At 45.3% G+C, this 271732-nt stretch overlaps 7 protein-coding genes across 12 annotated transcripts; 3 read left to right on the forward strand and 4 right to left on the reverse strand.

Moving 5' to 3' along the window:
* The first annotated feature begins 58437 nt into the window (after positions 1 to 58437).
* ttc22 (tetratricopeptide repeat domain 22) lies at positions 58438 to 62548 on the forward strand. Its single transcript, XM_039001739.1, has 8 exons — positions 58438 to 58619; positions 59256 to 59640; positions 59736 to 59791; positions 59903 to 60018; positions 60173 to 60291; positions 60714 to 60875; positions 61086 to 61238; positions 62015 to 62548. Exons 1-8 carry the CDS (start codon positions 58438 to 58440, stop codon positions 62546 to 62548), a joined length of 1707 nt encoding a protein of 568 aa, XP_038857667.1.
* Positions 62549 to 63381: 833 nt separating this feature from the next.
* On the reverse strand, positions 63382 to 67540 carry ttc4 (tetratricopeptide repeat domain 4). The gene is made up of 10 exons (XM_039002821.1): positions 66404 to 67540; positions 65901 to 66018; positions 65639 to 65800; positions 65471 to 65548; positions 65216 to 65340; positions 65028 to 65114; positions 64668 to 64909; positions 64098 to 64182; positions 63895 to 63977; positions 63382 to 63795 (listed from the first exon to the last, which is right to left on the reverse strand). Exons 1-10 carry the CDS (start codon positions 66515 to 66517, stop codon positions 63696 to 63698), a joined length of 1194 nt encoding a protein of 397 aa, XP_038858749.1. The 5' UTR covers positions 66518 to 67540; the 3' UTR covers positions 63382 to 63695.
* Positions 67541 to 69040: 1500 nt separating this feature from the next.
* Positions 69041 to 72166, reverse strand: pars2 (prolyl-tRNA synthetase 2, mitochondrial). Of its 2 annotated transcripts, XM_039002820.1 has the most exons (4): positions 72060 to 72166; positions 70360 to 70961; positions 69852 to 70223; positions 69041 to 69782 (listed from the first exon to the last, which is right to left on the reverse strand). In XM_039002820.1, exons 2-4 carry the CDS (start codon positions 70936 to 70938, stop codon positions 69342 to 69344), a joined length of 1392 nt encoding a protein of 463 aa, XP_038858748.1. In that variant the 5' UTR covers positions 70939 to 70961; positions 72060 to 72166; the 3' UTR covers positions 69041 to 69341. The 2 variants fall into 2 exon arrangements, with proteins under 2 accessions (XP_038858748.1, XP_038858746.1); XM_039002818.1 differs by having other exon boundaries at positions 69041 to 70223.
* A 396-nt stretch (positions 72167 to 72562) lies between these two features.
* dnai4 (dynein axonemal intermediate chain 4) lies at positions 72563 to 87679 on the forward strand. The gene is made up of 17 exons (XM_039001740.1): positions 72563 to 72612; positions 72921 to 73089; positions 77717 to 77898; positions 78085 to 78197; positions 78443 to 78599; positions 78770 to 78909; positions 79180 to 79374; positions 79527 to 79712; positions 80178 to 80347; positions 80448 to 80534; positions 80783 to 80934; positions 82247 to 82404; positions 84768 to 84892; positions 84975 to 85073; positions 85949 to 86175; positions 86402 to 86555; positions 87542 to 87679. Exons 1-17 carry the CDS (start codon positions 72563 to 72565, stop codon positions 87590 to 87592), a joined length of 2415 nt encoding a protein of 804 aa, XP_038857668.1. The 3' UTR covers positions 87593 to 87679.
* Positions 87680 to 89819: 2140 nt separating this feature from the next.
* insl5a (insulin-like 5a) lies at positions 89820 to 91546 on the forward strand. Its single transcript, XM_039002035.1, is given in 3 exon segments — positions 89820 to 89914; positions 89916 to 89999; positions 91396 to 91546. Coding segments are annotated over 3 exon segments (330 nt in total).
* Positions 91547 to 93422: 1876 nt separating this feature from the next.
* On the reverse strand, positions 93423 to 205073 carry sgip1a (SH3GL interacting endocytic adaptor 1a). Its single transcript, XM_039001741.1, has 23 exons — positions 204253 to 205073; positions 204015 to 204133; positions 136255 to 136327; positions 135591 to 135615; positions 134954 to 135013; positions 134483 to 134549; positions 133596 to 133772; positions 118640 to 118724; positions 117864 to 118006; positions 116739 to 116843; positions 115822 to 116045; positions 115200 to 115746; positions 112158 to 112294; positions 111720 to 111876; positions 110107 to 110166; positions 106069 to 106128; positions 103972 to 104083; positions 103565 to 103720; positions 103037 to 103172; positions 102591 to 102793; positions 102279 to 102343; positions 96172 to 96336; positions 93423 to 95860 (listed from the first exon to the last, which is right to left on the reverse strand). The coding sequence occupies exons 1-23, from the start codon at positions 205071 to 205073 to the stop codon at positions 95838 to 95840; spliced, it is 3720 nt and encodes a 1239-aa protein (XP_038857669.1). The 3' UTR covers positions 93423 to 95837.
* Positions 205074 to 229731: 24658 nt separating this feature from the next.
* LOC120055003 (cAMP-specific 3',5'-cyclic phosphodiesterase 4B-like) lies at positions 229732 to 254166 on the reverse strand. Of its 5 annotated transcripts, XM_039002823.1 has the most exons (9): positions 254047 to 254160; positions 251971 to 252083; positions 240339 to 240432; positions 236652 to 236938; positions 236186 to 236350; positions 234031 to 234130; positions 233607 to 233884; positions 233212 to 233394; positions 229732 to 233107 (listed from the first exon to the last, which is right to left on the reverse strand). In XM_039002823.1, the coding sequence occupies exons 2-9, from the start codon at positions 252058 to 252060 to the stop codon at positions 232694 to 232696; spliced, it is 1611 nt and encodes a 536-aa protein (XP_038858751.1). In that variant the 5' UTR covers positions 252061 to 252083; positions 254047 to 254160; the 3' UTR covers positions 229732 to 232693. The 5 variants fall into 5 exon arrangements, with proteins under 5 accessions (XP_038858751.1, XP_038858750.1, XP_038858752.1 ...); XM_039002822.1 differs by lacking the exon at positions 240339 to 240432 and having other exon boundaries at positions 254047 to 254166; XM_039002824.1 differs by lacking the exon at positions 254047 to 254160 and having other exon boundaries at positions 251971 to 252342.
* Positions 254167 to 271732: the final 17566 nt, after the last annotated feature.

Here is a 271732-nt window from a genome sequence, read left to right on the forward strand (position 1 = left end):
CCAACACCACATAAACACGCTGAGAGCCCAACACCACATAAACATGCTGAGAGCCCAACACCACATAAACATGCTGAGAGCCCAACACCACATAAATATACTGAGAGCCCAACACCACATAAACACGCTGAGAGCCCAACACCACATAAACACGCTGAGAGCCCAACACCACATAAACACGCTGAGAGCCCAACACCACATAAATATACTGAGAGCCCAACACCACATAAATATACTGAGAGCCCAACACCACATAAACACGCTGAGAGCCCAACACCACATAAATATGCTGAGAGCCCAACACCACATAAACATGCTGAGAGCCCAACACCACATAAACACGCTGAGAGCCCAACACCACATAAACACGCTGAGAGCCCAACACCACATAAATACACTGAGAGCCCAACACCACATAAACACGCTGAGAGCCCAACACCAGATACATACACTGAGAGCCCAACACCACATAAATACACAGAGCCCAACACCACATAAATACACTGAGAGCCCAACACCACATAAATACACTGAGAGCCCAACACCACATAAACATGCTGAGAGCCCAACACCACATAAACACGCTGAGAGCCCAACACCACATAAACACACTGAGAGCACAACACCACATAAATACACTGAGAGCACAACACCACATAAATACACAGAGCCCAACACCACATACATACACAGAGCCCAACACCACATAAATACACTGAGAGCCCAACACCACATACATACACTGAGAGCCTAACACCACATAAATACACTGAGAGCCCAACACCACATAAACACGCTGAGAGCCCAACACCACATAAACACGCTGAGAGCCCAACACCACATAAATACACCGAGAGCCCAACACCACATAAACATGCTGAGAGCCCAACACCACATAAATACACTGAGAGCCCAACACCACATACATACACTGAGAGCCCAACACCACATAAATACACCGAGAGCCCAACACCACATAAATACACTGAGAGCCCAACACCACATAAATACACTGAGAGCCCAACACCACATAAACACACTGAGAGCCCAACACCACATAAATACACTGAGAGCCCAACACCACATACATACACTGAGAGCCCAACACCACATAAATACACTGAGAGCCCAACACCACATACATACACTGAGAGCCCAACACCACATACATACACTGAGAGCCCAACACCACATAAATACACTGAGAGCCCAACACCACATAAACACGCTGAGAGCCCAACACCACATAAACACGCTGAAAGCCCAACACCAGATACATACACTGAGAGCCCAACACCACATAAATACACAGAGCCCAACACCACATAAACAACATTAGTCCATTAGTCCATAGTCCCTGTTTGTAGGTTGCGAACGTGAGATGCACATGCTAAGAACAGAGAGCCTTTAAAAATGACCAGATGATAAAGAGAGCACATATTTGTGGGGGGGCAGTGTCAGACTTGTTAGTGTGTGTCACAAAGCGTGCTTGTCTGTGGCTAATTGAATGAAAGAGGTGCGGAAGAGGGTCCATTCAGTCCAGCCACTCAATTAGGCCATTAGGGGACTAGATCACAGATTCACTTTGACATGTTCTTACATTTCTCATTTCCCAGCTTAAACACTCTATGAAAGCATTTCTCTGAATCCCAATGACTGTGTGTGTGTTGTTAGCGTGTGTGTGTGTGTTGTTAGCGTGTGTGTGTGTGTGTGTGTGTGTCTCCTCTGTCAATGGCTCACAGGACTGTCTCTTTATGAGGTGTCTCACCTGTTTAATAAATTACTGGCAGGACTTAGCCTAAAATTACTCAAGAGCACTGGAGGCCCACGAACACAGCAGAACAATCCTCACATATATACTGTATGTATAATATAACCTACAGCCTTATTCTGAAACAGATTGTGTCGAGACACAGATCTGGGGAAGGGTACCAAAACATTTCTGCAGCATTGAAGGTCCCCAAGAACACAATGGCCTCCCTCATTCTTAAATGGAAGAAGTTTGAAACGACTAAGACTCTTCCTAGAGCTGGCCGCCTGGCCAAACTGAGCAAACTGAGGAGAAGGGCCTTGGTCAGGGGTGTGACCAAGAACCTGATGGTCACTCTGAGATCTAGAGCTCATCTGTGGAGATGGGATTTCCTTCAAGAAGTACAACTATCTCTGCAGCACTCCACCAATCAGGCTTTTATGATAGAGTGGCCAGACGGAAGCCACTCCTCAGTAAAAGGCACATGACAGCCCGCTTGGAGTTTGCCAAAGGGCACCTAAAGACTCTCAGACCATGAGAAACAATATTCTCTGGTCTGATGAAACCAAGATTGAACTCTTTGACCTGAATGCCAAGCGTCACGTCTGGAGGAAACCTGGCACCATCCCTACGGTGAAGCATTGTGGTGGCAGCATCATGCTGTGGGGATGTTTTTCAGCAGCAGGGACTGGGAGACTAGTCAGGATCGAAAACCTGCTCCAGAGTGCTCAGGACCTCAGACTAGTCAGGATCGAGGAAAAGATGAACGAAGCAAAGTACAGAGAGATCCTTGATGAAAACCTGCTCAACAGGACAACGACCCTAAGCACACAGCTAAGACAATGCAAGAGTGGCGTCGGGCCAAGTCTCTGAATGTCCTTGAGTGGCCCAGCCAGAGCCCGGACTTGAACACGATCGAAACATCTCTGGAGAGCCCTTTTTATTTATTTTATTTTTTATTTTTATTTCACCTTTATTTAACCAGGTAGGCTAGTTGAGAACAAGTTCTCATTTGCAACTGCGACCTGGCCAAGATAAAGCATAGCAGTGTGAACAGACAACAACACAGAGTTACACATGGAGTAAACAATAAACAAGTCAATAACATGGTAGAAAAAAGAGAATCTATATACAATGTGTGCAAAAGGCATGAGGTAGGCAATAAATCGAGTAATTACAATTTAGCAGATTAGCACTGGAGTGATAAATCATCAGATGATCATGTGCAAGAAGAGATACTGGTGTGCAAAAGAGCAGAAAAGTAAATAAATAAAAGCAGTATGGGGGGTGAGGTAGGTAAATTGGGTGGGTAGTTTACAGATGGACTATGTACAGCTGCAGCGATCGGTTAGCTGCTCGGATAGCAGATTTTTAAAGTTGTTGAGGGAGATAAAAGTCTCCAACTTCAGAGATTTTTGCAATTCGTTCCAGTCGCAGGCAGCAGAGAACTGGAAGGAAAGGCGTCCAAATGAGGTTTTGGCTTTAGGGATGATCAGTGAGATACACCTGCTGGAGCGCGTGCTACGGGTGGGTGTAGCCATCGTGACCAGTGAACTGAGATAAGGCGGCACTTTACCTAGCATAGCCTTGTAGATGACCTGGAGCCAGTGGGTCTGACGACGAACATGTAGTGAGGGCCAGCCGACTAGGGCATACAGGTCGCAGTGGTGGGTCGTATAAGGTGCTTTAGTAACAAAACGGATGGCACTGTGATAGACTGCATCCAGTTTGCTGAGTAGAGTATTGGAAGCTATTTTGTAGATGACATCGCCGAAGTCGAGGATCGGTAGGATAGTCAGTTTTACTAGGGTAAGTTTGGCGGCGTGAGTGAAGGAGGCTTTGTTGCGGAATAGAAAGCCGACTCTAGATTTGATTTTGGATTGGAGATGTTTGATATGAGTCTGGAAGGAGAGTTTGCAGTCTAGCCAGACACCTAGGTACTTATAGATGTCCACATATTCTAGGTCGGAACCGTCCAGGGTGGTGATGCTAGTCGGGCGTGCGGGTGCAGGCAGCGAACGGTTGAAAAGCATGCATTTGGTTTTACTAGCGTTTAAGAGCAGTTGGAGGCCACGGAAGGAGTGTTGTATGGCATTGAAGCTCGTTTGGAGGTTAGATAGCACAGTGTCCAAGGAAGGGCCGGAAGTGTACAGAATGGTGTCGTCTGCATAGAGGTGGATCAGGGAATCGCCCGCAGCAAGAGCAACATCATTGATGTATACAGAGAAAAGAGTCGGCCCGAGAATTGAACCCTGTGGTACCCCCATAGAGACTGCCAGAGGACCGGACAACATGCCCTCCGATTTGACACACTGAACTCTGTCTGCAAAGTAGTTGGTGAACCAGGCAAGGCAGTCATTAGAAAAACCGAGGCTACTGAGTCTGCCGATAAGAATATGGTGATTGACAGAGTCGAAAGCCTTGGCCAGGTCGATGAAGACGGCTGCACAGTAATGTCTTTTATCGATGGCGGTTATGACATCGTTTAGTACCTTGAGCGTGGCTGAGGTGCACCCGTGACCGGCTCGGAAACCGGATTGCACAGCGGAGAAGGTACGGTGGGATTCGAGATGGTCAGTGATCTGTTTGTTGACTTGGCTTTCGAAGACCTTAGATAGGCAGGGCAGGATGGATATAGGTCTGTAACAGTTTGGGTCCAGGGTGTCTCCCCCTTTGAAGAGGGGGATGACCGCGGCAGCTTTCCAATCCTTGGGGATCTCAGATGATACGAAGGAGAGGTTGAACAGGCTGGTAATAGGGGGTGCGACAATGGCGGCGGACAGTTTCAGAAATAGGGGGTCCAGATTGTCAAGCCCAGCTGATTTGTATGGGTCCAGGTTTTCCAGCTCTTTCAGAACATCTGCTATCTGGATATGGGTAAAGGAGAAGCTGGGGAGGCTTGGGCGAGTAGCAGCGGGGGGGTAGGGGCTGTTGGCCAAGGTTGGAGTCGCCAGGAGGAAGGCATGGCCAGCCATTGAGAAATGTTTGTTGAAGTTTTCGATTATCATGGACTTATCAGTGGTGACCGTGTTACCTAGCCTCAGTGAAGTGGGCAGCTGGGAGGAGGTGCTCTTGTTTTCCATGGACTTTACAGTATCCCAGAACTTTTTGGAGTTAGAGCTACAGGATGCAAATTTCTGCTTGAAAAAGCTGGCCTTTGCTTTCCTGACTGACTGCGTGTATTGGTTCCTGACTTCCCTGAACAGTTGCATATCGCGGGGGCTCTTCGATGCTATTGCAGTTCGCCACAGGATGTTTTTGTGCTGGTCGAGGGCAGTCAGGTCTGGAGTGAACCAAGGGCTATATCTGTTCTTGGTTCTGCATTTTTTGAACGGAGCATGCTTGTCTAATATGGTGAGGAAGTAACTTTTAAAGAATGACCAGGCATCCTCAACTGACGGGATGAGGTCAATATCCTTCCAGGGTACCCGGGCCAGGTCGATTAGAAAGGCCTGCTCGCAGAAGTGTTTTAGGGAGCGTTTGACAGTGATGAGGGGTGGTCGTTTGGCCGCGGACCCGTGGCGGATACAGGCAATGAGGCAGTGATCGCTGAGATCTTGATTGAAGACAGCAGAGGTGTATTTGGAGGGCAAGTTGGTCAGGATAATGTCTATTAGGGTGCCCATGTTTACGGATTTAGGGTTGTACCTGGTGGGTTCCTTGATGATTTGTGTGAGATTGAGGGCATCAAGCTTAGATTGTAGGACTGCCGGGGTGTTAAGCATATCCCAGTTTAGGTCACCTAACAGAACAAACTCTGAAGCTAGATGGGGAGCGATCAATTCACAGATGGTGTCCAGGGCACAGCTGGGAGCTGAGGGGGGTCGGTAGCAGGCGGCAACAGTGAGAGACTTATTTCTGGAGAGATTAATTTTTAAAATTAGAAGTTCGAACTGTTTGGGCATAGACCTGGAAAGTATGACAGAACTTTGCAGGCTATCTCTGCAGTAGATTGCAACTCCTCCCCCTTTGGCAGTTCTATCTTGACGGAAAGTGTTATAGTTGGGTATGGAAATCTCAGAATTTTTGGTGGCCTTCCTAAGCCAGGATTCGGACACGGCGAGGACATCAGGGTTGGCAGAGTGTGCTAAAGCGGTGAGTAAGGCAAACTTAGGGAGGAGGCTTCTGATGTTGACATGCATGAGGCCAAGGCTTTTTCGATCACAGAAGTCAACAAATGAGGGTGACTGGGGACATGCAGGGCCTGGGTTTACCTCCACATCACCCGAGGAACAGAGGAGTAACAGGATGAGGGTGCGGCTAAAGGCTATCAAAACTGGTCGCCTAGAGCGTTGGGGACAAGGAATAAAAGGAGCAGATTTATGGGCGTGGTAGAATAGATTCTGGGCATAATGTGCAGACCAGGGTATGGTGGGGCACGGGTACAGCGGAGGCAAGCCCAGGCACTGGGTGATGATAAGAGAGGTTGTATCTCTGGACATGCTGGTCTCAATGGGTGAGGTCACCGCATGTGTGGGGGGTGGGACAAAGGAGGTATCAGAGGTACGGAGAGTGGAACTACGGGGTCCATTGCAAACCAAAACAATGATAACTAGCCTGAACAACAGTATGCAAGGCATATTGATATTTGAGGGAGACATGCAGTAAGGCGTAAAGTGATTGCAGGTCTTGATTGGGAGAGCTAGCTAAAACAACAGGTGATATAACAGCAGCTAGTCAGAGCTAGCTAAAACAACAGGTGATATAACAGCAGCTAGTCAGCTAACAGCAACAGCAGGTAAAAATGGCGACGGCTAGGCAGAGAGGGTCGGATTAACTACACACAGATCCTGAGTTAAAGCACAGAGCCGACAGATAAAACACAAATAAACGGAATGGAGTACCGTGAATTAATGGACAGTCAAGCAGGCATCAGCTATGTAGCCAAGTGATCATAGTGTCCAGGGGGCAGCCGTAGATGGAGCAGTGAGGCCTCCACTAAGCTAGCCCGCGGCGTTTAAAGTTAGTAGCCCGGGGGGAGGTCTGCTCAGACGGAGGGGGTCTGCTCAGACGGAGGCCGGTTGAGGGCACAGCGGATGGGCTATTCGTCTGCAGACCAGACGTGGTCGTGTCGACAGAGAATCCAAGCCGGATGGCGATGGCGAAAGAGAGGTTGTCTGTTCAGATAGCAGCCGATATGCTCAAGACAGCTAACGATTAGCGTGCCGCAGTTAGCATATGGGCGTTCAGGTTACGTCGCGATGGAGGGGCCAGTTGAATAACTCCCTCGGGCAGATAACGTCGGTATCCCAGTCGTGAAGGCCCGGTGGGGCTCCGCATCGGCAGTAAACGGGTCCGGATAGGTGATTGTAGCCCAGGAGTGGCTGATGGAACTCTTCAGCTGGCTAGCTCCGGGATAATTGGTGTTTGCTCCGGAATTGATGTTAGCCAATAGTCACTCGGATAGCAGCTGGTTAGCTGCAAGATCCAGGTGTAAATGTCCAGAGCTTGCGGTAAAAATCCGGGGATATGGAGAGAAAAAAGGTCTGGTATGCTCTGGTCTGAGTCGCGTTGTACAAAACTGGCAATAGTTTTCCGAGCTAAAGGATAGCTGATGAGCGCTAGCTGTGGTTAGCTGAACTACTAACGTTAGCTTGTGAGCTGGCTAACTTCTGGCTAGCTTCTGTTGTAGATTTCGGATACGAGGTGAATAATACCTTTGAGGAAAAAAAACAGATCCGCACCACATTTGGTGAGGTGGGTTGCAGGAGAGTGTTTTGAAGTTGAGTTTTTAAGAAGAAAAAAATATATATAAAAAGAAATGCGAAGAAAAATATATAAAATATATATACACGGGACAGGACGAGGACAAAGGACATCTGACTGCTACGCCATCTTGGATTCGGCCCTGAAAATAGCTGCGCAGTGGCACTCCCCATCCACCTGACAGAGCTTGAGAGGATCTGCAGAGAGGAATGGGAGAAACTCCCCAAATAGAGGTGTACCAAGCTTGTAGTGTCATACAGAAGAGACTCCAGGTTGTAATTGCTGCCAAAGGTGCTTCAACAAAGTACTGACTAAAGGGTCTGAATACTTATGTAAATGTGATGTTTCAGTTTTACATTTTTTTTACACATTTGCTAAAAATTCTAAAAACCTGTTTCTGCGTTGTCATTATGGGGTATTTTGTGTAGATTGATGAGGGGGAAAAAACAATTTAATCAAATTTAGAATAAGGCTGTAACATAACAAATTGTGGAAAAAGTCAAGGGGTCTGAATACTGTCCGAATGCACTTTTTTCAATGTGTTGTACCTGTATGACACTATAAAGTCAAGATGCTGAAGGTACATTTAAATATTCAATGTTAGTGATCAATGATGTATGAAATCAAAACTGATTCACATTATGAACCAAGAACTTCAATGCAACTGATATGAGACCTTTGAGCCAAATGGAATGCAGAATTGCAGGTCTTACCCTAGCTGAGAGAACTCCACTCCACGATATATACATCTCAATGGAGTTGAGTGTCGGTGGAGTGTACCTCCAACTACATCGAGTCACTATCAGTCTGTACATGAAAAATGTCCATTCTTTAATGTGTACCTTGTACCTATATTTGTCCTGTGTAACTGCAAGCCTTTCTTTGGGAGCTGAAATCTGTAGTTTTTAATAAAAGTAGCATTTTACGCCACCTCTGCCAAGGGAGCCGTTGTTTGTTAACAGAGCAGCCTGTCATCGCACGGCAGATTTGTTTTGTTTTGTGAGTGGAATTATACTTTAAAGTTTGGATTCCAAATCCAACTGACAACTCTATAACAAACAGGACAAGGACAGGTAAACACTAAGCATTAAATAATGGATATTTATGAAAGTATCGAGTGGTAGTGGATGCTTGAAGGCATAACTTCCTACTCAGTGGATGACAGTGGACAGTGGATGACAGTGGACAGTGGATGACAGTGGACAGTGGATGACAGTGGACAGTGGATTTTGGGGGTCACTTTGACAGACTTCACATTAAATGAAATTCCACGAATACAGAATGATGCTGAGACTCAGATTGTTCACTTTAAAATGTACACTACTGGTCAAAAGTTTTAGAACACCTACTGAGTCAAAGGTTTTTCTTTAATATTTACTATTTTCTACATTGTAGAATAATAGTGAAGACATCAAATCTATGAAATAACACAAATGGAATCATGTAGTAACCAAAAAAGTGTTAAACAAATCAAAATATATTTTATATTTGAGATTCTTCAAATAGCCACCCGTGCCTTGATGACAGCTTTGCACACATTACTCACCCACATGGGATGAGTCATGTGTATAACCTTGGAGGCCCGTTGTCACTCTCATATGTGATACTATGGGAGAGACGGAATTAATCCCCACAGACACATGCGTGCACGGTACACTATAACATAAAACAGATGAGCTTGTTTGGAAACCATATTATGGTTGTTGGGTAGCCATTGGAGATTGAACAACAACTCCCCCTTGGGTTCCGCCTCTAACCTCTACCCACGTCTGATTGCATCACTTTGTGGGAACACTGTGGCCTATTTCGGACCCTTTGTTTACTTCCCCCCCAAATCCCATAGAGAGGCTTGTCCCAGAGTAACACACACACACCACACTGCAAACCCAATAATATGATAACTATAGCTGCATTCCAGGATGTGGAGAGAGAGTACTCACTGCGGACAAACCAGGAGAAATATAAATATGAAAATACTACAAGAATGTGGCTCTTAGTGTGACACTGCAACACGTATGCCAGACTCCAGATAGAGCTGAGTTTTTTTTTCTGTCACTGTGGTTTGAGAGCAGAATATGTATGTGAGAGACTGGGAGGCAGGCCACACGGGTTTAGGGTTTGGTCTCAGAGAGGGGACACAGTGGGGTTTCCACACACAGTACGTCCAAAACAAAGCTCTGTCTGTAACCATCAAGCTATTCTCCACTACCCTGGTTTATGGTCCTGTCTCCCCAAGGCAGTGCTGTAAGAGGTGGCTTGTGGTGTTACTATCCTCAGATTCAAGGTAATATGAAACAGTTTGGGGCTGGTATTGTCCTGACATGGACAGAGATTCCAGGAGATTTGTGGTCCAGTGTGGATTGTGGTCTGCCCTGTGTGGACCACTATAACCACAAACCAAACGAGCCACACACATCCTAGAGAACCATCTCCTCAGGATCTGATGAAACAGAAACATTGGGGTGTGTCAGTGAATACAGAGCATGTTGTGTCTTACAAAATGCTATTATTAAGCTGTGTTTTTGTCCATTGTACAAACTATGGCAGTAGAGCACCATGGACAAACTGAGGGTTTCGGCTGGTCCATTGTCTTGCTCTCCATATAGTATGACGATAAGCTTTTTTTACAGAGACCAGAAGGCTCATCTGTTGTTGATCTGTGTTAAACAACATTTTGATATGATTGTTGGATCTCCACCTACCCCCTGCTGTGCAGCCTCTGTGGTGGAACTCCCACCCTGTCCTGATGTTGTCGAGCCCTGTGCTGTAGTAAGCTCTCCTCCCCACTGTTCCTTTGTTCTTTTACAGCCTCACAAGAGTCTGTGTCCACTACCCACCACTGTGGTTAGAGTCTGCTAACACGCAGACTTCAACACAATCCATACGTGTTTAGTCTGTGCATTTGTTATACCACACATTATCAGATTCAGACATAACCGATCTGTCTCCAAATAGTAAAAATCAATGGCCCTGAAACTGACACCAGAACCAGCTAGCATCAGGCAGCCAAATGGCCAGTCAGTGACATATGCTTATGTCTTTCTACAATGTGGTTTTAAATGTCTCTCTTTAACCTCTAAAAGTCTAACGGGGGAGGGATTGTTTTAAGATGGTCATACTATGGTTCACAAAAGTATCTAATTGTATGATTATAACTAGAGTAGAGCCAATGGACCTGAAGGCTACGGCACAGAGCAGTTTCAGCAGTCTGGGAAGAGGGTTGATAAATGGTTGTCATATAATGTGAAGTGCTAATGGGTTTGCTGCGAAGTAGCAAGGAGGGAGGACAGGGCTGGTTGGAGGGTATTGATTAGAAAATGTACACCAGGCTCTCTGAAAGAGAAGCCAACTGGAATAGTGGTTATAGAGAAACACAGATAGGCCTATACAATAACAGTACATCAAGGATAACGGGCAGTTAGCACTAAACCCAACGCCACAATAAATGAAATAAGGACACATCTCAAGGTGGAACAATGGCTCCTTGTGGGTTACAAGAGAATAACACAACTGCTAATGAAGACAGGCTGGGGAGGATCCCTATCTCTCCTGAGTACATTGTTTGCTTTCTTTGTAGAGAAATATTTGAAATATGGCCAAAGACAGCCCTTTAGGGAACAGGGAGGTGAAACCCCTGATAGTTCTGGGTTTCATTTGCTTTCATACATAACATTCTGTGACTTTTATTTCAGCTAAATGTTGTGTTAGAGATAACAAAGACGTTAGTGTAACATTGAAAATATATGTAATTAATCACTTCCGTAAGCTACACATTTGCATACTGCATATAATTCTCAACATCAATGCACATGTCAAACATTAGATGTACATCTCAATAATATACACACAAAATAAATAGTTTCTTCCTGTAAAACATTGCATCACAATTAAAAACCTGTACCACACAAAGCAAAATGTGTCAATTTGCAAGATCCAGTGCATTTAGTCAATCTCAATGACTTGACTCCCTCCCCGCATAGTAAATGTCCGTTTTCAGTTTTGGAGTAAATGTAATACACTATAATTTGATCACAGTGGCCTTATTTCACTTCCAATTCTCTGTGTTCAAGATATGAACACAACACACATAGCGGACTGGCAACAAAAGCAAGAGAGAAAGAGAATAGAAAAACCTGTTCTTAACGGATGCTTTCTTTGAGGACCATGTCATGTGCTTAGAAACCCATGTCAATGCTGAGGGTAATGCATTCTGGGAACAGAACAGCAGGAAATATTGGAAGCGGAAGCTTCTTTCAACTCCCTGCCTCCACACCGCTCCGTACCCCCCCCCCCCCCCCCCCATTCCGGCCCTCAAATCCATGGAAACATAATAACATAATAAGCCAACTTTCCTCAAGCTACTCCAATAGGGGCCCCAGCATTAGCCACCATTCGGCTAGCAATGAGCTGCCAAAAGCCTCTTTAGTGTGTCTCAGCTTGCTATACAGCGTGTGACTGGCTTTCTAATCCAGAATGGGGAAAATATGCAGCCTGATGCTGCAAGGCTACTGTTTGAAAGATTCCCTTAGGACAACATTAGGTCTGGTAATTCCATAACTAAGTGTACATTACTGTTCTACACTTTCCCTAAGTGGGATAGGGAATACTTATGTAATATATTGTGCATTTGGGAATGACAGCATTGCCTTGTTTAGTAGTACAACGTCAATATGCAAAGTCTTTACAGCCACTGACATTCTAATGTCAATATGTAAAACCTGGTTTGGATCATTGCCATGGTTACTGAGTGGATATCCATTACTCCGTAAAATCATGCTCTGTTTGTCTGCGGTTCAAATCAGATGATGAGTGTTTGGCACCTGTATTCAAAACAAACATCACACTGGACGTCTGATAAGCAAACATCATATACTGATAATGAAATACAAACACGCTTCAGTTATAGTTTACCATCAGTGACCAAGTTTATATTATTACTGTGACCAAGTTCATATTATGACAGTGACCAAGTTCATATTATGACAGTGACCAAGTTCATATTATGACAGTGACCAAGTTCATATTATGACAGTGACCAAGTTCATATTATGACAGTGACCAAGTTCATATTATGACAGTGACCAAGTTCATATTATGACAGTGACCAAGTTCATATTATGACAGTGACCAAGTTCATATTATGACAGTGACCAAGTTCATATTATGACAGTGACCAAGTTCATATTATGACAGTGACCAAGTTCATATTATGACAGTGACCAAGTTCATATTATGACAGTGACCAAGTTCATATTATGACAGTGACCAAGTTCATATTATGAAAGTGACCAAGTTCATATTATGACAGTGACCACGTTCATATTATGACAGTGACCAAGTTCATATTATGACAGTGACCAAGTTCATATTATGACAGTGACCAAGTTCATATTATGACAGTGACCAAGTTCATATTATGACAGTGACCAAGTTCATATTATGACAATGACCAAGTTTATATTATGAAAGTGACCAAGTTCATATTATGAAAGTGACCAAGTTCATATTATTACTGTGACCAAGTTCATATTATGACAGTGACCAAGTTCATATTATGAGAGTGACCAAGTTCATATTATGACAGTGACCAAGTTCATATTATGACAAACCAATATTTGTGTGTTCTACTGATACTTCTTGAGAACTCTTTTCTCATTCCAGATTCTTACAGGCCTACATATAGACTATTACAGTGGATCTTGTCTTCTCTAAAATGCATCACGAAATGTTTAGCTCAGTCTGTGATGCGAGTTAAACCATTAGGAAAATATAAAGTATGTATATATGATCTGACATGTTTGATGATCATGGTCTCCTGCATTTAGAATGCGTCTCCTCTGTTTGGGCTGGCTAATTCGCTGAAAACCACAAAGTAGGAGGGAAACACTGGCATGCCATGACTTACTACCAGCCAACCCATCTGTTAAATTAAAGCATTAGGAGTCTTAACAGAAGAGCTTTAGAATACTAAAGGCTACATCACGGAACACCCAACATCTAACTACGGACGGTCTTCTACTTTATCTACTGGCATGCACATTCTATTTTTTACCATAGAGAGAGAGAGACAAGTTGGTCCTGGGGCTCTGTTCTCAAACACAAACAGACCCCACAGAGCCCCACGACAGCAACATAATTAGACCCAACCAAATCATGAGAAAACAAAAAGATAATTTACTTGACACATTGGAAAGAATTTACAAAAAAACAGAACAATCTAGAATGCTATTTGGCTCTAAACAGAGATGACACAGTGGCAGAATCCCTGACCACTATGACTGACCCAAACTTAAGGAAAGCTTTGACTATGTACAGACTCAGTGAGCATAGCCTTGCTATTGAGAAAGGCCGCAGAAGGCAGACCTGGCTCTCAAGAGAAGACAGGCTATGTGCACACTGCCCACAAAATGAGGTGGAAACTGAGCTGCACTTCCTAACCTCCTGCCAAATGTATGACCATATTAGAGACACATATTTCCCTCAGATTACACAGATGGGTGAAATACCACAGCGTGCCATCACAGCAGCAAGATTTGTGACCTGTTGCCACAAGGGCAACTAGTGAAGAACAAACACCATTGTAAATACAACCCATATTTATGTTTATTTATTTTCCCTTTGGTACTTGAACTATTTGCTTATAAACATTTGTAATGTCATTATTCTTTTATTATTTTTTAAAAACTTTTACCCCTTTTTCTCCCCAATTTCATGGTATCCAATTGGTAGTTACAGTCTTGTCTCATCGCTGCAACTCCCGTACGGACTCGAGAGAGAGACAAAGGTCGAGAGCCGCGCGTCCTCCGAAACACAGCCCAACCAAGCCACACTGCTTCTTGACACAATGCCCGCTTAACCGGGAAGCCAGCCACACCAATGTGTCGGAGGAAACACCATACACCCGGCGACCGTGTCAGCGTGCATGCGCCCAGCCCGCCACAGGAGTCGCTAGAGCGCGATGGGACAAGGACATCCCTGCCGGCCAAACCCTCCCCTAACCCGGACGACGCTGGGCCAATTTTGTGCCGCCCCATGGGTCTCCCAGTCGCGGCCGGCTGCAACAGAGACTGGACTCGAACCAGGATCTCTAGTGTCACAGCTAGCACTGTGAGGAAGTGTCTTAGACCACTGCGCTACTCGGGAGGCCATGTCTTTATTATTTTGGAACTTTTATAAGTGTAATGTTTACTGTACATGTTTATTGTTTATTTAACTTTTGTTGATTATCTACTTCACTTGCTTTGGCAATGTTAACATATGTTTCCCATGCCAATAAAGCCCTTAAATTGAATTGACATGAGAGTGAGAGTGAAAGAGAGAGAGAGAGGACAGTGAGAGTGAAAGAGAGAGAGAGAGAGAGAGAGAGAGAGAGAGAGAGAGAGAGAGAGAGAGAGAGAGAGAGAGAAAGAGCTAGAGAGAGAGAGAAAGAGAGAGAAAAGGGGATAGGGACATATTTAAGTGATGCAGTGTGGACAAAGTGGGCAAAGCATACAGCTGGACACCAGTTCTGGCACAGATCCCCCTCTCCAGGAACTGGGTTACGGTCATTGTTTTCCCATTGCCATCCTTATTGTACCATGGCCCGTGAGTAGACGTGCACTAAACGTACACGTTGGCACTGAATGTATGTTTCCAGCAAGTCATTGTGCTGGTGGAAAACAGGATGACAAAAGGAGGTGGAGAAGAAAGAAAAAAAGCCACAGTGCAGTTTGAAAGTGGAGGAGGAGTGGGTGTGCGGAGACAGGGAAGGGTGGGTGGAAGGTTGTAATGTAGCTGAGGTCTGGAAGTGAGAACTCATCTGAAACATATTAAAAATGCTGCTCTGATAGGAGTGCTGAGTGGTACAGAACTGAAGACATGCAGGCAAAGACATCACACAGAGACAGACACCCTAAAACAATAGAACTAAGACTGTCAGCTTGTAACAAGGTCGTAAGGCGTGAGTATACATAATCCAAAACATCACTAAGGGAAATCCTAACGTAATTCAATTGAAAACAGTCCATCATCATCTGATTTGTTACACTAACGTGGTTGAATGCGGCGGCAGGTACCCTAGTGGTTAAGGGCCAACTACGTGAAAAATCTGTTGATGTGCCCTTAAGCAAGGCACTCAACCCTAATTGCTCCTGTAAGTTGCTCTGGGTAATGTAATGAATGCTATTCATATCACATCTGATAACATTCCCAATACATATGCCTTTTATAATGGCATGCAGTGCATTGTTCTCCCAGAGTTAATATGACTAATGGTGGAGGTTATAGTGAAGAATAGCCCCTTGGAACTCGTTAATATCAGACAAAGTACCTGTGCACAGCAAGCCACTCACACACACATGCACTTACACACGTGCTCTCTCTCCCTCATCCTCTCTGTCATCCTGGCAACCCCTGCCTTGGAGTGTCCAAGCATTATTAGTTTTCAGTGGTGACAATTCTGTGTGAGAGTGGGTTGTTTATAACTGAATACAAAGGCTCAGAGGGAATATTGCTTTTCTTCTCCCATGATCGTATCAAGTTTTTCACACATTTTTCATGATCATTTTCACCAATAAAGCAGTCAGCACATGACATGCAATTTTCACCCACCCAAATAACTAACAAGTTCACACCACTCAACACTGAATGAAAGATCATAGACGGTTGGACTCATTAAGACACGGACAGCAGAGGACTGAATCAGTCATTTAAACGATCAGGATTATCAGAACAACAGTGCAGTCATCTTGGGACTGGAGATACAGGCATAATAGTTTAGGATGACACCAATCACATCAACTGCTGTCCAAATGAAACAAAAATAGTGTACAGTTAAAAAAGAGACAATAATAACACTCAGCCATAGAGACATTTTTCTACGACAACCACCCACAGAAGTACCCGATGCACAGATGAATTGTATTGCGATTCACTGATTATACAAATTGCATTGACTGGTTAAGTACTGTAGGTAGTAGGACACTGACAATAGCACAGGTGTGCAAACAGTAGGAACATTCTATATGCTCTTAGCATACTATGATGGTACACACACCTACAGTATGTATGAGAACGATTCCGCTATCTATAGAGTGTGTTCGAATCATTTTGACATGGGGTTGTGAGGGTAAACTAGGTTCTATAGATGCGAGTGATTGTAACAAATATATATTTTTCTATTGGAAAATTGTTAATTTTCTCTGGTACTGTATGTTACAATGCATAGAGGAAAGGAGGATAAACATGTCAAAAACAAACTTGATTCAGAAAAATATCAACACTGTGCTTCATCCCCAATATAATATTGACATCAATGTCCTAGAAAGTTAGTGCAGTCACATTTAGAGTGAATAGAACATAATGTAATGATGTTGTGTTCTCCTACACACCTGATATCTTGCACCATGGAAATGGTAGACATTTGTATAATATGTGCAATCAACCTCTCTCTTAATATTTGACCGGTAGGGTCGTTACATGGGAGGGGGAAAAGTGTCTTTACACAAAAAAATGCTGAGTTGTTTGGATGACCCAACTGCTAGGTTGCAGGCATTGGGTCACTTAGTTGGGTTGTTTTCTTTAAAAAGAGCAAGGTTGAGTTGTTGTTGTTGCTGGGTTATTGATGCTGGGTTATTGAGACCCAGCGGTCAGGTCAGAAGACTGGAAGCGTGACTACAGTAGGTAGGGCCGTGGTTTCATATAGTTATTTTTGGCCACCCGTGAGAGTAAACATCATTCCGGTTTATCTGTTCTGATATCAGAAGGTTAAGGTTGTACACTGACACTTTAGTAGATTTAATGAAGCTTACAAAAGTCTAAGAGTTCCTTAAAAGCCTATGCAAAACCCAATGTTGGTATACTTACCACTATGTAAAAATACGTACACACTTATGTTATTAATAATACATTAGAATATGTAATGTTTATTTTCTTGAAATGAAAATTGAAATTAGCTGTGTATTTAAGATTATGAACAATAATTACATTTATTTTCACTGGTGGCGAAAAATAACTATCTGAAACCCACACACCTAATAAGCCACGCCTCCTGAAAATAACCTATTGATTACATATTAAAAGAGCTGTTCAACCCAGCATGAAAATGAATATAACTTAATTGATGGTTAAATTAACCCATGTTTGGGTAATCACAACAATCCAACATGCTAGGTTATTCACACAATCTAACTGGCTGGGTCAAAATAACCCAGCATGTGTCCTGTCCAACATTTACCCAGCACTTGGTTACCAAATAACCCAAAATTGGGTTGATTTTAACCCAGCATTTTTTAGAGGGAAGTGGTGTAATACCTCATAGAAATGTCACATCGTCCTGCGACTGCACCCATCGCCAGTGGGCATCATACCCCAGGTGCATCTTGCCGTTCATCTTGCAGGCATCTACGTCTATCTTGCCATTCTTATAGGGTTTGAGTTTGGGGCTCTGGCTTTTCCCCAGCTTTTCAGCCAGGCAGACCCGGGCTGAATCAGTAGGTCCTCGTGCTTGCCTGACTGCTTTATCCAGGGCGCCGTTGCTCTTACTGGGCTGATGGGTTTGGCTGGGGTCCTTGGTATCCTTGGTGATGGTGGTTCCTTTCACTGCCTCTGTGGCCTTAGTCCAAATTGAAGACTCCTTATTGGGGATGTCTGGCTTGACTTGGGGAGAGCCAGGATCAACAACTACCTTGACCCCTGTGCCTTGTCCTACCCCAGCTCCAGCCCCAAACCCTGCCATAGCCACTGACCCTTCTCCAGCTCCAGCGCCTCTCCCAGCTCCTGCCCCAGCCCCTGCCCCAGCCCCTGTCCCTGCCCCGGTCCGAGTGGGCGTCACAGTCCCCAGTGGAGTAGAACACAGCACAGACTCAGAACTAGAAGGGCCGTACTCATCCATGTCATCAGCAAGGGTGTCCAGATAACTGCCTATAGAGATGTTATCCAGCTTGTCGTTGAGGGGGTCCTGCAGGCTGCTCCAGCTGCCCCTCCAGGTGTCTCCTCCAGGGCCCTCTCCCAGGCTGTACTGGCTGCTGGTCAGACTGCTGCAGCGGCTGGTCAGGGTGCCGCGCTCCTCCAGGAGCCACTTACATGCCTCGATCCCCTCGTGCATCGCCAGCAGCTGCTGCAGGATCTTCACGTCCATCGAGCGCAGGTGGGCCTATGGAGAAGAAGAATACTTTATTGATACAGCAGAGGGGAGAGAAGAGATGGTGGGAGGAAAGCAACTGACTCAGGAGAGAAGAGATGGTAGGAGGCAAGCAACTGACTCAGGAGAGAGGAGAGAAGAGATGGTGGGAGGAAAGCAACTGACTCAGGAGAGAGGAGAGAAGAGATGGTGGGAGGAAAGCAACTGACTCAGGAGAGAGGAGAGAAGAGATGGTGGGAGGATAGTAACTGACTCAGGAGAGAGGAGAGAAGAGATGGTGGGAGGAAAGTAACTGACTCAGGAGAGAGGAGGGAGCTGTGGGAAAGAGAAAGAAGATAGGGAGATGGAGGATGGAGGGGTAAGAGGAAAATAGGAGAGGAGCAAGGTGAGAGAAGGAGGTGAGAGAATAGAGGAGGAATAAGAGGAAGGAGAAGTAAGGTAATGGTAAGGGAAGAGATGTGGGAACAGATTATTTTTTCAAAGGTGAGAGAAGATGGGAGGTGGAACAGATGAAGCCAGGAGAGTAGATATACGTTTTAAAATAATAATGAATGTGCAACACGATACTTGGGAAACAAGAAGAAAATATAGCCTGGGAGATTCATTTAGTAGCAGGGTGGTGGGAGACGAATGTTGTAGCAGGGTGGTGGGAGACGAATGAAGTAGCAGGGTGGTGGGAGATGAATGTTGTAGCAGGGTGGTGGGAGACGAATGTTGTAGCAGGGTGGCGGGAGACGAATGTTGTAGCAGGGTGGCGGGAGACGAATGTTGTAGCAGGGTGGCGGGAGACGAATGTTGTAGCAGGGTGGCGGGAGACGAATGTTGTAGCAGGGTGGCGGGAGACGAATGTTGTAGCAGGGTGGCGGGAGACGAATGTTGTAGCAGGGTGGCGGGAGATGAATGTTGTAGCAGGGTGGTGGGAGATGAATGTTGTAGCAGGGTGGTGGGAGACGAATGTTGTAGCAGGGTGGTGGGAGACGAATGTTGTAGCAGGGTGGTGGGAGACGAATGTTGTAGCAGGGTGGTGGGAGACGAATGAAGTAGCAGGGTGGTGGGAGACGAATGAAGTAGCAGGGTGGTGGGAGATGAATGAAGTAGCAGGGTGGTGGGAGACGAATGAAGTAGCAGGGTGGTGGGAGACGAATGTTGTAGCAGGGTGGTGGGAGACGAATGTTGTAGCAGGGTGGTGGGAGACGAATGTTGTAGCAGGGTGGTGGGAGACGAATGAAGTAGCAGGGTGTTGGGAGACGAATGAAGTAGCAGGGTGGTGGGAGACGAATGTTGTAGCAGGGTGGTGGGAGACGAATGAAGTAGCAGGGTGGTGGGAGACGAATGTTGTAGCAGGGTGGTGGGAGACGAATGTTGTAGCAGGGTGGTGGGAGATGAATGAAGTAGCAGGGTGGTGGGAGACGAATGTTGTAGCAGGGTGGTGGGAGATGAATGTTGTAGCAGGGTGGCGGGAGATGAATGTTGTAGCAGGGTGGTGGGAGATGAATGTTGTAGCAGGGTGGTGGGAGACGAATGTTGTAGCAGGGTGGTGGGAGACGAATGTTGTAGCAGGGTGGTGGGAGACGAATGTTGTAGCAGGGTGGTGGGAGACGAATGAAGTAGCAGGGTGGTGGGAGACGAATGAAGTAGCAGGGTGGTGGGAGATGAATGAAGTAGCAGGGTGGTGGGAGACGAATGAAGTAGCAGGGTGGTGGGAGACGAATGTTGTAGCAGGGTGGTGGGAGACGAATGTTGTAGCAGGGTGGTGGGAGACGAATGTTGTAGCAGGGTGGTGGGAGACGAATGAAGTAGCAGGGTGTTGGGAGACGAATGAAGTAGCAGGGTGGTGGGAGACGAATGTTGTAGCAGGGTGGTGGGAGACGAATGAAGTAGCAGGGTGGTGGGAGACGAATGTTGTAGCAGGGTGGTGGGAGACGAATGTTGTAGCAGGGTGGTGGGAGATGAATGAAGTAGCAGGGTGGTGGGAGACGAATGTTGTAGCAGGGTGGTGGGAGATGAATGTTGTAGCAGGGTGGTGGGAGACGAATGAAGTAGCAGGGTGGTGGGAGACGAATGTTGTAGCAGGGTGGTGGGAGATGAATGTTGTAGCAGGGTGGTGGGAGATAAATGTTGTAGCAGGGTGGTGGGAGATAAATGTTGTAGCAGGGTGGTGGGAGATAAATGTTGTAGCAGGGTGGCGGGAGATGAATGAAGTAGCAGGGTGGCGGGAGATGAATGAAGTAGCAGGGTGGTGGGAGATAAATGTTGTAGCAGGGTGGTGGGAGATGAATGAAGTAGCAGGGTGGTGGGAGATGAATGAAGTAGCAGGGTGGTGGGAGATGAATGAAGTAGCAGGGTGGTGGGAGATGAATGAAGTAGCAGGGTGGTGGGAGATGAATGAAGTAGCAGGGTGGTGGGAGATGAATGAAGTAGCAGGGTGGTGGGAGATGAATGAAGTAGCAGGGTGGTGGGAGATGAATGAAGTAGCAGGGTGTTGGGAGATGAATGAAGTAGCAGGGTGGTGGGAGATGAATGAAGTAGCAGGGTGGTGGGAGATGAATGAAGTAGCAGGGTGGTGGGAGATGAATGAAGTAGCAGGGTGGTGGGAGATGAATGAAGTAGCAGGGTGTTGGGAGATGAATGAAGTAGCAGGGTGTTGGGAGATGAATGAAGTAGCAGGGTGTTGGGAGATGAATGAAGTAGCAGGGTGGTGGGAGATGAATGAAGTAGCAGGGTGGTGGGAGATGAATGAAGTAGCAGGGTGGTGGGAGATGAATGAAGTAGCAGGGTGGTGGGAGATGAATGAAGTAGCAGGGTGTTGGGAGATGAATGAAGTAGCAAGGTGTTGGGAGATGAATGAAGTAGCAGGGTGGTGGGAGATGAATGAAGTAGCAGGGTGGTGGGAGATGAATGAAGTAGCAGGGTGGTGGGAGATGAATGAAGTAGCAGGGTGTTGGGAGATGAATGAAGTAGCAGGGTGGTGGGAGATGAATGAAGTAGCAGGGTGTTGGGAGATGAATGAAGTAGCAGGGTGTTGGGAGATGAATGAAGTAGCAGGGTGTTGGGAGATGAATGAAGTAGCAGGGTGTTGGGAGATGAATGAAGTAGCAGGGTGGTGGGAGATGAATGAAGTAGCAGGGTGGTGGGAGATGAATGAAGTAGCAGGGTGGTGGGAGATGAATGAAGTAGCAGGGTGGTGGGAGATGAATGAAGTAGCAGGGTGTTGGGAGATGAATGAAGTAGCAGGGTGGTGGGAGATGAATGAAGTAGCAGGGTGTTGGGAGATGAATGAAGTAGCAGGGTGTTGGGAGATGAATGAAGTAGCAGGGTGGTGGGAGATGAATGAAGTAGCAGGGTGTTGGGAGATGAATGAAGTAGCAGGGTGGTGGGAGTAAGAAGAGGTGGATTTGAGAGAAAAAAGGAAAAAATAATTAGCGTTAAATTGCATTCCCCACAGTTAAAACGAGTTGCCAACGGCAGTAAATTGTAAAAATAAGTAGACTTACAGAAAATTAATGAAAGTTGTAATTAATCAAAATAATTTGGCACCACTGCTTTTAATGCGTGTAGGAGGGATGCTGACTCTCTCTCTCTCGCTCTCTCTCAGCCCCAGGGTTAGCAGAGAGAACTGCCAACTGGATACACCACACTCCTAGAATGCAACTCAGTCACTGTGATATGCCTATCGCACTTCCAATTGCCTAGAGTTCCAGGACAGTGGATAAAGCACAGACACCTAAATCCTACAGATCTTTGACCTCTGACCTTTTTCACTCTTTGTGTACCTCTCTCGTTGCCCCCACTGCACCACCCCTCATGACCCTGCAGGTCAAGTCATTAAAAAAAGCATCCGAGTGGAACCTATTGATTGATTTCTCTGGCCTACAACCACTTTCCTTAAAATGTGGTTACTGCACAATGTACATGCCTGGACCTTTATGTCTCTGTATCTCTCAGCTGGAGCAATACATAAATCATATGGATATAGATTAGTCATATATCTCTATCAGGCTGCATCATTATAGCTCATAACTATAATCACAAAAAGCTCATTTGGTAATAAACTGCAGAAGGGGCCCACATGAGACATGTGATGGATAGGTATAATATAGGAAACATAGACATACTAGAGATGATCTTCCAATAATACAAATCACACTGGATATTGTTTCATCAATCTGAATGCCCTTTCAGTGAACTACTTTCCATCCAGCAAAACAAAGGAAATGGTGATGGGATAACACTGCGTTAGAGTACCCTTCTTTGGCCCTATACTATCCAATCCAAAGTGTTTGTGTCCTTGCCAACTCAGCTCCACTCCTCCCAGCCTGGGGCAGAGACCAGGAGACACAGGCCATCCGGAACAGAACAAGAGATGAGGCAGAAAGTAACAGCTTTCTCAGTCAGCAGAGCTTGTGTATAGGAGGGGGAGGAGGAAAAAGAGAAAGCGGAGGAGGGAGACGGCACCCATCTCTCTCGTTCTTCCTATCTCTCCCTCTCTCAGTAAATGAGCTGAAGGAGCTATAGTTGTTCTTCTGATGCCAAAGCCACACTGACCGACTGGCTGTATGCTCTGCTGTAGTAATGAGTTAGTCTGACGCTGAGCACAAATCACCAGACCAAAACACAGGAAGCGAGAGAGGGAATGCAAAGCTAAAGCCAGGCTGCAAGGCTGGAAATAACAACATATACTACATGCCTCTCTCTCTTTTAAGATCTGCATCTGTGAATGTATAAGATTCATTCAATTGCAAATATTGCACACACCAAAATAACAAAGGAGAGAGGGATAGACAGCAACAGATATTGGGAAGAGGCAGAAAAATCTACGAGAAAGATCTCCTATATAACCACTGTTTGTGTGTATTATGCTGTGGTAAAGTAAATGTCTAGCATCCTGGGAATTAGACATCAGGACTGGGGTTTGGGTTGGGTTGGGGTTGTTGAGATTAGGGGGTATAGCTGGCAGAGTCTGAGTGAGAGACTAATGAGCGTAACTGTAAATATTATTCCCATAGGTCACCACCCTGCTGATGAGGTTCAGGGCTGGCTGTGTACTAAACCTACCAGGCTGTCTGTGTACTGCTCTGCAAACTGCATGTCTCTGTACAGTACATATGTACATGCCTATTGGTGTACCGGGCATCTCATAAAATGCCATGTCTACAGGTATGTGTAACAAACAGTGTACTTATAGTATGCATTGGTTGAAGCTCAATGTTAAATCAAATATCGATGAAAATTCATAAATCAACTTGACTGGAGGTACACCACACACTCCCCGCCTCTTGTCATGAGCCGTCCGACCGTTACCAAGAACCGCATACTGGATTTTTCAACAAGGTCTTTAACAATTGAGTTTTCAGAGTATTTTCTACGTCTACCTAGCTCAAATTCTAGACGTCACATTAAAATGAGACTATAGCGTCTATAAAGTGAGTGAGTAAGAAAAATGGTTGCAAATGCCAGAGTTCATGTGTGTCTGCGAGCAGGAGTGACATAGTGATAGTCTTTAATTTTGCGCAGATGTAGGATATACATTTAAAATTAAAATATCTAGGTATTTTTTTGTCCTATCATAATGGAACGGTGCTAACCCTATATCCAAGACAACGATCTGAGATCGATCTATGTGTGGAAGGGTAGAGAGGGGCAGAGGTGTTTGTTTGGGAGGGGTAGGGTGAGTGAGTGTACGCATCTGTTGACAAAAATGTAGAATTCCTACTGCCGCCCGTTGTTGTGGGTCACAATCCTTCGTAGAAGTCTTTATATTATTCTGCGTATTATTAGTCAATTGTGGTAACACACACACACACACACACACACACACACACACACACACACACACACACACACACACACACACACACACACACACACACACACACACACACACACACACACACACACACACACACACACACACACACACACACACACACACACACACACACACACACACACCAAACCTTTGACAGGTACTATTTTTTACATTGTAGAATAGTAGTGAAGACATCAAAACTATGAAATAACACATATGGAATCATGTAGTAACTAAAAATGTTAAACAAATCAAAACATATTTTCATTTTTCAGATTCTATAAAGTAGCCACCCTTTGCCTTGATGACATCTTTGCACACTCTTGGCATTCTATCAACCAGCTTCATGAGGTAGTCACCTGGAATGCATTTCATTTAACAGGTTAGCCTTGTTAAAAGCACATTTGAGGAATTTATTTCCTTCATAATGCATTTGAGCCAATCAGTTGTGTTGTGACAAGGTATGATTGGAATACAAGATGGCGTAGCAGTCAGACATCTTTGTCCTTTGTCTTGTCCTATGTATATATATTTTTATATATTTTTCTTCGCATATCTTTTTAATATTTTTCTAAACCTCAACTTCAAAAATACTCTCATGCAACCCGCCTCACCCAATGTGGTGTGGATCTGTTATTTGTAAAGTATTTTTATTTACCTCGGAACCGGAATCCCCCAACAGAAGCTAGCCAGCTCACTAGCTACTAGCTAGTAGTCAGCTAACCACTGCTAGCGGTCATCAGCTAACCTTCAGCTCGGAAAACTCTCGCCAGTTTGTACAACGTGACTCAAACCAGAGCATACCGGACCTATTTTCTCTACATATCCCCAGATTCCTACCGCAAGCTCTGGACCTTTCCACCTGGATCATCGCAGCTAGCTAGCTGCTATCAGAGTGACTACTCCTGGCTAACGTCTGTTCCGAAGCAAGCACCAATTAGCCTGTAGCTAGCCAATGCTAGGCCCATTCTCCCGGCTAGCTGAAGAGGCCCATCAGCCACTCCTGGGCTTCAATACCCGGAACCCTTCTACTGCCGGTACGGGGCACGGAACCCCGCCGTTCCTTCACGACTGGACTACGACGTAATCTGCTCGAGGGGTTACTCAACTGGCCCCTACATCGCGACGTCCCCTGAATGCCCATCTGCTTGCCGCGGCCCGCTAGCTGTTAGCCGCGGCCCGCTGGCTGTCTAGAGCATATTGGACTGTTAGCTGAATAGATCCATCGGCCAATTTCTTGGGCCACTATACCTATTTTGCCAATTGGACTTGGACTCCTCTGCTACTCGGAACCTTACTAATCCATCACAACTGGTCTGTCAACTTCACCGGACGCAGAGGCTAAAACAGACTTTCCTCCGTCGAGACGTCCTTCTTAGGCCCTTCTGCTAGCTTGCTAGCCCCATCCTGCTAGCTGTCTGAATCGCCGTGTCTCCAGCCAGCCCAACCCCTCACTGGACCCCTATGATCACCCGGCTACGCATGCCTCTCCCTAATATCAATATGCCTTGTCCATTACTGTCCTGGCTTGTGATTATTGTCTTATTTCACTGTAAAACCTCTAGCCCTGCTCAATATGCTTTAACCAACCATTTAGTTCCACCTCCCACATATGCGGTGACATCACCTGGTTTAAACGTCTCTAGGGACAATATCTCTCTCATCATTACTCAATGCCTAGGTTTACCTCCAATGTACTCACATCCTACCATACCTTTGTCTGTACATTATGCATTGAATCTATTCTACCGCACCCAGAAACCTGCTCCTTTCACTCTCTGTTCTGAACGTACTAGACGACCAGTTCTGATAGGCTTTAGCCGTACCCTTATCCTACTCCTCCTCTGTACCTCTGGTGATGTAGAGGTTAATCCTGGCCCTGCATTGCCTAGCTCCACTACTACTCCCCAGGTGCTCTCATTTGTTGACTTCTGTAACCGTAAAAGCCTTGGTTTCATGCATGTTAACATTAGAAGCCTCCTCCCTAAGTTTGTTTTATTCACTGCTTTAGCACACTCTGCCAACCCGGATGTCCTAGCCGTGTCTGAATCATGGCTTATGAAGACCACCAAAACCCCTGAAATTTCCATCCCTAACTATAACATTTTCCGACAAGATAGAACTGCCAAAGGGGGCGGTGTTGCAATCTACTGCAGAGATAGCCTGCAAAGCTCTGTCTTACTATCCAGGTCTGTACCCAAACAATTCGAGCTTCTACTTTTAAAAATCCACCTTTCCAGAAACAAGTCTCTCACCGTTGCCGCTTGCCACCCTCAGCCCCCAGCTGTGCCCTGGACACCATTTGGGAATTGATTGCCCCCCATCTATCTTCATCGCTCGTGCTGCTAGGTGACCTAAACTGGGATATGCTTAACACCCCAGCCATCCTACAATCTAAGCTTGATGCCCTCAATCTCACTCAAATTATCAATGAATTCACCAGGTACAACCCCAAATCTGTAAACACGGGCACCCTCATAGATATCATCCTAACCAACTTGCCCTCCAAATACACCTCTGCTGTTTTCAACCAAGATCTCAGCGATCACTGCCTCATTGCCTGGATCCGTAATAGGTCTGCAGTCAAACAACCACCCCTCATCACTGTCAAACGCTCCCTAAAACACTTCAGCAAGCAGGCCTTTCTAATCGACCTGGCCCGGGTATCCTGGAAGGATATTGACCTCATCCCGTCAGTAGAGGATGCCTGGTTATTCTTTAAAAGTAAGTTCCACACCATCTTCAATAAGCATGCCCCATTCAAAAAATGTAGAACCAGGAACAGATATAGCCCTTGATTCTCTCCAGACCTGATTGCCCTTGACCAGCACAAAAACATCCTGTGGCGTTCTGCATTAGCATCGAATAGCCCCCGTGATATGCAACTTTTCAGCTGCCCACTGCACTGAGGCTAGGAAACACTGTCACCACTGATAGATCCACTATAATTGAGAAATTCAATAAGTATTTTTCTATGGCTGGCCATGCTTTCCACCTGGCTACCCCTACCCCGATCAACAGCCCTCCAACCCCCACAGCAACTTGCCCAAGCCTCCCCCATTCCTCCTTCACCCAAATCCAGATAGCTGATGTTCTGAAAGAGTTGCAAAATCTGGACCCCTACAAATGAGCCGGGCTAGACAATCTGGACCCTCTCTTTCTAAAATTATCTGCCGAAATTGTTGCAACCCCTATTACTAGCCTGTTCAACCTCTCTTCCGTATCGTCTGAGATTCCCAAAGATTGGAAAGCTGCCGCGGTCATCCCCCTCTTCAAAGGGGGAGACACTCTAGACCCAAACTGTTACAGACCTATATCTATCCTACCCTGCCTTTCTAAGGTCTTCGAAAGCCAAGTTAACAAACAGATCACCGACCATTTCGAATCCCACCTTACCTTCTCCAGTATGCAATCCGGTTTCAGAGCTGGTCATGGGTGCATCTCAGCCACGCTCAAGGTCCTAAACGATATCATAACCGCCATCGATAAGAGACATTACTGTGCAGCCGTATTCATCGACCTGGCCAAGGCTTTCGACTCTGTCAATCACCACATTCTTATCGGCAGACTCAACAGCCTTGGTTTTTCAAATGATTGCCTCGCCTGGTTCACCAACTACTTCTCTGATAGAGTTCAGTATGTCTAATCGGAGGGCCTGTTGTCCGGACCTCTGGCAGTCTCTATGGGGGTGCCACAGGGTTCAATTCTCTGGCCAACTCTCTTCTCTGTATACATCAATGATGTCGCTCTTGCTGCTGGTGATTCTCTGATCCACCTCTACGCAGACAGCACCATTCTGTATACCTCTGGCCCTTCTTTGGACACTGTGTTAACTAACCTCCAGACGAGCTTCAATGCTACAACTCTCCTTACGTGGCCTCCAACTGCTCTTAAATACAAGAAAAACTAAATGCATGCTCTTCAAACAATCGCTGCCCGCACATGCCCGCCCATCCAGCATCACTACTCTGGACGGTTCTGACTTAGAATATGTGGACAATTACAAATACCTAAGTGTCTGGTTAGACTGTAAACTCTCCTTCCAAACTCACATTAAGCATCTCCAATCCAAAATTAAATCTAGAATTGGCTTCCTATTTCAGAACAAAGCATTCTTCACTCATGCTGCCAAACATACCCTCGTAAAACTGACCATCCTACCGATCCTCGACTTCGGCGATGTCAGGCTCTGATCAGGCTCTGATCAGGCCCTACACCCAAACAAGGGCACTGCGTTCATCCACCTCTGGCCTGCTCGCCTCCCTACCTCTGAGGAAGTACAGTTCCCGCTCAGCCCAGTCAAAACTGTTCGCTGCTCTGGCACCCCAATGGTGGAACAAACTCCCTCACGACGCCAGGTCAGCGGAGTCAATCACCACCTTCCGGAGACACCTGAAACCCCACCTCTTTAAGGAATACCTAGGATAGGATAAAGTAATCCTTCTAACCCCCCCCCCCCCCCCCCCCCCCCCTTAAAAGATTTAGATGCACTATTGTAAAGTGGTTGTTCCACTGGATATCATAAGGTGAATGCACCAATTTGTAAGTCGCTCTGGATAAGAGCGTCTGCTAAATGACTTAAATGTAATGTAATGTCATCTATAAAATAGCCTCCAACACTCTCCTCAACAAATTGGATGCAGTCTATCACAGTGTCATCCGTTTTGTCACGAAAGCCCCATATACTACCCAACACTGCGACCTGTACGCTCTCGTTGACTGGCCCTCGCTTCATACTCGTTGCCAAACCCACTGGCTCCAGGTCATCTACAAGTCTCTGCTAGGTAAAGCCCCGCCTTTTCTCTGCTCACTGGTCACCATAGCAGCACCCACCCATAGCATGCGCTCCAGCAGATATATCTCACTGGTCACCCCCAAAGCCAATTCCTACTTTGGCCGCCTTTCCTTCCAGTTCTCTGCTGCCATTGACTGGAACGAACGGCAAAAATCACTGAAGCTGGAGACTCTTATCTCCCTCACTAGCTTTAAGCACCAGCTGTCAGAGCACCTCACAGATCACTGCACCTGTACATAGCCCATCTGTAATTAGCCCATCCAACTGCCACATCCCCATACTGTATTTATTTATTTATCTTGCTCCTTTTCACCCCAGTATCTCTACTTGCACATTCATCTTCTGCACATCTACCATTCCAGTGTTTAATTGCTATATTGTAATTACTTCGTCACCATCACTATTTATTGCCTTACCTCCCTTATCTTACCTCATTTGCACATACTGTATAAAGACTTTTTCTACTGTATTATTGACTGTATGTTTGTTTATTCCATGTGTAACTCTGTGTTGTTGTACGTGTCAAACTGCTTTGCTTTATCTTGACCAGGTCGCAGTTGCAAATGAGAACTTGTTCTCAACTAGCCTACCTGGTTAAATAAAGGTGAAATAAAAAAATAAATAAAAATACAGAAGATAGCACTAATTGGTAAAAGACCAATATAATGACCAATATAATGGTAAGCACAGCTCAAATAAGCAAAGAGAAACGACAGTCCATCATTACTTTAAGACATGAAGGTCAGTCAATACGGAATATTTCTAGAACTTTGAAAGTTACTTCAAGTGCAGTCGCAAAAAACAATCAAGCGCTATGATGAAACTGGCTCTCATGAGGCCCTCCACAGGTAAGGAAGACCCAGAGTTACCTCTGCTGCAGAAGATAAATTCAGTTACCAGCCTCAGAAATGTCAGCCCAAATAAATGCTTCCCAGAGTTCAAGTAAAAGACACATCTCAACATCAACTGTTCAGAGGAGACTGTGTGAATCAGGCATTCATGGTCGAATTTCTGCAAAGAAACCACTACTAAAGGACACCAATAAGAAGAGACTTGCTTGGCTCAAGAAACACAAGCAATGGACATTAGACCGGTGGAAATCTGTCCTTTGGTCTGATAAGCCTAAATTTGAGATTCTTGGTTCAAACCGCCGTGTCTTTGTGAGACGCAGAGTAGCTGAACGGATGATCTCCGCATGTATGGCTCCCACCATGAAGCATGGAGGAGGAGGTTTTATGGTGTGGGGGTGCTTTGCTGGTGACACTGTCTGTGATTTAGTTAGAATTTAAGGCGCACTTAATCAGCATGGCTACCACAGCATTCTGCAGCGATATGCCATCCCATCTGGTTTGCACTTAGTGGGACTATCATTTGTTTTCCAACAAGACAATGAACCAACACACTTCCAGGCTGTGTAAGGGCTATTTGACCAAGAAGGAGAGTGATGGAGTGCTGCATAAGATGACCTGGCTTTCACAATCAACACAATTGAGATGGTTTGGGATGAGTTGGACAGCAGAGTGAAGGAAAAGCAGCCAACAAGCTCAGCATATGTGGGAACTCCTTCAAGACTGTTGGAAAAACATTACAGGTGAAGCTGGTTGAGAGAATGCAAAAAATTGTGCAAACCTGTCATCAAGGCAAAGGGTGGTGTCACGCCCTGACCTTAGAGAGCCTTTTTTATTCTCTATTTGGTTAGGTCAGGGTGTGACTTGGGTGGGCAAATCTGTGTTTCTATTTCTTTGTTGGCCTAGTATAGTTCCCAATCAGAGGCAGCTGTTTATCGTTGTCTCTGATTGGGGATCATACTTAGGCAGCCCTTTTTCCCACCTTAGATTGTGGGATCTTGTTTTTTGGTTAGTTGCCTGAGTGCACGCCATGAGCTTCACGTTTCGTTTGTGCTTGATTGTTTTTGTTTGGTGAGTTTCGATTAATTAAAATATGTGGACCTCTACGCACGCTGCGCCTTGGTCAATTCATTTCGACGAGCGTGACAGAAGATCCCACCACCAAGTGACCAAGCAGCGTGCCCAGGAGTGGAGGACATCATGGACCTGGGAGGAGGTAATGGCAGGGGACAAGACCCTGCCATGGAGGCAGGCGGAGGCAGCGAGAGAGGAACGGCGCCGAAACCAGGAATCAAGGAAACGACGGAAGCCCGAAGGGCAGCCTAAAAAAAATAATTGTGGGGGCACACGGGGTGGTGAGCGGAGCAAAAGTGGGAACAAGAACCAACTCCCTGTAATTACGATGAGGAGTTGGTCACGGTTCAGATCCCATGTTTTCCGGTTCTGCGCACCGTGCCTCCAGTGCGCACCCTTAGCCCGGTGCGTTCTGTGCCTGCTTTCCGTACTTGCCGTGCTAAGGTGAGCATCTGTCCAGGACGGATTGCCGGCTCAGCGGTCCTGGTCGCCAGTGCGTCTCCTCGGCCCAGGATATCCTGCGCCAGCTCTACGCACGATATCCCCAGTTCGCCAGCACAACCCAATGCGGCCTGTGCCAGCTCCCCGCACTTGCCGTGCTACAGGGGGTATTCAGCCAGGACGCGTTGTGCCAGCTCTACGCTCCAGACCTCCAGTGCGCCTCCACGGCCCAGTATAACCTGCGCCGGCTCTACGACTCTGCCTCCAGTGCGCCTTCACAGCCCAGTGCGTCCTGGGCCAGCTCTCCACACTTACCGAGCTAAAGTGGGTATCCAGCCAGTACGCGTTGTGCCAGCTCCACGCACCCGGCCTCCAGTGCGTCTCTCCAGCCCGGTGCGTCCTGTGCCAGTTCCACGCACTCGGCCTCCAGCGACGGTCCCCAGTCCGGAGCTTGCAGCGATGGTCCGGAGCCTCCAGCGACGGTCCCCAGTCCGGAGCCTGCAGCGACGGTCCCCAGTCCGGAGCCTCCAGCGACGGTCCCCAGTCCGGAGCCTCCAGCGTTGGTTCCCAGTCCGGAGCTTCCAGAGACGGTTCCCAGTCCGGAGTCCGCGACGACAATCTACGGTCCGGAAGTTTCTCCTATCTCTGCAGCACTCCACCAATCAGGCCTTTATGGTAGAGTGGCCAGAAGGAAGCCACTCCTCAGTAGAAGGCACATGACAGCCCACTTGGAGTATGCCAAAAGGCACGTAAAGGACTCTTAGATCATGAGAAACAAGATTCTCTGTTCTGATGAAACCAAGATTGGACTCTTTGGCCTGAATGCCAAGCGTCACGTCTGTTGGAAACCTGGCACCATCCCTACGGTGAAGCAGGGTGGTGGCAGCATCATGCTGTGGGGATGTTTTCAGCGGTAGGGACTGGGAGACTAGTCGGGATCAAGGAAAAGATGAACAGAGCAAAGTACAGAGAGATCCTTGATGAAAACCTGCTCCAGAGCCCTCAGGACCTCAGACTAAGCACTTAGCCAAGACAACGCAGGAGTGGCTTCAGGACAAGTCTCTGAATGTCCTCAAGTGGCCCAGCCTTTTTATGGAGACCCCAAAGCAGTCATTCCTAACAGCCCCAGAGGCTTTCCATAGTCCCCTACACACACCGTGGAGTACCTTGCCCATTGTGCTAACACAGCGCAGCGGAGATATAATTTGTTTTGCCGCCAACCTGTCACTCAATCATTTAAACTTTTTAGCTATTTTAAATAGGGATATAAAACTAAAACTGAGGGGGCTAAACATTTTTTACTTGAGCCCCCTCATGGAGCTGGGGCCGTCCGGACCGCACAAAAAAAAGACAGCCGGTCTGGACTTAGTGGGAAGTAGCCATCAAGAAGTAAAAAACTGTTTTCTTTTCTTTTTTCAAATGCTCACTCAGCCAACTTATTCAGTACTTTGAGAGTCACAGGAACTGGTATGTGCTTAATGTAAAGCAGCTGTTGATATTCCCCCGCCACTCTTTAAAGGGAGAATCCATATGGTTTGCATAAATACAAATAGCCATGTCTATGAAGTAATAGCTTGGGCCTGGTTTCTTGATAGCGATGGAACATAAGCTTACGAGTGTTTTATTTTATTTTACCCGGTAAGTTGACTGAGAACACACTCTCATTTACAGAAACAACATGGGGAATTTACAGGGGAGAGGAGATGAAAGAGCCAATTGGAAGCTGGGGATGATTAGATGGCCATGATGGTATGAGAGCCAGATTGGGAATTTAACTAGAATAGCAGGGTTAACACTCCTACTCTTACTATAAGTGCCATAGGATCTTTAGTGACCACAGTGAGTCAGGACTCCCGTTTAATGTCCCATCCGAAAGTCGGCAACCTACACAGGGTAATGTCCCCAATCACTGCCCTGGGGCATTGGGAGATTTTTTTAGACCACAGGAAAGATTGCCTCCTACTGGCCCTCCAACACCACTTCCAGCAGCATCTGGTTTCCCATTCAGGGACTGACCAGGACAAAACCGGCTTAGCTTCAGAGGCAAGCCAGCAGTGGGATGAAGGGTGGTATATTGCTGGCACAAAATTATGCATTGTTTCTATAATGGCCAAAGAACTCACATGCATTTACAAAAAGCACCACGTAGGGAGAACGTTCAATAGGTGAGATGGAAAGAAAGACAGCGCTGCTCTCAGATCAGCGTTCTCCATTCAAATCTTACCTTAACATTAGATACTGACAACAGATCAGCTCCTAAAAATAAATGATCACCTATGGCTGCAAATAATGAGGCAGCACATCATTGCGCACATGTTAGGCCTACACATCAGACAGTAGTCTACAATTAGCTAAATAGAACTCCGTGGAGATTGATTGAACATTAAATTGCTTTAAATGTATAGGCCTTTGTAGCCTACAATATTTATATTTTAATGCTGCCATCTCGGTTTTCATTTGAAGCATCTTTTTACATTTGGATTGTTTATAACAATTGCAAAGACATTGGCAACTTTGTATTAGAGTAAACCTTGTTCTGAAGTTATCGGTGGTCACAGAGAGACCGATAAATATCTTGATTCTGTTTAGCAGAGATCTTTTGTGTATAAAGTGGAAGGGCAAAAAAGCATCTAACGACCCAGTTAGCGGGTCTATGAGGCAGTCGGTAAATAACAAGTGTTTTCTAGTGCAACTTTAGTAATAATGGTTTCTAAAGACATCTTTTGCATGTGGAAATGTATAATTTAGTAAAATCACTTTCTGGTGTAAAAACCATAGAAATTAAAAACAAAACAAACCATTTTTGAAGTGAAAAGAAGGCATTGGTCTGAACCAAAAAAAGAAAGAAAATTCACGAGAACCACATTGCCTACTCCACCCATGCTGTACCAAGGTTTTGTGGCACACAGCTTTGACCTACTACAGTAGCTACATTATGTTGGTCTATTGTACTTCAAACAATGTGTATGCAGGTTACGAAGGATTCAAACCTTCTCAAACAACCTAATTCATACTTTTGAGGAAAAATGGACTTTACAGTGTCCTGCTATTCAAATGATGTATACTGAACAAAAATATAAACGCAACATGTGCAGTTTTGTCACACAACACAATACCACAGATATCTCAAGTTGAGGGAGCGTGCAATTGGCATGCTGACTGCAGGAATGTTGCCATTTTAGAAAATTTGTCAGTACGTCCAACCGGCACTACAACCACAGACCACGTGTAACCATGCCAGCCCAGGACCTCCACATCCGGCTTCTTCACATGAGGAATGATCTGAGACCAGCCACCCGGACAGCTGAAACATCTTTGCACAACCAAAGAATTTCTGCACAACTGTCAAAAATTGTCTCAGGGAAGCTCATCTGCATGATCGTCGTCCTCACCAGGTTCTTGACCTGACTGCTGTTCGGCGTTGTAACCGACTTCAGTTGGCAAATGCTCACCTTTGATGGCCACTGGCATGCTGGAGAAGTGTGCTCTTCACAGATGAATCCCGGTTTCAAAAGTACCGGGTAGATGGCAGACAGCATGTATAGCATTGTGTGGGCGAGCAGTTTGCTGATGTCAACATTGTGATGGGCGAGCGGTTTGCTGATGTCAACATTGTGAGAAGAGTGCTCCATGGTGGCGGTGGGGTTGTGGTAAGGGCAGGCATAAGCTGCGGACAACGAACACAAGTGCATTTTATTGATTACAATATGAATGCACAGAGATACTGTGACAAGATCCTGAAGCCCATTGTCGTGCCATTCATCCACCACCATCATCTCATGTTTCAGCATAATAATGCATGGCCTCTTGTCGCAAGGATCTGTACACGATTCCTGGAAGCTGAAAATGTCCCAGTTCTTCCATAGCCTGCATACTCACCAGACATGTCAGCCATTGAGCACGTTTGGGATGCTCTGGATCGACTTGTACGACAGCGTGTTCCAGTTCCAGCCAATATCCAGCAACTTTGCACAGCCATTGAAGAGGTGTGGGACAACATTCCACAGGCCACAATCAACAGCCTGATCAACTCTATGTGAAGTAGATATGTCGCGCTACATGAGGTAAATGTTGGTCACACCAGATACTGACTGGTTTTCTGATCCACGCCCCTACTTTTTTTTAAAGGTATCTGTGACCAACAGATGCATATCTGTATTCCCAGTCATGTGAAATCCATAGATTAGGCACTCATTTATTTCAATTGACTGATTTCCTTATATGAAATGTAACTCAGTAAAATCTTTGAAATTGTTGCATGTTATGTTTTTGTTCAGTATAGAGAGAGAGAGAAAACATTTTTTGAGAATGTATGTATTTTTAGATATAGGCCTATTGTACGTTTGTATTATTGTAGCATCACAATCTTTATTGCAAAAAGAAATACACACAACTTCAAGCTACATATTCATTTGAGAGAGGTAATGAACTGGCCATTGATCAGCAGAGCAATTGATAAAACAGGACCATGTTTGCAGACCAAGTGTTTCTGAGCTGATGTCAACATTACAGAGGTAAGCTAAGGGTTACAGAAATCAGGAATGGAGACAGGATTTATAGATTTTATTCTACAGATTTATTCTACAGTTGAAGTCGGAAGTTTACATACACCTTACCCAAATACATTTAAACTCAGTTTTTCACAATTCATGACATTTAAGCTTAGTAAAAAATCCCTGTCTTGGGTCAGTAAGGATCACCACTTTATTTTAAGAATGTGAAATGTCAGAATAATAGTAGAGAGAATGATTTATTTCAGCTTTTATTTCTTTCATCACATTCCCAGTGGGTCAGAAGTGTATATACTAATTGAGTGTATTTGGTAGCATTGCCTTTAAATTGCTTAACTTGGGTCAAGCGTTTCGGGTAGCCTTCCACAAGCTTCCCACAATAAGTTGGGTGAATTTTGGCCCATTCCTCCTGACAGAGCTGGTGTAACTGAGTCAGGTTTGGTTTGTAGGATCCTTGCTCACAAACAGTTTTTCAGTTCTGCCCACAAATTTTCTATAGGATTGAGGTCAGAGCTTTGTGATGGCCACTCCAATACCTTGACTTTGTTGTCCTTAAGCCATCCATTTGGAAGATTCATTTGCGACCAAGCTTTAACTTCCTGACTGATTTCTTGAGATGTTGCTTCAATATATCCACATAATTTTCCCTCCTCGTGATGCCATCTATTTTGTGAAGTGCACCAGTCCCTCCTGCAGCATAGCACCCCCACAACATGATGCTGCCACCCCCGTGCTTCACGGTTGGGATGGTGTTCTTCGGTCTGCAATGCTCCCCCTTTTCCTCCAAATATAATGATGGTCATTATGGCCAAACAGTTCTATTTTTGTTTCATCAGACCAGAGGACATTTCTCCAAAAAGTATGATCTTTGTCCCCATGTGCAGTTGCAAACCGTAGTCTGGCTTTTTTATGGCGGTTTTGGAGCAGTGGCATCTTCCTTGCTGAGCGGCCTTTCAGGATATGTCGATATAGGACTCGTTTTACTGTGGATATAGATACTTTTGTACCTGTTTCCTTTTCCTGACCAAAAAGATATTCTGAAATATATGTTCTTCTCAATGACATGTATTGCTAAAATAAAGGTTTAAGGAAATACAGGCAGCCCCATATTACTACAAGAAAAAAACAGCTCACTCAATCAAGCATTATGGTCTTGTAAGTATAAAAGCAAAGCATGCTTCCATACAATTAAAAAAAGCTTGAAAAGGTAATGGAATGGGATTAGTGTGTGAAGAATACAATACTTTAACTTGTATGCGGTACAAATCACAATATTGTGGGAGCACCTGCTCTAAGAGTATGAATAAGGCTGTTTGAGAAAGTTTGAATCCTAAGCAACCTGCATGAACATTGTTTGAAGGACAACAGACCAACATAGCTACTGTAGTAGGTCAAAGCTGTGTGCTGGAAAACCTGGGTAGAGTATGGGTGGAGTAGGCATTGTAGTGCTCATGTGAATTTCCTTTCTTTTTTGCCTTCAGACCAATGCCTACTTCTCACTTAAAACAGATATTTTTTTGTTTTTAATTACATATTGGTACAGACCGTACAGTCGAGTGAAAAAAAGATACACACCCATCTTTCTGCAAATCTCTGGCTAGGCTACATGTCTGCTTGTGTGCCTATCTACATGTTGTCTGCATGCCATTTATTTTATGTGCCAGTCCCAATGCCAGTCTGCCTGTAGACATGTCCTAAAGTGTGTGTGTGGGGGGGTGGGGGCATAGCCTTGGGAGCCTTGAAGGTGGTAGAACCATTTTCACAGTCAAAAGGATTCCGGTTTCCCGGTGGAGGCGCCTGGCCAGACAGCTCCCGGCTAATCCACAGGATTCTGGAGAGCTAAATTTCCTTTCTCCGGCTTGCATCGCATACACCATGCCACGCTCAGCTGAGCTCACACAGTATATACAGCACTCTGTGTGTGTGTGTGTGTGTGTGTGTGTGTGTGTGTGTGTGTGTGTGTGTGTGTGTGTGTGTGTGTGTAGCATCTTAAGCACTAGTCTCCTCAGCCTTCCTTACAAAATGAACAGGCTAGCACTTGATGCTACTCAAGGGGAAAATATGATTTTCAGGCTTGATGTGCCATTTCACCATGCAGAAACCTATACGCATGCACAGATCCATGCATACACGTGCACACACACACAGTGTTATGATTAGTGTGAATGTACACATAGCTGATCCTACACACCAGTGAACAAAAGACAGATTCCCACGCTAAGACCAGTCTGACAATATCACACTGGAAACAGGGGCGAAACAGACCCCCCCCCCCCCCCCCCCCCCACCCTACACACATACACACATGGTTGTCTCTCTTGTCTGTTATCTTTCACCTTCCCCATCTATTGTCTGCCTTCTGCAAACAGAGTGAACACATCCCTGAGCATCCTCCATCTCCCCATCTCTCTCCCCCTCTCTTTCTCCTCATCTAATAAGATCACTTTCAGAGACAGCAGAAGGGTGACCTCTCTCCACAGCCCTCCCACTGTTCCATCTGTTTGCATACTCCCTTCCACTCTTTCTATCTCTTTCTCTCCCTCTCTCTTTGTCCCAAAGATTCATGGAAAAGTACTAGTCAGTCTCCACAGACTTGCACCCACTCAATATACAGTATACTGACTCTATTACTTCTGACATCTAAACACTCCATACTCTGGCTTCTTCTGTTTGTCTGTCTTCCCGCCATCACTCCATCTCATTATTTTCTTTCACACAACCCTCCTGTCCTGTTCTATCTGCCTGCACATGTCTCTCCCCTGTGACTTCCATCTGTGCAGCACAGCAGCAGTCAGGGAGAGGTAGGGGGTGAGTCATGCACTGGGCTCCAACAACACTGTGCGGCATTCATATTCTTAGGACTTTTCCTTTTTATAGGACACACACATAGATACAGGTGGCAGACTGTAGCTTATATGTGACATAACAGTGTAAAGAAGTGTTTTTATTTTATTACCGTTGAGCTCCAGACTGATAATAGAAGCCAAACAGGCAGCTATGTAGATGTCTGATAAAACAACGAGGCTTGTCTGTGTGTCTTAGTCCATGACAGGAAAGTGACAGCCTGTCTTTGCGTCCTTTTTTAAAATTGTTTACACCTTTATTTAACTAGGCAAGTCAGTTAAGAACAAATTCTTATTTTCAATGACGGCCTAGGAACAGTGTGTTAACTGCCTTGATCAGGGGCAGAACGACAGATTTTTACCTTGTTAGCTTGGGGATTCGATCTTGCAATCTTTACGTTATTGACAGTATTCAGCCAGCATGACACTGAGCCGACTAAGACCAGACTGAGTATGATCTGTGTCTCTGCCTGTCTACACCTTGCAGTGTGTCAAAGTCTGTCCCAACAAAACCATTTGTGTCTGGATCAATGATACACAGGCCAGATGCATTAAGCTTGAAACAGGCCAGATGCATTAAGCTTGAAACAGGCCAGATGCATTAAGCTTGAAACAGGCCAGATGAGAAAAAGCAACAAAGGAGCCCTATGAATGAGTGAGTGAGTGAGTGAGTGAGTGAGTGAGTGAGTGAGTGAGTGAGTGAGTGAGTGAGTGAGTGAGTGAGTGAGTGAGTGAGTGAGTGAGTGAGTGAGTGAGTGAGAGAAAAGACAATCAGCGGGCAGGAGCAAAGATGAGAAGTGGCGACAAAGGACACCTCTGCTAGTTAGAAGGTGCCTCAATGCGGGGGGCCCTAGATCTCTGGGGGCCCATGCGCCTGTCATTGATTTTTACATTGACACCCCTCCCCCTTTTGTTTTTACACAGCTGCTACTTGCTGTTTATTATCTATGCATAGTCACTTTACCCCTACCTACATGTACAAATTACCTTGACTAACCTGTACCCCCGCACATTGACTCGGTACCGGTACCCCCTGTATATAGCCTCATTATTTTTAATTTATTGTATTACTTTATATTTTATTTTGTTTATTTAGTAAATATTTTATTAACTCTATTTCTTGAACTGCATTGTTGGTTAAGGGCTTGTCATTAAGCATTTCACGGTAAGGTCTACACTTGTTGTATTTGGCGCATGTGACAGGAATGTGACTGAAAATGCGCCTCTGGCCTTAAAAAACTAAAAGTAAATTGATTTAAAGAAAGGGGGTATCGGTGAACAAATTCCATGGTCAAGGCTATGATGGAGCCAGTGCAATGAGTGGAATTTACTCAGGTGTTGAAAAGCACATAGCAGACCGAGAGCCTAATGCTTCTATTCTTCTTTATGAGATTTACTTTAGAAACCATCTCTCCCCATAAGCGACAGCTACAGGGATGGTCAAAACGGCCAGACAGCTAGGTCCGGCCAGGGAAAGTGAGGAGAAGGGAGTGTAGCTTCAAATACAGAAGTTCTGTAACTTTAATTGAGCCTCTCATTCTCCTTAGTTGCCGGCCTCAACACATTACGGAATGAGATGAACTGTATAGGAAGCTCAGGGGACAGCCAATATATTGGCAGATGCAAAGAAATGCATGTTTGTACCACCACAGTCAGAGACTGGCACTAAGACAGCATTGAATGAGCTGTATTCCACCATAAACAAACAAGAAAACACTCACCCAGAGGTGGCGCTCCTAGTAGCCGGGGACTTTAATGCAGGGAAACTTAAATCTGTTTTACCAAATTTCTATCAGCACGTTAAAAGTGCAACCAGAGGGGGAAAAGAAACTCTGAACCACCTTTACTCCACACACAGAGACTCATACAAAGCTCTCCCTCGCCCTCCATTTGGAAAATCTAACCATAATTCTATACTCCTGATTCCTGCTAAAGCTGGAAGCACCAGTGACTAGATCTATAAAAAAAAAGTGGTCAGATGAAGCAGATGCTAAGCTACAGGACTGTTTTGCTAGCACAGACTGGAATATGTTCCGGGATTCCTCCCATGGCATTGAGGAGTACACCACATCAGTCATTGGCTTCATCAATGAGTGCATCGATGACGTCATCCCCACAGTAACCATACGTACATACCCCAACCAGAAGCCATGGATGTGGTCCCGTGTGGCTCAGTTGGTAGAGCATGGCGCTTGCAACGCCAGGGTTGTGGGTTCAATTCCCACGGGGGGACCAGGATGAATATGTATGAACTTTCCAATTTGTAAGTCGCTCTGGATAAGAACGTCTGCTAAATGACGTAAATGATTACATGCAACATCCGCATTGAGCTAAAGGCTAGAGCTGCACCTTTCAAGGAACGGGACTCTAACCCAGAAGCTTATAAGAAATCTCGCTATGCCCTCCGAACAATCAAACAGGCAAAGCATCAATACAGAACTAAGATAGAATCGTACTACACCAGCACTGACACTCATCGGATGTGGCAGGGCTTGCAAACCATTACAGACTACAAACGAAGCACACCCGAGAGCTGCCCATTTATACGAGCCTACCAGACGAGCTAAACTACTGCTATGCTCGCTTCGATGCAAATAACACTGAAACATGCATGAGAGCACCAGCTGTTCTGGAAGACCTTGTGATCACACTCTCCGCAACCAATGTACGTAAGACCTTCAAACAGGTCAACATTCACACGGCCGCAGGGCGAGACGCATTACCAGGACGTATACTGCGAGCATGCGCTGACCAACTGGCAAGTGTCTTCACTGACATTTTCAACCTCTCCCTGTCCGTGTCTGCAATACCAACATGTTTCAAGCAGACCACCATAGTGCCTGTGCCCAAGAACACTAAGGTAACCTGCGTAAACAACTACCGTCTGTAGCCATGAAGTGCTTCGAAAGGCTGGTCATGGCTTACATCAACATCATTATCCCAGAAACCCTACACCCACTCCAATTTGCATACCGCCCCAACAGATCCACAGATGATGCAATCTCTATTGCACTCCACACTGCCCTTTCCCACCTGGACAAAAGGAACACCTATGTGAGAATGCTATTAATTGACTACAGCTCAGCGTTCAACACCATAGTGTCCTCAAAGCTCATCGATAAGCTAAGGACCCTGGGACGAAACACCTCCCTCTGCAACTGGATCCTGGACTTCCTGACGGGCCGCCCCCAGGTGGTAAGGGTAGGTAACAACACATCCGCCACTCTGATCCTCAACACAGGGGCCCCTCAGGGGTGCGTGCTCAGTCCCCTTCTGTACTCCCTGTTCACTCATGACTGCACGGCCAGGCACAACTCCAACACCATCATTAAGTTTGCAGACGACACAACAGTGGTAGGCCTGATCACCAACAACTACGAGACAGCCTATAGGGAGGAGGTCAGAGACCTGGCCATGTGGTGCCAGGACAAAAACCTCTCCCTCAACGGGATCAAGACAAAAGGAGATGATTGTGGACTACAGGAAAAAGAGGACAGAGCACGCCCCCATTCTCATCGACGGGGCTGCAGTGGAGCAGGTTGAAAGCTTCAAGTTCCTTGGTGTCCACATCACCAACAAACTAACATGGTCCAAGCACACCAAGACAGTCGTGAAGAGGGCATGACAAAACCTATTCCCCCTCAGGAGACTGAAAAGATTTGGCATGTGTCCTCAGATCCTCAAAAGGTTCTACAGCTGTACCACCGAGAGCATCCTGACTGGTTTCCTCACTGCCTGGTATGGCAACTGCTCGGCCTCCGACCACAAGGCACTACAGAGGGTAGTGCGAACGGCCCAGTACATCACTGGGGCCAAGTTTCCTGCCATCCAGGACCTCTATACCAGGCGGTGTCAGAGGAAGGCCCTAAAAATGGTCAAAGACTCCAGCCACCCTAGTCATAGACTGTTCTCTCCGCTACCGCATGGCAAGCGGTACCGGATCGCCAAGTCTAGGTCCAAGAGGCTTCTAAACAGCTTCTACCCCCAAGCCATAGGACTCCTGAACACCTAATCAAATAGCTACCCAGACTATTTGCATTGCACACCCCTCTTCTTTTACACCGCTGCTACTCTCTGTTGTTATCATCTATGCATAGTCACTTTAATAACTTTACCTACATGTACATATTATCTCAACTAACCGGTGCCCCCGCACATTGACTCTGTACCAGTACACCCCTGTATATAGTCTCACTATTGTTATTTTACTGCTGCTCTTTAATTACTTGTTACTTTTGTTTATTATTCTTATCCATATTTTTTTTAACAAAATTGTTGGTTTGGGGCTCATAAGTAAGCATTTCACTGTAAGGTCTACACCTGTTGTATTCGGTGCATGTGACTAATACAATTTGATTTGATCTTTAGTGGACAACAGTTCTTGGAGGGTCTTTCCATGACATAGACTGACCAGGTTAATCCAAGTGAAAGCGATGATCCCTTATTGATGTGCACTCCAATCAGTGTAGATGAATGGGAGGAGACAGGTTAAAGAATGATTTTTAAGCCTTGAGACAATTGAGACATGAATTGTGTATGTGTGTGCCATTCAGAGGGTGAATGGGCAAGACAAACAATTTAAGTGCCTTTGAACGGGGTATGGTGCCAGGCGCATCGGTTTGTGTCAAGATGTACTATGCTGCTGAGTTCACGCTCAACAGTTTCCCATGTGAATCAAGAATGGTCCATCACCCAAAGGACACCCACAATTGTGAGACGCATTGGTCAACATGAGCCAGCATCCCTGTGGATAGCTTTCAACACCTTTTAAATTCCATGGCCCGACGAATTTAGGCCGTTCTGATGGTAAAGGAGTGGGGGGATATACTCAGTGCAGATTGCGAGGATGGCTCATGTCATGCAGGTTCAGGTAGGTTATACAGGACAGTTGGATAGTCTAAAAAATCTATTGGTAGCTGATTAGTATGTGGTTGCATCTACATTTTTTTTTTTACTATCTGCAATGTTTGAATATCCAACTTTAATTACTGAACAAGTAATTACATTATTGCCGCCAGCCAGGCGACACTGTGTATAGGTTAGTGAAATGTTAGGCTTAATATGAGAAATGGATGACCAAATAGGCCTACCAATAAAAATATATCTATTAGCTAAAGCAAAGCTATAGACTACATGCCCTGGCATCATTGATTTGATAGGCAGCAGCATAGACATGTTGCAATTTCAACACCATGGACTGCGACCAGTAGTCTATATTTTGTGAGTGGCTGTCTGGCTGATGCATTAGATGTTTGTTTGGGGGGGGGGGGGGGGGGGGGGGGGGATCGACCTTGCGGGGGCCCAGAGAAACTGAGTTACGCTAGTGGTGTGTGTACACGCATGTGTCCTTGTGAGGATGTGTGTGCGTGTGTGTAGCCTATTTTGTGAAAGCAGAATTGTGATGAGAGCGCAAAGTTCAGTACCCCTCTGTTCTCCTGCTACCCAGCACCACTCAGAGAGATGAGATATTGGCCCAACACACAGCAGCACTATGTATGCTGTCTGGCAGTGGGAAGATCACTCTGACTATGAGGTAGCTCTTAATCACTGAAGCCTCTGTATGCATCCCAAATTGTACCCTACTCCCTACATAGTGCACTACTTTTGACCAGGGCTCTCTCTGCATCCTCTGGCTCAGCAGGGCTGATGAATGGGGATGGCTGCAAGCAAATCATGGGGTCGTTATGTGACGCTGGCCGCACAAAGATTTATGACCCTCTTGATGTCCCCTAACCTTAAAACCTTTGCTGTTTAGTTTGTTCAAACCACTCACTAGTGGTCCACAATGTCAGCACTGTAAAACATCATCACCCAAATGGCTGGTAGTGGTATTCCCTCTGGGTATAGGCTATCGACAAAATTCTACTGGCAAAGCAAGAAAGTTTCGATTAACATAATATATTGAATTGTTATGGGCAACATGGACTTCATACTGTATCCTACAACACCATATGTAATTTTATGCAGGTTTCTTTGCCAGAGTCTTTGGGGTAGTCTGTGGTTATTGTCTGGCAAGTCAGAGTGCAGATGACAGAACGACACCGCAGGGAAGTGCAGCAGTGGTAGGGCTACAAACAAAACCTGTGGGTCGCTATTTTCAAACCAAACCAATGCGCCAAAAGAGACTTGTTTCGATTTCTAGAAGAACACACGCATCCACCATGTGCTGTTTGTGTACAATCATTCCAATACGACATACATTACGCCGTCACCAACACAGCTGCCGCGAGCGCCTGTCTTTGCCATAGGAATGCAAGACATCTGTGCACGAGGGAAAAACAACACACCCGGAGCTTCTCTGCTGAAGTCCTGTTTTTGCACCAAGGGGAGAAGTATGATGACGTCTGTTATGATAAACTCGGAATGTCGCCTATAAATGAAAGATGGCTGGCATGCAATAAACTTGGTTTAATAGGATAAATGAACAGTTAGATTGTAAATTAAATAGCCTACCAGTTCTTTCGCATTATATAATACAATAGTAATCCATCCCTAGGCCAATTATTAGTCTCTGAAAACACCAATTATGACCTGTTGACAATAATGAATCTATAGCAACCTCAGCCACCTGCCGCTGTTATCATGGTGAAGAGCAACTGAATTATTGATTGGGTGGATGCCTTATATTCAGGAAGAGGATATAGGACTAGGATCAACATTAAATACATATCGTGTTCACTATAGGCCTACTGACCACCAACAACATCATTCTGAGTTATTAGGGAATCTTTATAACATTAAATGTCAAAAGCAGAGCAAATGTTGTACGACTGCTCATAATCTTTCTAACAACAAAATAAAATAAAATGTGAATAACTAATGGAAAGGCCAACAAAAGTCACTGCCCCAAATAAGACCTTACCATATCAACTTTTAATTTTCGAATCTTCTCATCCAGACTCCTGCCCGTGATGTCTCGGTCTTTGGTCTCCAGTGAATTCAATTTGACATCTCCGCAGTGGCTGGACGCTTCTTCCCGCATGCACTTGAGCAAACCCTCAGGTGTCTTCCATCCGATTTTCACCTCCAAATCTTTTAAATCTGGAATAGACTCGTTGGCAGCTGTGCCCTTATCCATACTGTTCCGTTCTTTGTCAAGTCAAAAGCACACTACGTCCTCTGTGATTCTTGGATATCCTTGTCTGTCAAACTGCAATAACAGCAACCTCTAATTGCAACGTCTGGCATCCTACGCAACTCCTCTCCAATCGATGCGCCAGAGAGATAATAGGTTAAATAATGCACTAGGTCCTTTTAGTTTTATCAACAGGCAGAACATTGAGAAACACTATTATACTATGGTCCTGTTGAGGTCATGTATGTGGAAAATAGCCCAAAACCATTGCAAACACCGTCGATGCTGTGAAGTTAGTGCGCTGTTACAATCTATTGAGATGATGCGCTCATCAGCTGAAATAAATACACATTCACTGGTCTGTATTATGTTAAATTCGCACTGAAGGGTTATCGCGATGAAGTCCAATGGCTCTCCGTGAAGGTGCAAACAGTCGCAGAAGCCTATGAAAGAATAGTCTACATTTCCCTCGAGTCCAAACGAGTGGTTTTGCTTCTCAATACGGAATAGTCCTTTCTAGATTAGGCTAGTGTAGGCCTATGCATGAAATACACAACAGAGAGCTGGACGTAAACCCTACAAGCCACGCGTCGAAACGCAGATTCCACCTGCATGATTACAGCTGCAGAGGAGAAAACGGAACCGTAGCGCACAACTTCCATTCTCCCATTCCAACTGGACACGAGTAATAGAACACTTGAACACTGACGTAATAGCCCATTTCGAAGCCTTCTGCTTACTTGGCTGATGTTGATTCATGCTTTCTCACCGATGAGTCATGTTCTCGCCACAGTCATAGTGCCAAGCCGGAGGTGGTAGAACAGGCGATCAGGGGTCTAATCAGAGTAATCTAGTGGGACAGATGTCTATGTCATTTAATACTGGATGAGACAGTTGTTCATTTGATTGATCTTTTTCTGCACACCATCTGATATACTATACTGCTGTATCAGACCATCAAAGCACACCTACAACATAATAACAAGAATGTGCACACACACACCTGCTGACCAGATTACTTCAAACCACTTGAGCTACATAGCGTCCTACATTACCCTCACCCAACATAGCTCGCCTCACTCTACACATTTTATGGGTGAGCAGTTAGGGCAGGTTAGTGCCTATTCCTCAACAGGGTCGTATGCTTTATGATCTGGACGGGTTCTGAAATTAAATTAAAATAATGTATTACTTACATTAACTCTAGAGTACAATCAATTTCCTTCACTATGTAAAATAACATTAACTCTATACATTTCTTAGATGTACTTGTTACAAAGAAGGGACAATCTCTAAGTACTACAGTTTACAGAAAACGTACAGATAAATATACAATATTGACAGTTGATAGTTATCGCCCTCTTCCCCTAAAAAGAGGTTTACCAGTCAACTTCATAGACTGCGTCGCATCTGTGACACAGAGGAAGAATATGACAGACAATCAAATTCTCTCCGTGAGCGTTTTCGCTCGAGAGCATACCCCGATACCTGGCTTGATAAAGCTCAAAACCAAGTTAAAAGCTTGAACAGAAGCCAGTTAAATCCCAACAAAAACAGAAGAAACAGTTTTCTGTAAACGATATAATTACTTTCAATGATAGCGGTAATGGCATCAAGTGTATTGTCATGAGACTCCTCTTTAAATTCTGATTTCCAGAATCCACCTTTATTCAACTATAAACGATCAAGAATTCTATGAAAAATATTGGTTAAATCAGATGTGGTCAGAGAGATATTCATAAAATGTATGTATGCCCTCCGACTTCTAGGACCTATGAGATAAAGCAATATATAACTTGCACTACTAAAGGAGTTATGTATATGTTACAGTGTTCTTGTAACACAATTTTTATTGGAAAAACATCCCGCGCCTTGAAAGTACGTCTTGGAGAACATAAATCCACTATTAGACGTCAAGAAATCACCTCGCCAGTTGCGAGACACTTTATAGAACAACATTCTATTAATGAATTACGTTGCGTCGGGATCGAAACAGTTCATCCACCACGTAGAGGTGACGACTATGACAACAAATTACTCAAAAGAGAAGCCATGTGGATATATACATTTAATTCTGTATCTCCACACGGTTTAAACGAATAATTAGATTTCACCTCTTTCCTATAAGCCACATTTAGACTGTTATACAAGAACACTGTCCATATCAGATTTGCATTTCGTTTATTTACATTTACATTTAAGTCATTTAGCAGACGCTCTTATCCAGAGCGACTTACAAATTGGTGCATTCACCTTATGATATCCAGTGGAACAACCACTTTACAATAGTGCATCTAACTCTTTTAAGGGGGGGGGGGGGGGGGTTAGAAGGATTACTTTATCCTATCCTAGGTATTCCTTAAAGAGGTGGGGTTTCAGGTGTCTCCGGAAGGTGGTGATTGACTCCGCTGACCTGGCGTCGTGAGGGAGTTTGTTCCACCATTGGGGTGCCAGAGCAGCGAACAGTTTTGACTGGGCTGAGCGGGAACTGTACTTCCTCAGAGGTAGGGAGGCGAGCAGGCCAGAGGTGGATGAACGCAGTGCCCTTGTTTGGGTGTAGGGCCTGATCAGAGCCTGAAGGTACGGAGGTGCCGTTCCCCTCACAGCTCCGTAGGCAAGCACCATGGTCTTGTAGCGGATGCGAGCTTCAACTGGAAGCCAGTGGAGAGAGCGGAGGAGCGGGGTGACGTGAGAGAACTTGGGAAAGTTGAACACCAGACGGGCTGCGGCGTTCTGGATGAGTTGTAGGGGTTTAATGGCACAGGCAGGGAGCCCAGCCAACAGCGAGTTGCAGTAATCCAGACGGGAGATGACAAGTGCCTGGATTAGGACCTGCGCCGCTTCCTGCGTGAGGCAGGGTCGTACTCTGCGAATGTTGTAGAGCATGAACCTACAGGAACGGGTCACCGCCTTGATGTTAGTTGAGAACGACAGGGTGTTGTCCAGGATCACGCCAAGGTTCTTAGCACTCTGGGAGGAGGACACAATGGAGTTGTCAACCGTGATGGCGAGATCATGGAACGGGCAGTCCTTCCCCGGGAGGAAGAGCAGCTCCGTCTTGCCGAGGTTCAGCTTGAGGTGGTGATCCGTCATCCACACTGATATGTCTGCCAGACATGCAGAGATGCGATTCACCACCTGGTTATCAGAGGGGGGAAAGGAGAAGATTAATTGTGTGTCGTCTGCATAGCAATGATAGGAGAGACCATGTGAGGATATGACAGAGCCAAGTGACTTGGTGTATAGCGAGAATAGGAGAGGGCCTAGAACAGAGCCCTGGGGGACACCAGTGGTGAGAGCACGTGGTGCGGAGACAGATTCTCGCCACGCCACCTGGTAGGAGCGACCTGTCAGGTAGGACGCAATCCAAGCGTGGGCCGCGCCGGAGATGCCCAGCTCGGAGAGGGTGGAGAGGAGGATCTGATGGTTCACAGTATCAAAGGCAGCCGATAGGTCTAGAAGGATGAGAGCAGAGGAGAGAGAGTTAGCTTTAGCAGTGCGGAGCGCCTCCGTGACACAGAGAAGAGCAGTCTCAGTTGAATGACTAGTCTTGAAACCTGACTGATTTGGATCAAGAAGGTCATTCTGAGAGAGATAGCAGGAGAGCTGGCCAAGGACGGCACGTTCAAGAGTTTTGGAGAGAAAAGAAAGAAGGGATACTGGTCTGTAGTTGTTGACATCGGAGGGATCGAGTGTAGGTTTTTTCAGAAGGGGTGCAACTCTCGCTCTCTTGAAGACGGAAGGGACGTAGCCAGCGGTCAAGGATGAGTTGATGAGCGAGGTGAGGTAAGGGAGAAGGTCTCCGGAAATGGTCTGGAGAAGAGAGGAGGGGATAGGGTCAAGCGGGCAGGTTGTTGGGCGGCCGGCCGTCACAAGACGCGAGATTTCATCTGGAGAGAGAGGGGAGAAAGAGGTCAAAGCACAGGGTAGGGCAGTGTGAGCAGAACCAGCGGTGTCGTTTGACTTAGCAAACGAGGATCGGATGTCGTCGACCTTCTTTTCAAAATGGTTGACGAAGTCATCAGCAGAGAGGGAGGAGGGGGGAGGAGGGGGAGGAGGATTCAGGAGGGAGGAGAAGGTGGCAAAGAGCTTCCTAGGGTTAGAGGCAGATGCTTGGAATTTAGAGTGGTAGAAATTGGCTTTAGCAGCAGAGACAGAAGAGGAGAATGTAGAGAGGAGGGAGTGAAAGGATGCCAGGTCCGCAGGGAGGCGAGTTTTCCTCCATTTCCGCTCGGCTGCCCGGAGCCCTGTTCTGTGAGCTCGCAATGAGTCGTCGAGCCACGGAGCAGGAGGGGAGGACCGAGCCGGCCTGGAGGATAGGGGACATAGAGAGTCAAAGGATGCAGAAAGGGAGGAGAGGAGGGTTGAGGAGGCAGAATCAGGAGATAGGTTGGAGAAGGTTTGAGCAGAGGGAAGAGATGATAGGATGGAAGAGGAGAGAGTAGCGGGGGAGAGAGAGCGAAGGTTGGGACGGCGCGATACCATCCGAGTAGGGGCAGTGTGGGAAGTGTTGGATGAGAGCGAGAGGGAAAAGGATACAAGGTAGTGGTCGGAGACTTGGAGGGGAGTTGCAATGAGATTAGTGGAAGAACAGCATCTAGTAAAGATGAGGTCAAGCGTATTGCCTGCCTTGTGAGTAGGGGGGGAAGGTGAGAGGGTGAGGTCAAAAGAGGAGAGGAGTGGAAAGAAGGAGGCAGAGAGGAATGAGTCAAAGGTAGACGTGGGGAGGTTAAAGTCACCCAGAACTGTGAGAGGTGAGCCATCCTCAGGAAAGGAACTTATCAGGGCGTCAAGCTCATTGATGAACTCTCCAAGGGAACCTGGAGGGCGATAAATGATAAGGATGTTAAGCTTGAAAGGGCTGGTAACTGTGACAGCATGGAATTCAAAGGAGGCGATAGACAGATGGGTCAGGGGAGAAAGAGAGAATGTCCACTTGGGAGAGATGAGGATCCCAGTGCCACCACCCCGCTGACCAGAAGCTCTCGGGGTGTGCGAGAACACGTGGGCAGACGAGGAGAGAGCAGTAGGAGTAGCAGTGTTATCAGTGGTAATCCATGTTTCCGTCAGTGCCAAGAAGTCGAGGGACTGGAGGGAAGCATAGGCTGAGATGAACTCTGCCTTGTTGGCCGCAGATCGGCAGTTCCAGAGGCTGCCGGAGACCTGGAACTCCACGTGGGTCGTGCGCGCTGGGACCACCAGGTTAGAGTGGCGGCGGCCACGCGGTGTGAAGCGTTTGTATGGTCTGTGCAGAGAGGAGAGAAGAGGGATAGACAGACACATAGTTGACAGGCTACAGAAGAGGCTACGCTAATGCAAAGGAGATTGGAATGGCAAGTGGACTACACGTCTCGAATGTTCAGAAAGTTAAGCTTACGTTGCAAAAAATCTTATTGACTAAAATGATATAGTACTGCTGGCTGGTGAAATAGGCTAGCTAGCAGTGGCTGCGTTGTTGACTTTGTTTGAAAGTGTAGCTGGCTAGGTAACCTCTAACTGGCTAGGTAACCTCGACAATTACTCTAGACTACACAATTATCTTGGATACAAAGACGGCTATGTAGCCAGCTAAGATCAAACAAATCAAACTGTTGTACTGTAATGAAATGAAATGTAATACTACCTGTGGAGCAAAGCGGAATGCAACTACTCGCTCCAACCCGGAAGTGCGTATCGTAGAGGGAGAGGCAATAGAAGTGTTGTTTCTTGTATTATTGTCTTTTGTGTCTTTAGAGGACTGCTTCACCTTAATGTCCCCTTTCCCCCCTTTCCCTTTTCTTCTGTCCTTATTTTGTCCCACTTTGTCCCTTCTTTGTCCCTTCTTCTCTTCTGCCAACTAGACACTCCTTGTTAGCTAGCTAGCTTCTTCCAGGAATGTCCCTAGCAACTGCCTAGCAACAGGTAAACAACTTAGCTAGCTAAGAAAACGGTATAATTTTATGAAAAAATGGTTACTTTTTCAAAAGCCTTTCTTCTTTGTTTGCTGCTTGTTTGGTCTCCTATTCAGTTTGCAGTTTTCTTTTGATTTTTTTTCGATGTACTTTACTCTAAAAAAACATTTAAATTTCAATATTTGTAGGAGCTCATCTTTTCAGCTGCTGCTGCTTAATTTGGAACTCCGGAACAGTTTATGAGTTGGACCCAGTGGCGACCCATCATTCAGGGTAGGTGGAGCAAATGTAAAAACAAATGTTGGCATTAATATGTTTTGCATGTTATTTTGGCATTAATATGTGTCACATATGAGTTTGCAAACAATATAAAAAATATGTATATCATTGAGTTAATAAAGCCGCATGCAAACATGGTCTCTTTTTTGTTTTCTTGAGTAAGGCAGCTCCAAAATGCAGGTGTTTCAGCCTAGCTCAGTGCTTTCTGTGGTGGTGAGGCAAGCCAGCAGAAAATACAGAAGCGTTGCGCCATGATTGGCTCAGTGTTCTGTCACTCATGGGGACACTACGTCACCGCCAAGTCTAATAAGGGTAGAGCTAGAAAATTCTATCCCATTGGGTGCTGCCATAGAGTTACATTAGAAGTGCCCATCCAAGAAGGCTCAAGGTCATTGGCCACAGATAAAATGACGTCAAATCACGTTATATGTACAGTAGCTTTGATTGGACTGATCATGTCAACATCATACTTTCAAAATCTTACCTAGCAGGAATCATCATGAATCAAGTCGACAATCTACTGGCAAATCCTTTTTAATCCTTGTCATATGAAGAGAAATAATGAAGAGAAATTATAGATAAAATGTATTGGTTTTCATCGTCCATTGGACAAACATTACACAACAAGTTGTAAATCGCAAATTCAACAATGAGGGGTTTGGAAGTAATCAGTGACAGTGGCTAACTGCAACATTGCAAAGCAATCACTAGCCTGCTATTCAGTGGAGTGGCTGTGTGGTCCCAAATCTGGGATTAAGGGGCTCTTTTCCAAGTTTAAAATGAAAAACATTGAATATTGGTCTTTCTGTCAATGAAGCATGATTTGTGCCGCGCCCTAAACAACTGTTAACTTGGAACTGTGAAAACGTGGCTTCAGTGAGTTCAAGACAACTGGGAAGTTGGAAATAAACAAGTTTCGACTGGGAAAATATGTTTTGAACGGTCATCCAACACAGAAGTGTAAATCCTGCATCTTTCTAGAGCTATGACCTGAAGATCAATGACGTCATCATGACTCAACCTTGTTTTTTTCCTAGTTCCCAGTCGTTTTGAAAGCACCATAAATCCAGAGAATGCCAGACTTTGATGACAAAATTTGCCCACGAAGGGCAGACGCGCCACCTTCCTGTTCAAGTGAGCACAGCACAACAAGGTGAGTCCAAAAATGTATTGTATGCTGCTGAATAAATGATGTATTATGCCAGGGAGATATGTATACTGTAGCTAAGAAAGTAATACTAAGTGTATGTTGTGTAGTAAGATGTGAGTAGCCCATGTGCCTCACCCTAATAATTTGGTCTATTTACCCCTTTTAATATTGCCTACTGTTCTGACTTGGCGGTGCACATGTAGCCTATAAGCTGTTTTAGAGAAATGTAATCATCGAATATTGTAAGAGCTTTCATTGTCTGCTTATATGCCCCCTATATTTATCCTAAGGTTCTGACTTGGTGTACAGGGAGAACACTGTAAGAACGGCCAATGTTCTGAATTCTGTTGCTGTACATTTCAAAAGTGCTAAACAAATAGTTATATTGACTACGTCCGTCCTAGCTTGCTCATTAATGTCTTAATCTAAATTACAGATAGCCTCTTATCCGCTTGTCATTAGAAACCACATTTGTTTAAGCAAGTCAGCCATAGCTGTTTTTTTAAAAGGCAGTAAATTAGTCTGAATTAACTGTTTTGCTGCCAGACAAGGCTCCGCTTGAACCCAATGGTCACTCTGACAGAGCTCTAGAGTTCCTCTGTGGAGATGGGAGAAACTTCCAGAAGGACAACCATCTCTGCAGCTCTCCAACAATCAGGCCTTTATAGTAGAGTGACCAGACGGAAGCCACTCCTCAGTAAAAGGCACATGACAGCCTGCTTGGAGCTGTCAAGGCACCTAAAGACTCTCAGACCATGAGAAACAGGATTCTCTGGTCTGATGAAACCAAGATTGAACTCTTTGACCTGAATGCCAAGCGTCACGTCTGGAGGAAACCTGGCACCATCCCTACGGTGAAGCATTGTGGTGGCAGCATCATGCTGTGGGGATGTTTTTCAGCAGCAGGGAATGGGAGACTAGTCAGGATCGAAAACCTGCTCCAGAGTGCTCAGGACCTCAGACTGGGGCGAAGGTTCACCTTCCAACAGGACAACGACCCTATTCGGGGAGGTAATTATTTAGGCAGGTTACCTTCGCTTACCTCCACCTCAATCTACACACAATACCCCATAGTGACAAAGCAAAAACAGGTTTTTAGACATTTTTGCTAATTTATTAGAAATAAAATCCTGAAATATGACATTTATATAAGTATTCAAATCAAATCATATTTTATTTGTCACATGCAACCTTACCGTGAAATGCTTACTTACAAGCCCTTAACTTCTTATGGCTGCGGGCAGTATTGAGTAGCTTGGATGAATAAGGTGCCCAGAGTAAACTGCCTGCTACTCAGGCCCAGTTGCTAATATATGCATAATATTAGTAGATTTGGATAGAAACACTCTGAAGTTTCTAAAACTGTTTGAATGATGTCTGTGAGTATAACAGAACTCATATGGCAGGCAAAAACCTGAGAATAAATCCAACCAGGAAGTGGGAAATCTGAGGTTTGTAGGTTTGCCTATCCAATATACAGTGTCTATGGGGTCATATTGCACTTCCTAAGGCTTCCACTAGATGTCAACAGTCTTTAGAACCTTGTTTGAGGCTTCTACTGTGAAGGAGGGGGAAATGAGAGCTGAATGAGTCAGGGCTCTGCCAGAGTGGCATGAGCTGATCACGCGCGTTCACGTGAGAGTTAGCTCTGTTCCATTGCATTTCTACAGACAAAGGAATTCTCCGGTTGAAACATTATTGAAGATTTATGATAAAAACATCCTAAAGATTGATTCTATACTTTGTTTGACATGTTTCTATGAACTGTTATATGACTTTTCTTCTGAACTTTCGCCTGGACTTGCCCGCGCGTCGTGACTTTGGATTGTGTACTAAGCGTGCGAACAAAAAGGAGGTATTTGGACATAAATTATGGACTTTATCGAACAAATCAAACATTTATTGTGGATCTGGGATTCCTGGGAGTGCATTCTGATGAAGATCATCAAAGGTAAGTGAATATTTATAATGCTATTTCTGACTTTATTGACTTCACAACATGGCGGATATCTGTATGGCGTGTTTTGTTGTCTGAGCACTGTACACAGATTAATGCATGGTGTGCTTTTTCCGTAAAGTTTTTTTGAACTCTGACACAGCGGTTGCATTAAGGAGAAGTGGATCTAAAATTCCATGCATAACAGTTGTATCTTTTATCAATGTTTATTATGAGTATTTCTGTAAATTGATGTGGCTCTCTGCAAAATCACCGGATGTTTTGGAACTACTGAACATTAACGCGCCAATGTAAACTGAGATTTTTGGATATAAATATGAACTTTATCGAACAAAATATACATGTATTGTGTAACATGAAGTCCTATGAGTGTCATCTGATGAAGATCATAAAAGGTTAGTGATTAATTTTATCTCTATTTCTGCTTTTTGTGACTCCTCTCTTTGGCTGGAAAAAGGGCTGTGTTTTTCTGTGACTAGGTACTGACCTAACATAATCGTTTGGTGTGCTTTCGTCGTAAAGCCTTTTTGAAATCGGACACTGTGGTGGGCTTAACAACTAGTTTATCTTTAAAATGGTGTGAAATTTTGTATGTTTGAGGAATTTTAATTATGAGATTTCTGTTGTTTGAATTTGGCGCCCTGCACTTTCACTGGCTGTTGTCAAATCGATCCCGTTAACGGGATCTTAGCTGATCTCAGCCATAACAATGCAGTTCCAGAAATAGAGTTAGGAAAATATTTACCAAATAAACTAACATAAAAAATGTAATTAAATAAAAAGTATACAAACCGAGTCTGTTAGTAGATTGGACCTTTATATATGGGACCTGAACTGCTGAGGGGAGGACAGCTCATAATAATGGCTGGAACGGAGCAAATGGAATGTCATAAAACACATGGAAACCATGTGTTTGATGTATTTGATACCATTCCACCTATTCAGCTCTAGCCATTGGCACAAGCCCGTCCTCCCAATTAAGGTGCCACCAACCTCCTTTGTAACAGACAAACAGCCAGTTGGCACTAGAGAGAACTTTAGAACTCTAATCTACAGTCAGCCAGTGCCTCAGAGAGACTGGAGATCTGAGTGGATCTTTGGCAGTGAACTGACTGTAAGTAGCACTCTTACAAGATGCTAAGCAAGGTCTAATGGCCCACTTTGAGGTACCGTGATTAAAATAAAAAATATATAGTATCATAAAAGTGATGGAGAGGAAGATGGGTAAATCACTCATGTAATCTGGTAAAATCCAGGTTACCGTTCGGCTTCACCACAGCCAGAGATAGCTTTTCAGTTCACAGTCACTGAATGATTGAAATAGTGCTCAGATTGCCTCTAAGGATACAAGATCTGTTAGGGAGCAGATAGATGAAAAATGCATTGATCCCACAAAAGGTATCATAACATGAACCAAAACCAACATCTGAAATTCATAAAAGCGAATTGAGGGATCAAATGGTTTGGCTACACAAACATGAAAGCAGCTCGTGGTACAGCACCAGGGAACCCTTCTGTATCAGGATGACTTTTCCCTTCTTCCCCACCATCCTCTCTTTCAACACTCACCTTGGTGTTCTCCCTGACTCTTGTCCCGGGTTGATGACATCACCAAGCACCTGCAGACAGCACAATGGTGGTTTCCTCCTGTTAAAGTAATTTAGGAGGAAAATAGTACAGAAAAGAAGGAACGAAAATAAAAAATAAATACGGAAGTCAAGAGATAGGAAAAAACCCACATTGGATTAAAATGTTTTTTAAGAGCACTGGGTCTATTACCCCAATATCCAAAGAAAGTCAAATATGTCTGATCAAATACTTCACAAGTATGTTTTTCAGTTTAGAGATTGAAGGATAGACATTACCATGCTGACAGATTAGTAGTCTGGCCCAGGAATCAGACGGCATTCTAGACGGATGTTTGATGTCTAGACTGTAGACGACATCCTTAGCCAACTAAAACACAAGCTGTCAAAATGATCAGACACGTAACAAACTATGGTGAAACTCTATGCGATAGGCTATTCAAGTTAAGGATAATTGGTTCACTAAAATCACAGCTCATAAAGCAGATAAAGCACACACAGCCCAAATATATTATGAACTATTTTGGGATCATTTGTGAAGATGAGATATTACTTACCCATTATCCATCACCATAGGAATTGCTTGAGCTTTTATTTTTTTTAAATCAGTCAACTTTTATTCAACACTAAAATAAATTAAATGTTCGCTGTCGTCTCCGTCAACAGTGTGGTGTCAGTACACAACACTTTCAATCTCAGTTTATCATACAATACAATCAATGCATGTCCACCCTCTGGTGGTGATAAGAGGCCAAACACTTCAAGGGTAAAAAAAAAAATACTGGTGGTACCATACGTAAATAAATACTCCTAATCTACACTGGACAGATCGTAATGCAACAAATACTTTTTGAAATATTAGTATGAGTTTTGAAAGAGTGATCACCTTTGTTTACAATTAGTGTTTATTTGAGTTCACTGAGATTGAGGATATTTGCATACTTCATCTAAGCACATGAGCCAAGTCAAAGGGCTCTTTGTCCAACTGCATCACTCTCTCTCTCTCAAACTGTTCATGCTGAGCCTAATGGATCACGTTCTGTCATTACCATGGAGACAGCAGGCAAGAGGAAAGCTGATGTAAGCACCTTCTAAAAGATTGTTTTAAAAGGTTGAGTGAAAGTCAACCTACCTACTGTTGTTGGGACACCTGTCTAAAGCAATAACCCACTCTCCTAGTCTGTAAAAACCCATGCTGACATGTGAGCCATAAAAGAAGACCATAGCCCTACTGATTATCAGTCAGATATTCAAACCACATCTCAATGTATTGTATCATAAAGAGAAACACAAAAAAGTGGGTCATAAATGTTCAATCACATTCAAATGTACTATTCAAATGAGAAGAATGGAGAGGGAGGTAGCCAACTAAGCCAGCTAGGCATGGGAGTACAGTACACCACTGCATGAGGTTACTTACTCCTTCCCCTCCCTACTCCCTAACCTAACCTGTATTACCAGTCTGCCTCTGGAGGAAGAAGAAAACAGCCAGTTGACTCTGACAGTCAGCAGTAGTATATGGGGACATATGAGTCTCAGGTAGTAATTGTAAAAGATAATGAATTACCTAGATAAATATGTGATTAATAAACAGGAGAAAGCCATGAAGGAAGGCAACACAGAGGAGGACATTGAGTCCCTCATTGATGGCATGGCGTACATTCCAGGTCACTTCCACCTGGACCTCAACCTGAACCATGAGCCCAGCGGGCCGGGGGAGCTGCGGAGGAGGGACACCCAGCTGAAGGTGGACTCTCTGGGGGCTGAGCTGGAGGCAGAAGTTGGGTATTGTAACATATTATCTTATGGTTATAAGGATGGAATTTGGGATGTCTGATATTGTTAATTGAACTTTACTGAAATCATGGGTGTACATACAGGTAACTGTCAAAATAAAGGAAACACCAAAGTGTTACGTGTCTTAATAGTACAAGTGTCTGGAACTCTATTGGAGGGATGCGACACCATTCTTCTACAAGAAATTCCATAATTTGGTGTTTTGTTGATTGGTGGTGGAAAACGCTGTCTCAGGCTCCGCTCCAGAATCTCCCATAAGTGTTCAATTGGATTGAGATCTGGTGACAGATGGCCATTGCATATGGTTACATCGTTTTCATACTCATTAAACTATTCATTGACCATTGTGCCCTGCAGATTTTTATTCATGACCCTAAGCATTATGGAATGTCAATTGTTTATTTAACTCAGGAACCACACCTGTGTGGAAGCACCTGCTTTCAATATACTTTGTATCCCTCATTTAACTCAAGCGTTTCCATTATTTTGGCAGTTACATTGTTGATCACTAGCTAGGTACCTCAAAGAGTGCTGGAGTAAAACATGGAACTGTAATTCTAATTTCCCTTTAGCTGGTACAATGAATAATACATGGACTGGACTATTGTTTTCAAAACATTACAGGTACCTCCAGTATGGTGTCCGTAACCTCCTGGGTCTCCTGGCTTTCCATCTGGACCAGCTGGAGCAGGCCGAGGAGACCTTCATGAGCATCTGTAAAGAAGACCCGGGGAACCTGAACGCTTGGGCCAACCTTGGCTACGTGTACGACCGCCTCCAGAGGGAGCTGGATGCAGGGGAGTGTGTGGAGAAGTTGTCCCAGCTCATGGGTCTGGAGGCTGGGCAGGCAGGTCAGGCGGAGTCCAGGCTTTCTGCAGCCCGGTGCCTGGCAGAGCAGGCCTATGCTCATCCTTATGACATAGAGCTTGACAGAGAGGAACATCGGAGGGAAAGACTGACTGCTTCTCTGACCCTATACAACAGAGCTCTGGACTATGGGGGAGAGCTGGTGAGATCTCATGTTAGATTACTTACGAAGAATGTAATTTCACATCTACAGTAATATATTGATTTAGTAAAGGTTAATGTTGCTTATTTTTTTAGATACCAACAGAAGAAAAGAGAAACTGGTATTTCAAAATGGCAACAATCTATATTAGGTAAATTGTGTCTTGAATGTTTCAAATCTTTTCATAGAAAATACATTTGAAAATAATATCACCAAGCTCATGTGTAAGAACAATATAAAGCAAATGGATCTATTTTTGTAGACTAGATGATATTGTAAAGAACAAGGAGGACTCGGACTACTCCAGACTGTTTCACTACAACAAGGGACTGAAGCTGCTCACAGAGACCCTGAAGTCAGAGAAAACACATCACAAAGGTATACAAGAAGGAAGAAAGATAGGGGGAAAAAATAATACATTATTATTGCTCTCTCTCCATCTGAACCCACAAGATGAGTGCTGTGTCTTACTGTCCTAAATGTATTGATTAATCATTCAGTATGTTTCTACCTGACCCCCTCACCCACACAGCACTATCCTGGTGCTACATAGGCATCATGTTAGAGAGGAAAGAAGAATTCTCCACTGTGCCCATGTCTGTACATGACTGTGGCTACTCTGATTCTGACCCCCTGTCCTGCTTCGGAACTGTACGTACAACAATCACAGAAAAGTGGGACTTATAAACTAGAACAAGCCGTAAAGCCAAAGCAAAGCCCTAGGGACTTGACTCTTGCTTTTTAATGCTTCTAATGACTGCTTAGTGGCATCATAATCCTCACAGCTGCCAGAGCCATTCAGATGACAGTGTATCATGAACGTTTGCATAATGATTAGCTGATATGTCTGCTTCCTCATCACCTACTGTATAAAGGGCTATAAACTTGGCGCCAGCTCAAGAAGTCTACTACCGTATCTTCCCTCAGTTCTTCTGCGGGGTTGAAAAGTTCTCATAAGCCCTTATGCAGGGTTATAGGTTGTTATGCACCTGCCAGGTTTTAAAAAGAGAGCATAGCCCTGTCATTCTTCAGGTTATTGTAAAACCGAATGTAATATTGATTGTCCCCTGCAGGCCATAAAACTAGCTGCAGGCGATGCGTTCATCCTGAACCAGCTGGCCAAGGTGTTCTATCTGCTGGGAAAACATGAGATGTCCACAGGGATCTGTAACATGGCTCTCAATGTGCTGCCTGACCCTGAACTCAACTGGCAGGCCTACTGCACCCGCGCCAAGGTACACTACAGTAACCCTAACATGTCTAAACACAATGTTCAACTCAGTTTAACACTTGACACTATTGTAATATGAAATGTCACTTCAATAATGTTAATACTAAACCAAATAGTAAATCTAAACTCTACATGACACTCGCAGGGATGGACTTACATGACAATCACAGAATACACACAACATTTACATAAACAGACATGCTTTTATTCTCAGATCAATGTGATGGCCTATGTGAGGGATCTTGAGAGGGCTAAACAGGGACAGGGTGGGCTCCCTGACAGACATAGGCTGACTGAGGCCAAGGCAGACCTGGAGAGGGTGCTGAGTGTTCGCCCCTGTCTACGCACACACCTGGAGATGGGACAGGTGAGTGGGGATGTGTGTGCTGCTCTCTGCTGTTTGACAAGACACTGCAAGCACTTTGACAGCAGTCACATCGGGCACGTAGAAATAAGCCGTGTGAGTGAAAGATCAACAGTAACTTGTCAAGAAAAACAGAATATCTAGTGAGACATACAGTAATGTGTCATTGTGTTGCTGTGATAGGCAAACAAATGAATGCAGGTGTTACTACAGGTGTATCACCACACAGTATAATACAACTGTGTGTATCTTACCAGGTGTATCACTACACAGTATAATACATCTGTGTGTCTTACCAGGTGTATTACTACACAGTATAATACATCTGTGTGTCTCTTACCAGGTGTATTACTACACAGTATAATACAACTGTGTGTCTCTTACCAGGTGTATTACTACACAGTATAATACAACTGTGTGTCTCTTACCAGGTGTATTACTACACAGTATAATACATCTGTGTGTATCTTACCAGATGTATTACTACACAGTATAATACAACTGTGTGTATCTTACCAGATGTATTACTACACAGTATAATACAACTGTGTGTCTCTTACCAGGTGTATTACTACACAGTATAATACATCTGTGTGTCTCTTACCAGGTGTATTACTACACAGTATAATACATCTGTGTGTCTCTTACCAGGTGTATTACTACAGTATAATACAACTGTGTCTCTTACCAGGTGTATTACTACACAGTATAGTACATCTGTGTGTCTCTTACCAGGTGTATTACTACACAGTATAATACATCTGTGTGTCTCTTATCAGGTGTATTACTACATGGGTGTGGATGCCCTTCAGGAGAGCCTGCTTGTGGATGAGGGGGCATTAAACAGAGCCCTGGTGTCCCTCTCTCAAGCCCTGCAGTGTGACCCGGGGGACAGCCTCCCGGACCTCCACCTCCTCCGGGGGCGCTGTCTGCTGCTGAAGGGCGAGGAACAGAATGCAGCCGACTGCTTCAAGAGGGCCCTGGATCTGGAGCGGCCTGGCAGCAGGGACACCATGGCTCTACGCTGCCTCCTGGAGGCCCTGCTGGGGCTATTCACTCAGAGTGGCTCCGACCCCCGGCCCGCCATCACCCAGCTGGAGGTGTGGGTACGGAGAGCCCAGGAGAGGTACCCAGAGGACGCGGTGCAGGCTGAGCTGAGAAGCCTGTGCAGGGCACACACCGGGGAGGTGACCAAGCTCTCCAGGGCTCTGATCAGCAGGGGCAGGCTAGAGCTGGTCAGGAGGCTTCTGGAGACTGTGCAACCCAACCAGCCAGCCAGGAAGAGACCACTGGCCAAGTCTATGTCCATGTGAGCGGTGTCTAATGTCAATAGAGAACTAGCAAAGATCAAGCACTGATTGAACAGCCGGGTTCCTTTTCTTTAGTGTTCCCAATATGACAGGAAGTGTGTCATTTTACTGTTTCTTCGTTCCAATGAGGAGCTTGCCTTGTGTCAAAAGACTTTGTATTAATCATGCAATGTTCTAAAGTGAAATGGTAAAATACATCTGTGCACAACTGCTTTTTTGGAATCCCTGTTTCTGCCTATTTTGTCTTGCTTGAATCAACTCAAACTGAATGTGCATCAGTCATCCAAGGAGTTTATATAAGATAAATAGACTGCTGATCCGAGACATTCAGGAAGCAATGAGGACACGCCTAACATTTTAATGATGAACCATATCTTCCCAACAATGGTGATAATTCTAAAGCAGTGTTTCCCAAACTCGGTGCACATTTAGTTTTTTGCCCTAGCACTACACAGCAGATACAAATAATGTACGTTTGATGATTAGTTGATTATTTGAATAAGCTGAGTAATGCTTGTGCAAAAAAAAAACATGCACCGAGTTTGGGAAACACTGTTCTGAAGCTTATTGGTTTAACCTGTCCCAGGTATGTTCTACAGACCCCAAAATAAAGAGTATTTTCATAAAGCCAGCCAGCTTACTGAGTAATGCTGCTTGGGTACTACAGTGCACTAACACACAAGCAGCTGGCAAATGTTCTTACATGGCAAGAAAAGCTGGTTTAGTCAGATTGAGTCTTGTCAATTACATGTGTAACATATGGGTTGGTTTGGCTTTCACAATCATAGTATGTTATGTTGAGACAGTGAAAAGAAAGTGACACAAACAAATTCCAATACTTTGTTGTAAGGCCTTTTAGTAATAGTGACTTGATTATAACAGATTTTATGACAGGTTCCCAGATAAACACTCATATAGAATTTGATCTAATGAACACTGCAATCTTGCCAATCACAGAGTATGTTGGAGATATCTGGAACAATATAAAGGCTCCCATAACATTAATCTCTTCTCTTAAAATAACCAAATCTACACTTTTACATATACTTTGGGCAGGGAGTGGAGAGCAGTCCTTTCCGATTGGTGGGAAAGAGTTCATACCAGTAGTCTGTGAGATTGACAGGTCTAGGCTGATTAATGAGGTGTGTCATTACAGTCGATGGGTTTTCCTTTCTGATAAGAACTTCTCGCAAAACGGCGACCCATTTACCAGAATGACAAAGCTGGGAGTTCCTGCTTTTACAAAACACCTGTCAAAAAAAGCAGGAAAGATCAGCCATGAGAAAGCAATTAGCAAGTCACAGTATACAAGTGAGTTCAAACAAGTGAGAAAAAAATACATTCCGTACCTTTTATGCTGAAGGATTTTAATGAGAGGCGTCTCTGGATTGACTTGATATAAGGACTCTTTCTCGTGGTCTTCAAAGAACAGCTAAGGAGTCAGAATGGCAAAATTGTCAGAACCAACTAAGGAAAACACAATTTCAGAGATAGAGGATATAACCCCAAAACTGTTCAATGAAACCAATAAATCAAAGTAAAAACTACTGACCTGGAGGTTTTGGGGAGAGTACTTCCGGTTAGTGTCCCAAGGTGGGAGTTCCTCTCCAAACATGAGAGTCAGGTGATCAAGAAAGCTAAAAAAAGCAAATGTTATGTTTAAGCAATAAGGCACGAGGGGGTGTGGTATGCGCCCAATATACAACAGCTAAGGGCTGTTCTTAGGCAAGACTCATCGCAGAGTTCCTGGACACAGTGCTTAGTCATGGTATATTGGCCATATACCAAAAACCCCTGAGGAGCCTTATTGCTATTATAAAACGGGTTACAAATGTAATTAGAGCAGTAAAAATTTATGTTTTAACATTCCCGTGGTATACGGTCTGATATACCACGGCTGTCAGCCAATCAGCATTCAGGGCTCGAACCACCCAGTATATAAAATCTGTATTATTTTGAATGTTATTGGTCATCAGCAATGTAATGTTGGTTCTACTTTAAACATCTTGTAGAGTATTGGGTTGGATGATTTCTAGGATCTACAAACCACCATACTGTCTGATTTTATGTAGACCCTTCCAACCCCACATTCTGTTGAGAGAGAGAGGAGAGATAATCATACCTGGAGGATTCGCTGAAGGCTGAGATGAAGTCTGTTTGTTGGTGTTCGGGGTAGAGGAAGAGGACTGGCCAATGCATGACACCCTGTTCATCCAGGAACACTGTGGCCCCTGTGGCCTCCACAGAACACAGACCGTCCAGGTCCAGGCCTGCCATGGCTCTAGAGGAGCCTCTATTATCATCCTCACTGTCAGAGCTGCGCTTAGGACGCTGCTTAGGCTTCAGTAACTTGATGCCACGCTCCTGTAAAGCATGTGTCATAAAAACGATGTATTGCCATGCGGCAGTTCCTTCGTCAACCCTCCTTATGAAGGAATCATGTGGTCGGATGCGTGTCTTGTGTGACTATGATCTCGCTCACCTTTATAGCAGCCAGCAGAGCCTCTCTCTCACTGAGCTCCTTCTTTTCTTTAACCTTCACCTTCCTTGCATCTCTCTCTGCTGCTCTCTAAACCACAAATACAACCATCTCAGCATAGGATCATCTAAAATATGGACTGGACTCCACAATAGAAGTGAGTCAAGGCCATATTAAGGCATGTAATATACCTTGTGTTTATCTGCTGTAGCTCTCAGCTCCAGTAGCTTCTTGTCTGTGGGCTGTAGCTTGAGCCCCTCCTCACACCACAGCAGGGCATCTGTATATTTTTTCAGCTCCATACAACACGAGGCACCTACACAGACACACAGCAAGAGAATGAGAGAGGAGTCATGCATACAGAATTTGTCTCATAGCAAATGTTCAGTGTCTAGATGTGTCTTCCAGTAGAATAGTCAAATTTGATGTTTATTCTATGGACAAACCTCTAATTAATGCTTTGAGGTGGTCTGGTTTAAACTTCTTTGCAGTGACAGAATCATTCAGTGCAGAGCGCATGTTACCTGCAAGGCAAGAGAGAGTGACTGCAACAAACATCCCAGACCAATATCATGAGATCTACAGATGGGTAAGTTCTAAGAACAGGTCTGTACCCAGGTGGAAGTGTGCTGCCGCTCGGTTAGTGAGCAGGATGGCATTGACATTAGAGTCACTGCAGTTCTTCTTCAGTCCGGCTGTGTAGGACACTATAGCTTTCTTGTAGTTCTTCTCTTTGAAGTAGTCGTTCCCCTCATCTTTCAGGCTCTCGGCTTGCTCTGAGTAGAAATAAGGAAACAACCATTGACTCTGGGTTTGATTGTGACAGCCAATTCATTCCTCAGGAGTGGAGAAAAAGTACAGCAACGGCTACCATACCCTTTAGTGGTCTGTCATCGTCGTGGATGATGGACTGAATAGCAGCCAGCTCCGGGTGTTTCATGGGGTCAATCTCATCAGGCGCTGTCTTCATGAACATAGGCACCTTATCGAACTCCTGCAGGACAGTGCAATTAATGAGATAGGTAGTAAAGCCTGTGGCCTCTGGAAACCATGGGGACAGTTCTGGGCATAGCTGAGTGTACGACTCTTCGCCAGTAACTAACATAACTAGCTAGCTAGACAATCAATGAGACTGGCAGTATGACAAAATGTAAAAAACTGTTTTATATCAAAATGGTTTAGCCATTTAAACACATTTAATAGTATTCTAGCTAGCTAGCTAACATTTGTCGTTAGCGCCCATCCACAGATGGCTAGATATGACTGTTTAGCTAGCTAACGTTAGCTAGCCATCACTCCAATGAGAGTAATGACTGAAAACTGTCAGTGCTATATCAGTCGTGTTTGTAGAGATGTAGCTAGTTACATGTCTTTACTACCTCTTCCCAGTTCTTCTCGGAAAAGGCGTTGCTATATTTCTCTTTCTTGAATTTCTCCATAAAGTCGTCCATGCCATCGTCGCTATCATCGCCCTGTTGTGATAGTGAAGCCATATTCACTCCAAATAAGGTGGATGTATTTGAAGATTAAACTAGTTGCTGATTTACGGTTTCTTATTATTGACTACTGAAGCGACACATATGACAAGAAATATGTCTATATAAAGTATGGAGAACAAAATCATAAAAGTTGTTTACACGTGAACGTTGCGGTGCAATATCAAAAAGTTTCCGTAGGGGGAACAGTTAGAGTTTTGATACAATAGTTCCGCTGCAATGTGTGTCTATGACTCGTGTTTCTGTATCTGACCGAGTCCGGATGAAAACAAATATTTTTAATGACAGACATCAGACATGACTAATGAACCAACGTAATTTGAGAACAATTATTGATCCTCTTCCACCGGCCCAATATTGGCCTAAAGGAGCCTAATATTTCTTAGTCCAAGGATTTACATGTTCTGTTTAAAGGGTGAATTGGCGTTGGAATCCTAAACAGCCAAATACTCCCATCTAAATGTGAATCGATTCTCAATTGCGGTACGGTTCTAGAAACCTAAATCCCTCTACTTTCATATCACATCAAAAATCATTTCACAAATGCAAAATACACACTTACTGTACACCGTCTTAACCGGTTTTAACAGTTGCAGATGACAGTATTTTTAAGTGACAACACGTTTGTGGCGTCCATCTTCCATTTACACACAGGTGTTCGGAGACTCAGATAGCTAATTAGCACAGGTAGTCCACTCTGTCTTCTGTAACATGGAAATATGACCATGCGGGAACCCTAACCCTATAAAAGGTGTGTATCAATTGAACCTTTATTAATGTATTTATTTTTTCCTTGCTGATATGAAAGCTAAGGTCCGTATGCTTCCAAAACCGTACCGCAAGCGATCCGTGTTAATGTAAAGACCGAGCGTCGCTGCTCTTAACAAAACTTCCTTGTACAGAAGACGCCTTCGTCCAATTGACTTACAGTTGAAGTCGGAAGTTTACATACACTTAGGTTGGAGTTATTAAATCTAGTTTTTCAACCACTCAACAAATGTCTTGTTAATTAACAAACTATAGTTTTGGCAAGTCGGTTAGGACATCTACTTTGCATGACACAAGTAATTTTTCCAACAATTGTTTACAGACAGATTATTTCACTGTATCACAATTCCAGTGGGTCAGAAGTTTACATACAAGTTGACTATGCCTTTAAACATCTTGGAAAATTCCAGAAAATTATGTCATGGCTTTAGAAGCTTCTGATAGACTAATTGACATCATTTGAGTCAATTGGAAGTGTACCTGTGGATATATTTCAAGGCCTACCTTCAAACGCAGTGCCTCTGCTTGACATCATGGGAAAAACAGAATAAATCAGCCAAGACCTTAGAAAAAAAATTGTAGACCTCCACAAGTCTGGTTCATCCTTGGGAGCAATTTCCAAATGCCTGAAGGTACCACGTTCATCTGTACAAACAATAGTATGCAAGTATAAACACTATGGGACCACGAGGCCATCATACCTCTCAGGAAGGAGACGCATTCTGTCTCCTAGAGATGACTGTACTTTGATGCGAAAAGTGCAAATCAATCCCAGAACAACAGCAAAGGACCTTGTGAAGATGCCGGGGGAAACCGGTACAAAAGTATCTATATCCACAGTTAAACAAGTCCTATATCAACATAACCTGAAAGGCCGCTCAGCAAGGAAGAAGCCACTGCTCCAAGCCGCCAAAAGAAAGCCAGACTACGGTTTGCAACTGCACATGGGGACAAAAATCATACTTTTTGGAGAAATGTCCTCTGGTCTGATGAAACAAAAATATAACTGTTTGGCCATAATGTTTGGCCACTATGTTTGGAGAAAAAAGGGGGAGGCTTGCAAGCCAAAGAACACCATCCCAACCGTGAAGCACAGGGGTGGCAGCATCATGTTGTGGGGGTGCTTTGCTGCAGGAGGGACAGGTGCACTTCACAAAATAGATAGCATCACGAGGGAGGAAAATTATGTGGATATATTGAAGCAACATCTCAAGACATCAGTCAGGAAGTTAAAGCTTGGTCGCAAATGGGTCTTCCAAATGGACAATGACCCCAAGCATACTTCCAAAGTTGTGGCAAAATGGCTTAAGGACAACAAAGTCAAGGTTTTGGAGTGGCCATCAAAGCCCTGACCTGAAGCCTATAGAAAATTTGTGGGCAGAACTGAAAAAGCATGTGCGAGCAAGGAGGCCTACAAACCTGACTCAGTTACACCAGCTCTTTCAGGAGGAATGGGCCAAAATTCACCCAACTTATTGTGGGAAGCTTGTGGAAGGCTACCCGAAACATTTGACCCAAGTTAAACAATTTAAAAGGCAATGCTACCAAATACTAATTGAGTGTATGTAAACTTCTGACCCACTGGGAATGTGATGAAAGAAATAAAAGCTGAAATATATCATTCTCTCTACTATTATTCTGACATTTCACATTCTTAAAATAAAGTGGTGATCCTAACTGACCTACGACAGGGAATTTTCACTAGGATTAAATGTCAGCAATTGTGAAAAACTGAGTTTAAATGTATCTGGCTAAGGTGTATGTAAACTTCCGACAACTGTATGTGTAATGTAATGGAACTGAGAGTCATGATCAAGGGGTACTTCCACCCTACCCCACACATACATACATGTCCATAACAGTGTAATAATAGATCAGTCCAGCTCAGTTTGCATCAGACTTAGATTGGCCTTAGTAGGTATAGGGCTGTTGAGCAGTAGCCTCTTTACCACGAATCATCCCACCCAACCACAAGCATGCCCATTTCAGAGGAGCAATAGAGTTCCACAGAGTTCAATAGTTTAGTCCAGCTCCAGGTCAAGATCAGTCCAACTCAGACCGTCTCCACTCGTCTGAGTAGGTCTACCAGTCCATCTCTATTGAGGAACATAGTCTCACCAGTCTGCTGACAGATCACCTCAAACCTGGGTGTCTCCTCTGTAGCCTTCTGCCCCAATGCCACCACGTAGGGATATCCAAGCTGACTGGCATCCTTCAGCCTCTTACCAATGGTCATCTGTGTACGGTCATCCAGAACCACCTCACCTCTTAGGCTGGGCAGAGCCTCCCCCAGAGAAAGGGCCACCTCCTCAGCTAAACCAGCCACCTCATCCACCTTACTGCCCCTTTTAGGGGGCAGAACACAGACCTGGTAGGGGGCAAGCAGCCCAGGCCAGCGGATAGCCTCCTCGGTGGACATCACCTCTATGGCGGCAGCAAGGATCCGGGTCACCCCCAGCCCGAAGCAGCCCATCTCAGTGACAGCAGGCTTGTTCTGGGTGTTATTGAAGGTGGCGTTAAATATGTGGGAGTATTTGGTGCCAAGGTAGAATGTATGACCCACCTCTATGCCCTTGGACTCCACCAGTGTGCCTGCCTGGCACTGTGGGCAGTCAGTCCGGCCTGGTTCCATGGTCTCCACATTGGCAGAGAAGGAGCAGCTCCCACAGACCAGTAGTCTGTCCTCTCCGATGTCTGCTGGAAGTTGGAACTCGTGGGAGAGTTTACCTCCGATTTTCCCTGTGTCTGCCTGGACCTGAACAATGCGCAGGCCCAGCCGGGAGAAGAGACGGTTGTAAGCCTGACATACAGACTCATACGTGTGGTAGGCAGCCTCTTCACTCACATCAAACGTGTACATGTCCTTCATGTAGAACTCTCGCCCCCGTAGCAGCCCGAACCGAGGCTTTGGCTCGTCACGGAACTTGCGGGTCATCTGCATAGACAAATTAAACACACATCAGTTTAATACCATTATAATATAAACCCAAGTGTACGATAAGAAGAAAGAAGGCCCACTCTGAATAAACTAATGAATAAGGTATAATCTGGTGCCATACTGTAGCCTATACCTGGTAAAGCATTAGAGGCAGCTGTCTGTAGGACAGGGTTCCCTGGGAGGCCAGCAGCTCTGTCACTGCCTCCTCATGGGTGGGGCCCAGGCAGTACTCAGCTCCGTGGCGGTCCCTCAGGCGGAACAGCTCTTTTCCCATCAGGTCCCAGCGCTCGCTGCGTCTCCACAGCTCCGCAGAGCACAGGCTGGGCATGTCCAGCTTCTGCCCACCGATCCTCTGCATCTCCTGGTCGATCAGCCTCACCAGCTTCTCCATGGAGCGCACTGTGGCTGGGAGGAAGTAGTAGCAGCCAGGGTTGGAAGGGTGGATGAGACCTGCCTGCTGCATCAGTCTCTGGCTCTTGCAGGTCATCTCCCCCTGAGCACGACTCTCCTGCCCCACATCACGCAGGTTGGAGGGCTGGAAGAGACGGGATACTAGGGGAAGGTGTGTGCTAGGTCGGGAGATGGAGTCAATGGGGGTTGGCTTTGGAGCATGTCCAGCAGCACAGCTTGAATGGCTCTTACAAGGAGTGGTGAAGGCTCTGGGCAGGTGGGGTAAGATTCTCTGCCGAAGGTGATGCATTAGGACTTCCATTGTAGTAGACTGGTGTCAATATCCTAGAAATATGAGAAATCAAGGACTTGTTTTACATATACTGAACAAAAATATAAAACGCAACTTGTAAAGTGTTGGTTCCATGTTTCATGAGCTGAAATAAAAGATCCCACAAATGTTCCATACGCACAGAAAGCATATTTCTCCAATATTGTGCACAAATTTGTTGACATCCCTGTTAGTGAGAATTTCTCTTTTGCCAAGATAATCCATCCACCTGACGGGTGTGGCATATCAATAACCTGATTAAACAGCATTATCATTACACAGCACCTTGTGCTGGAGACAATAAAAAGGCCACAAATGTGCAGTTTTGTTACACAACACAATGCCACAGATGTGTCAAGTTGAGGGAGTGTGCAATTGGCATGCTAACTGCAGGAATGTCCACCAAAGCTGTTGCCAGAGAATCTAATGTTAATTTCTCTACCATAGCCACCAACAACGTCATAGAGAATTTAGCAGTACGACCAACCGGTCACACAACCACAGGCCACATGCAATCACGCCAGTCCAGGAAGTCCACATCTAACTTCTTCACATGCGGGATCATCTGAAACCAGCTACCCGAACAGCTGATGAAACTGAGGAGTATTTGTCTGTAATAAAGCCCCTTTTGTGGGGAAATAATAATTATGTTTGGCTGGGCCTGGCTCCCCAGTGGGTGGGCCCAGGCCCACTCATGGCTGCTCCCCTGCCCAGTCATGTGAAATCCATGGATTAGGGCCTAATTAATTTGTCAATTGACTGATTTCCATATATGAACTATAACTCAATCGTTGCGGTTATATTTTTGTATGGTATAAAAATAGATTGAGGATATAACCCCAAGGTCAGCAAGAACGGTTTTAAAGCTAGCTAAGTAAACAAACATTGACACTTATTTTGTTAGGCAATGCAATAAACCATAAAACGATTACGTTATCCAAATGTCATCTATTTGTAACCATTGACAGTACCAGGTTGCTAGCTAGATGCCTTCAACCTTTCAGATGTAGCTAGCCAGGCAGGTATAACTAGCTAGCTAGATGTTAGCAAACACGTTAGGTAGCTAGTTTGCTCTGCAATGCAATTCGAGAGCAAGCACGAGAGCAACTCACCTTGTGTATGAAACCGAACGAGAGTAATGATGAGCTGGTACTTGACTCATAGGAAGTTTATTAGCTAAATAACGTTAGCTAGCCGTGCGTACTCTTCTTCGACAGGGATGTCGACCCACGTGGACAACTATCACCTGTGTACTGCCACCTACCGTGCTGGAGTAGCTAGCTAAAACGTCTTCATTTAAAAACAAATCCAAAATGATATTTTCAAAACGGATGCATTTATGTTATGGACAAGCACTGTCCAGAAAAGCAGACAACAGAGTCCCAAAAACGTGGATCTATGCACGAACTGGGGTCGTTCTTAAATTGTCCTGACCAATCATAATCTTATCCGTTTTATGGGAGGAGCATGTTGCTATAGTAATATGAAACAAGAAACTGAAGCGTGAAGTTAGTTAGCTAGCTTTCTTGCTGCCTCGAATATGTAACGAAGTCATAAACCAATTAGTAAACACCACTATTGCCTTTGTACTAAAGACGACATAAGACCACCAAAAATGTCCACCACCAGAGCAAAACTGAAGAAACCCACTCTGAAAGTTACACCGTAAGTTGCTAGCTAGCTAGTTACCCTAAAATCTAACTAGTAAGCTAACATGCTAATGGCAATGGCAGGTGATGCTTGCTAGCTACTGTATGTAGACTATTATCAGCACTTTTACATCTAGGCTATGCTCTCCAAGGCATTTAACACCCTGTCATTTCACCATATCCTTTGCCCTATTAAATCACGTTACTGTGTAATAAATCAGTGTGATCTCATTTATTTATTCATTTTTTACAATTTAAGCTAGTAGATAGGGTCTAACTTGATGTGTTCTGACCAGTAGACAAAATGCTTTTACTGTCTTTCAGATCTTCCCGGGTAATGAATGTCTCAACATCAGGGGTACTCCGGGTCAACCACAGCTCAACATATGCTCGGAGTATCAATGCCTCAGTGAGCCGGAAAAGTTTCAGTTTGGCTGCTGACAGTAAAATCTTGGATAAAAGCTCTGTTCAAACACCAAAACACACAGTTCAGGTACAGCCCTTTATTGACACGTCTTCTTTGATACATTGCAGGCTCAGCTTCCTCCTGTACTCCCTGTTCACCCATGACTGCGTTGCTGTGCATGTCTCCAACTCAATTGTCAAGTTTGCTGATTACCAACAATGATGAGACCGCCTACAGGGAGGAGGTGAGAGCCCTGGAGTGGTGCCTGCAAAATAACCTCTCCCTCAATGTCAATAAAACTAAGGAGCTGATCGTGGGGCCACAGTGGAGGTCAGAAGTTCCTCGGCGTGCACATCACTGACAACCTGACAAGGTACCTTCACACAGACGGCGTGGTGAAGTAGGTGCAACAGTGCCTCAGGAGGCTGAAGAAATTTGGCTTGGCCCCTAAGACCCTCACTAACTTCTGCAGATGCACCATTGACAGCATTTGGTCAGGCTGTATCACCGCCTGGTATTGCAATTGCACCGTCCAGTATGGCAATTGCACCGTCCACAACCACAGGGCTCTCCAGAGGTTGGTGCGGTCAGCCCAATGCATCACCAGGGGCACACTGCCTGCCCTCCAGGACATTTATTTAAATTTTATTTAACCTTTATTTAACTAGGCATGTCAGTTAAGAACAAATTCTTATTTACAATCACGGCCTACCCCAGCCAAACCCTAACCCGGACGACGCTGGGCCAATTGTGCGCCGCCCAATGGGACTCCGAATTACGGCCGTTTGGGATATAGCCTGGAATCGAACCAGGGTCTGTAGTGACGCCTCTAGCACTGAGATGCAGTGCCTTAGACCGCTGTGCCACTCAGGAGCCCCACATCTACAGAACCCGGTGTCACAGGAAGGCCAAGAAGATCATCAAGGACCTCAGCATCCCGAGCCACGGCCTGTTCACCCCGCTACCATCTAGAAGCCGGAGACAGTATAGGTGCATCATCAAATTTTATTGGTCACATACACATGGTTAGCAGATGTTAATGCGACTGTAGCGAAATGCTTGTGCTTCTAGTTCCGACAGTGCAGTAATATCTAGTAATCAAGTAATAACAAGTAATCTAACAATTCCCCAACAACTACCTAATACACACAAACCTAAAGGGGTGAATGAGAATATGTACATATAAGTATATGGATGAGCGATGGCCGAGCGGCATAGGCAAGGTGCAATAGATGGTATAAAATAAAAATCAAATCAAATTTTATTTGTCACATACACATGGTTAGCAGATGTTAATGCGAGTGTAGCGAAATGCTTGTGCTTCTAGTTCCGACAATGCAGTAATAACCAACGAGTAATCTAACCTAACAATTCCACAACTACTACCTTATACACACAAGTGTAAAGGGATAAAGAATATGTACATAAAGATATATGAATGAGTGATGGTACAGAACAGCATAGGCAAGATGCAGTAGATGGTATCGAGTACAGTATATACATATGAGATGAGTAATGTAGGGTATGTAAACATAAAAGTGCATAGTTTAAAATGGCTAGTGATACATGTATTACATAAAGATGGCAAGATGCAGTAGATGATATAGAGTACAGTATATACATATACATTATATTAAGTGGCATTGTTTAAATACAGTATATACATGTGATATGAGTAATGTAAGATATGTAAACATTATTAAAGTGGCATTATTTAAAGTGGCATTGTTTAAAGTGACTAGTGATCCATTTATTAAAGTGTCTAGGGATTGGGTCTCAATGTAGGCAGCAGCCTCTCTGAGTTAGTGATTGCTGTTTAACGGTTTGATGGCCTTGACATAGAAGCTGTTTTTCAATCTCTCGGTCCCAGCTTTGATGCACCTGTATTGACCTCATCTTCTGGATGATAGCGGTGTGAACAGGCAATGGCTCGGGTGGATGTTGTCCTTGATGATCTTTTTGGCCTTCCTGTGACATTGGGTGCTGTAGGTGTCATGGAGGGCAGGTAGTTTGCCCCCGGTGATTTGTTGTGCAGACTGCACCACCCTCTGGAGAGCCTTGCGTTTGAGGGTGGTGCAGTTGCTGTACCAGGCTGTGATACAGACCAACAGTATGCTCTCGATTGTGCATCTGTAGAAGTTTGTCAGGGTTTTAGGTGACAAGCCAAATTTCTTCAGCCTCCTGAGATTGAAGAGTCACTGTTGCGCCTTCTTCACCACACTGTCTGTGTGGGTGGACCATTTCAGTTTGTCTGTGATGTGTACGCCCAGGAACTTAAAACTTTCCACCTCTCCACTGCTGTCCCTTCGATGTGGATAGAGGGGTGCTCCCTCTGCTGTTTCCTGAAGTCCACAATCATCTCCTTTGTTTTGTTGACGTTGAGTGAGAGGTTGTTTTCCTGACGCCACACTCCGAGTGCCCTCACCTCCTCCCTGTAGGCTGTCTCGTCGTTGTTGGTGATCAAGCCCACTACTGTTGTGTCGTCTCCAAACTTGATGGTTGAGTTGGAGGCGTGCATGGCCACGCAGTCGTGGGTGAACAGGGAGTACAGGAAAGGGCTGAGCACACACCCTTGTGGGGCCCCAGTGTTGAGGGTCAGCAAAGTGGAGATGTTGTTTCCTACCTTCACCACCTGGGGGCGGCCCATCAGAAAGTCCAGGACCCAGTTGCACAGGGCGGGGTCATCTGTGAACCCTTTGGGGCGGTTTGCAAACTGAAGTGGGTCTAAGGTGGCTGGTAAGGTGGAGGTGATATGATCCTTGACTAGTCTCTCAAAGCACTTCTTGATAACAAAAGTGAGTGCTAAATGACTGTCCCTGTACGGGTAGTAATTTAGTTCCGTTATCTTTGCCTTCTTGGGTACAGGAACAATGGTAGATAGCCATCTTGAAGCATGTGGGAACAACAGACAAGGGATGCATCTGGGCCAGCAGCCTTGCGAGGGTTAACATGTTTAAATGTTTTACTCGCGTCAGCCATGGAGAAGGAGAGAGGGGGGGTGCAGTCTTTGTTAGCGAGCAGCGACAGTGGCACTGTATTATCCTCAAAGCAGGCAAAGAAGGTGTTTAGTTTGTCTGGAAGCGTGACGTCGGTGTCCGTGACGTGGCTGTTTTTGTAGTCCGTGATTTCCTGTAGACCCTGCCACATACGTCTCGTGTCTGAGCCATTGAATTGCGACTCCACCTTGTCCCTGTACCGGCATTTCGCTTGTTTGATTGCCTTGCGGATGGAATAACTACGCTGTTTATATCCAGCCATATTTCCAGACTTCTTTCCATGGTTAAATGCGGTGGATCGCGCTTTCAGTTTTGCGCGAATGCCGCCATCCGTCCACGGTTTCTGGTTAGGGTAGGTTTTAATAGTCACAGGGGGTACAACATCTCCAATGCACTTCTTTATAAACGCACTCACGAGTCAGCGTATAGGTCAAAGTTGTTCTCCGAGTCAGCGTATAGGTCAATGTTGTTCTCCGAGTCAGCGTATAGGTCAAAGTTGTTCTCCGAGTCAGCGTATAGGTCAAAGTTGTTCTCCGAGTCAGCGTATAGGTCAAAGTTGTTCTCCGAGTCAGCGTATAGGTCAAAGTTGTTCTCCAAGTCAGCATATAGGTCAACGTTGTTCTCCGAGTCAGCGTATAGGTCAAAGTTGTTCTCCGAGTCAGCGTATAGGTCAAAGTTGTTCTCCAAATCAGCGTATAGGTCAAAGTTGTTCTCCGAGTCAGCGTATAGGTCAAAGTTGTTCTCCGAGTCAGCGTATAGGTCAAAGTTGTTCTCCGAGTCAGCGTATAGGTCAAAGTTGTTCTCCGAGTCAGCGTATAGGTCAAAGTTGTTCTCCGAGTCAGCGTATAGGTCAAAGTTGTTCTCCGAGTCAGCGTATAGGTCAAAGTTGTTCTCCGAGTCAGCGTATAGGTCAATGTTGTTCTCCGAGTCAGCGTATAGGTCAAAGCTGTTCTCCGAGTCAGCGTATAGGTCAAAGTTGTTCTCCGAGTCAGCGTATAGGTCAAAGTTGTTCTCTGAGGCTGACCGGAACATCTTCCAGTCCGCGTGATCAAAACAATCTTGAAGCGTGGCTTCCGATTGGTCAGACTAGCGATGAATTGTTCTCGTCACAGGTACATCCTGTTTGAGTTTCTGCCTATAAGACGATCGGATTTGCCGAAGGGAGGGCGGGAGAGGGCTTTGTATGCATCGCGGAAGTTAGAGTAGCAGTTGTCGGGAGTATTAGCCCTGCGTGTCGTGCAACCAATATGCTGATAGAATTTAGGTAGCCTTGTTCTCAAATCATAGCTGGGACCGAGAGACTGCTAAACAGCTTCTATCTTCAGGCCATACTGGTTTGCAGTTATCCCTAGCCGGCCTCCACCCAGTACCCTGCCCTGAACCTTAGACACTGTTCTAGCCAGCTACCACCCGGTTCTCTACCTGCACCTTAGAGACTGCTGCCCTATGTACATAGAGTCATTGAACACTGGTCACTTTATGTTTACATACTGTTTCACCCACTTTCTTCTGGATTATGTGTGTATAGATTTTTTTTATTGCTTGGTATTACTGCACTGTTGCACTGTATTACTGCACTGTATTACTGCACGCTTGTATAAACACAAGCGTTTCACTGCACCTACAAATCTGTGTATGCGACCAATACATTTTGATTTGATTTGACATTGCAATAACAATTACTGTGCATCAGTTAAAAAGTTACATCCCTCTCACAGGTCTTTGATGAAAATGGCAAGGACGTCACCCCACAGCCTCTCTACCAGCCGGACCCTGCAGCAGTGATGTCGAAACACAGCAAGATCTTTGCCAGTGACACCTCTGGTGGCACCATGTCAGACTTTTACTCTACGGCATACCAGACAACAACCAACGCTAGCTTCGCTGGGCCCTTTACCAGGTAACACACTCTCAGAATATTCAGTTTTTAAAAGCAACATTATTTAGAAGACAATGTGCATAACTTTATGGTCATTGGACTATGTACTGCTTTGCTTTCAGTACCTTAATCTCACACTCTAGTTCTCTTGTAAACATTTTTAAGTAATATGATTATGACAGAGTAATGCTGCCTGTCGTATGTCAGGTCAGTGTTTGGAAGCAGCACAGTGTCCAGAGGGAGCCAGTCCACGATGGAGTCGATGAATGAAGAGATTGAGGACCCATCCTCCAAAAGGGACATCTCCATCAGTCTCTCAGGTTGACAATCATTTAACTCTCCTTTCATTTACTGATGATGTTACAGGAGTATGCTGCTGCCATGGCAGCTATATCACTATGATGACAAAACATTCATTGTGTAATCTGACAGCAGTTGTATTGCAACTTGATTGCAAGTATATGTAATCTGAGAATACCGGGATGCAAAGTTACCCCAAAATGTACCATTTTTATAACCTGGATGCTTTTATTTATGTTGTTGATGTATATTTCTGTCCTGTCAGATGTCCAGGTGAGGAGGGAAGAGGTGAAAGAGTTGATAAAGGAGGAGATGTTGGACGACGTGGTGGATCGGTACCTCATCGAGTCAGAGACCCTCTGGCTACTGCACATGCCAGCCGTCTCTGTGTCTGTGGACTCTGAGGAAGCTGAATCTGTCAAGTAAACAATCACTTTTTCCAGATTAAGAATGAAATAGCTCATATGTAGATCCAAATTATGTAGATTCCAGGCTCAGGCCTCAGTACCTCATAATGCAGTTCCTTGCTTGCTATGTAGTTTATATACATTTTAATGCAACTTGTGTTCTGTCAATCACCCTCTGTCGGAAGAGAGAGAAATAATGTGTACATGGAGCTGTGTAAAAACAGAATGGGGAATGATAAGTACGTGGAGCGTTCCATGCAGACGTTCAACGGAGCTCCCAAGACCAAGGAGGTCCAGAGTGAGGCCATCACCATGGTGGATGCAGGTTAGGATGCATTTCATCCTTGCTATGAGATATGAGAGCACTCTTGTCTGTTGTTCTTATCTCACCTCTCACACAACGGCTATCACCCAAGCACAGCCTCCTCAGTCAGACGTTCGTTGGTTAAGCACCCCCCACTGTGCACTGATGTCAATTCAACTTCTATTCCACGTTGGTTCAACGTTATTTCGTTGAAATGACGTGGAAACAACATTGATTCAACCAGTGTGTGCCCAGTGGTTCTCTGGTCTCTATGCCTGTTGTTACAAATAGCAATTGTCTCCTTTATAGCCACCACAGCCACCACCTGGGATATGTATGACTCATTCCGCAGCGCAGGGCTGGGGGAGGCTGCCTTGTCCCCAGACACAGACAAGGCCAGCGTCCCAGAGATTGTCTCCAACCACAGACTGGACCCCACCAGAGCTCCCGAGAGAACCATGTCTGTCATCAGCACCACTAGCATAGGTACAGTAACACTGTCATTAATAGAATATAACCATATTAGAGGACAAAGGGATCTTTATGGTTATGATCCTGCAGCAGTTCTAGAATTTCTTATTTATTTACAGTTTATTTCATGATGATGTGTGATATTAACAGGCGTCTTTCTATTCCAGCGAGTGCCTCTAGCTCGCGGATCGAGATGGAGCCTTTCGTGGTTCCGTCTGAAGATGAACCGGACCCGGAACTGATTCTGCAGTCAGAGAAGTTCCAGCAGGATCTGTTCGTGATGGAAAGGATCATTCTAGAGAACATCTACCAGCCGAAGCTGGCTGCATACAGACAGCTCCCCACATTGGAAGGTATTGTTATTACTGATGCATGCGTCTCTACCCACTGGGCACAGACGTCAGTTCAACGTCTATTTTTTATTTACATTTGGTTGAGTTGTCAACTAACGTGAATTCAACGTGAAATCAACATCATGACATTTGGATTTAGGTTAAGTTGAGGACTTTATGCAAATCCAATCAGTTTTCCACTTTGATTCAACATCATTACATAACATATATATTTTTTTAATGATGTGGAAACAACGTTGATTCAACCAGTTTTTGCCCAGTGGGTGGTGTTTTTTTTGGTGATGTTTGCAGGCAAACAGTACACTGTAATCTATGTCCCCATGTGGTTTATTAGCCGCAACGTTTTAACCCTTAGGTCTTCATCAGGTTCGGATCATATGTTTATCAACTTGAATTGATATTTAGTAATGTTACATATTGAATGCCTTATTTCTTAAAAACAACCATGTTTGTTGGATGTTCCAGATCCTGACAGTGTGCCCAAGGTTGTGCCCACGGTGGTGAGCAGGAGAGAGGAGAGTTCCCTGGATGAGGAGAGCACTCTGACCCCGGCCCTGGAGCGCCTCTGGTCCTTCAGCTGTGAGCTGACTTCAGGACACAACGTCAGTAGTATGGCCTGGAACAAGAGGAACCCAGTATGATTCTATCTTTATTCACTTATTTATTTGTCTTTTGATGTGCGTAATATTATTTTAACAAATAAACTCTCTCTCTCCATGTTATTTCCTTCTCCAGGACCTTCTTGCAGTGGGGTATGGACAGTTTGACTTCAAAGACCAGAAATCAGGCCTGATCTGCTGCTGGTCTCTGAAGAACCCCACGGTAACTGACACTTCTCGCATTTCTGTTTTGTTCTGAATTTCAGTTCATACCATTAGTTTCTGAAATTGTGCTGTACATATAGCCTGGTCCCAGCTCTATGTGTGCTGTATACTCCTATGGACTTTATCATGCCAAACATTTGGCAAGGCAGCACAAACAGATCTGAAACCAGGCTACTGTACCAGTGCCAGGTTAGAGAATAGTTCTCTAGTGACTAAGCTAATGACTTTTGTATCTTGTATCTACAGTGGCCTGAGAGGGTCTTTACCTGTGAGAGTGGAGTGACTACTTTGGACTTTTCGGCAAGCAATGCCAGCCAGCTAGCAGTGGGGATGCATGATGGCAGCATAGCCACCTACAACGTCGAGAGCAGAGAGAAGACACCCGTCATTGACAGCAGGTGGGTCTGTGTCTCCTCAGAGAGAAAGAGAGAGAGAGACAACCAAATCTACATGTGTCTTATTTCTCATAGACACCAGGTGGCACTGTATACTGGCAGACAAACAGGCTATATGACAGGGTTCCCCACCAAGTTTTCTGAGCAAAAGAAAATTAAGAAAATAAATGTTATAATTTTTGTTCTTGGAGATAAAATACTGTAATATTACCAGGAAATTAGCTTGCACATGATTTTAATTTAGGAAATCTGCTCACAGGTATTCATACGCATAAATACAGAGGGATATGTGATCGTATCCCAATGTTATCATGATTTTGTCAAATACCATATCTGTTTGGGATTCTTGCGGTCAATTTGCAGTGTACAAATTATTTATAACTATGTTCTGACTCCCCGACCATCTTCTCAAGGAAAAATCGACCCATGGCTGTATGTAATTGGGTACCACTATATGGTTTACAAAGCATAGCCCACAGTCACAAACATTTCTGCTTTACCTTTATAATTAGTCAGTGGAGTAGGTCTATGTTCCGTTTATAATTTAAAATAATAGCAATTGTAATGTATAAACTTTTGATAATCACAAAAGATTGAGGTGATGAACAATATTGGAAACATTAATGATGGAGACAAGGATAAGTCTTATTTAAAAACATTTGATTTCTTATTTCAAAATGAGACTTTTTCATGTTCATTTGGAAATGCACGTATTGCACAGTCGGTCATGTCAAGGACTATGTTTAAAGAATAAAACAACAGGAAACCTACACTGAAAGGGAGATGGTTACCGTGATGCAGAGGAAACAACGGAAGGCCAGCCAGCCAACAAAAACACATAACAAGCCTTTTAACAAGCTGTTCCATCGTTCCTCAGATACTAGCGCAATATATTTGTGTGAATTCAATAGAGTGACGCATTTCCACCAAATATCTACTGTTTTTACAGTATCTCCTGTGCATTTCTCCCCGTTACTCAACATCTGTCTATTGTTGTTATGACTGACTAGCTGGGCTGTGATGTCACAGACTGTCTACTATTTGTAATTTCCGTTGGACACTGGAATATCTACTGATCTCACACAGACATGTAACAAAGCTGGTAGAAATTACATCTGTGAGAGCTACAGGAAAGCTGCGTAGTGACTGCATCTAGGAAAACCTCAAGTGTGTGTGTGTGTGTGTGTGTGTGTGTGTGTGTGTGTGTGTGTGTGTGTGTGTGTGTGTGTGTGTGTGTGTGTGTGTGTGTGTGTGTGTGTGTGTGTGTGTGTGTGTGTGTGTGTGTGTGTGTGTGTGTGTGTGTGTGTGTGTGTAGTGACTGTGCCCACAAGCACACAAGCCCTGTGTGGCAGGTAAGGTGGATCGACCATGAGAGGGGTGCCTCAGGGGAGGACAAGGGAGAGACACTCATCTCTGTGTCTGCAGACGGCAGGATCAGCAAGTGGTTCCTGCGGAAAGGCCTCGACTGCATAGGTCCAGTTTTACCTCAATCTCTGAAAGTTTTGGGAAACCTTTCTATTAGTATGCCCCCTCCAAGTATCCACCCTCTAAAATACTTAATATTTTTGTAGACACTTTTTCAGACAAATCTTGCAGACATTTCCCCCCATAACCTTCCAGTTAGCAGACATTTTCCCCCTAACCTTTCAGTTAGCAGACATTTCCCCCCATAACCTTCCAGTCAGCAGACATTTCCCCCCATAACCTTCCAGTCAGCAGACATTTCCCCCCATAACCTTCCAGTTAGCAGACATTTTCCCCCTAACCTTCCAGTTAGCAGACATTTCCCCCCATAACCTTCCAGTCAGCAGACATTTCCCCCCCATAACCTTCCAGTCAGCAGACAACTCTTGCAGACATTTCCCCCCATAACCTTCCAGTCAGCAGACATTTCCCCCCATAACCTTCCAGTCAGCAGACATTTCCCCCCATAACCTTCCAGTCAGCAGACATTTCCCCCCATAACCTTCCAGTCAGCAGACATTTCCCCCCATAACCTTCCAGTCAGCAGACATTTCCCCCCATAACCTTCCAGTCACCAGACATTTCCCCCCATAACCTTCCAGTCACCAGACATTTCCCCCCATAACCTTCCAGTCACCAGACATTTCCCCCCATAACCTTCCAGTCACCAGACATTTCCCCCCATAACCTTCCAGTCAGCAGACATTTCCCCCCATAACCTTCCAGTCACCAGACATTTCCCCCCATAACCTTCCAGTCACCAGACATTTCCCCCCATAACCTTCCAGTCACCAGACATTTCCCCCCATAACCTTCCAGTCAGCAGACATTTCCCCCCATAACCTTCTAGTCAACAGACAACACTTGCAGACTTTTCCCCCATAACCTTCCAGTCATAAGCGTAACAGTTACAGTTGAAGTCGGAAGTTTACATACACTTAGGTTGGTGTCATTAAAACTCGTTTTTCAACCACTACACACATTTCTTGTTAACAAACTATAGTTTTGGCAAGTCGGTTAGGACATCTACTTTGTGCATGACGCAAGTAATTTTTCCAACAATTGTTTACAGACAGATTGTTTCACTTATCATTCACTGCATCACAATTCCAGTGGGTCAGAAGTTTACATACACTAAGTTAACTGTGCCTTTAAACAGCTTGGAAAATTCCAGAAAATGATGTCATGGCCTTAGAAGCTTCTGATAGGCTAATTGACATCATTTGAGTCAATTGGAGTTGTACACGTGGATGTATTTCAAGGCCTACCTTCAAACTCAGTGCCTCTTTGCTTGACATCATGGGAAAATCAAAAGAAATCAGCCAAGACCTCAGAAGAAAATTGTAGTCTGGTTCATCCCTGGGATTAATTTCCAAATGCCTGAAGGTACCACGTTCATCTGTACAAACAATAGTACGCAAGTATAAACACCATGGGACCACGCAGCTGTCATACCGCTCAGGAAAGAGACGCGTTCTGTCTCCTAGAGATGAACGTCCTTTGGTGCAAAAAGTGCAAATCAATCCCAGAACAACAGCAAAGGACCTTGTGAAGATGCTGGAGGAAACAGGTACAAAAGCATCTATAGCCACAGTAAAAACGAGTCCTATATCGACATAACCTGAAAGGCTGCTCAGTAAGGAAGAAGCCACTGCTCCAAAACCGTCACAAAAAAGCCAGACTACGGTTTGCAACTGGCAGCATCATGTTGTGGGGGTGCTTTGCTGCAGGAGGGACTGGTGCACTTCACAAAATCGATGGCATCACGAGGAAGGAAAATTATGTGGATATATTGAAGCAACATCTCAAGACATCAGTCAAGAAGTTAAAGCTTGGTCGCAAATGGGTCTTCCAAATGGACAATGACCCCAAGCATACTTCCAAAGTTGTGGCAAAATGGCTTAAGGACAACAAAGTCAAGGTATTGGAGTGGCCATCACAAAGCCCTGACCTCAATCCCATAGAAAATGTGTGGGCAGAACTGAAAAAGATCCAACAAACCTGACTCAGTTACACCAGCTCTGTCAGGAGGAATGGGCCAAAATTCACCCAACTTATTGTGGGAAGCTTGTGGAAGGCGACCCGAAACGTTTGACCCAAGTTAAACAATTTAAAGGCAACGCTACCAAAAACTGAGTAAACTTCTGACCCACTGGGAATGTGATGAAAGATGAAAAAGCTTAAATAAATCATTCTCTCTACTATTATTCTAACATTTCACATTCTTAAAATAAAGTGGTGATCCTAAGACAGGGAATTTTTACTATGATTAAATGTTAGGAATTGTGAAAAACTGAGTTTAAATGTATCTGGCTAAGGTGTATGTAAACTTCTGACTTCAATTGTATGTGCTCTAACCCATACCTCCACAGACCTGATGAAGCTGAAGAGGACGAGGAATGAGAAAGCCAAGAAGCAGGTTGGAGACAAAGAGAAGAAGAGCGAGGCACTCATATCACGGCAGGCACCGGGGCTATGTTTTGACTTCCATCCCACGGTGAGCGACCAGAGTGTTCTTACGTTTCCATAAAGGATAGTTACACATGCGTTGTTTTAGTTACTTATTCCTGTGTTTTTAGGACTCCAACATCTACCTTGCTGGTACAGAAGAGGGCCACATCCACAAGTGTTCCTGTTCCTATAACGAACAGTTCCTGGAGACCTACATAGCACACAAAGTATTAACAGATCCTTCAGGACGTACAGATGCTCTCTGCTGGACTGAATAATACAATGCCATTCATTCATTCCCTAACCTAGCTTCATGTCTGCATCCCTGTTCAACCCTAACACTAGCCTCTACCACCACCCTAACCCTAGACTCATGTCCAAATCCCTGTTCAACCCTAACCCTAACTTCATGTCCACATCTGGTTGAGCCCTAACCCTAGCGTAAACAACCTTAACCCTAGCTTCATGTCCACATCCAGGTTCAACCCTAACCCTAGCCTCAACTCTGACCCTAACACTAGCGTCATGTTCAACCCTAACCCTAGCCTCAAGTCTGACGCTAACCCTAGCTTCATGTCCACATCCAGGTTCACTCCTAGCCTCAACTCTGACCCTAACCCTAGCTTCATGTCCACATCCATGTTCAACCCTAACACTAGCCTCAACTCTGACCCTAACCCTAGCTTCATGTTCAACCCTAACCCTAGCCTCAACTCTGACGCTAACCCTAGCTTCATGTCCACATCCAGGTTCACTCCTAGCCTCAACTCTGACCCTAACCCTAGCTTCATGTCCACATCCATGTTCAACCCTAACACTAGCCTCAACTCTGATGCTAACCCTAGCTTCATATCCATGTTCAACCCTAACACTAGCCTCAACTCTGATGCTAACCCTAGCTTCATGTCCATATCCATGTTCAACCCTAACACTAGCCTCAACTCTGATGCTAACCCTAGCTTCATGTCCATATCCATGTTCAACCCTAACACTAGCCTCAACTCTGATGCTAACCCTAGCTTCATGTCCATATCCATGTTCAACCCTAACACTAGCCTCAACTCTGATGCTAACCCTAGCTCTAACCTCTCCTTGCTCTCAGGGCCCTCTGTACCGGATCACATGGTCTCCGTTCTGCTCAGATGTCTTCCTGAGCTGCTCCTCTGATTGGACGATCCAGCTGTGGCGGCAGGACCTGTTCACTCCCGTGCTGGGCTTCACCTCGACCCAGAGTGCCGTCTATGATGTCATGTGGTCCCCCAAGTGGGCCACCGTGTTTGGGGCCGTCAACGAGGGACGCGTGGAGATCTGGGACCTGGGAGCCAGCATGTGAGTGGTCTATCTTTGTCTGTCTCTTTCATTTTCTATTACTCTCTCTCTTAATACATTGATTTCACTCTCTCTTTCTCTCCCTTTCTATATATTGTAGTTTCTTCTCTTAATGCATTTCCAGAAATATGAAGCTGCAATAATAAAGCTCAACTCTTTACTCTGAGCTTGGCCTGTGAATAAACAATAGACAGCATTTCCACCATGCCCTTGTCCCTCTCCCAAGCCTGGACCCCACCATAGTGAGCCTGGCCAGTCCCGGGGTGAAGCTGACCTCCCTGCTGTTTGCTACTGAGACAGACTGTATCCTAGTGGGGGACAGTGACGGACAGGTCAGCGTCTACCAGCTCAAGAACCTCACCGTAGGAGAGGGAACACAGGTGAGGCAGGGGTCTCCAACAGGTCGATCGCAAGCTACCAGTAGTGCGCAGCCCACCTATGAGTAGCTCGCCAAGCAATTATGAAAGTACATGCATTTTCTTGTTTCTTCCTTGCAAACTGTCAAAACCATAAAGCTTACGGCTACTATCCAATCAAAGCCACACTTACATTATCCCACCCCTGGTTAGCCACTATTGGTTTAAAAAGCCAAACGTAACACATCTGCCAATTAATTTCCAGCAATATTGCCCTTGTCTGTTTGCCTGCGACTCAAACGGAATTCTTCCGCTGCTCTATCGTTCGCTACATACGTCAGTCTGAGACTGCCATCGTTGAAGTCTTTATGGTGACATCAAAATTAGGGGTGTTGTACAAAACAAAGTCATCAATGATTGGGTCATCTCTAACCAATCAGAGTATCAAAGCCAATGACGAATGTTCAACACCCCTAATTTTACCAGGTTTATTTACAGAAAACGCATCTCTTGCATACCAAGGAGCCGGGGATGAGTTGCAGTGTAGAAAAGAATAATGTGACTGTTTCAAAGCTTAATAAAAAAAAGAGTGGTTTGCAACATGTTTCATTTTCTAAAACAAGCTCTCGTGCTAGAAAGGTTTGGAGACCCCTTGATTAGTGTGGTATCTTTCCGGTTTGAATATAAGCCAACTGCCTTGACTAGAAAGGGTCTGTTGCATACACCTTCTGATCAGAATGCTTAATCGCTGTTCTTAGTGACTCATCTTTTTGCGGTATGCACTGTTCTGTAAGACATACTGTATGTCACATCATAACCACTCAGTGCTTTGCCTTACATACAAACTGTTCTCTGTGTAAATTGTTTGATTACTACAGACCATTTAAAGACAATTTCAGCCCAGATTAAGGCATAATTTCCTCAGTCTGTGGGTGGCTGGTTAACTGTTTTTATCTCCCTGAGCAAACAGACAGAGGGTAAAATATCTTGTCTCATCTCTGTCCCCTTAGGTGGATGCGTTAGAGGACATCATCGGCTCCACCCTGGCCAGTCAGCTGTGAGTGGGCTGTATCCCCTAAAGCCTGCCTCATCCACTATGTCATCGGCTGTCTGTCGCCATAATGTTTGGTCTCCAGGGACTGCATCTTTGTCTGTTTTTATATTGAGAAAAAGAACATGATCATTTTTCATTACCATAAAACATGTCTCGTCTCTGCTTGTCACTCACTGTCTCTCAAAGTTTAGATCAACATCTAGATAAACATTTCTCTTTGTCTTGTTTTTATGTTCATCTGGCCTAATGCCCAGTTTCCCCAGTTCCAGTCTTGAATAATAGCTGAAATATCTGGAATTGATTTCATCCATTTCAAAGGAGGTTCTGCCTGATTCTATGTAGCTGCTGATCTTGTTGACCCAGTCATAAAGAAAGGTGTCTTTGAGCTTGTTTTGATGAGGAGCAATGGAGGATCTCTGAGTGACACACACAAACGAAACGCATCCCAAGGATACGTTTTGCAGAAAGCTGAAATGCCATGCATCTCTTTTTCATCTTCCCAAACCTGCATCTTTGGCTGTCCTGCCGTCATCGCCACAGCAACGTTCCTGTTTTGTATGATAGTAATTGTGTGTGTACTGTATGGAGAGCACTGTGTTTTCAAGCATGGTGTTACTCTGCAGTCTGCAGTGCTGTGTGTGTGTGTATGAGTGTGTGTTCATGTGTATTAAGAGTGTAGCCTGTCTGAAGAGCTTCTGTGGCATCGAGATCCAGACACTCAAACACACACTCAGCCTCCCATAACTCCGCTAATGGCTGTCATTATGTAGTCAAGGGCTTTGCCTGACATTTGAAAGTAGGTGTTAACCGTCATTGTTATTTGGGTAAAAAGGCTAAAACGGACTGCTTCAGGAGCAAATGGGTAGAAAAACCTGGTAAAGTGGACATCTGACAGGAGTCACATGACAGTAGTAAACAGATCATATATACCATTATGACTGCTATCTCTCTGAGTATCTGTTCTCTAGATCTCTACCCTTGTTTCCCATTTAGGGGTCTGCATCAAATCAGAATACTGAACTTTTATTCTATTTCATCTTTATTTAAATTACACAGGAAGTCCCATTGAGGTGAGAAGACCTATTTCCCAAGGGAGACCTGGCAAAACAGACTCAGGCAGGTTGTCTCCAAACCTTGTCCTGAAGAACCACCGGGTCTAGGGGTTTGCCCGGTAGGTCAGGATGTAATCAGTTAACAAAGCACCTCATTGATTAGCCTGATTGAGTAATTGGTGGATTCTTCTGAGAGGAACTTGAATTTGCCTAATTAGATCTTGTGAAAGTGTGTAGCCATATCCTTTCATCAAAACAATATAATGAGCATGTTTTCCGTCAGCTAATGAGGAAACATGTCATGCCATGATGTAATTTCACATTAGAAAGAACACTAAAATGAGAATGATGCATAGTCACTTTACCCCTACTTACATGTACAAATTACCTCGACTAACCCGTCCGTACCCCCGCACATTGACTCGGTACCGGTACCCCCTGTATAAAGCCTCGTTATTGTTATTTTATTGTTGAACTTTTTATTTATTAAAATGTTTACTTTATTTTATTTAGTAAATATTTTCCTCTATTTTCTTAAAACTGCATTGTTGGTTAAGGGCTTGTAAGTAAGCATTTCTCTGTATTTCTGTTGTATTCGGCGCATGTGACAAATAAAATTGGATTTGATGGCACTGATGTGTCACACAGATGATTTGTATTAAAATTAGATCCAGCTGTGGCGGAAGGACCTGTTCACTCCCGTGCTGGTCTTCACCTCCACCCAGAGGTGAAAAAAAAGCGAGAGAGAGAGATGGGGTAGATGAGGTGGGGACGGAATAGGGGGGGTATAGGGGAGATAGAGAGAGAGATGGGGTAGATGAGGTGGGGACGGAATGGAGGGTGGTATAGGGGAGGGAGGGAGAGATTGATTGACTCTTCAACAGGTGAGCTGAAAGGTATATATAGGAGGAAGATGCACGCCTTGAACCAGAGACCAGTCCACTGTGTTACTGCCTCAGCAAGAGCGAGAGAGAAAGAGCAGAAGGGGGAGAGAGAGAGAGAGAGAGCGAGAGAGAGAGAGGAACACAATAAACAGAATAAGAGAAAGAAAGAAAGAAAAAAGAAAGAGGAGAAAGTAGACCAGAGAAACAGTTTGTGGTGGTCTTTGCAAGCGAGCACCCCAGTTGGGACGAACACAGATACACACACAGCAACCACCAGAGAGCCAACCAGCCATCAGTGATGCGTGCGTTGCCAGTACTACTGCCCCTGCTGATGTGTGTGGTGGTAGGTCTGAACCAGGTGAGGGTGGAGGTGAAGGCAGTGAAGCTGTGTGGCAGAGTTCCTCAGGGCCGTCGTCTACACCTGTGGAGGCTCCCGCTTTAGACAGCTCCTCAACAAGCCAGAACAGCTGGAGGGTGAGTTGAGCATCTCTACCTTCTACTTTAAACCCTCTCTGTTACCCCCAATCTCCATATCCTCCTACTTAAACTTCTTTACACTTTACACTTAATTTAGCCTATCGTCCTTTCAACTCAGATTCACACCCCTGACATTTTACGTCAGGAGTTATTCCACTTGACTAACAAAATGACATAAATTGACCAGACAATGTATTTGAGTCAGTGATCACATCTGTCTGAAACAATGTATAGTGATGCTGATTCAGTGCGTGTGCATACAGGCAGGAAGGAAGGCAGGCGGGCAGTCAGAAAGGCAGGAAGGCAGGCAGGCATGCAGTGTCAGGCAGGCAGTTGCTCCTCTGACTGGGTTATGGAGGTCTGTTATGCAGTCCTGTTCTCTGGAACATTAAAACCCAGCGGAACCCACCTCTTATAATCTGATTATGATGCTGATGATATCAGGGCCAGCCTGTTCCCAGTGGGCAAACCACAGCAGGCAGTTAGCATATTAACCATGCTCATTAGAACCTCTATACCAGGCGGTGTCAGAGGAAGGCCCTAAAAATTGTCAAAGACTCCAGCCACCCTAGTCATAGACTGTTCTCTCTGCTACCACAAGGCAAGCGGTACCGGAGCGCCAAGTCTAGGTCCAAGAGGCTTCTAAACAGCTTCTACCTCCAAGCCATAAGACTCCTGAACATCTAATCGAATGGCTACACAGACTATTTGCATTGCCCCCCCCCCCTCCCCCCCCTCCACACTGCCACTTTCTGTTGTCATCTATGCATAGTCACTTTAATTACTCTAGTTACATATACATACTACCTCAACTAACCTGTGCCCACGCACATTGACTCTGTACCGGCACCCCCCTGTATATATTGTTATTTTTTACTGCTGCTCTTTAATTACTTGTTACTTTTATCTCTTATTCTTATCCGTATTTTTTTTAAACTGCACTGTTGGTTAAGGGCTCGTAAGTAAGCATTTCACTGTAAGGTCTACACCTGTTGTATTCGGCGCATGTGACTAATACAATTTTATTTTATTTTTATTTTATTTAATAGAGGCACAGATACTGGACAAGACTGATAGCACCAGGCAAAACCTGTACAGTCATTTGGGACTTTCCTCATATGACAGGTCCATGTACAGCAATTACATTGTTGAGCATAGACTACTGATAAGATATCAGGCACGGACAGTCACCCACGCATCCTCTGAACAAAATTAGGACTGGGGGAGAAAATGAACTTTGATTTGGACATTAATTTTTATGTTGACTGTCTTTCCAAGCTGTTTTATTAATGAGTGACTGTATGACATTCCAGATTCATATCAGACTGTAATACCATATTTCGTTATGTGATATGATTTTATGACTTGAGCTTCCTGTTGTGTGATGTCATGTGCAGGTTTGGCAATGAGGAGAAGAGTCCGATCAGTCTAGAGGACCTGAAGGCCAGTCTGTGGTCAGAGTTCAGCAGACGTGACCTGAACAACATGCTGACCACCGTGTGCTACCAGGTGGGCTGTAGGAAGAGCGACCTCACCCACCTCTGCTGAGGCCTGAGTGGTCTTCCTCTCCTCTCCAAAACAGACTCCCAGCGGACAAAGCGGTTGAAATAATGTCATTGCAAGCAGTTTTGGCCACTGGGCTCGCTCTCTTACTCTCGAAACCTGCCCTGCTGCTTTATTCCTAGAAACATAAATAGATAAACACAAGTAGAAGGCTCAGGAAAAACACAATGTGAGGTATCATATATCATTAATACTTGCACAGAACAATACAAAATAGATGTTATGAAATCAGAGCTTTTAGATAGAGCTTTTAGATAGAGCTTTTTAGATAGTTGTAACTTGAGGTTATCGTAGGTTTAGCATTTGGTGCATATTATTAGTGTTTGAGATAAACTTGAACTTGTGTTGATGTGTGTGGATGACATTGAGCAGGGAGGGAGCGGTATTTCCTGGAGATGTCTTTCATGGAGACACAAGAAGAAACCAGCCTGTTATATGTGTCGAGTTAAGAACCAAAGCTGAATTCAGGGACTTTCACGTAACTTCTTGAAAATACTTATCTTGATCGTACTGTATATTTTGCATATGCTTGACATGGGGGTGTGATGTGTTTCGCTGTTACGTGATGATTTAGTGTGACATTTTAATCCACTGTGGATTACTACAACGCTTTGGTCTTTTTGACTCTTAATACTGCAGTCTTTCATTGCATACCCATATAGCCATAAGACCATTTCCATCTTTAACTGACACCGCAAGTTGAGGCTATCAGCTACAGGACAAAAGACAGACATTACCAATGCCACAGCACCTAAATACAGCGATTACCAATAAACCTAAACAAAACAAAAGTGTCTGCAAGTACAAAAAAAGACGACAAAGAGAGTAGGTAAAATGTTGTACTGTGTGTACTGTAGTGTAGGCTATATCTGTCCTCTTCTATCCGCACAGCACAGTCACCCACTCAGAATACAAAACAAGGTAGACAGTGAACTCCCCACTCAGGTCTTACCTGTAATACTGTGTGTTGCCAAGGTGTTGCATCATTTTTCATCCTCTGGGAGAAGACAATCTGAATGCTTGGCTAAAAAGGAAATATATGCAAAGTGAGGGTTGGTGTGATACTAGTGCAGAATAGGAAATGTAGACCTGTTCTAATCCTTCCTAGACCAGTCACGACCACTAAGGTTATTTAAAGGAGATAAATCCTTTGTATTCATACTGCTTTGGACCAAAATAATTGAATAGAAATCAATTGATCAAACATAATTGATACGCCTCCTTTATTTCAGGTGGATCATTCTGCATTCGTTTAGAACATTTCATTAGTACGTGTCACACCCTGGCCTCTGTTATATTGATTTTCTTTATTAGTTTAGTTAGGTCAGGGTGTGACAGTACGGTACATCACATTAAACAATTTCATATTCAGTATCCTGTGCATTGGATAACACAAACAGATGAAATAACAAATATATCCATATAAATATAAAATTAAACAAACATATGTACAGAACACATGGTACGTTGAATTAAAGGCTAATCATACTACAGTTACATCTCCCTCATAGCACACAATTATAAACAGCTTCTTAATGGCAGAAGGAGTGTATTCCTAGTAAGGCTTTAAGACAATGTTGTTACAGCCAACCTTGATGTGTTGCACTGTACATCAGAACACAAAATTGGTGGAGGATATACAGAATAAACTGCATTCGAGCAACATGCAAAATATTTATTATATTCTATTGAGGCATTTACTTTATGTTGGTATTCTTATCTTGTATAATTTCTTATTGTAGTTGCATTGTGGAGGAGGAACCTGTAAGTAAGAAGTTTGTTGGACAGTGTATCCTGTACCTACGACTAATAAAACTTCTGCTGTGAGTTGCAAAAAGACTGCTCCAAAAACTTGTCCAGTTCATAACTTTTATTGGTTTTGGAAAGAAGCAAACTTAGTTTCTCATCAGATCATCTTAACATTGTCCGTACAAACACAGCTTGCACATGTGGTTGACAGAGAAACAGTACAGAACCCAAAGCAGTCGAGCTTAGCACGCCACACACAGACACACTTCCTGCTCTGGTCTTCAGTTCTCACAGTTAACATGACAACAGATCAACGAGTCTATTGGTTGGTGGACCACTTCACTTTAACACTATACCGTAACTTTATGCAGACACACATTACATTATCCATGCCGTAACACTTAGCTTGAACCCTCCCTCCATCATAAGCACGACCAGAGATCATACATAGTTCATAAACAGTAATAACATTACCAATGTAATTTCTGTTAACTATAGTTGGGTGTGTACAATAATGTTCAAGTAAAGTGTTACTCACTAAACAGCTATACAGAGAGCTACATGACACAATTCATTGATGCCTTACTTAGAAATGCCAACTAAATGGTCAGACAAAATGGACATGTACGACACTTCTATGGCAGTTCTAAGGCAGGCGTATAAATGGTGCTATGTAGCTTCATGAAGTACAGATAGTATGCTGACATACTTATGATGCCCACACGAGGAGACCTTTTAAGTTAAATGTCATCACACACATTTTGTTCTCTATGTTGAATATCAGAGCATTCAGGAAGTTTCTAACAATATCAGCACAGTGTTCTTCACATGAAACAAGATGTTTTTTTTGTTGTTTAAAAAAATATTCCGCTTATTTCTCTATCTTTTAGAGGACTGTCTGGAGTACACACATAAAATACAAAAAGCGTTTTGGTCATCTAACCTCCCTCCAAAACCTCGTCACCATGTCATCTCACAGAGACCATTACCATTATGCAAAATAAAGCCATTGATTCAAGCGCTGGTTGGTTTGATCCGAAGGGGAGTTCATGCTGTTTGATGCAGAATAACACATTGAGGTGATTGGAAACAGAGCATAACATAGTCAAAACCTGACTGATTATCCATGGTAATAACTATTAGTGTAACTCTAAATAACACTGCTTTCATACTGCCTGACGTACGCATCCAGGTTGCTATTCATCTTGTTTTTTATTTGATCCCCCTCACGCGCATATATACTGTAGTCAAATCTTCTGATGCACTTGAGTTAAAAAATTATATATCTGAAATCAATTCTAAAATTATACCTTATACATTATACTGTACACAGGTTACTCAACTACACAGATAACAAAAAAAGATCATTAGAATATTGATACCGTCATTCTAAATTGCGATACCATTCAAATTCTATTCATATACAGAATCACATACTTTTTACATACTTTTTAAATCATTATCATCAATAAATAAAAATAGAATGCTGTAATGTACTCTGAAGTAAGTCTACCACTGCTGTGTCAGGAACAACAGAAAGGCTATTTGACAATACAAGGAAAACACCAAACGCCCTTTCAGATAAATATTATTAATTTAAAATGAGAGTTTGTACAGGTTTTTTTATTGAGGGAAACATATTATATTTGTTTTATATTGCAACCAAGAATGTATTTATTGTTGCAGCTGCCTAACTACTCAGGACTTTCTGATATTTTCTGAGGAAAATGTTGAGAGTATATGTTTGAACCCGGTGTTAAATCACTGCATTCAAAGAAGAGAGAGGAGTCTGGTAATGGTCACCATCCAAATGAACAATGTCCTTTAAACCTGCTGTGCCAGTGTGTAACGCATTAACTGTTAAAAACCCAACAACATAAAAACTCCAATACCCAGCATTTCATGGTAGCTCTAACCGTGTCCAATCAGAGGCATGCGAGAAGCAAGAATTAGCCCCTCAAACTGAATGGAGGAGTGTGACATCATGGTGCGTCTATTCATCTTAGTTCACTCAATGGCACAACCGAATGGTCTTTTCATACATCCTCTCCTAATAGCACATATTTGATGTTGCATCTAAAATAAATACAGTGTATTATGTGGTAGGTTCACGGTCGAGACTGTGATTTTGCGGTTGAGTAGCTAGGTAGCTGTAGCAGTGTTTAAGTTTGAACACCACACGTTAGAGAGTGGGATAGAGAGGCAGAAGCATGTACCTTTAGAGAGGGAAACCCGGGTGGGTGTCTAGAGCAGCAGCAATACAGATGTTCTGAAATTAATCAATTTGAATACATTTTACAAATACAATAATTACACCCTAAAACGGTCCACAAGACTATATGCAAGCTATACAATACTGCTGGGTACAGTAGGCTGTGCGGCCTTGGCCTGTCTGGCTCGCGGGTTTAGAAAGAAGTGTCTGTCTGTAGGGAGGTGGTGGTGTAGGTCTGTCCTCTGTAGTATGGGATTTCATTAGTTCATTGAGATGATGATCTCCAGTGTATTTGTTCAGTAGTAGTATGAAGTATCAGTTGTCTGCCAAGTATTTTCCTGAAAATGACGAACATGCCTTGGGTTTGAATACTTATGTGTAAAAAAGAATCATACATGGAACTATGTACACATAGCAAAACATATTTTACGATAATACTGTATCAATACAGTGTAATAACACCAATTCATATCACAGTGATACACTATTTGTTTATAATCATGTAATTATTACACTATGAGTGTCACGCTAATTTGAGTCAATCTTTCCCTTATTCTGATATTTTGTGAAGGATGGGATGCACTCCATAATAAATTTAGGTGACATTATTTCTGTTTAGCAGAGTAAGTGAAGAAAGGCTGTGTCTCACCTGCAGCGAACCTCTTCTTGATGAGTGAGAAGCGGTACCCTGGCCCAGCCAGTTCTATATCACAGCCTGACAGAGTGCTGCCCTCGCTGGTGAACTGGACCGCTAGGGGAGAGGGTTTACTGGGGCCCTCCGACAGCTGGAACCGTGCCAACAATGAGCCAATGCCTGGGGACGTCACAGAGAGGGACAAAGGTTAAATATACTGCACAAACATACACATGCATATACAGTACCAGTCAAATGTTTGGACACACCTACTCATTCAAGGGTTTTTCTTAATTTTTTATATTTTCTACATTGTAGAATAACAGTGAAGACATCAATACTAAGAAATAACACATAGAAATAACACACAGTAACCAAAAAAGTGTTAAACAAATTCTTTGAGATTCTTTGAGATTCTTTAAAGTAGCCACCCTTTGCCTTGATGACAGCTTTGTACACTCTTGGCATTCTCTCAACCAGCTTCATTTTGTCACCTGGAATGCATTTAAATTAACAGGTGTGCCTTGTTAAAAGTTTATTTGTGGAATTTATTTCCTTCTTGTAGGGGTGTTACATAGAAGATAGCCCTATTTGGTAAAGACCAAGTCCATATTATGGCAAGAACAGCTCAAATAAGCAAATAGAAACGACAGTCCATCATTACTTTAAGACATGAAGGTCAGTCAATACGGAACATTTCAAGAACTTTGAAAGTTTCTTCAAGTGCAGTCGCAAAAACCATTAAGCGCTATGATGAAACTGGCTCTCATGAGGACCGCCACAGGAAAGGAAGACCCAGAGTTACCCCTGCCGCAGAAGATAAGTTCATTAGAGTTAACTACACCTCAGATTGTAGCACAAATAAATGCACAGAGTTCAAGTAACAGACACATCTCAACATCAACTGTTCAGATGAGACTGCCATCATGGTCAAAGGCCTTCATGGTCAAATTGCTGCAAAGAAACCACTACTAAAGGACACCAATAAGAAGAAGAGACTTGCTTGGGCCAAGAAAGACGAGCAATGGACATTAGACTGATAGAAATCTGTCCTTTGGTCTGATGAGTCCAAATTTGAGATTGTTGGTTCCAACCACCGTGTCTCTGTGAGATGCAGAGTAGGTGAACGGATGATTTCCGCATGTGTGGTTCCCACCGTGAAGCATGGAGGAGGTGGTGTGATGGTGCTTTGCTGGTGACACTGTCTGAGATTTATTTAGGATTCAAAGCACAGTTAACCAGCATGGCTACCACAGCATTCTGCAGGGATACGCCATCCCTTCTGGTTAGCGCTTAGCGGGACTATCATTTGTTTTTCAACAGGACAATGAGCCAAAACACACCTCCAGGCTGTGTAAGGGCTATTTTTTATTAATGTATTTATTTAACCCTTATTTTATCAGGTAAGTTGACTGAGAACACATTCTCATTTACGGCAACGACCTGGGGAATAGTTACAGGGGAGAGGAGGGGGATGAATGAGCCAATTGTAAGCTGGGAATGATTAGGTGACCATGATGGTATGAGAGCCAGATTAGGAATTTAGCCAGGACACCGGGGTTAACACCCCTACTCTTACGATAAGTGCCATGGGATCTTTTAGTGACCACAGATAGTCAGGACACCCGTTTAACATCCCATCCGAAAGACGGCACCCTACATAGGGCAATAATATTGCCTTGGGGCATTGGGGTATTTTTTTAGACAAGAGGAAAGGGTGCCTCCTACCGGCCCTCCAACTCCACTTCCAGCAGCATCTGGTCTGCTGGAAGTCTATTTGACCAATGAGAGTGATGGAGTGCTGCATCAGATAACCTGGCCTCCACAATCACCGACTTCAACCCTATTGAGATGGTTTGGGATGAGTTGGACCGCAGAGTGAAGGGAAAGCAGCCAACAAGTGCTCAGCATATGTGGGAACTCATTCAATATTTTTGGAAAAGCATTCCTCATGAAGCTGGTTGAGAGAATGCCAAGAGTGTGCAAAGCTGTCATCATGGCAAAGGGTGGCTACTTTGAAGAATCAAAAATATAATATATATTTTGATTTGTTTAACACTTTTTTGGTTATTACATGATTCCTTGTGTTACAATGTAGAAAATTGTAAGAATAAAGAAAAACCCTTGAATGAGTAGGTGTGTCCAAACTTTTGACTGGTACTGTACATCACACACGTACACAGGCACACAAACAAACATGCAAACCTGTCTCTCCACAGCACACAGCATGATATCAATCAATCAAATGTATTGATAAAGCCCTTTTTACATCAGCAGATGTCACAAAGTGCTACAAGGAAACCCAGCCTAAAACCCCAAACAGCAAACAATGCAGATGTAGAAGCACAGTGGCTAGGAAAAACTCAATATAAAGGCAAGAACCTAGGAAGAAACCTAGAGAGGAACCAGGCTCTGAGGGGTGGCCAGTCCTTTTCTGGCTGTGCCGGGTGGAGATTATAACAGTACATGGCCAAGATGTTCAAACGTTCATAGACGACCAACAGGGTCAAATAATAATAATCACAGTGGTTGTAGAGGGTGCAACAGCTCAGCACCTCAGGAGTAAATGTCAGTTGGCTTTTCATAGCCGATGATTCAGAGTTAGAGACAGCAGGTGCAGTAGAGAGAGCGAGTCGAAAACAGCAGGTCCGGGACAAGGTAGATCTTGAATACTTGCCTGTTCTTTACATAGAAATCCTATTAAATTACTAGAGGAGCTATGTCATAAACCCTCAAAGTTCCAGAATGGGGTGAAAATGGCAGCCATATTGGTCAGGGAGAAATCCAAACCAGTCTAATTGGAATGAATGGCTGTAGAGGCATAATCCTGATTTTACTTACGCAGGAAAATAAAAGGCATATGTTATATCAGAAATTGTGAAATAGAATTAGTCCACCTAAAACATTGTCATATGATTACAAATAAAGTTTTTATGGGTTTTATACCAATTTTCTGTCTAAATAGCCTCTAACATATATGTAAACAGACCATAAATGTCTACATTTGTGTTTTCTTGGAAAGCTGTGAGTGCTATTATATGATACAATATCAGTACGCGTTGCATTTACAACTTGTCTAAGTCCTATCATCAACTGATTTCAGCCAGCGTATAGTTGATTGACTGCATTATTTTAATGGAATGTTGGCATATTAGCAGTTAATTTGACAAATTCATGGAATCATTGCTCTAAAACTGTCTGGCTAGCTAGCTAATACATTCTTCAAATTCATTATTTTATACAATATCTTATCACAGCACTGGCAAACCATGGTTGACCAACTCCCTGACCAAAATGGCTGACCTTTATCCCATCATAAGAAGGTTCATGTCCATTCTAGTATTTTAATTCCTAATTCTATGGTTCTTTAACTCATCTCTGATCATTATGACTGTTGGAACCATCTCCAGACAGAAGGGGGCAAGAGTGAGTAAAATGGGGCAAAGGCCAAACGTCATGTACAGTAAGTCAAAGGTAATGTCATTATTAAAAGGGTCTGTTCATCTGGACGGAAAAACACAAATGTATCCATCCATAGCTAAATCAGCCCTATAAGGCAAACATTCAGGTAACTACCAAAATAAAGGAAACACCAACATAAAGTGTCTTAATAGGGCATCCACAAGCCAGGCTCTGCATCTGTCCTCGTGCTTCTAGACCTTAGTGCTGCTTTTGACACCATCGATCACCACATTCTTTTGGAGAGATTGGGAAACCCTAATTGGTCTACATGGACAAGTTCTGGCCTGGTTTTGGTCTTATCTGTTGGAAAGATATCAGTTTGTCTCTGTGGACGGATTGTCCTGATAAATCAGTTGTAAGTTTCGGTGTTCCTCAAGGTTCCGTTTTAGGACCACTATTGTTTTCACTATATATTTTACCCTCTTGTTGATGTCATTCGGAAACATAATGTTAACCTTTATTGCTATGCAGGCGATCACAGCTGTACATTTTGATGAAACATGGTGAAGCCCCAAAATTGCATTCCCTGGAAGTGGAAAAATGTGGAAAAACTCAGTCAAAACAGAGATGCTAGTTCTAGTTCTAGGTCCCAAGAAACAAAGAGATCTTACGTTGGATCTGATAATTAATCTTGATGGTTGTACAGTCGTCTCAAAAAAAACTGTGAAAGACCTCAGCGTTACTCTGGACCCTGATCTCTCTTCTGACGAACATATGAAGAATATTTCAAGGATCTATTTTTTCCATCTTCGTAACATTGCAAAAATCTGAAACTTTTTGTCCAAAAATGATGCAGAAAAGCAAATCCATGCTTTTGTCACTTCTAGATTAGACTACTGCAATGCTCTACTTTCCGGCTACCCGGATAAAGCACTAAATACATTTCAGTTAGTGCTAAAAACGGCTGCTAGAATCTTGACTAGAACCCAAAAATTTGACCATATTACTGATTTCAAGGTTTTACTGCTAACCTACAAATCATTACATGGGCTTGCTCCTACCTATCTCTCTGATTTGGTCTTGCCGTTCATACCTACACGTACACTACGGTCACAAGACGCAGGCCTCCTCATTGTACCTAGAATTTCTAAGCAAACAGTTGGAAGCAGGGCTTTCTCCTATAGAGCTCAATTTTTATGGAATGATCTGCCTATCCATGTGAGAGACGCAGACTCGGTCTCAACCTTTAAGTTTTTATTGAAGACTCATCTCTTTAGTAGGTCCAATATTTGAGTGTAGTCTGGCCCAGGGGTGCGAAGGTGAACGGAAAGGCACTGGAGCGACGAACCGCCCTTGCTGTCTCTGCCTGGCCGGTTTCCCTCTCTCCACTGGGATTCTCTGCCTCTGACCCTATTACAGGGGCTGAGTCACTGGCTTACTAGTGCTCTTCCATGCCATCCCTAGGAGGGGTGTGTCACTTGAGTGGGTTGAGTCACTGACCTGATCTTCCTGCCTGGGTTGTTGCCCCCTTGGTTTGTGCCGTGGGGGAGATCTTCATGGGTTATACTCAGCCTTGCCTCAGGGTAGTTGGTGGTTTGCGGATATCCATCTAGTGGTGTGGGGGCTGTGCTTTGGCAAAGTGGGTGGGGTCATATCCTGCCTGGTTGGCCCTGTCTGGGGGTATCGTCGGATGAGGCCACAGTGTCTCCTGACCCCTCCTGTCTCAGCCTACAGTATCTATGCTGCAATAGTTTGTGTGTCGGGTGGCTAGAGTCAGTCTGGTGTAATTCTCCTGTCTTAGCCGGTGTCCTGTGTGAATTTAAGTATGCTCCCTCTAATTCTCTCGCTCTTCCTCTCCCTCTCCCTCCCCTCCCGGAGACCTGGGACCATGCCTCAGGACTACCGGGCCTGATGACTCCTTGCTTTCCTCAGTCCACCTGGCCGTGCTGCTGCTCCAGTTTCAACTCTTCTGCCTGCGGCTATGGAACCCTGACCTGTTCACGGGATGTGCTACCTTGTCCCGGACCTGCTGTTTTCGACTCTCTCTCTCTCTCTACCGCACCTGCTGTCTCTAACTCTGAATGATCAGCTATGAAAAGCCAACTGACATTTACTCCTGAGGTGCTGATCTGTTATACCCTCTACAACCACTGTGATTATTATTATTTGACCCTGCTGGTCATCTATGAACGTTTGAACATCTTGGCCATGTACTGTTATAATCTGCACCCGGCACAGCCAGAAGAGGACTGGCCACCCCTCAGAGCCTGGTTCCTCTCTAGGTTTCTTCCTAGGTTCCTGCCTTTCTAGGGAGCTTTTCCCAGCCACCGCGCTTCTACATCTGCATTGCTTGCTGTTTGGGGTTTTAGGCTGGATTTCTGGACTGCACTTTGTGACATCGGCTGATGTAAAAAGGGCTTTATAAATACATTTGTTTTAATTTTATTGATATTAAGGGTCACACACATCACACCGAATAAGGATCTCCCGTTCATCTACTGATCGACTGCCGACATTTTTGCGCGATTCTACATGTAAAATCGGTTTGCACTTAGTTCGCAAGTACTCTCGGCAGGCAAACGTTATTGATGTGTTTCAAGCCCTTAGAGCCTGTTGTTGTCATGACGCGACTTCAAAAATGATTTTTGATTAGTACTTTAGTGGAGAAGATGATAACAAGGCATTACTGATTCCTCCTGGGTATAAACAAGGTTATTTACCTCCATTTTCAGATTTCTGGGAAATATCAGGAATCTTCCACAGGATTCTTTGCTGCTCTGCATTCCTGGAAGAACAGAATCAAATGTAATCTGTTACTCTCTAAAAGCAAGGAATAGGTTTAATCTGGGTCTGGGAAACGGGCCTTTTCAAACCCGAAAAATGAATGTCTTCACCACAGGGCTGAGCCATGGAGCCATGGGATGTCTCCGACTGAAGCAGCCTTCAACTTTTAATGATCAAATTAAGTGAATTTAATTCAATAGAAATGTATTGTATACAGTTCTGACATGAAGTATACTATTCGGTCTTACCATGCGGCGGGGGGAAGCACAGCCAGTAGCTTGGTGACCCCTCCGTCTACGGGGATCAGGAACTGGACGTTGTTGAGCGCCACGGGCGTTGTCATGGAGCCGCCGTTGTACTTGTAGTCTATTCGGAGGTCCGTGCTGGTGGGTTCACAACGCCAACTGGCTGCCAGGTTCAGGGGGGTCGACGTGAGGCCCTGCGCTGATACCTGCACACAAAAACAATACAGAGGAAAGAATGCATAATAACATTAAACTGGAATAGTAACTATGGATACAGACTGGACAGGACAGACTTTAAATATCTGGTTTTAAATGGGTCAACCTTGGTCACAGAAAGAAGACTTGATCTCTATGGATCAGCCTATAATCTAGTACCAGTTGCAGACAGAGAGATGGGCTGACCTGGTATTGGTTTCTGTATCTCTATAGTAGAACATAGTTCAGCTCACCTGGTATTTGAGCATGTCCACATTGTAGTATGTGGCCTGGGGTTTCTGCTCGGCCACCTTCTTTAGATGGGTCATCAGGTTTGGCATGTTCACCCAGAAGGTCTTGCAGTCAGGGTTGGGTGTTGTGGCGGTGTCACTATGTGGGCACACAATATGTATTTTATCATATTATCTAATGTCATGATTGATCCATCTAAACTTTAGTCAACACATAGACAACAGAGTACAAGTTATCTTTGTATCTACTACACAGAGGTCAGGACTATTGCAGTGCAGAGATTGCAAACAGATACTGAGTGCTATATAACAACAACAACTCTGATGCATTTTACACGTGAGAGTGCAGAATAACCTTGGAATGAGGTGGTTAGTCAGACCACTGGGATGAATTCACAGTGACTCAGAGCCCAGTCAGAACTGGACGGGTGGATTGTTTTGTTACAGTATGATTTTAGGCGTTCAATGTCACATGTTCTAAATGCTACAGGGCGTAGTGAGTTGTGTGAGGGGTGTTATAGTGGTCTTTACCAGCAGAGTAGCTGGGGATTAGGCAGCACATGCTCCAGCCAGCTGTAGTGGGTTATGCTGAAGGTTAGCACGGCAGGGGACGGGTTATTGGCAAAGTGCCGTGTGATCCCCGCTGGAAACGACAGCACCATCTCGCCTGTGATCTTCACAACACACCTTTTGACAGGGACCCGGGAGGACGAGGTTAGAGCGTCCGAAGGATGAGAAAGAGGAGAACAGAGTAAAGCAAGGAGAGAGATATCATAGAAATGAAATGGACAGAGGGAAAAAGAGTAAGAGAGAGAGTGGAGAGAATTGGTAGAAATATAGAAAGGGACAGAGAGAGACAGAGAGGGAGAGAAAAAGGGGGGAGAAAGAGAGGGTGCATACAGTGAGAGACATCTCCTAACGTGTTTGAGTGGACCTACTTGTTAGGGTTGGCTCCTTTGAAGAAGGCATTGACCGTTTCAGTAAAAGCTGCCGCCACCGGAAGGGTGTCCTGGGCCCCCATGGTGAGAGGGCTGGGTCCCCTGGAGCAGCCTGTTTCAGACAGCACACACACATTTAATAGCAATACAGAAAGGAGGGAGAGAGAGAGACTCACTCAGACAAAAAAATGTTGGAGAGAGAGACAGAATGAAAAGCAGAAAGAGAGAAGGAAGACTTTCAGCATTAAACACAACCCATGTCCATAGTCCTCACAAACCACCAAAGCTACTACTGTTCTCTCATCCCTCTCTTGGCTGCTCCACTACATCTCTGTCCTTTAGACTCCTCCCACTTCCTGTACTACACCCTCTATTTTCTGTTCCCTAACTCTCCATCTCTCAACAGCCATGTATGGATGAAGATGGAGAACCAAAGAGTGTGTGAGAGAATCACTGTATTCATATTTTGTATTTATTAAGGATCCCCATTAGCTGCCTACTCTTCCTGTGTCCAGCACAATTAAGGCAGTTATATACAATTTATAATATTACATTTCGTAACACTTTACTCAATACATTTAGTGTGTTCCCTCAGGCCACTACTCCATTGTCACATATCTATGTAATTGAAATGAGAACCAATACCTGTGTATGATGTGTGGGTGGGTTTAGCTCCTATGATATCCCATTACCTTGTTAAATTAAATGTTGGATGTACTGTACATCGATGTGAAGTCCCTCAAGACTGTTGGACATTGTTGTACAATTTCAGGTTTCACTATATTTACAGTAGGAGGGTTAATAAAGCCAGCTACATGAGAAGGTTTGTTGTGTTTCAGAAACACTGAAAAGCACTGAGAAGACCGACAGAAATAAAGAATGAAAAATAGTTTTACAAAGAGAGAGAGAGGACATGCGTATCCCAGACATACTGTTGATGCTGAGTCATTGTGACAAAATCAGAGAGAGAGATCAATATCCAAACCCAAAAGACCAAAGAGAGTGAGTCTACACAAAAAAGAAAATGACAAAAACAGAGATTAGTAAAGTACATGAAGAACGATCAATGATAAGGAGGCTGAAGAAATTTGTCTTGTCACCTAAAACCCCCAACTTTTACAGATGCACAATTGAGAGCATCCTGTCGGGCTGTATAACCGCCTGGTACTGCAACTGCACCGCCCACAACCGCAAGGCTCTCCAGAGGGTGGTGCGGTCTGCACAACGCAACACCGGGGGCAAACTACCTGCCCTCCAGGACACCAACAGCACCCAATGTCACAGGAAGGCCAAAAAGATCATCAAGGACAACAACCACCCGAGCCACTGCCTGTCCACACCGCTATCATCCAGAAGGCGAGGTCAGTACAGGTACATCAAAGCTGGGGCCGAGAGACTAAAAAACAGCTTCTATCTCAAGACCATCAGACTGTTAAACAGCCATCACTAGCGCAGAGGCTGCTGCCTACATACAGACTTTAAATCATTGGCCACTTTAATAAATGGAACAATAGTCACTTTAATAATGCCACTTTAATAATGTTTACATATCATACTCATCTCATATGTACAGTATATACTGTATTCTAAATTATCTATTGCATCGTAGCCTATGCCTCTCTGTCATTGCTCCATATATTTATATTTATATATTCTTATTCCATTCCATTCCTTATTCCATTAGGTATTTGTTGTGGAATTGTTAGATATTGCTGCACTGTCGGAACTAGAAGAACAAGCATTTCGCTACACTAGCAATAACATCTGCTAACCATGTGTATGTGACCAATACAATTTGATTTGATTTGATGATCTTTTTGGAAACGGCAGACTTGTGGAAATGTGAAATGAGAACGAATGACGACGCGAGGAGGAGGAGTGTGAGGAATAAGACAAGAGGGCTGGATGTAGAGGGGCGCAGCAGTTCGCTTGGAGGGAGTGAGATGTGGCCATGACTGAAGGAGTGAGAGGAGTTAGAGGAGGGGGAGGAGATAAAGGAGGGGGGAGGAGTTAGAGGAGAAGCTTGCACAGATGAGGCCTGGGTGACCCCGGGTGAGTGTGTGCACTGCAGTTAGCCGTTGTGCAGACACAACTTACCTTCAAAGGTTAAATAAAACTTCCCTCTGTCAAACCAAACCAGGGAAGGCTGGTCATTCTCTGTGGTGGGGCAGGGAGGAGGGAGAGTGGGTGAGGAGGGTGGGTGAGAGGAGGAGGAAGAGAGAAGGACAGTAGCATGAGTCACATGGCAGGTCCATCACACAACACAGTGAGGTGAGGTGGGGTAAAGAGGGGTGCATGGCACAGCAAGCCAAATCACTGCCAGGACAGGACAGGAACAAATTGTGCGTGACCCTGTGTGTCTGTGGGTCATTTCACACTATAGTCCAACCCGAACCTTACTGTGCAGGCTCAGATCATATTCTTTCCACATTGTCCTTTCCAGCATGGTTCCAGGAAGCAACTGGACACGCCAGATAAGCTTAGTACAGCTCGGCTCAGTAGTGTGAAAAGGTCACGTGTGGGTGCGTGGGAGGGGGTTGGAGGTTGGACCAGGTGAAGTTAGGTATCTGTTGGTGGATGGTATTGTTGAGTCTCTTGGAACATGGAGAGAAAAAGCCAAGCCTGGAGGAGGACTGACTGGGAATGACACCTGTCATACAATACTCATCTACACACTGCTATAGAAAACCTTCATTACCATTACATGAATCCATTTAAATCACATCCTCCTGTCCTAATGCTAATATTCTAACGGTTTTTGTGTCATGCTTTGTCTTTCAATACAGATGGAGCTTGGCTGTTGGACTGTCTGTGGACCACAGAAAGAGTAGCTGCTGCTTCTGCAAAAGCTAATGGGGATCCAAATATAAAACAAATCAACCTGATGACATACACCAGGGGGCAGTGATAAGGGTAAAACCATTGGTGGAGGAGGGGAGTTGGTCGAACGGATCAGAGTTAAGGTGCGACTGCTTAGGGTGTGATTGGGGCCTTTGGGTGTAGTGAATAGATGGCTGGAGTTGATGGATTGAGTGAAGGATGACTGTGGGTGAAGACACTAGAGAATAGTGGGCAGGTGTTCTGATGGGGGTGGTTAGTGAAGTGGAGCGGAGTGTAGTGGAGCAGAGTGTAGTGGAGCGGAGTGTAGTGGAGCAGAGTGTAGTGGAGCAGAGTGTAGTGGAGTGTAGTGGAGCAGAGTGTAGTGGAGCAGAGTGTAGTGGAGCAGAGTGTAGTGGAGCAGAGTGTAGTGGAGCAGAGTGTAGTGGAGTGTAGTGGAGCAGAGTGTAGTGGAGCAGAGTGTAGTGGAGCAGAGTGTAGTGGAGCAGAGTGTAGTGGAGCAGAGTGTAGTGGAGCAGAGTGTAGTGGAGCAGAGTGTAGTGGAGTGTAGTGGAGCAGAGTGTAGTGGAGCAGAGTGTAGTGGAGCAGAGTGTAGTGGAGTGTAGTGGAGCAGAGTGTAGTGGAGCAGAGTGTAGTGGAGCGGAGTGTAGTGGAGTGTAGTGGAGCAGAGTGTAGTGGAGCGGAGTGTAGTGGAGCGGAGTGTAGTGGAGCGGAGTGTAGTGGAGCGGAGTGTAGTGGAGCGGAGTGTAGTGGAGCGGAGTGTAGTGGAGCGGAGTGTAGTGGAGCGGAGTGTAGTGGAGCGGAGTGTAGTGGAGCGGAGTGTAGTGGAGCAGAGTGTAGTGGAGCGGAGTGTAGTGGAGCAGAGTGTAGTGGAGCGGAGTGTAGTGGAGCAGAGTGTAGTGGAGCGGAGTGTAGTGGAGCGGAGTGTAGTGGAGTGTAGTGGAGCGGAGTGTAGTGGAGCGGAGTGTAGTGGAGCGGAGTGTAGTGGAGCGGAGTGTAGTGGAGCAGAGTGTAGTGGAGCGGAGTGTAGTGGAGCGGAGTGTAGTGGAGCGGAGTGTAGTGGAGCGGAGTGTAGTGGAGTGTAGTGGAGCGGAGTGTAGTGGAGTGTAGTGGAGCAGAGTGTAGTGGAGCGGAGTGTAGTGGAGTGTAGTGGAGCGGAGTGTAGTGGAGCAGAATGTAGTGGAGCAGAGTGTAGTGGAGTGTAGTGGAGCGGAGTGTAGTGGAGCGGAGTGTAGTGGAGCGGAGTGTAGTGGAGCGGAGTGTAGTGGAGCGGAGTGTAGTGGAGCAGAGTGTAGTGGAGCAGAGTGTAGTGGAGCAGAGTGTAGTGGAGCAGAGTGTAGTGAGGCAGAGTGTAGTGGAGCAGAGTGTAGTGGAGCGGAGTGTAGTGGAGCAGAGTGTAGTGGAGCAGAGTGTAGTGGAGCAGAGTGTAGTGGAGCGGAGTGTAGTGGAGCGGAGTGTAGTGGAGCAGAGTGTAGTGGAGCGGAGTGTAGTGGAGCGGAGTGTAGTGGAGCGGAGTGTAGTGGAGCGGAGTGTAGTGGAGCGGAGTGTAGTGGAGCGGAGTGTAGTGGAGTGTAGTGGAGCAGAGTGTAGTGGAGCAGAGTGTAGTGGAGCAGAGTGTAGTGGAGCAGAGTGTAGTGGAGCAGAGTGTAGTGGAGCAGAGTGTAGTGGAGTGTAGTGGAGCAGAGTGTAGTGGAGTGTAGTGGAGCGGAGTGTAGTGGAGCGGAGTGTAGTGGAGCGGAGTGTAGTGGAGTGGAGTGTAGTGGAGCAGAGTGTAGTGGAGCAGAGTGTAGTGGAGCGGAGTGTAGTGGAGAAACATGTTCCCATGGGGTGGAGTGAGAGAGAAGAGGCGATCTGGGACAGAGGGAAGGGGGTAGATGGGGGTCAGGGTGAGAGGTTTGGAAGCTGTCTGTCTGTCTGTCTGTCTGTCTGCCTGTGTTGTTCTGAGTGTTGAGGAGAAGGTGGCACAATAATTATCAACTGTCTGGAGACACTAATTTTCCTTCCAGACTTCAAAAGATGCTCTGTCTGTATCACAGTGTGTGTGTGTGTGTGTGTGTGTGTGTGTGTGTGTGTGTGTGTGTGTGTGTGTGTGTGTGTGTGTGTGTGTGTGTGTGTGTGTGTGTGTGTGTGTGTGTGTGTGTGTGTGTGTGTGTGTGTCAGGGCAGTCACCATACCCTAGCTCAACACCAACTATTTAAAATAGGCTGCTACAATCCTGCAGTTTAGCAGAATTTAGGACCATGCGGACGCCTGGGAGCGGGAGGGAAGGATGATTGTATGGCTGGCTGGCTTTATGGAGAGTACATGGACGCAGCTGCAGGGAACAGCATGACTTTTTCTACAAAACAGTGCAGAGGTAAATATGGCTGTAGTAGATCGCTTTAGATAGGTAACTGCTGTTTGACTTGACATGTAACCAAACTGGAAATGTTATCCCGGTGCTGAGCTAGTGCGTAGCAGCTAATTCTTGTAGAATGTTAAGTTCCCTATTGACTGAAGTGAATGAAGCTACAGCAACAAGGTGATAATGGCTGGAGGAAATTTTGCTTGTTTTTGCTGTTCTCCAAATTGCATTAGAGAGTTTTTAAATTGTGTAGAAATGCAGTAAATTAGCTTCAATGCCTCGGAGGAATACCCCCCCCACCCTCCCCCTGTTACTTTTCCATATCCTAGGTTTAGCTGAAATGACGCCCCTGGAGTGTGTGTTTGTGTGTCTGGATCTCGATGCCACAGAAGCTCTTCAGACAGGCTACACTCTTAATACACATGAACACACTCATATACACACACACACAGCACTGCAGACTGCAGATTAACAGCATGCTTGAAAACACAGTGCTCTCCATACAGTACACACACAATTACTATCATACAAAACAGGGACGTTGCTGTGGCGATGACGGCAGGACAGCCAAAGATGCCGGTTTGGGAAGATGAAAAAGAGATGCATGGCATTTCAGCTTTCTGAAAAAAGTATCCTTGGGATACTTTGATGTGAGAGTATGCGAGTAAGATAGACAGCGAGAGAGGTGTTTCACCATTTATCAAAGTAAAAAAATGAAAATGTAATCTGTGGCGTACTCCAATGTCTCAGTTCAACATCTACTCCCCTCACAGGATGGCTGCTATCCATTCTGAGACGGCTTGACAAAAACTAACAAAGCAAGAACATTCTCATGGACGGATGACGTATGACATCATCATGGGTAAATAGGCATCATCGGACCCCTTCCAGGTCCCACCCCCAGCCCCTTCCTCTCAGATAGCCCCCCTCCCTTCATCCACACTATACTGTACCTGCCAGAGAATCAAAGGGCCTCCCAAAAGTAGGCAGTTTGTCTACAAATGCATCATCTTCTGACATCACGTCAAGCGACAGCCCAAATGAAAAAGGGACAAAGACAAGAGCAAAAACAAAACAAACACAAATCAAAACAAAGGAGAAATCTAACTGAGGAATAAAACCATGTAAGAAACAATGGTGACAATTAAAAACGTACAGTGTCAAAGTATGGAGGGCATGTTGTGAACTCCAAAATTATGGCTGGATGAAAAATGTTGAGGAAAAAATCAATGGGATGCGAAACACAAGGTATGATCAGCACTTCAATTGTGGGCTCTCCGCTCGCTAAGCCTACTTAGGTTGCAAATCATATTTTCTACTGTTCTCCTTATTTATCTAACGAAAATATGACGCATGCATATTGCTTTGTGTATCTAACAAAACAGTAAATACCCAGCAAACCTTTACCATATTATGCTTCAATTAAGTGATGATTTACAATGTCGCTCTTTGGGTTTAATACCATATGTTCCTTATGACGGCCTGTATTATGTTGTAATATACTGTACTGTAGGTTCATTTTCCCCTAGCTGAGTGAATGGTTATAGTATATATAACCATTACATTATGACTTATTAGGCATTTTTACTCTTGAAAATTCTATACCACATTCACAGAAATGCAGTGTAATACATTGAGTGAATACTGTACTCGAGCAGATATACACTGAGTGTACAAAACATTAGGAACACCTTCGGGCACCCCCTTTGCCCTCAGAACAGCCTCAATTTGTCGGGAATGGACTCTACAAGGTGTCGAAAACTTTTCACAGGGATGCTGGACCATGTTGACTCCAATGCTTCCCACAGGGATGCTGGACCATGTTGACTCCAATGCTTCCCACAGGGATGCTGGGCCATGTTGACTCCAATGCTTCCCACAGGGATGCTGGACCATGTTGACTCCAATGCTTCCCACAGGGATGCTGGACCATGTTGACTCCAATGCCTCCCACAGGGATGCTGGCCCATGTTGACTCCAATGCTTCCCACAGGGACGCTGGCCCATGTTGACTCCAATGCTTCCCACAGGGATGCTGGGCCATGTTGACTCCAATGCCTCCCACAGGGATGCTGGACCATGTTGACTCCAATGCTTCCCACAGGGATGCTGGGCCATGTTGACTCCAATGCTTCCCACAGGGATGCTGGGCCATGTTGACTCCAATGCCTCCCACAGGGATGCTGGCCCATGTTGACTCCAATGCTTCCCACAGGGATGCTGGGCCATGTTGACTCCAATGCTTCCCACAGGGACGCTGGCCCATGTTGACTCCAATGTTTCCCACAGTTGTGTCAAGTTGGCTGGATGTCTTTTGGGTGGTGGACCATTTTTGATACACACAGGAAACTGTGTGAAAAACCCGCAGTGTTGCAGTTCTTGACACACTCAAACCAGTGCGCCTGGCACCTACTACCATTCCCCGTTGAATGGAATTTAAATGGATGCGGCCATCTCAGTAGCAGAAATTGACCAAACCACACAGGCAACACAGCACAGACGACCACAGTAGCACAAATAACCACACTAGCACAGATAGAGATAGGAGATGATGGTGTACACACACCTGACACAGAAAGGGTGAGATTTTTACCGACGGTGGGGGTGGTGGCTGCACTCAGGGAGTTGTTGGGGGAGATAGAGGAAGTGCTCTCGGCCCGGGCCAGGGGGGCAATGGAAGGGGGGCTGGACGAGTGACTGCCCGGGGGACTGAAGGGCCGGCTCTGGGGGGACACAGAGAGAGAGAGAGAGAGAGAGAGAGAGAGATTACAGGATTTAATAGTATCACTGTTTTTATGTTCAGACACCCTCACAGTTCAGCATACATTTTTGGAGGGCTAAAAGTGAAACCATAAAAAAATGTAAAGTACAGATATCTCAAGATATGGAGGTACCATACAGTATAAACATCTTAAGAGGGGGAGTGTGCTTTTTGAGGCGGGATTTGAGCTGTTGTTGTTTCTGTTTAAGGACAGTGTAAATAGAGATGGACGATATCACATACCATGTCCCCCTTGCTGGGTTTTCCAGGGGGCAATTTGGGTCGTGAGGTGGGGCGTGGAGGGGGAGGGGGCGGGTTGGGGCTGCTGAAAACCGCTGATGGAGCTGACGGTGTAGCAGGACGAGCCGGAGAGGATGCTCCTGTATGGGGACAAGAAGACATCTGGGTTACAACATCATTACATCACCGTTACATCACCATTACATCACCGTTACATCATTACATCACTCTCCGTCCAGAGAGTTAGAACATCATGACATCACCGTCCAGAGAGTTAGAACATCATGACATCACCGTCCAGAGAGTTAGAACATCATGACATCACCATCCAGAGAGTTAGAACATCATGACATCACCGTCCAGAGAGTTAGAACATTATGACATCACCGTCCAGAGAGTTAGAACATCATGACATCACCGTCCAGAGAGTTAGAACATCATGACATCACCGTCCAGAGAGTTAGAACATCATGACATCACCGTCCAGAGAGTTAGAACATCATGACATCACCATCCAGAGAGTTAGAACATCATGACATCACCGTCCAGAGAGTTAGAACATCATGACATCACCGTCCAGAGAGTTAGAACATCATGACATCACCGTCCAGAGAGTTAGAACATCATGACATCACCGTCCAGAGTTAGAACATCATGACATCACTGTCCAGAGTTAGAACATCATGACATCACTGTCCAGAGAGTTAGAACATTATGACATCACTGTCCAGAGAGGTAGAACATCATGACATCACCGTCCAGAGAGTTAGAACATCATGACATCACCGTCCAGAGAGTTAGAACATCATGACATCACCGTCCAGAGTTAGAACATCATGACATCACCGTCCAGAGAGTTAGAACATCATGACATCACCGTCCAGAGAGTTAGAACATCATGACATCACCGTCCAGAGAGTTAGAACATCATGACATCACCGTCCAGAGAGTTAGAACATCATGACATCACTGTTCAGAGAGTTAGAACATCATGACATCACTGTCCAGAGTTAGAACATCATGACAACACCGTCCAGAGAGTTAGAACATCACGACATCACCGTCCAGAGAGTTAGAACATCATGACATCACCGTCCAGAGAGTTAGAACATCATGACATCACCGTCCAGAGTTAGAACATCATGACATCACCGTCCAGAGAGTTAGAACATCATGACATCACCATCCAGAGAGTTAGAACATCATGACATCACCGTCCAGAGAGTTAGAACATCATGACATCACCGTCCAGAGAGTTAGAACATCATGACATCACCATCCAGAGAGTTAGAACATCATGACATCACCGTCCAGAGAGTTAGAACATCATGACATCACCATCCAGAGAGTTAGAACATCATGACATCACCGTCCAGAGAGTTAGAACATCATGACATCACCGTCCAGAGAGTTAGAACATCATGACATCACTGTTCAGAGAGTTAGAACATCATGACATCACCGTCCAGAGAGTTAGAACATTACAATCTGGGGAGATCCTTGAACATGAAAACAAAAAACTGACCAGACGACAGAGTCAAGAACATCTAGTACATTCTGGAATAATGATTGGTTAACCTGGTTTCCTGTTTACAGAACATTATGTTTGATTGAATTGCTACTGAGCTGAATAATTCCAGTGAAACACAACACACACCAGTCCCATGGTTGCCTGTTCAGTGTTCAGTGTGCATTTTGATACAGTGCTATTTGGGTTGTTAACTGGATTTGTCCACTGTACTTGCCTTTTAATGTGCATTTTGATACAGTGCTATTTGGGTTGTTAACTGGATTTGTCCACTGTACTTGCCTTTTAATGTGCATTTTGATACAGTGCTATTTGGGTTGTTAACTGGATTTGTCCACTGTACTTGCCTTTTAATTTAAAAAATTGTAATGTCTGACATTTGACTGCATTGTTATGAGCTAGGAACATAAGCATTTCGGTGCACCACTATAACACCTGTTAAACTGTGTACGCAACCAATAAACTATGATTTGACTTGGGCCAGTCCATTTATTGGGGGACTATTTTCCCACAGTGGGACAAGACATTCCGGGCCAGAATTTCTACTCATCCTGACGTTTCGATGTGCTGCGTCAGCGAGATCTGTCCCAGCTGTGTTTTCAGTCCTCAAACCTGGTTTCCCATTCCCTTTGTGTTAAACTAAACAAACTGTCCTTGTCCTCCTCATGGTCATGTACACTACAATGTCTGGTCTACAGAAGAACAATACTACATAACAGAGTTTGTGATGATTGTAAAGCAAGATTGTGTGTGGTGTAAATCATTGTAGCCCTTTCCTGCAGGCCTCTAGTGGCCTCATGGCTGGACTGTTATTAATATTTTGAATAATTTCATAATTAATAAATATTATTTTTTTAAAGACGCCAAACATCCAGTGTTTTTCCTCGTCAAACGGTTGAGCTATATTTCAGCAAGACTGGCCCGCTCATTAGGCAGGATTACGCGGCCGCCTCTGGCGGCAGATTGACGAGGACCAAGATGCACCTCCAACAACAAAGTTCTGTCAAAAAAATGATCTAATATAAATCATGTAGCAGATATAGTGGTAGAAATAGTACAGTATGTGGCCTTTCTGTAGCCTACAGGCTGGAGAGAAAATGGATGACAATGTAATGAGAAGGAAACTTTTAACATCATGCAGGTTTCTCCGATCAAATAGCCTAACCTAAATTGCGCCGAATCAAATAAAAAAATGTGCTGACATGCTAACAACCTAAAAACCTAAATCCTAAAAACAGGACAGGTCCAGGTAAAGTGAACAATATGGAATAAACAATCAGGCTACTCACAACTGCTATGCAGGAGTTTCATCCCTTGGGCTATACACCTCATTGCCTTAAATAGATAGTCAGTTAAGAACCAACTCTTTATTTACAATGACAACCTGTCAAGTATGTGCTTACACTAGCTAACTGCATGATACAGCAGAAAATCTCTACAACACAGACAGACTGATTCTGACAGTGGTCAGGTGGGTTTTTCTGTTATGAATGAGTGTGACGCTTGGGGGTACTCACCACTACCCATGCCCTCTGTCGTGGGTCCTGGCGAGGACACAACTGCCCTGTACGTAGGGGGTGGAGGAGGTGGAGGGGCAGCACGGGACACCTGACCAACATCTTTGGGCGAGGCGGCGGTTTCAACAAGGCCCTCGTTCGATGGGGCAGGCGGGACAGGCGGAGCTGCCCCTTCAGGACTCTTCCGTTCCTCCTCGACAAAGACAAGGGGTGGGGCTATGGTGCGTGAGGGCTCGTCCACAATGGCATGGCCAGGGGGGCTGGTGGGGGAGACAGGTGTTCTTGCTTTGGGAGGAGAGGGGACCGCAGGGGGGACAGGGGCAACACTGGGGGGTGAAGGGATTGGGGGAACAGGGGCAATGCTGGGGGGTGGGTCAAGAGGGGGGACAATGGTGGGTAGAGGAGTGGGGTGTGGTGTATGGTCCTTTGGTGGAAGTGGTGTGGGTGGGGGTGTAGGGTCTTTAGGCACGGGTGGGACTGTGGGTAGGCAGAGTGCTGGTTCCTCTGTAGGGGTTTCAGAGGTGGGTAAAGAAGAGACCGGTTCTTCCTGTGGGGGAGGGGAGGTAGGGAGAGGGGGGAGAGAGGGAGAAGGGTCTTCCGAAGGGAGAGGGGAGGTGGGTACAGGAGAGGCGGGGGGATCTTCTGGAGGGGCTGGGGACGTTGATAGGGGCGGGGCTGGGTCCTTCGGAGGGGGCGGTCTTTCAGAGGCTGCCAATTCCTCGCTGAAGCAGACCCACTTGTCGGCAGACTCCTCGCCAAAGGCAGAGGGCTCCGCTGGGCCGAAAATGTTGTCCAGGTTTGGGATGGAGGTCTTCCTTTCTGAGCCTTCTGTCGATAATGACAATTCTGACAGACAGTCATGTGCAGGGAGAGAGGATCATAACAGTTTGTATGAGAATGAGAGAGAGCCGACAGAGATAGAGAGAGACAGCAAATGCAAGAAAAAGAAAGCAATACAGAGAACAATTAAACATACAAAGAGGGGATGGTTTGGAGATATATGAGGTGTAGCGAAGAAGGGAGGGAAGGGAGGAGGGCTGGAGGGAGGGACATTCTTGGGCGGAAGCGGAGGCGGAGCTGCAATGACATCAGTGCGGCCATGAACAGCATGGCACTATAAAGGGTGGCACCATCTAGAGGCCACTGGGGTTAGTGTCTGGCTGCACCACACCAGCGCAGGACAGGAAATACTATACAGCCCCATGACATACACCACCATGCATATGGCCCATAACCCATGGCAGATGCAGATGCAGGGAGGAAGAGGTGATTGAATCATGATGCTCAACATTAGTAAATCTACCCGATCTAATCTGAACTCTATGGTATATGGATTTAATTATTTCTCAAACTAATAATGGATGAAATTAGTGCATTAGTACAGGCTGCAGAGGAAGAGAGAGAGTTAATGGCGTGCTCATTCACAGATCGCTCGTTAGTTTCATTCGTGAGGGTGAGTTTGTTTATGAGGTGAGTGGATGGTTCCGTGCAGTCATTCCAGAGTCATTCCAGGAAGTGCAACATAAACAGAAAACATACTTCCTGTGGAGAAGGTTCTGGTGAAAGAGAAGTCTGGGCTCAGTGACTCAGACTCAGGTAGAGGAGCACCCCACACGTCACACACCACCTGCTCAGATATTCCCACTACATTCAGAACAGACAGGAGACATAACATAGAGGAGGTTTCAGTATCATGAGCTAAATAAAAATACCTCAGGGGGACTTAAAATTCCTAAAAATAAAGTAATGTTAGCATTAGCCTAAACATGTCAGATCAAAAATAACCAAACACTGTGCTAAAAAAGAGACACTTCATCTATAACCATTACTTAAAAAGAGATGGATTTCTTTTCATTTGAGTCCCTCAGAACAAATTGTATTTTTCAAAAACTACCTGACTAAGAGAGAACAATGAAGAGATCTTAGGAACACTATCAGTTCCTCAGAACTTTTCCACTCCATTGAGAACGGGAGATACTACATGTAGGGACATTATCCACATAGTTCTATCTCTGAATGGACAGTGTTAAAAAGGAACGGCTGCTGTACTGTATGTGTGTGGTGACATTAGCTATGCCTCAGCAGGTAGTTACATAACCATCTAAGAGCTTCCCATCATCCCAGAGCCTGCAGAGCTAAATCCACCGTGACTGGAAGAGGGATGAGGGGAGGATCCACATGACATCACAGCAAACCAACCACGGAGGAACCAAACGTAACCTCATAGTGCCTCTGACCCCTAGTGTGTTTGTGAAATGTTTAGTGTGCAAGACATAGTGGCAGTGTGTGCAGGTGACAGGAAAGAGGGACAGTGTCTTTAGAGGTGGTAGAGAGGCAGTGTAGGTAATAAAAAGTGTAGGTAATAAAAAGCATCCAGGTTGTTGGTGTTATTCTGGTGCAGTGTCTTTAGTGTCACTGCCAGCCTTAGTGGATCACAAGAAGTCACAGAGTTGTTACAGTGCTCAATCACAACTAAACAAGGTAGAAACACGCTCAATCAAAACCACACACACACCAACACACACCACATATACGCACACACACGCTCAATCACAACCACACACACACCACATATACGCACACACACGCTCAATCACAACCACACACACACACACAGAAAGAAAGAATGACAGTGACAAAGATAGATGCGGCAGAGAGTTGTACCTTCAGTTTTCTGCTCTCTGAAGGCTGTCTCCAGGGGAGGTCCAAATAAGGCTGTAGTGTCCTCTGGTACTGGGGCTGGTACTGGGGCTGGTACTGGGGCTGGTTCCTTCTCTGGTAGTGGTACTGCTGGGGATTTCTTACTTCTGGGAGGGAGATAGAGAGCGTGACAGAGACAGACAGGGTTAGTAGGCTGTAGCATCGTCTGGTACGACTGAGGGAGTGGAGGGAGATAAGAAGTGACAGACAGTGTTAGTCAGACCATCACAGAGACTATCACAGACACGCTTCAGTCGGCTCACTCAACACAGGGAGATGGGACAGCAGACTGAGTCAAACCATCACACTAACACAGAGACTTCCACAGACACTTCAGTCACCTCACTCAGCATACTACAACCGGAGATGTATTCATGTCACGAGGGAAGGAAGGGGATGTATCAGTCTTTAACTTAACGTCACTAAATCAGTGATTGTTGAGTAGTCATGAGATTGGAAGTCAGAGGTTAATGAAAGTGCCGAGGTATGATTTTTTTATTGGTCATATTTTCTGAATACAACAGGTGTAATGCAGAGTTAAAAAGTAAGACAAATATTTGCTAAATAAAAAAGGAAATAATAACACAATAAAAACAATAACGAGGTTATATACAAGGAGTAACAGTACCGAGCCCTGGGGCGAGACAGGTCAGTGGGGGACAGACCGTGATGTACCTGGGGGTTGGGGCATTGGGGAGGGGTGTAGCTGACAGATGAAAAGGGGACAGACAGAGACGTACCTGGGGGCTTGTAGCACCGGGGCTGCTAACGTGGGGGCTGCAATGGGTGCAGAACGTCTTGGCCGAGCTACCTGTATCTCTTCACCTGAGGAGAGATTCATTCACAGACATGCAGGTCAACTGCCTCACACACACTAAAACAGAAACTAGTCAATTACTTGAGTTTTGTTTCTAACCGAAGCATTTAGCGAAAGCGACAACAAAAACAAGATAAGAAATCTTAGATACTTACTACAGTCCTTATTCATCAACCCCTGTAATAAAAACATACATTTGTAAAAAGACAACATAAAAACATATCACACTACATTTTACACTCAAATGACTTATATGGAAATATTAAAGGGGTTTAAAATCCATGAGTAACACCATGTTGAATGTTCACATTACATACAGTATTTCCAGGAGGGAGCCTGTCTACTAGCGAAGGTCAGAAGATGGTCTCTATAACCTTAGGATGAGCTAATCGGATGAGACCATTGGCTGCCCTGTCTCCACGGGGAAGTGGATGACTAATATTAGGCCTATTCACTCAGAAATACCGTGGAACAATCTAGTAGCTATTGGCCTTAGGACTTACGAGCTGACATGTTTTTTTAAATAAATAAAACAATGCACATTTCTGCATGGAAGGGAGTATAGAATATTGCTTGTTGTTACTGAAAGTGACACAAAATGCAGTTACATGAATTAAAATAATATTTGATAATTGTATAATAGCCATTAGAATCCATTCTACAGCTTTCTAGCATGAGTCTCAATAGGCACAGAAAGCTGTCAGAAACAGAAAGAGTTGGTCTTTAAAGCATCATGTAAGCTCAAGTCATTGCACAACCTGCACAGCATTGAGGAGAGACAGATGAGACAGCATAATGACAGAGTGAGAGATGCAGAAACCCAGAGGTAGAGAGAAAGAGAAACCCAGAGGTAAAGACAGACAGACAGACAGACACAGACAGACAGACAGACAGACAGACAGACAGACAGACAGACAGACAGACAGACAGACAGACAGACAGACAGACAGACAGACAGACAGACAGACAGACAGACAGACAGACAGACAGACAGACAGACAGACAGACAGACAGACAGACAGTAACTACCATGGGATATGCGTATAGAGCAACCTTGGGAAAATCCTCTGCATTATCATTAACAGCAGACATTTCCTCAGCAAAAACAATGTACTGAGCAAATGTCAAATTGGCTTTTTACCAAATTACCGTACGACAGACCACGTATTCACCCTGCACACCCTAATTGACAAACAAACCAAAACAAAGGCAAAGTCTTCTTATGCTTTGTTGATTTCAAAAAAGCTTTTAACCCAATTTGGCATGAGAGCCTGCTATACAAATTGATGGAAAGTGGTGTTGGGGGGAAAACATACGACATCCATGTACACAAATAAGTGTGGGGTTAAAATTGTCAAAAAACACACATTTATTTCCACAGGGCCGGGGGGTGAGACAAGGATGCAGCTTAAGCCCCACCCTCTTCAACATGTATATCAACGAATTGGCGAGGGCACTAGAACAGCCTGCAGCACCCGGCCTCACCCTACTAGAATCTGAAGTCAAATGTCTACTGTTTGCTGATGATCTGGTGCTTCTGTCCCCAACCAAGGAGGGCCTACAGCAGCACCTAGATCTTCCGCACAGATTCTGTCAGACCTGGGCCCTGAGTAAATCTCAGTAGGACCAAAATAATGGTGTTCCAAAAAAGGTCCAGTCGCCAGGACCACAAATACAAATTCCATCTAGACACTTGCCCTAGAGCACACAAAATACATACCTCATCAGCAACACAGGTAACTTCCACAAAGCTGTGAATGAGCTGAGAGACAAGGCAATAAGGACCTTCTATGCCATCAAAAGTAACATACATTTCAACATATCAATTTGGATCTGGCTAAAAATACTTGAATCAGTTATAGAACGCATTGCCCTTTATGGTTGTGAGGTCTGGGGTCCGCTCACCAACCAAGAATTCACAAAATGGGAAAAACACCAAATTCAGACTCTGCGTGCAGAATTCTGCAAAAATATCCTCAGTGTGCAACGTAAAACACCAAATAATGCATGCAGAGGAGAATTAGGCCGATACCCGCTAATTATCAAAATCCAGAAAAGAGACGTTAAATTCTACAACCACCTAAAAGGAAGCGATTCCCAAACATTCCATAACAAAGCCATCACCTACAGAGAGATGAACCTGGAGAAGAGTCCCCTAAGCAAGCTGGTCCTGGGGCTCTGTTCACAAACACAAACAGACCCCACAGAGCCCCAGGACAGCAACATAATTAGACCCAACCAAATCATGAGAAAACAAAAAAGATCATTACTTGACACATTGGAAAGAATTTACAAAAAAACTGCGCAAACTAGAATGCTATTTGGCCCTAAACAGAAAGTACAGTGCCAGAATACCTGACCTGACCCAAAATTAAGTACAACTTTGACTATGTACAGACTCCACCAACAAAATGAGGTGGAAACTGAGCTGCACTTCCTCACCTCCTGCCAAATGTATGACCATAGAGACACATATTTCCCTCAGATTACACAGACCCACAAAGAATTCAAAAATAAATCCAAATTTGATAAACTCCCATATCTATTGGGTGAAATACCACAGTGTGCATCACAGCAGCAATAATTGTGACCTGTTGCCACAAGAAAAGGGCAACCAGTGATGAACAAACACCGGTGTAAATACAACCTATATTTATGTTTATTTATTTTCCCTTTTGTACTTTAACTATTTGCACATAATATGACATTTGAAATGTCTTTATTCTTTTTGAACTTTTGTGAGTGTAATGTTTACAGTTAATTCTTTTTTTTCCCACTTTTGTTTATGATCTATTTCACTTGTTTCGGCAATTTTAAACATATGTTTATCATGCCAATAAAGTCCTTAAATTGAAATTGAGAGAGAGAGAGAGAGACAGAGAGAGAGAGAGAGAAATAGAGAAAGAGAAAGAGAGAGAGAGAGAAAGAGAGAGAGGAAATGAGAGAAAGAAAGAGACCAAGACAGAGAGTGATGCTTGTTAGTCAGGATACAGTGCATGAAATAACTCTCAATGAGAAATGACAAGAAGGAAAAGAGAGGGAGGAGAAAGAAGGAGAGAGGGAGGGAGGGAGGGAGGGAGATAGAGGATCAGCTGAGGTGTGTCTGAATTGACAGATCAAAGGGTAAATCTGTCAACATTGGGTGAATCTCAAAAGTCCTTCCTCGATTGCTTGCATCATCTCCTCCCATCCTCTCCCCAACTCCTTCTCAAAATGTCAAGAGGGAGGTGAAGAGAGAAGGCAAGGAGAGAGGACACAAGGAATCAAAGAAAGACTGAGATTCACCCAGGGACTTAGAAGACAAAACCTGTATCTTCTTAGCCATCTTTTCCTGATCTGTCATTTCAGCAATCAACCCCACCCCTCTCCACTCCCCCAGCAGGTTACAGGATGCACAGAGGGACAAAAAGTGTTTGTTATTTACCCCAGCCCAGGGAAACAGAACGGAACGGAGGAACACTTACCGGGCTACGTCTCTGTGACCAGCAAAAAGGAAGAGAGAACAGACACCTGGTCAGAGAGTGACAAATCAGTAAAGGACACTTCTCCAACACAACAGTTACACTCCCAACACAACAGTTACACTCACAACCACAGTGACACTCCCAACACAACAGTTACACTCCCAACACAACAGTGACACTCCCAACACAACAGCTACACTCACAACCACAGTGACACTCCCAACACAACAGTGACACTCCCAACACAACAGTGACACTCCCAACACAACAGTTACACTCACAACCACTGTGACACTCCCAACACAACAGTTACACTCCCAACACAACAGTGACACTCCCAACACAACAGTGACACTCCTAACCAGAGCATGTGAGCATAGTTGAGCTGTTGGAAATCCCGCTCATTGCTCAGCGCTCCATGTCCTTTCCATCCGCTCCGTTAAAAACCGCTCCACACTCACTGGAAAAAAACTGCTGCTCTAAATTCGCTCCGTTCATTAAAATCACTATTTAACCAGCAGCCATTTTTTGTGAATACCTGGACCTACCATTTAGTTTTGAAGTATTGAAACCAAACCATATGGATTTGAATGAAAAGTATTTGAATAAACATGAAAAGGTGAACGTACAGTAAGAAGCGCAAATCATTTCAAATTGGTTACATGTCATATTAAACAGCATATAAACTGTAAATAGGTCAGGAGCCAGACAGGGACCCTAAGAAATAAATAACAAAAATGAATGATTTAGGCTATAGTATTATTATTTCAAGTCTATAGCCTACAAAGAAAAACATTGTGAAGCATTTGCGAGTGTGACACAATAGCTGTATTTAATCATTATAGTCTATAAATTGCCCATATAGGCTTGGACTTCGAATTAAATAAACATTAAATGAAAAATGACTTATTAGTGCCTTTTAATTCATTTTTTGAATTCATTTTTAGAAACACGAGTTTGGCCAGTCTGTGGCTTCAGGCTGATGCGATGGTGCCTGGAGAGCCGGGCAGCAGCGGATAATATCATCTCCTCACTTGCAGAGCCACTGGGGATGCGTAACACCCTTTTGGCCACTCTTGCCAGGCTGGGCAGAGATGCAGAGTTGTTTTAAAATGATTCTATAGGTAGGCCTAAATGTTAAAGCTGAGACTGTGTGAACGATGTAGACAAAGGGGTTTAATGTTTCCACAGAACATTGAGACCTGAAGTGGGCTATCTTATTTCCTGATTCTGTTTGTATAAAATTATTGATAACACCTTATTCAAAAGTGTAAAGGTGTAAAAGTGTTTCGATTATTAGGCCAAATAACCCAATCAAAACTGAAAAGCTCCTTGAACGTGCCAGGCCTATTGGGCCAAAATCAATCAAATCCCCCAACAATGGTCTGCTGCGTGGTCCCATGGTGTTTATACTTGCGCACTATTGTTTGTACAGATAAACGTGGTACCTTCAGGCGTTTGGAAATTGCTCCCAAGACTGAACCAGACTTGTGGAGGTCTACAATTTTTTTTCTGAGGTCTTGGCTGATTTCTTTTGATTTTCCCATGAAGTCAAGCAAAGAGGCACTGAGTTTGAAGGTAGGCCCAGAAATACATTCACAGATAAACCTCCAATTGACTCAAATGATCTCAATTAGCCTATCCGAAACTTCTAAAGCCATGACATCATTTTCTGGAATTTTCCAAGCTGTTTAAAGACACAGTCAACTTAATGTATGTAAACTTCTGACCCACTGGAATTGTGATACAGTTAATTATAAGTGAAACAATCTGTCTGTAAACAATTGTTGGAAAATGTACTTGTGTCATGGACAAAGTAGATGTCCTAACCGACTTGCCAAAACTATAGTTTGTTAACAAGAAATTTGTGGAGTAGTTGAAAAACGAGTTTTAATGACTCCAACCTAGTGTATATAAACTTCCGACTTCAACTGTATATACTTTGTGACAATGACACACTTAGTAATCTACCCACCTTCTTCCTTTCTTTTAGCATGTGCATGCAGTAAGTACACCATCATGCTTTCTGATATGTTTTTTTTTCATATTTCACAATGATTCTTTAGTTGTAGACTCTACATCACCACACTCCCTCTCTTGCTCTTGGACCTCATCTTTGTAAGTCACCTTGATTTAGCACCTGTGTGTTTTATCAGTTACTTTAAAGAAATATTTAGCAAACTCCATGACAGTAGCTACAGTAAGGGGCTGTAGCAGCACACAAGTAGACTACAAATGCATGCTGGGCCAGGCATGCCCTGAGCTGGTGAAGTTAGCGCTACTGGACTGAAATTGGAGCGGGAAAGAAGGCCGACGCTCCAGCCTTTGTGAATCTCACTGTGCGCTCCAGTCAAATTGGGCACACTCCACTCCTCCCTCTGCTGCAGCTATGCTCCTCTCACATACTCTGCTCCCAACACAACCATGACACTCCCAACAGAGCACTGTTACACTCCCAACACAACACTGTTACACTCCCAACACAACACTGTTACACTCCCAACACAACAGTGACACTCCCAACAGAACACTGTTACACTCCCAACAGAACACTGTTACACTCCCAACACAACACTGTTACACTCCCAACAGAACACTGTTACACTCCCAACACAACACTGTTAGACTCCCAACAGAGCACTGTTACACTCCCAACACAACACTGTTAGACTCCCAACAGAGCACTGTTACACTCCCAACAGAACACTGTTACACTCCCAACAGAGCACTGTTACACTCCCAACAGAACACTGTTACACTCCCAACAGAGCACTGTTACACTCCCAACACAACACTGTTACACTCCCAACACAACACTGTTACACTCCCATCAGAGCACTGTTACACTCCCAACACAACACTGTTACACTCCCATCAGAGCACTGTTACACTCCCAACACAACACTGTTACACTCCCAACACAACACTGTTAGACTCCCAACAGAGCACTGTTACACTCCCAACACAACACTGTTACACCCCCAACAGAACACTGTTACACTCCCAACACAACCATGACACTCCCAACAGAACACCGTTACACTCCCAACAGAACACTGTTACACTCCCAACACAACACTGTTACACCCCCAACAGAACACTGTTACACTCCCAACACAACACTGTTACACTCCCAACACAACACTGTTACACCCCCAACAGAACACTGTTACACCCCCAACAGAACACTGTTACACTCCCAACACAACACTGTTAGACTCCCAACAGAACACTGTTACACCCCCAACACAACACTGTTACACTCCCAACACAACCATGACACTCCCAACAGAACACTGTTACACTCCCAACACAACACTGTTAGACTCCCATCAGAACACTGTTACACCCCCAACAGAACACTGTTACACCCCCAACAGAACACTGTTACACTCCCAACACAACACTGTTAGACTCCCATCAGAACACTGTTACACCCCCAACAGAGCACTGTTACACTCCCAACAGAGCACTGTTACACTCCCAACACAACACTGTTAGACTCCCAACAGAACACTGTTACACTCCCAACACAACACTGTTAGACTCCCAACAGAACACTGTTACACTCCCAACACAACACTGTTAGACTCCCAACAGAACACTGTTACACTCCCAACACAACACTGTTAGACTCCCATCAGAACACTGTTACACCCCCAACAGAACACTGTTACACTCCCAACACAACACTGTTAGACCCCCAACAGAGCACTGTTACACTCCCAACACAACACTGTTACACCCCCAACAGAACACTGTTACACTCCCAACACAACACTGTTACACTCCCAACAGAACACTGTTACACTCCCAACACAACCCTGTTAGACTCCCAACAGAACACTGTTACACCCCCAACAGAGCACTGTTACACAACAATGTCAGACTCCCAACAGAACACTGTTACACCCCCAACAGAGCACTGTTACACTCCCAACACAACACTGTTACACTCCCATCAGAGCACTGTTACACTCCCAACACAACACTGTTACACTCCCAACACAACACTGTTACACTCCCATCAGAGCACTGTTACACTCCCAACACAACACTGTTACACTCCCATCAGAGCACTGTTACACTCCCAACACAACACTGTTACACTCCCAACACAACACTGTTAGACTCCCAACAGAGCACTGTTACACTCCCAACACAACACTGTTACACCCCCAACAGAACACTGTTACACTCCCAACACAACCATGACACTCCCAACAGAACACCGTTACACTCCCAACAGAACACTGTTACACTCCCAACACAACACTGTTACACTCCCAACACAACACTGTTACACTCCCAACACAACACTGTTACACTCCCAACACAACCATGACACTCCCAACAGAACACTGTTACACTCCCAACACAACACTGTTACACTCCCAACACAACACTGTTAGACTCCCAACAGAACACTGTTACACCCCCAACACAACACTGTTACACTCCCAACACAACCATGACACTCCCAACAGAACACTGTTACACTCCCAACAGAACACTGTTAGACTCCCAACAGAACACTGTTACACCCCCAACAGAACACTGTTACACCCCCAACAGAGCACTGTTACACTCCCAACAGAGCACTGTTACACTCCCAACACAACACTGTTAGACTCCCAACAGAACACTGTTACACTCCCAACACAACACTGTTAGACTCCCAACAGAACACTGTTACACTCCCAACACAACACTGTTAGACTCCCAACAGAACACTGTTACACTCCCAACACAACACTGTTAGACTCCCATCAGAACACTGTTACACCCCCAACAGAACACTGTTACACTCCCAACACAACACTGTTAGACCCCCAACAGAGCACTGTTACACTCCCAACACAACACTGTTACACCCCCAACAGAACACTGTTACACTCCCAACACAACACTGTTACACTCCCAACAGAACACTGTTACACTCCCAACACAACCCTGTTAGACTCCCAACAGAACACTGTTACACCCCCAACAGAGCACTGTTACACAACAATGTCAGACTCCCAACAGAACACTGTTACACCCCCAACAGAGCACTGTTACACTCCCAACACAACACTGTTACACCCCCAACAGAACACTGTTACACTCCCAACACAACACTGTTACACTCCCAACAGAACACTGTTACACCCCCAACAGAGCACTGTTACACTCCCAACACAACACTGTTACACTCCCAACAGAACACTGTTACACTCCCAACACAACACTGTTAGACTCCCAACAGAACACTGTTACACTCCCAACACAACACTGTTACACCCCCAACAGAACACTGTTACTCCCCCAACAGAACACTGTTAGACTCCCAACAGAACACTGTTACACTCCCAACAGAGCACTGTTACACCCCCAACAGAGCACTGTTACACTCCCAACAGAACACTGTTAGACTCCCAACAGAACACTGTTACACTCCCAACAGAACACTGTTACACTCCCAACAGAACACTGTTACACCCCCAACAGAGCACTGTTACACAACACTGTTAGACTCCCAACAGAACACTGTTACACCCCCAACAGAGCACTGTTACACTCCCAACACAACACTGTTACACCCCCAACAGAACACTGTTACACTCCCAACACAACACTGTTACACTCCCAACAGAACACTGTTACACCCCCAACAGAGCACTGTTACACTCCCAACACAACACTGTTACACTCCCAACAGAACACTGTTACACTCCCAACACAACACTGTTAGACTCCCAACAGAACACTGTTACACTCCCAACACAACACTGTTACACCCCCAACAGAACACTGTTACTCCCCCAACAGAACACTGTTAGACTCCCAACAGAACACTGTTAGACTCCCAACAGAACACTGTTACACTCCCAACAGAGCACTGTTACACCCCCAACAGAGCACTGTTACACTCCCAACAGAACACTGTTAGACTCCCAACAGAGCACTGTTACACTCCCAACACAACACTGTTACACTCCCAACACAACACTGTTACACTCCCAACACAACACTGTTACACTCCCAACACAACACTGTTACACTCCCAACACAACACTGTTACACTCCCATCAGAACACTGTTACACTCCCAACACAACACTGTTACACTCCCAACACAACACTGTTACACTCCCAACAGAACACTGTTCCATCCAACACAACACGGTTACACTCCCATCAGAGCACTGTTACACTCCCAACACAACACTGTTAGACTCCCACAACAGTGACACTCCCAACGAACAACTGTTACACTCCAACAGAACACTGTTTACACTCCAACAAAACACTGTTACACTCCCACAACAGAACACCTGTTACGCACTCCCAACACAACACTGTTAGACTCTCCCAACAGAGCACTGTTACACTCCCAACACCCACTGTTTACTCCAACAGAGCACTGTTACACTCCCAACACAACCTGTTAGACTCCCAACAGAGCACTGTTACACTCCCAACAAACACTGTTACACTCCCACAAGCACTGTTAACTCCCACACAAACACTGTTACACTCCCAACACAACACTGTTACACTCCCACAGAGCACTGTACCTCCACACAACACTGTTCACTCCCACAGAGCACTGTTTACACTCCAACAAACACGTACACTCCACAAACACTGTTAACTCCCAACAGAGCACTGTTACACTCCCAACACAACATGTTACACCCCCAACAGAACACTGTTACACTCCCAACACGAACCATACACCAAGACACACCGTTACACTCCCAACAGAACACTGTTACACTCCCAACACAACACTGTTACACTCCCACACACACGGTTACACTCCCAACACAACACTGTTACACCCCAACCACAACCATAACTCCAACGAACACTGTTACACTCCCACCCAACACTGTTACCTCCCACACCTGTTAGACTCCCACAGAACACTGTTACACCCCCAACACAACACTGTTACACTCCCAACACAACCATAGACACTCCAACAGAAACCTGTTAACCCTCCCAACACAACCACTGTTAGACTCCCATCAACACTGTTCCAACCCCACAGAACACTGTTACACCCCCAACAAACACGGTTACACTCCCAACACAACACTGTTAGACTCCCATCAGCACACTGTTACACCCCCAACAGAGCACTGTTACACTCCCAACGAGCACTGTTACACTCCAACACAACTGTTAGACTCCCAACAGAACACTGTTACACTCCCAACACAACCCTGTTAGACTCCCACAGAACACTGTTACACAATCCTCCCAACACAACACTGTTAGACTCCACACAGAACACTGTTACACTCCCAACACAACACTGTTAGACTCCCATCAAACACTGTTACACCCCACAGAACACTGTTACACTCCCAACACAAACACTGTTGACCCCAACAGAGCACTGTACACTCCCGCACACCACTCCCAACAGAGCACTGTTAGACTCCCAACAGAACACTGTTACACCCCCAATACAACAGTTACACTGCCAACAGGAGAGATAGAGTATTGTTGTAGTGATGTGTGCATGTGTGTGGCTGCAAGATCATGTGTTGGTGTGTATGTGTATGTTGAGAGAGAAATCACAGTCATCCACAGTCCATAATAGCTGATCCTCTCTGCTAATCTGTGGACCTGCTGTGGCTTCATTCAGCTGCATCTTGCAGAGCCGTGTCTTTCTCCCGTCTCCTCCTTCTGCTGTCTCCTATCATCTCTCCCTCCCTTCATTTATTCCCCATTCAGTCTCCAAGCAGCCAGATTTCCATCTTAGCGAAGGTCACTGAACAGCAGCCATCTCTGTGCTGGTATTGTGGTAGTGTTAAATCCTACGCCCATCAGTACTCACTCAGAGCAACCTGTTCTCCCCAAATCCTGGTTCACCTCTACACCTGAGTGTGGTGTATTGCTATTGCATATTTCTCTTACTCTATTACAATGGATCAAATGGACACCCACCTGACATTCAATAACATAGTCCTTAGAGAGAAAAGTTAGTACGCTGAATCACAAACCTGAAGGGAGAAAACTGACATGGAACAAGCGGGCAATTCATGCTAACAGAGAGAGAGAGAGAGACAGTGAGAGAGAGAGAGATAGCTAGAAGGATAGAGAGACAGTGAGAGAGAGAGAGAGAGAGAGAGAGAGAGAGACAGACAGACAGACAGACAGACAGACAGACAGACAGACAGACAGACAGACAGACAGACAGACAGACAGACAGACAGACAGACAGACAGACAGACAGACAGACAGACAGACAGACAGACAGACAGACAGACAGACAGACAGACAGACAGACAGACAGACAGACAGACAGACAGACAGACAGGAAAGAGCAGAGAGAAAGATCGTACACAAGAAAGAAAGTCAGACAATATGACAAGAACAGGCTTACCGGACTACTCCTCTACAGAAGATAGCATCATACATAAGGGAGGAAGACAAAGAGAGGGTAGAAAAAAAGGGGAAGAAGGGTAGAGAGGGGATAAAGGGAGGGGGCAGGACAGAGGAGGGGAGAGATAGGGTAGAGGGGATACTATGTCAGTGGAGATAACCTACAATCACATACAAAGCTATGAGCAGAAATTACGGATGGGTAATATGGAGGTGAATATTGACTGACTAAACAAACATATATCATGTCAATAGGTTTCTTCTCTGCCTAATGAGAACATCCAAGGTGAGAACACAAGTATCCACCATCTACCAATCTGTCTATCCATTTCAGTTTCCACACCCATCCGTTCATCTATCTACAGTATATTGATACGCAACTTTGATCTGATGAGTGACTGGATGTTTAATCAATAGTCTAATCAAACTCCATGGCTTCAGGGAGAGTTGATGAGCACAAGGAAACTCCAGTGATACATCTCCTGTACTGTGGAACAGAAAGGCCTATGGGAGGTTAATCTGCTCTCACACACACTGTCTTCCTCTGTCTCTCCTTCTGTATTCTCAACAGCCATCACCCTCCAACAACAGCACATTCAACTTTAATACAGAGAGATAGAGGTCAAGGGAGAGAAAGAGGGAAAAAAAGCTGAAGTTTCAGCACTCTGGACAGCCTGGTGAGGTTTTAAATAGGGGAGAGGCTAATTGGCATATACTTAATCTGGAGAGAACAGGACAGAGTTGACACTGCTTTCTACTCGGACGTGGGAGTTGGAATCCTGGCTTGGGGATAGATCTCTACATTAAAGTAACTGCCCAGTGTTTCCAGATTTCTATGATATTATGACCTATAATTAATTACGAGTTAAATAGTTTTCCTTGCAAAATGAGTGATTAATTATGTTAAAAAGCAGCTTTTCTGTGTTGGAATAGTGTGGGCGTACACCGGTCAATAAAAATATTATTGTGAGTAGACTGCTGATTGGCCAACTCATCCTCTATGAGGAAATAGCAAGCATTTTTTAAACGGTCTGTTTGAGATACAAGTTTGAGGTGTTTTTATTTCTATGTTTCTCTCCAATTCCTGCTTTGGCTACAAATACAAGTACAGGATGTCAGTAAAGGATGTCAGTACAAATACCAACAGCAAGTCAGTAAAGAAAAAATTCTTATTTACAATGACAGCCTACACTGGCCAAATCCGGACGACGCTGGGCCAATTGTGCGCTGCCCTATGGGACTCACGGCCGGTTGTGATACAGCCTGGATTTTGGGTATGAGTTAACAGAATATGAACTTTAGGCATCAAACTTAGGTGTTAATGTTAGACGGAAGGTAGCCTAGCGGTTAGAGCGTTGGGCCAGTAAGCGAAAGCTCGCTGGTTCGAACACCCGAGCCAACAAGGTGAACAATCTGACGGTGTGCCCTTGAGCAAGGCACTTAACCCTAATTTGCTGCAGGGGCGCTGTACCACTATAGCTGACTCTGTAAAACAACCCAATTCATTGCACCTATCTGGGGGTATGTGACAATAAAACCACACAGCCATTGTATGCTGATCTCTATTGTCAAATCCCTCTACACACAGATAGAGCCAGGTACACCTTAAGACAACCAAACACCTGCTCACTGTTCCTGGTAAGGGAGCTAGCGGCTAGCTACCGGCTCGACAGCCAGCGGATGGATGAATTATTGAGTCTATAAGGTTCTCGTATGACCAGAGACTGTCCTTGCGTTTGTACAGGACAGAACCTCACTGTGAATGCCCACTTTCCAGGCTGAATTATTGACACTGGAGCTAACTGTCCCAACTAGAAAGTTACAGGTACAGTAGGGTGGAGGTGGAAGAGGGAGGGTGGAGGAGGAAGGGGGTGGGCATCCCAAAGAGAAACTCCTTCAACAGCTGTCCCTCCCACTCCCCTCTCATGTTTGGATCACTGCTATTCTGAGGTTAAGTGAAGCTTTTAATTTGAGTGTTTGAATCTCATGGGTTGTCATTGTTATTGTGGTGTGGGAATCTGACCCTAGATCAGCTAAACTCTCTCTCCAGTTCAAAGTGGCTGAGCAGGGCCGGCTCTAGTCTTTTGGGGGCCCTAAGCAAGATTTGGTTGAAAAAATGTCAATGGGGGCCCCCGGAGGTCAGGGACCCTGGGCATGTGCCCTGCATGACCAGTCGGTATTTGGCTATGATTACTACAATTTTAGATAGCTGGCTAGACTAATTTACCAATCTATAAATGGTTAGCTGTCATGGCTGTCAAGTGTCTTGACATAACAATAGAAAAATTGCTGATGCACAACCAAGTTTGGGACTTGCACCATTCTACTATTCTAACGCTCAACAGTAAGTTGAGACCCCAACGGAGTTACTAAAAAGACAAAATAAATAAACACATTTTGGGGGAGGGCCCCTACTGGGCTGGGGCCCTAAGCGACCGCTTATGTGGCTTATGCCTCGAGCCAGCCCTGTGGTGGAGACTCAAACACCCCACTGTTGGCAATGGGATAACTGTAATTGGTTTCTGAGGGCTGTTCAGAGACATCTGCCTTGTCTTAAACTCCACTCGAGTAATTCGTAGTCAGTCCACTGAGGTCACAGCAGAAGGCTAAAGACCTGCCAGCCACCACCTCTCCTCTCTCCCCAACCTCCCTACCATCAGCAGTTGTGTAGTAGAGGGTAAACTAACGCATGTCTCCCTAGCTAATTGTCATTCCAGGGATATGGATGGAATTGGCTCTGAGATACTATCATTCACTCCCAGACAGGCATATGCATGGGGTAATGAGGAGAAAAGAAACGTAAACAACATGCAGTGAGACAGAGAACCACACAAAGACATACAGAAAGTAATGTGTTGTGAGCTGTGGAAAGAACTTCCCTAATGAGCAACAGAACAATTAAACAGATACAACAGTTCAAACACATTCTAGAATACAGTTCTATAGTTCTACTTCATAACAACACAGTAACATGATGAGGAAGTGACATCATGACCCCAGTGAGGACAGAGCAGTGAAGGCGGGGGGGAGGTACTCACCAGAGGAGAGGGAGACAGAGCTATGTTGCCTATGGAGGCTTTGAGTTCATCTACTGACGGGGCCAAACAGTTGGCACTTTCCGCTGGTAACGGTTTGATCTTGATCTTAAACTTTTTCCGGTGGTCCTCCTCTCCCTCTGACTCGCTGGAGGAGAAGAAGTGCTCCTTGGGGGGTTTGGGGCCAGGTGGGTCGCCGTTAAGGACAGCAATGGTTTCAATGCTGAAGGTCATAGGTGATAGGGGTAAGGTGAAGTTGCCCCTAGATGCTGATCTGGGGTCAGTTTAGTATTTTCCACACTAATGGTTAAGGTTAGGATTGGGGGAGGGGAAGCTGATCCTAGATCTGTACCTAGGAGAAACTTTACCCCAGAGCGTGTTTATATATCTAAATCTCTGCCAAATAGCATATACTACAGCATACAACCAGGATACTGTACAATCTCCTCACAGAACAGTAGGTTCCATAAATATCAGACTAATCATTACATAGTAATTCCAGGAAGCGTGCCGTTAGCTGTTATTGAGTTGAAGTGATGCTCAGTTTTTCCCCGGTAGTCTGTCTGCTTGTTATTGAGTTGAGATGAGATGATGCTTGACGGTACTGATAGGCTGTTCTGTGATGGCCTGGCTGTCGTGATTCACAGTTAGGTGTTTGCCAGACTAGTACTGTGGTGGGCTGAATACTAAATGTTTCTGATCTAGTCAGACAGTCATTCACTAATTCAGTCAGTCAGACATACAAACATACCGACAGAAACAAGTACAAACTGATACAGACTAGCACACAGTGATATAGGGTGTACTAGCATACAGTGATATACTATGTAGTGTGATGTAATTAATTTCTAGCTCTATTAGGGTGTATAGTAGATACAAAGGATATCTGATCCTGGCCCCTCCTCCTCATCTGGCCTGAGACTGTAACCTTCATCGTCCACCGTAGGGGTGTTCTGAAACAGACAGAGCAACAGACACACCATATTTACACCATGCTAATCGGGGTTGGGCTCAATTCCATTTCAATTCAGTCAATTCAGGAATTTAACTGAAAATCATGTGCTATGGGCTCGTTACAAGGGTAGAATAATGATTTTTGCTTTAATTACATACTGTATCTGTCCCAGTCTAATCAAGGTTGGGCTTAATTCCATTTCAATTCTGTCAATTCAGTTTCTGAATTGATTGAATTGAGCCCAACCCTGATGCTACGTTGACATACCCCAGAATGTTAAGAAACAACAGTAAAACAGTAACAGATGGGTCAGAAGAATATATATTCTCTATAACATATATTGATTGTTTTCTATCATGTGCTATATGAGCTTGTTCAAAGGGTAGAATGCTGGTTCCTTACATATCTGTCCCAGTCGATCTCTCCAGAGAACCCATTGACAGCTGCTCCATTGGCCTTCTTCTGGGACTGAAAACAGAACAACATGACATCACAATGAATCCCACCAATCAGAATCATGTATACTCAACTCATGCACGTCTATACTATTGAGTGATTGGCTAGCGCTACTTGATGGCAATGCTACCTATAGGGCAACTAGGTGCATTAAGCTCTAGTGGAGTCTGGTAGTAGAGTAACTATCCTACGCTAGAGGGGACTGCATAGTGTTCAATACCGATTCAATCTGCTGGGGATCCTGAATGATGACGGTCGACAACAAAGAGGACACAAATACAGTACAAATCATGTAACAGTTAATAAGTTATTCAATAGACTCATTTCATTTGATTCTAGAGTCTAGAGTCTATTAAAAAGGGACACTAATGTTACAGTGCTGATTCTCCTAAAGGACTGAGAGTCTTAAAATGACAGTATTAAATCAAGCTTGTAAATAGCCAGTTATGTCTTCCTCCTTCCAGCAATGACAAACTTCTTTATTGAAAAGGTAACAAACTAAGATATTATGGACTATTTCTCAGCTGAACAAGTTGTGTGATTAATCCATTAGATAAAACATGAACGATTTTGGGATACTTACACCCCCATCTCTGTCAGGGGACCCCCTGAGGAAAAAAAGAGCGAGAGAAAGAAAAAAGGAAAGTAAGAATCTTGAAATCCACTTGCCATATAATAAAATAGTTTATATTCAAACTGAAGTGCACTGCCAATTAGCAAAGCAGCTCACTGGAATACCACAGTCTATAGGGGCTTTCTCAGGGAAAACTTCACCCACACACAAATACATACACCCGGACGGACGGACGGGCAGCAGGCGGGCATGCACACACACACACAGCAACATACCCACCTATCAGATCTCAGGAGTCATTAATCAAAATGAAAAGTTATCATGCACATACAACCCTGTGAGGTGAATCGATACGTCCCAAACAAAATTAGAGAAAAGGCCTGGGCAAGGTAGTAATTGATCACAGTGCTGAGCCTCAGCTACAGTTAGTTTCACAGAGGCATGGGCACAGACTACAGCTGCCAAGGCAACTGTCATCGCATGAGCGGACATTACGTCTCAAACTGTAGAGCTCCTCAGGTGGAACGTTCATGGTCAATAGAACCTCAACTCCCTCGATAGAACATCCACAGCCAGTGGAATCATATTTGGATGACTGCTGTGTATGTGTATGTGTGTGTGTGTGTGTGTGTGTATGTGTGCGTGCAAGTGTAAGTTTGACTGGTATACTTACGTGGAGTCATTGTCTTTGTCTCCCTTCTCTTTCTTCCGTATCCCAAAGGCCTTCCTGGTACGTTTTTTCAATCCTGAGGACGAACCAGAGGAGAGAGATGATTAAGTGTGTGAAGAACAGATCAAACACAGTCCCACACACAGACGGCGCACACACACACACACACACACACACACACACACACACACACACACACACACACACACACACACACACACAGTCAAGCTCCGAGCACACAAAATCAACAAGCAGTGTGTGTGTGTGTGTGTGTGTGTGTGTGTGTGTGTGTGTGTGTGTGTGTGTGTGTGTGTGTGTGTGTGTGTGTGTGTGTGTATGTGTTTGTGTGTCTGTGTTTGTGTGTGTCTGTGTGTGTGTGTGTGTGTGTGTGTGTGTGTGTGTGTGTGTGTGTGTGTGTGTGTGTGTGTGTGTGTGTGTGTGTGTGTGTGTGTGTGTGTGTGTGTGTGTGTGTCTGTCTGTGTTTGTGTGTGTCTGTGTTTGTGACCATCTGTGTGTATTCATAGAGTTCCAGACTGGCTATACTCTCCAGTGTCAGAACAGAGGCCAGACCTGTGGTCCTGTGGATCAAGGTTGAGCTTTTCATCTATTATTGAGTAGCAGAACGCTCTTTGAAGGCTAATATTCATTCACATCTCAAATGGTCCTCATGGCCAATGCAGATGGATCCCTTTCTGTTGATCACTGATCTGTCAAGTCCCCTTCCTCTGATACTGGCTCTGCTCTGGCTAAATTAGTACTGGCTAAATTACTCCTCTTTGTAAATTACTCCTCTGTCTAAATGTGTCACGCCCTGACCTTAGAGAGCCTTTTTATTTCTCTATTTGATTAGGTCAGGGTGTGATTTGGGTGGGCATTCTAGTTTGTCTATTTCTTTGTTGGCCGGGTATGGTTCCCAATCAGAGGCAGCTGTCTATCGTTGTCTCTAATTGGGGATCATACTTATGCAGCCCTTTTCTCCCACCTTCAGTTGTGGGGTCTTGTTTGTGTGTAGTTGCTTTCTGCACTGCATAAAGCTTTACGTTCGCTTTGTATTTTGGTGTCATTTAAAATAAAAGTAATATGTACACCTACCACGCTGCACCTTGGTCTCCTTCTAACAACGGACATAACAAAATGAGTCCTCTGGCTAAATGAGTCCTCTGTCTAAATCAATGCACTATCATCAACAGACATACAGTAACTCATATTATAGCCAATGAATAGGGAGGAACCTGGCAGCTACCTCTGTCTACACTTCATCCTCACTTATTATGTTACAAAGTACAACAGAGAATGGCTGATATCTACCTTTACAGCAGGGATAATAGTCCCTTTCTCTCAGGAAACACAAATCAAGACGATTCTGCGTCATTAGATATGTAACCTGCCATGATACCAGCCTTTTAAAACATGAACTCAGAAAGGAAGCAAACTTAATTGCTCTTCCTCCATATTCAGACCAAAGAGACTGGAGCTGACTGAAATGACTTGGAACAGTATACTAAAACAGTACAGCAACTGTTAAAGGCCCAGTGTAGTCAAAAATGTGATTTTGCTGTGTTTTATATATATTTCCACACAATGAGGTTGGAATAATACTGTGAAAATGATGATGCCATTTTAGTGTAAGAGCTGTGTGTAATCTCAGCCTGTTTTGACATTTACATTTACATTTTACATTTTAGTCATTTAGCAGACGCTCTTATCCAGAGCGACTTACAGTAGAGTGCATACATTTTATTACATTTTACATACTGAGACAAGGATATCCCTACCGGCCAAACCCTCCCTAACCCGGACGACGCTATGCCAATTGTGCGTCGCCCCACGGACCTCCCGGTTGCGGCCGGCTGCGACAGAGCCTGGGCGCGAACCCAGCCCAGCCTGGGCGCGAACCCAGAGACTCTGGTGGCGCAGCTAGCACTGCGATGCAGTGCCCTAGACCACTGCGCCACCCGGGAGGCCTGGGTGGCGCAGGCCTCCCGGGCCTTCACCAGGCTGAAATGGGTGCGTGTCGGTGGCAGGGAAGTCAGGCGCAGGAAAAGGAACTTGGTATAAACGGAGTCGTTTAATAAGTGCTCATACAACTCCAAAAAACAAAATATACAAAAAAGACCATAAGTGGGTACAAAACCCGTCGCACACCGACACATGACTTGCACAAACATACAATAAAACAATCTCCGACAAAACATGAGGGTAAACAGAGGATTAAATACACAACATGTAATTGATGGGATTGGAACCAGGTGTGAAGGAAGACAAGACAAAACCAATGGAAAATGAAAAATGAATCAATGATGGCTAGAAGGTTGGTGACGTCGACCGCCGAACACCGCCCGAACAAGGAGAAGGACCGACTTCGGCGGAAGTCGTGACACAGGCGGTAAATTAGTTAATAGATCAATAAAAAAAGAGAGTTCCAAACTTCTCTGCCAAAAACAACTAGCTGTCAGTTTTCCCGTCCATACTCAGACAGTCCTCGAAAATTCTTGCTTGAGAAATTGCTCTTTGCTAAGAAGCTATTTTTGGGTTTTTTTAAACAATTTTTGTAGAAAACAATAACAACAAGGTACTTAATTGTCACCAAGAAATGATTTGATATTGAGACAGAAATGGCTGAATTGGACCTTTAAGATTAAGTACCTCTTACACAGAGACTGAAATTGGCATAACTTTCTGGACATATTTTCCAATTTTTTGTGTAGACTTTTTCAAAGGGAGTAGGACTATCATATATCTACTATACACAATTTTCCAATCCATTCTTACCCAAAATGAATGTCCAGTTATCGCCCTGCATTTCTGGTCCCTATATTCCAGCCTCGTCATTCTGCCATGTCTGTCTATGCCTGTCGTCTCACACCTCCACCTCTCATAGTACAGTGCAACACGCAGCGGGGGAACCAGAGCCTTGAGTGTGTCTGCACGAAGTAGCATCGCACGCACACACACACACACACACACACAAACACGCACGTACACACACAGTACAGTATCTTTATCCCTACCCTCTAGGCCAGTGCTTAAATTCAACACCAGTGACTCAACTCATGAATAAACAACAAATGCCAGAGTCGACGAATGAATAATCAACCCAGCACAGGGAGGAGGCCAATCTCCATGCAATCTCCCAAGGCACAGTCTAAACATGCCTCATCTGTAGCATGCAAAATGAAACTGCCAGAAGTCCAAGAGATACGTGACAAGAGTTAAAATATGCGTCTATGTCTGTCTGTCTCTTCCTCCTTAGATATCCAGTATCTTAGGTACCTGTTCCTGTCTGTCTACAGGCTCTGTGAAGACCTGTCACTACCTGCCACTGTCCTTCTGGGCAACTGTCAGTACCTGCTCCTGCCTCTGTCACAGCCTATGTCCCCGCTGGTTTTGAGGTTACCTTTCACAGCCTCACCCTGCCTCTATCACATTCCCTGACCTCTTCCTCTGTCCCTGCTACAATCCTAGAAAAAATTACCTAAAAGGGTTCTTCAGCTGTCTCCATCGGCAAACCCTTTGAAGAACCCTTTTTGATTCCAGGTAGATCCCTTTTGGTCCCAGGTAAAACCCTGTTGGGGGCCACCTGAACTCCCAGCCAATAAGAGAGCAGGAACAGGAGTGCCACCTGACTCAAACAACAGGAACAGGAAGCGGGTGGAGGGCGGCGGGAAGAGGGCAGAGGTAAGAGGATGGAGGGGGTAAAAACTAGTTAACTATGGATGGTATCTGGGCAACTGAGAGGGAACAAAGAATACACACTGCAAAAAAAGAGGGAGTCTGCAGTGAAGAATGCAGGCAGTTCTGTCTTTCTACTTTTCAGCATTCCATTTCGGTATGTCTTGGTATCTCTTCATCTAAGGTAGCTCTGTTACTGTTTCTCTCAATCCCCCAACAGGTTTCTTTGAATCTGGAGATCTATTCCAAACCAAACAACAAGTCCTCAAACGAATCAGACCTGTCAAAACAACTTCCAACAGTGATCAGTCCTGAGATAAGACAGTTTGAGGTGATCTACAATGCTACTCTCTACAATAGCTCTGTTATTGCTGTGCTTTACTAGATGTCTGTACCTCAGCTACCTACCCTGTGAGTCATGTGCTTGTGTCTGGCTTCCTGTGTGTCTAGACTGCATGGTGACAGTGTTGTGTGCTCTTCTGTGTTCTGAGCAACACAGCGTGAATATTGTGTGCTCTTCTGTGTTCTGAGCAACACAGTGTGAATGTTGTGTGCTCTTCTGTGTTCTGAGCAACACAGCGTGAATGTTGTGTGCTCTTCTGTGTTCTGAGCAACACAGTGTGAATATTGTGTGCTCTTCTGTGTTCTGAGCAACACAGCGTGAATGTTGTGTGCTCTTCTGTGTTCTGAGCAACACAGTGTGAATATTGTGTGCTCTTCTGTGTTCTGAGCAACACAGCGTGAATGTTGTGTGCTCTTCTGTGTTCTGAGCAACACAGTGTGAATATTGTATGCTCTTCTGTGTTCTGAGCAACACAGTGTGAATATTGTGTGCTCTTCTGTGTTCTGAGCAACAAAGCGTGAATATTGTGTGCTCTTCTGTGTTCTGAGCAACACAGTGTGAATATTGTGTGCTCTTCTGTGTTCTGAGCAACACAGTGTGAATATTGTGTGCTCTTCTGTGTTCTGAGCAACACAGCGTGAATGTTGTGTGCTCTTCTGTGTTCTGAGCAACACAGCGTGAATATTGTGTGCTCTTCTGTGTTCTGAGCAACACAGCGTGAATGTTGTGTGCTCTTCTGTGTTCTGAGCAACACAGTGTGAATATTGTGTGCTCTTCTGTGTTCTGAGCAACACAGTGTGAATATTGTGTGCTCTTCTGTGTTCTGAGCAACACAGTGTGAATATTGTGTGCTCTTCTGTGTTCTGAGCAACACAGCGTAAATGTTGTGTGCTCTTCTGTCTTCATGTGTCTCTCTCTGGGTTTAACTGTAGTCTGGAGATGTTGACTGTGATTCAGACCCCCAAAGCCTTCAGCAGTCTGGACCAGGGAATCCCTGGAGTGCCGAGGATAATTAAGATAGCTATGATCTTAAAGCAAACACACACAAACACACACACAGACACACATACGGTCCCCCTCTCTCTCCCCCTAGCTGGTGACTGGGCTCATTTAGGGAGATTGCTAACTCTAGGCAGGAGAAGCAGAGACTGTTTCACAAGCTGTTTTAAGGGGAGAGAGCTGGAGAGGCTGGAGAGATTCTTTATCCACAGTGAACAAGACTCAGGCTGTCCGCCAGGAGGGCCCTCCACACAGACAGGCAGCAGGGATGGGGAGACAGGTGTCCTGTGAATACTAAGTAGAAGAGCATGGCACACACTGAGGAAGCAGAGAAACGGGTGTCTGGTAACTCCAACCTATTCTAGGAAGGTGTGCGGTCATGCTGCAAGGTGCGTGGTCAGTCACTCCGACAGGTGCAGTTATTGTAGGAAGGTGTGAAGTTATGGAGGTGTGGGTGGTCACAAGGGCTGTGATGGTCATGACATTTTGTCAGATGGTTATTATCATGCAACTGACTGCCGGCCTCATAGCAAATGACCGCCATTAACATAAACATATCTCCGATACGCCATACTATAGACTAGTTCATTTAGCAGACAAGATATGCTAATAAGTCCCGTGACATTATTTGATATGATTTTATTGTACGAATCATGCAATAGACCCTTTTCCAGGACACGACACACTGCCGTCACGTACGGATGCGCGCGACTCTTGGCGGCAGTAAGAAAGCCATCGCCATCTGCGCACAATCAACATAGATTTATGTTTTTATTACTTATAAACAAAATAACATTATTTTACGCTTACAATGATGTTTTGATTCTTGCTTGAACAGTCGCTACGTATATATTTGGTTGTGATCTATGCAAAATAATTATTTTGAAATGTAGCAGTTGTTAGCTAGAATGCTAACACTCATTGATATTAGAGATCAACCGATTATGATTTTTCAACGCCGATACCGATACCGATTATTGGAGGACCAAAAAAAGCTGATACCAATTAAATCGGCTGATTTATATATACATTTGTAATAATGACAATTACAACAATACTGATTGAACAATGAAGACTTTTATTTTAACTTAATATAATACAGAAATAAAATCAATTTAGTCTCAAATAAATAATGAAACATGTTCAATTTGGTTTAAATAATTCAATTTGGTTTAAATAATGCAAAAGCACAGTGTTGGAGAAGAAAGTAAAAGTGCAATATGTGCCATGTAAAAAAGCTAACGTTTAAGTTCCTTGCTCAGAATGAAAGCTGGTGGTTCTCTTTAACATGAGACTTCAATATTCCCAGTTAAGAAGTTTTAGGTTGTAGTTATTATAGGAATTATAGGACTATTTCTCTTTATACCATTTGTATTTCATATACCTTTGACTATTGGATGTTCTTATAGGCACTTTAGTATTGCCAGCCTAATCTTGTCACGCCCTGGCCTTAGTATTCTTTGTTTTCTTTATGATTTTAGTTAGGTCAGGGTGTGACATGGGGAATGTTTGTGTTTTGTCGTTTTGGGTGGTTATATGGTAAAGGGGGTGTTGGGTGTAGTGTATGAGTTTGTGTTGAGTGAATGTTTCTAGGTATGTCTATGGTTGAGTTAATGTTTCTAGGTATGTCTATGGTTGAGTGAATGTGTCTAGGTATGTCTATGGTTGCCTGAGTGGTTCTCAATCAGAGACAGATGTCTTTCATTTGTCTCTGATTGGGAGCCATATTTAAGGCAGCCATGGGCATCATGCATTGGTGGGTAATTGTCTATGTCTAAGTGTTTAGTGTCAGCACTTATGTTTGTATAGCTTCACGGTCGTCTGTTTTGTTGTTTTGTATAGTGTTCGTTTCGTTTTCGTCTTCTTCCTTAAATAAAGAAGATGTACTTTCCACACGCTGCATTTTGGTCCTCACTCTCTCCCATTGACGATCGTGACAGAATTACCCACCCATGCGGGATCAAGCAGCGTGATAAGCGGCAACAGGAGCAGCGCAAGGAGGAATGGCAATGGGAGCGTAATCTGGACTACACTACGTGGGAGGAGATCGACAGGTGGGCGATCGACCCAGGGCGAGTGCCGGAGCCCGCCTGGGATTCTCTGGCGCAGTGCGAGGAGGGATACCGGCGAATGGAGGCAGCACGACGATGCGGTAGGAAGCCTGTGAGTCAGCCCAAAAAAATTCTTGGGGGGGGGCTTAGAGGTAGTGGGCCGAGGGCAGGTAGGAGACCTGCGCCCACTTCCCAGGCTAACCGTGGAGAGCGGGAGTACGGGCGAACACCGTGTTACGCAGTAGAGCGCACGGTGTCTCCTGTACGTGTTCATAGCCCGGTGCGGGTTATTCCACCTCCCCGCACTGGTAGGGCTAGATTGGGCATTGAGCCAGGTGCCATGAAGCCGGCTCAACGCGTCTGGTCTCCAGTACGTCTCCTCGGGCCGGCATACATGGCACCAGCCTTACGCATGGTGTCCCCGGTTCGCCTACATAGCCCGGTGCGGGTTATTCCACCTCCCCGCACTGGTCGGGCGACGGGGAGCATTCAACCAGGTAAGGTTGGGCAGGCTCGGTGCTCAAGGGAGCCAGTACGCCTGCACGGTCCGGTATTTCCGGCGCCACGCACCAAGCCTCCTGTGCGTCTCCAGAGTCCTGTGCATCCTGTTGCTGCTCCCCACACTAGCCCTGAGATGCGTGTCCCCAGCCCGGTACCACCAGTTCCGGCACCACGCACTAGGCCTAATGTGCGTCCCCAGGGTCCAGTATGCCCTGTTCCTTCTCCCCGCACTAGCCTGAAGGTGCGTGTCCTTAGCCCGGTGCCTCCAGTTCCGGCACCACGCACCAGGCCTACAGTGCGCCTCATCCGGCCAGAGCCATCCGTCTGCCCAGTGCCATCTGAGCCATCCGTCTCCCCAGCGCCATCTGAGCCATCCGTCTCCCCAGCGCCATCTGAGCCATCCGTCTCCCCAGCGCCATCTGAGCCATCCGTCTCCCCAGCGCCATCTGAGCCATCCGTCTCCCCAGCGCCATCTGAGCCATCCGTCTCCCCAGCGCCATCTGAGCCATCCGTCTCCCCAGCGCCGTCTGAGCCATCCGTCTCCCCAGCGCCGTCTGAGCCATCCGTCTGCCCAGTGCCGTCTGAGCCATCCGTCTGCCCCGAGCCATTAGAGCCGCCCGTCTGTCCCGAGCCGTCAGAGCCGTTAGTCAGTCAGGAGCCGCTAGAGCCGTTCGTCAGTCAGGATCTGCCAGAGCCGCCAACCAGACAGGATCTGCCAGAGCCGCCAACCAGACAGGATCTGCCAGAGCCGCCAACCAGACAGGATCTGCCAGAGCCGCCAACCAGACAGGATCTGCCAGAGCCGCCAACCAGACAGGATCTACCAGAGCCGCCAACCAGACAGGATCTGCCAGAGCCGCCAACCAGACAGGATCTGCCAGAGCCGTCAGCCAGCCATGAGCGTCCAGATCCGTCAGCCAGCCATGAGCAGCCAGATCCGTCAGCCAGCCATGAGCAGCCAGATCCGTCAGCCAGCCATGAGCAGCCAGATCCGTCAGCCAGCCATGAGCAGCCAGATCCGTCAGCCAGCCATGAGCAGCCAGATCCGTCAGCCAGCCATGAGCAGCCAGATCCGTCAGCCAGCCATGAGCCGTCCAGCCAGGATCCGCCAGAGCCGTCCAGCCAGGATCCGCCAGAGCCGTCATCCAGCCAGGATCGGTCCCTCAGTCCGGAGCTGCCGTCCCTCAGTCCGGAGCTGCCCCTTATCCTGGTGCTGCCCCTTATCCTGGTGCTGCCCCTTATCCTGGTGCTGCCCCTTATCCTGGTGCTGCCCCTTAGTCCGGTGCTGCCCCTTAGTCCGGTGCTGCCCCTTAGTCCGGTGCTGCCCCTTAGTCCGGTGCTGCCCCTTAGTCCGGTGCTGCCCCTTAATCCAGTGGGGTTAATGTGGAGGGTGGCCATTTGGAGGAGGCTACGAAAGCGGGTAGTGACTATGGTGGGGTGGGGACCACGACCAGTGCCAGAGCCGCCACCGTGGACAGACGCCCACCCAGACCCTCCCTTAGACTTTATGCTGGTGCGCCCGGAGTTCGCACCTTAAGGTGGGGGTTATGTCACGCCCTGGCCTTAGTATTCTTTGTTTTCTTTTTCTTTTTTCTTTTTTTCTTTTTTATCCCATTTTCTCCCCAATTTTCGTGGTATCCAATCGCTAGTAATTACTATCTTGTCTCATCGCTACAACTCCCGTACGGGCTCGGGAGAGACGAAGGTCGAAAGCCATGCGTCCTCCGAAGCACAACCCAACCAAGCCGCACTGCTTCTTAACACAGCGCGCCTCCAACCCGGAAGCCAGCCGCACCAATGTGTCGGAGGAAACACCGTGTACCTGGCCCCCTTGGTTAGCGCGCACTGCGCCCGGCCCGCCACAGGAGTCGCTGGAGCGCGATGAGACAAGGATATCCCTACCGGCCAAACCCTCCCTAACCCGGACGACGCTATGCCAATTGTGCGTCGCCCCACGGACCTCCCGGTCGCGGCCGGCTGCGACAGAGCCTGGGCGCGAACCCAGAAACTCTGGTGGCGCAGTTAGCACTGCGATGCAGTGCCCTAGGCCACTGCGCCACCCGGGGTTTTCTTTATTATTTTAGTTAGGTCAGGGTGTGACATGGGGAATGTTTGTGTTTTGTCGTTTTGGGTGGTTATATGGTAAAGGGGGTGTTGGGTGTAGTGTATGAGTTTGTGTTGAGTGAATGTTTCTAGGTATGTCTATGGTTGAGTTAATGTTTCTAGGTATGTCTATGGTTGAGTGAATGTGTCTAGGTATGTCTATGGTTGCCTGAGTGGTTCTCAATCAGAGACAGATGTCTTTCATTTGTCTCTGATTGGGAGCCATATTTAAGGCAGCCATGGGCATCATGCATTGGTGGGTAATTGTCTATGTCTAAGTGTTTAGTGTCAGCACTTATGTTTGAATAGCTTCACGGTCGTCTGTTTTGTTGTTTTGTATAGTGTTCGTGTCGTTTTCGTCTTCTTTCTTTAATAAAGAAGATGTACTTTCCACACGCTGCATTTTGGTCCTCACTCTCTTCGCAAGACGATCGTGACAAATCTCTGGAGTTGATAGGCTTTATCAAATCATATACTGTCACGCCCTGGCCTTAGTTATCTTTGTTTTCTTTATTATTTTGGTTAGGTCAGGGTGTGACATGGGGGATTTATGTGTTTGTCTTGTCTAGGGGTTTTGTATGTTTATGGGGTGTTTTCTAGTCTAGGTGTTTGGATGTCTATGGTTGCCTAGATTGGTTCTCAATTAGAGGCAGCTGTTTATCATTGTCTCTGATTGGGAACCATATTTAGGCAGCCATATTCTTTAGGGATTTCGTGGGTTATTGTCTATGTGTAAGTTGCCTGTGTCTGCACTTGTTTATTATATAGCGTCACGTTCGTTTGTTGTTTTGTAAGTCTGTTGAAGTGTTCTTCGTTTCGATATAATAAATAGAAGAATGTATTCCTATCAAGCTGCGCCTTGGTCCTCCTCTCTTCCACCATACAACGAACGTGACATATACTTAATTATAATATAATAAACACACAGAAATACGAGCCTTTGGTAATTAATATGGTCAAATCTGGAAACTATAATTTTGAAAACAAAACGTTTATTCTTTCAGTGAAATACGGAACCGTTACGTATTTTATCGAACGGGTGGCAACCCTAAGTCTAAATATTGCTGTCTAAATAGTCTAAATATTTGTACATTGCACAACCTTCAATGTTATGTCATAATTATATACAATTCTGGCAAATTAATTACGGTCTTTGTTAGGAAGAAATGGTCTTCACACAGTTTGCAACGAGCCAGGCGGCCCAAACTGCTGCATATACCCTGACTCTACTTGCACTGAACACAAGAGAAGTGACACAATTTCCCTAGTTAATATTGCCTGCTAAGATGAATTTCTTTTAACTACATATGCAGGTTTAAAAATATATACTTGTGTACTGATTTTAAGAAAGGCATTGATGTTTATGGTTAGGTACATTTGTGCAACGATTGTGCTTTTTTCCCGAATGCGCTTTTGTTAAATCATCCCCCGTTTGGCGAAGTTTAAGTAGGCTGTGATTCAATGATAAATTAACAGGCACCGCATTGATTATATGCAATGCAGAACAAGCTAGTTAACCTAGTAATATCATCAACCATGTGTAGTTAACTAGTGATTATGTGAAGATTGATTGTTTTTTATAAGATAAGTTTAATGCTAACTAGCAACTTACCTTGGCTCCTTGCAGCCAAGGTCCTTTTGATGCTGCACTCAAGTAACAGGTGGGCAGCCTGCTACGCAGTCTCCTCGTGGATTTCAATGTAATTGTCTATAATCAGCATCCAAAAAGGCCAATTACTGATTGTTATGAAAATCGGCCCTAATTAATTGGCCATGCCGATTAATCGGTCGACCTCTGATATAGGCTGTAGCAAAAGCTATCCAAAGAGACATTTTACTGGTTGAAGTTATGACGGCTGGGTATAACGGCTGGGGTTGGCTGGGATGGGCTTGGTATAATGGCTGGGGTTGGCTGGGTATAATGGCTGGGGTTGGCAGGGATGGGCTGGGTATAATGGCTGGGTATAATGGCTGGGCTGTGTATAATGGCTGGGGTGGGCTGTGTATAATGGCTGGGGTTGGCTAGGATGGGCTGGGTATAATGGCTGGGGTTGGCAAGGATGGGCTGGGTATAATGACTAGGTATAATGGCTGGGTATAATGGCTGGGCTGGGTATAATGGCTAGGATGGGCTGGGTATATTGACTAGGTATAATGGCTGGGTATAATGGCTGGGCTGGGTATAATGGCTGGGGTGGGCTGGGTATAATGGCTGGGTATAATGGCTGGGTATAATGGCTGGGTATAATGACTGGGTATAATGGCTGGGGTGGGCTGGGTATAATGGCTGGGGTGGGTTTGGGTTGGCTGGGTATAATGCCTAGGTATAATGGCTGGTTCGGGTATAATGGCTGGGGTGGGCTGGGTATAATGGCTGGGTATAATGGCTGGGGTAGGCTGGGTATAATGGCTGGGTATAATGACTAGGTATAATGGCTGGGTATAATGGCTGGGTATAATGACTAGGTATAATGGCTGGGTATAATGGCTGCGGTGGGCTGGGTATAATGGCTGGGGTTGGCTGGGTATAATGGCTGGGTATAATGGCTGGGGTGGGCTGGGTATAATGGCTCGGTATAATGGCTGGGGTGGGTTGGGGTTGGCTGGGTATAATGGCTCGGTATAATGGCTGGGGTGGGCTGGGAATAATGGCTCGATATAATGGCTGGGGTGGGTTGGGGTTGGCTGGGTATAATGGCTCGGTATAATGGCTGGGTATAATGGCTAGGTATAATGGCTGGGTATAATGGCTAGGTATAATGGCTGGGTATAATGGCTGGGTATAATGGCTAGGGTGGGCTGGGTATAATGGCTGGGTATAATGGCTGGGGTAGGCTGGGTATAATGGCTGGGTACAATGCCTGGGTATAATGGCTGGGGTTGGCTAGGTATAATGGCTAGGTATAATGGCTGGGTATAATGGCTGGGGTGGGTTGGGGTTGGCTGGGTATAATGGCTTGGTATAATGGCTGGGTATAATGGCTAGGTATAATGGCTAGGTATAATGGCTGGGTATAATGGCTAGGTATAATGGCTGGGTATAATGGCTGGGTATAATGGCTGGGGTATAATGGCTGGGGTGGGCTGGGTATAATGGCTGGGTATAATGGCTGGGTGTAATGGCGTAGCAGTGTAGACGTGTTTTGTTTCATCCTCTTGTGTACGTTTGTATTTTTCGTATTTCTTGTATTTTTTTTTCTATCTCTTTTCGATTTTTATTTCGATTATACCTTCCGGTAACCTACCTCACCCAATGTGATACGGAATCGCTATTATTTTTTTAAACTTTGGAACACATTCAAGAACCCCCAGTAGCTAACCAGCTAATCAGCTACAAGCTATTTAGTCATTTTTAGCCGCTGCTAGCAGCTTTTACCTTCTGCACAGACACCAGCCCTGTTATTAGCCTGGATATTACTCTCCAATTTACCAGCATCGGACTGTCTCTCCACAACAACGCCGGATTCCTGCCGTAATCCCTGAGCCACTACTTCTGATCCTCACAGCTAGCTTGCAGCTAGCACCACTGCCACGAAGCTAGCACCAGTTAGCAAACACAATTCTACAATACCTCTTTCGCCATCGCCATCCGGCTTGGACTCTCTGTCGACACGACCACGTCTGGTCTACAGACGAATACCCCATCCGCTGTGCCCTCAACCGGCCTCCGTCTGAGCAGACCCCCTCCGTCTGAGCAGACCACCCCCCGGGCTACTAACTTTAAACGCCGCGTGCTAGCGTAGTGGCGGCTTCCCTGCTCCATCTACGGCTGCCCCCTGGACACTATGATCACTTGGCTACATAGCTGATGCCTGCCGGACTGTCCATTAATTCACGGTACTCCATTCTGTTTATTTGTGTTTTATTTGTCGGCTCTGTGTTTTAACTCAGGCTCTGTGTGTAGTTAATCCGACCCTCTCTGCCTAGTCGTCGCCATTTTTACCTGCTGTTGCTGTGTTAGCTGACTAGCTGCTGTTATCTCACCTGTTGTTTTAGCTAGCTCTCCCAATCAAGACCTGCAATCACTTTATGCCTTACTGTATGTCTCTCTCAAATATCAATATGCCTTGTATACTGTTGTTCAAGCTAGTTATCATTGTTTTGGTTTGCAATGGACCCCGTAGTTCCACTCTCCGTACCTCTGATACCTCCTTTGTCCCACCTCCCACACATGCTGTGACCTCACCCATTGAGACCAGCATGTCCAGAGATACAACCTCTCTTATCATCACCCAGTGCCTGGGCTTGCCTCCGCTGTACCCGTGCCCCACCATACCCCTGTCTGCACATTATGCCCAGAATCTATTCTACCACGCCCATAAATCTGCTCCTTTTATTCCTTGTCCCCAACGCTCTAGGCGACCAGTTTTGATAGCCTTTAGCCGCACCCTCATCCTACTACTCCTCTGTTCCTCGGGTGATGTGGAGGTAAACCCAGGCCCTGCATGTCCCCAGGCACCCTCATTTGTTGACTTCTGTGATCGAAAAAGCCTTGGCCTCATGCATGTCAACATCAGAAGCCTCCTCCCTAAGTTTGTCTTACTCACCGCTTTAGCACACTCTGCCAACCCTGATGTCCTTGCCGTGTCTGAATCCTGGCTTAGGAAGGCCACCAAAAATTCTGAGATTTCCATACCCAACTATAACACTTTCCGTCAAGATAGAACTGCCAAAGGGGGAGGAGTTGCAATCTACTGCAGAGATAGCCTGCAAAGTTATGTCATACTATGCCCAAACAGTTCGAACTTCTAATTTTAAAAATGAATCTCTCCAGAAATAAGTCTCTCACTGTTGCCGCCTGCTACCGACCCCCCTCAGCTCCCAGCTGTGCCCTGGACATCATCTGTGAATTGATCGCTCCCCATCTAGCTTCAGAGTTTGTTCTGTTAGGTGACCTAAACTGGGATATGCTTAACACCCCGGCAGTCCTACAATCTAAGCTAGATGCCCTCAATCTCACACAAATCATCAAGGAACCCACCAGGTACAACCCTAAATTCGTAAACATGGGCACCCTAATAGACATTATCCTGACCAACTTGCCCTCCAAATACACCTCTGCTGTCTTCAATCAAGATCTCAGCGATCACTGCCTCATTGCCTGTATCCGCTACGGGTCCGCGGTCAAACGACCACCCCTCATCACTGTCAAACGCTCCCTAAAACACTTCTGCGAGCAGGCCTTTCTAATCGACCTGGCCCGGGTACCCTGGAAGGATATTGACCTCATCCCGTCAGTTGAGGATGCCTGGTCATTCTTTAAAAGTTACTTCCTCACCATATTAGACAAGCATGCTCCGTTCAAAAAATGCAGAACTAAGAACAGATATAATGGCTAGGTATAATGGCTGGGTATAATGGCTGGGTATAATGGCTGGGTATAATGGCTGGGGTGGGCTGGGTATAATGGCTGGGTATAATGGCTGGGGTGGGCTGGGGTTGGCTGGGTATAATGGCTGGGTATAATGGCTGGGGTAGGCTGGGTATAATGGCTGGGTACAATGCCTGGGTATAATGGCTGGGGTTGGCTAGGTATAATGGCTAGGTATAATGGCTGGGTATAATGGCTGGAGTGGGTTGGGGTTGGCTGGGTATAATGGCTGGGTATAATGGCTCGGCATAATGGCTAGGTATAATGGCTGGGTATAATAGCTGGGTATAATGGCTGGGTATAATGACTGGGGTGGGCTGGGTATAATGGCTGGGTATAATGGCTGGGTATAATGGCTGGGGAATAATGGCTGGGGTGGGCTGGGTATAATGGCTGGGTATAATGGCTGGGGTTGGCTGGGTATAATGGCTGGGTATAATGACCAGGTATAATGGCTGGGTATAATGGCTGGGTATAATGACTAGGTATAATGGCTGGGTATAATGGCTGGGGTGGGCTGGGTATAATGGCTGGGTATAATGGCTGGGGTGGGCTGGGAATAATGGCTCGGTATAATGGCTGGGGTGGGTTGGGGTTGGCTGGGTATAATGGCTCAGTATAATGGCTGGGTATAATGGCTAGGTATAATGGCTGGGCTGGGCTGGGTATAATGGCTGAGCTGGGTATAATGGCTGGGCTGGCCTGGGTATAATGGCTGGCCTGGGTATAATGGCTGGGCTGGGTATAATGGCTGGGCTGGGTATAATGGCTGGGATGGGTATATAGAGGATGTTTAACATGGCTCCGGTGCTGGTCTGAGTCATCCCTGTGAGGATGGAGCAGGAGAGAGAGATGCAGCAGGAGTCTGACAGACACGGCTCTATGAACTAACAAATGTGCGCGTGCGCACACACACACACACACACACACACACACACACACACACACACACACACACACACACACACACACACACACACACACACACACACACACACACACACACACACACACAAACACACACATTCACTCGCAGTAGCTGGTACTCTCACAGACACAGATAGACACACACAAGGCGATTCTCCATTTTGTGACCTGATGCGATGTCTGATGCCCTCCCGTGATTTTAAATGAGATCAGGAAACCTGCTGCTTCACCTCTCTGTCTTTAAAGACAACTAGAGCAGAGCAGAGGCAGTGGAGAAAATGATGAACACAAAGATACAGGAAGACTGGAGGCAGAGGAGAAGATACGTCAGAGAGATAGGAAGACTGGAGGAGGCAGAGGAGAAGATACATCAGAGAGATAGGAAGACTGGAGGAGGCAGAGGAGAAGATACATCAGAGAGATAGGAAGACTGGAGGAGGCAGAGGAGAAGATACATCAGAGAGATAGGAAGACTGGAGGAGGCAGAGGAGAAGATACGTCAGAGAGATAGGAAGACTGGAGGAGGCAGAGGAGAAGATACGTCAGAGAGAAAGGAAGACTTGAGGAGGCAGAGGAGAAGATACGTCAGAGAGATAGGAAGACTGGAGGAGGCAGAGGAGAAGATACATCAGAGAGATAGGAAGACTGGAGGAGGCAGAGGAGAAGATACATCAGAGAGATAAGGAAGACTGGAGGAGGCAGAGGAGAAGATACGTCAGAGAGATAGGAAGACTGGAGGAGGCAGAGGAGAAGATACGTCAGAGAGAAAGGAAGACTTGAGGAGGCAGAGGAGAAGATACGTCAGAGAGATAGGAAGACTGGAGGAGGCAGAGGAGAAGATACATCAGAGAGATAGGAAGACTGGAGGAGGCAGAGGAGAAGATACGTCAGAGAGAAAGGACGACTTGAGGAGGCAGAGGAGAAGATACGTCAGAGAGAAAGGAAGACTTGAGGAGGCAGAGGAGAAGATACGTCAGAGAGATAGGAAGACCGGAGGAGGCAGAGGAGAAGATACGTTAGAGAGATGGGAAGACTGGAGGAGGCAGAGGAGAAGATACGTCAGAGAGATAGGAAGACTTGAGGAGGCAGAGGAGAAGATACGTCAGAGAGATAGGAAGACTGGAGGAGGCAGAGGAGAAGATACGTCAGAGAGATAGGAAGACTGGAGGAGGCAGAGGAGAAGATACGTCAGAGAGATAGGAAGACTGGAGGCAGTGGAGAAGATACGTCAGAGAGATAGGAAGACTGGAGGCAGAGGAAAAGATACGTCAGAGAGATAGGAAGACTGGAGGAGGCAGAGGAGAAGATACGTCAGAGAGATAGGAAGACTGGAGGAGGTAGAGGAGAAGATACGTCAGAGAGATAGGAAGACTTGAGGAGGCAGAGGAGAAGATACATCAGAGAGATAGGAAGACTTGAGGAGGCAGAGGAGAAGATACGTCAGAGAGATAGGAAGACTGGAGGAGGCAGAGGAGAAGATACGTCAGAGAGATAGGAAGACTTGAGGAGGCAGAGGAGAAGATACGTCAGAGAGATAGGAAGACTGGAGGAGGCAGAGGAGAAGATACGTCGGAGAGATGGGAAGACTGGAGGAGGCAGAGGAGAAGATACGTCAGAGAGATAGGAAGACTGGAGGCAGAGGAGAAGATACGTCAGAGAGATAGGAAGACTGGAGGAGGCAGAGGAGAAGATACGTCAGAGAGATAGGAAGACTGGAGGAGGCAGAGAAGATACATCAGAGAGATAGGAAGACTGGAGGCAGAGGAGAAGATACGTCAGAGAGATAGGAAGACTTGAGGAAGCAGAGGAGAAGATACGTCAGAGAGATAGGAAGACTGGAGGAGGCAGAGAAGATACATCAGAGAGATAGGAAGACTGGAGGCAGAGGAGAAGATACGTCAGAGAGATAGGAAGACTTGAGGAAGCAGAGGAGAAGATACGTTGGAGAGATAGGAAGACTTGAGGAGGCAGAGGAGAAGATACGTCAGAGAGATAGGAAGACTTGAGGAAGCAGAGGAGAAGATACGTTGGAGAGATAGGAAGACTGGAGGAGGCAGAGGAGAAGATACGTTGGAGAGATAGGAAGACTTGAGGAGGCAGAGGAGAAGAAGATATGTTAGAGAGGGGGCTGCCTTTGCACCTGACTGTTCTTATTTGCAACTGAATACTGAAACCCAAAGAAAGAGAGAAACAGGGAGACCTAGAGACATGGAAACAGAGAGACATGGAAACAGAGAGACATAGAAACAGAGAAACATGGAAACAGAGTCCGAGAGACATGGGAACAGAGAGACATGGAAACAGAGACAGAGAAAAGAGAGAGCGACAGGGAAACAGAGAGACAGAGAGAAGAGAGACAGAGAAGAGAGACAGTGAGACAAAACAGACTCACTAAGGCTGCGTTTACACAGGCAGCCCAATTCTGATCTTTTTTTCACTCATTGGTATTTTGACCAATTTTTCAGAGCCGATCCGATTGGTCTAAAGACGAATGAGCGGACATATATCAGAATTGGGCTGCCTGTGTAAACGCAGCCTTAGACAGAGGCAGGAAAATGGCCACCGGACTTCGGTCACCACAAGCCCTACTCAGTGTGACAGTGCACTAAGGCTGATCTCTTACTGTATTGTCCAGGTGGCTGCTATGGACTGACACACTTACTGTACACACACACACGCACGCACGCACACAAACACACTGACCTTTCACAGACATTGTGCATACACAATATCCGGCACATTACACGGCTCTGGAACACAACGACACGTAGTACCGGATTTGTCAGTTGCTGAATGGATGCACACATTGACAAGACAGATTCTGTAGCTAATGACGTGTGGCTGAACACTAAGGAAAGTGGGTCATCATGGGTAGAACTGGCCGCAGTACACTGACAGCTGGCAAATTGTGGACAAAAGGTGTTCCGGAATACCAGGATGGGGGAACCCTCTCTGTCCTTATGTTCTCCTAACAGCTGGCACTCCCTATTACATGCACCAAAGGCTGACATTTCCACAACTTTCTGTAAAATCTGCTTTCCGTACACCAATCAGCAGCCGCTGTTTATCAGATGTATAATATTATTGAGAACAACAATGACTTGCGTCTGCAGATAAGTCAGTCATCATTTAGAAGAGAGCATTTTCTGCATTCCAGAATATGACGATGTTTACAACAATTTTTTGGTTGAAATCTGTGCATTAGATTGAACTGACCGCTGGATGGGTCAGCACCAGGGCACAGTATGGGTTAAGCCTATAAATATGTGACTGTTGGATGGGTCAGCACCAGGGCATAGTATGGGTTAGGCCTATAAATCTGTGACCGCTGGATGGGTCAGCACCAGGGCACAGTATGGGTTAGGTGTATAAATCTGTGACTGTTGGATGGGTCAGCACCAAGGCACAGTATGGGTTAGGCCTATAAATCTGTGACTGTTGGATGGGTCAGCACCAAGGCACAGTATGGGTTAGGCCTATAAATCTGTGACTGTTGGATGGGTCAGCACCAGGGCACAGTATGGGTTAGGCCTATAAATCTGTGACCGCTGGATGGGTCAGCACCAAGGCACAGTATGGGTTAGGCCTATAAATCTGTGACTGTTGGATGGGTCAGCACCAAGGCACAGTATGGGTTAGGCCTATACATCTGTGACTGTTGGATGGGTCAGCACCAAGGCACAGTATGGGTTAGGCCTATAAATCTGTGACTGTTGGATGGGTCAGCACCAAGGCACAGTATGGGTTAGGCCTATAAATCTGTGACTGTTGGATGGGTCAGCACCAAGGCACAGTATGGGTTAGGCCTATAAATCTGTGACTGTTGGATGGGTCAGCACCAAGGCACAGTATGGGTTAGGCGTATAAATCTGTGACTGTTGGATGGGTCAGCACCAAGGCACAGTATGGGTTAGGCCTATAAATCTGTGACTGTTGGATGGGTCAGCACCAAGGCACAGTATGGGTTAGGCCTATAAATCTGTGACTGTTGGATGGGTCAGCACCAAGGCACAGTATGGGTTAGGCCTATAAATCTGTGACTGTTGGATGGGTCAGCACCAAGGCACAGTATGGGTTAGGCCTATAAATCTGTGACTGTTGGATGGGTCAGCACCAAGGCACAGTATGGGTTAGGCCTATAAATCTGTGACTGTTGGATGGGTCAGCACCAAGGCACAGTATGGGTTAGGCCTATAAATCTGTGACTGTTGGATGGGTCAGCACCAAGGCACAGTATGGGTTAGGCCTATAAATCTGTGACTGTTGGATGGGTCAGCACCAAGGCACAGTATGGGTTAGGCCTATAAATCTGTGACTGTTGGATGGGTCAGCACCAAGGCACAGTATGGGTTAGGCCTATAAATCTGTGACTGTTGGATGGGTCAGCACCAAGGCACAGTATGGGTTAGGCCTATAAATCCAGTCTACAGCATTTTAGATTTAATCCCCAACTATTCCAACCACATCCTCCTCCTTTCACAACAAATCTGCATATAAATCAGAAAGAGCAACTCAAAGGGGGAAACCCTTCCTCTTCCACAGCCGCATAAATACCAGTCCATTTCAATTGAATGTCATCTGCAGCAGCTCTTGGCTGAGCTCAATCACCAGATTCACAGCAGAAAGACAAGGGCAGAAAAATAAGCACTTCTGTCTAATACTGGAAAGTCATACTTAACAATCAGTTGAGCTAGAAGTGGAGGGGAGAGGAGAAGGAGAGAGGAGAGGAGGAAAGAGGAGAGGAGAGGAGGGAAAAGGAGAAGGGAGCGAGGAGAGAGGAGAGAAGAGAAGAGGGGTGAGGAGGGAAGAGGAGAGGAGGGAAGAGGAGAGGGGAGCGAGGAGAGAGGAGAGGAGAGAAGAGGAAAGGGGGGAGGAGGGAAGAGGAGTGGAGGGAAGAGGAGAGAGAAGAGAGAAGAGGAGAGGAGAGGGGAGAGGAGGGAAATGGAGAGGGGAGAGAGGAGAGGGGGGAAGAGGAGAGAGTAGATAGTCTTATTTTGGTAGCTGTTGCTGCTTTACGCTCACTGTACGCTGAGTAAACATATCACCCTGTCCACAATATGACGAATAGCAGTAAACAGACAAACAAGCAAACAAATATGCATGTACAGTACATATCCATGAACAATATCCAAATAGATACAAGAATAGAACACACATACTAAACGTGTGCCTGTGTACACCATACACATACTAATAGTAAGCTATGCCAAGTGTCAATTGCCCAGTAACAGTAAGCAGTAAGTGCTGGTACTATAATGAGCATCCAGCAGTCTGAGCTCTGTGAAACCTTTATGAGGTATGCTATAATTTACAAGGTACTGTAGATAATAACACACACTGGTACACCACACTGATAGACACACAGTGACCATACAGTGAGACACCCCCTAGTTGATCCCCAGAGGATGAGTTGTCAATTCCTGATTCCCTCTAGCCAGTCTGTCCCTCTCACCTGATCCTATAGAGCCCTCAGCCTTGGACAGAGTAGACAGAGGTTCATCCTTATTGATCCTATAGAGCCCTCAGCCTTGGATATGGTAGACAGAGGTTCATCCTTACTGATCCTATAGAGCCATCAGCCTTGGACAGAGTAGACAGAGGTTCATTCTTACTGATCCTATATAGCCCTCAGCCTTGGACAGAGTAGACAGAGGTTCATCCTTATTGATCCTATTGAGCCCTCAGCCTTGGACAGAGTAGACAGAGGTTCATCCTTACTGATCCTATAGAGCCCTCAGCCTTGGACAGAGTAGACAGAGGTTCATCCTTATTGATCCTATAGAGCCCTCAGCCTTGGACAGAGTAGACAGAGGTTCATCCTTATTGATTCTATAGAGCCCGCAGCCTTGGACAGAGTAGACAGAGGTTCATCCTTATTGATCCTATAGAGCCCTCAGCCTTGGATAAAGTAGACAGAGGTTCATCCTTACTGATCCTATAGAGCCCTCAGCCTTGGACAGAGTAGACAGAGGTTCATCCTTATTGATCCTATAGAGTCCTCAGCCTTAGACAGAGTAGACAGAGGTTCATTTTTTACTGATCCTATAGAGCCATCAGCCTTGGATAGAGTAGACAGAGGTTCATCCTTATTGATCCTATAGAGCCCTCAGCCTTGGACAGAGTAGACAGAGGGTCATGGAAGTGACATCGGTAGTTCACAATCAACCTTTCATGGAATAGACCAATCATCAGAAAGTGTTTCACACAGATTGCGCTGCTCGTGCACCAGTAATAAAATCTCTCCACCTGAGTAGAACATGTCTGAACATTGCATACACTCCCATCTGTACTGGTATTTACGTGAAAATAAAGTGAAAAATGTCTCCACATAAGGTATTAAATGGGCACTGCAGAGACCAGAGTAAACGATTACGTCACCCAAGGGACCTTCCACAACATTGCAGTAACATAGACAAACGTTAAGAGAACATTACCTGCTAGATGGGAATCCTCACGAGGGTCCTTCACACTACACATAGAAAAGGAATTGTGAAAGCATTTCCCCACAAATCATTCTTAGGAAGCATATCAGCAAAACATACAGCGTGTACATCTGAGAGGAGATGAGTGGACCGATTCATCTGGGATGACGGGAGCAACTAGTGTTTGACTCCGTCAGTAAGACAGAGGGTCGGTCAGTCGGTCCGTCCAAGGCTAGCTCTTCTACCAGGTGGGAGGATGGGATGAGAGGGAGGCATGTGAGGGCCTGCTGTGGTCTGGGGCTGAGCAGAACGGAGCAATTAACACACTCACAAAACAACACCTTACTCACACACACCAAATCATAACTGACCCGTACTTGACCGGAGTTGAATAATGTGATGCAAAAAGATGTGTGTTAAATCTTTATGTCCGTTAAGGTTTGGTGCCCGGGCCATTCCTGACTCCTCTGTGTGAGTGAATAGAAGTCATTCCTGAGTCCTCTGTGTGAGTGAATAGAAGTCATTCCTGAGTCCTCTGTGTGAGTGAATAGAAGTCATTCCTGAGTCCTCTGTGTGAGTGAATAGAAGCCATTCCTGAGTCCTCTGTGTGAGTGAATAGAAGCCATTCCTGAGTCCTCTGTGTGAGTGAATAGAAGTCATTCCTGAGTCCTCTGTGTGAGTGAATAGAAGTCATTCCTGAGTCCTCTGTGTGAGTGAATAGAAGCCATTCCTGAGTCCTCTGTGTGAGTGAATAGAAGTCATTCCTGAGTCCTCTGTGTGAGTGAATAGAAGTCATTCCTGAGTCCTCTGTGTGAGTGAATAGAAGCCATTCCTGAGTCCTCTGTGTGAGTGAATAGAAGCCATTCCAGAGTCCTCTGTGTGAGTGAATAGAAGTCATTCCAGAGTCCTCTGTGTGAGTGAATAGAAGTCATTCCAGAGTCCTCTGTGTGAGTGAATAGAAGTCATTCCAGAGTCCTCTGTGTGAGTGAATAGAAGCCATTCCAGAGTCCTCTGTGTGAGTGAATAGAAGTCATTCCTGAGTCCTCTGTGTGAGTGAATAGAAGTCATTCCAGAGTCCTCTGTGTGAGTGAATAGAAGTCATTCCAGAGTCCTCTGTGTGAGTGAATAGAAGTCATTCCAGTCCTCTGTGTGAGTGAATAGAAGCCATTCCAGAGTCCTCTGTGTGAGTGAATAGAAGTCATTCCAGAGTCCTCTGTGTGAGTGAATAGAAGTCATTCCTGAGTCCTCTGTGTGAGTGAATAGAAGCCATTCCAGAGTCCTCTGTGTGAGTGAATAGAAGTCATTCCAGAGTCCTCTGTGTGAGTGAATAGAAGTCATTCCAGAGTCCTCTGTGTGAGTGAATAGAAGTCATTCCAGTCCTCTGTGTGAGTGAATAGAAGCCATTCCAGAGTCCTCTGTGTGAGTGAATAGAAGTCATTCCAGAGTCCTCTGTGTGAGTGAATAGAAGTCATTCCAGAGTCCTCTGTGTGAGTGAATAGAAGTCATTCCTGAGTCCTCTGTGTGAGTGAATAGAAGCCATTCCAGAGTCCTCTGTGTGAGTGAATAGAAGTCATTCCAGAGTCCTCTGTGTGAGTGAATAGAAGTCATTCCAGAGTCCTCTGTCTGAGTGAATAGAAGTCATTCCTGAGTCCTCTGTGTGAGTGAATAGAAGCCATTCCAGAGTCCTCTGTGTGAGTGAATAGAAGTCATTCCAGAGTCCTCTGTGTGAGTGAATAGAAGTCATTCCAGAGTCCTCTGTGTGAGTGAATAGAAGTTATTCCAGAGTCCTCTGTGTGAGTGAATAGAAGTAATTCCAGAGTCCCCTGTGTGAGTGAATAAAATAGCCATTCCTGAGTCCCCTGTGTGAGTGAATAAAATAGTCATTTCTGAGGCCCCTGTGTGAGTGAATAAAATAGTCATTCCTGAGTCCCCTGTGTGAGTGAATAAAATAGTCATTCCTGAGTCCCCTGTGTGAGTGAATAAAATAGTCATTCCTGAGTCCCCTGTGTGAGTGAATAAAATAGTCATTCCTGAGTCCTCTGTGTGAGTGAATAAAATAGTCGTTCCTGAGTCCCCTGTGTGAGTGAATAAAATAGTAATTCCTGAGTCCCCTGTGTGAGTGAATAAAATAGTCATTCCTGAGTCCCCTGTGTGAGTGAATAAAATAGTAATTCCTGAGCCCCCTGTGTGAGTGAATAAAATAGTCGTTCCTGAGTTCCCTGTGTGAGTGAATAAAATAGTCATTCCTGAGTCCCCTGTGTGAGTGAATAAAATAGTAATTCCTGAGTCCCCTGTGTGAGTGAATAAAATAGTTAGCTGCCTTCATCTTATTGTCAAATCCACTTTCAATTCCAGCTAAAAGAGCTCAGACCAATAATGCTAAACAGGCTGAATAAAATGAATAGGTCAATTATGGCTAATATACATCAGTGATATGATATTCCTGCTAAAAGCCTCACACAATAATACTAATCAACTCCATTCAGGTCCAGCTCTAAAGTTAATGTTGTGAAAAATAATTTCAATGCAGAGAAGCTGATGAGATATTCTACTCCTCTTGTGGACAACAATGTAGCCATGTCCTCATGTCTGCATGATGATTATAAAACTCTGAAAACCACATTTAGTTAAAAGCTTTATCAGAAGGGTGGCACGCTCATTTTCATGGAAATAACAAGGCGAAAGGGCTTCAATGAAACAGTGTGTTTACAGAGCTAACTTGGATATTCCCATGATGCCAGAGCAGAGGAGTGGCAATGGCATGATCTTACAGTGGACTCTTACAGTCAACCGTACCAAGGTGAAAACACAAACACACAAGACCTAAACACACTGAACATAAACCAATAAATAGCCAATAAACCCTTTGGTTATTTACTTTCATCAGTACAGGCCTTTTACTAATCAATGACTCAGAAACTAACAAGAGTCTTCAGTTAATGTGTCTTTCATAAATACAGTTAGTTAAATGGTCGATAGAGTTGAGGTGTGGTCCGCCACTGTCCTGTTCTTTCTGACACTGTTAATCTACTCCCTCAGATGGCGTCGGACAGACTGATACACACCACCCCAGGGACTATTATAGACCATCTCTAGCCTATCTGAGCCAAGCTCATAAACAGGAAGAGGAGGTGGATTAAACCAACTCTGGAGCTACAGGACAGGAAGGACCTGCACAGAATATTGTAGAAAAGCATATGGTACAACTGAGATTTACCCGCTTTTGAATGTGAAAAGGCGAGTTAGTTCACATCAAACTAAACTGCCATTTTAAAACCAGTTACTCCATGTACAGTATCCCAATAACCCCTGACTAAGTGGTGAGCTATCCTTTAACCAAGCTTACATAAATCCTCTATCTTCCAGTGAGTGGCTGCCAGAGAGACTGTCCTTTCAACACCTCGCGGATGCCAGGAGAACGCTACCTGCCCCAATGCATAGTACCAACTAAAAGTTTGGTGGAGGAGGACTAATGGTCTGAGGTTGTTTTTCATGACAATGCCCCTGTGCACAAAGCGAGGTCCATACAGAAATGGTTTGTCGAGGGCCTCCTGATTGGCCCAGCAGTTTAAGGCCTAGCTTCGCAGTTCTAGAGGCGTCACTACAGACCCGGGTTCGATCCCGGGCTGTATCACAACCGGCCGTAATCGGGAGTTCCATAGGGCGGCACACAATTGGCACAGCTTCGTCCGGGTCCGGAGGGGCTTTACTTGGTTCATCATGCTCTAGAGACTCCTTGTGGCGGGCCGGGCGCCTGCAGGCTGGCCTCGTCGTCAGTTGAACAGTGTTTCCTCCGACATATTGGTGCAGCTGGCTTCCGGGTTAAGCGGGCAGGTGTTAAGAAGCATGACTTGACCTTTGCCTCCCGAGCCCTTTGGAGAGTTGCAGCGATGAGACACGATCGAGTGGAAAGTCTTCCCAGAAGAGTGGAGGCTGTTATAGCAGCAAAAGTGGTACCAACTCCATATTAATGCCCATTATTTTGGAATGAGATGTTCGACGAGCATGTGTCCACATACTTTTGGTCATGTAGTGCATCTGTGAGATGTGTTCTTCCCTGATAGCCAAATCCTCTCAGTGCCTGCCAAAGCACCAACCAACCAATCACTTAAATGGCTGCACCCCCATGTCCTCTTTACCGTGACACAGCACATGAATCATAACTGCGGTTAGAGGACTGATGATCCATATAACCCTGCTATTGTTCTAGGCAGTGTGGACATACCATTTACTCTCTTTAGTGGACGGAACATTCCTCATAGCCTAGTCTTATTAGTATGAGGAGGATTTGGTTGGCACTGAGCTTTTCAAAGGAGACAGCAGATCGTATCTCTGTTTCTCTCTATCCCACTACCACCCTCGCTCGCTTGTTCTGTGTCTGTCCGTCTTCACGTACAAGTGTTCACGTGATAGGAGCTGAGTGGAAGTAATATTGTGGGTGTTCGTGGTGTGTGTGTACCTTGATATAGTATCTGACTCTGTAAGCCCTCTCCAGCCCCTCCAGAATGGTATAATTAATAAATTGCCCTCCCATAGACTGACTCTGCTGCTGAGATGAGCCCATACATCGCTCTTGTCATGACGTGGCCCTCTTTGGGTACAGCGAGCACCATTCACCTCTCTCTCTCACCACCTCTTTCTCTTCCCCCTACACCCAGGCTCTGTTAGGCAGGTCATACATTCCAAGAGGAGTATAGAGAAAGTGAGTTTCATAGGATAACAAAGGAACCTCTTCCACATCACAGAACTTGAGAACTGAACAATGTCCATGTTTTGGAGAATGTGTACACGGTCGGGGGAGAATCCAGCTACGACAGGTCCATTTCGTTTAATGTTTGTGAAACTCATGAGAGACAATACAGCCACATTACCATAACTCTGCTTATACAAGAGTCTCAGTTGTGAGGCTTGCATCTAATTGTTGTATAAAATGAATGAACTATTTGAACTATTTAAAATAAACTATTTGTGAAATTACGTAATGTGATTTTAAACTGTTTAATGAAAGAGAATCCAATTCCCTTTAAAGTTTAACTAAATCATTGGCCCACCCCATGAGCACAGACATTGATCTGGCGTCATGGGACATCCCCTTTCTGCTGTTACGAATATAACCCCCACCTGGAGCGATTCCCTTCAGACCAGCTTACCTCGATTACCACGAGAGGGCTAAGGTTTCAGACCAGACCAGATTGCTGAATCTTTTAACCATACCACGTGGTTAAACTCTGAGACTATCGATCCGACAGAATAAGAGCAAATCTTTGATACTAATTACTAATCTGCAGCTAGGAATTCTATACCATTGAATGCGAAGGCCGACAACCGCTGAAACATCTATTCTATAAAAACATTTCTGAATGGGACTCTGAACTATCCATTCTAACCATGGAAGAGAGAGTGTGGACAAACTCTCCAACAGAAACGAACTTTCCAACAGAGATCACGACGACACACTGAGCGTAAATATATATATTGATTGCAATTATTCCTGAATGAGTGAGCGTTCATGTGCAAAGGATTAGCATTTCAATTGTTAGAATTATCAACTGTGTAGTGTCTTTAATCTTTCGCACCCTTCTCAGTCCCTTTGTCTACCTAGCAGCCATACCGGTTTAGCCCACTAGTGCACATCCCCTACCATTTCCTTGTAACCATATCTACTTTGTTTGTTTGTGTGTGCATTTCTGTGATTATTTAGTTATTTAATAAATAAATTATTGAGACAATTGATGTATGGATGATTCATAGTGAAGACTGGGTTCGTGCAGATAACCAACAATTTACGACGTTTGGAATGAGACTAACGTGAGGTAAAGAATAACTCAATAATTAGAAGACTAATTGATCAGATATTAATATATCTGAAAGTTATATTAGGAAAATTATAACTTTGTAATCTGAATATTTTCCTTGGTGCCCCGACTTCCTAGTTAATTACATTTACCTGATTAGTTAATCATGTAATAATAATTACAGAGAATTGATTTGATAAACTAACAGTCTTCAGTTTAATGATGCCAAAGACACGACACTCTCCTCTCCCAATAGATCAGCACTGCATCCATTCCCATTCACATTATACTATGGAAGAGAGGCTGAGAAAGCATTGTTCTCAACACTAACATGAGCAGCCTTTATAGAAACACATGATCAGACCTCACAGCCTGGACTGGTTGGAGAGACCACCTCAGACCTGAATCAGATCCAGACAAGGAGACATTTAGTGGATGAAGGGCTAACGAGTCAGTGAGTGAGTGAGAAAGAGAGAGAAAGAGAGAGAGAGACTTGTCTAGCAAACCAACAAGCTGTGTGTGTGCGCTGTGCGGTCCTGGACATGTACTGCTAGCCAGTGAGAGTAGGAGGGAGAAGGAGACAGGAGAAGAGAAAGAAAAGAGTGAGAGAGCTGGCAGATACAGGAAGAGAGAGTGGCCCAAGCTTTCACACCAGTCATCAGTCTCCACACACAGTTGCCCTCTGCCTACGCACAGCTCGACCAATCACATCACTTGCAGCTGCCTTGCGAGATGTTTTATTGGTCAGAATAGAACGCTCATGGAGATAGACTTCATGAGAGTAGAAGGCTGAGACACATTGTCCTCAACAGCTCTTGTTCAGATGAAATATTACGGAGGAGCAGCTAATGTGAATCAGTAGCTGAGATGAATCAGGATCATGTTCCTTCTCAGCTCCCTGGGGGGACAGGAAATTTGTAAGCCTCACTATGCTGAGGAGTCACAGAGATGTGACAGCATACGGCAGTGATTTTAAATGGCCGACTCAGCAAGGAAACAACTTCATCTTTAAAAGGTCTCTCTCCCTCACGGGGATTCTTTGGCATGGGAAATGTGTTTACATTGCCAAAGCAAGTGAAATAAACAAAAGTGAGAACATCATCAATTATGTACAGTGTTTTAGCCATGTGCAAATAGTTCTAGTGGGAATAGTAGGGGGAAATAAATAAACATAAATATAGGTGGTATTTACAATGTTGTTTGTGCTCCATTGGTAGCCCTTTTCTCATGGCAACGGGCCACACATCTTGCTGCTTTGATTGCCCACTGCGGTATTTCTCCTAACAGATATGAGAGTTTATCAATGTTTGATTTGTTTTCAAACTCTTTGTGATCTGTGGGAAATATGTGTCTCTAATGTGGTCATACTGTATATTTGGCAGGAGGTTAGGAAGTGCAGCTCAGTTTCATTTTTGTGGGCAGTGTGCACATAGCCTGTCTTCTCTTGAGCGCCAGGTCTGCCTATGGTGTCCTCTCTCAATAGGAAGCCTATGCTCACTGAGTTTTCTTAATGTTGTACTCTCTGTTTAGGGCCAGATAACAAAAAAACTCAGCAAATTGGAAAGCTAATTCTTTCCATCTTTTTGTTTTCTCATGATTTGGTTGTCTCTAATTGTGTTGCTGTCCTGGGGCTCTGTGGGGTCTGTGTGTTTGTGAGGGGACTCTTCGCTAGGTTAATCTCTCTGTAGGTGAGGGCTTTGTGGTGGAATGTGTGGGCATTGCTTCCTTTTAGGTGGTTGTAGAATTTAACATCTCTTTTCTGGGTTTTGATAACTAGTGGGTATAGTCATAATTCTGCTCTGCATGGATTGTTTGGGGTTTTGCGTTGTACACAAAGTATATTTTTGCCAAATTCTGCATGAGTCTCAATCGGGTGTTTGTCCCATTTTGTGAATTCTTGGTTGGGGAGTGGATCCTAGACCTCACAACCATAGAGGGCAATGGGTTCTATAACTGATTTAAGTACTTTTTGTCAGATCTTAAATTGGGATCTCTCCCTCCCTCCAGACCGATAGGGAGATCTGACTGCTAAAGGCTCAAAGCTGTTAGGAATTACTTTGGATTTCTCTTCCCTCCATCCCTCACTCTAATCAGTGTGTCCAAGGCAGTCCTGATCTCCTGCCCCCTCCATATAGGGATTACAGGTTGATCAGGGAGGGGAATGTACTGTCAGGCCCTTCTAACCAGAGGGTCTATTTAAACCAACCTTAAAATTCTTCTCATCAACCACCATCCCATCCACAAGCCACTAAGGAGGTCTGTTTACAAAGGGAAGGAAGGAAGAATGAAAGAACGAAAGAGAGAGAGAAACCACAAGCAATCTCTAGTTCTGGAACCACTTGAAGAAACACACCACCAATTCGTCTCACTCACACCCCCACCCAGCCCTGTGGTAACCATAGGCTAGATCCCGTCATAGATCCCGTCATAAAAAACGCATCCCAGGGAAAGTGTCTGCTTGGCCATCACCTATCAAGCACCAGATAAAGACCATATCAAAAGCACTGGTTCATTTCAACTACAAAACAGACGCAAAATGGAGTGAGAATCTTAGCAGCCCTACATCAAACAGCCGTCTTATAAGAAGAAACTGGTTGTGGGCTGGGGACACGTACGCTCTGAGCCCCACTGACATGACTTTCAAAGGGCGAGACACACCGAGCACAGCTGTACACCAGGGCAGCACAAAGGGCTGAGACAGCCTGGGGCTTCGACTCGACAGGCTAACCTACCCTTCTCCCTTTCCCATCTCTGTGTTGAAGAAGTAACTTCCTCAGTAGTACCTTAAGATCAAATGTTTCATTGAACACTTTTAAAAGTCTTTCTACATAATATGGACTTTCATGTCAAAGAAATCAAATTAAAATGGATTTGCTTATTCTAAGACATTACAATACAAATGTCCTCTGTATTAATTTTGGTTGAACAGAAAGTGGCAACGTTGTCACAACGATGGCTGCCATTTCAACAGTATACTATGTAATACTATATAGTCCTTGTACGTTTCCACAATCGACATAGATTCTAAGATGAGATGTGGCTGCTTGTCTTCCTCCATAGTTAACAGCCAGTGGGATTTTCTTTTGACAAAATAAAAGTCTTGAAAGACGTCAGGCTCTGCGGTGCGGTGAGTTTGTCTTCAAGGCTCATATAAACCTCAAACACAACAACATCAAACACTCCTTCCTCTGGCTGTAAAACCGAGATTCACTGAGAATGACTGCTATTCTGCCAGGCAGTCAGATGCTGCAGGGAGGGAGAGAAGAGCATCCAGGGATAGCTATGTCTGTATGTCCATTGTCCAAGGAGACTAGGTGAGTGTCTGACATCATCGTAACCTATCCAGAAACATTATCAAATGAGCTATCGTTCATTTTTTTGTAAAAAGACTCTGACCTCGTCTGTCATCATGTCACATAAAGCATGTCAAGACCAACACATCAAGACTCCAGACCAAGGCCAGAACACATCACACAATCTCTGACATCTCACAAAAAAAACATTACTAGCAATAATAGATTAAAGAAATGAGGCCAAGGCTCTGTGGAAGAAGTTAGAGGGTGCAATACAATACAATCATGACAATGGAATATTATTCATCTACAATATACCCTTGATGCACAACAGGGCCTGGGAGGTTCACAGGGATCCACAGTACTCCATCAATGACCCGGTTTTCAACTCAATACTTCCTGTATTTTTAAAACATAAATGCACTGTACTTTAAGCTTTAAAACTGCTAAATTGTCTCTGTTCCCCATGGGAAAATGTGTAGAGTTGACGGAAATTAGCATTAGAACTGCTAAATGTGCTCGGATGCCTTTAAAAAGTGGTCTTTCCTAGGACCTGAGCCCCAAAAAGTTTGGGAACCCCTGGACTAGACCACACACACACACACACACACACACACACACACACACACACACACACACACACACACACACACACACACACACACACACACACACACACACACACACACACACACACACACACACACACACAGGTGCAGTCCCACTATTAACCCCCAAAGAGAAGCACACAAAACACACTAAGGTAAATCGGAGGTGATTAGGTGTTACTCACTCAGTGATCCAGTCAAAGTAAAGTGCTGCTATATCTGGCCTGACATCTTAGCAAGCATCTTTGCCATGCTAAATTAGTATCCCAAAGATACAAGTAAAGTGCAGCTACAAACCACTGACTCAAATGCATTACAGCTATTCATTTATATCTAATGGACAGCATCATGTATAACGAAATATCATTTGTGTGTGTAATTATCAAATCAATTACCAGTGACGTAGTTCCAGCAGGGACCGAGCTGCCTAGGAAATCCTAATTGGACATAACCATACTAAATAACTGTCTCACAAAAGGTCAAAGCTGTCCAAAAATTGAATTACTCTCTCCTCTCCTTTGCTTTGGAAGAGGACCAAACTTCCCTGGAGAGATAACTAGGGGAGAGATGAGATCCAGATCATCAACAGTGTCTCAGACTGTGGACTGATGAACCAGCATGGTTAGAAGGACTCCTCTAAGCCAGAGTTCTTCCCTCAGGCCTTCACACGCAGGCACACATGTGCAAACACACACATGCATGCAGACACACACACCGCCTACTACCCTGCAAAATATTACACATTCAGCTACCGCTCAGTCACAGCCGTCTGATATACTATATTTCTTGTCTCATACACACATATACACACACATACACTACGTGTACACACACACATACACTACGTGTACACACACATACACTATGTGTACACACACATACACTACGTGTACACACACACACATACTACACGTACACATACATACACTACGTGTACACACACACATACACACACTACGTGTACACACACACATACACTACGTGTAGACAGACATACACTACATGTACACACACATACACTACGTGTACACACACATACACTACGTGTACACACACATACACTACGTGTACACACACACATACACTACGTGTACACACACATACACTACGTGTAGACAGACATACACTACATGTACACACACATACACTACGTGTACACACACATACACTACGTGTACACACACATGCACTACATGCACACACATACACTACATGTACACACACATACACTACGTGTACACACACATACACTACGTGTACACACACACACATACTACACGTACACATACATACACTACGTGTACACACACACATACACTACGTGTACACACACACATACACTACGTGTAGACAGACATACACTACATGTACACACACATACACTACGTGTACACACACATACACTACATGGACACACATACACTACATGTACACACACATACACTACGTGTACACACACATACACACACATACACTACATGTACACACACGTACATACACATACACTACACGTACACACAGTACAGGTACACACACATACACTACACACACACACAACACATGTACACACACAGACAATGCAAACACACCCACATATGCATTCCACACACAAATACATCTCACACACTCACCCACACATGTCAAACACAGCTGACCTCCATCCCCCTCCATCCATCCTCACAGTTTCCATCTAAAACCTCATCTCTACTCTTCCTGTTGCCGTGGTGCTGTATCACTGTGACCGTGTCTAGACTTGACAGTTCATGCAGCTTTAGTATTCTGATCATAGAGTTCTGATCATGGAATTCTGAACACGTCATGCATCCACACCTCCATTTAAATTTGTCTACCGGGTCCTCTGTGTCTGGATAACATTTCACAAATGGTGGAATAGTCAAAATATGATAACACAACAACAACTGATGGCAGTAGCTAACTACTGTAGCCAACTAGCCAGCTAACCTCTGTAGCTAGCCAGAAAGCTAGCAAGCAATGCTAAAGAGATTGCAAACGGGTTAGCATAACTCTAGCTTTTTTTCTAAATATTAGCTAGCATTTATGAGGCAAGCAAACGTTCCTCACACGCTAGGAACGCATTTCCTCCAACGTCATAATGAAAAGGTGCCTCTCGATCCAAAAACACACGTTTTCTGGAGACTTGTGGGAGGAGTACTGATGACTTCGCCCACTGTATGCGCTTTCGGTAGCCTGATTGCGTCCAGACAGACGAGAAATCCGCACACAATGCATCCCTGACCACCTTCTGAAGTGGTCAGACAGATCTGAACACAATCAGACCACAAAGCTACTTTTGTGCATCTAAACCCGTGTTTTCAATGCAACCTTCGTATTCTGAAAGCAGAAGTCGCATGTGAATGTCAAGTGTAGACACGACCTGTGTCACTGCCTGCACCCATACTAGTCTCCATTCCTGGCCATCTCAGGGAAAATGGGATATGCAAAAAAACACATTTCACACCACATACTTGTACATGTGTGAAACAGGACAAATAGTGGGAAAAAATTGCCCTATTTGACAGCTTTTTGTTTTACTGCTCTGGCACTGATACCAGCATCACAGTGAAACCTAATGGATACGTCCATCCTGTTAATGCAACACAAACACGGTTCTATAGATCAAAATGGATGCCACCGCTGCAGAGTTGAAACTATGCATTACCTGTACTATACTGGAGATGAGTCCCTCTAAAATCCTCTTTAACCAGCGGTTGAATTCCCTAGAAATGTAACACACTGCACATAACTGGCAAAGCGGCAAAGTGAGATCAGATTGCCCCCTGGGATTACACCTAACAGTGGACTGTGTATTATGTCTGTGTTTGTATCCAGTCAGAGACATTGTGGGGCTGAGAGAGGGCCAGAGACAGACACAGCCTTAGTTAATAGGCAACGTGGGAGCAGCTGATTTAGTTATGGAGGGAAGAGATGAATAAAACATGACCAAAATAAATCACTCCAACTTCCCTCAAGGCATCCCCCTCTTCTTTACCCCATCCCTCCCCTTCTTTACCCCATCCCTACATCTCTCCCTCCTCAAAACCGGAAGTAGGGAAGGAGCGGAGCAGATGTCCATATCAACAGGAAATGGAGAACACTCAGGGGAAAGGAGGAGGAGAGGAGAGAGACAGAACATGGTAGTAAGAGTGAAAACAGATATTCTCAGATGGAATAGGCTGGCACAAGCTGGTTGCCTCTGGACTCTGGCACATGGCTGGAGTGACAGGATGGCAGAGCTGCGGGCAGAATCACGGCTGGCATTGTTTGGGTTCTAATCGGGGCTAAAAGTCTGTATACTGGTAGAGATTGTAAAGAGTTATTTGGGCTCTACATATTTCTTTCTGAGATCCCGTCTAGACTTTCTGAGTTCGAGCAAATAGGAGTCGCATAGGCCAGTGATGTAACACGCAGGACAGTGACTCAACAAAATAGAGGCCTGAGCTGGCTGCCATCCGGGGTCACTGGGATCACAGAGTTCTCCCTCTCTCTGTCTCTCCCTTCTCTCTCCCTCTCTCCCATTCTCTCTCTGTTTCTCTCTCTCTCCCTGCCGCTCTCCCTCGCCTCCTCTCACACTATCAGTGTCCCTGTCTGTCTCCCTCTTTTATGCTCATGCTCTGTTTATCTCTAAGCTTTCTGACTGATTACCTATGTCCCTTCATCTCTCTTCCTCTGTTTACCCATCTTTTCCTGACACGCCGTTTCTTGCTCTGTTGTCTCTCTCCCTCCAATCCTACAGCTATCCCCTGTATATAGCCTCGTCACTGTTATGTCATTTTCTTGTGTTACTTATATATTTTTTAATTGTACTTTAGTTTATTATGTAAATATTTTCTTAACTCTATTTCTTGAACTGCATTGTTGGTTAAGGGCTTGTCAGTAAGCATTTCACGGTAAGGTCCACACCTGTTGTATTCGGTGCATGTGATAAATAACAATTGATTTGATATTTCTCTTTCTTTTTCACTCGGCTCTGTTCCTGGTGGTTTTGGTATTCTCTCACTGCAATTCTGGGCCTGACACTGCTGTCAGAGACAGTATAATCATCAGGAGTTTCTGCAGTGTATATGTGTGCGTGTGTTTGTGTGTATTGTGTGCGAGTGCATGCTTGCGTGTGTGTGTGTGTGTGTGTGTGTCTGAGAAGAGAGAAAGAGAGACCTCCTAATCCAGGGTCACATGTTCAAGAAGGCTCTAATCTGTGATTGGAGCTCGCCCGCTACACTCGCTCACACACACTCACAGATACACAAACAGATGAACAGACTAGAGAGAGAGACAGTGATACAAAATATAAGGAGACTGACAGACAAACAGCTAAAAAGACAGAGAAAGAAAGTCTGGAAGGCAAACAGACTGACATACTGTAAATAACCAGCCTGACAATCCATACGGAAGCCTGCGTCACAGGCACATGTCAACTTAATGTGCTTTTAAATCATTATCTTCCTGTCACGTGACTAATACGGCATTTACTTTTCCTGTGTGTCTGTGAGAGGAACCCATACTACCGTTAACACCCTAGCAGGCAGACAGGCTAGCCCGTCAGTCTGGAGAAGGAAGGTTTTCCCAGCGCTGCTGCCTGTAAAATAAGCAATTGTGTTCCTCTACCCCTACACAAGGCCACGCTCATTAAACACTGTTTGACTTATCTGAGACAGATCATGAGAGAAGGTTTACTTTAGGTGGGCTGAGGGAGGGGGGGTGCATGTGTGTGTACGTGTGTGTGTCTTAGAGTGATGAAGAGGAAGTTAATGTGTATGTATGTTAATGAGAGGTGTACTAGCAGTGGACAGAGGTGTGAGGGCATAAAAAGGGACAAATGAAGGACAATGAATCTAGACGACAGTCCCCTTCCTCTGCCCAGTTCCTGTCCCTGCTGCGTGCCTTTGTTGTGGGAAAGTTCATTTTGGGTCTTTTGGGTCTCTTACTGAATAATTGTCCCTCACAGCAACAAAGACCTTATTCTTCCCTACAATGAGTTCTTCCTCTTCTGTGGCCTGTCTCTTCATTCTCTCTCTCTCTCTCACACACACACACACACACACACACACACACACACACACACACACACACACACACACACACACACACACACACACACACACACACACACACACACACACACACAACCTGTGTGGCTCAGAGCAAGGCGCTTGTTCCAAGGGTCATGGGTTTGATTCCCGTTGGGGCCACCCATAAGTGTTTTTAAGTCGCTTTGGAAAAAAAGCAGATACTAAATGGCATATGTTGTTGTATATTACACACACACACACACACATACCTCAGTGGCTCCACACACAAACGGGTCACCTGGACATGTTACCTCTTGAGAATACCTCCAGACGTCACTGCCCGTCCCCATCCCCGTCCCCTCCCTTTCCCTACCCTCAGTATCCTTATCCTCTCCTCTCTGTGCTCCGCTCCACAGCCACATCTCCAGTCCAAACACTTGTTATAAAAGCATCTGCTGCCAAAGCAGAGAGGAGTAATGCTCCCTCCACAGGAAAGGCCTTTCCTCCTGAGCTGTCAGAACATTATTCACTACTGCTTCCTGTCTAGCTCTGCCTCTAAGTAGCTGAACACAGTGACCAGGGCCTGTCCAGTAGCACATAGAGCTGTGACAACACCAGTATTGCTATATTTTTTCCACTGCAAAAATGAAAATATGAAGCAGACCAAACTTTTTGGTCCTTTAAAAACTTGCTGTATGTAAAATCTTGTGTGCGATAGGTTAGGAAATAAATACATTTGACTCTGGAAGACAACATAATGATGCTTGTTTCCAACATTAGAGACATTTTCCTAAAGAAGTTAAATCAGCTTCGTTTTTTGTTTACTTACCACGATACTAACGGGTATTGCGATACTGGTATCGTCCTGGCCCAAGAGACAGGGGGATAGTAAATCTCTCACAACACAATGCTCATTAAAAATCAAGGGTAGATTAAATGACTACCTTGTTGTTTTTTAACTACAATGTCATGTTTATGGTGTGATTTATAGATGTGTAATGGATGCTTTATGTATAGTTCATGTAAATTGTTACCTTTGGTTTTAGTCATGTATTGTTTCATGGTTCAGGATGAGAGTGTGCAGGGTAGGTGCTGCAGCTGAGGTACTAGGGAGGGAGAACCCTGTTAACCACAGTAACAGGGGTGGGTCCTGTAGAGTAATGCTAGGGTGGGACTTAGCACAGACCTACAACTAGTCACAGGAAATGGAACAGCAACAACACAACTATTTAAACATCTATTTAAAGCAGCCTTCCTAAATCCTAGTCTTGTCCTGATCTCAACCCTGGTGTTAGCCTAAGGTGTTAGCCCTAGCTGAAGCCCTTTTGGGACCACCTGGGCCTCTCCCATTCAGTCACAGCTTCAACTATATTAAAACTTTTAAAGCCATACTACTGGCATCAATGACCTCTTCTTGGAAACATAGCATTAGGAGGTTACCCAGGGCTAATGCTCCCAAGAATGGGCCTCCCTCTGGGCTCTTATTCCTAGAGCTACCATATCCTGTGGGCGTCTCAAGGTCTGCCTGTACGGCTAACTGTGTAGTCCCTGTCGATCAACCTTAACAGGACTTAATAATACCATAATAAGCACCGAATGGTGATTATGTGATAAGTCTTGTTCCTCCATAACAATACCAGGAACCTACAGTGCAGCCACCTATTCCAGTGTTTCCCGACCCTTTCCTTGATTACCTCCAACCAGTTCCACGTATTTGATCTAGTCCAATACTAGAACGCCTGATTCAACATAGTCAACTGATCATCAAGCTCTTGGGGCTAGTATCAGGTGTCCTGCTAGTACTGGAATAGATTCAATGTGAGACTGTCAGTTGCTGGGGTCTCAGGAGTTTTAAAAGGTCCAATGCAGATGTTTCTATCTCAATACCAAATCTATTGCTGGGTAATAATTAAGTACCTTACTGGGATTGTTTTCAATTTAAAATGATCAAAAATAGTTTCTTAGCAAAGAGCAATTTCTCAAGCAAGAATTTTGCTAGAACTGTCTGGGAGTGGAAAGCTGAAAACTAGCTGTTATTGGCGGAGAGGTTTGGAAGTCTTTCTTACTGGTCTATTAACCAATTTACCACCTGGTGATGTCACCAGGCATGCCAAAACTCCATCCCACCAAAACTGGCTGAAATATCAGGTGGTCTTTTCAAACAGTTCTTATACTAAAAAGGGCATTATCATCATTTTCACAATTTCACAGTATTATTCCAACCTCATAGTGTGGAAGTCTATATAAAAACACAGGCAAATCATTACTGCACTGGGCCTTTAAGGAGAGGTCTGGGGATCACTTCCTATTCCAGATTAGGACCATACCTCCACATCTATCCCTGACAGCTAAACTGGGTGTTTCCTCTGTAGAGATAAAACTGTTGATGGTTTCCGGTATAGTACCATTACCATACCTGGTCCTCCTAGCAATGGGATTTTAAACAGCCCTGCTAACAGGGATTAGCATCCACTTTTACACCTGACAGTCAGTAATCCAGCATCACAGAGCCACGCTAAAGAGGCGCTATCATGGAGGGCTATTTAAAGACACACGGCACACTGTGACTGTCGCTTTCCTCCCCATGCAACCTCCAACCCCAACACATACCTAACGTTGCCTAACACCTCTCCCTTGACACGTGCTGGGAGATGCCTCTGCCGGAGCTGAACTCTAGCTAGCTAGCGTAGCATAGCCTCAGCTCTGACGAATAGACATACATAAATAAATATGAACTTTGAAGTGAATACATAGCCTCACACTCTGTTGTTCAGATGCAATACATTTAATAATAACCAACATGTTGACAGAAGGCCTTCATCAGATTTCAGTTTTCCTTTGGCGTATGTACAGGATACACATGGTATACACCGGCCAACAAAATGCTTACTTGAGGTTCCTTCTCCACAATGCAACAACAATAAGAAATAATAAAAGATAAGAATACCAACATAAAGCAAATGCCTCAATAGAATATAAACATTTTAGCATAAGTATAATACAGGAAGGCAAAATTTATAGTCCAATATTTACACATGTTTTGGGGAAGGGAGGATTGGAGGGCAAGCATTTAAATTGGTGGATGGCATGCACCCAGCTGAGAAGAGGAAGGAAACAAGGAAGGAAGGAAACAAGGAAGGAAGGAAGGGACGGGTGGGACGGATGGATCACAAAGTCACTGGTGGCTGTAGGACATGTCTGATAACCTATAGCTTTTGTACGTATTTAACATCTCATCAGCCACTGTCAATGGACTGGGGAAGTGAGGAGCTTTGACTGGGGTGTTGATGACCATTCAGAAAGCGTCACATCATGTGACCCGTCCAGAGGTTATGATGAGGGACCAAGAGTAACACCATTATGATACACTGATTGAGACAGACACAGAGCACATGATGGATGTACACACATTATCTCACAAAACACACACACACAAAAACAAACTAAATCACTATCTATAGGGTTGTCAGAACTCAGTATGAGAGTCAGAATGGCCTGGGCAATCATAACCTGGTCAGTGATTGTGTTGTATTGAATGTCAGCATCAGAGAATCAGGGGTCCTATCCATGTTCAAACATCATGGGGTTTTACTGATGGGTGTTCCACCCGACTCAATGCTGCCGTCATGAGACAATGCTGTCCCTGCCCACTCCAGTCATTTGATGTGGACTCCAGGTGCCAAAGAAATTACAAGAACAGGAACATTTCCTCAGAACACGGAACATTGACTTGAATGGGAATAACCATTCTAGTACTTCTATTTCTATGGCAGAAGTCAAGCCAACAACAACCTTAACAGCCGGGACTGGCGACCAGAGATAACTGGGGGCGACCGGGGATGACTGACGGCACAGACACACAGGGAGGTTCAGAGCCAGAGCCAACCGAAAAAAGGAAAATAGTGTAGCTGCATACACTATCACCAACGCAATACATTTATTAATCACCGTTTCAACAGCAAGCGGCCTTCACAGGGTACTGACGGTCTGGGTGTTCATATTCCTGTACTACTACAGAGGGGAACGTCACGGTACTGACGGTCTGGGTGTTCATATTACTGTACTACTACAGAGGGGAACGTCACGGTACTGACGGTCTGGGTGTTCATATTCCTGTACTACTACAGAGGGGAACGTCACGGTACTGACGGTCTGGGTGTTCATATTCCTGTACTACTACAGAGGGGAACGTCACGGTACTGACGGTCTGGGTGTTCATATTACTGTACTACTACAGAGGGGAACGTCACGGTACTGACGGTCTGGGTGTTCATATTCCTGTACTACTACAGAGGGGAACGTCACGGTACTGACGGTCTGGGTGTTCATATTACTGTACTACTACAGAGGGGAACGTCACGGTACTGACGGTCTGGGTGTTCATATTACTGTACTACTACAGAGGGGAACGTCAGGGTACTGACGGTCTGGGTGTTCATATTACTGTACTACTACAGAGGGAAACGTCACGGTACTGACGGTCTGGGTGTTCATATTACTGTACTACTACAGAGGGGAACGTCAGGGTACTGACGGTCTGGGTGTTCATATTCCTGTACTACTACAGAGGGGAACGTCACGGTACTGACGGTCTGGGTGTTCATATTACTGTACTACTACAGAGGGGAACGTCAGGGTACTGACAGTCTGGGTGTTCATATTACTGTACTACTACAGAGGGGAACGTCAGGGTACTGACGGTCTGGGTGTTCATATTACTGTACTACTACAGAGGGGAACGTCACGGTACTGACGGTCTGGGTGTTCATATTACTGTACTACTACAGAGGGGAACGTCACGGTACTGACGGTCTGGGTGTTCATATTCCTGTACTACTACAGAGGGGAACGTCAGGGTACTGATGGTCTGGGTGTTCATATTACCCAACACACTGGGCTAACTAGGCCTGAATGATGCCATTATCATGCTTAAATAAAGGTAGATGAGTAGTAATATTGTCAAAATCAATAGAAAGATAAATATAATATAAGTCCATAGAATCAGAATGGCTTATTAGACTAGATTATATTTCTACGGATAAGTCACTGTTACAAATAGAGGATGAATTTTAAAAATAGATAATGGATTATAGAGATGAGAAGGAAGAAAATGTAGCAGGTAGAATAAATGTATAAAATGAATCTTGTGTTTACAGAATGCATAAATAACACTTGTCTCTCTCCATCACCGCAGACTGATTATGTCATCAACATAAAGGGCCATACATGCATTTAAAAATGACCAGAATGTAATGTGTGTTTTCAATACAAGGTGACTGTGACAGATCAATTTGTCCACAGCATGTACTCTTGAACTAACGCAGCTATACCTAAGGTTGAAAATGGCCTTCAAACGCAACGCGAGCGACCGGCCGTGCATATACATGCTACAGCAGAACACACAGTGTTTACCGTGTGTGTGTGTGTGTGTGTGTGTGTGTGTGTGTGTGTGTGTGTGTGTGTGTGTGTGTGTGTGTGTGTGTGTGTGTGTGTGTGTGTGTGTGTGTGTGTGTGTGTGTGTCGCTCAATACAAAAATATTTTATGCAAGCTAGCCAGCTGGCCCATAAGCCCTTCTGCACAATAAAACCAAATAATCTTTATGACGGGAAGGGAAGAGGGGGAGAGAGAAAAAACACACAGTGTTCAATTCGCTGGGCCATTGTGTTGGCATGGTAGGGAGAGACGTTCTCAACGGTGGGTGTGCCCTTCCCACTGAATGACACGCAAGATCACTGGAATGCATGCACTCAAAATAGCAGGGCAGCTTATGACATTTGAAGCTGCCAAACACACACACACACACACACACACACACACACACACACACACACACACACACACACACACACACACACACACACACACACACACACACACACACACACACACACACACACACACAGAGATGAGACACCGTAGAGGAGGCGGATAAATAAATAGAGAATCAATGAAAATGTGTCTTACCTTCCATCATGATTGCAGATTTGCATTCCTCTACCTCCAAGGAGCCTGAAAAGAAAGCAGGAGGGGAAGAGAAGCCCCTGGTTAGCAAATGATAAACTAGAGCACAGATCCTAGTGCCACGGATAACACCCAGCCTCAAACACCCCCACACGTCGTCTGTCAACTGGCCCAGGGTCCATGCACCGCGGCTGGGCAGAGAGGTGGGGCTGGCTGGGCACTGTGCCGATCGGTAGCCCAAGAGAGGCAGGGGCTGGGGCTTAGGCCATGGATGCTGCTACTAACCTACACAATCAGCTGAGGATGCTGAGGAAGGGAAAAAAAAGCTATTCTGAAAAGATTAGAAAAAGAGGGGGTAAAGAGGGAGGGGGGGGTGGAGAGGCATAGCGAGAGAGAAAGAGATGACGGTCACAGCTGCTCTCAGCCAATCCCTGAGGTTCTCTGCAGAGTCACATGGCATTTAGCTTGCATCCTCTGACAGCCTGGCCCTACTAGTAGCCTCTCTCTTTCCCTCCCTCACACACAATCTCACACACCCACTCACACTCAAACGTAAGCATGTTAACGCATAGAAAACACACACCCCTCCCCTGCCTACCTTGTGACGCTGAAGTGTGTAGACTCTGCTGGGCGATGAATGAGATTAATGATTTGCTCGTTGCCAGAATAACGAGCAGGTTGAAGTGAATTGACAGCCCATGTTGAGGACACACTCCCCAACTCACCCCCTGATCTTGGTTACAGAATATATGTATTTCCCCTCCTAGCTGGTATACACATTTTTCTGTAGGTTGACTGTATTTTAAAATCTCTATTTTCACAGTGCTCTGCCTTCTCTCTGCTACTCCCTCCCACTGTTTTTGCTCTGCCTGCAGGCTCAGTATGACTGCTCTCCCTCTCTGCCTCTCTCTATCCCTCCCTTCCTCCCACCCACCCTCTCTCTGACCCTCCCTTTCTCTCTCCCTCTCCACTGCCACTGGGGATAATAAATCATTGTGACGTCGGGCGGCCGATGCTGTGTACAGCTGCCCCTCTAGACTCAGCCCAACAGTTGAAGGAGCTACCGCTGCTACTACTACTACCGCTGCTGCTACCGTTCTGCTGCTACCACTACCTCTGCTACCGCTACTACTACTGCTACCACCGTTTTTCTACTGCTACTGTTCTGCTGCTACTACTACCACTGCTACTGTTCTGCTGCTACTACTGCTACTACTACCACTGCTACCGTTCTGCTGCTACTACTACCACTGCTACCGTTCTGCTGCTGCTACTACTACCGCTGCTACCGTTCTGCTGCTGCTACTACTACCGCTAATACTACCGCGGCTACCGTTCTGCTGCTGCTACTACTGACCGCTGCTACCGTTCTGCTGCTACAACTACTACTCCCGCTGCTACCGCTACCACCACTACCGTTCTGCTGCTGCTACTACTACCACTGCTACTGTTCTGCTGCTACTACTACTATTACTGTTCTGCTGCTGCTATTACTACCGCTGCTACCGTTCTGCTGCTGCTACTACTACCGCTGCTACCGCTAATACTACCGCTGCTACCGTTCTGCTGCTACAACTACTACTACCGCTGCTACCACTACCACCACTACCGTTCTGCTGCTGCTACTACTACCGCTGCTACCGTTCTGCTGCTGCTACTACTACCGCTGCTACCGTTCTGCTGCTGCTACTACTACTACTACCGCTGCTACCGCTAATACTACCGCTGCTACTACTACCGCTGCTACCGTTCTGCTGCTACAACTACTACTACCGCTGCTACCGCTACCACCACTACCGTTCTGCTGCTGCTACTACTACTACCGCTGCTACAGTTCTGCTGCTACTACTAATACCACTGCTGCTACCGTTCTGCTGCTGCTACTACTACTAATATTACTACTACCGCTAATACTACCGCTACTGATCTGCTGCTGCTACTACTACTACTGCTACCGTTCTACTACTACTACTGCTGCTACCGCTCTACTACTACTACTACTACCTTTCTACTAGTACTACTACTGCTACCGTTCTACTACCACTGCTACCACTAGTACTGCTACCATTTCTTCTACTACTACTACCTTTTCTGCTGCTACCATTTCTTCTTCTACTGCTGCTGCTACCATTTCTTGTACTACTTCTGCTACCATTTCTTGTACTACTGCTGCTACTGTAACAGTTTTACTTTAGTCCGTCCCCTCGCCCCGGGCGTGAACCAGGGACCCTCTGCACACATCAACAACTGACACCCACGAAGCATCGTTACCCATCGCTCCACAAAGGCCGCAGCCCTTGCAGAGCAAGGGGAACCACTACTTCAAGGTCTCAAAGCGAGTGACGTAACCGATTGAAACGCTATTAGCGCGCTCCACTGCTAACTAGCTAGCCATTTCACATCCGTTACACTACCATTTCTTTTACTACTGCTGCTACCATTTCTTCTACTACTGCTGCTACCATTTCTTCTACTACTGCTGCTACCATTTCTTCTACTACTGCTGCTACCATTTCTTCCACCACGACGCCATCTGGCCCGAGAGGGAGTAGAGGAGGGAGGGAGGTGTGTGTACCGCTACTCTCAGCCTGCCACCAGCGAGAGGGGTATATAGATGGAGCGAGAAAAGGAGGGAGGGAGGGAGGGCGGGGAGAGAAAGAGAAATGTGTGTGTGTGCATGGAGGCTGGTGATTCATTTTACATGAGGGGGTGGGTGGGAGCCAGAGTAAAGGATGACCGCTCCACTACACGCTTTGCGTTGCTATCAGGGTCATGTCAATGTGATGTTCTATCTGCTTCACAGAGTGAGTGGTTTTGAGAGCGGAGGAGCAGAGTGGAAGAGTGTCTTTATTCTATTCTTCCCTACTGAAATGTAACATATTCATCGATCATGCAAAAGTACAGTATAATCAATAGCTTTGGTCCAGTTTTTCGCAAGTACTAATTCAATTGTTGCTTGTGGTTATACTAATTGATCCTCTAATTACACAAGTTGATTTTCTTTACATTGTGAAAATAGTCAATGTAGCTAGCTAGCTACAGTTTGTGTTAGATAGTAGCTTCTTGATTTCATAAATCTTTGTAAAATAACCAGTGGTGTCTAGTGGAGGCCATATGCAACCAAAATAAACGTTATGTCTCATTATTTCAATACACAAGATAGAATGAACGCGCAATCGTCAGCCATCGAGAATTTAACCTCAGCGATTATTGAGCTTGGATGCTGCAATTGGACGTGACGCAACGCGAGCGCAACAAGGGCAGTAAAGCAGCTTTCATTGATTTCAAAGGAAGCATTCCCTCAATGGCTGATGGCTGACGGCAATGCCGGATGCCCGATGGCTATAGTGTAGCAGGCCCATAATGGAGCAAAACCAAGAGTGAAAGAGAGAGATGGGGGAGAAAGAGAGAGAGAGATGGGGGAGAAAGAGAGAGAGATGGGGGAGAAAGTGAGAGATGGGGGAGAGGATGTTTATGTTTCTGGCTGTGGAGCAGAGACTGAGCTGCAGGACAGACTGACAAATAGCCTAGAACTGCTGAGGCCTCCATAACAACATGTTTCTGGCTGTGGAGCAGAGACTGAGCTGCAGGACAGACTGACAATTAGCCTAGCACTGCTGAGGTCTCCATAACAACAGAGCTACTGTAGTAATACAAATAGTATTACACAACAAATGATTAATTCACTTGCAGCTGCAGAATATACTAAATCTATAAACGATTAGGATTTAATTACAGATGTAAGCTAGGTTTCTTAAAACAGGAAAACATATTGAGAGACACATGCTGTCACACTTTAAATTGAGCCAGTCCTGTGCTTCCTTATGCACAATGCATTCTCCCCAGTCATGCTCAGGTCCATGTGAAATGCTCTCTCTCTCCCTGCCCCCCTGTCTCTCTCCCTCCCTTTTCCTCCCTTGCCAAATTCATTGCTTGCACCTCTCCCCCTCATTAAGCCATGGCATGCTCCCTCCCTCTGTATACTTAACAGCCAGCAAATGCTTCCTGAGAGGAGTCCCCTGCTTTATCTGTCCCCCTCCCCCCCTAGCTCTGCCAGACAAGGTTGCTTCTCTCCTCCACTGACCCCCAGTGCTCACAGGAGATTTAGTCGCCAGCCAGTGAAAAGTGAGGAGAAGGGGAGAGGGAGTGTTTTTTAAATAAATCAAATCAAATTTATATCAAATTTATTTATATAGCCCTTCGTACATCAGCTTATATCTCAAAGTGCTGTACAGAAATCCAGCCTAAAACCCCAAACAGCAAGCAATGCAGGTGTAGAAGCATGGTGGCTAGGAAAAACTCCCTAGAAAGGCCAAAACCTAGGAAGAAACCTAGAGAGGAACCAGGCTATGAGGGGTGGCCAGTCCTCTTCTGGCTGTGCCGGGTGGAGATTATAACAGAACATGGTGTTCAAATGTTGTTCAAATGTTCATAAATGACCAGCATGGTCAAATAATAATAATCACAGTAATAAAATAACACCTGAAGCTCTAAGCCATGGATGCATAGTGGCATCGAGAGAAGAGATGAAATGCCGAAGTTCACTCTAAGAAGACTGGACACTTCCAACCAGCAACAAGGGCACTAGGAAACTGGCACCTTACCCACCAGGGACTACTACAACATGAGACAAAGAAACACGCAAGACAACCGAGAGAGAGAGGGAAGAAGAGACAAGAAGAAAATAGAGAAAAAAGGAGATGATCATGGGGTTAAACAATAGAGGATAGGAAATAACAGATGATGAGGGAATAAGAGGAAAAGGGTGAGTGGAGAAGAGATGAGATGGGAGGAGAGAACAGGAAAGCAGAGGAGTGCCATAGATATCTCCATAGAGATTTAGAGCGGAAGCCTACCATTCCCCGAGCTCTACTCCAGTGTTCCAGCAATAGAAATACAATTACTAGAATGGACAAAGCCCCTCAGAGCATGGCAGTTTGACTGCACCCCCACGGGTGCAGTCTCTTCCTGTGTCTGTTGACAGGGCTGTGGAGGAGATTTACACTGGTTAACAGAGAGGCCTGTGGAATCACTGTTACAATAACAGCCTACACCAAGCATGCTTATTGACGCATGCTTACTCTGGCCCAGGAGAGCTACAGGCCAGGGTATGCAGGCATTTGTTCCAACCCAGCTCTAAAACACCTGATTCAACCAATGATGGTCTAAATTGAAGAAGTAATTAATTGATTAGTTGAGTCAGGTGTTTTTTTATGTTCTTTTTTTATTTAAGTTGTATTTATTCAGGGGAGCCCAATTGAGACCAGGGTCAAATTCACAATGATGCCTTGAGTACAAAACATTTCACAATCAAGAAAATAAACATTCCAAATAAAACCAAAATAATATATATATATATATTTTTTTAAATACAAGGTACAATTACAATACTACAATCTCAACAAATAAACCATTACAATCAATCAAAACAACTGCAATCCTCAATAAATTCATTAAACTAATGCCCTAGCGGCAACAGGGAGTCAAGATCCAATGATTTTTGCAGGTTATTCCAACAATGGGGGCACTGAAAGTCATTAAAACTCCTTTTTCAACCACTCCACAAAAAACTATAGTTTTGGCATGTCGGTTAGGACATCTACTTTGTGCATGACACAAGTAATTTCCAACAATTTTTTACAGACAGATTGTTTCACTTATAATTCACTGTATCACAATTCCAGTGGGTCAGAAGTTTACATACACTAAGTTGACTGCCTTTAAACAGCTTGGAAAATTCCAGAAAATTATGTCATGGCTTTAGAAGCTTCTGATAGGCTAATTGACATCATTTGAGTCAATTGGAGGTGTACCTGTGGATGTATTTCAAGGCCTACCTTCAAACGTAGTGCCTCTTTGCTTGACATCATGGGAAAATCAAAAGAAATCAGCCAAGACCTCAGAAAAAATTTGTAGACCTCCACAAGTCTGGTTCATTCTTGGGAGCAATTTCCAAACTCCTGAAGGTACCAGGTTCATCTGTACAAACAATAGTATGCAAGTATAAACACTATGGGACCACGCAGCTGTCATACTGCTCAGGAAGGAGACGTGTTCTATCTCCTAGAGATGAACATACTTTGGAGCAAAAAGTGCAAATCAATCCCAGAACAACAGCAAAGGACCTTGCGAAGATACTGGAGGAAACAGGTACAAAAATATCTATATCCACAGTAAAACGAGTCCTATATCAACACAACCTGAAAGGCTGCTCAGCAAGGAAGAAGCCACTGCTCCAAAACCACCATAAAGTTTGCAACTGCTCATGGGGACAAAGATTGTACTTTTTGGAGAAATGTCCTCTGGTCTGATGAAACAAAAATAGAACTGTTTGGCCATAATTACCATTGTTATGTTTGGTGGAAAAAGGGGGAGGCTTGCAAGCCGAAGAACACCATCCCAACCATGAAGCTAGCGGGCCGGGGCTAGTAGATGGTTCTTCGGTGACATCGTAACAGAATAGCCTGTTGAGACCACATCGAGCGATCACGTCGGCAGTCCAGTCGTGATGGATTGGCGGGGCTCCGTGTCGACAATAAAGGGTCCAGGCCAATTGGCAAAAGAGGTATTGTAGTCCTAGAATTAGCTGGTATATGGGCCTAGCTCGAGGCTAACTCAAGGCTAGCTGGTGCTTGCTTCGGGACAGAGGCATTAGCTAACAGTAGCCACTTGTTTGCAGCTAGCTAGCTGCGATGATCCAGAGTAATGATCCAGAGCGGCAGGAATCAGGTGAATGATGCGTTTACATGGTGCGTTTATATTTTTGTTCAGTGTAATAGCTCTCTGTGAGGCTTCTGCATCAAACACCACACACTCAACTCACAGAGTAACGGGTACATGTGGAGGGGTATGTATACACACACACACACAACTCACAGAGTAACGGGTACACGTGGAGGGGTATGTATACACACACACACACACAACTCACAGAGTAACGGGTACACGTGGAGGGGTATGTATACACACACAACTCACAGAGTAACGGGTACACGTGGAGGGGTATGTATACACACACAACTCACAGAGTAACGGGTACACGTGGAGGGGTATGTATACACACACAACTCACAGAGTAACGGGTACACGTGGAGGGGTATGTATACACACACACAACTCACAGAGTAACGGGTACACGTGGAGGGGTATGTATACACACACACACACACACAACTCACAGAGTAACGGGTACACGTGGAGGGGTATGTATACACACACAACTCACAGAGTAACGGGTACACGTGGAGGGTTATGTATACACACACAACTCACAGAGTAACGGGTACACGTGGAGGGGTATGTATACACACACAACTCACAGAGTAACGGGTACACGTGGAGGGTTATGTATACACACACAACTCACAGAGTAACAGGTACACGTGGAGGGGTATGTATACACACACAACTCACAGAGTAACGGGTACACGTGGAGGGTTATGTATACACACACAACTCACAGAGTAACGGGTACACGTGGAGGGGTATGTATAGACACACAACTCACAGAGTAACGGGTACACGTGGAGGGATATGTATACACACACAACTCACAGAGTAACGGGTACACGTGGAGGGGTATGTATACACACACAACTCACAGAGTAACGGGTACACGTGGAGGGGTATGTATACACACACAACTCACAGAGTAACGGGTACACGTGGAGGGGTATGTATACACACACTCAACTCACAGAGTAACAGGTACACGTGGAGGGGTATGTATACACACACAACTCACAGAGTAACGGGTACATGTGGAGGGATATGTATACACACACACACACACACAACTCACAGAGTAATGGGTACACGTGGAGGGGTATGTATACACACACAACTCACAGAGTAACGGGTACACGTGGAGGGGTATGTATAGACACACAACTCACAGAGTAACGGGTACACGTGGAGGGATATGTATACACACACACACACACAACTCACAGAGTAACGGGTACACGTGGAGGGGTATGTATAGACACACAACTCACAGAGTAACGGGTACACGTGGAGGGTTATGTATACACACACACACACACAACTCACAGAGTAACGGGTACACGTGGAGGGGTATGTATACACACACAACTCACAGAGTAACGGGTACACGTGGAGGGGTATGTATACACACACAACTCACAGAGTAACGGGTACACGTGGAGGGGTATGTATACACACACAACTCACAGAGTAACAGGTACACGTGGAGGGGTCTGAGGTTGAAAATTAGCCGGCTGGTAAAAACCGGCACTTTTACTGAAACGTTGAATAATGTGCACTGTCCCCGTAAAAATATAAATAAACTCAAACATACATAAATGAACACACACAACTCAACTATAGAACACAAATACTTGTAAGCACCACAACGCAGACAGTGCAGTACTGGAATACCCCCAGACACATTTATACAGAGGAAATTGACAGACAGGTGAGGAAAGAGAGAGGTAGTCATACCTGCAACAATGCGAAACCAGCCAGTACACAGCTCTTCAGCCATCTACAGCAATCTCCATGGAGCAGGTCGCATATCTGTAGGTCCACAGGCGGATGGAAGGACGAAGGGATGAAAAGAGAACTGTAGGGAGAAGAGAGATAGATGTCAAGGAGTCTGTGAGGAGAGAAAGAAAGAGAGGGACCAGTCACATTAGAGGAGTGATGACGACGGTGCCTGACTGAGTACCCTGGCTGAGAGGACACACACACACACACACACACACACTGAAGGACCTGTGGAGAATGGTAATGTAATGTTCTGTAGAAGTGCTGTCTGGGCCACTCTGTCAGTCAGTGAAGGTGCCCCTTCCGCTTCCGCCCACTGCCCCCCCCCCCCTATCTTCCATCCATACACAAACAACCTGAGTGTACCTGACCTGTATACAACACACCAACTTCTCTGTGCACTGCAAACTGGTACAATGACACTAAACCCTTTCACCCTGGAAGAAAGAGGGAAAATAGGAAGGAGAGGAAGGAGAGATGAAGAAGAGATACAGGAGAGAGGAAGAAGAGCAACAGGAAAGATGAAGAAGAGCGATAAAAGGTGAGAACAGGGAAAATGTGTCAAATTAGTAAAGAAATAACCTGAAATAGGATTAAAGAGCAACTGAACGTAATAAGCAACTTCTCCTTTTGAAATGTGCCTATGAGGCATCGATTTGAGTCAGAAACATTTATTCTAGTGTCATAATTGACTACATAATGTAAATAGAATATTTTTGGTCATAAAGTCAATCCCGTCCAAAACACAAATTTGCGAGATAATTAGGGGAAAGAAATATGTAACGGAATAAAATGTCACCGTAACAGTTTTCCTTGGGTTGGGTGTATTTAAATCCAGCCCACATGCCCACATGACCGAAGTAATCATAAATTCAGAGCGCAGCTGCACATGACTGGATCGTAACGCCCATAGTAAATTTGGTTTAATATTGGATATCCCTATGGGCAAGTTAGGGAACATCAGTAATTTACAAAATGTAATAGCTCCAAATTTCAATGACTTAAAACCTCAAACCAACTATAAATTGTAGAAATGTATAATAAATATTGAAAGCATTTAATGAGACAACTAAAAGGTGTGCAACATGTAAATATTATCCCATTTACATTGTGTAATTTTTTTTGAGTCCCTAACTAGCCCCATAGATCGTTCCGGCCTGCTGAAGCTAATTGGCTAAATAAATTGGCTAGCTTGCTAGCTAGTCTAGGCTACTTTCCAGACACAAGACCTGGTTAGGCTGTTTCAAGTTATCTAAACGGGTGAGTGACTAACTTTGTACTGTTTTGGCTGAGTGAGTACAAACGCTTCCCACATTCAAACACGCACGCACGCACGCACGCACACACACACACACACACACACACACACACACACACACACACACACACACACACACACACACACATTAAAGGACTCCTCAAAAACACAAATCTCATTCTGTCGCATTTCCTAATAAGTAGAATTGAAACCAAGGCTAAATCAGGAAGTTCAGCCCTCTTTAACAGTCTTTCATTTACGCAGAAAATAAAACTGTACCATAAAAAGGATGTAAAGACAAACTTTCTGCTGCAGAGACATTAGTGCCATATGTTTCCCTCTGCTGGTTGTATTGTAACAGTGCATCTCTCACCCTCCCTCTCATAACACTGGCCTTGTAAACTCATCACTCTGATTATAACACTTGGCAGAAGTGTTGAGATGTATTTTAAATGCCACTGTTATGCAACGGTCAACCACCCTTAGATGTCAGGGGTCACTTAATGTTAAATAGAGGAGTAGGTCTAAAACAGATCAAATTACCTACCACATCAAAATGCAATTTAATCCTAATGGCAGAAACAAATAACGCAATAGATTGCACAATATCAGCGGCTAATACATTTTATTTTTATGTCGTCTTAGACTGCATGACTGTAACGACAGACGGACACATTAAAATGCATCAAGAAATGTAAAACCAGATAGGACACAGTTGTTCTAAGCCTAGACTATCCAGTTGAAGCGGGACACTGCCCGTCTCAGCAGGCCTGATCTGATATAGTCTCCATCAAACCAGTATAGCTGTGATTGGATTATGAGTCCTGATGGCCCTACATCTATTACACACTTATAACTCATATATAAAACATGACAGCTGGCTGGGTCAACTGACTCTCAAAATACTGAATGACCTATCCTTACAGTCATGCATCGCCCTCTCAGCTCCCGAGCAGTGAGAATGATGTCATTGATATCAGTATATCAGAGCGGAGCCTGCTTCTGCAGTGTAATCTCATCTCGATGAATCTCCCTTTCCTCCACCACTTTCAGCCGAGCTCGACATCTTGCCCTCGACATTTACATCTGAAGTAGGTTTAATTCATGATAAAGTAGTTCTTAATTGGCAGCTATTCCTTCCACAGGATTGACACTGGAACACGGTGGGGGGAATTTCCATTTCAAATGCAGGAGAATTGGAAAAAAAATAGGCTGCCAAGGCATCCCCCTCATCCTCTCCCTCTCTCACTCCCTTTGTCTCTTTCTCTCTCTTTGACCTACTTTTACCCCCTTGTTCTATCAATCTGCAGCAGCAGAGGGCAGTCTTGCACTTGGCACATCTTTCCTCCATCAATCCCCTCTGGATCCCTTCAAATCCCTTGTTGACAACAACAGCAGCAGTGTTTACCATAGCCGCAAGAAGTGGGGGTGCTGCAGCATAAAAAACATTTTTTTATACAGTACCGTTCAAAAGTTTGGGGTCACATAGAAATGTCCTTGTTTTTGAAAGAAAAAGAAAACATGTGTCCATTAAAATGACATCAAATTGATCAGAAATACAGTGTAGACATTGTTAATGTTGTAAATGACTATTGTAGCTGGAAACGGCTGATTTTTTATATTTTTTTTTATTACATTTTACCCCCTTTTCTCCCCAATTTCATGGTATCCAATTGTTAGTAATTACTATCTTGTCTCATCGCTACAACTCCCGTACGGGCTCGGGAGAGACGAAGGTCGAAAGCCATGCGTCCTCCGAAACACAACCCAACCAAGCCGCTTCTTAACACAGCGCGCCTCCAACCCGGAAGCCAGCCGCACCAATGTGTCGAAAGAAACACCGTGCACCTAGCTACCTTGGTTAGCTCGCACTGTGCCCGGCCCGCCACAGGAGTCGCTGGTGCGCGATGAGACAAGGATATCCCTACCGGCCAAACCCTCCCTAACCCGGACGACGCTAGGCCAATTGTGCGTCGCCCCACGGACCTCCCGGTCGGGGCCGGCTGCGACAGAGCCTGGGCGCAAACCCAGAGTCTCTGGTGGCACAGCTAGCGCTGCGATGCAGTGCCCTAGACCACTGCGCCACCCGGGAGGCCGGAAACGGCTGATTTTTAATGGAATATCTACATAGGCGTACAGAGGCCCATTATCAGCAACCATCACTCCTGTGTTCCAATGGCACATTGTGTTAGCTAATCCAAGTTTATCATTAGAAAACCTTTGCAATCATTAGAAAACCCCTTTTGCAATTATGTTAGCACAGCTGAAAACTGTAGTTCTGATTAAAGAAGCAATACAACTGGCCTTCTTTAGACTAGTTGAGTATCTGGAGCATCAGCATTTGTGGGTTTGATTACAGGCTCAAAATGGCCAGAAACAAATATCTTTCTTCTGAAACTCGTCAGTCTATTCTTGTTCTGAGAAATGAAGGTTATTCCATGCGAGAAATTGTCAAGAAACTGAGGATCTCGTACAACATCTCGTGCACTTCTCCCTTCACAGAACAGCGCAAACTGGCTCTAACTAGAATAGAAAGAGGAGTGGGAAGCCCCGGTGCACAACTGAGCAATAGGACAAGTACATTAGAGTGTCTAGTTTGAGAAACAGATGCCTCACAAGTCCTCAGCTAGCAGCTTCATTAAATAGTATCCGCAAAACACCAGTCTCAACGCCAACAGTGAAGAGGCGACTCTGGGATGCTGGCCTTCTAGGCAGAGTTTGAAAGAAAAAGCCATATCTCAGACTGGCCAATAAAAATAAAAGATGAAAATGGGCAAAAGAACACAGATACTGGACAGAGGAACTCTGCCTAGAAGGCCAGCATTCCGGAATCACCTCTTCACTGTTGACGTTGAGACTGGTGTTTGCGGGTAATTTTTTATGAAGCTGCTAGTTGAGGGGAAAAAAGAAAATGGTGCCGTCTGGTGTGCCTAAAAGGAATTTGAAATCATGTATACTTAAACTTTCAATACTAAAGTATATTTTATCAATTACATTTACTTTTGATACTTAAGTATATTTAAAACCAAATACTTTTACTCAAGTAGGATTTTACTGGTGACTTTCACTTTTACTTGAGTCATTTTCTATTAAGGTATGACAATTGGGTACTTTTTCCTCCACTGCGTATTGTATTCAGCCAATCAGGTTGCAGCAGTCTGTTGTTTCCCCTTGGCTGAATGTGGGGCACAACACCAGGATTGGAATTCACATAGGATTTGCAGTATGTTGCCTGAAAAAAAAAAGGGCAATGTTTATATGGCTCCCTTTCAAAAGGTGGCTAGCCAGTTAGGTAGCTAACAATCTAACGTTTGCAACAAATCAAAACATTGTCTAGAGAGAGTTGCTTTTAGTTGGTTGGCTTGCTAGATTGACATATACTAAATATTTAAATCTAGCTACACTTCCTTTCCTGCGGTTCTGCTGCATCCTATTAAATGTGTGTGTTTTGAGGGAGGGAGGGTGTGAGGGTAAAGGTTTAGTATCCTGCCCTTTTCTGTTTGTTTAATTTCATGACTGAGTGTGGGTGGGGGAATAAACGTTGCTGATTGATATCCTGTTGTGTAGTTTTTCTGCAGTTTTTTATGGTAGGGTAGACAGATGTGTTTTCTTTCTACTACATGTATTCGTAAGCCGTTGTATTAAACAAACTTCAAATAACTTTTCTTAGGAGTGAATGGGCTGTGCGTAGGCAGCTCGAGATAATTTAATTGACAGTTTTGGTTGCCTAGCGATGGACTTTAGCCCTGCTTCAGAAGCGGCATTTCTTTACCGAAAAGTTTAATGCCCATTCAGTGATGCTTCGAAACTATCTCCAGGTTTCGTGGGGGCATTCCTGGCGACATAGTGTAGGCTACCCTTTCAGACAAACAAATGCTGTAGCTGAGGCGCTTTCAAGGAGCCACAGTTTATATACCCATATGAACAAATGTATATAAGCCTAGGCTACAATATTCTGCCCATATGAAGGAATGTATATACAATATTTGTAGCCATACATGATTTAATGAAAATCTGTATACATACACCTTTAATAACAGACTCATGAACACAATAATGCAATAGGCTACAGCTGGCTTCACAGCTTCCCTAGGAAACTTGATGTATTGTAGCCTCATGCAAACAAAAGAGTAGCAGAGAATGAGTTCACTTCTGCTGCAGTGTTCGTGGTAAAATATTATGCGTTGTGTCAGTGCCTCAGGTGGAGCGAGGGTTAATGTGACTACTCTTTGTTTTCTTTGTACTCCTCTGTCACTATAAATGAAATTAAAAGTTGATTAAAATACTAAACAATTGAATGTTCATGATTTAATGCGAGGGAAAGACGGTAAGATGTACGTTGGCCTTTCTTCTGAGGGGTTCGCAGGACTTTTAAATATATTACGGCAATCATGATTATTGCAGCAAATACAAGTACAGGCTTTGTCGCCGGCAATACCTTTCAGATATAAAGAAAATTCACCACACCACAGATGTCTTTGAAAGGAAAGAGTTCCTCACAGAGCAGAGCTAGAGTCTTAACACAAAGCATCCTGAAAACACTGTCATTGCAGCAGACCATACATAATATGTGATTACCTAGCGATGCAAATAAATCACCTGCACAATAGAGTCTAAATGTGATCTTATTCCTTCTAATTCTAGCTATACATCCACACAGAAGTATTGATCCTTTGGCTGAGGCAGCTCTTTTCATTACAGTGGTGGGGTCTCCGTAGAGAGAGCAAGGAGAGAGGACAGAGAAATTCATAGTCAAGTCCTTCAATTTAGGCCACTCCACAGTAAGTCACTTTTCTGTATATGATGATGTCATACTACTTAGTGTACCTTTAAAGGGGCAAACTGCTGTTCAAATAATAACAAAGGATCTTCCCTGCCACTGTTTAGGTAAAAGCTGAAGGATGGGGATGGAGAATTGTAACCACTTTCAAATTCATAGAAAGAGCTCTGGATGCAAGGATTGACCATCCATGTCATCAAAATTGTAGTTTTAACCATGTTTTGAGGCCATACAGTGTTTGTCTACATTGACATGGTTCACAAACACATGAAGTCGGTTAAGATGGCGTCTCATGGAGACATAACATGCACAGTTTGAGCTATTCCAGGAAGTTACGTTCAGTGCTGAGTGCTGCCACCTCTCATTGAGTAACACAAGTTAAATGCTGACTGGGGTACTGCAGGCTGCCATTAGCAACTAAATTATCCTAACAAGATGGCGCCGATAGACATGGTCGCACTGTTCATGGCTCCTAAGCAACTTATGCAGTATTATTTTTTATTTTGGCGGGGGTTATTATTACAGCCGGAAATAACTTTTGGATATTAGAGCGGCAGTAAATCACCAGCATTTCGACCAGAAATATGACTTTCCTTAATTGGACCCTTTCTTCGTACCCCCCAAGGCAATTCCACGTATCCCAGAGACTGATCCAAGACGCAGCTGGCGGAGCAGAGGTATTCGGAGTGGACTCTACCACCCACCGCTTCCAAGTATATTACTAGCTAATGTTCAATCTCTGGACAATAAAGTAGACAAGCTCAGGGCGAGGATCTCCTTCCAGAGAGTCAGGGACTGTAACATACTGTTTCACAGAATTATGGCTCTTTCTGGATATACTGTCCCCGTCCATACAGTCAGCTGGGTTCTCAGTACATAGCGTAGACAGGTATAAAGAACTCTCCGGGGGAAAAAAAGGTGGAGGTGTATGTTTCATGATTAACTACTCATGGTGTGATTATAGTAATGTACAGGAACTCAAGTCCTTTTGTTCACCAACCTAGAATAGCTCACAATCAAATGCCAACCGCATTACCTCCCAAGATAATTATCTTCGGTCATCGTCACAGCTGTGTATATTCCCCCTCAAGCCGATACCACAACGGCTCAAGAAACTACACTGTGCAAACCCTGGATAGATGGCAGCATTCACACAAAACTAAAAGCACGAACCACCGCATTTAACCATAGCAAGGTGACTGGGAATATGGTTGAGTACAAACAGTCCAGGTATGACCTCTGTAAGGCAAATAAACAGGCGAAACGTCAGTACAGAGACATAGTGGAGTTGCAATTCAACGGTTTCAGACGGGACGTATGTGGCAGAGACTCCAGACAATCACAGATTATAAAGGGAAAACCAGCCACGTCGCGGACACCAACGTCTAGCTCCCGGACAAGCTAAACACCTTCTTCGCCTGCTTCGAAGGGAAACACAGTGCCGCCGACGCGGGCCACCGTTCCCGTAGACTGTGAGCTCTCGTTCTCTGTGGCTGACGTGAGTAAGACATTTAAGCGTGTTAACCCTCGCAAGGCTGCCGGCCCAGAAGGCATCCATAGCCGCATCCAAAGAGAAGGCGTAGACCAGCTGGCTTGAGTGTTTACGAACATATTCAATCTCTCCCTATTCCAGTCTGTTGTCCCCACTTGCTTCAAGATGTCCACCATTGTTCCTGTACCCAAGAAAGTGAAAGTAACTTAACTAAATGTCTATCGCACCACATCACTCACTTCTGTCATTATGAAGTGCTTTGAGAGGCTAGTTAAGGACCATATCACCTCCATTTTACCAGACACCCTAGACCCACTGCAATTTGCATACCAGCCCAATAGACGCCATCGCACTGCCCTATCCCATCTGGACAAGAGGAATACCTACACACACACACAAACACATACATATACATATATATATATATATATATATATATATATATATATATATATATATATATATATATATATATATATATATATATATATATATATGTGTGTGTGTATGTATACATATGCATATATACATATACATATATACATATACATACATATATATATATACACACACCCACACACACACACACACACACACACACACACACACACACACATATATATATATATATATATATATATACATAGAAACATATATATACAACCATACAGATACACACATATATATATATGCATACACACATATACACATACATATAAATATATGTGTATGTATATGTGTATATATATATGAATGTATATATATATGTACACATATATATACATACACATATACATATATATACACACATATATATATACATACACATATATATATATACATATACATATATATACACACATACATATACATACACACACACACACACCCATATATATATACACATATATACATATACATATATATACATACATATATATACACATATATACATATATATATACACTGCTCAAAAAAATAAAGGGAACACTTAAACAACACAATGTAACTCCAAGTCAATCACACTTCTGTGAAATCAAACTGTCCACTTAGGAAGCAACACTGATTGACAATACATTTCACATGCTGTTGTGCAAATGGAATAGACAACAGGGGGAAATTATAGGCAATTAGCAAGACACCCCCAATAAAGGAGTGGTCCTGCAGGTGGTGACCACAGACCACTTCTCAGTTCCTATGCTTCCTGGCTGATGTTTTGGTCACTTTTGAATGCTGGCGGTGCTTTCACTCTAGTGGTAGCATGAGACGGAGTCTACAACCCTGTAAAATGACCTCCAGCAGGCCACAAATGTGCATGTGTCTGCTCAAACGGTCAGAAACAGACTCCATGAGGGTGGTATGAGGGCCCGACGTCCACAGGTGGGGGTTGTGCTTACAGCCCAACACCGTGCAGGACGTTTGGCATTTGCCAGAGAACACCAAGATTGGCAAATTCGCCACTGGCGCCCTGTGCTCTTCACAGATGAAAGCAGGTTCACACTGAGCACATGTGACAGACGTGACAGAGTCTGGAGACGCCGTGGAGAACGTTCTGCTGCCTGCAACATCCTCCAGCATGACCGGTTTGGCGGTGGGTCAGTCATGGTGTGGGGTGGCATTTCTTTGGGGGGCCGCACAGCCCTCCATGTGCTCGCCAGAGGTAGCCTGACTGCCATTAGGTACCGAGATGAGATCCTCAGACCCCTTGTGAGACCATATGCTGGTGCGGTTGGCCCTGGGTTCCTCCTAATGCAAGACAATGCTAGACCTCATGTGGCTGGAGTGTGTCAGCAGTTCCTGCAAGAGGAAGGCATTGATGCTATGGACTGGCCCGCCCGTTCCCCAGACCTGAATCCAATTGAGCACATCTGGGACATCATGTCTCGCTCCATCCACCAACGCCACGTTGCACCACAGACTGATGAGCCACCTCATCAGGAGCATGCCCAGGCGTTGTAGGGAGGTCATACAGGCACGTGGAGGCCACACACACTACTGAGCCTCATTTTGACTTGTTTTAAGGACATTACATCAAAGTTGGATCAGCCTGTAGTGTGGTTTTCCACTTTAATTTTGAGTGTGACTCCAAATCCAGACCTCCATGGGTTGATAAATTTGATTTCCATTGATAATTTTTGTGTGATTTTGTTGTCAGCACATTCAACTATGTAAAGAAAAAAATATTTAATAAGAATATTTCATTCATTCAGATCTAGGATGTGTTATTTTAGTGTTCCCTATTTTTTTGAGCAGTGTATATACATACACATATATGTAGGTGTATATATATATATGTGTATGTATGTGTATATATATATGTGTGTGTGTGTATATATATATATATTATATATAAATATATATATACACATATATACATATATATATATATACATACAGTGGGGAGAACAAGTATTTGATACACTGCCGATTTTGCAGGTTTTCCTACTTACAAAGCATGTAGAGGTCTGTCATTTTTATCATAGGTACACTTCAACTGTGAGAGACGGAATCTAAAACAAAAATCCAGAAAATCCCATTGTATGATTTTTAAGTAATTCATTTGCATTTTATTGCATGACATAAGTATTTGATCACCTACCAACCAGTAAGAATTCCGGCTCTCACAGAGCTGTTAGTTTTCCTTTAAGAAGCCCTCCTGTTCTCCACTCATTACCTGTATTAACTGCACCTGTTTGAACTATACAAATGCCTGAAGGTACCACGTTCATCTGTACAACAATAGTACACAAGTATAAACACCATGGGACCACGCAGACGTCATACCGCTCAGGAAGGAGACACGTTCTGTCTCCTAGAGATGAACATACTTTGGTGTGAAAAGTGCAAATCAATCCCAGAACAACAGCAAAGGACCTTGTGAAGATGCTGGAGGAAACAGGTACTAAAGTAGCTATATCCACAGTAAAACGAGTCCTATATCGACATAACCTGAAAGGTCGCTCAGCAAGGAAGAAGCCACTGCTCCAAAACCGCCATAGAAAAGTCAGACTACGGTTTGCAACGGCACATGGGGACAAAGATCATACTTTTTGGAGAAATGTCCTCTGGTCTGATGAAACAAAAATAGAACTGTTTGGCCATAATGACCATCGTTATGTTTAGAGGAAAAAGGGGGAGGCTTGCAAGCTGAAGAACACCATCCCAACCGTGAAGCACGGGTGGCAGCATCATGTTGTGGGGGTGCTTTGCTACAGGAGGGACTGGTGCACTTCACAAAATAGATGGCATCATGAGGGAGGAAAATGATGTGGATATATTGAAGCAACATCTCAAGACATCAGTCAGGAAGTTAAAGCTTAGTCGCAAATGGGTCTTCCAAATGGACAATGACCCCAAGCATACTTCCAAAGTTGTGGCAAAATGGCTTAAGGACAACAAAGTCAAGGTATTGGAGTGGCCATCACAAAGCTCTGACCTCAATCCCATAGAAAATGTGTGGGCAGAACTGAAAAATCGTGTGCGAGCAAGGAGGCCTACAAATCTGATTCAGTTACACCAGTTCTGTCAGGAGGAATGGGCCAAAATTCACCCAACTTATTGTGGGAAGCTTGTGGAAGGCGACCCGAAACGTTTAACCCAAGTTAAACAATTTAAAGGCAATGCTACCAAATACTAATTGAGTGTATGTAAACTTCTGACCCACTGGGAATGTGATGAAAGCTGAAATAAATCATTCTCTCTACTATTATTCTGACATTTCACATTCATAAATAAAGTGGTGATCCTAACTGACCTAAGACACGGAATTTTTACAAGGATTAAATGTCAGGAATTGTGAAAAACGGAGTTTAAATGTATTTGGCTAAGGTGTATGTAAACTTCTGACTTCAACTGTATATGTATGTGGTAGTAGTCATTCTCCCCTGGCTAAACCCCACCAGCAACAGAACAATCAAACGTCATCATACCAACAACCAATGCTAATTACCATAAAATGCCTGGATACCCTCACTCTTACTACCAGTCTCTCCCTCTCTAGTGGGCAGGGCAGAGCGTGAGCTGTGTCTGGGGTGTCATTAGGTCACTGTGGGCGAGACAGACAGAGAGAGTACGTGGCTGGCCGAGCGGCACGTAGGCACACGGACACAGACCCACCTTATCACTGCCAAGCTGACTGACTGGCTGGCCCTCGCCTGGCCTGGTTGAATGTTGTTTTAGTTTATGTCCGCTGCTGCCTAATCAGCATCCCTCAGCGCCAGGGCTGGCTGGGAGGGGTGAATGGGGGGGGGGGGGGGGGGGGGGTCTCAGGTCTGAGACAGACGTGACACACAAAACATGGACCAAGGGAGCTGAGGGGATATACCTTCCCTTTCAGAGGAGGACATCAGGACAGTGACTCAGGGGCGACGACTCACTGGTGGCAGCGGCCCCAATAGTCTTATACTAATTATAATGGGCTAAATGTAGTTACAAAAGTTCAATCAGTAAGGCTGGTCTGAATGGATTGTCACTTCATTCATCTAGTAGACTCTATAACTCACATCACTTCCTATCTCACTCATCAGCATAGCAGGTATTAATATCGTAGGAGTTTTAACGATACTTCATCAGCGTAGCAGGTTTTTATAGTGTATATAACGTTACCCCATCAGCATAGCAGGTATTGATATGGAAGTGTTCATTTTACCCAATCAGCATAGCAGGTACTGTATTGATATGGGAGTGTCCATGTCACCCCATCAGCATAGCAGGTATTGATATGGGAGTGTCCATGTCACCCCATCAGCATAGCAGGTATTGATATGGGAGTGTCCATATCACCCCATCAGCATAGCAGGTATTGATATGGGAGTGTCCATATCACCCCATCAGCATAGCAGGTATTGATATGGGAGTGTCCATGTCACCCCATCAGCATAGCAGGTATTGATATGGGAGTGTCCATATCACCCCATCAGCATAGCAGATATTGATATGGGAGTGTCCATGTCACCCCATCAGCATAGCAGGTATTGATATGGGAGTGTCCATGTCACAACATCAGCATAGCAGGTATTGATATGGGAGTGTCCATGGCACCCCATCAGCATAGCAGGTATTGATATGGGAGTGTCCATGTCACCCCATCAGCATAGCAGGTATTGATATGGGAGTGTCCATGTCACCCCATCAGCATAGCAGGTATTGATATGGGAGTGTCCATATCACCCCATCAGCATAGCAGGTATTGATATGGGAGTGTCCATGTCACCCCATCAGCATAGCAGGTATTGATATGGGAGTGTCCATATCACCCCATCAGCATAGCAGGTATTGATATGGGAGTGTCCATGTCACCCCATCAGCATAGCAGGTATTGATATGGGAGTGTCCATGTCACCCCATCAGCATAGCAGATATTGATATGGGAGTGTCCATATCACCCCATCAGCATAGCAGGTATTGATATGGGAGTGTCCATATCACCCCATCAGCATAGCAGGTATTGATATGGGAGTGTCCATGTCACCCCATCAGCATAGCAGGTATTGATATGGGAGTGTCCATGTCACCCCATCAGCATAGCAGGTATTGATATGGGAGTGTCCATATCACCCCATCAGCATAACAGATATTGATATGGGAGTGTCCATGTCACCCCATCAGCATAGCAGGTATTGATATGGGAGTGTCCATGTCACCCCATCAGCATAGCAGGTATTGATATGGGAGTGTCCATGTCACCCCATCAGCATAGCAGGTATTGATATGGGAGTGTCCATATCACCCCATCAGCATAGCAGATATTGATATGGGAGTGTCCATATCACCCCATCAGCATAGCAGGTATTGATATGGGAGTGTCCATATCACCCCATCAGCATAGCAGATATTGATATGGGAGTGTCCATGTCACCCCATCAGCATAGCAGGTATTGATATGGGAGTGTCCATGTCACCCCATCAGCATAGCAGGTATTGATATGGGAGTGTCCATATCACCCCATCAGCATAGCAGATATTGATATGGGAATGTCCATATCACCCCATCAGCATAGCAGGTATTGATATGGGAGTGTCCATATCACCCCATCAGCATAGCAGATATTGATATGGGAGTGTCCATGTCACCCCATCAGCATAGCAGGTATTGATATGGGAGTGTCCATATCACCCCATCAGCATAGCAGGTATTGATATGGGAGTGTCCATGTCACCCCATCAGCATAGCAGATATTGATATGGGAGTGTCCATGTCACCCCATCAGCATAGCAGGTATTGATATGGGAGTGTCCATGTCACCCCATCAGCATAGCATTTTACCACATCAGGATAGCGTCACGTCGCTCCACTTTACCATTAGCAAGCGTGTGGAATGTCATTCACCTATTTAACTTCAGCCAATGAGCATGGAACACGAAGGCAATTCTATGGGCTCACTCGTGCAATAATCACTTCCCTTTCTGTCAATCTAGGGGACTATTTATGTCAACTCACCCATTGTCTCTCACTTGATGTTTTGCAGCAACCGTCTTCCATTGACCTTCCACCTCCCCATCACCACAATAACTTGAAGGCCTGTCATCGGAAACCCAATCTCCAAGCAGGGGGGTGTTTCGATGCTTAGCTGCCCAGCCTAGGGCAACCTGTCATCAGTTCTGAGGAGCATTCCTCTGAGACGAGGCCTACCCCAAACTATTCAAAACTCCGTATTCTGTCTCTATTATCATTCAGTTAAGCCTGTACTCGATTGAACAGCTGTATGTTATGGTGACATCACACCATACCTCTTCCAGTAAGACTGAGCAGTGAGCCCACCTCTTCACAGAAAGCTTGTGTATACTGTTTACTCCCAGAGTGGATCTGGTTATTGTGGAGCCACTCTCTACTCAACCTCTACCACAGTCTACACTGAAGAACACTCTGTAACACTGTTACAGCCTTACAGTTTTTCCTGACTACTTGGTTAGGTCATGTGGTCTGGAAAAACTCCTGCCCAAATGCATATAGAATCATAGAATTATGAATTAAAATACTAGAATGGACATGAACCTTCTTATGATGGGATAAAGGTCAGCCATTTTGGTTAGGGAGATGGTCAACCATGGTTTGTTAGTGGTGTGATAAGATATTGTGTAAAATAATGAAGTTGAAGAATGTATCTGCAATGTATGTGTGTTAGCTAGCTAGTCAGACAGTTTTAGAGGAATGATAAATGCCAATATGCCAACATTCAATTTAAACAATGCAGTCAATCCACAGCCATACACCACACCAATCAGTTGATGATAGGACTTAGACAAGTTGTAAATGCAACAAGTACTGATATTGTATCATATAATAGCACTCACAGCTTTCCAAGAAAACAAAAATTGATACTTTGTGGACTGTTTACATACGTTTTAAAGGCTATTTATACAGAAAATGTGTATAAAACCTGTATAAACTGTGTTTATAATTACAGTGCATTCGGAAAGTATTCAGACCACTTGACTTTTTCCATATTTTGTAGTTACAGCCTTATTCTAAAATGGATTAAATCTTTTTTTTGTCCTCATCAATCTACACACAATAGCCCATAATGACAAAGCAAAAACAGGTTTTTGGAAATTTTTGCGAATATATTACAAATATAGACAGGTGTGTGCCTATCCAAATTATGTCCAGTCAATTGAATTTACCACAGGTGGCCTCTAAGCTGTAGAAACATCTCAAGAATGATCAATGGAAACAGGATGCACCAGAGTTCAATTTCTTGTCTCATAGCAAAGGGTCTGAATACTTAGATAAATATAGTATCTGTTTTAATTTTTTATAAATTTGCAAACATTTCTTAAAACCTGTTTTCACTTTGTCATTATGGGGTATTGTGTGTAGATTGATGAGGAAAGTGTTTTATTTAATCCATTTTCGATTAAGTCTGTAAGGTAACACCGGCTCCGATGCTCGTCGTATGTGGCACGGCCTGCAAACTATTACAGACTACAAAGGGAAGCACAGCCGCGAGCTGCCCAGTGACACGAGCGTACCAGACGAGCTAAATCACTTCTATGCTCACTTCGAGGCAAGCAACAGTGAGGCATGCATGAGAGCATCTGCTGTTCTGGACGACTGCGTGATCACGATCTCCGTAGCCGACATGAGTAAGACCTTTAAACAGGTCAACATTCACAAGGCTGCAGGGCCAGATGGATTACCAGGACGGGTGCTCCGGGCATGTGCTGACCAACTGGCAGGTGTCTTCACTGACATTTTCAACATGTCCCTGATTGAGTCTGTAATTGTTTCAAGCAGACCACCATAGTCCCTGTGCCCAAGAACACTCAGGTAACCTGCCTAAATGACTACAGACCCGTAGTACTCACGTCCGTAGTCATGAAGTGCTTTGAAAGGCTGGTCATGGCTCACATTAACACCATCATCCCAGAAACCCTATGTAACAGCATAGCTTCCGTCCCTCTCCTCGCCCCTACCTGGGCTCGAACCAGGGACCCTCTGCACACATCAACAACTGCCTCCCACGAAGTCGTTACCAATTGCTCCACAAAAGCCGCAGCCCTTGCAGGGCAAGGGGAACAACTACTTCAAGGTCTCATGTTATGTGGTTCCATGTTGATGTTATGTTGTTCTGTGCTATGTTGTTGTTCTGTGTTGTTGTTATGTGGTTCTATGCTGTGCTGTTGTTATGTTGATCTGTGCTATGCTGTACCGTGCGCAGTTGTGTGGTGAGGTTCCTTGTGGAGCCACTGGGGAGAGTGAATATGGGTCACTCCTACACATACCGCACAGCACACATCAAAGGCCAGAACATTGTGTCGGAGCTCCCCTCTGGCGAAGAACAGCAGAAGATAACAGAGGGACACATACACCCCCCTTCCCGACAGCCCCTGCTCCTTCCCGACAGCCCCTGCTCCTTCCTGACAGCCCCTGCTCCTTCCTGACAGCACCTGCTCCTCCCTGACAGCCCCGGCTCCTTCCTGACAGCCCCTGCTCCTTCCTGACAGCACCTGCTCCTCCCTGACAGCCCCGGCTCCTTCCTGACAGCCCCTGCTCCTTCCCGACAGCCTCTGCTCCTTCCTGACACCCCTGCTCCTTCCCGACAGCCCCTGCTCCTTCCCGACAGCCCCTGCTCCTTCCCGACAGCCCCTGCTCCTTCCCGACAGCCTCTGGTCCTTCCTGACAGCCCCTGCTCCTTCCTGACACCCCTGCTCCTTCCCGACAGCCCCTGCTCCTTCCCGACAGCCCCTGCTCCTTCCCGACAGCCCCTGCTCCTTCCCGACAGCCCCTGCTCCTCCCTGACAGCCCCGGCTCCTTCCTGACAGCCCCTGCTCCTTCCCGACAGCCCCTGCTCCTTCCCGACAGCCCCTGCTCCTTCCCGACAGCCCCGGCTCCTTCCCGACAGCCTCTGCTCCTTCCCGACAGCCCCTGCTCCTTCCCGACAGCCCCGGCTCCTTCCCGACAGCCCCTGCTCCTTCCCGAAAGCCCCTGCTCCTTCCCGACAGCACCTGCTCCTTCCCGACAGCACCTGCTCCTTCCCGACAGCCCCTGCTCCTCCCTGACAGCCCCTGCTCCTTCCCGACAGCCCCTGCTCCTTCCCGACAGCACCTGCTCCTTCCCGACAGCACCTGCTCCTTCCCGACAGCCCCTGCTCCTTCCCGACAGCCCCTGCTCCTTCCCGACAGCCCCTGCTCCTTCCCGACAGCCCCTGCTCCTTCCCGACAGCCCCTGCTCCTTCCTGACAGCCCCTGCGCCGCCTAGTCTTACTCATCAGTGAGTTATTTCACATCAGCTGAGATGTGTCATGTAATATAGCATATGTTCTCCCTCCCTGACTCCACACGCAGAGCCTCAGCTCCCCTACGCACTGCTAAAACAGCTCAGCACCATCCTTTACACCGCTCTACATGCCCGGGGAAGCACTCAGCTATGACATTTACAGACTCACACCATGAGTCTGAAGCTAACTTTAAATGTTAGGGTTAGGGGTTAGAAGAGGGAGACTGACAGCCTTTGTACAGGAAAGCCTATAGAATAAAGACATGACCTACGCAGTGCGCACACACCAGCATGAGTGCTGCCTGGCACTCCGTTCCTCTTCCAGAATCTACTGTCTCTTCCTGCTACCAACCATAGATTGATTATTCATAGGTATGACTCCCTTCCTTGCGGAGGAGCCAGTGTGTGTGTGTGTGTGTGTGTGTGTGTGTGTGTGTGTGTGTGTGTGTGTGTGTGTGTGTGTGTGTGTGTGTGTGTGTGTGTGTGTGTGTGTGTGTGTGTGTGTGTGTGTGTGTGTGTGTGTGTGTGTGCGTACTGAACATTAGTTGGGAGGATCAACAGCTTCCTGACTAGGCCAACATCCCCAACGTAGAATCCCAAATCATCCGACACCAACTCTGGCAGAAAGGACACTGTGTCCGCATGCCTGACTCAAGGCTGCTCTAACTGGAAGAAGGGAACAGAATGCAAGGGGGGCAAAAGAAAAGGTACAAAGACACCCTTAAAATCAACCTCAGAAAATGCAACATAAACACAACTGGGAACTCCTTGCCACAGAGCATACACACTAACTACATCAGACTAAGAGGACATCTGCACCACTCTGGCCAATTCAAAACAACAGAAGTGCAAAGACCAACCCACCAAGAAATGCACTGCCCTCCAACCTCGCTGCGTTTGTAGCTCCAGGATCAGCCTGCTCAGATAACAAGCAATTCTGCATGCAGAGACTCACACTCTTTCTCTCCCTCTCCCTCCAACTAAACATTAGGACCAGCACAACCCCTGTGACTGATCACCATGCATATTCAAGTGGGCGAGTGTGTTACAGAGAGGAATGAGAAGTATGGAGAGACACACACACACACACACACACACACACACACACACACACACACACACACACACACACACACACACACACACACACACACACACACACACACACACACACACACACACACACACACACACACACACACACACCTCAGAGTTAGGAAAGATATAAACGAACCTGCTATGACATTTCAATCCGACACTGTGAAGCAGGCCCTGACTCAACAGATATTATGTAATCCACTCAGCCTAATCAATCAGGCTGTCTGTCGCTTAGCTAACTATAGCTCATTTCCAAAATGGAAATTATTATTTCTCAATTGTATCAGACAGACGTCTCAAATTGACCACCTCAGCCTCAATCAGCCTCAGTAAACGACCACTCTGCCCTTTCAGAAAAACTGGTCTCTCCTTTCTCTCTATTTCCCTCCCAGCTCTCTCCCTCCGTCTCTGTTCTAACGGTGGTGTGCGATTCCAGAAGGCTCTTTCATGTGGTCAATATCAGAGTTGCGTAATAAACTTTGACCAGCTGCTAGATTTTCTCAAGTATGTGTGTGTGTGTGTGTGTGTGTGTGTGTGTGTGTGTGTGTGTGTGTGTGTGTGTGTGTGTGTGTGTGTGTGTGTGTGTGTGTGTGTGTGTGTGTGTGTGTGTGTGTGTGTGTGTTAGAGGTCGACCGATTATGATTATTCAACGCCAATACCAATACCGATTAATCGGCCGATTTTTTGTTTATTTATTTGTAATAATGACAATTACAACAATACTGAATGAACACTTATCTTAACTTAATATAATACATCAATAAAATAAATGTAGCCTCAAATAAATAATGAAACATGTTCAATTTGGTTTAAATAATGCAAAAATAAAGTGTTGGAGAAGAAAGTAAAAGTGCAATATGTGCTGTGCCATGTAAGAAAGCTAACGTTTCAGTTCCTTGCTCAGAACATGAGAACATATGAAAGCTGGTGGTTCCTTTTAACATGAGTCTTCAATATTCCCAGGTAAGAAGTTTTAGGTTGTAGTTATTATAGGAATTATAGGACTATTTCTCTCTATACGATTTGTATTTCATATACCTTTGACTATTGGATGTTCTTATAGGCACTTTAGTATTGCCAGTGTAACAGTATAGCTTCCATCCCTCTCCTCGCCGCTACCTGGGCTCGAACCAGGAACACATCGACAACAGCCACCCTCGAAGCAGCGTTACCCATGCAGAGCAAGGGGAACAACTACTCCAAGTCTCAGAGCGAGTGACGTTTGAAACGCTATTAGCTCGCAACCCGCTAACTTGCTAGCCATTTCACATCGGTTACACCAGCCTAATCTCGGGAGTTGATAGGCTTGAAGTCATAAACAGCGCAATGCTTGAAGCACAGCGAAGAGCTGCTGGCAAAACGCACGAAAGTGCTGTTTGAATGAATGCTTACGAGCCTGCTGGTGCCTACCGTCGCTCAGTCAGACTGCTCTATCAAATCATAGACTTAATTATAACATAATAACACACAGAAATACGAGCCTTAGGTCATTAATATGGTCGAATCCGGAAACTATCATCTCGAAAACAAAACGTTTATTCTTTCAGTGAAATATGGAACCGTTCCGTATTTTATCTAACGGGTGGCATCCATAAGTCTAAATATTCCCGTTACATTGCACAACCTTCAATGTTATGTCATAATTACGTAAAATTCTGGCAAATTAGTTCGCAATGAGCCAGGCGGCCCAAAATGTTGCATATACTCTGACTCTGCGTGCAATGAACGCAAGAGAAGTGACACAATTTCACCTGGTTAATATTGCCTGCTAACCTGGATATATTTTAACTAAATATGCAGGTTTAAAAATATATACTTCTGTGTATTATTTTAAGAAAGGCATTGATGTTTATGGTTAGGTACACGTTGGAGCAACGACAGTCCTTTTTCGCGAATGCGCACTGCATCGATTATATGCAACGCAGGACACGCTAGATAAACTAGTAATATCATCAACCATGTGTAGTTATAACTAGTGATTATGATTGATTGATTGATTGTTTTTTATAAGATAAGTTTAATGCTAGCTAGCAACTTACCTTGGCTTCTTACTGCATTCGCGTAACAGGCGGGCTCCTCGTGAGGCAGGTGGTTAGAGCGTTGGACTAGTTAACTGTAAGGTTGCAAGATTGAATCCCTGAGCTGACAAGGTAAAAATCTGTCGTTCTGCCCCTGAACAAGGCAGTTAACCCACCGTTCCTAGGCCGTCATTGAAAATAAGAATGTGTTCTTAACTGACTTGGCTAGTTAAATAAAGGTGTAAAAAAATATATAATAATTGGCTAAATCGGAGTCCAAAATTACCAATTTCCGATTGTTATGAAAACTTGAAATCGGCCCTAATAAATCGTCCATTCCAATGAATCGGTCGACCTCTAGTGTGTGTGTGTGTAGTGGGTGTGTACTGTGTGTATGTAGTGAGCCTGGCCAGTGGAGGGCTGTGGTGGTTGTGATGCCTGCCAGGGGGCCAGAGCAGAGCCAGGCCTTGCTAAGTCAGGGGCCTCAGCTCTGGCCCTCCACACAACCCATAGTAGACGCGTCAGAAACTACTTCTGAAACATGTTCCACTACGGAGTAGAGAGAGGCGGACCTTCACCCATGACGTCCGTCTGACTATGTCTGTCCTGGGCTGGCATCAGGGTTTACTTCATTTCTGGGTGGAAACTTCATGAAAAGTAATGTAGGAAGTTCCTCTATATGTCCTACAACAGCTGATAACTGTACTCTAGTTCACATCAAAACTAGTTAGGCTTCCATGACGACCAAGGAGGAGTTGCGTCATTTCAGAGAATAGAAAATTATCCCTGGAAAGCATATGATTGAAATGTGACCAACAAGCTCACTCCTTCAAATAAAATGACCAGTGGGCCGTCTATTGAGGAACCCTGCCCTAGACTTCATTATTACCATTATGGAAATCATATGTTGTACTCCATTCCACTGAAACTACTGAAAAATCACCTGGACAGGCAGAGAGTATCTATAGCTTTATGTATTTTTACTTATTGACAATGGAAGTTATATGTCTACTTCTACATTGGCCAAGGCTCTCTCTTTTACTGGGTCCTACCCTAAACTGTCAGCTTGGGAACTTGCAACATTGTATCAACTAACCTATTCCAGCCCTCACATCAGTGAGCTCTGGACAGACACAGCTGTTTTTATGCAAAGGGTATTGTATTCAGGTAAACTATTTTATGACGTTTCCACTGGATATATGGGATCCTCAGAGCATGACATTTTGTTCTTTCACACCGAGGCCTGGTCATTATCTTGAAGGATATTGTTGGAAAGATTTGTCAAATACTGTTAGGAAATATTACCATTCACAATTTGGATAAAAAAATAGAAAATGACTGAGAAGCCCAGCTTATTTGTGGCGGTGAGTTAAGACAATCAGAAATCCGACATCCAGTTAGCTTATGCGTGCTCAGGCGCGCGCACTCCGTCAACATTAAGACCACAGAGAAACCAGACACATGCTTATTGCTCACATGGAGCGCGCCAAACTAAATAGAATGAAAAAATTAACAAAACTCAGAAATTATGGTATGAAATATTAGGTTGTGAACTCTGCAAACAACGTTTCCACTCTGACTTCACAGTAAATTTCACAGTAAATGACTGTGGGCCTAATCCGTCCATTCATGAACAGAATTTAATGTAACCCAATGACAATGAATGCGCAAGAATTGGCGAGAAACAGCTCAGCGCATTCGGAAGAGAGACAAGCTGTCACGATAGTCTTTGGGTGAGATAGAGGACCAAAATGCAGCGTGTGGAAAGTACATCTTCTTTATTTAAGAAAGAAGACGAAAACGAAACGAACACTATACCAACTAAACAAAACAACAAAACAGACGATCGTGAAGCTATTCAAACATAAGTGCTGACACTAAACACTTAGACATAGACAATTACCCACAAATGCATGATGCCCATGGCTGCCTTAAATATGGCTCCCAATCAGAGACAAATGAAAGACATCTGTCTCTGATTGAGAACCACTCAGGCAACCATAGACATACCTAGACACATTCACTCAACCATAGACATACCTAGAAACATTAACTCAACCATAGACATACCTAGAAACATTCACTCAACACAAACTCATACACTACACCCAACACCCCCTTTACCATATAACCACCCAAAACGACAAAACACAAACATTCCCCATGTCACACCCTGACCTAACTAAAATAATAAAGAAAACAAAGAATACTAAGGCCAGGGCGTGACAGTACCCCCCCCAAAAGGTGCGGACTCCGGCCGCAAAACCTGACACATAAAGGGAGGGTCCGGGGTGGGCCTTAATATGGCGGCGGCTCGGGTGCGGGACGTGGCCCCCACTCCACCATTGTCAATATCCGCTTCGGCGGCTCTGGAAGATCCTGGCTGGCTGGCGACTCTGGAAGATCCTGGCTGGCTGGCGACTCTGGAAGATCCTGGCTGGCTGGCGACTCTGGCTGCTCATGGCTGGCTGGCGACTCTGGCTGCTCATGGCTGGCTGGCGACTCTGGCTGCTCATGGCTGGCTGGCGACTCTGGCTGCTCATGGCTGGCTGGCGACTCTGGCTGCTCATGGCTGGCTGGCGACTCTGGCTGCTCATGGCTGGCTGGCGACTCTGGCTGCTCATGGCTGGCTGGCGACTCTGGCTGCTCATGGCTGGCTGGCGACTCTGGCTGCTCATGGCTGGCTGACGGCTCTGGACGCTCATGGCTGGCTGACGGCTCTGGACGCTCATGGCTCGCTGACGGCTCTGGACGCTCATGGCTGGCTGACGGCTCTGGACGCTCATGGCTGGCTGACGGCTCTGGATGCTCATGGCTCGCTGGCGGCTCTGGCAGATCCTGTCTGGTTGGCGGCTCTGGCAGATCCTGTCTGGTTGGCGGCTCTGGCAGATCCTGTCTGGTTGGCGGCTCTGGCAGATCCTGTCTGGTTGGCGGCTCTGGCAGATCCTGTCTGGTTGGCGGCTCTGGCAGATCCTGACTGACGAATGGCTCTAGCGGCTCCTGACTGACTAACGGCTCTGACGGCTCGGGACAGACGGGCGGCTCTAATGGCTCGGGACAGACGGATGGCTCAGACGGCACTGGGCAGACGGATGGCTCAGATGGCGCTGGGGAGACGGATGGCTCAGATGGCGCTGGGGAGACGGATGGCTCAGATGGCGCTGGGGAGACGGATGGCTCAGATGGCGCTGGGGAGACGGATGGCTCAGATGGCGCTGAGGAGACGGATGGCTCAGATGGCGCTGGGGAGACGGATGGCTCTGGCCGGATGAGGCGCACTGTAGGCCTGGTGCGTGGTGCCGGAACTGGAGGCACCGGGCTAAGGACACGCACCTTCAGGCTAGTGCGGGGAGAAGGAACAGGGCATACTGGACCCTGGGGACGCACATTAGGCCTAGTGCGTGGTGCCGGAACTGGTGGTACCGGGCTGGGGACACGCATCTCAGGGCTAGTGCGGGGAGCAGCAACAGGATGCACAGGACTCTGGAGACGCACAGGAGGCTTGGTGCGTGGTGCCGGAATTGGTGGTACCGGGCTGGAGACACGCACCATAGGGCGAGTGCGTGGAGGAGGAACAGGGCTCTGGAGACACACTGGAATCCTGTTGCGTGGTGTAGGCACTGGTGGTACTGGACCGGGGCGGGGAGGTGGCGCCGGAAATACCGGACCGTGCAGGCGTACTGGCTCCCTTGAGCACCGAGCCTGCCCAACCTTACCTGGTTGAATGCTCCCCGTCGCCCGACCAGTGCGGGGAGGTGGAATAACCCGCACCGGGCTATGTAGGCGAACCGGGGACACCATGCGTAAGGCTGGTGCCATGTATGCCGGCCCGAGGAGACGCACTGGAGACCAGACGCGTTGAGCCGGCTTCATGGCACCTGGCTCAATGCCCAATCTAGCCCTACCAGTGCGGGGAGGTGGAATAACCCGCACCGGGCTATGAACACGTACAGGAGACACCGTGCGCTCTACTGCGTAACACGGTGTTCGCCCGTACTCCCGCTCTCCACGGTTAGCCTGGGAAGTGGGCGCAGGTCTCCTACCTGCCCTCGGCCCACTACCTCTAAGCCCCCCCCCAAGAAATTTTTTGGGCTGACTCACAGGCTTCCTACCGCGTCGTTGTGCTGCCTCCATTCGCCGGTATCCCTCCTCGCACTGCGCCAGAGAATCCCAGGCGGGCTCCGGCACTCGCCCTGGGTCGATCGCCCACCTGTCGATCTCCTCCCACGTAGTGTAGTCCAGATTACGCTCCCATTGCCATTCCTCCTTGCGCTGCTCCTGTTGCCGCTTATCACGCTGCTTGATCCCGCATTGGTGGGTAATTCTGTCACGATCGTCTTTGGGTGAGATAGAGGACCAAAATGCAGCGTGTGGAAAGTACATCTTCTTTATTTAAGAAAGAAGACGAAAACGAAACGAACACTATACCAACTAAACAAAACAACAAAACAGACGATCGTGAAGCTATTCAAACATAAGTGCTGACACTAAACACTTAGACATAGACAATTACCCACAAATGCATGATGCCCATGGCTGCCTTAAATATGGCTCCCAATCAGAGACAAATGAAAGACATCTGTCTCTGATTGAGAACCACTCAGGCAACCATAGACATACCTAGACACATTCGCTCAACCATAGACATACCTAGAAACATTAACTCAACCATAGACATACCTAGAAACATTCACTCAACACAAACTCATACACTACACCCAACACCCCCTTTACCATATAACCACCCAAAACGACAAAACACAAACATTCCCCATGTCACACCCTGACCTAACTAAAATAATAAAGAAAACAAAGAATACTAAGGCCAGGGCGTGACACAAGCCAATATCTTCACCACACCCCCCTCCCCTTATTCTTGTCTCAACATTTCAAACTATACTCAAGACACATAATCTTAACATGTTTTACATGCTTTTCACTGACAGCCGCATCTCAATAATCAGCTAGGCTGAAACAATCGACAGCTTTAAAAGAAGCTAATGATCCTGTGGTTGTCACGCTCTCTGTTGAAGTATTCTGAATTATGTTATTTATTCTGTATAGACAGGAGTAGTTATATCATTTTGGCAAATGGATTTAAATGTACTTTAGGTTGCAGTGACTACTGTTACCAAATCTACTACTATTACACCCCCCTCAGCACCCCCCCTCCACCCCCTTCAGCACCCCCTACTCAAAACATCTTCCTGCAGCTATGCCTGGACGTTTTGTCTCCTAAATGCCAGTTACCCACTTTTCAAGAACGCCATACTATACACAAAATATAATAGGCCTACTAATAATAGATTACAAAAGATACAGCGAGTTTTTTTTTAAAGGGAAGGGGATATGCGAAATAAAAATGTATATATTCATATTGAAAATTGCACTGTAGTATCAGTCAGTTACAATATAAATTAATCTAATCTGGTGTAGTTACATCTGCATCGTGTCCAAAAACGACGTTTATAAATCGAAGATCATGTTCATGAATAATATTCTCTAGCAGAAGTAGCCTATAGGGGAAAGTGTGTCACTTTTTTTCTGGAGGTTCAGGTTGCAATGTGATGAAGTTATCTGTTGACTTTATAACGTGAGGTCATGCTGCTCCCAAAAGCTCCCTCCCTCCATCTCCCCTCGAGAAATTCAAAGTCATGATGGCTCTGCCATAAAATGTTCCTCGACCGTGGAGAAGAAACACAAACATTTTCACACCCAATCGTACCCCGATGATGCAATAGTTTATAAACAAGGAAGCGCGTTCAAAATAACTCTTACTCTACCTCCTAAAACGAGTTTAAACTGTAAAATATCATATTCACCTGTACGTGCGCCAGTCTTCTCTTTGCAGTAAATACGTGTATATTCGACAGAATTAGCATCTAGTCATGTTCAGGGACGCTGTCTCTGCCTCATATATTCGATAGGCATGTCGCAGTGCTTGTCACAAGTGAAGCAGCGCATGGGCCATGTGTTGTGTCCAGCACTGGCTTTTGCAGCAGAACTACACTCATTGTATTCTCTGGGCTTTAAAAGCAACGTTTCTGTAACGACGTAAGGATGGCAAAAATGAATTATGCATTGCATAATGATAAAAACAAACAAAGAGATCAGATTAATGTGTATATCTTTTTTTGCATTAGAACAAGTTACTAAATGTTTATAAAATAATATATTACAATGCCCTATGTGACACCTCTGACAGTGCAGAAAGTCTGTAAGATTAGTTAGTAATAAGATGACTTCAATTGGTAGTTTGCTAATCACCCCCTTTTGCTTTCGAAACATCTTGGCACTCAAGTGATGTGAATCTGCATTGAATCTGACTGTAACACACACCACATCTTAGCCACTTATCTGCTGTAACCATTGACCTGAAGTCTAACCGGGAAGAAACTAAAATACTGTATAGGCATCTGCTGTTGTGCCTTATATTGGTTAATTTCATACGAGGGGAAATCTATTCCATCTTTCAATTATTGTTATGTCTGATTCATGCGTCACACACAGCATACACTGTTCAATAATTTCCATACTTGCATAACTCAACATCTACTAATGCTATTTATAAAACAGAACTATCTTACTGTTGTGGAATCCCCTGTCCTAACTTGGAAACCCCTGTCCTAACTTGGAATCCCCTGTCCTAACTTGGAATCCCCTGTCCTAACTTGGAAACCCCTGTCCTAACTTGGAATCCCCTGTCCTAACTTGGAATCCCCTGTCCTAACTTGGAATCCCCTGTCCTAACTTGGAATCCCCTGTCCTAACTTGGAATCCCCTGTCCTAACTTGGAATCCCCTGTCCTAACTTGGAATCCCCTGTCCTAACTTGCAAACCTATATCCCATGGCTACTGGAGTCTACTTATGGCCTACCATAGATCCTGCTTTACTGTGTATCTCTCTTATGGTAGCTGGCCACATGAAGCCCAATATCTTATTCATAACTAATCTCACCAGTGATTATAGAAATCTAGATGTGTTCAGATGTTATCCCATGGAGATGCATTCGGATGAAACTCAGCCCCCATCTGGCGCTGTTGTCATGCCAACGCCTCTGCAACAGGACCTAGGCAGATTTATGATACAGTTCACAGTGGATCTGAGGAAACACAACATTTTCTCTTTCAATCTCTCTCTCTCTCTCTCTCTCTCTCTCTCTCTCTCTCTCTCTCTCTCTCTCTCTCTCTCTCTCTCTCTCTCTCTCTCTCTCTCTCTCTCTCTCTCTCTCTCTCTCTCTCTCTCTCTCTCTCTCTCACACACACACACACACACACACACACACACACACACACACACACACACACACACACACACACACACACACACACACACACACACACACACAGAGAGAGAGAGAGATCAACTGGCGAGGAGGAAGGAGAAATCAGTGGATATGAGCAGATCCCATTGGTCACACAGTTATCTTCTGAACACAGCTGTAGATTTAATCTCCGCTGAAACATACTTCTCCTCGGTTCAGAACAGAAGCACTCCAATGAGGAGAGAGACAGTAAGGGAGAGACAGAGAGGGTGAGTCACAGCGAGAGAGACAGAGAGGGAGAGAGAGAGAGTGAGACAGAAAGGATGAGAGAGAGACAGAGAGGGAGAGACAGAGCGACAGAGCGACAGAGAGGGAGAGATAGAGAGTGTGAGGCAGAGAGGGATAGACAGAGAGAGACAGAGAGAGAGAGGGAGAGAGAGAGACAGAGGGAGAGTGAGAGAGGGTGAAGGAGAGGGAGAGACAGAGAGGAGAGACAGAGAGGGAGAGACAGAGAGGAGAGACAGAGAGAGAGAGACAGCGAGGGAGAGACAGAGGGAGAGAGAGAAATGGAGAGAGGGAGGGAGAGAGGGAGAGACAGAGAGGGTGAGACAGAGAGGGAGAGACAGAGAGGAGAGATAGACAGAGAGGGAGAGAGAGAGAGTGAGACAGAAAGGATGAGAGAGAGACAGAGAGGGAGAGACAGAGCGACAGAGCGACAGAGAGGGAGAGATAGAGAGTGTGAGGCAGAGAGGGATAGACAGAGAGAGACAGAGAGAGAGAGGGAGAGAGAGAGACAGAGGGAGAGCGAGAGAGGGTGAAGGAGAGGGAGAGACAGAGAGGAGAGACAGAGAGGGAGAGACAGAGAGGAGAGACAGAGAGAGAGAGACAGCGAGGGAGAGACAGAGGGAGAGAGAGAAATGGAGAGAGGGAGGGAGAGAGGGAGAGACAGAGAGGGTGAGACAGAGAGGGAGAGACAGAGAGGAGAGATAGACAGAGAGGGAGAGATAGAGGGAGAGAGCGTGAGGGAGAGAGAGAGGGAGAGACAGAGAGAGAGAGACAGAAAGGGAGAGAGTGGGAGGCAGTGAGACTAGTCGTGGCCAAAAGTTTTGAGAATGACACAAATATTAATTTTCACAAACTCTGCTGCCTCAGTTTGTATGATGGCAATTTGCATATACTCCAGAATGTAATGAAGAGTGATCAGATGAATTGCAATTAATTTCAAAGTCCCTCTTTTCCATGCAAATGAACTGAATCCCCAAAAAACATTTCCACTGCATTTCAGCCCTGTCACAAAAGGACCAGGTGACATCATGTCAGTGATTCTCTCATTAACACAGGTGTGAGTGTTGATGAGGACAAGGCTGGAGATAACTCTGTCATGCTGATTGAGTTCGAATAACAGACTGGAAGCTTCAAAAGGAGGGTGGTGCTTGGAATCATTGTTCTTCCTCTGTCAAACATGGTTACCTGCAAGTAAACACGTGCAGTCATCATTGCTTTGTACATAAAGGGCTTCACAGGCAAGGATATTGCTGCCAGTAAGATTGCACCTAAATTAACCATTTATCGGATCATCAAGAACTTCAAGGAGAGCGGTTCAATTGTTGTGAAGAAGGCTTCAGGGCGCCCAAGAAAGTCCAGCAAGCGCCAGGACCGTCTTCTAAAGTTGATTCAGCTGCGGGATCGGGGCACCACCAGTACAGAGCTTGCTCAGGAATGGCAGCAGGCAGGTGTGAGTGCATCTGCACGCACAGTGAGGCGAAGACTTTTGGAGGATGGCATGGTGTCAAGAAGGGCAGCAAAGAAGCCACTTCTTTCCAGGAAAAACATCAGGGACAGACTGATATTCTGGAAAAGGTACAGGGATTGGACTGCTGAGGACTGGGGTAAAGTCATTTTCTCTGATGAATCCCCTTTCCGATTGTTTGGGGCATCCGGAAAAAAGCTTGTCCGGAGACGACAAGGTGAGCGCTACCATCAGTCCTGTGTCATGCCAACAGTAAAGCATCCTGAGACTATTCATGTATGGGGTTGCTTCTCAGCCAAGGGAGTGGGCTCACTCACAATTTTGCCTAAGAACACAGCCATGAATAAAGAATGGTACCAACACATCCTCCGAGAGCAACTTCTCTCAACCATCCAGGAACAGTTTGGTGACGAACAATGCCTTTTCCAGCATGATGGAGCACCTTGCCATAAGGCAAAAGTGATAAGAGGCTCGGGGAACAAAACATTGATATTTTGGGTCCATGGCCAGAAAACTCCCCAGATCTTAATCCCATTGAGAACTTGTGGTCAATCCTCAAGAGGCGGGTGGACAAACAAAAACTCACAAATTCTGACAAACTCCAAGCATTGATTATGCATCAGTCAGGATGTGGCCCAGAAGTTAATTGACAGCATGCCAGGGCGGATTGCAGAGGTCTTGAAAAAGAAGGGTCAACACTGCAAATATTGACTCTTTGCATCAACTTCATGTAGTTGTCAATAAAAGCCTTTGACACTTATGAAATGCTTGTAATTATACTTCAGTATTCCATAGTAACATCTGACAAAAATGTCTAAAGACACTGAAGCAGCAAACGTTGTGAAAATTAATATTTGTGTCATTCTCAAAACTTTTGGCCACGACTGTACAGTTTGATTGTGCTAATGTTGTCTCCCCTCTTCTCCTTTCCTCTCTGCTTTCTCCTGCCTCCCCCTTCCTCCCCTTGCTTTCTCCTGCCTCCCCCTGCAGGAGATATGTTCCAATTAGCTAGGTGGCTAACGCTAACATTAACAAGCTCTATGGATTAGGGTTTAAGGTTAGGGTTAAGGTTAAGGTTAGGAGTTGGGTTAAAGGGTTAGGGGAAGGATTAGCTAAAAGGGTTAAGGTTAGGGTTAGCGGAAGGGTTAGCTAACATGCTAAGTAGTTGCAAAGTAACTAATTATCTAAAATGCTGAAGTTTATATTTTATTTGTAAACTTTTTTTACCATTATTTATCTAGTTGTTCTTAATGAGATTCGAACACACAACACTTGGGTTGCTAGACGTTTGCATTATATGCCTCCCCATCCACCCCAACCAACCACACTCCTTTTGTTTTTGCCATAAGTAACTTTCTGTCTTATGTAACCATACCAAACGTAACATATCATACTAACTTGAGTGTCTCGGATTTACATTTACTGTGTTACATCTAGTCTTTGAGACCAGTTTGCTCCCCTGCTTTCTCCTGCCTCCATTTGCCTCCCCCACTTTCTCCTGCTTCCCCTGATTTCTCCTGCCTCCCCTGATTTCTCCTGCTTCCCCTGATTTATCCTGCCTCTCCCCTGCCTCCCCCTGATTTCTCCTGCTTCCCCTGATTTATCCTGCCTCTCCCCTGCCTTCTCCTGCTTCCCCTGATTTCTCCTGCTTCCCCTGATTTCTCCTGCCTCTCCCCTGCCTCCCCCTGCTTTCTCCTGCTTCCCCTGATTTCTCCTGCTTCCCCTGATTTCTCCTGCCTCTCCCCTGCCTCCCCCTGCTTTCTCCTGCTTCCCCTGATTTCTCCTGCCTCCCCTGATTTCTCCTGCTACCCCTGATTTCTCCTGCCTCTCCCCTCCCTCCTCCTGCCTCTAACAACTCCATAGAGCTGTGCTCCAACAGTTCCTCCCCCTGTCTCTATGGATGTTCTCGCTATCTGTTTTTATTTCACAGGAGCACTCAACTGCCTGAGGTGTAGACCCAGTCCATCTAAACAGCAGATGCTGAGGAGGTGGAGAATGGGAGGTCTTGCAATTCTTCAGCAGCACTGTGCCGTGCATCATTCACATAAAAGGAGGCAACTAGACACTGTGAAAACATAACATAACTTCATCTCAGCGACCTGAAACACAGCAGCAGCGACATGTGTGTGTGTGTGTGTGTCTATGTTTGCACGCTCAAAGAATAGAGCTACAGTGCTATGAAAATGTTAATAATTTTCTCTTATTTTGCATATTGTTGATACTGAATGTTATCAGATCTTCAACCAAAATCTAATATTAGATGAAGGGAACCTGAGTGAACAAATAACACAACAAATACATCCTTAATTCATTTAATAAACAAAGTTGTGCAACACCCAATAACCCTGAGTGAAAAAGTAATTGCCCCCTTACAGTCAATAACTGGTTGTGCCCCCTTCAGCTGAATGACTCCAACCAGATACTTCCTGTAGTTGTTGATCAGTCTCTCACATCGCTGTGGAGGAATTCTGGCCCCCTCTTGGCCCATGCAGAACTGTTTTAACTCAGCGACATTTGTGGATTTTCAAACATAAACTGCTTGTTTCAAGTCCTGCCACAACCTCTCAATTGGAATTAGGTCTGGACTTTGACTAGGCCATTCCAAAACGTCAGATTTATTGCTGTTTAGCCATTTTCATGTAGACTTGATTGTGTGTTTTGGATCATTGTCTTGCTGCATGACCCAGATGCGCTTCAGCTTCAGCTCACAAACATAATTCTCTGATACAAAGCAGAATTCATGGTTCCTTCTATTAACACAAGTCGTCCAGGTCCTGAGGCAGCAAAGCATCCCAAATCATCACACTACCACCACCATGCTTGACCGTTGGTATAAGGCTCTTACTGTGGAATGCAGTGTTTGGTTTTGCCAGGCATAATGGGACCCATGTGGTCCAAATAGTTATACTTTTGACTCATCTGTCCACAGAACATTCTTCTAAGAGTCTTGATGATCATCCAGGTGCTTCCAGGTGCGTTTTGGCAAACTTGAGTCAACTTTTTGGATGAGATGGGTCCCATTGTGTGGTATTAAGGAGGAGGAAGATGAGGATGAGGATGAGGAAGAGGAGGCAGAAGAGAAGGAGGAGAGGGAGGAAGAGAAGGAGGAGGGGGAAGAGGAGAAGGAAGAGGAGGAGAAGGAGGAGGAAGAGAAGGAGGAGGAGGAAAAGAAGGAGGAGGAGGAAGAGAAGAAGGAGTAGTGGGAAGAGAAGGAGGAAGAGAATGAGGAGAAAAAGGAGGAAGAGAGGGAGGAGGAAGAGGAAGAAGAGAAGGAGGAGGAGGAGGAGGAGGAGAAGGAGGAGGAAGGGGAAGAGGAAGAGGAAGAGGAAGAGGAAGAAGAGAAGGAGAAGGAGGAAGAGAAGGAGGAGGAGGAAGAAGAGGACAAGAAGGAGGAGGCAGAGGAGGAGAGAGAAGGAGGAAGAGGAGCAAGAGGATGACGAGAAGGAGGAGTAGGAGGAAGATGAGGAAGAGGAACAAAGGAGGAGCAAGAGGAGACGGAGCAGGAAGAGAAGGAGGAAGATGAGGAAGAGGAACAAAGGAGGAGCAAGAGGAGACGGAGCAGGAAGAGAAGGAGGAAGATGAGGAAGAGGAGGAAAAGGATTGGGGAAGAGGAGGAGGGCATCACATTGCCCTCTACCAGGAAAATGTGCGAATGCAGCATTTGATCCTGCTGGCCCCCAGCCTCAATAGTGTCTTTAAAACATGGCTGAGAACCATAAAGCTATGATGATGCATGGACTGGGGCCTTACAAGAGGTCATGGGGATAATCTCAATTGCATATTCCTCTCGTCCTCTCTCCTTGCCTTCTTCTCAAAACCCATTGGAGGAGAATGCCAGAGGTCTCTCAACTTTGACCTTCTCCTCCACTGGGTTTTGAGAAGGAGGCGAGGAGAGAGAAACATACAATTTAGATTCTCCCACAGAGAGGAGGAAGGGGGTTAGAGGTAGATGGGGGGTAGAGATTAACCTCCTGACCTGCTGCTTGGGGCAAGCGTCCCCTAACACTTCAGCTGCGAGACCTCTGTCACCCACCTGTTTCGGATTTTGCACATGACCAATTACGACGACCGGGTTTAATTTGGGCCTCTCAGGGCCACATTGACGTCAAAGACCCTGCAGAAGCACATGCACGCACACATAAACACACACACACACTCTCACTGTCAAACACTATGTTCCGACTACAAACATACACCCTCTCTGCAGATGTCCAGCTGGTACTGAGACATACACCCTCTCTGCAGATGTCCAGCTGGTACTGAGACATACACCCTCTCTGCAGATGTCCAGCTGGTACTGAGACATACACCCTCTCTGCAGATGTCTAGCTGGTACTGAGACATACACTCTCTCTGCAGAAGTCCAGCTGGTACTGAGACATACACCCTCTCTGCAGATGTCCAGCTGGTACTGAGACATACACTCTCTCTGCAGAAGTCCAGCTGGTACTGAGACATACACCCTCTCTGCAGATGTCCAGCTGGTACTGAGACATACACTCTCTCTGCAGAAGTCCAGCTGGTACTGAGACATACACCCTCTCTGCAGATGTCCAGCTGGTACTGAGACATACACCCTCTCTGCAGATGTCCAGCTGGTACTGAGACATACACCCTCTCTGCAGATGTCCAGCTGGTACTGAGACATACACCCTCTCTGCAGATGTCCAGCTGGTACTGAGACATACACCCTCTCTGCAGATGTCCAGCTGGTACTGAGACATACACCCTCTCTGCAGATGTCCAGCTGGTACTGAGACATACACCCTCTCTGCAGATGTCCAGCTGGTACTGAGACATACACCCTCTCTGCAGATGTCCAGCTGGTACTGAGACATACACCCTCTCTGCAGATGTCCAGCTGGTACTGAGACATACACCACATCTGGAGGAGATCAAAACTAAAGAGTCAAAGGAATGTATAGTACTGTACTCTATTGACATATATATATATTGTATAAGCTAGCTATATATGCTAGCTCAATAAGATCTGTTCATCCTGTTTTTACTTAAAGTAAACGATCAACAAAAAAATCACACACACACCCCCAAAGACTCCCACTGAGACACACACACCCAAAAACTCCCACTGAGAGTAGAGAAATCTAAGCATGATCCTCGTCACCATTTCCTGTTCTTGCTAAAAAAAGATGTAAGATGTTCTTCCCTGGCCACTGGGGAAAGGGTGATGGTCTATTTTACATCAATCTGCTGCTGGGAACCATTCTGGGTATTTTTGTCTTGTTAAGTTTTGTAAACATCTTCTCTCTGTGTGTGAAGGGAGACATCTGACATTTTATGTCAGTATTTCCTTAATCCGTGTGCGTAGCTCAATTTATAAAATGAGATATCAGTATCTTTATCTCTTTTTTCTTTGAGGCCATGGGGTAGGGGGCCAGACAAGGCCATGGGGTAGGCGGACAGACAAGGCCATGGGGTAGGGTAGGGGGGTAGACAAGGCCATGGGGTAGGGGGCCAGACAAGGCCATGGGGTAGGCGGACAGACAAGGCCATGGGGTAGGGTAGGGGGGTAGACAAGGCCATGGGGTAGGGGGGTAGACAAGGCCATGGGGTAGGGGGGTAGACAAGGCCATGGGGTAGGGGGCCAGACAAGGCCATGGGGTAGGGTAGGGGGGTAGACAAGGCCATGGGGTAGGGTAGGGGGGTAGACAAGGCCATGGGGTAGGGTAGAGTAGGGGGGCAGACAAGGCCATGGGGTAGGGTAGGGGGTCAGACAAGGCCATGGGGTAGGGTAGGGGAACAGACAAGGCCATGGGGCAGGGTAGGGTAGGGGGCAGACAAGGCCATGGGGTAGGGTAGGGGGACAGACAAGACCATGGGGTAGGGTAGGGGAACAGACCAGGCCATGGGGTAGGGTAGGGGGGCAGACAAGGCCATGGGGTAGGGTAGGGGGGTAGACAAAGCCATGGGGTAGGGTAGGGTAGGGGGGCAGACACGGCCATGGGGTAGGGTAGGGTAGGGGGCGGACAAGGCCATGGGGTAGGGTAGGGGGGTAGACAAGGCCATGGGGTAGGGTAGGGGGGTAGACAAGGCCATGGGGTAGGGTAGGGGGACAGACAAGGCCATGGGGTAGGGTAGGGGGGCAGACAAGGCCATGGGGTAGGGTAGGGGGACAGACAAGGCCATGGGGCAGGGTAGGGTAGGGGGCAGACAAGGCCATGGGGTAGGGTAGGGGGGCAGACAAGGCCATGGGGCAGGGTAGGGTAGGGGGCAGACAAGGCCATGGGGTAGGGTAGGGGGGCAGACAAGGCCATGGGGTAGGGTAGGGGGGCAGACAAGGCCATGGGGTAGGGTAGGGGGGCAGACAAGGCCATGGGGTAGGGTAGGGGGACAGACAAGGCCATGGTGTAGGGTAGGGGGGCAGACAAGGCCATGGGGTAGGGTAGGGGGGTAGACAAAGCCATGGGGTAGGGTAGGGTAGGGGGCAGACAAGGCCATGGGGTAGGGTAGGGGGCAGACAAGGCCATGGGGTAGGGTAGGGGGTAGACAAGGCCATGGGGTAGGGCAGGGTAGGGGGGCAGACAAGGCCATGGGGTAGGGTAGGTAGCAGACAAGGCCATGGGGTAGGGTAGGGAGCAGATAAAGCCATGAGTTAGGGTAGGGGGGCAGACAAGGCCATGGGGTAGGGTAGGGAGCAGACAAGGCCATGGGGTAGGGTAGGGAGCAGACAAGGCCACGGGGTAGGGTAGGGTAGGGGGGCAGACAAGGCCATGAGGTAGGGTAGGGGGGCAGAGAAGGCAATGGGGCAGGATAGGGTAGGGAGCAGACAAGGCCATGGGGTAGGGCATGGAGCAGACAAGGCCATGGGGTAGGGTAGGGAGCAGACAAGGCCATGGGGTAGGGTAGGGTAGGGGGGCAGACAAGGCCATGGGGTAGGGTAGGGGGCAGACAAGGCCATGGGGTAGGGCAGGGGGCAGACAAGGCCATGGGGTAGGGTAGGGAGCAGACAAGGCCATGGGGTTGGGTAGGGTAGGGGGGCAGACAAGGCCATGGGGTTGGGTAGGGTAGGGGAGCAGACAAGGCCATGGGGTTGGGTAGGGTAGGTTGGCAGACAAGGCCATGGGGTTGGGTAGTGTAGGGGGCAGACAAGGCCATGGGGCATGGTAGGGGGCAGGCAAGGCCATGGGGCATGGTAGGGGGCAGGCAAGGTCATGGGGCAGGGTAGGGTAGAGTGGCAGACAAGGCCATGGGGTAGGGTAGGGTAGGGTAAGGGGGCAGACAAGGCCATGGGGTAGGGTAGTGGGGCAGACAAGGCCATGGGGTAGACTAGGGTAGGGGGGCAGACAAGGTCCTGGGGCCGGGTAGGGGGCAGACAAGGCCATGGGGTAGTGTAGGGGGCAGACATCATAGCTTTATGGTGTGTGTGTGTGTGTGTGTGTGTGTGTGTGTGTGTGTGTGTGTGTGTGTGTGTGTGTGTGTGTGTGTGTGTGTTTGCGTGCGTGCGTGCGTGCGTGCGTGCGTGCGTGCGTACGTGCGTGCGTGCGTGTGTGTGTGTGTTTGTGTAAACTGAAGTGCTTGAGGAAAGGCTTAGGCTTTCAAGAACTGAGACAGCCTCTACCAATAAAAGTCTACACATCTTTGGACTAGAGGTCGACCAATTATGATTTTTCAACGCCGATGCCGATACCGATTATTGGAGGACCAAAAAACCCCGATACTGATTAATCGGACGATTTTTTAAAATGTATTTGTAATAATGATAATTAAAACAATACTGAATGAACACTTATTTTAACTTAATATAATACATCAATAAAATAAATGTCGCCTCAAATAAATAATGAAACATGTTCAATTTGGTTTAAATAATGCAAAAACTGTCACGCCCTGGCCTTAGTATTCTTTGTGTTCTTTATTATTTTAGTTAGGTCAGGGTGTGACATGGGGAATGTTTGTGTTTTGTCTCGTCTTGGGTGGTTATATGGTAAAGGGGGTGTTGGGTTTAGTGCGACAGGTGGGTGTTTGTTCTCGTGTCAGTGTTCGTACCACACGGGACTGTTTTCGGTTTTGTCACGTTTGTTGTTTTTGTAAGTGTTCTGTTTTACGTTCATTAAATAATGACCACTTTCCACTCTGCGTGTTGGTCCGATCCATGCTCCTCCTCGTCTGAGGAGGAGAACGACTTCGACAGCCGTGACAGAATTACCCACCAACCCAGGACCAAGCAGCGTGTGAAACAGCAACAGGACCCACCTACACAGGATTTATGGCAATGGGAGCAGGATCTGGGCTACACTACGTGGGAGGAGATCGACAGGTGGGCAATCGACCCAGGGCGAATGCCGGAGCCCGCCTGGGATTCTCTGGCGCAGTGCGAGGAGGGATACCGGCGAATGGAGGCAGCACGACGACGCGGTAGGATGCCTGTGAGTCAGCCCCAAAAATGTCTTGGGGGGGGGCTAAAAGGGAGTGTGGCGAAGTCAGGTAGGAGACCTGCGCCTACTCCCTGTACTTACCGTGGAGAGCGAGAGTACGGGCAGACACCGTGTTACGCAGTAGAGCGCATGGTGTCTCCTGTACGTGTGCATAGCCCGGTGCGGTACATACCAGCTCCTCGTATCGGCCGGGCTAGATTGAGTATTGAGCCAGGTGCCATGAAGCCGGCTCAACGCGTCTGGTCTCCAGTGCGTCTCCTCGGGCCGGCTTACATGGCACCAGCCTTACGCATGGTGTCCCCGGTTCGCCTACATAGCCCGGTGCGGGTTATTCCACCTCCCCGCACTGGTCGGGCGATGGGGAGCATACAACCAGGTAAGGTTGGGCAGGCTCAGTGCTCAAGGGAGCCAGTACGCCTGCACGGTCCGGTATTTCCGGCGCCACCTCCCCGCCCCAGCCCAGTACCACCAGTGCCTACACCACGCACCAGGCTTCCTGTGCGTCTCCAGAGCCCTGTTCCTCCTCCACGCACTAGCCCTGTGGTGCGTGTCTCCAGCCTATTACCACCAGTGCCTACACCACGCACCAAGTCTCCTGTGCGTCTCCAGAGTCCTGTGCATCCTGTTGCTGCTCCCCGCACTAGCCCTGAGATGCGTGTCCCCAGCCCGGTACCACCAGTTCCGGCACCACGCACTAGGCCTAATGTGCGTCTCCAGGGTCCAGTATGCCCTGTTCCTTCTCCCCGCACTAGCCCTGAGATGCGTGTCCCCAGCCCGGTACCACCAGTTCCGGCACCACGCACTAGGCCTAATGTGCGTCTCCAGGGTCCAGTATGCCCTGTTCCTTCTCCCCGCACTAGCCTTCAGGTGCGTGTCCCCAGCCCGGTACCACCAGTTCCGGCACCACGCACCAGGCCTACAGTGCGCCTCAGCCGGCCAGAGTCTGCCGTCTGCCCAGCGGCGCCTGAACTGCCCGTCTGCCCAACGCCGTCTGAGCTGTCCGTCTGCCAAGCGCCGCCTGAACTGCCCGTCTGCCCTGAGCCTTCAAAGCCGCCCGTCTGCCCTGAGCCTTCAAAGCCGCCCGTCTGTCCTGAGCCTTCAAAGCCGCCCGTCTGTCCTGAGCCTTCAAAGCCGCCCGTCTGTCCTGAGCCTTCAAAGCCGCCCGTCTGTACTGAGCCTTCAAAGCCGCCCGTCTGTCCTGAGCCTTCAGAGCCGTTTGCCAGACAGGAGCCGCTAGAGCCGTCCGCCAGACAGGAGCCGCTAGAGCCGTCCGCCAGACAGGAGCCGCTAGAGCCTTCAGCCAGACAGGAGCAGCCAGAGCCTTCCGCCAGACAGGAGCAGCCAGAGCCTTCTGCCAGACAGGAGCAGCCAGAGCCTTCCGCCAGACAGGAGCAGCCAGAGCCTTCCGCCAGACAGGAGCAGCCAGAGCCTTCCGCCAGACAGGAGCCGTCAGCCAGCCATGAGCAGCCAGAGCCGCCAGCCAGCCATGAGCAGCCAGAGCCGCCAGCCAGCCATGAGCAGCCAGAGCCGCCAGCCAGCCATGAGCAGCCAGAGCCGCCAGCCAGCCATGAGCAGCCAGAGCTGCCAGCCAGCCATGAGCAGCCAGAGCCTACCGCCAGCCATGAGCAGCCAGAGCCTACCGCCAGCCATGAGCAGTCGGAGCCTACCGCCAGCCATGAGCAGCCAGAGCCTACCGCCAGCCATGAGCAGCCAGAGCCTACGGCCAACCATGATCTGCCAGAGCCGCCAGTCAGCCAGGATCTGCCAGAGCCGCCAGCCAGCCAGGATCTTCCAGAGCCACCAGTCAGCCAGGATCTACCAGAGACACCAAAGCTGGTATTGACAATGGTGGAGTGGGGGCCACGTCCCGCACCCGAGCCGCCGCCATAGGAAGGCCCACCCCGGACCCTCCCCTTCTGTGTTAGGTTTTGCGGCCGGAGTCCGCACCTTTGGGGGGGGGGGGGGGTACTGTCACGCCCTGGCCTTAGTATTCTTTGTGTTCTTTATTATTTTAGTTAGGTCAGTGTGTGACATGGGGAATGTTTGTGTTTTGTCTCGTCTTGGGTGGTTATATGGTAAAGGGGGTGTTGGGTTTAGTGCATGGGGTTGTGTTTAGTGAATGTGTCTAGGGTTGTCTATGGTTGCCTGAGTGGTTCTCAATCAGAGACAGCTGTCTTTAATTTGTCTCTGATTGGGAGCCATATTTAAGGCAGCCATAGGCATTATGCGTTTGTGGGTAATTATCTATGTTTAACGTTTGTAGCTTGTGTATGCACTAACGTTTGTAGCTTCACGGTCGTTTGTTGTTTTGTTTTGTAAAAGTGTTCGTTTTCGTGTTTCGTCATCTCTATTAAAAGAAGATGTACTCATATCCCGCTGCGCCTTGGTCCGCTTATTATGACGATCGTGACAAAAACAAAGTGTTGGAAAAGAAAGTAAAAGTGCAATATGTGCCATGTAAGAAAGCTAACGTTTAAGTTCCTTGCTCAGAACATGAAAGCTGGTGGTTCCTTTTAACAAGAGTCTTCAACATTCCCAGGTAAGAAGTTTTAGGTTGTAGTTATTATGGGAATTATAGGACTATTTCTCTCTATACGATTTGTATTTCATATACCTTTGACTATTGGATGTTCTTATAGGCACTTTAGTATTGCCAGTGTAACAGTATAGCTTCTATCCCTCTCCTCGCCGCTACCTGGGCTCGAACCAGGAACACATCGACAACAGCCACCCCCGAAGCAGCGTTACCCATGCAGAGCAAGGGGAACAACTACTCCAAGTCTTAGAGCGAGTGACGTTTGAAACGCTATTAGCTCGCAACCCGCTAACTTGCTAGCCATTTCACATCGGTTACACCAGCCTAATCTCGGGAGTTGATAGGCTTGAAGTCATAAACAGCGCAATGCTTGAAGCACAGCGAAGAGCTGCTGGCAAAACGCACGAAAGTGCTGTTTGAATGAATGCTTACGAGCCTGCTGGTGCCTACCGTCGCTCAGTCAGACTGCTCTATCAAATCATAGACTTAATTATAACATAATAACACACAGAAATACGAGCCTTAGGTCATTAATATAGTCGAATCCGGAAACTATCATCTCGAAAACAAGACGTTTATTCTTTCAGTGAAATACGGACCGTTCCGTATTTTATCTAACGGGTGGCATCCATAAATATTCCTGTTACATTGCACAACCTTCAATGTTATGTCATAATTACATAAAATTCTGGCAAATTAGGCGGCCCAAACTGTTGCATATACACTGACTCTGCGTGCAATGAACGCAAGAGAAGTGACACAATTTCACCTGGTTAATATTGCCTGCTAACCTGGATTTCTTTTAGCTAAATATGCAGGTTTAAAAATATATACTTCTGTGTATTGATTTTAAGAAAGGCATTGATGTTTATGGTTAGGTACACATTGGAGCAACGATACGCATCGATTATATGCAACGCAGGACACGCTAGATAAACTAGTAATATTATCAACCATGTGTAGTTAACTACTGATTATGATTGATTGATTGTTTTTTATAAGATAAGTTTAATGCTAGCTAGCAACTTACCTTGGCTTCTACTGCATTCACGTAACAGGCAGGCTCCTCGTGGAGTGCAATGTAATCAGGTGGTTAGAGCGTTGGACTAGTTAACTGTAAGGTTGCAAGATTGAACCCCCCGAGCTGACAAGGTAAAAATCTGTCGTTCTGCCCCTGAACGAGGCAGTTAACCCACCGTTCCTAGGCCGTCATTGAAAATAAGAATGTGTTCTTAACTGACTTGCCTCATTAAATAAAGATTAAATAAAGGTGTAAAAAAAACAAAACAAAAAAACGGCCAAATCGGTGTTCAAAAATACCGATTTCCGAGTGTTATGAAAACTTGAAATCGGCCCTAATTAATCGGCCATTCCGATTAATCGGTCGACCTCTACTTTGGACCATGGCAAATGAAGAGAAGTGCCTGGTTTCCTACAGCTAGTGTGTCACTGTGGGCCTTATGTCATGTTAGCACCAGACTGTCTGTTAGGGGGGATGTCACAGTGAGTGCTTGTCTCGCCACATTAAAACATATCCAGTGTGATGGTTGAGCTGCTGCTAGCACTGTGAAATAAGGACACAGAGACAAAGATATTCATGCTTTATTTTTTAATCACTTCATAGAAAAAGTATTTTCTGATATTTTAACACAATATACAATATTATACCATACATTGTGTGAAACATTTAATATGTCCGCTGCGACTGTAACGCGTTAGGTAGGTATTCAAAAGACATGTAAAAAAAAAAAAAAAAAAAAAAAAAAACATCTCTCATGCAGATAGTGCCAAGCGTGGCTAACCATTTGGACACAACTCGGACCAAAATGTTTAACATAGATTAACAATGTTATACTGGTGACAAATTTGAATTTCAAAACTGCTAACACGTTTTGGTCAAATCAAAATAGTTCACAATAGCACAATCAATTACAAGAAGATCACATTTTTGTAACGATTCATCACGTTCAGCTCAGAGATATTGTAGCATGCCACCAATAATCCCCTTGAACTACTTTACATGGAAGGACGTGTAAAGGAGCAGACACTCTGTCTGTCTGTTGTTATTCCTTAATTCTGTCGAACCAGTGGATCTGAACCCCAAATCAGCAATCTGCATTGAAACTGTTGCACAGAGGAGCATGGATTAGTCACTACTAGAAGCTGCTGAGAGGAGAACGTCTCGGTGTGGACTAGTGACAGACTACAGTATCAAAGCTTCTCCACAGCTTATCATAGCTATACCCAGGCCTCTGTTGTTTAACATGTCCTCTATGCGTGGTAAACCTACAGGTTGTGAATATGTCTCTTTAGCTGCTGCTCAGGGCACTCAAACATTTGTGCGAATATATATTGACTTATTATATAATAAAAAAAACAAATAGAGGATATAAAAAGACTCCGACGCAGAGCCCTGTACATGTTAGACACCACCCCTTCCAGGTAATGCAAGTGCATATAAATTAAAATAGATTTACACTGACTGAAACAGTATTCTTATGTACAGTACAACTGAATGTAATGAATACACTGTTATAAACAGCAAAGGACCAGCTTGAGCTCTAGTGACAGACAATAAGAGGAGTCATGTTGAGCCTAGGTGACAAAGACTAACATGCATACACACACGTACTCTCACACTCATATTTTATGACACACACACACACACACACACACACACACACACACACACACACACACACACACACACACACACACACACACACACACACACACACACACACACACACACACACACACAACACAACACACGATTACCATGTAAGCCTGCTGGAGTGAGTGAGGTTATAGACAATAAGGTAGTTGAAGTACCTTTGAGTATGTCAGTAAACCGAAGTGAATAATGGAGAATAGGTCATAGATGCTGAATAGGCCGTCATGAAAACCAGCCATGGAGGCCTGTAAGGGACAATCTGCCTTGCAGACCGCCTGGGGTTGACGGTCTTAATGCTGACCCACAGTGACAGTGAACTACACTGTCCGGGGCCCTTTGGTTTGGTGTCTCTGTCACATCATCTCTAGATAACCTACTACTGTGGGTCATCATCCTCTTGTTCTCAACAATAAGTATTTTTCACCTCGGGTTTGGGGTTTGCAGCAGACATTCGACAGTTTCTACGTGCCGAATCTAATCTGAGGATTAAATCTAACGGACCAAATCCTGATAAACTTCCCGTCCGGCCAGGAAATGTGATACAGTTAGTGGGAAGGGAAGATTAAGGTCAATGGGTAGTAGCAGAACTTCATTCCCTTTTATTAGGTGGATGAATAAATAGCTGAACTGTATAAACCATGTGAATAATTATAGTGCAGCTGACTTCTAGACATGCAGCCGCCCGGCCACCTTTCATCATCTGGACCGGTCCTGATTCTACAGGGACAGGGGGTCCTCCCTTAGTTATATTGTTACATTATCAGAACCAGTTAGGTTCTGGAATCTTTGGTCTAGTAGGAGTAATAGACAACAGCAGGATACCTCGAGAGGAAGCTGGAAATAGCCTTCCAACTGCATGTGATAAGAAACTTTGCTTTGGCTGCCAAGTGCTATTTCTGTCTATGATGTTGACATTTGTTTGGAGTCTGAACGATATCAGGATTTGATCCATGAGGGAGATTGTGGGGAAGCAGGTTAGATGTCAGAATGTTGTGTAACTGTTTTCTGGAGTTAGAGTGAACATCTATCTGCCTACCATTTGTCTACAGTGAGGTCTGACAATCTAGACATGTAACACGAATGTGTACATTGTGTACATTTCATTTTCATATAGAAACATAGATTTTGTACATGGATTAAGATGACAGAATGTGTATTTCTTATTATGGGAAAACATGTTTTTAGCATTTGATGAGTATGTCCAGGAATTGTTTGTCTAAGTTAGTTAGGATTTCTTCTATTGCCCAATACTAGTAGGAAGACCGTTCTCTTTGTCTGAGATATAAAAGGATTTTGCTCTTGAGCTTTCGAAAAAACGAAACAAAAAAAAACATTCATACTAAAGTGTGTTCAATAAATTAAAAAAACAATTCAAAAGATAATAGTAAAAAGGCACACAAAAGTCCTCTGACAAATGATACAAGAAAAAAGTGACCATATTTTTTTCTCTCTATATAAACTCATGTCCATCAATCAGTAGATCATAAGCTACCTCATGACATCCCATTTCAGTAAAAAAGTCACAAGGTACAAAACTTCTCTCAGTAGTAGTGTCGACATTTCAGATGCCAGTCGGGATGGAAAAACAACCATTTCCCAGATTGGCCCAAGTCCTTCATTTAATTTCCTCAGAGGACTTTCCGTCCTTCAGGCCCAAAATGTTCGCAGCATTTTTCCTGAGAACTCCGTAGCCGCCCCACTGAAACTGTCCCTCTGTTGCCGGCTCCTAACGCAAGTGCAAGGATGGGGGGGTTGAAACTGACGCCCCATGCGAGCTCAAACTAAGACCCCCGTGGGCTTGTTAAAAAGCACAGCTGCAGGATTTCTCCTGTTTAAAACATTAAACCAACCACCATTGCGGTGCAGCAGAGCCCATTAAGTGTCTGTGGGTGATGCATCTTGGGTAATTATCGCTATGGATGACGTGGGCTCCATGGATTCCTCGGGGTCCTGACAGTCAAAGTAGTCAACCGGAGACCGAGACGACTCCCCCAAAACATCCTCTTCCTCCTCCTCATCCCCCTGGCTCTGTTCATCTTTCTCTGTACCCTCAGAGTCCTCCTCCTCCAGGGTGAGTTCAAACTGGAACTTGTCTCCCGCCTGGCCCCCTTCACCTCCACCCTGCTCCCGCTGCTCCGTGGCCCAGGGAGGAGAGGGGCTCTGGGGAATCATGCTCTGGTACCAGTTCCTGTTGTCCTCCAGAGTGTCCAGGATGTCCTGAGCGTCAGGGTGCACCAGGTCAGCCCACGTCTCCCACAGAGGGTGGACGATGTAGTCTATGAAACCCACCTGGAGAGAGGGAGGGAAAGGGAACAGTGGTGAGTCAGGAGTCAGAGTGTGTATGTGTGTGTGTGTGTGTATATATGTGTGTCTCTGTATGTCCAGTATCATACCTGGCTTTTCTCTACTGAGGCAGTGTGTTTGTCACACATGGGGCTGATCTCCATGCCTCTCTCCCTCTCCCTGTCTCCCTGGTGGAAGAACTCCTCCATGATGCGGTCGGTCCACTGACGGTACAGCTCCAGAGACTTGGTAGGGTTACTCAGGTCAGCACAGTGAACCATGTTCCTCAGCACCTGATGGAGAGAGGGAGGGAGAGAAGAAGGTGAGAGTGATATGGAGTGGTAGGAGAGAAAGAGAGATGAAGAAAGACGGCTAGAGAATGAATGAACAGGTTTGAAGAAGAGAGCAGGAGGAGACAGGTGAAAATGGAGTGAAGGAGCAGAGGTCATACCACAATCCAAACCATGTTACTAAGTCTAGATGATGATGATGAAGATAAACCCACCTGTATTCTGTCGGTGTAGTTGTCCAGCAGCAGGACCCCAGAGCTGGTCACCTTCTTGGTCTCCACCATGGTCTTCAGGTCAGCTAACAGACTCATGTGCTTGGACATGTCAGTGGCCAGAACCATTTCGATGACCATCTTCCTCAGACTCTGCCTCTGCTTCTTGGTCAGGCTCTGGAAGATGTCACAGTTGTCCTCCTGCAGCAGCTTGAAGCCCACAGCTAGATGGTGGTTCTCTAACACGGACTCATCGTTGTACATCAGGGCTAGCTCAGAGTCTGAGGGAGACAACAGACAATGAATCAGTCACTTGTTCAACACAGTTGATGAATATGGATATCTATACAGTATCTATAGATAATTCTCATATATTTATTCTATACATTATTCACATAACAGTAACAGGTGTAAGAGAAAGACTCACTGGTATTGATGAGGAACTGGTTGGACACCCCCGGGTGGTCCACATCATGGATTGCTGCAGCAAAGATGGCCGCCAAGATCTCTAGATCGCTGAAGACCGCCTATGTGAGAGAGAGGGTCCAGGGTTAAGAATTTCTCAAGAGAAACAGTCAAAGACCAGAACAGCTACAGGGAACAACTAATCCCAGTGCAGCCCACTCCCATTGATTCCCATGGCTAGGGTTGCTATCGCTAACAGCCAACATAGTGTAAACACTAGTCAGAGCTAGATGAGTGCTGGCCTACATTAGCGAAATGACTATCTTATGCTAACCATGTCTCTGTCTCTCTATAGGCACCCATACATAGCGGTTTGACACTGGCTGTAAGAGCAGGGCTATAAACATGATGGAAGGATGGAGGGACGGATGGGGGGACTGTAAAAACGGAGGAGAGCAGCTGGTGACATGCTGAGAGCTGGGTCACGCTGTTAGACTACGTCATTGATGAGGTTCCACTGTATATATATAGAACCACAGAGAATGGAGCTGTGAGAACAAACAGAATGGGGTGAGGGAGGGAGGGGGGCAAGGAGAGAGGGAGGAATAGGGGATAACTTTTGGTTTCCGTCTAAAGACTGAGGGAAGATGACTTACGGAGAATGCGATTGAAAACCCTGGGGAAGACTTACAGTACCATAAGATTCAAGGGTTGGGGTGAGAGTAAGGACAGTGCACTAAGGTGGAGTTCTATTAGCTCAGATGGGTGTGGGATAAGGGTGAGGTAATGGTTGGGTGTGGGATAAGGGTGAGGTAATGGTAGGGTGTGGGATAAGGGTGAGGTAATGGTTGGGTGTGGGATAAGGGTGAGGTAATGGTATGGTGTGGGATACGGGTGAGGTAATGGTAGGGTGTGGGATAAGGGTGAGGTAATGGTTGGGTGTGGGATAAGGGTGAGGTAATGGTTGGGTGTGGGATAAGGGTGAGGTAATGGTTGGGTGTGTGATAAGGGTGAGGTAATGGTAGGGTGTGGGATAAGGGTGAGGTAATGGTTGGGTGTGGGATAAGGGTGAGGTAATGGTAGGGTGTGGGATAAGGGTGAGGTAATGGTTGGGTGTGGGATAAGGGTGAGGTAATGGTTGGATGTGGGATAAGGGTCAGGCAATGGTAGGGCGTGGTATATGGGTGAGGTAATGGTTGTGTGTGGGATAAGGGTGAGGTAATGGTAGGGTGTGGTATAAGGGTGAGGTAATGGTAGGGTGTGGTAAAAGGGTGAGGTAATGGTAGGATGTGGTATAAGGGTGAGGTATTGGTAGGGTGTGGTATAAGGGTGAGGTAATGGTAGGGTGTGGTATAAGGGTGAGGTAATGGTAGGGTGTGGTATAAGGGTGAGGTATTGGTAGGGTGTGGTATAAGGGTGAGGTAATGGTAGGGTGTGGTATAAGGGTGAGGTAATGGTAGGGTGTGGTAAAAGGGTGAGGTAATGGTAGGATGTGGTATACGGGTGAGGTAATGGTAGGGTGTGGTATACGGGTGAGGTAATGTTAGGGTGTGGTAAAAGGGTGAGGTAATGGTAGGGTGTGGTATACGGGTGAGGTAATGTTAGGGTGTGGTATACGGGTGAGGTAATGTTAGGGTGTGGTAAAAGGGTGAGGTAATGGTAGGGTGTGGTATACGGGTGAGGTAATGTTAGGGTGTGGTAAAAGGGTGAGGTAATGGTAGGGTGTGGTATAAGGGTGAGGTAATGGTAGGGTGTGGTAAAAGGGTGAGGTAATGGTAGGATGTGGTATACGGGTGAGGTAATGGTAGGGTGTGGTATACGGGTGAGGTAATGTTAGGGTGTGGTAAAAGGGTGAGGTAATGGTAGGGTGTGGTATAAGGGTGAGGTAATGGTAGGGTGTGGTATAAGGGTGAGGTAATGGTAGGGTGTGGGGGATGTGTGAAGAAAAGAAAAGTCTAGTGTCAGCCACTTACGTTGAGGGCTGGTGTAGAGAGCAGGATGTGTGTGGACTGGGGTTAGGGGTTTGGTAACTTAGGTCGAGGGCTGGTGTGGGGGTTAGGGGTTAGGTAACTTACATCGAGGGCTGGTGTAGAGAGCAGGATGTGTGTGGACTGGGGTTAGGGGTTTGGTAACTTAGGTCGAGGGCTGGTGTGGGGGTTAGGGGTTAGGTAACTTACATCGAGGGCTGGTGTAGAGAGCAGGATGTGTGTGGACTGGGCCACGTCTGCCGCGTGGAGGCTGTTGTGGTAGGCCACGTCTCCATGGTAGTGGTCCTCCAGGGTCATCATGTACGCAACAAACGTCTCTGTCGGGATCTTAAAGGTCTTCAGCAGGTCTCTCTCCTGCAGGGGACACAAGGATATGACTTAGTACCTATGTACAGCTGTACCATATTGTGTGTGTGTGTTTGTGTGTGTGTGTGTGTGTGTGTGTGTGTGTGTGTGTGTGTGTGTGTGTGTGTGTGTGTGTGTGTGTGTGTGTGTCTGCATTGCATGCATATATGTGGGTGCAGCTGTGCATGTGTGTGTGCATGTGTGTGTGTGTGTGTGTGTGTGTGTGTGTGTGTGTGTGTGTGTGTGTGTGTGTGTGTGTGTGTGTGTGTGTGTGTGTGTGTGTAGGAGTGTATAGCCAGTTATAACCTACCTGGAAGATGGCGTACATGATACAGGTGAGAGGTCTATGTTCGGAGTACTCTGACACGGTAAAGATGTTCAGACCCCACTTATTCAGATCCTCCAGTTCCTTGGAGAGCATGTCCTCCTTGTCCGTCTTGACCCCGAAACGTGAGATGGATGAGTTGGAGAGGGAGGGTCCATAAGAGACCTTCTTCACTCCAGTGATCTGAGTCATCAGCTGTTGCTGCTTCTTCCTCTCCCGACCAGCCTTCTCCTTGGGCGTCACAGATGGCATGTCCATGTCGTTCTGTTTGTCTGAGGGGGGAGAGGACATCTCTTTGGGTTAGGACACTCCATGCCATTGTGTTTGACAGACCACAGAGAGAAGAGAGGATGAAGGTTTGATGGCCCATTCAGTTTAGTAATGTCATTACAATGAACTCTAACTGTGCTGCTGTGTAGACAGTGAAGCCTCTCATAGCTGAACTAACCTGTCTCTCTCCGCTGAGGGTAATTCAATTACCACTGTCACTCTACCCCTCTCTCTCTCTCTCTCTCTCACTCCCTCTCCCTCTCTCTCCCTCTCCCTCTCTATCCCTCTCTCTATCCCTCTCTCTCTCCCTCTATCACTCCCTCTCTCTCCCTCTCTCTCTCCCTCTGTCCCTCTCTTTCCCTCTCACTCCCTCTCTCTCCCTCTCCCTCTGTCCCTCTTTCTCCCTCTCACTCCCTCTCTCTCCCTCTCTCTCCCTCTCTCTCTCCATCTCCCTCTGTCCCTATCTCTCCCTCTCTCTCTCTCCCTCTCTCTCTCCCTTTGTCCCTCTCACTCCCTCTCTCTCCCTCTCTCTCCTTCAGTCATAATAGAAAATGGGTGATTAAGCATGCTGTAACATGTGATGCATGGGAAACAGGGGAAGAGCAATAAACTGGCACAGTAATTCATTATCACCATCATTATCACCATCATTATCACCACTGAGACAATGTCTACTAGCTTCTCAGACATGCCACTGAACCCACTCTCCCATTCCCTTACACACACAATGGACCAGAACTCTATGAATGGAAGGGACAGTTGGTTTGGCCATTGAAATAGAAAGCATTTTTTAATGGGTTTTATAAGGACCCTCACATAAAAAAGGTAACCTGGTTTTATAAGCACACAGCAGACACTTCCTCCATAAAGGTTAGAGTGTGTGTTTATTAGAGTGTGTTGCTGATGAAGCTGTATTGTTTGACATGTGGCCATACGCCTTTCTTTCTGTCTGTCTGTCTGTCTGTCTGTCTGTCTGTCTGTCTGTCTGTCTGTCTGTCTGTCTGTCTGTCTGTCTGTCTGTCTGTCTGTCTGTCTGTCTGTCTGTCTGTCTGTCTGTCTGTCTGTCTGTCTGTCTGTCTGTCTGTCTGTCTGTCTGTCTGTCTGTCTGTCTGTCTGTCGTTTTGCCAATTCAAAATGTTCTATGCAGGTGGAGTGTTAATGTGACCTTGATTCCCTGAGGCCCAGACTAGACTGTCATGTCTCTCTCCTCTCCAGGGGTTGGGTTAAATGTAGAAGATGCATTTCAGTTGAATGCATTCAGTTGTACAACTGACTAGGTATCCTCTCTTTCCTCTCTCTCTCTCTCTCTCTCTCTCTCTCTCTCTCTCTCTCTCTCTCTCTCTCTCTCTCTCTCTCTCTCTCTCTCTCTCTCTCTCTCTCTCTCTCTCTCTCTCTCTCTCTCTCTCTCTCTCTCTCTCTCTCTCTCTCTCTCTCTCTCTCTCTCTCTCTCTCTCTCTCTCTCTCTCTCTCTCTTCTCTCTCTCTCTCTCTCCATTTCTCTCACCTTTATTCTGCTGAAATTCTGAATTACCTCCAGCCTGCTCTATATGCTCTCAGTGAAACCCAAATGCCAGAGAGAGAAAGAGAGAGAGAGAGATGGAGAGATGGAGAGAGAGAGATGGAGAGAGAGTGTGTGGGTGGATTTGGGCTTTTAAAATTCCCTTAATGAGTTATGCCTGGCTGTTACCGTGGTAGCAAGTCGGAAAGAGCCAGTTCAGACAGGGTGTTATGGGATGAGTGGAATGAACAGCTGTGGAGGAGAGGAGCCCTTGCACGTGAATGGGCCTCACACACACACCATCATCCCCAACCCACAGTCCCATAGGGATGAGCTGCCCAATAGGATGCACGCACATATAAAGGGTTCAACTCTCTCTCCAACAAGGCATCCTAGGATGACCTTACAATACAAAAACTATCTGGGTGGGAAATGGAGAGAGGGAAACTTGAAAATGGCAGCCATAAATGTCAACAATGTTATCCCCTTGCCTTGTTTTTCTAAAGAAACAATGAGCTCGATATTGCTGTAACATAATTAGAAATATAATCCCAATCAATGGTCAGTGGTCAGCTCAGGACAAACTATCAGCTGTCTGTTTCCTAATGCTTTCTCTGCATCTCTTTCCCATATTAATGTGTAGCCAACCAGCTTCAGCAAACCACTCCTACTGCTCGGTCCCACAGGGAACTATAGAGCGGTAGAGTGATAGAAACTCCCATCTCCCATCTGTGTCTGATCTACGCACTAACTTCCTCAGGCATGGAGCGATGGAGAGAGGAAGGGGGGATGGGGTGAAGAAAGACAGAGATACATTAAAAGGGATATGAGTCACCGAATGGGAGGCTCAGTTATCTGTGAGGGGATTCCACCGTACCCCCACCTCACCTCTACTGCGTAATACCAGTCTCTCCATCTCTCTCCATCTCCCCCCTCCCTATCACAATCTCTCTCCCCCATCTTCTAGCTCAGACCCTGCAGTGGGAGACTAGAGGGGACTAGATTCAGATGGCAGTGCATCACACATGGTACAGTACATACGCAGGTAGATAGCAGGCCACGGGCATCCATATTGTCTGTTCTTCTACCTGCCTCTGTCCTTCCTCCTCTCCCACACATATATTATGTCCCAAATGGCCCCCTATTCCCTATGTAGTGCACTACTTTTACCAGGGTCCATAGGGCCAGCCCATAGGGTTCTGATCAACAGTAGTGCACTATATAGTGAATAGGGTACCATTTGGGATGCACTCAGAGAGTCACGACTGGAGCCCCCCCTCTCTCTCTCTCTATCCACTGGCTCTGATGTGGCCTAACAAGCTCACCTGTCAATCAACCAGTAGCAGAGGCACCTCACTAAGAAGTGTGTAGCCAGCCAACTACCTCAAAGCTTCGAGCTTTTCCTATCTGGTTTTGTTTTAATGGGCCTTGGGAGTGATGGATGAATACTAACAAGAGGTAATGGTGCAGGGTTTTACAGTACACCCCCGCAACAAGCATCCAGACTCAGACAAAATGGAGGGAGAATCCCACACACACACACACACACTGCGGTATACTGTATACACACATGTGTGAGATATAAGATATGAGTATTTGTGCGTACAAGTGTGGGTGTATGAAAGTGTGTTCGATTGATTGTGTGTGCATGATTGATCTTTATCAGTCTATAAGAAGTGTGTGGGAACAGTCACACATCAAAAGCAATGGATTTACCTAGAGTGTGTGTGTGTGTGTGTGTGTGTGTGTGTGTGTGTGTGTGTGTGTGTGTGTGTGTGTGTGTGTGTGTGTGTGTGTGTGTGTGTGTGTGTGTGTGTGTGTGTGTGTGTGTGTGTGTGTGTGTGTGTGTGTGTGTGTGTGTGTGTGTGTGTGTGTGTGTGTGTGTGTGTGAGATCAGGTCTTTACCCATAAAGGTGTTGGAGATGAACTCGGACACCTGGTTACCGGAGCGACTCATCTCTGAGAGGTGTGTCAGCTCCCGGTTCAACATTCTCTTGAACTGGAAAAGAAGATACAGAGGAGAGGGGGAAAACGTTAGCATCCTGTATACTACTGGAAAACCTGGAAGACATTATGGTGCAGGAGAATACTGTGGCAAAGCAGTCACTGGGGATTACTGTATGCTCATTCGAGCTTTATACAAACAAACAAAATCTCTAAACAAATCTCTAAACATTACACACAATCAGTACAAAAGGGATTTGGAAAATAAATGTTTTATTGTTTTCATATCAACAAATCAAATCCCTCCAGGTTAATATTCTGCAGTGCAGATTCCATCTGGTCATTATCACATTCATGGTTTCTGGTTCATATTGCAAGAGGAAAACCTGCAGATCTGCAGTGTATTATACAGCCTATGAGAAAACCATGCATACAACACAGCTGTAGGGAAGCACCGCCACTGCAGCAACAGTAGCACCGTCTGTGTGTCAGAGAGAGAGATTCCTAGCCCCATCCACAGCACTATTGTGTTCTGCAAAGATGCAACCAAGATGGAGCCTCAGCTCAGCTCCATAAGATCAGACCACCTAGGACCAAACAACCACCACACTGCATAGAACACAACCACACAGCTTTAGTTTTACACCCTCCAAAACATCACCACACTACTATAACAGCTCAAACACCAAAACCAGAAGGTAAATATAATGTCATGGCATGTTATCCTGAGGAGCTACGTCAGCTAACAATACAATACACACCTTAATGTAACCCCAAGACACAGACAGCAGGTAGTTAGCTTCAGGCATTTTGGAACCCGTTTTCCCCTCCCTACAGGACAGAGAGCCAGCAGCAACAGCCGCAGAACTACTGTAATCCAGCGTGGTAAAATAGAGAGAGGCAGATGAACGGGATTCCTTTAGTGCTAAAAAGAATCCTCCTCTTCTCTCCTCTTCTCTGCTCCCTTGGCTTTCTGGATCAACGGATAATAGAACAGCTAGTTAAAGATGGCTGGTCGCTCTCTCTCTCAGCAGAAGTCTCAGTGAGGCTCTCCATGTCTAGGTAAGAGGATACCAAATACCAATACCAAAGAGGAGAAGGGAGCAGACTGTAGCTGTAGTCAGGGGTAGTGATTCCGTCCTAGGCTAGGAGATCCACAGAACTGTGCTGCAGCTGGAGCTATGAGCTAGATTTGGAGCTGAGGGGGGCTCTGAGCACTGATGAATAATAGACAAGAAGGGGAGGAGGGAAGAAATACTGGGATGGAGAGAGGAGGAGGAGAGAAAAAAAGGTAAAGCACTGCGATGCTCATCTGACTGGAGGGGGGTTCCTCCACTGTATTAATCTCACTCCACTGCTCTCTAACTGCTGCAGCTCTCTTCTCTCTCTCTCTCCCTGACTCTCTCTCTCCCTGGCTCTCTCTCTCCCTGGCTCTCTCTCTCCCTGGCTCTCTCTCTAAGTTTCACTCCCTGGCTCTCTCTCTCCCTGGCTCTCTCTCCCTGGTTCTCTCTCCCTGGCTCTCTCACTAAGTCTCTCTCTCCCTTGCTCTCTCACTAAGTCTCTCTCTCCCTGGCTCTCTCACTAAGTCTCTCTCTCTCCCTGGCTCTCTCTCTCCCTGGATTTCTCTATAAGTCTCTCTCTCCAAGTCTCTCTTCCTTCAATTTCTCTCTCTTTTCTCCTCTATCTCTATCCTCTCTCTCTCCCTTTCTCTCTCTTTCGTTCTGTCTCTGTCTATCCTCTATTTCTCTGGCTCTGTCTCTCCCTTTCTCCCTCTTTCCTCCTGTCTCTCTCTCAATCCTCTCTCTCTCTTTCCTCTTGTCTCTATCCTCTCTCTTTCCTCCTGTCTCTATTCTCTCTTTCGCTCTCTCTTTCCTCCTGTATCTCTATCCTCTCTCTCTCCCTTTCTTTGTCTTTCCTCCTGTCTCTGTCTATCCTCTCTTTCTCTGGCTCTCTCTCCCTTTCTCTCTCTTTCCTCCTGTCTCTCTCTTTCCTCTCTCCCCCTTTCTCTCTCTTTCCTCCTGCCTCTCTCTCTCTCTCTCCCTTTCCTCTTGGCTCTATCTCTCTCCCTTTCTCTCTCTCTCCTCCTCTCTCTCTCCCTCTCTCTTTCGCTCCCTTTCCCCACTTTTTCCTCCTGTCTTTCTCTCTCTCCCCTCCGTCTTTCTCTATACTCTCTCTCTCTCAGTTTCCCGTCTCCTTTCTCTCTCTCTTTTCCCCTACTTCTAGTCTGTCAGCCTCAGCAACACACTGTACATAGCACACATGATTTGACAGAAAGTGGAGCAGAGTGGAGGGGAGAGCCCCGAGCAGCACAACCAGGCAGTGGGGGAGGGGTGGGAATGGGAACCAGAGATACAAGATCCCCCTTCCCTCTTTTCTATCCTTCTCTCCTCTCTTCCCCTCTTCTCCTCTGCAGATAACCCACTTCCCTCCTCCCTGACAGAGGCAAGGATGAGGAAAGCCTCTCTCTTTGATCTCTCTGCCAGAGGATCACAGACTAGTGCTGCCATTTAGCCATTTTTAATAGAGTACTGAGAGAATCGTGGGAGAAGCCTGCGTCACTGAGCAGTAATGGGAGAAATGAGAAGGAACGGCACGTCTTATACTGTACATCTCTTTCTTTATTTGTCTCCCTCACTCCTCCTCTCTTTCTATTGCCTGACATTTGTCAGCAGAGCCACAGTGGCTGTTCATTATCTACAGCCGATATTAGTATTAGAGGTTTTCAGGGCGAGAGAAAACACCAAAGAGACGGAGTGAGAGAAAACACCAAAGAGACGGAGTGAGAGAAAACACCAAAGAGACGGAGTGAGAGAAAACACCAAAGAGACGAAGTGAGAGAAAACACCAAAGAGACGGAGTGAGAGAAAACACCAAAGAGACGGAGTGAGAGAAAACACCAAAGAGACGGAGTGAGAGAAAACACCAAAGAGACAGAGTGAGAGAAAACACCAAAGAGACGAAGTGAGAGAAAACACCAAAGAGACGGAGTGAGAGAAAACACCAAAGAGACGGAGTGAGAGAAAACACCAAAGAGACGGAGTGAGAGAAAACATCAAAGAGACGGAGTGAGAGAAAACACCAAAGAGACGGAGTGAGAGAAAACACCAAAGAGACGGAGTGAGAGAAAACACCAAAGAGACGGAGTGAGAGAAAACACCAAAGAGACGAAGCGAGAGAAAACACCAGACAGAGAGAGAGAAAACACCAAAGACACGGAGTGAGAGAAAACACCAGACAGAGAGAGAGAAAACACCAAAGAGACGGAGTGAGAGAAAACACCAAAGAGACGGAGCGAGAGAAAACACCAAAGAGACGGAGTGAGAGAAAACACCAGACAGAGAGAGAGAAAACACCAAAGAGACGGAGTGAGAGAAAACACCAAATAGACGAAGCGAGAGAAAACACCAAAGAGACGGAGTGAGAAAACACCAGACAGAGAGAGAGAAAACACCAAAGAGACGGAGTGAGAGAAAACACCAAAGAGACGAAGCGAGAGAAAACACCAAAGAGACGGAGTGAGAGAAAACACCAGACAGAGAGAGAGAAAACACCAAAGAGACGGAGTGAGAGAAAACACCAGACAGAGAGAGAGAAAACACCAAAGAGACGAAGCGAGAGAAAACACCAAAGAGACGAAGTGAGAGAAAACACCAGACAGAGAGAGAGAGAAAACACCAAAGAGACGAAGTGAGAGAAAACACCAAAGAGACGGAGTGAGAGAAAACACCAGACAGAGAGAGAGAAAACTCCAAAGAGACGGAGTGAGAGAAAACACCAAAGAGACGGAGTGAGAGAAAACACCAAAGAGACGGAGTGAGAGAAAACACCAAAGAGACGGAGTGAGAGAAAACACCAAAGAGACGGAGTGAGAGAAAACACCAAAGAGACGGAGTGAGAGAAAACACCAGACAGAGAGAGAGAAAACACCAAAGAGACGGAGTGAGAGAAAACACCAGACAGAGAGAGAGAAAACACCAAAGAGACGGAGAGAGAGAAAACACCAAAGAGACGGAGTGAGAGAAAACACCAAAGAGACGGAGTGAGAGGAAGAAAAATTGGTAGATAATTGCATCCTTCACCAATTTGGGTTGATATCAGATATCAACATTCACTCACTCACTCACTCACTCACTCACTCACTCACTCACTCACTCACTCACTCACTCACTCACTCACTCACTCACTCACTCACTCACTCACTCACTCACTCACTCACTCACTCACTCACTCACTCTCACTCTCTCTCCCTCTCCCTCTCCCTCTCCCTCTCCCTCTCCTATGTTCAATGGGCTGCCTGCTCTGGTAGGAGACTGACTGGAGGCCATCAGTTAATAGAGCTATGAGCTATCAATTCCTCTTAGCAAGGTTTCTTAATGCTCATTGTGAAACCTTTATCCAGGATGGAGAGGAATATCCATGATTGTGAAACTGAGAATTCTCATATAAGAGCTTGTTTGTAGGAAACGGTAAACAAATCTTTACCAGGAGCCTTCTATCGAGCAGAATACACGTGTGTTGGGAAAGATGAGGGAGAGATTAAAGCTTTCACATTATCCTTCCTCTGCAAACCAAGAAAGGGAGGAGGGTGGAGAAACGGAGTTAAACATTAAAAGAGAAGAAGAAGCCCTCTTTATATAAAACTACATAGTAAATAATATGAGAAATATAACAGCGGGAGATGTCTCAGTGATGGAGGAGCTAGACTGTAGCCTCCAGGCAGAGTTAACACACACACACACACACACACACACACACACACACACACACACACACACACACACACACACACACACACACACACACACACACACACACACACACACACACACACACACACACACACTATAGCTAAACAACAACCAACAACAATCCAATCTCCTCTCATCAGAACTCAGCTCTGCTGCACAGCATTTGTCACCTCTCTGTACCACACACTCCATATCCCATACACACACTACAGCCCTCTGTGTGTGTTACATTCCCACTGCATCTCTCCCTACTTCCTCTCTCTTTCAGTGTTGATCTGTTTAGGGATGCCCCACCCGTGGTGATCTTAATGAAACTCTATGAGCTGATTGTGAATGAGATTGAGATTTAATGTTAATATTGGATGAGTTGAGTGTTGATGATTCATTCAGATAAGACAGAGGTGAAGGGAGAGTATTTTTCCTCCTGCTGTGGAGCTCACCTCTCTGACACCGGAGCTCACCTCTCTGACACCGGAGCTCACCTTTCTGACACCGGAGCTCACCTTTCTGACACCGGAGCTCGCCTCTGACACCGGAGCTCGCCTCTCTGACACCGGAGCTCGCCTCTCTGACACCGGAGCTCTCTCTCTCTCTCTGCTTTTCCGCCCTCCATTCTTTCACTCTCTCGATCACTTTGTAACCTTTTCTCTATCCCCTCCCTCTCTCCCCATCCTCTCTCCCCACCAACGGCAGACAGACAGACAGACATACATACACACAAGCAGGCATGTACTGTGGCATCTTTTGAAATTACTTGAGTTAATAACACCACTGATTGAGGACCTCCAAACTCAAAATTATATTTCATTTCCTCTTCCAGCCACGAGTGGGCACTATGTCCTCAGACAGGCTGCAGCTGAATAGACTGTAAAATATGACTCTTGCTCAACATGGGGGATTTGTAAAGTAAAATTCCATGTTTTTATCAAATGTTCCGTAATAATATAACTTGAGCACGCACAACTTCAGTGCCAGGTAATCTTATCTAGTTGCGCTTGATTCCCCGGCCTTGGTAAACGTATGACACACAGTGATTACACTGTGGTCATGATGGGGTAAGATTGACCATGACATATGTTTCTTCAGGGATGAGGGCAGTACGTTTACAGATAGAGACCAACCCCATAGAGAGTCCGGATACACACGACCTCTCACTTCCTCTAACTGACTCACTACAGTCCGGCTCTGGCTGCGAATGGCACTGTGTGTGTATACATAGGTGTGCCATCGTTAGCTCACAAATAAGAAAGTATGAGGAATTGAGAAACTGCATGACAAAAGAGAAAGAGGAAAATAGATGATTAAAGAGTAAAAGAGAGACAAAGAAAGAAAAGAGAAGTAAAGGCAAGTGACTCAACGCTTTGACACAAAGTGTTTCAGTTCCCCTCAGAGAGATTTCAGTTGTGGTCAGCAGCTCTATCTAAACCTCCAGAGAGATCAGCTCTATCTAAACCTACAGAGCGAGATCAGCTCTATCTAAACCTACAGAGAGATCAGCTCTATCTAAACCTACAGAGAGAGATCAGCTCTATCTAAACCTACAGAGAGATCAGCTCTATCTAAACCTACAGAGAGATCAGCTCTATCTAAACCTACAGAGAGATCAGCTCTATCTAAACCTACAGAGAGATCAGCTCTATCTAAACCTCCAGAGAGAGATCAGCTCTATCTAAACCTACAGAGAGATCAGCTCTATCTAAACCTACAGAGAGATCAGCTCTATCTAAACCTCCAGAGAGATCAGCTCTATCTAAACCTACAGAGAGAGATCAGCTCTACCTAAACCTACAGAGAGAGATCAGCTCTATCTAAACCTCCAGAGAGAGATCAGCTCTATCTAAACCTCCAGAGAGATCAGCTCTATCTAAACCTACAGAGAGAGATCAGCTCTATCTAAACCTACAGAGAGAGATCAGCTCTATCTAAACCTCCAGAGAGATCAGCTCTATCTAAACCTACAGAGAGAGATCAGCTCTACCTAAACCTACAGAGAGAGATCAGCTCTATCTAAACCTCCAGAGAGAGATCAGCTCTATCTAAACCTCCAGAGAGAGATCAGCTCTATCTAAACCTACAGAGAGATCAGCTCTATCTAAACCTACAGAGAGAGATCAGCTCTATCTAAACCTACAGAGAGAGATCAGCTCTATCTAAACCTCCAGAGAGATCAGCTCTATCTAAACCTTCAGAGAGAGATCAGCTCTATCTAAACCTACAGAGAGAGATCAGCTCTATCTAAACCTACAGAGAGATCAGCTCTATCTAAACCTACAGAGAGATCAGCTCTATCTAAACCTACAGAGAGATCAGCTCTATCTAAACCTACAGAGAGATCAGCTCTATCTAAACCTACAGAGCACCACCTAGAAATCAACAGGATGTTTAAGCACCACCTAGAAATCAACAGGATGTTTAAGCACCATCTAGAAATCAACAGGATGTTATAGCACCATCTAGAAATCAACAGGATGTTTAAGCACCATCTAGAAATCAACAGGATGTTATAGCACCATCTAGAAATCAACAGGATGTTATAGCACCACCTAGAAATCAACAGGATGTTATAGCACCATCTAGAAATCAACAGGATGTTTAAGCACCACCTAGAAATCAACAGGATGTTATAGCACCACCTAGAAATCAACAGGATGTTTAAGCACCACCTAGAAATCAACAGGATGTTATAGCACCATCTAGAAATCAACAGGATGTTTAAGCACCATCTAGAAATCAACAGGATGTTATAGCACCACCTAGAAATCAACAGGATGTTTAAGCACCACCTAGAAATCAACAGGATGTTATAGCACCACCTAGAAATCAACAGGATGTTTAAGCACCATCTAGAAATCAACAGGATGTTATAGCACCATCTAGAAATCAACAGGATGCTTCACACAACTTTGTGAAGTAAAGAAAAGCATTCTAGTTTTGTCTTTGAAGAGGCCTTTGTATGAGAGTGAGATGGCTTGGAGGAGCTCCAAATTTTCACTGCAAACTCAATTCATAACTAAACCTAAATAAAGGTGTTGGTTGGTGACTGACTGACTGCAGCACAGAGACCCTGTCCCCCGGTCTCCTCTCCCTCAATGCAGCAGGGCATGGAAACACCACTTACAGTGCATTCGGAAAGTATTCAAACCCCTTGACTTTTTCCACATTTTGTTACGTTAGAGCCTTGTAGTAAAATGGATTACATGAAAAAAAAATCCTTATCAATCTACTTTCCAAATGCACTGTATCAGCCAGGCCACTTTCCACATTAACTTAACAACTTGGTTTGGACACTTTCAGATGCGTCAGAGATTAACGGAAATAAAAAGTTAGTTATTCTCTTTTAACACATCCCGTTTGTTCTGACCGAGATGGTGGAAGAAGTTCCAGAAAATAACAACAAAGCAATGTCCTTAAATACATTCAACCAACTGCCGCAAATGACTGTCAACTCTCAACGACTCTCAAAAAGTCTACTTTCTATAATATTGAACTAATTTAATGAACTGATAAGAATTCATCAGTGCACTCTCAAAGCAATAGCACAGAAACTCGACTGAGAGAGCCACATAGGCTTGACTCTATCTGCAGGGCACAGCCTTACTCAGACAAAGCATCCTTGATTGTTGCAGCTTTACACAGAGGTGCACTCCGCTGAAGTCAAGACAAAGAACCAGCATTGAATCCATTTACCTTGGTGTACTTCTCAAAATCGTACAAAATATCCCAGATAAAGTATGCACAAAATATCATAAGGTATGCATAAAATATCATAAGGTATGCACAAAATATCATAAGGTAGGCATAAAATATCATAAGGTATGCACAAAATATCATTAGAAAGACTTGCAGGCAGACAAATAAGTTTTCCCAGAGACTTAGAAGCAGCATAAAACAAAACTAAACTCAGTAAACCATGCAGCATTGGCAAAACCCCAAAGCAACTGCCCATGACACAAGAAATTACTTTTGAATAACTTTTGAAGAATACACTAATAGATTTTTTCTCCAAAATAAATAAGTGCATTAAAAGCTTCAAACTAGGAAAAATCTTCAACTAATCGAATCCAAGATAATTTTACCTTTCTCCAGCCGTTAAGTTTTCCTAACTTTCTCTCTTTCTTTTCCAGGCAGCAGGCTCCCATCTTGTGTGTGTGAGCGGCTTGGTTGGGTTAAGTCCTGTAGAGTGTCTGGGCTCGCAGGAAGCAGAGTCTGTATGTACTGAGACTATGAGTAAGGTCCAAGCCTCAGGCTCTGACGTGGGGAGGGTTGGGAAACGCCGTAGCTCTCTTGACTCACTTTGAGTTGGGTGCTGGGTGTGTGTGCCTGAGTGTGTTTCTGCTCAACGCACACATCCCCTCTCTGGTAGTTCCGCCTCTCTCACCCTGACAGTCTACTGCCTGTTCTCTAACCTAGTGTTGCAGCAACCAGCATCAGGGTAACATGTTATACACTGTCAATAAAACTGTTATCAATGATATGATCTCTCTGATATTTCTGTTGTTAGTCCAAACAATGGATTTCCATGTGAAGCAGTAGAAAAATGTATGATACCCTAGTTCTCTTGATTTGACCTGTTCAAACTAATCCAGGTGATAGTTTGAATCCCAGAGAGGGAAAAGGAACAGTCAAATTTGATATTGTCCTTGACTCCTACACAGAAGCTGCAAGTTTGAGCAAGAGCATATCACTTACAGGCAATCTGATCAAATCAGAGGGCCAGACAGACAGACAGTCAGAGGGCCAGACAGACAGACACTGATACAGTCAGAGGGCCAGACAGACAGACAGACAGTCAGAGGGCCAGACAGAAAGACAGTCAGAGGGCCAGACAGAAGACAGACAGACACAGACAGACAGACAGACAGTAAGAGGGCCAGACAGAAGACAGACAGACACAGACAGACAGACAGTCAGTCAGAGGGCCAGACAGACAGACACTGATACAGTCAGAGGGCCAGACAAACAGACAGTCAGAGAGCCAGACAGAGAGTCAAAGGGCCAGACAGACAGTGACAAAGTTCAATGCTCTTTACCATGGGGATGTTTTACTGGAATTTGTCTGTAGACTTTCCCCGCACTTTACTAAGGTTTCAAATGCTGTCAGATCTTCAAGAATTGCGTCTCCAACCTCATCTGAAACTGTTATCTAAGACATGTTTATTATCTTCATGACAGTGAATGCAGCATCATGCTCAATGCTACTTTGTGAAAGTTGTGTACTTTTATCAGTGGACAGTAGAAATACAGGAGATGATCTTGATCAAGTGTTTCAACCACGCTCAAAGACTGCTCAGTTTAAACGAATGGGATCAGTGTTCACTGTTCAGATAACCTCTCCCTACTGTTTGTTGGACTGATCTAATACGTGTCTAATGTTATCTTATCTCATCACAACGACCAAAATAATTGTGAAAGCTGAACCAGTATCGCCCTCAGGGCAGCATAGGGAGTTATAGGGGAGATTCTTAAGACTGAATCAGAACAGTTTGAGTCAGCAGGCATCAGTGACTCCTCCATCAGTCAGTCTGCCACCCAGTCATTCAGTCTGCCCATGTGACCGTTTAGGCTGGGCTAGCTTCTCAGTCTGTCTCCACATGGGTTTCTTGTTTTTGGCCTTTTTCCAACCAAGGTGAAGAAGTTTCCATCAATAATCTGTCCGTTGTTCAGTGAGTCTGTCGAGTGACTAAACCTAATTTGCCCAGTGACTCACAATCACTTTCTATGTCCTTTTGCCTGTCAGTCAGTGATTCAGTTAGCCAGTCAGTCCCTATGGTGTGTGTGTGTGTGTGTGTGTGTGTGTGTGTGTGTGTGTGTGTGTGTGTGTGTGTGTGTGTGTGTGTGTGTGTGTGTGTGTGTGTGTGTGTGTGTGTGAGCTCCTCCATTGTATTTAGGAAAAAGTCCCTTCTGTCCTGCATGTGTCCTGATGACGAAAGCAATCGGTCAAATAAACAGGACCATTAACCCTGCCCCAAGGCATTCTGGGAGCTCTATTGTAGTCTGATCTGAGTGAGTATCAGGAAGGAAACAGGAAGACAGAGTCAAGCAGAGCAAGGGTCTTCAGCATCTCGCACACACACACACACACACACACACACACACACACACACACACACACACACACACACACACACACACACACACACACACACACACACACACACACACACACACACACACACACACACACACACACACACACACACACACACACACACACACCTCTTCCCCTCCAGTGTATTGTTTGACCCAATGCAGGACCGGTGACATCCTGTTGTCCAGCTTCTACAACAGTAATGAGCTTTTCTTCCTATGTTTGCAGAATTTAACAAGAGTAAACTTGAAATTGCATTAAATTGTGCAGGACATATTTGAGCAATGCAATTTTTTTCAATGGAAAATTGCACATTACAGTGCAATACAGTAGTTAAATGCAGCTGATTTGCACGAGCATGCAACAGTCAAAGGAGACTCTGGAGTATAAGTTTAAGCATAAGAGGGACCATGGATGGTCCCTGACTGTACATATGGTACAGGTACACTGCTGACATGGCCCCTGGCTGGCACATTAATAACTAGCAGAACACTTACAAAACTACCCAGCAACTTCAGTTCTCACGTATTCAACGGGAAAATGCAAAAGTCAAAATGCACTCAAGAGTCAAAATCCCTAACAAACTAAGTCCATGACTGGACTTGGAGATATTGGACATTGTGACATATAGTAGTTAGTTGCCAGCTCCGTCAGAGCAAAGCAGCAGCGGCTGCAAGTTTGGAGGTCAGTGTATTGGTAATAGAGATATGGGTCTGCAGAGGGTTGAAGACATAGGGAGTTTTGAGGTCAATCTTACCTTGTTGGAGGCCATGTCGCTGACGGAGCGGTAGGTCTGGATGGTCTCCAGCTGGTCCAGACACCAGTCCAGCTCCTCCATGGTCTCCATGGCCAGCTTCTGGTACGACTCGTCTGTCAACAGACACACAGACACAGGGCAGTAGTCAGCAGGGTACAGAGGGTGAAGGCAAGGTGAGAGAGGCTGGCAGGGGGCTGCTGCATGGTGGCCAAGCCTGGTGGCGGAGGGGGCACACGGCACAACGCTCCTTCATCCTAAGCAAGACTAACACTGAGGCTAACTGCTAACGGCTAGTGGGAGGCCACAGCTGCTGCACTCTCTCTCTCTCACACACCGTTACTTTCTCACTCACTGACTGAGTGACTGAGTTTCTTTTTGCTACTCTCTCTCTCTCTCTCTCTCTCTCTCTCTCTCTCTCTCTCTCTCTCTCTCTCTCTCTCTCTCTCTCTCTCTCTCTCTCTCTCTCTCTCTCTCTCTCTCTCTCTCTCTCTCTCTCTCTCTCTCTCTCTCTCTCTCTCTCTCTCTCTCTCTCTCTCTCTCTCTCTCTCTCTCTCTCTCTCTCTCTCTCTCTCTCTCTCTCTCAATTCAATTCAATTCAATTCAAGGGGCTTTATTGGCATGGGAAACATGTGTTAACATTGCCAAAGCAAGTGAGGTAGATAATATACAAAAGTGAAATAAACAATAAAAATTAGCAGTAGACTCATTTACATGAACCCAACTTTGAGAGCAGAAAACCGGCCCCCTCTAAGGAAAACATACAACTCTCAAGTCCTCAAATCAAACACGCACTCATACACACTCCCATCATAAACTGTGTGACACTTTGCACACCAAAGGAAATGTGATGTGTCTCTGTATAACAGTGACTTTACTCCTAGTTATATGTACATACAGTGAGCTCCAGAGTATTGGGACACTGACAATTGTTTGTTTTGGCTCTGTATTCCAGCACTTTGATTTGGCTATGAGGTTAAAGTGCAGACTGACAGCTTCAATTTGAGGGTATTTTCATCATTATCGGGTGAACCGTTTAGAACTGTTACAGCACCCCCAATTTTAGGGGACCAAAAGTATTGGGACAAATTCACTTATATGTCTATTAAAGTAGTCGAAACGTAAGTGTTTGGTCCCATATTCATAGCACACAATTTGTTGGATGCATTTTCTGTTTGTTTTGGTTGTGTTTCAGATTAGGGGTATGATATTTATGCCTCTGTAACTTTCTCACTCATCATTATTCACGATTCATTCAGGATTATCCGTAATTATGGTATCATCCACATTACTGTAGAAGTGATTCTTATTTACAATAAAAGTGACTCCAAAATGACACAATTCATTTTTTACAATTAATTTCACTAAATAATTTCAAACACAACCAAAACAAACAGAAAATGCATCCAACTAATTTGAAGTCACAAGCTTGATGTAGTCATTATCTGCTATGAATATGGGACCAAAAACTTCACTTTGACTACTTTAATACACATGTAAGTGAATTTGTCTCAATACTTTTGGTCCCCTAAAATGGGGGGATTAAGTACAAAAAGTGCTGTAAATTCTAAACGGTTCTCCCAATACGGATGAAAATACCCTCAAATGAAAGCTGACAGTCTGAACTTTAACCTCATAGTCATTGTATCATTTCAAAGTGCTGGAGTACAGAGGCAAAACAACAAACAACAGAAAATATGTCTCTGCCTAAATACTTTTGGAGCTCACTGCATCTATCTCAATTACCTCGTACCCATGCACATTGACTCGGTACTGGTACTCCCTGTTTATAGCCATGTTATTTTTTACTCGTTATTGTTATTCGTTATTCACTGTGTATTTATTCTTTGTGTCACTATTTAATATTTATCTTTAACTCTGCATTGTTGGAAAAGGGCCTGTAAGTAAGCATTTCACTGTTAGTCTACACCTGTTGTTTACCAAGCATGTGACGAATAACATTTGATTTGAACAGAAACAAATACTACAAAAACATCAAGCACTTAATATAGATCTTCCACAATCTAGTAAAGCCTAACGACAGATGAATTCAGTTTGATGTCCTGCGGTAGCGCCGACCTTAGCTTGGCCGTGTAGAATGTTACCCCTGCTCTGATCTCCCAGCCATCAAAGGGGAGCGAGTGTTTGCATTCTGGCATTCTCCCACTCTGCTACAGCGAGAGGAGAGGAGAGGGACTGAAGTTGCCAGGCTGTTTGCAAACTCAATCAAACCTTTCCCCTTTAAGTCACAGGGCTGGAGGCTGGGGGTTGGCTGGGGTAAACCCTGGAGCGGAGTATTGAAGTCTGGAAGAGCTGGCCAGCTTCTATATTAAGGGCATCAGACTGTTAAATAGTAATCACTAGCACATTAGAGGCTGCTGCCCTATATACATAGACTTCAAATCACAGGCCACTTTAATAATTGGAACACTAGTCACTTTAATAATGTTTACATATCTTGCATTACTCATCTCATATGTATATACTGTATTCTATCCTATTCTACTGTATCTTAGTCTATGCCGCTCTGACATTGCTCGTCCAAATATTTATATATTCTTAATTCCATTCCTTTACTTTAGATTGGGTGTATTGTTAGATATTACTTGTTAGATATTACTGCACTGTTGGATCTAGAAACACAAGCATTTCGCTACACCCGCAATAAACACGTATATATGACAAATAAAATTTGATTTGCTTTGATTTAGATGGGACTCTGCTACTGTATATTAATGTTCTTCCACACAGTACTGCTCTCAATACACGTGATGCACCATGTTCAGATATTAGATGTCACTACATTTTCAGTCTAGCCTGCAGTGTGTATACAGGCTGCAGTGTTTTTCATACCTGATGTGGCAGTGGGTATCGAAGGTCTTGTGAAAATGCTTAGGCTCAAGTTGGGTTTTTATTTTCGTAATAAGTCATGTTTTTCTTTTGAAGTGAGAAAGAGGCTTGTTTTTGCTACTTTCGTGCCTGTAATTGATTGTGGCGTCATTACGTAAGCTGGACAATGTGCACCATGGGGCGCTGAAGTTAGTTACCAAAACCCTCACACATCACTGTAACCTCTATATGAGAGTGGGCTGGCCTTCCTTATCTCTTCAGGAAATTAAATCATTGGTTTGTTTCTATTTATAAGGCCATACTGAGACAGCTCCCATTTTACTTGTGTAACTACATTTTCCAGCAAACAAATGAAAACTATCGCCTGCACTTGCATTACTTTGTTTTGTTAATTGTGCCTAAGGCCTGTACAGAGCTAAGGGAAAAAGTATCTTCCACTTCCGTTTGGAAGGAGCTTCACAAGGATCTGAAATAACAGGAGCTCGTCCCTTTAAATGAGTTTACATTTAGGTTAAACACTATGATAGAAAATGAAGTGGGGGGCTGTCAATGTTTTATCCTCTAGTTGCACCACACTTTCCAAAACCATCTTGGTGTTCAATGTGTAAATGTATGTTTTTCAACTGTAGTGTTTTGTGTTTTATGTTGTGAATGTGTCTGAAACTATGTGTGCTGCAATTTTGGCCAGGTCTCTCTTTTAAAACAGATTGTTAATCTCAACAAGACTAGCCTAGTAAAATAAAGGTGAAATAAAAATTCGTTAAATAGGCCCCCTGGGTGGCACAGTGGTCTAAGACACTGCATCACACTGTTAGCTGTGCCACTAGAGATCCTGGTTCGAGTTCAGGCTTTGTCACAGCCGGCTGTGAACGGGAGACCCAAGGGGCGGTGCACAATTGGCCCAGCGTTGTCCGGGTTAGGGGAGGGTTTGGCCGTTTCCTCCGACACTTTGGTGCAGCTGGCTTCCAGGTTAAACGGGCATTGTGTCAAGAAGCAGTGCGGTGTGGCAGGGTTGTGTTTCGGAGGGTGCATGGCTCTTGACCTTTGCCTCTCTCAAGTCCGTACGAGAGTTGCAGCAATGAGACAAGACTGTAACTACCAATTGGATACCATGAAATTGTGGAGCAAAAAGGGGTAAATAAAAAATGTATAAATAATGACATTGTACAGTAGTTGTCAGTCACTCAAATCTCCTCCTCCAGTCGGATACACTGGGCCGTGGAGGCGCACAGGAGGTCTCGAGCGTAGAGCTGGCACAACCCGTCCTGGCTGGATGCTTACTTTAGCCCGGCAAATACGGGGCGCTGGCACAGGACGCACTGGGCTGTGAAGGCGCACCGGAGACACAGTGCGCAGAGCCGGCGCAGGATATCCTGGGCTGAAGAGACGCACCGGAGACCAGGAGCGCTGAGCCGGCACAATCCGTCCTGGCTGAATGCCTACTCTAGCATGGCAAATGCGGGGAGCTAGCACAGAGCGCACCGGGCTGTGAATGCGCACGGGAGACACAGTGCGCATCACCGCATAACGCGGTGCCTGACCGGTCACTCGCTCCCCACGGTAAGCACGGGGAGTTGGCTCAGTTCTAAACCCTGACTAAGGCTCAGGTCTAAATTATTTTGGGGGGCTGCATCTCGTGCTTGCGTCGAGGTCGCGAACCCCGGTGTCGACGTTGTTCCTCCCTCGCTGCCTCCGTCTGCTCCCATGGAAGGCAATCCATTCCGGCCTGGATCTCCTACCACGTCCAGGATCCTTTCCCGTCTAAGATGTCCTCCCATGTCCAGTCCTCCTGGCCATGCTGCTTGGTCCGTTTTTGGTGGGATCTTCTGTAACGGCTCTCGTTGGTGGAATGATGAAGAGTGGACCAAGGCCCAGCGTGGTAGGCGTACATCGTAACTTTATTGATGACACCAAACAAAATAACAAAGTCAAAAAACGAAAGCGCACAGTTCTGTAAGGCTAAGAAACTATACAGAAAACAAGATCCCACAAAACCCAAAAGGAAAATGACAACTTATATATGATCCCCAATCAGAGACAACGATAGACAGCTGCCTCTGATTGGGAACCACACTCTGCCAAAAACAGACTTTCCCACCCGAGTCACACCCTGACCTAACCAAACATAGAGAATAATAAGGATCTCTAAGGTCAGGGCATGACACTGCCAAAGGAGTGTCAACCAGTTATTAAATCCAAGGGTTCACATACTTTAAAAAAAATATTTACACTGTGTGTTCAATAAAGACAAGAAAACGTATAATTGTTTGTGTGTTATTAGTTTAAGCAGACTGTGTTTGTCTATTGTTGGGACCTAGATGAAGTTCAGATCAAATTTTATGACCAATTTATGCAGAAATCCAGGTAATTCCAAATGGTTCACATACTTTTTCTTGCCACTGTAAATTACAGAAAATACACATCAAAATATAAATACAAAATGTAATCAGAAAGAAAAACAAACATATTCATCAGTAATAAGGTCCTCAATCAGCTTTCTGAATTCCCCTAGAGGTACCAGCAGATCAAATCTAAGAAAATGTTGAAGATTGTTCTACAAATAAGGTGCAAGAAAACTAAAAGCTGATTTACCTAACTCAGTAGAGACCAAAGGAATTCCCAGAGTTAACCATCCCTGAGACTGGGTTTGGTAACTCGTATGTCTAAAGTTTAGTTATGATGTTAGGTACAGTAAGACTTTTTGTAAAAGGGCTTTATAAATGAAAACATAGCAATGTATCAAACTAGGTGACATCGAAGAGGGTTGTGAGTACTAAAATTGTTGCCCATAATGGCTACATCTCAGAAAGTGTCTAGAGGAGTAAAATAAGGTGGTCCACTAACAACATATCTATGTATTATTGCCATCGAAATGTTAGCTGTTAAAATTAGATTCAACAATAATATTAAGGGATTAGAAATCTGTGGCTTAAAAACAAAGGTGTCATTGTACGCTGATGATTCATGTTTTCTTTTAAAACCACAATTAGAATTCCACCCCACCTTCAAATTTCAAATTCCAACTTCAAATTTACTATACAAAATTCTTGCAACCGATAGAATGTTATATATATGGAGGATAATCTTCCCAGCTCTGCAGATTTTGTTTGCGAAGAGGCAGAGACATTAGATCATTTATTTTGGTACTGTCCATATGTAGCTCGTTTTTGGTCACAGGTGCAGGAATGGTTGAAGAATTGCAACATTTGCCTAGAACTAACACTGCAGATAGCAATACTGGGTGATTTGAAAAGCCATAGGCAATCAATCAATAATAGAATCATTATTTTAGCAAAAATGTTTATATTTAATTTACAATCTGTAAAAGCTATGAGAATAGAAAGGTTCAGTACTTTTGTGAAGCATCACAGCACAGTTGAAAAATATATGGCAAATAGAAATCCAAAATGGATGGTGTTAAGAGATAGATGGGAGGGGTTGAATGGAGCTGAAGGGTGGGACTAATAACAAGATAACCATTGTAAAACATACGGGGTCTGTAAAATGTATATAGGTTCAGAAATTTTGTGAAATAGCACAGTTACAAATAGAAATCAAACTGGATTGACATCAGAAATAGAGGAAGAACTAAAAACAAACAAAATATAACTATTGTAAAATAGATTGTGTCTGTAAAATGTGTATGGCTTGGGGAAGAAGCTGTTAAGAAGCCTCTTGGACCTAGACTTGGTGCTCCGGTACCGCTTGCCGTGCGGTAGCAGAGAGAACAGTCTATGACTAGGGTGGCTGGAGTCTTTGATAATTTTTAGGGCCTTCCTCTGACACCGCCTGGTATAGAGGTCCTGGATGGCAGTAAGCTTGGCACTGGTGATGTACTGGGCCGTACGCACTACCGTCTGTAGTAACAGGCAGTGATGCAACCCTTCAGGATGCTCTCGATGGTGCAGCTGTAAAACCTTTTGAGGATCTGAGGACCCATGTCAAATCTTTTCAGTCTCTTGAGGGGGAATATGTTTTGTTGTGCCCCCTTCACGACTGTCTTGGTGTGCTTGGACAATGTTAGTTTGTTGGTGATGTGGACACCAAGGAACTTGAAGCTCTCAACCTGCTCCACTACAGCCCCATCGATGAGAATGGGGGCGTGCTCGGTCCTCCTTTTCCTGTAGTTTTCCACAATCATCTCCTTAGTCTTGATTACGTTGAGGTAGAGGTTGTTGTCCTGGCACCACACGCCAGGTCTCTGACCTCCTCCCTATAGGCTGTCTCATCGTTGTCGGTGATCAGTCCTACCACTGTTGTGTCATCAGCAAACTTAATGATGGTGTTGGAGTCGTGCCTGGCCGTGCAGTCATGAATGAACAGGGAGTATAGGAGAGTACTGAGCACGCACTCCTGAGGGGCCCCCGTGTTGAAGATCAGCGTGGCGGATGTGTTGTTACCTACCCTTACCGCCTGGAGACGGCCCGTCAGGGAGTCCAGGATCCAGTTGCAGAGGGAGGTGTTTAGTCACAGGGTCCTTAGCTTATTGATGAGCTTTGAGGGCACTATGGTGTTGAACACTGAGCTGTAGTCAGTGAATAGCATTCTCACATAGGTGTTCCTTTTGTCCAGGTGGGAAAGGGCAGTGTGGAGTGCAATAGAGATTGCATCATCTGTGGATCTGTTGGTGCGGTATGCAAATTGGAGTGAGTCTAGGGTTTCTGGGATAATGGTGTTGATGTGAGCCATGACCAGCCCTTCACACATTTCATGGCTACAGACGTGAGTGCTACGGGTCGGTAGTCATTTAGGCAGGTTACATTAGTATTCTTGGGCTGCTTGGTCTGCTTGAAACATGTTGGTACAATATGACAGACAGGGAGAGGTTAAAAATGTCAGTGAAGACACTTGCCAGTTGGTCAGCACATGCTCGAGGACCTGTCCTGGTAATCCGTCTGGCCCAGCGGCTATGTGAATGTTGACCTGTTTAAAGGTCTTAAAGGTCTTACTCACATCGGCTGCGGAGAGCATGTAAATGACGCAGAATTGCATGAAATGCGTTTTTAACAGGCATATTTCCCACCCCCCATGTGTTGAAACCCTAAAAACACCCCTGCTCAACTGTAGCCTATACCACATTGCAAACATTATTGTGGCTTTATTATAAAGGGTATTTTTCTTCAACAGTACATTTACCACGCATCCAATTGCATCTTGGTGCACGGATTTGTTTACAGAAAATGATGGTGTGCTGGGAAGGGGCATTTATTAATCCGGCCCTGGCTGGGGGAACAGCTGTGAAAAGGCCCAGTAAATCAGTAAGTCTAAAATGTCTAACTCATCACACACACGTAAGAGGGGGGTTTCCACCAACTCTCCTCCACACACACAGTCACAAGGAGCGCTCTGATCACAGCCCCGGACACATCTGGCCTGCAGGGACTCACGACCAGGAAAAATAAAATTATAATAAAAAAATAAAAAAAAGAATAACACACACACATACACCCCCCCCCCCCTTAAACAATTTCTTAGCAAATACGTCGATGCAAACATAAACACTCCTTCAAATAAAGAGTTCAACATCCAAGCGGTGATCTCTCTCTTTCTCTCGCACCCTCTTATTTTATTTATTATTATTTTTACCTTCTTTATATTTACCCCTTTTTTTAATACATTTTGTGATATCCAAATGGTAGTTACAGTCTTGACCCATCGCTGCAACTCCCGTACGGACTCGGGAGAGGCGAAGGTCAAGAGCCGTGCGTCCTCCGAAACACAACCCCGCCAAGCTGCACTGCTTCTTGACACAATGCCCACTTAACCTGGAAACCAGCCACACCAATGTGAAGGAGGAAACACCGTACACCTGGCGAACGTGTCAGCTTGCACTGCACCCGGCCCAACACAGGAGTCGCTAGAGCACGATGGGACAAGGACAACCCGGCCGGCCAAACCCTCCCCTAACCAGGACGACGCTGGGCCAATTGTGCGCCGCCTCATGGGTCTCCCGATTGCGGCCGGCTGCGTCACAGCCTGGGATTGAACCAGGATCTGTAGTGACAGTGCTATCACTACAATGCAGTGCCTTAGACCACTGCGCCACTCGGGAGGCCCGCTCTCACTCTCTTTCTCTCTCTTTCTCTCTCCCTTCTTTTTCTCTATCTCTTCCATTTTCCCTCCCTCTCGTTCCTCTCATCTTTCACCTCTCATCGTTCTTGGAACTTTCAGCCACATATCATGTTCTCCCAGAATCTGAGTGTGTGTTTGTGTGTGCGTGCCCACTTGCGTTTGTGTATATGTGATACCGTCAGGCCCTTTCAGAACAAGTATGTGTCAGACGAAGGGAGTGGTTGTGTGTGTGACAGCTGTGATTGAGACACTCCTCAGAGATCTACTTAGTTTTCTGTAGAGGATGGGAGACGGGAGGGGGGCTCAGTTTCACCATCAACCATTAAAACTACTGACAGTAAACTCACTGACAACAGGCTAGAACACACAGGACAGATGTTGTTTTCGCCCAGTCATAAACCCCCAGTAGTCCCTGGAGGGAGACAGGCACAGGACACTGGTCCTCTAGGGCCTATCGCTCACACACACACGCACGCACGCACGCACGCACGCACGCACGCACGCACGCACGCACGCACGCACACACACTTTTGCTCTCTCTCTCTCTCTACTATTTCTCTCTCATCTCTCTATTCCCACCAGAGAGATTATAACTCTACTCTGAGGAATTCTATCTTTCTTATCAGCACTGCAACAGCACTTTCTCTGCAGCACCAAATCATGTGTAAATAAGGGAGTAGCATGTGCTAAATACCCATATCAGATACCCACATCAAATACCCACACAAACTGGGACGTAGGTTCATACACAGCTGTGATCTGATCTCTTTCATGTATAACAACCATCAAAAAACAGAGCTAGTGTTTACGACCTTGAGGTGTTGAGTAACTCTTTCTAACAAAGGTGAGTGACAGGAAGCCTGGCTTCTCTCTATTTGTGTTCCAAATGGCACCCTAATCCCTATATAGTGCACTACTTTTGACCAGGGACCATTGTGACAGGTTCATTATATTTATCAATCACATGATGAGTTATTACTTAGGTGAAGAACTCTGCTGAGGGAGATGACATAGTGTGGGTGTATGTGTCTGTATATGTGTGTGTGTGTGTGTGTGGGTGTATGTGTCTGTATGTATGTGTGTGTGTGTGTGTGTGTGTGTATGTGTGTATGTATGTGTGTGTGTGTGTGTGTGTGTATGTGTCTGTATGTATGTGTGTATGTGTCTGTATGTATGTATGTATGTATGTATGTATGTGTGTGTGTATGTGTGTGTGTATGTGTGCGTGTGTGTGTGTGTGTGTGTATGTGTCTGTATGTATGTATGTATGTATGTATGTATGTGTGTATGTATGTGTGTGTGTGTGTGTGTGTGTGTGTGTGTGTGTGTGTGTGTGTGTGTGTGTGTGTGTGTGTGTGTGTGTGTGTGTGTGTGTGTGTGTGTGTGTGTGTGTGTGTGTGTGTCATCGTGAATAGTATGTCCCCATGGCTGGGTTTAGTTGAATCAGTTTCTTAATCTTATTGCTATTAGAACAAACTGTCCTAAATGGCTGAAATGTTACATTTCAACTGCAGGAACACTTGTTGACAAATTGAAAGTTTGGAGGAAATGAATTACAGCACATTCTGCCCAAATGATATTAGCCTAACAGGGCCATACATACACTAAACAAAAATATAAACGCAAGATGGAACAATTTCTAAGATTTTACTGAGTTACAGTTCATATAAGAATTCATTCAATTTAAATAAATTCATGAGGTCTTAATCATATTTTGGTCACAAATACCTTAAAAAACTGTAGGGGCTTGGATTAGAAAACCAGTCAATATCTGGTGTAACCACCATTTGCCTCATGCAGCGTGACACATCTCCTTCACATTGAGTTGATTAGGCTGTTGATTGTGGCCTGTAGAATGTTGTCCCACTCCTCTTGATTTGCTGTGCGAAGTTGCTGGATATTGGCGGGAACAGGAAAACACAGTCTCATACAACGCTGATCCCGAGCATCCAAAACATGCTCAATCGGTGACATGTCTGAGTATGCAGAAGGTGGAAGAACTGGGATATTTTCAGCTTCCAGGAATTGTGTACAGATCCTTGCGACATGGGGACGTGCGGATGACAGCGGATGAATGGCACGACAATGGGCCTCAAGATCGAGTCACAGTATCTCTGTGCATTAAAATTGCCATTGATGAAATGCAATTGTGTTCATTGTCTGTAGCTTATGCCTGCCCATTCCATAACCCCACTGCTACCACTCTGTTCACAATTCTGCTATCTGCCCGGTACAGTTAAAACTGGGATTAATCCATGAAGAACACACTTCTCCAGCGTGCCAGTGGCCATCAAAGGTGAGCATTTGCACACTGAAGTCGGTTTTGACACCGAACTGCAGTCAGGTCAAGATCCTGGTGAGGCAACTAGCATGCAGATGAGATTCCCTGAGACGGTTTATGACAGTTTGTGCAGAAATTCTTCGGTTGTGCAAACCCACAGTTTAAACAGCTGTCAGGGTGGCTGGTCTCAGACGATCCCGCAGGTGAAGAAGCTGGATGTCTGCGGTTGTGAGGCCGGTTGGACGTACTGCCAAATTCTCTAAAACGATGTTGGAAGTGGCTTATGGTAGAGAAATGAACATTCAATTCTCTGGCAACAGCTCTGGTGGACATACCTGCAGTCAGCATGCCAATTGCACGCTCCCTCAAAACTTGAGACATCTGTGGCATTGTGTTATGTGGCAAAACTGCACATTTTTGAGTGGCCTTTTCTTGCCCCCAGCACCTGTGTGCACCTGTGTAAGGTGCACCTGTGTAATGATCATGCTGTTTAATCAACTTATTGATATGCCACACCTGCCAGGTGGATGTACTTTCTTGGCAAAGGAGAAATGCTCACTAACAGGGATGTAAACACATTTGTGCATAACATTTTAGAGAAATAAGCTTTTTGTCCGTATAAAACATTTTGGGGATCTTTTATTTCAGATCATGAAACATGGACAATGTAATTATAGTATTAGAAGTTCTGATACCGCAGTTCACAGTGCATTGACTGATTCAAACACAGACTCTTTGTGTGTGTGCTTGAGTGTGTGTTTGAGTGTGTGTTTGCGTGTGTGTTTGAGTGCGTGTGTGTCTGTGTGTGTGTGTGTGTCTGTGTCTGTGTGTGTGTGTGTGTGTGTGTGTGTGTGTGTGTGTGTGTGTGTGTGTGTGTGTGTGTGTGTGTCGCAAATGTGTGTGTTTGCAAATGAGTGTGCTTTATTGTTTTTACTTTACTTTATTCAGTAAATATTTTCTTAACTCTATTTCTTGAACTGCATTGTTGGTTAAGGGCTTGTCAGTAAGCATTTCACGGTAAGGTCTTCAGCTGTTGTATTCGGTGCATGTGATAAATAACATTTGATTTTGATTTGATTTGTATGTGTGTGTATGCCTGTGTGTGTGAGGAGAGGGATGAGGAGACGGGTTAGGGATGAGGAGAGGGATGAGGAGACGGGTTAGGGATGAGGAGAGGGGTTAGGGATGAGAAGAGGGGTGAGGGATGAGGAGAGGGGTGAGGGATGAGGAGAGGGGTTAGGGATGAGGAGAGGGGTTAGGGGTGAGGGGTGGGGAGAGGGGTTAGGGGTGAGGAGAAGGGTGAGGGATGACAAGAGGCGTGAGGGATGAGGAGAGGGACGAGGAGAAGGGTTAGGGATGAGGAGGGGGATGAGGAGAGGGGTTAGGGGTGAGGAGAGGGGTTAGGGGTGAGGAGAAGGGTGAGGGATGATGAGAGGGGTGATGGAGAGGGGTGATGGATGAGGAGAGGGGTGAGGGGTGAGGGATGAGGAGAGGGGTGATGGATGAGGAGAGGGGTGGGGGATGAGGAGAAGGGTGAGGGATGAGGAGAGGAGTGATGGATGAGGAGAGGGGTGAGGGATGAGGAGAGGGGTGAGGGATGAGGAGAGGGGTTAGGGATGAGGAGAGGGGTGATGGATGAGGAGAGGGGTTAGGGATGAGGAGAGGGGTTAGGGATGAGGAGAGGGGTTAGGGATGAGGAAAGGGGCTAGGGGTGAGGGATGAGGAGAGGGGTTAGGGATGAGGAGAGGGGTTAGGGATGAGGAAAGGGGTTAGGGATGAGGAGAGGGGTTAGTGGTGAGGGATGAGGAGAGGGGTTAGGGATGATGGATGAGGAGAGGGATGAGGGCTGAGGAGAGGGGTGAGGGCTGAGCAGAGGGGTTTTGGGATGAGGGATGAGGAGAAGGTGAGAAGGAAGTTTGAAAGCATTTACATTTACATTTAAGTCATTTAGCAGACGCTCTTATCCAGAGCGACTTAAAAATTGGTGCATTCACCTTATGATATCCAGTGGAACAGCCACTTTACAATAGTGCATCTAAATCTTTTAAGGGGGGGGGGGGGGGGGGGGGTTAGAAGGATTACTTTATCCTATCCTAGGTATTCCTTAAAGAGGTGGGGTTTCAGGTGTCTCCGGAAGGTGGTGATTGACTCCGCTGACCTGGCGTCGTGAGGGAGTTTGTTCCACCATTGGGGTGCCAGAGCAGCGAACAGTTTTGACTGGGCTGAGCGTACTGAGCGAAAGCCTTAGATAGATCTGTGCGAAGCGTTTGTGTGCAGTGGTGGATCAGTTTCTATATCACCTCATACTGTACCCAGCTGACCTCTACCAACATGCCTCAGCAAGGGGTCATCGCTATGTGTGTATGTGTGTGTGTGTGTGTGTATGTGTGTGTATATGTGTGTGTATATGTGTGTGTGTGTGTGTGTGTGTATATGTGTGTATGTGTGTGTGTGTGTGTGTGTGTGTGTGTGTGTGTGTGTGTGTGTGTGTGTGTGTGTGTGTGTGTGTGTGTGTGTGTGTGTGTGTGTGTGTGTCTTGATGGGCACTTGAGGACACTCAGAGAATGCGTGCATATTTAGAACTTCTCCTGGTCCAATAAGGACTTGATCAGTTTAACAGTTAAATACATTTAACGTTGAATTTGGTTTAAATCATTCCCAAGCTGCCTTCTCTGTTAGGTCTCCCGTCATAAAGGCATTCATTATGTCAATAGGACTTTTTGATTAAATAAAGTTGAAATACTGTAACAACCAAAACAAATAAAACAAGGCCAGTTTGAGAGGAAGTTATTGTGAAATTCAGAGGAAAAGCATGCCTACAAGTTTGCCTAGCACCTTGTTTGGTTAACATTACAGAGAAACATGTAGTGTTCATAAAGGGACATGAGAGCCTTTTCTTCCTGATTTGTTTTCATTGTAAGAGGGGAGGAATTGAAACTCTAAACCTTGCCAAGCATTCTTATTGCACCACTGACAAACATCTGAAAAGCAATATATTTTTTCTCTCATGCTTCAGAAAAGAGGGGGGCTGACAGTGAGGGTTTGCATGCATCTGCACTGGGCCGAACCATAAGGCCAAACCATAAGGCCAAACCATAAGGCTGAACCATAAGGCCGAACCATGAGACTGAACCATGAGACTGAACCATAAGGCCGAACCAGGAGACTGAACCATAAGGCCAAACCATAAGGCTGAACCATAATGCTGAACCATAAGGCCGAACCATGAGACTGAACCATGAGACTGAACCATAAGGCCGAACCATGAGACTGAACCATAAGGCCAAACCATAAGGCTGAACCATGAGACTGAACCATGAGACTGAACCATAAGAATGAACCATAAGAATGAACCATAAGGCTGAACCATAAGGCTGACCATAAGGCCGAACCATGAGACTGAACCATGAGACTGAACCATAAGGCCGAACCATGAGACTGAACCATAAGAATGAACCATAAGACTGAACCATAAGGCTGAACCATAAGGCCGAACCATAAGACTAAACCATAAGGCCGAACCATAAGACTGAACCATGAGACTGAACCATAAGGCTGAACCATAAGGCCGAACCATAAGACTGAACCATAAGGCCGAACCATAAGACTGAACCATAAGGCCGAACCATAAGACTGAACCATAAGGCCGAACCATAAGAATGAACGATAAGGCCGAACCATGAGACTGAACCATAAGGCTGAACCATAAGGCCGAACCATAACACTGAACCATGAGACTGAACCATAAGGCTGAACCATAAGGCCGGACCATAAGACTGAACCATAAGGTCGAACCATAAGGCTGAACCATAAGACTGAACCATAAGGCTGAACCATAAGACTGAACCATAAGAATGAACCATAAGGCTGAACCATAAGACTGAACCATAAGAATGAACCATAAGACTGAACCATAAGGCTGAACCATGAGACTGAACCATACGGCTGAACCATGAGACTGAACCATGAGGCTGAACCATGAGACTGAACCATAAGGCCGAACCATAAGAATGAACCATAAGACTGAACCATAAGGCTGAACCATAAGAATGAACCATAAGGCTGAACCATAAGACTGAACCATCAGGCTGAACCATAAGGCTGAGCAGGGCTGCTGCTGGCAGGGGAATACTAGAAGGGAAAGGCAGCCTTCCACTTTATGACTGTGCTGACGTCAATGGCATAATTCAAATACTTACTGGGTGCACGCTTCCAGCTTTCAGAACCTGCTCTAGGGCAGGCCACACACCAAAACCTGACATAGACCTTTATGAAAACTGGAGGGGAGTTGTGAAGCATGAAATAACATGTTGTTTTGTTATATTTTATGATGACAACTGTGTTTTTCTGGATATTAGATTAAGGACACAGTTTGCGTCAGCAAAAAAATATCTAAAAGTATTTCAATTGATGAACAGTGTAAGAGATGTTTTTGTGTTTGTGGGGTGAAGTTTAGATGCAGTGGAACAATCCTGACAGGTGACTATAGACTAAAGAGCTGTGGAGTCTGACCAGGATAATAAGGTTACTATAGACTAAAGAGCTGTGGGGTCTGACCAGGATAATAAGGTTAGAATAGACTAAAGAGCTGTGGAGTCTGACCAGGATAATAAGGTTAACATAGACTAAAGAGCTGTGGAGTCCGACCAGGATAATAAGGTGACTATAGACTAAAGAGCTGTGAGGTCTGACCAGGATAATAAGGTTAATATAGACTAAAGAGCTGTGGAGTCTGACCAGGTTAATACAGTTACTATAGACTAAAGAGCTGTGGGGTCTGACCAGGATAATAAGGTTAATATAGACTAAAGAGCTGTGGAGTCTGACCAGGATAATAAGGTGACTATAGACTAAAGAGCTGTGGAGTCTGACCAGGATAATAAGGTTACTATAGACTAAAGAGCTGTGGGGTCTGACCAGGATAATAAGGTTAATATAGACTAAATAGCTGTGGAGTCTGACCAGGATAATAAGGTTAATATAGACTAAAGAGCTGTGGAGTCCGACCAGGATAATAAGGTTAATATAGACTAAAGCGCTGTGAGGTCTGACCAGGATAATAAGGTTAATATAGACTAAAGAGCTGTGGAGTCTGACCAGGATAATGTGGTTACTACAGACTAAAGAGCTGTGGGGTCTGACCAGGATAATAAGGTTACTATAGACTAAAGAGCTGTGGGGTCTGACCAGGATAATAAGGTTAATATAGACTAAAGAGCTGAGGAGTCTGACCAGAATAATAAGGTTACTATAGACTAAAGAGCTGTGGAGTCTGACCAGGATAATACAGTTACTATAGACTAAAGAGCTGTGGGGTCTGACCAGGATAATAAGGTTAATATAGACTAAAGAGCTGTGGAGTCCGACCAGGATAATAAGGTTAATATAGACTAAAGAGCTGTGAGGTCTGACCAGGATAATAAGGTTAATATAGACTAAAGAGCTGTGGAGTCTGACCAGGTTAATACAGTTACTATAAACTAAAGAGCTGTGGGGTCTGACCAGGATAATAAGGTTAATATAGACTAAAGAGCTGTGGAGTCTGACCAGGATATTAAGGTGACTATAGACTAAAGAGCTGTGGAGTCTGACCAGAATAATAAGGTGGCTATAGACTAAAGAGCTGTGGGGTCTGACCAGGATAATAAGGTTAATATAGACTAAAGAGCTGTGGTGTCTGACCAGGATAATAAGGTTAATATAGACTAAAGAGCTGTGGAGTCTGACCAGGATAATAAGGTGACTATAGACTAAAGAGCTGTGGAGTCTGACCAGGATAATAAGGTTAATATAGACTAAAGAGCTGTGGGGTCTGACCAGGATAATAAGGTTAGAATAGACTAAAGAGCTGTGGAGTCTGACCAGGATAATAAGGTTAATATAGACTAAAGAGCTGTGGAGTCCGACCAGGATAATAAGGTTAATATAGACTAAAGAGCTGTGAGGTCTGACCAGGATAATAAGGTTAATATAGACTAAAGAGCTGTGGAGTCTGACCAGGTTAATACAGTTACTATAGACTAAAGAGCTGTGGGGTCTGACCAGGATAATAAGGTTAATATAGACTAAAGAGCTGTGGAGTTTGACCAGGATAATAAGGTGACTATAGACTAAAGAGCTGTGGAGTCTGACCAGAATAATAAGGTGACTATAGACTAAAGAGCTGTGGGGTCTGACCAGGATAATAAGGTTAATATAGACTAAAGAGCTGTGGGGTCTGACCAGGATAATAAGGTTAATATAGACTAAAGAGCTGTGGAGTCTGACCAGGATAATAAGGTGACTATAGACTAAAGAGCTGTGGAGTCTGACCAGGATAATAAGGTTATTATAGACTAAAGAGCTGTGGGCTGACCAGGATAATACGATTAATATAGACTAAAGTGCTGTGGAGTCTGACCAGGATAATACGGTGACTATAGACTAAAGAGCAGTGGGGTCCGACCAGGATAATAAGGTTAATATAGACTAAAGAGCTGTGAGGTCTGACCAGGATAATAAGGTTAATATAGACTAAAGAGCTGTGGGGTCTGACCAGGATAATAAGGTTAATATAGACTAAAGAGCTGTGAGGTCTGACCAGGATAATAAGGTTAATATAGACCAAAGAGCTGTGGGGTCTGACCAGGATAATAAGGTTAATATAGACTAAAGAGCTGTGGAGTCTGACCAGGATAATAAGGTTAATATAGACTAAAGAGCTGTGGGGTCTGACCAGGATAATAAGGTTAATATAGACTAAAGAGCTGTGGGGTCTGACCAGGATAATAAGGTTAATATAGACTAAAGAGCTGTGGAGTCTGACCAGGATAATAAGGTTAATATAGACTAAAGAGCTGTGGGGTCTGACCAGGATAATAAGGTTAATATAGACTAAAGAGCTGTGGGGTCTGACCAGGATAATAAGGTTAATATAGACTAAAGAGCTGTGGAGTCTGACCAGGATAATAAGGTTAATATAGACTAAAGAGCTGTGGGGTCTGACCAGGATAATAAGGTTAATATAGACTAAAGAGCTGTGGGGTCTGACCAGGATAATAAGGTTAATATAGACTAACGAGCTGTGGGGTCTGACCAGGATAATAAGGTGACTATAGACTAAAGAGCTGTGGGGTCCGACCAGGATAATAAGGTTAATATAGACTAAAGAGCTGTGAGGTCTGACCAGGATAATAAGGTTAATATAGACTAAAGAGCTGTGGAGTCTGACCAGGATAATGTGGTTAATATAGACTAAAGAGCTGTGGAGTCTGACCAGGATAATAAGGTTACTATAGACTAAAGATCTGTGGGGTCTGACCAGGATAATAAGGTTACTATAGACTAAAGATCTGTGGGGTCAGACCAGGATAATCAGGTTACTATAGACTAAAGATCTGTGAGGTCTGACCAGGATAATCAGGTTACTATAGACTAAAGATCTGAGGAGTCTGACCAGGATAATAAGGTTAATATAGACTAAAGAGCTGTGGAGTCTGAACAGGATAATAAGGTTAATATAGACTAAAGAGCTGTGGAGTCTGACCAGGATAATACGGTTACTATAGACTAAGGAGCTGTGGGGTCTGACCAGGATAATAAGGTTAATATAGACTAAGGAGCTGTGGGGTCTGACCAGGATAATAAGGTTAATATAGACTAAAGAGCTGTGGAGTCTGAACAGGATAATACGGTTACTATAGACTAAGGACCTGTGGGCTGACCAGGATAATAAGGTTAATATAGACTAAAGAGCTGTGGAGTCTGACCAGGATAATAAGGTTACTATAGACTAAAGAGCTGTGGGGTCTGACCAGGATAATAAGGTTAATATAGACTAAAGAGCTGTGGGGTCTGACCAGGATAATAAGGTTACTATAGACTAAAGAGCTGTGAGGTCTGACCAGGATAATAAGGTTAATGTGTGTGTGTGTGTGTGTGTGTGTGTGTGTGTGTGTGTGTGTGTGTGTGTGTGTGTGTGTGTGTGTGTGTGTGTGTGTGTGTGTGACTGTGTGTGTGTGTGTGCGCGTGTGTGACTGTGTGTGTGTGTGTGTGTGTGTGTGTGTGTGTGTGTGTGTGTGTGTGTGTGTGTGCGCGTGTGTGTGTGTGTGACTGTGTGTGCCTGTGTTGGCCTAACCAAAGTGAGGTCATTCTTCCAGAGAAGCTTTGAAGGTGTATATGAAATGTGTGTGGTTAACTGTGTGTGGTTAAATGTGTGTGGTTATCACAAGAACCAATAACGTTTTCACAATCTCACACACTCCTTGCCTGGAAACCTTCTCCTTCTGTAAATAATACAGAGGACTATTAAGAACTGCAGGCCCTTGTTTTATCACTCCTGGACTACTAACCAGTTATATGGTCAAGTGTGTCAAAGAAGGACACAGGCAAATTCCAATTGGCCCGGACCAGAGCAGCACGGCTGGCCCTTAACTGTACACGGAGGGCTAAGATCAATAACATGCATGTCAATCTCTCCTGGCTCAAAGTAGAGGAGAGATTGACTGCATCACTCACTACATCCATACATACATATTTTCACAGTCCCCAAGTCCAGAACAGAGGATGGGAAATGCACAGTAC

The sequence above is a fragment of the Salvelinus namaycush genome, chromosome 10 (genome assembly GCF_016432855.1).
Source record: "Salvelinus namaycush isolate Seneca chromosome 10, SaNama_1.0, whole genome shotgun sequence".
Lineage (NCBI taxonomy): Eukaryota > Metazoa > Chordata > Actinopteri > Salmoniformes > Salmonidae > Salvelinus > Salvelinus namaycush.

Coding starts and splice junctions, on each gene's coding strand:
- sgip1a (XM_039001741.1), bottom strand. CDS start 205,073: ATGAGTAAGACTAGGCGGCGCAGGGGCTGTCAGGAAGGAGCAGGGGCT. Junction 204,134..204,252: donor GGGCTGTCAGGGAGGAGCAG/GTGCTGTCAGGA, acceptor GTTCTTCGCCAG/AGGGGAGCTCCGACACAATG. Junction 102,794..103,036: donor TGGACATGCTCAAATACCAG/GTGAGCTGAACT, acceptor TTTTGTGTGCAG/GTATCAGCGCAGGGCCTCAC.
- LOC120055003 (XM_039002822.1), bottom strand. CDS start 254,126: ATGCCAGAATGCAAACACTCGCTCCCCTTTGATGGCTGGGAGATCAGA. Junction 252,084..254,046: donor TTCTACACGGCCAAGCTAAG/GTCGGCGCTACC, acceptor GTCTGTTGACAG/ACGAGTCGTACCAGAAGCTG. Junction 236,351..236,651: donor TCATGTACGCCATCTTCCAG/GTAGGTTATAAC, acceptor TGTCCCCTGCAG/GAGAGAGACCTGCTGAAGAC.
- ttc4 (XM_039002821.1), bottom strand. CDS start 66,517: ATGGCTTCACTATCACAACAGGGCGATGATAGCGACGATGGCATGGAC. Junction 63,978..64,097: donor ACTCTCCCCAAAACCTCCAG/GTCAGTAGTTTT, acceptor CTGACTCCTTAG/CTGTTCTTTGAAGACCACGA. Junction 63,796..63,894: donor AAAATCCTTCAGCATAAAAG/GTACGGAATGTA, acceptor TTTTTTTGACAG/GTGTTTTGTAAAAGCAGGAA.
- dnai4 (XM_039001740.1), top strand. CDS start 72,563: ATGTCCACCACCAGAGCAAAACTGAAGAAACCCACTCTGAAAGTTACA. Junction 72,613..72,920: donor CCCACTCTGAAAGTTACACC/GTAAGTTGCTAG, acceptor ACTGTCTTTCAG/ATCTTCCCGGGTAATGAATG. Junction 78,198..78,442: donor CATCTCCATCAGTCTCTCAG/GTTGACAATCAT, acceptor CTGTCCTGTCAG/ATGTCCAGGTGAGGAGGGAA.
- ttc22 (XM_039001739.1), top strand. CDS start 58,438: ATGAAGGAAGGCAACACAGAGGAGGACATTGAGTCCCTCATTGATGGC. Junction 60,876..61,085: donor CCTACTGCACCCGCGCCAAG/GTACACTACAGT, acceptor TTTTATTCTCAG/ATCAATGTGATGGCCTATGT. Junction 61,239..62,014: donor CACACCTGGAGATGGGACAG/GTGAGTGGGGAT, acceptor GTCTCTTATCAG/GTGTATTACTACATGGGTGT.
- pars2 (XM_039002818.1), bottom strand. CDS start 70,938: ATGGAAGTCCTAATGCATCACCTTCGGCAGAGAATCTTACCCCACCTG. Junction 70,224..70,359: donor TGCCTCTAATGCTTTACCAG/GTATAGGCTACA, acceptor TTGTCTATGCAG/ATGACCCGCAAGTTCCGTGA.